General features: G+C 41.8%; 1 protein-coding gene across 1 annotated transcript; it reads left to right on the top strand.

Annotated features, from left to right (window-relative positions):
• Positions 1–26,283: 26,283 nt before the first annotated feature.
• On the top strand, positions 26,284–197,006 carry LOC124796141 (carboxypeptidase B-like). Its single transcript, XM_047260233.1, has 9 exons — positions 26,284–26,502; positions 63,937–64,040; positions 89,042–89,186; positions 104,231–104,542; positions 136,570–136,657; positions 167,176–167,321; positions 175,277–175,333; positions 177,941–178,025; positions 196,798–197,006. The coding sequence occupies exons 1-9, from the start codon at positions 26,284–26,286 to the stop codon at positions 197,004–197,006; spliced, it is 1,365 nt and encodes a 454-aa protein (XP_047116189.1).
• Positions 197,007–288,358: the final 91,352 nt, after the last annotated feature.

Below are 288,358 nucleotides of genomic sequence, written 5' to 3' on the forward strand. Positions count from 1 at the left end.
CCGTACCCCCCAAGACGGAATCAGTGGACCCCAACTGTTTGCGTCTAGTGTAAATCGTGAAATAGTGCGGACGTGTTTCAAATGTCTGCGAAGCGTGGAACTGAGGCGGAACGTGGGGACCAGCCCGGTATTCGGTATTCACCTAGAGGGATGTGGAAAACCGGCACACCGGCCCCCATCGTTAGTCCGCCGGGCAGATTCGCAGCAGTCCAGGAAGCAGCGCGTTAGCGCTCTCGGCTAACTTGGCGGGTCTATCGCTCTCTCGTTAGAAAGACAGAAATGATAAGACAGGTTATATTCTGAAATAATTTAGAAAGGCGACTACGCGAAAAGCATATCCTTTGTGATGTGCATTTTAGAAAATTTAGTTTTGCCCTCATTGGCTAAGTTCATCAGATGCTATCGAAGCTTTATTGTTCTGCCCCGTTTGTTTCTTAAACACTGCTTTACGATAATAAGAATAAACACGAACGTAACTGCACGTATTCGCATGTTTACGAATAGGGGCTATGGCTAAAATCAACAGTGCCCTTGTTCTGTAACGGGTGAACGCTCTCGATATGCAGGTCAGCCGCCTCCGGCACAGATCTGCTGTGATAAAATGTGTACAACACAAACAATATGAAAAGTAATGGTCCTGACCAGTCAGTCGTTACTAGGTTCTTTGTGAAATTAATCATGACGGATGGAATAAAGAGATTCACCTATATATCGAAATTGAGGGTTGTTCTACTTTGATTATAGTTTATAATAAAAATATTCCACAGGGAACACGGCACTTAGTTAAAAAATGTAGTGGTTAACTCTCACAGCAAATGGAGATTAGTGGAAGTCGGAATAAAAAATCTGTATAGTTAAAAGAATTGATCAAAACTGAGCTTGCAAAGTCCGTGGAGAAGGGAAGATAATAATTTGCTGACTGGAAAAATAATTCAAATAAATCATGTAAACAGTTACACATGAGGCACGATTACTGCGTCGATCTTACGAGATGTAGGAATATACATGCAAGAAGCGCAGGAATCTGAGTGTCTGCGCTTTTATCTGCTTGGTGGTCATGATTCTCAACTTCGTACGTGACGTCGAACAAGTGATGAAGACTCCGTCATGGCCAGAAATAGTCGCACTTGGTGCACAGCCGTCAATATCCATAGCAAGTATCCTAGGCTGTATCTCAGTGCCGATGCATCGCATTATTGTCCTATCCATTCTTACACTGTCCGTCCTGAGTCCATATGCGAACCATCTGCCTCGCTTGGTCGGACCTGACGATCAGCTCTTTCACGTAATACTAAGGGAAGTCCAGCTTCAGAAGTATAGCTGATGAAGGAAACGGTGCACCCTATTACTCATCAGTTCCTGTTTTTCATTTTCGGGATCCTTCCAAAGAGATAGATTCATGTTCCTTTGAATGGGGGTACTGTTGGTGGGATTGTTACAAAATGCCCCAGTGCCCCAGATGTATTCGTGGCATGTGCTTCCGTCGTTGGAATTCCTTACAGTGGATCACATTGCTGGAAACCTGTCCGTGATACCAGCATCTAATTCTGTCCAGTCTTCACGAACCTCAGAGGACGAAAAATTGGAGCGCAATGGAAATACTTGAGGATAGGTGATTCTAGATGAATTAGGATAACGAGTAACCATTTCTGCCCCATTCGATTATAGCTCCTCTGTTGGATCTTACCTCTCTTCAGAAGTAACGCCATATATGACGACGACTAAGATGTTATTCACACTACTCTGTTCTACCAGTGGAGTCCTTAAAAGGAAGGCAGCAGTCTTATCCTTGCGTCAGCTGTTGTGTACTTTTGTGGCCTCATACGCGTGAACCCTCAGTGCCCATCTCACCAGTGGACTCCACAAATCCTTGTTGCGTGAATAGCCAAGAGCCAGTAGCCGCAAGTAGTGGATCTTTACGTTATACACTGAGTTGATGAAAGTGATGGATACCTCCTAATATCGTTTCAGACCTCCTTTTGCCAGGAGTAGTACAGCAACTCGACGTCGTATGAACTCAACAAGTCATCAGACGCCCCTGGCAAAAATTTTGAGCCATGGTGTCTGTACAGCCGTCCATAACTGCGAAAATGTTGAAAATGTTGTCGGTGCAGGCTTGTGTGCACGAACTGACTCCTCGAAAATATAAGATGGGATTCATGTTGGCTGATCTGGGTGGACGAATCGTTCACTCGAATTGTCCAGAATGTTCTTCAAATCAATGGCGAACAACTATGAACTGGCACACTTACAACCATAAAAATTCCGTAGTTTTTTGCGAAAATGAAGTCCGTGAATGGTTGAAAATTATTTCCAAGTAGCCACACATAACGATTTCCAGTCAGTGATTGGTTCACATAGACCGACGAGCCGGTTTATTCCATGTATGCACAGCCCACATCATAATATCGTTGACAACTTGGGTCCATTTCTTCGTGAGGTCTGCATCTCATTCGAACCCTATCATCCGCTGTTACCAACTGAAATCGGGACTCATCAGTTGCGCCTTGCAGCAGTGACAGCAGCAGCTACTACCACCTGATGATGTCGAGAAGTTGCATCGATGAAATATTGTGCGAGTTACACAATACGATCCGGCGCCAAACCCGAGAAGCGTGTTTTCAAGTGTGACTGTTTAGCAATTTCTTTAGCCAATAATTTAAAGACTATTAGAGATTGACTGCAAGCATAAGATATGGTCACCAGCATACTAAATTTTCATGAACTACGTATTATTAACTAAAATTTTTACAAAGGAGCAATTAACTTATCAAGAAATACTTACGGCTCCTGGGCTACTGGGAGGTTTAAGAACTTTTTGAAAATATTTTGTTTCTTAGTTGGCATTCTCACGGCGAACCAACTATGCAGCGAAGAGATCCAAACACTTGACGCTTGCACAGCCGTACTTACGACACATCGTCGATAAACGCTTTCTCCTGTCCCTTATTAATTACATCAGTAAGCACTTTATCCATTACTTAATAGAGTTCGGCTCAGAAGATAAGAACCACGGAACATCATGCAGTATGATGAGACGACTACCAATGCATTCTGACGTCCTTGGGAAGGGACAATACGATCGGTCGTGCATTAAGGTAGGGTAGAGGTCAGAACGAGGGTGATGGCTGACCACCTAAGAGACGCGTGGACAGGTAGATGCCTGTCTGACGCACAGAGACGTAATTGAAAGAGTATTACAATATCAAACATTTACTGTCTACAAAATAGAGCAGTTGTTGCTTCGACGATCAGGCAGCATTGTGGATAAGGTTGGCAGTAGTGTACCGCTGTGGAGTGTTTTGGTCAGCACTTGGTGTGCAGTTGGTGGGGTGTCGGCTGAGTGGCAGTGAAGTCAACCTCGCTTCCGTTGTACGTGAAGATGTGCAGAGAAATACTGTGGCCTTCCGTCGGAAAGAGAGAGAGAGAGAGAGAGAGAGAGAGAATTGCGCCATGGAAGTCTGACACAGGAACAGACGGGAGCGGCAGCAGTGGCGCGGCCAAACGATGACGGAATACGATCTGCTCCCAGGCCCTACTGGTTTGGCCTCCAGAAGGCTTTCCAGACGTTGACGGCCACAAATCCCCATCGGTCTCTACTCGGTAGCTGACGTCACAGCTCAAAGTGACGAAGTCCTTCTGGACCAGACTCTCTGCTCCAACTTTCTACTCCACAGAAGACAGAAAGAAATGAGACGAGTTGAGCGTCGACCGTCAGAGGCATCCCTTCTGGAAAAGATTAAATTAGATTAGATTTACTTCCATTCCAATTGATCCGTAGTGAGGAGGTCCTCCAGGATGTAGAACGTGTCAGAAAAACACTAATACATGACAAAAATTTACAATGTACCAGTCCACAGGTCCCAAGAGGAATGATTGTAATTTTTTTTAATGAACACTATATGAAAGAATCATTTTACAAACACTAATGCACTGAATTTAAAATAAAGAAAGTTTTTTATTTATAAGGTAAAAAACATGTAATAAAACTACTATAATACTTATTTACTGAACACATTGCTGCACTGAAATAGTGCAGAAGTTAGATTGTACTTAGACACACATACACACACACACACACACACACACACACACACACACTTATTTGCAATGAACACATTTCTGCACTGAAATTGTGCAGAAGTTATACAGTTGGTTCCACTGAGAAATTTATCAATGGAGTAGTAGGAATTGGCCACCAATAAATCCTTTAATCTTCTCTTAAACTGAATTTCATTGGTTGTTAAGTTTTTTATGGCTGCTGGAAAGTTATAGAAAATGTGTGTTCCTGAGCAATGCACACCTTTTTATACAAGATTAAGTGACTTTAAATCTTTGTGAAGATTATTCTTACTTCTGGTAGTGATTTCATTAACTGTGTTGTTGGTTTGAAAAAGTCATATATTTTTAATGACAAACGTACTTAAGGAATAAATATACTGGGAAGTAGTAGTTACTATCCCTAGTTCCCTAAACAGGCTTCTGCAGGATGTTCCTGAGTTTACACAACATATAACTCTTGCTGCACGTTTTTGTGCCCATAAAACTTTAGCTTGGCTTGATGAATTACCCCAACAAATAATCCCGTATGACATTATGGAATGAAAGTAAGCATAGTATCTCAGCTTTTTCATTTTTATATCCCCTATGTCTGACAGAATTGGCATTGCAAATAGAGATTGATTAAGATGCTTCAGCAGTCCTATGGTGTGTTCCTCCCAGCTGAATTTATTATCAAGCTGTAACCTCAAGAATTTACCACTGTCCACTTCTTCTATCTGCTTGTCATTGTATGTTAGGCATATTCTCGTGAGACACCCCGTACAAGTTCTGAACTGGATGTAGTGTGATTTTCGAAATTTCAGTGACAAAGAATTGGCTAGGAACCAGTGACTAATGCCAACAAATATTTTACTAGGCGATCTTTCTAAGACTACACTTGATTTGCTATTTATTGCAATGATTGTATCATCGTCATACAAAACGAACTTGGCATCTGGTAATGTTATTGATAAAAAGTCATTGATATACACAAGAAAAAGTAAGGGCCCTAAAATGGAGCCTTGGGGGACCCAACATGTAATTAATTCCCTGTTGGATGATGCCTGATAGCTTAATACAAGTCTCTCTACTAACAACACCCTTTGTTTCCTGCCAGAGATATTAGATTTGTACCATTTTACAGCATCTCCACCATAATATTTTAATTTACTTAAAAGGGTATTGTGATTTATACAGTCAGATGCTTTTAACAGATCACTAAATATACCAGTTGCCTGCAATTTTTTGTCTAATGAAATAAGCACACTTTCAATGTAAGAGTAAGTAGCCCTCTCAATATCAGAAACCCCTAGAAATACGAACTGCGACTTTGAGATAAGATGGTTATAAAGCCAATTGTAATTTTTGAGAATGCTGGCAAAAGTGAAACTATACGAAACTTTGATGCTATTTCTTTATCTCCCTTCTGAAACAGTGGCTTAACTTGAGTGTATTTCAACCATTCTGGAAATATTCCACTGATAAACGACTGTTTACACAAATAGCTTAATATGTTACTTAACTGAGAATCACATTCTTTAATTAACTTTGTTGATAATTCATCATACCCACAAGATGTTTTTGATTTTAAAGATTTTATGATGGACATTATTTCTGCTGTGGTAATGAGGGTCAAATTCGTATTATGGAATTTACTTGAAATGTCTTGTTTCAGATATTCCATAGCAACAAACCCATCTTTTCAGTAATGGTTATAAAATGTTTGTTAAAAAGTTCTGCAACACTATACACATCTGTCACCAATGGATCATTTCCTCTTAATGATATTTGTCCCTCTTCACATCTGGTTCTACCAACCTCCTCTTTTACTACATCCCATTGTTGTTGTTATGGTCTTCACTTCTGAGACTGGTTTCATGCAGCTCTCCATGCTACTCCATCCTGTGCAACCTCCTTCATCTCCCAGTACCTACTGCTGCCTCCATCCTTCTGAAACTGCTTAGTTTATTCATCTCTTGGTCTACCTCTACGATTTTTACCCTCCACGCTGCCCTCCAGTACTAAATTGGTGATCCCTTGATGCTTCAGAACACGTCCTATCAACCGTTCCCTTCTTCTGGTCAAGTTGTGCCACAAACTCCTCTTCTCCCCAATTCTGTTCAGTACCTCCTCATTAGTTATGTGATCTACACATCTAATCTTCAGCATTCTTCTGTAGCACCACATTTAGAAAGCTTCTATTCTCTTCCTGTCTAACCTATTTATCGTCCACGTTTCACTTTCATACATGGCTACACTCCATACAAATACTTTCAGAAACAACTTCCTGAGACTTTTCTTTACTGCTTGCTCAGTATACAGATTGAATAGCATCGGGGAGAGGCTACAACCCTGACTCACTCCCTTCCCAACCACTGCTTCCCTTTCATGCCCCTCGACTCTTATAACTCGATGTTAAGAAATTTCTCTTCTTTAGAAACGCTTTCCCTGCCATTGCCAGTCTACATTTCATATCCTCTCTACTTCGACCATCATTAGTTATTTTGATCCCCAAATAGCAAAACTCCTTTACTACTTTAAGCATCTCATTTCCTAATCTAATCCACTCAGCTTCACCCAACTTCATTCGACTACATTCCATTATCCTTGTTTTGCTTTTGTTGATGTTCATCTTATATCCTCCTTTAAAGACACTGTCCATTCCGTTCAACTGCTTATCCAAGTCCTTTGCTGTCTCTGACAGATTTGCAATGTCATTCGCGAACCTCAAAATTTTTATTTCTTCTCCATGGATTATAATACCTACTCCGAACTTTTCTTTTGTTTCCTTTACTGATTGCTCAAAATACAGATTGAATAACATCAGGGAGAGGCTACACCCTGTCTCACTCCCTAACCAACCACTGCTTCCCTTTCATGCACCTCGACTCTTATAACTGCAATCTGCTTTCTGTACAAATTGAAAATAGCCTTTCGCTCCTTGTATTTTACCCCTGCCACCTTCAGAATTTGAAAGAGAGTATTCCAGTCAACATCGTCAAAAGCTTTCTCTAAGTCTACAAATGCTAGAAACGTAGGTTTGCTTTTCCTTAATCTTTCTTCTAAAATAAGTCGTAAGGTCAGTGTTGCCTGATGTGTTCCAACATTTCTACGGAATCCAAACTGATCTTCCCCGAGGTTGGCGCCTACCAGTTTATTCATTCCCCTGTAAGGAATTTGCGTTAGTATTGTGCAGCTGTGACTTATTAAACTGATAGTTCGTAATTTTCACATCTGTCATCACCTGCTCTCTTTGGGATTGGAATTATTTTCTTCTTCTAGAAGTCTGAAGGCATTTCGCCTATCTCATACATCTTGCTTACCAGATGTAGAGTTTTGTCTGGACAGGCTCTGCCAAGGCTGTCAGTAGTTCTAATGGAACGTCGTCTACTCCCGGGGCCTTGTTTCGACTTAGGTCCTTCAGTGCTCTGTCAAACTCTTCACGCAGTATCATACCTCCCATTTCATCTTCATCTACCTCATTTCCATAATATTGTCCTCATGAACATCGCCCTTGTATAGACGCTCTATATACTGCTTCCACCTTTCTGCTTTCCCATCTTTGCTTAAAACTGGGTTCCATCTGAGCTCTTGATATTCATGCAAGTGGTTCTCTTTTCTCTCCTATTTTTTTATTAATTATTAAACTGACTCCTGTATTACCCCTATTTGACTTTGTATTTATAACCCTGTATCCACCTGACCAAAAGTTCAAAAATTTTCCTGTAGGCAGTATTTACCTTACCCCTCGTGAGATCAGCCTCTACATCCTTACATTTGCCCTCTAGCCATCCCTGCTTAGCCATTTTGCACTTCCATCCGATCTCATTTTTGAGACGTTTGTACTCCATTTTGCCTGCTTCACTTGCTGCATTTTTGTATTTTCTCCTTTCATCAGTTAAATTCAGTATCTCTTCGGTTACCCAAGGATTTCTACTAGCCCTCGTCTTTTTACCTACTTGATCCTCTGCTGCCTTCACTATTTCATTCCTCAAAGCTACCCATTCGTCTTCTACTGTATTTGTTTCCCCCAATCCTGTCAATTTTTCCCTTATGCTCTACCACAAACTCTGTACAACTTCTGGTTCTTTCAGTATACCAGTTCCCATCTGCTTAAATTCCCACCTTTTTGCAATTTCTTCAGTTTTAACCTACAGTTCATGAACAATAGATTGTGGTCAGAGTCCACATCTGCCTCTGGAAATGTCTTATAAATTAAAATCTGGTTCCTAAATCTCTGTCTTATCATTATATAACCTATCTGAAACCTTCTAGTATCTCAAGTGTTCTTCCACATATACAACCTTCTTTAATGATTCTTGAACCAAGTGTTAGCTATGATTAAGTTACGCTCTGTGCAAAATTCTACCAGGCAGCCTGCTCTTGCATTGCGTACTGTCGAATTCCAGTTATCCATGACTATTAAATTTTCGTCTCCCTTTACTACCTGAATAATTTCTTTTATTTCATCACACATTTCATCAATTTATTCATCATCTGCAGAGCTAGTTGGCATATAATCTTGTACTATTGTAGTAGGTGTGTGCTTCGTGTCTATCTTGGTCTCAATAAAGCGTTCACTATGCTGTTTGTAGTAGCTTACCCACACTCCTATTTTTTTATTAATTATTAAACTTGCTCCTGTATTACCCCTATTTGATTTTGTATTTATAACCTTGTATCCACCTGACCAAAAGTTCAAAAAATGGTATAAATGTTTCTGAGCACTATGAGGACAGCTGAGATCATTAGTCCCCTAGAACTTAGAACTAGTTAAACCTAACTAACCCAAAGACATCACACACATCCATGCCCGAGGCAGGATTTGACCCTGCGACCATAGCGGCCTCGCGGTTCCAGACTGCAGTGTCTAGAACCGCACGGCCACTTCGGCCGGCTGACCAAAAGTCTTGTTCCTCCTGCCACCGAACTTCACTAGTTCCCACTATATCTAACTTTAACCTACCCATTTCCCTTTTTAAATTTTCTAACCTACCTGCCCGATTAAGGGATCTGACATTCCATGCTCCGATCCGTAGAATGCGTTTTCTTTCTCCTGACAACGACGTCCTCCTGAGTAGTCCCCGCCTGGAGATCCGAATGGGGGACTGTTTTACCTCCGGAATATTTTACCCAAGATGACGCCATCATCATTTAACCATACAGTAAAGCTGGATGCCCTCGGGAAAAATTATGGCTGTAGTTTCCCCTTGCTTTCAGCTGTTCGCAGTACCAGCACAGCAAGTCCGTTTGGCTACTGTTACAAGGACAGGTCAGTCAATCATCCAGACCGTTGCCCCTGCAACTACTGAAAAGGCTGCTGCCCCTCTTCAGGAAACACACGTTTGTCTTGCCTCTCGACAGATTCCCTTCTGTTGTGGCTGCACCTGCTGTACAGCTATCTGTATTGTTGAGGCACACAAGTCTCCTCAGCAACGGAAAGGTTCATGGTTCATGGGGGAGACTATATCCCATATTGTCTTTGTTTTGCTATCTGACATATCGTTTCCTTGTAATATATTTGCTTTGATGTCCGTATTACAGTCTTTAACATTTTGCAGTATTTCTTTTAATGTGCTACAGCATCAACATCAGAACTGTTTCGGATTGACAGATACAGTTTTCTTTTTGTTTTACGAGCTACCCCTATTCCTTGAGTAATCCATGGATTCTTTGTAGACTTTGCTCTAACCTTGGTTAGCTCTGGGAGAAAACAGTGTTCAAATAAGGTAAACAATTTATTAGCAAAAGTGTTATTTTTTTCATTCTTGCCATGGGGACTGTAAACATCACTGCATTGACTGTTTCTGAGGAGTGTCCTAAAATAATCAATTTTTGTGTTGTTGAATACTATCTTGAGCTCAGATTTAACAGATTTTATATCCTGTTCAGTATTGACATTTAACAGAAGGAACTGCATGCCATGGGCTGAGAGGCCACTGACTATTGGTTTTGTAATGTAATTTTGTTCATTGGACTTTTGTATAAAGATATTATCAGTGGCTGTTTGTGAGCAATTGGCTAACGTAGTGGGGAAATTTATAGTGGGAATTAAGTTGAATGATAGTGTTACTAACTCAAATAAGTTCTTATTGGGAGAGTCATTAGGAAATCTACATTTAAATCAGCAGCAACCACTATTTCTTTGTTTTTATGGGCTAGTACAGCTTCAAGGAGGTTTATGAATAGATTAGAGTTACTTGCAGATGCTCGATATACGCTTAATATTATGAAGGATTTTTTGCACATGCTTCCATACGCTGTTCTAGGCAAAATTTATGAATGTATATGTTCTTAAATTTATGACAGTTCCTAATGAATGTGGCAACTCCTCCTTTTTCCATTTCTGCTCTACAAAAGTCGGATGCTGACCTAAACCCTGTAACACTTAAAAGTTCTATACCAGTGGTCACATGATGTTCAGAGAGTCAGATTGTGTCAGCTGGGTTTGAAGTCTCTGATTCATTTATGCAGATAATTAATTCATTAATTTTATATCTCAGTCCGCGAATATTTTGATGAAATAAAGATAGCTGATATTTCGCATTGACTGAGTTTAAATTGAGTAGAGTTGAATTATCTGCTGATCGTTGAGATTTCTTAACCAATAGCTCTTTATGCCGATGTAATAAGCTAGAATTGTTTTTTGGTTTCTTTCTCAAACTGAAGGTTTGTCTCAGTCCTAACTTCTCTTAAAATTTGATTTCTTTCTGTCCTCCCTACCCTTAAAAAATGGTCTTTCCCAAATCCCACAACCATTGATATATTATCATTCATGACAGTGTCTCCCCCCTTTAACTTTTCTGATATTTTACCAGCTAGTTCACCCTTCCCTTTCCTGTTGAGGTGAAGGCCATGCCTAGTATAATCACACCCATTGAGAGAATCAACAGGAGCCACACCTATGTGTGACCCTAAACCCGACATAAGCAGCCGTTCCAACTCCAAATTAACTCTCTTGACAGAAGAGTTCAAATGAGGTCGGTCATGGCGCCCAAGAATAGATACAAACTCAACCCTAGTGTGCTTCGATAATGATGCAATCTTTGCCAGGTCACTCTGTATACTGTACCCAGGACCTCTGTCAATACTGTTACCTGCCCCATCCACTATAACCACAGTGTCTTCCTTAGTGAAATCTTTGCGAAGTGATCCTAAATCATCTGTCACCTGCCCCAGACCAGCATTAGGTTTAAAAAAATTGGTGACCTTGTATTCTGATCCTAGTTCATCTTGCAAAAGTTGGACAACACCTCTTCCATGGGAACTACCTAACAACAACACTTTCTTTCTCTTACTGATTTCCCTACATTCTTACTTTCCAGTTTTCTGCTGAAAGTTTGTTGTGCCCTGTCTACACCTGCAACCGCTTGAGGCTGACCAGCTTCTAACCCAAGCAATAGGTCAAATCTATTTTCCACATTCACCACGAAGCTGTCAGACAAACTTCTAGGCCCGTTCCTCCTGTTGCCTGTTGCCACTTCCCATCTCTCTTTACCCTTCACCCTCTTATCTAACTCAGCCTGAAGGGCGGCAATTCCCCCCCCCCCCCCCCCCTTGTTCAAGTATCTTCCTATCTTTACTAGATATCCTACAAAACCACTGTTGAGTCTCATTTACTTAGCCTATTCCCACGCCAGTACAGTCACCGACATGGAAAAACTACAGCACCCCTCACACAATTCTACGGCAAGTGAGGCACTTTTCACTCATGATAAACGTAATAGCATATTAAGAATAAGTCAGTTAAATTACAGATAAACACGAAAATATGGTTCCACCTGCCTACATGCAACTGTGTATAAACAAAAACAACAGTGTAAATCTTCTGAAACAACAACTTAAACTTTAAGCTACTCTCCGGAAATGTGACTTAAATAATGAACAGGTACGCTACAGTTAAATTGCTGGAGAGAGCAAAGAACAACTAAACGAAAGTCTACAGATTTGCTGCGGCAAAACGTAAACAGAAAATACGACTGTACGATCTTTCCGCGTTTTCTGCTATATTACGTAGAGAAAAATTAAACCTTGAATGGTGCGCTTAAAAGGCACACTAATACACCTATTTACCACGTAATCAGTACTAAACTACGTGTTTTTATAATCTAAAATGACTTATCTTTACGAGAACAGCAAAACTTGCGCTAGTCACCTGCCTGCAGGGCGGCCAACTATCGTCCAGGTTTTGTCCATTTGCCAGAGCTTTTGGTCCGTGCAATACGCTTTTTGCGTCATACATAGGTCGCGCAGAAATATTACGTTAGCAGTTTTCATGACTTGTTTTTAATTACGGTACTATATTAGCAGAAAGTATAGCATGCTCTCCGTCTGGTTCCCTAATATCAGTGTGATATTGCTGGATTATTACCGAATATTATTTCACTGTCTTTAAAAATTATGACATTTGAAGGTATATTGTTTATTTTCTCATCTCTTTCTACGTCTTAAATGTAACGCTTCACATTGAGCACTTTTCATACGCTGCGATCTGAGTTCAGACACATTTATTGCTCCAACATGACCGATTTCACCAGCCTTCTGCTGCCATCATCTGATCTAAGGGGCAATCGAAGATAATAAACGGGTATGCGTGGAATAGGGGGGAAGGGGCGGATGGTGAAGCGAGACTACATGCATACGACAGATGTATAAAATGTAAAATATTCCATGTACCTTCTTGTACTTGCTATAAAATTCCGGTGTTACGTTACACGAAATCAAAGCATAAAAATCATTCCACACGTAAATATGTCTCGATAAAAACCCAGTCGATGATTCTCACAAGCTTGCCGCACAACACGACGCTGCCAGCAGAGTGTTTACCGCCAGGCTGAATGGACGAACTGTGTGATTTTTACCATTTGTGCGCGTTTTGCCAACTTTCCGTATTTTTCGCTTGGATTTTTATCGTTACATGTCTACGTGCCGAGTGATTTTTATGCTTTGACTTCATGTATCATAACATTGCAGTTTTATAGCAAGTTAGAGAAGGCGCGTGGTATATTATGTATTCTATATATCCGTCGTATGAACTGTAATCTCCCTCCGCATCCCCCCCCCCCCCCTGCTTTTCCATTAGATCAGATGATGACAGCATAAGAATGTTGAAACCGGTCATCTGGAGCTATAAATGTTTCTGCACCGCGACTGCGATCGCGGCTTATGAAGTGTGTTCATTGTCAACCATACCAACCGCACCGCGTCAAAACTTAGGTACCTTTCAAAATGTGACGCTTCACGTCACTGCAGGTTAGCTGGACCAGCTGCTTGGACAGTGCTGTTCCGTTATATGAGCCGCTACAGCTGTTGCCCCGTATTATCGCTGATTCTATGTGAGGGTAACGCATAGCCAAAACGTATTCGTAGTATAGTATTTACAGAATAAAAATCTGTTTCAGTTGCGAGTAATTTTCTTATTTCACGGCCGGATTTGAAGCGTAAAGCTTCTTCATCTCCAGATGACACCAACTGCGAAAAAGAGGAGGGGCTACTAACCTACAAGCGCTACGGGGCTGACACAGTCAAATGAAAGCCATAGTTGTGGAAAGTGGTGCACTCACATGAGAACATACATGTGTGACGGTCGGGCCAATCACAGAAAACGTATTGGGCCTGGAACAAAAACGGTGACTTTTGGGAGGATTCTGCACAAGAATAAATTCAATAATACCGTAAATAAAGAAGCAACTGGAAGCGTAGGACCGTCACGCACAGCCTCGTCCTGGACACCAAGACGCGAGGTCTACTGGTCCGTCCGCTTACCAAGTGTGGCTCACAAGACCGATACACACTGCAGCTATAAATGTAAGATCAGAAAGTTATACAAACGTTCTACAATTGGCAAAACCATCTAAAAGACAACGTGACAGTATATGAGAATGAAGACATATAAGACAATAACACAACTGAAACGTAGGTACGGATGACATATGAAAATGCATCTAAAAATCTAGCAATGAGGCAATTATAGGTGAGGTGTGGTAGGAGAATGTTGCTGCTAGGATCCGATCCCATGTATAGACTCTTCCGTACAGAGCAAAACCTTTTAGTATAAAAACTTTAGTTAGACTTAAAGGACAAACGCAACAGGAATAAGAATGAAAACATATTAAGACAGCTTTCTGTACTCACTCTGTATCAGAGGTAATAAAAATAAGCGTGGAATAAAAGGGCTGTACACATGGTCAAGGGAAAGCAAGTAAAGATATTAATCCTATGTGAATTGTATGGCATCTCATTGGTCGTGGTACAATAGGATTAATGCAACGACAGAGCGTTTGAAACGAAATGACTAAACTAACTTAGATGCACGGCAGTGTCACCTTTAAGGCAAAAATGTGATAATATGTAACCATAGGTATACTGTGAAGTGCATGAAAGTCAACGTGATGGAAAGAATGATAATAAAAAGGTAAAATACAGAACATAAAACTGCAACAAAAACAGAGGTTACTCTTGGTATGCATAAAGTGTAACCAAAAATGAGCAATAAGTGGACGACGTCTTAAGAGAGCTCAGAAAAAGATGTTAACCGCTTACATCGGTAATCATGTATGACCTCGTCTAAGAGAGCCATAAAAAAGTATTTATATAAAAACTTTAGTCTCTATGAAATTGATATTAACAGCGGGAAGTTAAGTGTATTCACGCAAAACAGAACAGTACATCACATGGCACTAGCCGTTAGAAAAAAAAAAAATAAGATAGAGGCTAAAGGTGCTCTAAATTAGAACTATGGAAAATAGATAGTATCATGACAGTTACAGGGATTAGCGAGCACAAGGCAGTTGCTGCTAGGCTGAATACTGTAAAGTGTAACACCCTCAACCATCAAATAGAAACGCAAAGTACATCTATTTAAAAGAGCACGTAAAATTCCTTTTAACGTCTTTTTAAGAGACAGTCTCCACTCCTTTTGTTCTGATCATATAAGCGTAGAATAAATGTGGAATGATTTCAAAGAGATAGTATCGTCGGCAGTTGAGAGATATACACCACATAAATTAATAAGTGATGGTACTGATCACCCATGGTACACAAAACTGGTCAGATCGATGTTGCAGAAGCAACGAAACAACATCCAAATTTAAAAGAACGCAAAACCTCTGAGATTGGCAAAGTTTTGCAGAAGTTCGAAAGATAGCGCGTAGTTCAGTGCGAGATGCTTATAATAATTTCCGCAACAAAACTCTGTCTCCGAATCTGGTACAAAACCCAAAGAGATTCTGGTCATACATAAAGCACGCCAGTGGCAAGACGCAATTAATACCTTCACTTCGCGATAACAACTGTGAAGTCACAGATGGCAGTGCTACTGAAGCAGAGTTATTAAACACGATTTTCTGAAACTCCTTCAGCAAGACGAAGTAAATATTCCTGAATTCCAATCAAGAACAGCTGCCAAGATGAGAAACATGGAAGTAGATATCCTTGGTGAAGCAAAGCAGCTTAAATCACTTAATAAAGGCAAGGCCTCCGGTCCAGATTGCATACCAGTCAGGTTCCTCTCAGAGTATGCCGATACAATAGCTCCATAATTAGTAATTTTATACAACCGCTCGCTCGCAGAAAGATCGTACCTAAAGACTGGAAAATTGCTCAGGTCACACCAATATCCAAAAAGGGAAGTAGGAGCAATCCGTTGAATTTCAGGCCCATATCATTAACGTCGATTTGATGTAGGGTTTTGGAACGTATACTGTGTTCGAACATTATGAAATACCGCGAAGAAAACGATTTATTGATACATAGTCAGCACGGATTCAGAAAACAACATTCTTGTGAAAAACAACTAGCTCTATATACTCATGAAGTAATGAGCGATATCGACAGGGGATGTCAAATTGGTTGCATATTTCTAGATTTTCAGAAGGTTTTCGACACCGTTCCTCACAAGCGTCTTCTAGCCAAACTACTTTCCTATATAATATCGCCTCAGTTGTGCAAACTCGATTCGTGATTTCCTGTCAGAGAGGTCACAGTTCATAGTAATAGGTGGAAAGTCATCGAGTAAAACAGAAGTAATATCTGGAAGGAAGGATAAGTTATGAGCCCTCTATTGTTCCTGATCTATATTAACGACATATGAGACAATCTGAGTAGCCCTATTAGATTGCTTGCAGATGACGCTGTCGTTTACCGTCTTGTAAAGTCCTCAGATGCCCAAAAGAATTGCAAAATGATTTAGATAAAATATCTGTATGGTGCGAAAAGTGGCAATTGACCCTGAATAAAGAGAAGTATGAAGCTATTCACATGAGTACTGAAAGGATTCTGCTAAATTTTTATTACGCGATAAGTCACACAAATATTAAGGCTGTAAATTCAGCTAAATACTCTTGGATTACAATTTCAAATAACCTAAATTGGAACGCTCAAAAATGTTGTGGGTAGAGCAAACCGAAGAACGTGATTCATTGGCAGAACACTCAAACGGTCCACCCTTGTCCGCCCTATTCTGGTGTACTGCTTTGCGGTGTGCGATCCGCGTCAGGTGGGACTGACGGATGATATCGAAAAAGTTCAAAGAAGGGCAGCTCGTCTTGTTTTATCGCGAAATATGGGAGATAGTGCCACAGACATGATACGTGAATAGGAGTGGCAATCATGAAAAGAAAGGCGTTTTATGTTAAGACGGGATTTCTCATGAAATTTGAGTTGGGAGTTTTCTCCTCCGATTGCGGAAACATTCTGTTGGCACCCACCTATATAGGAAGAAATGATCATCACGATAAAATAAGAGCCATCAGGGCTCCCACAGAAAAATTTAAGTGTTCGTTTTTTCGGCGTGCCTTTTGAGAGTAGAACGGTAGAGAGATCACTTGAAGGTGGTTCATTGAATCCTCTGTCAGGCACTTTATTGTGAATAGGCACACGGCAGGTGGTCAACGAAACTAGCTTTACACATCGTTCATAAAACATTAAACTTCAGTTTCAGGAGGCTCAATGTGACAAAAAACTTATTAAAATAAAGTAGCAGATACTATGGTTACATACATGGGAATTTAAAGGATAAAACAATTATCTTTCAATGTCCTTATCCATCGCATGTAGACATAGTTTCGTTACTCGCATACCTTAGTTCTAGTGTAAGGCCTCCTTTGCCTCCGCCTTTTTTCTTCTTCTAATGGTTGGTCCCATGTGAGGCAAGGTTGTGTTTTATATATCTGTATTGATCTTCCTGTTGTCTGTATCATCAGTTTTATCCTCGCTAAGCTATTCACATGACGAGCTAGTTTATGGCTCCTACAGACGAGACCATACAAGATTACCGCTCCCAGTGGTTGTCATCCTTCTCTGGCCGCCCTTCAGCTGTCATCATTTTGGATATACTTTACGTAAAGAATCATTACGCACTGTTTTTGCTGCAGTTTAAGTTTTACATTTTTTTTATTATCATGCGTTCCGTCACGTTGACTTTTAAGCATTTCCCCCTACACTTACGGTCATGTACTACTACGTTTTGTTTCTCAAAAATGATGCTTCTATGAACCTAAGTTAGTATACGTTATTTCATCCAATTATACGGCAACTACTGGGATCCCAACCACTACACGTAGTGTTAATTTGTTTACTCGTTCTCCGTCGTCCTAGTGTAACTTCTTGTAGATTAACTACTCGTTTACTTGTACTAGGTCTGGTACTGAGTGGGTGCAAGGTTTTGCCTTATATGTGAACGTTGTTTTCCGTGTTGCGTCTATCGTTTTAAGCCTAACGAAGCCTTTTGTGCCAAGATGTTGTTGCTGTGTAGGTAGTAGTCTATACTTAGCTCCCGATTCTAACAGTCTCAATCATTCTCCTACCACATTTCGCCTCCCTTTTTCACAATGCTTAATTTTTAGATGCATTTTTATAAATCATCCGCACCCAAAAGTTTCATTGTTTTTTATCTTCTATTTGTTCCATTGTGATGTATTCTGTCATGTTAGTTTGTAAGCATTCTTATGTGTGTGTGTGTGTGTGTGTGTGTGTGTGTGTGTGTGTGTGTGTGTGCGTGTGTGTATGTGAGGGTGTGCCGGCCGCTATGGCTGAGTGGTTCAAAGCGCTTCAGTCTGGAACGGCGGTGCCGCTACGGTCTCAGTTTCGAATCCTGCTTCGGGCATGGATGTGTGTGAAGTCCTTAGGTTAGTTAGGTTTAAGTAGTTCTACGGTCTAGGGGACTGATGACCTCAGAAGTTATATCCCATAGTGCTCAGAGCCATTTGATCCATTTGTGTGTGTGTGTGTTTGTGTGTGTGTGTGTGTGTGTGTGTGTGTGTGTGTGTGATCCCCAATGAGTGACTGGCACGACGGACACACTTCTATGTGGTCATAATTGTGTGAGTACACCACTTTCCGCAACTGCAGCTTTCAGTTTAGTATGCAGTTTCTCCTCTTGTTCGTAGTTGATGCCTCCTGTACATGAACGTTTAAGCTTCGGAACTGTTCGTGGAATAAATTAAGAAAATTATTGGCATCTGAAGTGGATTTTTACTGTGTGAATTTGTTGGTCAGTTGCGGATGTTCACCTGATCAAATACCTTACTATCGTACTTTGTACTCGAGACAGCTTGGCGTCCACTCCACGTGAATCGAAGCCCAGTAAGATTCTAGAAGGTGCGGAAGGATACAGGTCGTAATGTTTATATTAGGTTTGTTCGTACGTCAAATACAGTATACCTGTATGAGATACTGAAACAGATTTCACAGTTTATTTACAGCTGTTTAGGTGTGTTTAGAAGGTAATGTGTTTCAGAACTATCACAGGTTTCTACAAAGGTAGTCCAGTCCGTTGAGGTTGAGCTCATTACGAAACTTAGATATGCACACCATGTAAGAATTAGCATTTAATCGGTTTCACAACGAATATATAATAAAAGTTCTTCACTTGTTTTTTATTCGACACAGTTGATCTGATGATTTGCTGCAATTTTTCAGTTACCGGGTGGCAGTTATTGAATTATATGAAATAAACTCGTCAAAACTTCTGAACGGTTTGCGTTAGAACGTTAAAACTGCTCGGTTTGCCGACGGGCTTGACTGGAGTTAGTAAGCGCAGGTATGGTTTGGTTTAGCGACGAAGCCCACTTTCATTTGTATCGGTTCATCTGTAAGCAAAATTGGAGAATTTTGGGTTATGACAGTCCGAATTTCGCGATTGGCAAGTTTCTTCATCCTCACTGGGTGCGATATGCTTTGACGGCACGGTGACTACCGAAACTAAGGTGGAGGTTTTGGAAGATGATTTCATCCCCATCTTCCAAAATAACCCTTATTTCGAAAAGATATGGTTCACGCAAGACGTAGTGCGACTCCATCGCAGTAGGAGTGTGTTTGATGTCCTGGAGGAGCACTTTTGAGACCGTATCCTGGCTCTGGGGTACCCACTGGCATGGGCTTCGATTGGCCGACATCTTCTGCAGATATGAATACATACGACTCCTTTTTTGGGGCTATATTTAAGACAAGGTGTAGAGCAATAACCTCAAAATCATTGCTGAACTGAGAGGAGCCTTCAGGAGGTCCCGACAACATTGATGTTCCGATACCAGCGGTATTCGTTTGCGCAACATCATAGCCAATGACAAAAGGCATATGGAACAAGTCATAACCTAAATCCTAATATCTGTCGTGACGTTTTTATGTTGAATAAAGTATGTACACTCCGTAGTCTGTAAGAATTTACGTTTTTTTCATATAGTTCAATAATTATCACCATGTAGATGGCATGAAGATGCAAAACAAACAATACTATTACTATTCTACTAATATTCGGTAGGTACGACTGGATTGCTATTTTGGACAAACTATCGTACTCCACATCATATCACACAATGAAACACCGTCATGCAACAAGTGGAGACGAAACTAATTTATTACACTGGCCGAATCGATATTTTCGCGGTATTCGGGTTAAAACGAGACGTGAAAACGTTTCGATCTGTTAGCTGATACAATCACACTGTCTTAATAGAAAGTTAACTAATGAGGACGCTCACTGTCTTCAGCTGTTCCGTACTTAGGTCGTCACTGAACGTCGTTATAACTCTCCATGATGTACGTAAGACTTTCAGTACTATCTGCAGCCGGCATGTTGATGTAGCTGTATATATTTCTTTCGGTGCAACTGAAGAAAAATGTCTATTCCTAACTACAAGCGTTAGTACTAGCCACAACTACAGCAAAGTACTTTGGTGGTAAAATAAATGTTGGTCGGATGTAGAGTCGTTAAATTATTTGCGTGACAATAGCACAAAAACAGTTAAGCACTTTATAACTGGCGCATTACGCTTTACACCAAACAGCGATGGTATCTAGCTTTACTTTCAAGGTTTCTTCCTCTCCGTCACAGTAGATACACCAGCGTTAGATTTCCGTAAACCAGTGCGGTAGTTGCCAGCATTATCCAGAGACTGCGTCTTACTAAACTAGATGAAGTGATGACACAGCTTAGCGCCAGTCCACTCATACTAATATATTTCACCACTCCCCTTTTAGCTGTTTTCTTTATAGTGCCCAACATATATCCATATCCAGTAATAAACGAACTGATACGCTGCCGACACTGAACGTGAGTATTCTGCGTTCCTTGCTGAAATTTCGTTTTTGAATATTTATTACTAGGTTTGTACACATTTGTGTAACAAGTAATCATTGAAATGAAGTTGCATCACTAACATTTTAAGTATTTTACTCCACACAGTTTTAAAGTTTCTGTTTATGTACAGAACACGTTTTCTATCTGTTCGCCTTTCATAATTTAATGCGTGCTGTAATACTTTGGTAATGTACACATATTGTACCACTGTAAGCATTGTTGTTGGAACGATCACATAGATAATGTTGTGGGTAGAGCAAACCAAAGACTGTGATTCATTAGCAGAACACATAGAAAGCGCAGCAGATCTATTACACTTGTCCGCCCTGTTCTGGAGTATTTCTGTGCGGTGTGGGATCCGTATCAGGCGGGACTGACGGAAGGTATTGAAAATGATGAAAGAAGGGCGGCTCGTTTTATATTATCGCGAGATAGAGGAGATAGTACCACAGACGTAATACGTGAATTGCAGTGACAATCATTAAAACAAAGGCGTTTTTCGTTGCGATGGGATCTTCTCATGAAATTTCAATCATCAGTTTTCTCCTCCAGTGCTGCTGCTGTTGCAGCTGTTCTAAGGGCAGCTGTCCCTCCACATCCATGGAAGATTTGCACCACTGGCCAAAATTCACTCACTTTCTCGCAGTGAGTGCACCTGAAATAACAGAATTAAAGTCCCTCTGAATATATAGCAACAGAGGGCCTCAGTGGGTCTTTAGACAGTTGAATCTTCTTCCAACAGGCTGCTACTTATCTATGGGTGGGGGCTTTGCTGTTGACAACGCGACATTAAATCGATTCTTTACATTCCATTTTGTACTACCATTTATTATCGCAGCTATGGAAGCAATCCACTTATTCTTTCTACATCAAACAGGGCCTAAGATAAAGACGTGCACAGCAAACAACTACTGTATAAGTAGGTCTGATAATCTAATAACTGTATTGTTTTCCGGAATGAGACATTAATGTTAGTAATGCATTACCATAACATACATACTATGCCTAGGAAGGTTTCTCTTCCTTAAGGCACACTTTGTTCTAAACCTTATAAAAAGCATTAAACTTCTGTATAGCAATCATGTATCACATTCATGAATTTCCTTTCTAATCTACACTCTGCATACACAACAAGATCAAATGTAGCCAGACATCCATTAGCAAACATTAATATGAGGTTCATTTACCAACTGAACTGGCTGTCTCTCTTAAATTTAAAGATGTGCATTTTCTCTGGAGCTTTGGTAGATATATGATGTTTCGATTTTACAATTTGTAACTATAATCAGTACAAACAAATACTGCTCATTGCGTCTTTAATGCGATGCCCATTGGCAATGTACAGCTTTTATTTGTTTCATATTATAAAAGATATTGTGAAGCAGAATATTACGTGGTAACTCAATAGAATGATTCCAAATTAGTTTAGTGTGATATTCATTTAATCAATGTATATTACTTCAGATATTAAATCGTAGAGAATGAATTGTACTCCAGCAGACTCGATTACATGCAGGAAAATTTGTGGTGTATGTTAAAGAATTAGCTTGATTGTCTTTTTGATGCCAGGTGTCACTCCCAAGAAGATAATACATGCCAAATAGGCAACTGCGTTCTGTGGTAAGGGGAAAGTCTTAACGTGTCTCATTCGAAAGTAAAATATTAACAAAGACATCAGAATGTGAAGAGCGGGCAGCACTACAGAAATCTAGATAGCGACAGAGACACAAGCTTAGATATTAACGCTCCACATGACTTATCCACCACAGTCAACTAATGAGATCAGATGCATAACGTAGATTTATGTCATTCTGTGAACAGTTTATCCTCATGTCAGTGATGTATCATGTAGGATCTTACGATGGTTACAATTATGCAGTGCTTAGTATTGTATCTGCATGGCCGGCCTAGGTGGCCGAGCCGTTCTACGCGCTTCAGTCTGAAACCGCGCGACCGCTACGGTCCCGGGTTCGAATCCTGCCTCGTGCATAGATGTGTGTGATGTCCTTAGGTTAGTTAGGTTTAAGTAGTTCTAAGTCCTGGGGGACTGATGATCTCAGATGTTAAGTCCCATAGGGCTCAGAGCCATTTGAACCATTTGAAGTATCTTCATGATACCAGATTTCACCTAGGGTGGAGTATGCCTCATTTCTCATAGACACTGCACAAATGCGGACTTGTATCCCATTGCCTGCATGATAATACGCTTCGTGACCTGCATTATGCGTATGTTAGCTGATCAAAATTACGTAGAAACCTTTTAGTGAACGCTAGTATTGTCTGTGTCTTCCAGACGAAATGCAGACCATATTTTAAGAAGAAAACCGTAACTGATAATGTTGGCACACGTGCACAAGGTTTGTGACCATTCAGTTGGTACACACAGGTCGATCCGAAAGATGTTTTGACATCCACACTACAATTCCCATGTCTGGTTCCTCATATCTCTATTATAACTGCTATTATACACTTTTCCTAGCATACTTTGTGATTCTGATCCTGCTGCAGTAGTACCATTCCATCATTTATCCCAAATCCTCGGCCTCGTATCAGTGCTGCCGCTCCTAATCATCTCAGACGGCAACTCGCATGCTTGTGTTGGTAGGTCTATCTAGAATACACATCCATTGTGCAGTTGCTACACCTCAAAACAATGTGGAGCGGGAGGGTTACGTATATAACTTAAGTGTAACTGATGACACAGCCATTTCAGAATTCTTGTAGCATGTAATTTGCAGCAAATAAGAGCTAAACAAACCTATACATCGTAGCAGTCTACACCAGGCCGAAGAGAAACAAAAAGAAAGAAAAAAAAACTATCGAATAAGGACTTCGTAACCATCTGGAAGGAATACGGATGTGTTGGAATACGGTTTGATAAGGTTACTTCAAAGGAATATGAGCCTGACTTACACGTTTCCTGTATACTTTACTGTATGTATTCATTCCACTTTATGCCGCTGCAGATGCTTAGCCCTAGGCGTTGTATTTGGTTGTTAATCCTTCCACAAATAGTGTAATCAAACAGCACAGGGCTCCTTTTCCTCTGTATGTCCAATACGTTACATTTATTTGCTCGCAGTCCCTGTAGCAACAGTCGACCATCTGCAAATCAATACCGTGTTTTGGCACAGTTACCTTCTTATAGAAAACTTCACTCTCCACGAACAGCCTACATCTGCGTCTAAACACGTACTTGATAAGCTACTATACAGTGCCTGGCCGAGGGTACATCATAATCTGCTCAGCCTCCCACCAAAATCCTTAACCTGAGGGGTGATAACTACATAACAATTCCTGCAGCCCTCTCAAGCACACTTTTTAATGAGAATAATTCTTTTGCATTTGTCCCTTCTGGAATAAATTTAATGGAATTTCATATAGTCACCTGTCCTTCATTAGGAAGAATTTACTCTGAACATCTAGTCTGTGAAGGATGTGGTAAGGTGCTACATAGTAAAGAGGCATCAAACAGATAGTTTATAGCGCAAAACTCAGCAGGCGGCAGTCAGCTGGGATGACCACCCCATTGGGACTGAGTAATAAGGACAATAATGTGCTTCTGTGAAGGGCCAAGCTATTTAGCATGTGCCCTGCTGTCGAAGTTACTTTTAGATCTGACGATATCGATACTGGACGAGAGACGGGCTGAGTTCTACTTGTAAATGCCAGGAAGTCCCGATTCAGGAAAAAAAATTGCCCAATACGCAATAAACTCGTATTATTCAGCAGTGCATAAGTGTATCAGTTTCCTTATGGAGGTCAAACGATATTGCATCGTACTTGACAGTGTCATTTATTTCCCTCTGTTTACAAGAATGAACACAGTGTGGCTCAAATGCTCAAATGGCTCTGAGCACTATGGGACTTTACATCTGAGGTCAATAGTCCCCTAGAACTTAGAACTACTTAAACCTAACTAACCTAAGGACATCACACACATCCATGCCCGAGGCAGGATTCGAACCTGCGACCGCAGCGGTAGCGCGGTTACAGACTGAGTACACAGTGTGTTGAGTTTAATAATCTCTGCGTTCGGTAGACATACTGATTGTAAAATATGATATCCTAGTTCCCAAGAAGATCATAAGACGTGGCCATAAGATGTCTTTCAGATATCGACAATAGTATTATATCTGACATATAGGCTCATAATGACATACATATGTCAGACGTTCCCGCTTGGAAACTCGAAACATCTGCCCAATTTTCCAATAGTTTGGTACCCCTCGTTGTTCCTGTGACCTCTACTGTTCCTGTTCCTTTGTTCTTCCAGATGGAATAGCCTTTTCCCTTGGTGATGGGTTTTAGATGATTTTTTATTCTGTGATAATGTTTATAATTGTCTACCAATAATCTGTTTTTACTCAGATTGTTACTCATTTGTGCACTAAAATCGGTAACACAGGAATTGTAACTCTGGTTTCGAACATACGAATGATATTTAACTATTTTACAAACACAATTAGTAGTGGTAGAAATTCATATATAAAATAACTAGTGAAATGCTGGTCGTCGAGTGCAACGTTAAATAGAACGTATCACATACAAAACTATAAACTTTTCGCTGTTAGTGCAATGCTTGTTTTATAATGGTCACCTCACAGTGTATAAAATTATTTAAAAATGGTATTTTACTGAACAACAGAGCCCAATTAGCCCAATTGCCTATCATTAGAAACATAAATGAGTAACAATAATGCTGATCCAGGTCAGTACCATCCTCCTACATTAATCTGCTTTGGTTTCAGATGAAGCCAGTAACGGAAGTAACTGAGCAGCTCCTGTTGGCTGGGAAACCGTTCCATTTCGCATGCAAGTTATTTGGCATGATGCCGTTTACGGTTGACGCCCACACTGCAACCCTGAGGAGGTCGCAGTCCGATATTACCTGGGATAACGTCGCCATTTCACTGCAGTTTCTTTGTGCCTGCGCTTCGTCGTATTTTGCGTTACACGTGAGTTTGACGTCTTCTACAATGGAAGTTCTTAAAATAATAGGAGTTCTTCAGTACTCATTCCTGTCCTTTGGTGTGATAATTGCTGACAGATTCTGCCACACAAGTAAATATGGGAAATTGCTTTCCTTGTTAGTGGAGTGTGATAAATGTCTGGTTCCGAACACAGGACGAGTAACAACATCACCTAAAAGATTTGTGAAGGTGCAGTTATCTATAGCAGTTTTTGTTTGTTGCTTGATTTTTAGTGAACTGTTGATTGCAAATGTTACTCTGGATGAGAAACTGAGTACAGTATTCGGTATGACCAATTTAATAACGGCTGTACTAACACTCGTACGATTCGCAAACCTACAGTTGGTTGTCAAGAACAGACTGTCATCACTTAACGATTGTCTGATGAACTTGACACACAGTGCAGCAGATAAGCAGAAGTACTCAGACATGTGTTCGGTAAGGAACAGGGGCGATCTGCGCACACCATTCTCTGTGCGAACACTTAGTCGGGTGTATGTGGTGCTGTGTGAGATGTCGGTTGTGGTGACGTCCGTTCACCAGACTTTTTTGGTACTTTACCTCGCAGCACTAGCGTCATTAGTTGTGGAAATAATTTACTACATTGGAACACAACCAGTGTTCCTCGGCATGAAAGATATTAACATCTTACAGCAGACGTGGTTCCTCTTGCTTTACAACACAAGCACAATGGCAGTATTCATAGTACCTGCTCAGTTTGTGTCTTCAGAGGCAGACCGCACAGTGAGGCTGTGCTCGCAGCTGCTGCTGGGAAGGAGGGGTGCGGCGGACGACACACAGAGGGAGCTGCGGCTGCTGGCGCTGCAGGTGTCCGCTGCTCGACCCACGACCAGGCTGCTGGGGGTGCTCACTCTCGATCTGAGAGTCGTCTCAGGCTTCATTTCTGTCGTGACGACTTATACCGCTCTGCTTCTCACATTTTTTCCTTCAGGTATGACGACAGTGTGCGTAATTTGTGTCTTGATTTTTTAAATTCCTTTCCACTAAAGTACGAACTCATTATGTTCGCGCGAAATTCGTTGTGTATCTGCGTTTGTCATTCACCTGACAGATTTATTTGCTCTGCTCGAGGCTACAACTATAACAACGTCATGACAGCGTGTAAAATTTGCACCAGAGCAATAAAATTTTTACGTCCGCACCTCGTATACGTCATCTTATTTTTACAGTTCAATATAAGTAATCGACCTGTTGAGACGGCATACAGATTAGATTAGATTAGATTAGTAAATGTTCCATAGATCATCAATACGACACTTCGTAATGATGTGGAACGTGTCAGGTTAATAAAAGGTGTATATACAAGATACTACATTACACAAAACATTACATAACACTTAATATTTTTAATTTTAATTTTTTTTTGTGGGGGATGGGCAAATTACCCACTTACTATATCCAAAAAATCATCTAATGAGTAGAAGCAGTTGCTATGAAAAATTATTTTAATTTCATTTGAAATGTTATATGGCTATCTGTCAGACTTGTGATGCTATTAGGTAAGTACCAAAGACTTTTGTGGCAGCATAATTTACCCCTATCTGTGCCAAAGTTAGATTTAACCTTGGGTAGTGAAGATCATCCTCTCTCCTAGTGTTGTAGCCATGTATACTGCTATTACTTTTGAATTCGTTAATAACAAATTTCATAAGTGAATACATATATATATATATATATATATATATATATATATATATATATATATATATATATATATATTATGAATCTACAGTGAAGATCTCTAGCTCTTTAAATAAGTGTCTGCAGGATGATCTTGGATGAGCTTGCAAAGAACACTCTTTTACTCAATGATGAGTTCCCCAGAATATGATGCCATATGAAAGCAGAGAATGGAAATAGGCGTGGTATACTAATTTACTGAGATGTTTATCGCCAAAATTTGCAATGACCCTAATAGCATAAGTAGGTGACCTCAAACTTTTCAGCAAATCCTCAGTTTGTTTTTTTTTCTAGTTCAAACCCCCATCAATGCATACACCTAGAAATTTTGAATATTTTACCTTAGCTACCGATTTCTGATCGAAGTCTGTATTTATTAATGATGTCATTCCATGTACTGTATGGAACTCTATATACTGTGTTTTCTCCAAGTTAAATAAGAGCCCATTTGCAGAGAACTACTTAATGATTTTCTGAAAAACATCATTACAGTATCACCAGTTTATTCTTGTCTGTTGGGTGTGATAGCTATACTTTTATCATCGGCAAAAAGTACCAGCTTTGCATCTTCGTGAATATAGAATGGCAAGTCATTAATATACATTAAGAACAGCTGAGGACCCAAGACCGAACCTTGCAGCAATCCATTCATGATTGTTCCCCAGTTTGAGAAATCACCAGTTTTTTGCATATTATGTGAACTGCTTATTTCAACTTTCTCTCTCTTCCAGTTAGGTATGATTTAAACCATTTGAGCACTGTCCCATTCATACCACAGTACTTGAGATTATCTAGAAGTATTTCATGAGTTACACAGTCAAAAGCCTTTGGGAGATCACAAAAAATCGTAACTGGTGACTTAAGGTTACTCAGAGCATTTAATATTTCATTAGTGAAAGTATATATAGCATTTTCCGTTGAAAAACCCTTCTGGAAACCAAAATGACATTTTGTTAAAAGTTTATTTTTACAAAGGTGTGAAGCTACTCTACAATACATTAGTTTTTCAAGAATTTTAGATAAGGCAGTCAGAAGAGAGATTGGGCGGTAGTTGTTGACATGAGACGTATCCCCTTTTCTATGCAGTAGTTCAACAGTAGCATACTTCAGTCTATCTGGGATAATACCCTGCCTCAGAGATCTATTACATATGTGGCTAAGAATCCCATTTATTTCTAGGGAACAAGCTTTTATTATCCTGCTGGATATGCCATCAATTCCATGTGAGCTTTTATTCTTGAAAGAGTTTATTATCTTCCTAATTTCAGAAGGAGAGTTGGGTGGAATTACAATTCTATCAAATGGTGTGCGTAAGGCCTCTTCTATTAACTGCCTTGCTTCTTCTAATGAACATTTAGATCCTATTGTCTCTACAACATTTAAAAATTGATCGCTCAAAATGTTTTCGGCTTCTGGCTTGTTGTGTGTCAATTTCCAATTCGCTTTGATGGTAATGTCATCATCATCCTGTACTCTTGGTTGCCCTGTCTCCCTTGTAATAATATTCCAAATTGTTTTGATTTTGATATCAGAGGTATTAATCTCAGACATGATGCACATGTTTCTGGATTTTTTAATAACCTTTCTTAATGTAGCACAGTAGTTTTTATAATATTTGGCTGTTTGTGGGTCATTACACTTTCTTTTTGGTAGATTCGGTTCCCTTTTGTGGTTAAAAGTTAATTTTATTCCTTTAGTAAGTCAAGGTTTTTTACATGGTTTCTTATAATTAGATTTAACTACTTTCTTGAGGAAACAGTTTTCAAATTCTCTTACAAGTGTATCATGAAATAAGTTATATTTTAAATTAGCATCGGGTTACTTGTACACCTTATCCCAGTCTAACTGCTGAAGATTTTCTCTGAAATTTCTAATTTTTGAGTCATTAATTGAATGCACAACTTTGGAGGGTAGTTTTGAATTACTGAATGGAGCTATGTCATATACTGTGACTAGCTGAGCACCATGATCAGAAAGGCCATTCTCAACAAGACAAGAATTTATGTTTTGAAACCTATCTTGGTCTCTAAAAGTGTTATCTATCAATGTGCTGCTGTCCTTTACTACCTGAGTAGGAAAATTAATGACAGATGTCAGATTGAAAGAACCGAGCAAGACTTCCAGGTCATTCTTCCTATTACACTCTTTCAGTGAATCAAAACTGAAGTCCCCACAAATAATAATTTACTTTCCCCTATCTTACAGATAGCACAACAAGGCATCCAAGTTTACCAGTAATAAATGAAAGTTCCCTGAAGGGGGCCTATATACTGTTACAATTATAAAAGAGCTGTCCTTCAGTTTAAGTTGACAGGCACATGCTTCTATATGTTGCTCTAGACAAAACATTTTTGTATCCAAGCTTTTTACACAGTGATAACATTTGACGTATATGGCAACTCCTACTCTCACCTTGTCCTCTCTGCTCATATGTGCAGCAAGTTTATAACAGCTGATTTACCTTTTCCATATCACACACAATGTGATGCTCAGACAGGCATAGTATACCTATTACATTATCAGATTCAATGAGTTCCAAACATACCACAAGCTCATCTACATCCTGGAATATTTTGGTGATAAATGGTAACTTTACTTTTTACTTTCTTTTGTGAGAATCTACTTTTTTCTTTAATCCACAAATATTTTTTGTTAAATATGGTAACATTATTATTTACTTTCCTGTTGTGAGAATTTTGTGGGTTAAGGATCTCTTTAGCACCTGCCTGCCTGAACTTCTCATTGGACACTGATATTAGTCCAAAAACGAGTTACATCCATGAGTGTTAGTGTCCCTCCTTACGGATTTCGCTAACAACCCTGCCAGTTTACCCTTCCCTTTCCTATTGAGGAGTAGGCGATGCCTTGTGAAATTCCCCCAGTCAATAGCCTCGACAGGAACCAATCCAATGTCCGACAGAGTGGCCTCCCTATGCAACTGATCCAACACCATATTTACCCTTCTGACAGAGCGTTTCAACTGGTGCTGATCACGCCGCATGAAAGCAGGCACCAGCCCAACATTGGTATGGGTCGTTGCCGAGGTTATTTTCACCAGGTCACACTCAGTACTGTAACCCTGATCCCTATCAATACTGTTTCCCCCTCCACCCACTATAATCACATGATCCTGCTTTGTGAATATCTTGCACAAGGAACCAATATCCTCTATCACCTCGCTAAGTCATGCACTTGGCTTGAAAAGGTTTGTGACTTGGTACCAGTCACCTAATTTTTCCTGCCAAATCTGGCCCATACCTATTCCATGGCTGCTACATAGCAAACAGAACATTTGTCTTACTTTCTACTTTTTTTTTTAAAGAGTTGGTTTCCTATTGAGATTCTGTTGCATGTTAACTACATCTACTTAACTGTAGTAGCAAGGCAAATCTATTGGTTGTGCCAATTGGGAAATTGTCAGATATTGTCCTCTTTCTGTGGCCCCTGTTCCCAGCTACCATCTCCCACCGCTGTTTACCCACCTCCCCCCTTAACCTCTTCAGTTCCTCCCGCGCTCTGTCCAAATCAGCCTGAAGGGCCCTAATTTTCTCCTCCTGTTCACCTATAATCTTATCTCTTGAGCAAATCCTGCAAAAGAATGGAAGAGTCTCGTTTGCTACATCAATACCCACGCCGCTACAGTTTCCCCAGTGAAACCACCTGTCACAACAGCAGCACAGAACTCCTGAACTAACTTTCCTACTGCAGGTCACACACTTACTATCCATGGTTGTTTGGAAAATAGTTAAGAGATATAGTAAGTAATAACGATAATATATTAAATACAGATGCAAAAGGACACTAAATATATTTTCGAAAGTAATATGTGAGTAAACTATTGCCAAATCCACTTAAATTAGTCGTATAACGCTAAATATGTAAGATCAAAAAATAAGCTAAACAGCCGAATGCAACCAAAACGAACTTATTGCGATTAGTGGAAGAATACGTAAATAAAAGAAAAACCTTTAGTGGCAAGCTTGAAGAGCACACTAATGAACTTATTTAATTAGTTAATCTATACGAAATGCACTTAAGATTGCGGTATAACGCTAAGTATGCACACTCGGAAAGTAATGTAAAGCCGCGAAATATAAACAAAACGAACTTTCACGATTACTGGAACAACACGCAAATAAAAGAAAAACCTTCAATGGTGAGCCTGAAAAGCACCCTAATTAACGTATTTAATCTGGTAAACTACAGCAAATGCACTTACGATTGCGGTATAACGCTAAATATGCACAATCGAAAAATTACTCCTAAGCCGCAATAAGTAAACAAACGAACTTTTCGCGATTACTAGAACACTACGCTAATAAAAGAAAAACGTTTAATGGTGAGCTTGAGAGTACACTAAAGAACGTATTTAATTAGTTAAACGTGTTCAACTACAATTAATTACACCCTAAGTCACTTATCTATCACGAGGGCTCTGTCTCCATACGTGCGGCCTTGTGCAGGGCTACCAACTGCTTCGTCAGTCGACATGCCGCGCCTACTCATACATAGCATCTACAGAGACTTTGAGACGGAGTATAACATAAACGTTGAAGCTGCTAAGCTTATTGACGTTTTGCAAGGTCTAACAGTTTTTCGTGGAGGAAGTTTTGACTTTGTTTTGACCGGTGTTCAAGTTGTTCTAGGACAAGCTTTGTTAACTAATGGTCTTGATTGTGTTGATTGAGCACTACAGTCTAGTGCTACACGACAGGTGAGCTTCCTTTCTAGTGATTGCATGATCATCTGTACTACAAGCATGAATCAGCAAACGATCACCATTTCAGCACAATCACACAAAGAGGTAGGAAGACTGCCATCTACATTCTGCCTTTAGTGGTGTTTGTGTTCAGAAATCGAATTCGAATTTTAGCTGTTTGTGAGAAGGCCGTGTTATGGCTCACGTAATTAGGGGTAACAGTTACCGGCACTGTCAGGGACTCAGGATTATTTTTCTGTGATACTGCTGCTCACATTGTTTGAGCATCCCACGAATTCCATTTGAATATGGAATTTAAGGATTGAGCAGGATCGTACTTAATGGCATGCAGGGTATCAGCATCCTTGTACGACTGGCACCTAAGAGGAGAGGTTTGCAAAATAAATAACATAATTCCATGTTGTGGTAATGTAAATGGCCGAAACAACTCTATGGTAACACAAACAATGACATCGTTTGCAGAAAGACTTGATTAGATAAGGAAATCAAGACGCTTTATACCAAGAAATTCATGATTATCAAAATGTAATATCGTGCTCATCTTGAGATATATGCAATTGTTAAGTATCCAAGGATGATGATCAACATTATACAGAAAACAGAATACAGCAAGATCAATCCCATGTACATAGAACAAACAGAAACTAAAAATTAAAACCATAAAGAAAAACACAAAGTATACCACACGTATCATCAGAAATTCCATCCAAAACTAATAAACCCCACAGATAGGAATGAACACAGACAGAAAGACATATATTATAAAAAGACTTCAAACACAACATTGGTACATAGACAGACAACCAATAAACAAAAACTCTCATTGTAGTAACACAAATAATGCTAACAGATAGAGAAAACAAACAAATAACTCTGCAAATGCTGGACTAACATGAGAGCTAGTGAAGAAAGAAACAAACATTGTAATTGCCATATCAAGAATGAGCAAAGTGAGAAATTTCAAACTAAAACAACAGCACTAAGAAATCAGAAAAACTGCACGCAAATAATATCTTATTCACAATAGCTGACAAAGTGATTGGTACAGTACTGATGGATAGCAAACTTTATACAAAAAAACCAAAGATTTCATCTCCTCTAGCAATATCATAAAACTGAAATCTGATTCAGCAGCACATTTCGAAAATCACATACTAAACAACCTGTAAGACACAAAACATAATCACAAATAGATAAAAACAACACATCACACTGAATATCCTACAAGCACCAGTAATCAAGAGCCAAGCCAAAGTTTACAAACCACTTATTCCAGTGAGGCCTGTAATTAATCTCAAGAATGCACCATTATACCATCTGGAAAAACAGATGAACAAAGTCATAATGCAACACTGTGAAATGGAAAACAGTGACAAAAGGAAAACACATATAAATATCAATTCACACATACACCACACATGCAAGAGACGAAAGATTAACTCACTGTTGCAGTTGCCACATTACCCACTCTGAACACACACACACGTTCAAAAGACAGTGAAAAATGCATGTAAGGTGATGTAATGAATGTGTAATAGGTCCTGTAGAGCGTGGTGAACCAGTAAACCCATCTCCAGAACCACACAAATGAACACTGAAATCGTAAATAACACCAAATAATAAGTTACCCTCACAAAACGTGTCCTGCAAAAGTAGTTTCTTAGCTACAAGGAAGAGAATAATATAAGAAAAGGTATATATATATCATCATCATCATCATCATCATCAGCCAATTCAATCATTAGGTGATGTGGCCTCTTCGAGTCGTGGATTCAGGTAGGCTTTCAGAAGTCTTCTCCAAGTCGGACGGTCTTGGGCAGTTCTCTGCCAGGTGTTACCAGCGATCTTCTTGATGTCTTTGTCCCACCTGCCTGGTGGTCTTCCTCTAGGCCTCCGGTGCTCTCTCGGACTCCACTCCAGTACTAACTTCGTCCATCTGTTGTCTTTTCTTCTTGCGACGTGGCCAGCCCACTGCCATTTCAAGGAACCTACTCTCTCTAAGATGTCATTAACCTTCGTCACAGACCGGATGTCATCTGCCCTTTTCCTGTCCTTTCTTGTATAGCCCAGGATTGATCTCTCCATGGCTCTCTGTGCTGTCCTAAGTTTCCCTTTTGTGAATGAGTTCAGTGTCCATGTCTCGCATCCTTACGTCATCACAGGAAGAATGCATTGATAAAATACTGCTTTCTTCAAATTTACTGGCATTTTTGATCTGAATACTTTTGAATTCTTCCCAAATGCTTGCCAGCCAAGCTTGATGCGTCGATAGATTTCTTGTCTTATGTCTCCCTTCATATTTATAATCTGGCCAAGGTAGACATATTCACTGACCTCTTCTAGTAGACTGTCCTTGACTTTCACATCTCGAGCTGGGACCCATTTGTTGGATATTACTTTTGTTTTGGAAAGGTTCATGTTCAAGCCAACCAGCTGACATTCCGATGCAAGATCTGTAACTAAGTTTTGGAGCTCTGCGAAGTCTTTGGCCAGTAAGGCAATATCATCAGCAAATCTCAAGTTGGTAAGCCTTCTTCCATTAATTCTAATTCCCTTACCTTCCCAGCTCAGCTTTGACATAGCCATTTCCAATTCAGCAGACAACAGTTTTGGGGAGATGGGATCGCCTTGCTTGACACCCCTCATGATGCGGAGTTCTTGAGTTGATCCGCCGATGTTAACATAAGCTGAAGAATTCTCGTAGATTTTCCTGAGCACTTCAATGTATGCTGCTCCCACTCCTTGCTCACTCAAAGCTTGGAGGACAGCTACATGGCTAACGGAGTCAAATGCCTTTTCAAAGTCAACAAAGGCAATGCAGAGAGGCAGTTGGTATTCATTCGCTCTGCTTATCACTCCACTAACGGTCAGAATGTGGTCAATAGTGCTAAAATTGCTTCGGAATCCAGCTTGTTCTATAGGTTGGGCTGAGTCTAGGGTGGAACTAATTCGGTTTAACAAGATCTTTGTAAAAATTTTGTACAAAATTGAGAGCAAGCTGATAGGACGGTAGTTTTTAATATTGTGAATACTTCCCTTCTTGTGTATCAAAATAATCTTAGCCTTGTTCCACGATAGTGGGATTGAAGCATAGTGCAGGCAGGAAGTAAATACTTTTGCCAAGTGATTTATTGTTACATCTCCTGCCAGTTTGAGGATGTCAACGCTGAGCTCATCATCACCTGGCACTGTTCCCTTCTTCATGCTATCTAGAGCACACTTGACTTCCGATGGGAGTATATCTGGAACACTAGATATATCATTTAAAATAGATACACTCAAATTTTCCCCTGGATTGCTATACAAATTGCTATAAAAGTCTCTGATGAACTTCAAAACCGCCTCCTTTTCAGTGATTCGACTGTCATTTCCATCAAGTGCGATAATCTGCTTTTTACCTATTGTGAGTTTGCGTTTGGCTGACTTCAAACTTGTCTTGTTCTCCAAGCTTGCTCGTAAGGTGTCTTCAGTGAATTTCTGTATGTCAGTTTTCATTTATCTTCGCACTGCCTTACATAGTTCGGAATACGCCACCATGTCACGATCGGTTTGGATTTTCATTTCTCTCCTCTGTTGTAAAAGGGTTTCAGTTTTGGCACTGAATTTCTTTGGTTGTTTATTTTTTTGGCATAGGCCACCGACTTCTTGTGCACTTGAAACAATCATTTCCGCCAAATCACAATCTTTAGTTACGTGGAACTTGCTTTGGAGGACTTCTTGAAATTTCGAGGAATGTTCTTCCAGGTTTTTGAGGTTGATTACCCTTCTCTTCCCTTTCATAAGTTTACTCCTTTCATTTCTTACATTGAGTTCGACCCTTGCTCTCACAAAACGGTGATCACTGCCAGTGTTGAACTGATTTAGCACTGATACGTCTTTTACAATCTGCGGAATATTTGACAGAATAAAGTCTATCTCATTTTTGACACTGAAATTTGGGCTCCTCCAAGTCCATTTTCGGTCAGGGTGCTTCTTAAAGAACGTATTCATGATGGACATACTGGTGTACTCAGCGAACTGGACTAATCTCTCACCTCTATCGTTTCGGTCGTCAATCCCATAGTTGCCCACCACTGTGTCGCCTTGTTTCTTGGTGCCAACTTTTGCATTGAAATCTCCAATGACCATCTGGAAGTGACAATCGCTACCTTTTTTACAGGTGTTATCCAGACTTTCGTAAAAGGATTCAATTTCTTCGTCAGGGTGACTTGAGGTGGGAGCGTACACCTGAACAATCTGTATTTTATACCTATTCGACACCTTCAGGACCATTCGAGCTGTCCTGCTGGAAGTTCCTTCTAAGACAGATACTCTATCAGCAATATTCTTGTTGATTAAGAACCCAACTCCATTGAGTTTTCCTTCTGGATCGCCACAAAAGTAAAACAAGTTGCCAGAGCGCAAACGGAGACAGTCTTCCCCTTTTCGGCGAACTTCGCTTAAACCAACAATACTCCAGTTGATTTTTGTAAGCTCTTTCTCGATCTCTTCTAGTCTGTCGTTGCCTATTAGAGAGCGACAGTTATATGTACAGACGTGAAGAGTCTGTATCTTCATCTCAGCACCACTTGGTGTTTGGGACATCAAAGTTGCTCCCACCCGGAGATCTGACTGTGGGGCTATTACTCCGGAAAATTTAACATTAATGTCATACAACATAACTCGAAGGTGAGAAGCATAATCGCCACGCTTGCTTCAGAACGGATTGGCGATATAATTTCCAGGCCGCCCCTGACATGGGGTACAGACACCTTTGGTAGGCCGCTCCACTAGAGTACAGACGCCACCACACTGCTAGTTTTGGTCCACCCCGGGTATTTCATTTCCCCGGTGCCACCCATATCTGGGAGACTTTCCTCTATCCGCCACCTGGGGAGGCGCCCGATGGGGGACTAGCAACCCCACACGGGGTATATATATATATATATATATATATATATATATATATACTGGTATAGGCATTTGTATGCAAAGACAGAGATACGTGTGTAAATAGGCAAAATACTGCGCAACAGTCGGCAACGCCTATAAAAAAAGCATGCCAGACACATTACTTCATGATGAGACATATATTTCCAAAAGAGATACTACCGCTATAGCAGTAATGTACGCATTATTAAGTAACATTTTTTTCCGTTGTATATGGCACGTATCAAATCTGTGTGAGCGGGTGAATGCATAAGATACAGTGAAGCACCTAACAAACTGGTGTAGGCGCGGATATTCAAATAAAGAGATATGTAAACAGGCAGAGTACGGCGCTGTGGTGGGTAACGCCTAATAAGAAAACAAGTGTCTGGTGGATTTTTTATATTGGTTACTGCTGCTACAGTGGCAGGTTATCAAGATTTAAGTGAGTTTGAACGTGTTGTTATGATCGGCGCACGAGCGATGGGATACAGCATCTCCGAGGTAGTGATGAAGCGGGGATCTTCCCGTGCGACCATTTGAAAGTGTGCCGTGAACATCAGGCATCCGGTAAAACATCAAATCTCCGACATCGCTTCAGGCGGAAGAAGATCCTGCAAGAACGGGACCAACGACGACTGAAGAGAATATGTTTAACTGCAGGGTATGGTTGAATACACGAAAAAAATTAGGAGAGACGGAGACTTCGGCAGTTCTGAGAGTTAATTGAATATCACTTGCTGGCGTACCGTGAGCGCACGTGTTTACCTTTCGTCGGCGGCTGCAGTGGCGGCTGTCGGCGCGAGCTGTGAACCTGAGAATCTATTCTAAATTTCTCTCGACTGTTAATCCCCAGGCCTGCGCAGTGGCTCTGACATCTCACTGTGTCAGCTAGATTTCCCGCTCTGTGGGTTTCGGCCTAACATTGAGACTGGCGTTACCATCATAAAATTTTCCTTCTCTCACAACTGCGTCTGAGAGCTGAGGTGTGGGAAATTACTTGTGTGGAATTACTAGTGTGGCTGTTAGTGGTTTATATTCATGAAGTGCTGGCATGTTTATTCACTTTATCTATGAATAATTTGTACATTTTTATGTAACTATGCCATGTGACATATCAATTTAATCAGAATTGTTACAGGAATTCAATGTAATGTGTATTATTTGTTTGACACCTTACACAGTATACAAATCTTACTAAACGTTTCAGAGTTTGCCCTTCAGCATAACGGTGTGCTATTTTCGAACCTACATAACATATCAAAACACCAAAGTCTCACATTTACCCAAAGCCACTGACGAGAAGGAGGCAGAGCCCATAAATTATAGACAGATACCAGGAAGTGCCATTAGTGCCTGACTCCTATAAGTTTTCCATGTCACTGTCAACTAACACACTACGTTACTGTAAAGTAAAATCCGATTCCAGTGAAGATTAATTATAATGTGACCAGCACAGTTAATTCAACGATATTTATAAACCAACCTGCAGTACCCACATTAAAGTTTACCATAATTGACAACCTGGCATTTCCTCGGCTACAGTTAAGTTCGTCTGTACTAATCCAGTATAAGTACACACTAAAACAAAACTCCATCCGTATCAGCATCGAATACCTCAACTGGATCGACTGACCGCCATATCTTCATTATTGAACTACTGTCATGGGGTGGAAATTTGGAGAGGTGTCGGGTCTTCACACCGCAGTACTGTCCATTGTCAGTTTTATTTTTGTGTATACATCCTCTACTTCGGATGGAGAGTGGAACAATGGCAAATGTGCAAATTAGAGGTGTCATCTTCAGCCATGTGTTTAAATCTTTTTAATCAAATCCCAAAAGCGGTCACATGGTTAGAAGTGTTACCATTAATTACCAGGTGTCAGTTTGTGACCTGGAGCCATTGCTACTCGCTAATGTATCTCCTCAATTAGCATCACGAGGCTGAGTGCACTCTGGCAGACCAACAGTGAATGGAGGCCTGGATGGTCACCCATCCAAGTGCCTATCTTACCCAACGGTGCTTAAATTCTATGATCTGACACATGTGTGTCTATGGCGGCATTGCCACTGACATCCACTGACATTAATATAACCTGTTGCACACTAAAATTGCAACTCCAGAAAAATAGCAAACAGCAAAATGTTTCTTACTGTAGATAGACAGTGTGGTATGAAGACTACATGATTACATGCTTAGGTGACGTTAGAGTTTACAGGGTACGAAATTTAGTACACTGAGATGACACCACTGGCACAAATAGCGGCCATAACCCATTAGGCATCAAGCTGAACTAAGTTTTGAAGAAAGATATGGAAACTTCCATGCTGCTTCAGCTCTGTACCAGTGTTCATCCATCCAAGCGGCCTTTGAGGGTTTTCCGTGACAGTCGTTCAGCAACCCGTGACCAAGATCTGTTCAACGTGTTTCTGATAAACAGAACTTGCTGGGCAGAGCAACTTCGGAATATTTATTGTTTCAATATAGAACAACTCGAGCATCATGCAGTCTTGTGTTATCTTATTTGAAGGTTAAGTGACATGTACCTTGAATTTATGTTACTGTTGACGGGCTTAATAAGTCGGAAAGTAATAGCTGCGCTTTCGAAATCTACTGCTGTGCAAACCAGAGTCGATCGTGTGTGTAGCCAATGGCACCCAATAGAATTACGCCGTTTACTGGGCCGGTATGACATTGGTGAATGGTATCTGGCAATGCTCGTCTTCCTCGGTTTTCGTACTCCTCGGTACCTTTACACAAATGTACGTCGATCTTGATGCTGCACTCAGAACCGGGGCACGTCTGGAAAGGCGGCATGGCGCCACTGCTGTTGGTAGGGTGACGTAGGCGCACCATTACGTAATATCTAGGAAAAAGGCAAGAACTGTCAGTATGCAGACAGTCTGTGTAGCTCCACTCTTACTCGTACTGTACATGAGGATAATAGCCTGCAATCAAGCCCATTACCTGGCTGAGGATACGTAACGTGGCTGCGCAATCTTACTGAGCATAGTGAAGAGTACGTCAGTCCTCTCGTGCACTAATGATTTGGGGCTGTTGATATCTTCCATGGCGCTGATTATAGCTTTTCTAAACGCATCGATTCCAAATGCACATGAGAGTCATGAGGTACCAACAACTGTGAGCATGTACGTTGCCGAAATATAAACCACAATCTCGACAGGCCACCATCCTGTCATCTGTCAACACGTTGGTAGACCTTCCTCCATCTCGCAAGAGACATGAGACGATTTCCTACACTTCTCTGACTTTTGAATGAGAAACACATACTGTAATAATTCCATGTGCCGGATGTCTCAAACACTCTGGGTCAAATTTAAATACGTGATAGTGGGATAGGGAATCAATCATCGAAACCGGATGTTTATTGTCTTATAGACATACACAACGTCCACCACATTACAACAACGTAGCTCATAGTAATTGTGAAAGTGATGGCCACCATTCTCAATACATGCATGGCAGCGGGGCATGAACGTCTGCTGCACTCTCTAAAGGATGCCTGGTGTCTGTTGTAGCAGGAGACAGGCAGCTTGGACCGTCGCAAGCAGGTCTTCGTCCGTTCCTTCGGGGGTTCCATGCATCAACGTCTTGACGTAACCCCAGGAGAAAAAGCCCAGAGATGTGAAGAACAGCGATCGGACAGGACCTCCCCTTCCAATCCAACGATGAGAGTATATGTCTATTAAGTGCTCGTGGACATTAACGTCGATGTGGGCCGGGGAATCTTCTTGTTGAAACCACGTCGTTTCGCAGTCAACAAGGGTTACAGTCTCCAAGGAATGTGGCAGCACACCTCGCAGAAACACCAAGTGACAAGGACCACTCGAAAGAGGACGCAGCAGATAATGTCCTGTTAGCTAATGTGGAACAATTCCCGACCATACTGACGTTGCCATCATAAAATTTTCCTTCCCTCACAACTGCGTCTGAGAGCTGAGGCGTGGGAAATTACTTGTGTGGAATTACTAGTGTGAGTGTTAGTGGTTTATATTCATGAAGTTCTGGCTTGTTTATTCACTTTGTCTGTGAATTGCTGCTGGTGGTCACCAATGTGGGTGGGGCTGGAGATTCCAGACGTAGCCTTGTGGCTGTTAAACACAGCATCACAGGTGAATGAGGCATCCATCAATAATATTAACTGTACGAAGTTCAGCACCCCATCACCGTGGTAGACAATCAACTGACAGAAGGCATGGTTCAACATGCGTTGGCAATAGTGCGCCGGCCGTTCAAGCGGTGCTAGGCGCTACAGTCTGGAACCACGCGACCGCTACGGTCGCAGGTTCGAATCCTGCCTCGGGCATGGATGTGTGTGATGCCCTTAGGTTGGTTAGGTTTAAGTAGTTCTAAGTTCTAGGGGACTGATGACCTCAGAAGTTAAGTCCCATAGTGCTCAGAGCCATTTGAACCATTTGCAACAGTGCTTGCACACGTTCGTAATGGTAGTGGAGAAATACATGTTCTATCACCACTCTCTACACAGTATCCTTCGAAGTGTGCAAATTGATGAGTGCTTGTTGCTGGGCGGACTGCCACACGATCTAACACCATTTCCTCGAAGTCCGGTGTTCGAACACGTTTTTGGTGGGAACCTTATCCGGTTCTCTGTGGCATGAAGGGCTCCTTCTCAGGTAAGATGGTATTCACTAACTTCCAGTTAGGATGACGCACTTTGGGATCACGTGACTTGCGGTTGACGTGACATATGTTCGATGAGCCCAGTACGTCTGTGTTGTGTACAGTATGTCTGTTTGGTGGTCAAAGGTGTACACTGTTTGTCACCCATCGCCTGTTCCAGTGTGCAACGGACATCCAGTATCTTTGCGAGAGTGGCAGAACTGCATGCGCAGTCGCAAGACATGCATTGAGATTGGTGGCCGTCGCTTTGAACAATTACTAAGAGCTACATTGTCTGTGCAGTGTACGATATGTATGCCCATAACACAAAAAAAATTCATTTCCGACGACTGGTCCCCTATCTCAGTTTAATCGGTTGTGGTCCCACTATCACCTATTTCTATATGACCCAAATTGTTTGAGACAATTTGTACGCCGAATGGAGATGACATTATTCATACTTACTTTCCTGGTTTTCCTGATAAGCAAACCTCTTGAATATCCAACCATGCAGTACATTTCTGTCAGTAAGTGAGTTACGTGCCACTTTCATGCTGTTATAACTTTAGTGGAAAGCAGCGTGTTGCAGATAATTAACGCAGAAAATAAGTAAGGCCAAAGGGACGAATACTTGGCAGAGGAAATCTGTGAATCTGTAAAGGCACTTAAGCACAAGACACTAATGAAACGCCCACTAATTCGCGAAGAGCTAACAGGTGCCCGCATCTCGTGGTCGTGCGGTAGCGTTCTCGCTTCCCACGCCCGGGTTCCCGGGTTCGATTCCCGGCGGGGTCAGGGATTTTCTCTGCCTCGTGATGGCTGGGTGTTGTGTGCTGTCCTTAGGTTAGTTAGGTTTAATTAGTTCTAAGTTCTAGGCGACTGATGACCTCAGCAGTTGAGTCGCATAGTGCTCAGAGCCAGCTAACAGGTAATTAGGATTGTGGAAAGGGCCAAGGGAGTTGCGTTCGGATTCGTTTCACAACAGTAATTTATTATCATTTAGTTCACCAATACACTTTTCAAAGAATTACATTTGCTTCGCGGCTGAAGGCCTCCAAACAGATGCTTTAGAAGAAGTTCAATTTTGAAAAGACATAACACACAGTTATATTTACGAATAAGATAAATCGTATACATACATGAGAACAGCATGCAGAGCGGCTGAAGACCGCCGGGTTAAATCTTCGGAGTACTGAAGGCAGAAGGGCTCAATGTTTGAAGATGCAAACAGGGCTGATGGCTCACAAGGTGCACAGGAAGGGATAACAAACGCAATAAGATGGTTGAAGGGCGCAAAGTCGAATTCTGCGAATTAAGGAAATATATATTGCAACAATCGGTAAAACAATACATTAAGTTTAAAAATTTCCTTTTTGCAACACCAGCGGTGGAAGGTCCATAATAACTTGTGAAACCTTTCAGAGGAAATTACGATAGCCTTTCAAGACCAGAAGGCGATGATGTTTGGACTCGAAGGAAACTCTGAGAACATGTTTACAGGGCTGAAGGTCCACAGCTAAATTTGCCAAATTAAAAATATAAAATACAGTTAAATTACAACAACATTAAGACTGCCAAAAGGATGATTAAGAGAACGGCACTCGGGAGTCTCCTGTGGATAGGTCTGCCCTCGTTCACTTAGGCGAGACAGGTGGTGAGTCCAACTACACTTAATTCGTGCGAACCCAACCAAGGGACAGTCACGGACCGACCGACCAACCGCTTGCTTGCCACGACAATGAGAACTCAAACACAAAAGTTTACAAACGTGATAATCCGCAACGATGTATGTATTAGCTGTCAAAATTACACACAGCGACAACAGGTGAGGAAAGGACGCTGATTGAAATTACGTTAGTGGCCAGTAACCGGAACCCTAACGGCCACAAGGCAGAAAATTCCGCTGGTACGCTTGAATTGTAGTCGACCAATATAGCTATCTGCACCGCATGGCGGCTAAATTTCATTAATAGAAACACTCGGTGTTGCTGACAGGAAAACTTCGCCAACAGCGTACCACCGAAAACGAACCACTACAACATGAATGAACGTGACTTGGATAGTTGAAACCACTACTCAACTTTAACGTCCTGGATCAGTGAACCACGAAGCTCGTAGCGATTGGACAGCTGTACACACGCTCCGACACTGCGCAGGGACCGGCAGACAGAGGACCCAGCCGACTGCACCACGCGGAGATAACTTCCCTGGTGCGCGGAAACCTACCAACCACCCCAGAATGCCGACATCATCTAAAATAGTCGACAGTGGACATAACGCCAACTATACACACAACCTGACAAACACTGCACGAACATCTGAACGATACTCAACACTAACTAAACACGCACGGAGACACATCGGGAGTCGATGCACACGCACGCACGCACACACACACACACACACACACACACACACACACACACACACACACACACAACAGACTCATGAACGATCGGCGAGCCAAAACGGGTCGTCCGGTAGGACGACCGACCAACGTGTCCCGGCTCAAACTGATGTGTGGCGGCAATGGTCGGGCGAGCCATGTCGACCCAGACCTCACTGCTGCTCCAACCCGACTGCACCAGTACCGCATTGCAACTCCCCTGCTGGCAGGTCCGGACTGCGCTCCAGACGCCCTTCCACTGACTGGCAGCCCAAAGTCGCGACATGAACTGGCTTACGACAGACCACGACCGGGAAGTAATAGCAGTCGAGCAAAGATACTACGAAAGTAGGTACATCGATACGCGCTGCTAACGCCCCTCACGGTCAGACAAAGCAGCAACTCAGTGAAACTAGTAATTTAAATTAACGTATTGAGGTGGAAGTAAAAAACGGGGTGTAAATACATGATGGCGGGAACACGAGCCACGCACGGCTCAACTAATGTGAACAGCCCTGGACTATTGCCCAATGTTTTGACTCCCAAGCAGACGTAGCAGCAGACCTTGAAAGAGTTCAGAGACACGCGGCAAGGCTCGTAACTAACTGTACAACTCACAGGAAAGTATGAACGGAATGCCTATGGAGCTTAGCAAGTCTAAGGTTTCCGTTGTCCTTGCAAAATCCTTTTGGGTGAATTTAGAGATCCAGTGTTACTCGAAGTCTGTGCAAAGATTCGGCAGTGAGGAGCAACATAAATGGGTCGTCACTCATGTAGAGATATTGAAGCTCTTCCTCTACGCGACATCATTGTATCCCTGTGAAACTGATTTTAAAACTACTGATGCCACTGAACTACAGAATTGTGCTTGCGTTAATAGAATGACTGAGAGAAATGGCGAAAGATAAAGGTAGTATGGTCATGTTTGCCAAGAATGAAAGGAATTTCAAATCTCTCAGTTCATAAGCCATTTTTGAAGTTGAGTGTGGAACACTCTCTGTTCATTTACCTGCCACGCACGAAGCGATGGACCACAGGGCCCATAACCCGCCATCTGATACGTCCCTATATTTTAAAGACTTTAATTCACACAACTTGCCACGAGTCTCTCTCATCACATGCTCTTGGGTCCTCAGACGGCTAGCGCAGTAACTTCCGCATTTCTATAGGTGAGTTCTCCTCTGGTAATCTCGCGAGGTGATTCCCAGCGTCACTGATACCGGTCAGCGAACGTTCTACGACTTGGATACGTTTGGGTCGTTGAACAGTGCCTCAGACGAAGCAGATGAAACAGGTCCTTATCGAGGTTAAGTGTGCGCAGTAAAGCCAAGTGACTGCTCGTATATCAAGGAGGAGACCATGAGTAGCTTGATAACATTGCAAACTTGATTAACCTTTCCACTATTTTCAAGCCTTCCGGACAAGTCAAAGACCACTTCCTGGAGTGAGTAACGTCATTTTTCAATCAGGAGCAGTCATGTGGCACCTTGCTGGTTCTAATGCCGATCTGTTCCTGAGAACCTCAAAGACACTGGGTAGCGAGTACAAAGCGTTGACGAATTAGCGAGGAGATGATTAGCATTAAATTCCTAAACACGATTAACTGTTCCGCAAAGACACGTAAGTACGGAAGGCTTCCACGAAACTTTCTGGGGGAGGTGGACAGTGCCCAAGTACTGTTTTAGTGCGCAGCCAGGGAAGCATAGCGCAGCCACCGTTAGTAGGAACCATAATTAAGTGTTCTGTGACCCCAGAGGCATTCCTGAGAGGAACTAAGAGGTATTTTGTTTCAGATGAGATGAAACATACAGCTGTTACATATTGATATGGTGTTAGATGAGGTGGGTGGTGATAGGGGGGCTGTGTGGAGTCTGCGGCTTGTGACAACACCTTATCACAACAAAATGAATAATATCATCCTACACCTCTTCCCATGCGGAGCTAAGTTAATCTACGTAAAAATTTTCAAATACAAAGGAGAGATAACTAATGCTAAGTTTACATTGTTGTGTTTCAAAGTACTGTCGAGAAAGAGCATGTTAGTATAATGATCAAAAGTAATATTAGAAATACCTAGTTCCTTAAAGTAGCGCTCGTACTTTTGTAATAATGTAATCTCTAAATTTGCAGATAATGTAGCAGCAGCCAGACAAAGGAATATGACTGAGCTCAACAGTCTTTCACAACTGTGACACATCGTGTTATGAAATTTCATCTTAAAGATCATCCTGACGTCACAGATCGTGATCCACGAGGCCAACATCGCTGGACTGACATGAGAACAACTCGTAGTAGGCTGAGTTATTGTTATGCTAGAATTTGTAATAATTTTGGTCATACATTATGACCATGTCGAGTTTATACTCATATGCTACTGCTTTGTGATAATCACCCGAAGAAAGAAAGAGAGAGAGAGAGAAATCCGACATCAATTTTGAGTTATGGAACATATAATCAACATGTGGAGTAGTTGTTGAAATTCTCTTACAATAAAAGATAACAGTGCAAGGCAGCTAGCCTTGACGTTAACTCGAATAACAGAAAAATAATTATGTCTGCATGTTCTGTTTTGCACAGCCTTGCACCGCCTCTTCTCCCTCGTCCCCTCTCCGTTCCACAGACGCCTTTATCGACAGCCCGAGCGCTTAGAAAGCCGATTTCCTGCAGACATCTCAGACATTTCATTTATTTTATCAAGTTATGAATTCTGCTTGACTTCAGTAGGGGTATGAGAGCACCACAGGCTGCCAGAAACATTAGCGCCTTGTATGGGGGTAATGCCATTGGAGGAAAATGATTTCTCATTTTAGGGAGGATCTTTTTGACATTGGTGACTCTCCACCTTTAGGAAGACATCGCCATATCATGAAATTCGTGTACTTGCGTTAATCCACTGTCATCCACTTCAGTGTGGTCGAGAAGCAGATGTGAAGCAACTGTGGTCATTGCAACATCTTGCGACATTTACATGCGACGGTGAAAGTTCAAATAACGGATATATTCAGCACTACGTGCTCTAAGCCAAAATCACAAAAATCAACGGGTGACCAAATGTACTATCATGCGCAAAAGTATCCGAACGACTTGAATTGTGATCCGCATGATTTGCATGCAACCAGTATAACGTAGCTGTCTAGCGGGTCCTCTAATCGCTTTTCGGCACAGTCGTTCGACTATACAAAATGGATACCACGAGGGACCACTAGACAACACTGCTATTTAAGGCAATCAGTGCGATGTAACATCACACCATGATACTGTAAAAACTAGAAAAACACGTAATTAGAGATGAGTTAGTCCCTAACGCTTGTACGGGTTACAATGATTTTCAAAAGCGTTACCATCTCATTAGAGTCTGAAACAACTAACAATGGCACATAAACTATGTAGCAATCCTTAAACAAAGTAAATGTTTGCATGGACAAGATATTCTGAGACAATGTCTGGACTAATAAAGGTCTATGACAGTTCAAAGTATTTTTCCTCTGTATAAGGTTTTCCCGCACCTGCTAAATGTCCCAGTGACGATTGATTTTTGCATAAACTGGTCGTTAAAGCAACTAGTTAAAGAAAACTCGATAAACAACGGTAAACACTCCATAGAAACCGCAATATTAGTGGCGTATAATCAGCAATGTCACTGTAACAATTATTTATGAAGAATTCCTTGCCCACATGTTAGAACCGTAAATGACATGACGAAATCTTTTGTTCTGGATCTGAACAGAAACCGATCAGACGTAGCCACTACTAACTAAAATACACTTTGGCACCTGCCCTGGACTTGATCAAGGCAACGATCATCAATGCTGAATAGCAGTAAAGAGTCATGAAATATAAAGGTTTTCAACAGTATTAGTTGACATATCTGATACTGTCCACTCCACCCTCAGACCTTTCACTACTCATTTGTAAAACTTGTCGTTTAACAGACTTTTCCTTTCCCTTTCCCATTTCCTTGTGTTGTTTTACCTTTCCCTTTTTAAGATTTTAAACATGGCTGCAGCAGCAACTGTTAAAATTCTTCACAATAAAGGATGGCAGCCAAAAACAGTTGCAGGATAGAATTTTTTTTATTAAAATTCTTGACCAAGGTTTCGGTACATATAAATATACCTTCATCAGAAGTACATTTCCTGAATAGAAAGACACATTCATTAGAAAACCATATCAACGAAAGTGAGAAACAGAAGCTTAAATAACGGTGAAATTGCTAAAGTAATACAGGCACACAATCTTTAGTACTTACTAAAATTACATCATGCACTGGAGAATAATGAAACAATTATGCCAAAAGGCGTCGTCAGTAATTAAAATATCATCTCCATTTGTACGACATGTGTAATGGGTACAGGATCAAAGCGAACAGTTTAACAATGTTACTTCGCCTATGAACTGTTGAGACACGAGTGTGAAGGCACTAAGGTAGATTGTTTCGCCGAGAGAGGGCACTTGCATATGCCAGACTCGCGCATATTACAATCCATAAATACATACATAAGCGCATCAAAATTATTAAAGGTTGTGTTAATTCAAACTTTGTCTTAATAAATAAAGCGTATCACGCCAATTAAAGACATTTATGTAAAATAGAAATATAGAACCAAATTTGCCTGTGTCCTAGTGTCAAACGGATAAAGCTTGCGCTTGGAACATCTAACGAGAGAGGGCACTACTGTAATGCGCGAGAGTCTCGCGTAACGTAGGCAGTGAAATACATACTAGCGAAACAACCAAAATGTTATAATAAAACGAAACCATCTGTCTGTATGAATAAAACATAGTAGTCATTTAACCACACATACACATTGAAATTCATAATTAACAAACATCACAATATGTAGATCCCAACAAGATAGGAAAAGCGCATTTCACCGGCATCAACAAGCAAGAAAATAGCTCCTAGTCAGCCAGACTATATTACATTAAGGCAATGAGGGGTTTGAAACTGTCTAAAAAATTTTTGTTTCGAAGCTACACCTGTTCATTAAGAACAAAACCATCTTTTAGAGACAGATGCTTGAAAATCTCTAATTCTTCGAGCAAGTCTAGTTTGTCACCTTTATCAGCTTCATGAAGCAGCTCTACGTCGTCTAGTTCTCTTGGCGTGTGCTGTAAGAGCCATAGATGTTCAGCAAAAGTGGAATTATATACGTTTTCCCCATTTTTACCTAACTTGTGTTCTTTATACCTAACTTTAATGGGTCTACCTGTCTGCCCTATGTAATAGTTTGGGCAGTCGTTACAAGTAATTTTGTATACACCGGACTTAGTGCTGAGTTCTTCTCGTGCTCCAATATTATGAATTACTCTACGTTTGAGGCTATTATTTACGGAAAAAGCAACTCTATAACCGTATTGTTTCTGTAAAAGTCTTTTAATCTTATATGAAACGTTCCCTAAAAATGGAATAGAAATAAAGTTATTACTCTCATAGTTCTTTGCCCTGTTATCTCCTAAAGTAGAAAATTTTACAGCTGTTTTTTTCTTAGCAATTTGGTCAATTAATTTAGGGTCGTATCCATTGTTAGTGGCTATTGATTTTAATAAAAATATTTCATTTTCAAAACAATTCTGTGCTAAAGGTGTGCTCACAGCGCGATGAACTGCAGAATGAAAAAAGGCGATCTTGTGAGTTTGAGGATGACAGGAATCTGCTGGAATAATATTATCAGAAAAAGTTTCTTTACGGAAAATGTCGAAGCTAATGGTGTTACCCGATAACTTAAGTTTCAAATCAAGAAAATTGAGTTCTCTCTCGTTATTTTGTATCTCTTTTGTAAATTTCATTTTCTCGTGGAAACTGTTGAAAACGTGAAACAGTTGTTGTAGATCTTGGTCACAACCTTGAAATAGTATGAGTATATCATCAACATAACGAGCATAAAAAGAAATCTTATTGCCTAACGTAGGGTTGTTTTTGAAGAAATTTTCTTCTAGTGCATTCATAAAGATGTCAGCAAAGATGCCAGCTAACGGGCAACCCATGGCTAAGCCGAATGGTTGTTCATACATTTTACCATTAAACTGAAAGTAATTGTAATCTAGTACAACCTGCAGTAGTGACATAAGTTCCGACAACTGTAGCTCACTCAAAGTTTTATGTTGTCGAATGTTACCTTCAATAATCTTAAGAGTGATATCCACTGGAACATTGGTGTATAAACTTACGACGTCCCTTTTTCTTTATTTTTTCTCACTTTTTCATTGCTGATGTTCACTTTCCTTTTATTGCTTCGCTCTTCTGCTAAGGTTTGTTTTACTGGAGTATCGGTTAAAATAGCGGTTTTTCTATAACATCTCTTGTTTGTTCCAATCCTTGGTGGTGCCTTCGGGAAAGAACGCACTGCTTTTAGAGAGAAAAAGTATTCATCTCCAACTTGTTGTTCTACGACACCAGAAGATCCATGCAGATTAGCAACCCCTGATGATCCTGGCGAATCAACGCTTTGTCATTTATCTGTACTAATGTTTACAATTTCATATGCATAAATTGGGGCATGTTGTTCCGAGGTCACAATGTGCCCCCGAAAAACGGTACATGTAGCCCAAATCACACATGTTGAAATAAAAGCAAGATATTGGTTGCGACACGAAACATACACTCCTGGAAATGGAAAAAAGAACACATTGACACCGATGTGTCAGACCCACCATACTTGCTCCGGACACTGCGAGAGGGCTGTACAAGCAATGATCACACGCACGGCACAGCGGACACACCAGGAACCGCGGTGTTGGCCGTCGAATGGCGCTAGCTGCGCAGCATTTGTGCACCGCCGCCGTCAGTGTCAGAAAGTTTGCCGTGGCATACGGAGCTCCATCGCAGTCTTTAACACTGGTAGCATGCCGCGACAGCGTGGACGTGAACCGTATGTGCAGTTGACGGACTTTGAGCGAGGGCGTATAGTAGGCATGCGGAAGGCCGGGTGGACGTACCGCCGAATTGCTCAACACGTGGGGCGTGAGGTCTCCACAGTACATCGACGTTGTCGCCAGTGGTCGGCGGAAGGTGCACGTGCCCGTCGACCTGGGATCGGACCGCAGCGACGCACGGATGCACGCCAAGACCGTAGGATCCTACGCAGTGCCGTAGGGGACCGCACCGCCACTTCCCAGCAAATTAGGGACACTGTTGCTCCTGGGGTATCGGCGAGGACCATTCGAACCGTCTCCATGAAGCTGGGCTACGGTCCCGCACACCGTTAGGCCGTCTTCCGCTCACGCCCCAACATCGTGCAGCCCGCCTCCAGTGGTGTCGCAACAGGCGTGAATGGAGGGACGAATGGAGACGTGTCGTCTTCAGCGATGAGAGTCGCTTCTGCCTTGGTGCCAATGATGGTCGTATGCGTGTTTGGCGCCGTGCAGGTTAGCGCCACAATCAGGACTGCATACGACCGAGGCACACAGGGCCAACACCCGGCATCATGGTGTGGGGAGCGATCTCCTACACTGGCCGTACACCACTGGTGATCGTCGAGGGGACACTGAATAGTGCACGGTACATCCAAACCGTCATCGAACCCATCGTTCTACCATTCCTAGACCGGCAAGGGAACTTGCTGTTCCAACAGGACAATGCACGTCCGCATGTATCCCGTGCCACCCAACGTGCTCTAGAAGGTGTAAGTCAACTACCCTGGCCAGCAAGATCTCCGGATCTGTCCCCCATTGAGCATGTTTGGGACTGGATGAAGCGTCGTCTCACGCGGTCTGCACGTCCAGCACGAACGCTGGTCCAACTGAGGCGCCAGGTGGAAATGGCATGGCAAGCCGTTCCACAGGACTACATCCAGCATCACTACGATCGTCTCCATGGGAGAATAGCAGCCTGCATTGCTGCGAAAGGTGGATATACACTGTACTTGTGCCGACATTGTGCATGCTCTGTTGCCTGTGTCTATGTGCCTGTGGATCTGTCAGTGTGATCATGTGATGTATCTGACCCCAGGAATGTGTCAATAAAGTTTCCCCTTCCTGGGACAATTAATTCACGGTGTTCTTATTTCAATTTCCAGGAGTGTATATACGTAATTTACGCATTGTATACCAATACTGTAGATAAATCCTTACATAAAAAATACCTAATATCAGCCGGACGGTGTGGCCGTGCGGTTCTAGGCGCTTGAGTCTGGAACCGTGCGACCCCTACGGTCGCAGGTTCGAATCCTGCCTCGCGCATGGATGTGTGTGATGTCCTTAGGTTGGTTAGTTTTAAGTAGTTCTAAGTTCTAGGGAACTGATGACCACAGATGTTAAGTCCCATAGTGCTCAGAGCCATTTGAACCATTTTTTGAACCTAATATCAATATATTTACTTATGTGAAACGGCGGCGCACGTGCTGTCGTCGTTCCAGTGTTCCGGGGACCATTATACTGTTATGATGGCTACCGTCGGTGGGCTGTGGGGTTTCATTTCACGACGTGTTTACTTCATATTCATATCTCTTTCCCTCGCGGAGTTATTTCAACCGGAACAATTTACCTCGGTAACTTCTAGTCCACTCATCCCTACATTTAAACCCGAGTTTTATTTCATTTCTGTTGCTTTTAAGTCAGCTGTATTACAGACCGAGATAGGGCAGTCTTCACATGTGCTCATAGTACCGGTATGCAATACTTGGATATGGATTGTAATAAGAGACATTATACTACACACATGTGTACATTACATTTCACTATAATCTAGAAATAACAGGAAACCCCCATGAAGGACAATGTTTTAATTGACACGTAGTAATGATAAAAAGAATTTCAGAGGTCGCATACATGGTGTCAGCATCACTTAACTAACTACACGATAGGTTATACCAACGACGAATGTTGTCGGTATTATTCTGAAAGTATGAGTGACCTGAAAAAGTGTAGTGATATATTTAATTTGTTACTATGTGTTGCTGCCACGTTCACGCCAATGTATTTCGACGTTACGAACTCTTCCACGCACAAAGCACACCTGGCTAGCTTCCACTTTCGTTCCGCGCACATTGTTCTCAGCTGCTGGCTGTGGACTGACCATCGTGTTGTGCGGTGGATCAATGGCTTCTGCTTCTCAATGCCCACATACCTCCTTGTAGCGGCTTTTGGGACAGAATTGTGGAACAGCGTCTCATTAAACAAGCAACTGGCGACTAGAGAGGTCAATAGGTACTGGAAAACCTTGTTCTGTCCGTTTGCAGTAACACAAGAGGACAAATTTCATGTTTATTTTCGTACTAGGATATCCTCTTTTCAGTATCTGTCAATGACTCTTAAAAATTAATGTACTGAATTGTAACAAATAAAAACATTAACTTCTGCTATATCGCTGTAAACAAGAAAGTTCCTTGCCTTAACGATTTCTCAAGATACTTTCTTCTTTGTACGCTATTATTCTCCAAAATCTCGCTTCGCTATCTCGACCGGTTTATGCAACCTGTAGTTTACGTGCTACATACGATCCATTTTCTCAAGATCAAAGACAGATAAAGACCTCCTTCCAACTACAAAGAAAAATTCAGTATGTTAGCTAAATTTCGTATGCAGCAACAGATGCACCAAACGCAAAATGATTGTGACCCCTAATTTCCATTGCAAACTTTTCCGATTTTACACAGTGTCTTAAGTAACTGTATGTATCGCAATAAGTACGACCATTGGCGAGATGGTGGTCACGTCACCATAGAACTGACACACGAAATTACAAGTAAAGCAAAAATAAATAATTTTACTGAATTGTTCCTGTAAAATAGTTTGAGATAAGTTACAGGGTTTGTGCTTCGATTCTGTCAGCGCTGTGCGTCGCCAACAGGTGCGGACACAGATGGCTTCCCGCCTCAATATCCGCAGGATCTGCCAGCATGTGAAGGTGAAAGGTGCCGGCGCTAGCAGTCTATTCAACACTAAATTCGCCTAGAATCTTCATATGGAAATGATGCTCTAACCCCCCCCCCCTTTTCTAACTCCGACTTTTGCTGTTGCACATGGATTAAGAAGAAACGCGAACTGACTGTAATCGACCCTGCAAGTGGAGTAGAAAAGAGTTTGGCACCTGCTTAACGTGGTGAGAAATGAAAAAAAATGGTTCAAATGGCTCTGAGCACTATGGGACTCAACTGCTGAGGTCATTAGTCCCCTAGAACTTAGAACTAGTTAAACCTAACTAACCTAAGGACATCACAAACATCCATGCCCGAGGCAGGATTCGAACCTGCGACCGTAGCGGTCTTGCGGTTCCAGACTGCAGCGCCTTTAACCGCACGGCCACTTCGGCCGGCGAGAAATGAAAGGAGTGCTTTACCGATCTACAGAATGAAAGTTCTGTCCAAAATAACAATTTGATTTATTATGGCTAAACTAAAAATGTTAAACAAAACACATGAAACATTTACAATACGTGAAATTGGATACTCAAATAAATGCTCTGAAGGTGAATTTGACCGTAAAGTAGCTTGTGACATTTATGACCAAGTGGTATGTGGAGCCAATTCCTTGCAACTCAAATCTTAAGAGAAATACCCACCCAACCCAACATTAATTGCTGTTACGGTAGTGAACTCAGACAATGAACACCCAAGACAGAACCACGTTAGGAAAGACGGGAACAGGCGCACTCTGCTGAGCTCTTATTATCACATAGCAAAATTCCCTAATCTGCCGGTGCTGCGGACACACATTACCAAGTTGTCTTCTTAATTGCAAGCACACGATCTGGTGTACCGGAGGCACACACGATCTGGTGTGCCGGAGGCGATGGCTGGTTGCTTCGACGTCCCGTCGTGATGATGATAATGTCGCGAGTATAGCCCGAAACAAATTATCCTGGTGTGATTGTTCCAGACTAAAGACTTCCTAGCAATACAAACGTGCCTCTGAGGGAGACGTAGAAGGCTAGCCATACAATCACTGACGGTACAGTGATTGATTTTAGCAAGCGAAGTCACACAGTAACTCCGATATAGTAAACTTTAGCCAAAACTGCTCAAGACGGGCAACATAGGCCACTTGTACGCTGAACACTCAAATGCCAACTGTACTCGAAAAGTTAGGTTGAAGTCGAAACTTCAGCATCTTCGTCAAACAGTTACAATTAACATGAAATTATATTACACAGCCAACGAAAGGCAGGCTGTCCAGAGCAGCGAGTCAGTGTTGTAACCTACTCCGACCAAAAGGCGAGAGCCGACTCCCTCAAGAGTGTCCGTACAAGTCGAACACAGAACATTACCGCCCCCACAACAGAGGCCGTGGTTGAACGCGCCAATCAGCAACTCGAAAACCGGCGGAAAATTCCACTCTAATGCCGAAGCACTGCTATTAGACCAGTGGAGGTACTTGGTGACGATTCCTGCGCCGATTTTGCTACGTGACGAAGATATCCCCTGAGCAAGCCAATCACAATTATGGTTATGCAGAAAACGCGGGAATTTGTCCACCAAGACTGTTTGGGAACACAAGTTATTCCCATGCCTCGCTGGTAGTCTGTCAGAAAGTGTTGTCACTAAGTTTCTGCGAAGTAACGGACTCACTAACACCAGAGATTTCGGAATCAAGATTTCAATTGTAACACATTTCCAGGGGCAGATGTGGAATCTGACCACAATCTAGTGGTTATTAATTGTAGACTAAAACTGAAGAAACTGCAAAAAGGTGGGAATTTAAGGAAATGCGACCTGGATAAACTGACTAAACCAGCGGCTGTACAGAGTTACAGGGAGAGCATAAGGGAACAATTGACAGGAATGGGGGAAAGAAATACAGTAGAAGAAGAATGGGTAGCTTTGAGAGATGAAGTAGTGAAGGCAGCAGAGGATCAAGTAGGTAAAAAGACGAGGGCTAGTGGAAATCCTTGGTGTTGTGTTGGCAGAAGAGCCAACACCGTGTTACTAGTGGGGGCCGAAATAAACGCTTTCTAGCTCATGCAGGCTGCCGTGAGGAGGGAAGAACTATACTGACGTGAGGTCTGGAACATGACAAGGAATTATAATTCAGAAACCGGACATAATTAGTTTGATACTTAACTTTAATCCACTAGTGATGAACGTCGCTCTTGACGGTACATGATTCACAATATTATCGGTTCAGAATACATTCTTGAAGAATATGGCGCCTTGCTAGGTCGTAGCAAATGACGTAGCTGAAGGCTATGCCAAACTGTCGTCTCTGCAAATGAGAGCGTATGTAGACAGTGAACCATCGCTAGCAAAGTCGGCTGTCCAACTGGGGCGAGTGCTAGGGAGTCTCTCTAGACTAGACCTGCCATGTGGCGGCGCTCGGTTTGCAATAACTGATAGTGGCGATACGCGGGTCCGATGTATATACTAACGGACCGCGGCCGATTTAAAGGCTACCACCTAGCAAGTGTGGTGTCTGGCGGTGACACCACATTCCTCCCACGCAAATCGGCGGACAGTTGTGGTATAAAGCCTCCGCCCGCCGTGGGGAGGACCCCACGTTGACGTATGCGACGAGGTGGGGAGCCTAACAACAGGCGAGGCTGTGCCACCCGCGCCCTGCCATTCGGACCGCGGGAAGCTAGAGAACGCCTGAAACCTACTCCAGGGTGCACGCCAACATGTGGTGTTTGCGCCGTAGAGAGACAGGAGGGGCCAAAGGGTCGACCTCAATTAGGCCGGGGCACCCGACCGAAGACGACATATGATCCGGAGTGGGCAAAAGTCCCATTTCGGAGGACAGCTGGTCACAGGAAGCGATCGGCGGCGCGTGACCCAGGGAGGCGCCCGACGGCTGTAGCCACACGTCCACTGCGGGCGTCGCTTGCGGGAGAACAGGCGGCGGCGGCGGCGGCGGCGGCTGTGGCGGCGCGTCACCATGGGGCAAAATGGAAGGCAGCGTCGGTAACACCTGGGGCTGAGGCGAGCCAGTAGATGGGCCCTGGGGCGCTGACCGGACGGCACCGTGCTGAAAGCAGGCGGCGAGCGGCAGATCCCGTGCGACGACAGAGGCGCAGCTGTTGGAGATGCCGGCGCACCTCACCAGAGACCCCAAAACCAGATACATAGCGCGTCCGAGGCAGCAATGAATGCTCCCTTCGAGCCAACGCCGTGAACCTCGACAGTGGCGGTAGTAGACAACGTCGCCTGGGGAAAAGCAGGTATCTGCCGCTGCACAGGAACCTGATGCGGCGGACGTAGCAAAGACATCAAGGTGTGATGATGGCGACCGTGGAGCAACTCAGCCGGCGAGCGACCATCTCGGGGCTGAGAGCGATACGAGGAGAAAAAGAGCAATAACGCGTCCTCCCGAGAATGCGACTCTTTCAACCTCAACATCTGTGACTTGAAAGTCCTGACCAATCATTCAGCGGCACAGTTTGACTGTGGCGAAAACGGCGCGGACGTCAGATGTTGAGTACCACTGGCCTTGCAGAATGACAAATTCTGCGGACATGAATTGTAGGCCATTGTAGGAAACAATTGTCTCTGGAAGTCGTTCAATGCAAAAGATAGCAGATAACGCTTGGATGGTGGCAGATGATGTCGTGGAAGACATCCGGACAACAAAAGGAAAATTACTGAATGGATCTATCACAACTAAAAATCGAGCATTCCAGAATGGACCAGCAAAATCGATGTGTAAGCGTTGCCAAGGGAAAGTGGCATTTGGCCATGCAAAGAACTTCCGTGTCGGTGCTGACTGTTGTTCGGCACACACCATGCAAGAAGAGCACATATTCGTAATCGCGGCATCGATTCCGAACCAAGTACAGTGCTGACGAGCAAGTTGTTTCGTTCTCACTATACCCCAATGTCCTTGGTGGAGAAGCTTTAAGACAGACGACTGTAACGAACGTCGGACCACGACCCTGGACTGATCATTATCAGAACGCAAAAGCAAAACACAACTCGAACAAAAAGTCTCTCCCCGTGAGCAAAAAATCGGCCAAATAACGCGTCCCCGATCAGTGACTTTGACAAGAGCCATTGCGTAGCAACAAAATGCAGAACGGTAGCAAGGACAGGGTCGGCAGTTGTGGCTGCAGCTAGACGACGAAAATCAGTCGGAAACGATTCGACCACGTCATCAGTTTCCGAATCAATGAACATGCAAGCAAGTTCGGAGGAATCGAATGCCCTATCCTCAGCAAAGGCAAACGGGACAACGCATCGGCGTTTCCGTGCTTAGCAGTGGACCGATACAGGATATCGTAGCGGTACTGTGAGAGGAAATTAGACCAGCGAATGAATTTCTGCGCTGTACGTGGAGGTACAGGTGATTATAGTAAAGTGACGACCATACAAGAAGTCATGAAACTTTGTAACACCGAATACGAGAGCCAATGCTTCTTTCTCGATCTGTGAATAATTACGTTGCGCAGACGAGAGCAATTTGGGCGCAAAGGCAATAGGGCGATCGAGCGAGCCATCTTTGTGCGCAAGCACAGCATCGATCCCGAAATCCGATGCATCCACCATCAACAAAAGGGGCTTCTGGGGATCGAATGGCGCAAGGCAAATATTGGAAAGCAACGCCGATTTCAACTGGCGAAAGGCGCATTCGCATTCCGTCGTCCAGACGAACGGAACACCTTAATAGCGTAAGCGATGAAGCGGAGCTGATATGGAAGAGGCATGCGGCACATATCTGTGATAATAATTGATTTTTCCCAGCACACTCTGTAGCTGCTGCAAATTCTGCGGTGAAGGCAAGTCTCGTTTGGCACGGAGGTGCGTGGGACTGGGATGTATGCCTTGGGCATTGAGTACATGGCCCAGGTATGGCAAGTCACGAGCAAAAAACACACATTTGTCCTTCCGTAAGCGAAGACCATTTTGTCGTAAGACCTCCTTCCAGAGAACACAATATCCACCAGATAGTTTTCTGCAGTAGGGACCGACGCAAAAACAGTTTGTAGATATTGCTAAAACAATGCAGGGGCAGATGCACACCCGAATGGCAGTCGTTTGAATTAATACAAACCAAGATGCGTGTTAACCACAAAAACGCGCTGGGGTTCTTCTTCCACCGGTATTTGCAAGTACGCATCTGCTAGGTCCAACTTCGAAAAATATTTGCCCGGGCACAGTTTGTCAAAAACATCTTCCGGGAGGGTTAAAGGAAAAGTGGCAGTCACTACTTGTGGATTCACTGATGCCTTGAAGTCCACACAAAGTCCCAATGTTCCTGAAGGTTTTTGCAAAATTACTAAGGGTGATACCCAGAGTGAAGCCTGCACATGTTCAATTACCCCCTGTGATTCCAAACCATGTATTGTTTTTGCAGCCTCATCACACAGTGCGTGGGGAACATTGCGCGCTCTGAAAAATTTTGGTCGTGCGTTTACTTTCAGTTCCAAATGTGCTTTATAGTTCTTAGCGCAACCGAGGTCTGGTGCAAAACTGTCTGCAAATTCTTCACATAGACGATAAACACTGTCTGAAGGCACAGTGTGGTTCACTTATAGGACCTGATTTACTATAGACAAGTTAAACAACTGAAATGAATCGAAACCAAACAAGTTCACTGCAGAAGAAGAACGAAGGACGTAAAACGACACAAATTTTGTTTGTCCTTTGTATGTTGCAAGAAGGCTCCACTGTCCTAACACAGGGATCCCTTGACCTGAATAGCTAGTTAACTTAACATTTGCAGCACGCAACGGAGGTGTGCCCAGCAGTTTGTACGTGTCTTGATTTATCAGTAAAACTGGTGCTCCAGTATCGAGCCAGAATGGTATCACTTTGCCGTTAATGTCCAAGTCTACAAAAAGTTTATTGACCTGCTGATGACAAGAGCGACTGTCTCGTGCAACGTGAACCGACGAAGGTACAAAATCACTTGCGACTTGATGGGAGTTCCGTCGATGTCGACGCACACTATTTGTGGGACAAACACAGTCACTGTTAGAGAGAGTGGCACTGGGCAGAGCGGAATGAACGACATGAATTTCCATGGGCGAAGTTTCGCGAGCCTGAGTATCCTAGGTTCCATTCCGATTCCGGCGTGAAGCAAAGGGCCTGGAATGGTTTTGGGTCTCCGATCTGAGCTTTTTCTAGCAAACACTCTGAACATGTCGTTTTTTATTACAGTAAAAGCAAATAGCTTGGCATGACAGGGAATTCTCACGCGAATGTTTAGTAGCGCACCGCAGGCATGATTTAAGCACTGCATTTGCTTGCCGGCGTGGCACATGTGGCTGCGAGCCTGGTGGCAGCGGCGCGGCCAGGCGCGAGGGTTGTTTATTGCTCCTTGCAGCTCGCCTGGCGGGCTGGTTAGCCTGACACATGGCTGCCGAAGTTTCAAATGATTGCTGAACAAAGTCCAGTGTGTCCAGCAGATCCAATATGTCCATCACTTGTTGAAGGGAGGGACTAACTAGCTTCAGAATCTGTTCCCTTATACGAACATCAGAAACATTCTGTGCAATTGCATCACGTACCATAGTATCTGAACATGGAAGTCCACATTGACACTCAAAAGCACAATCCCTAGTAAGGCCTTGCAAGGTTGCAACCCACTCCCCATTAGTCTGACCTGCCGTACGTTTTGTACAAAAGAAGGTATACCATTTCGCAACTACATTGACATTGTTTGAAATATGCATCTAATGCAGACAAAATTTGCTTGTAGGACAGAGTTGCTACATCGTGTCTGGCAAATAACTTGACTATCACACGGAAGGTTTGCACACTGACAGACGACAAAAGAAAAGGTTGCTGCCTGTTACCTTGAACTCTTTAGGCGGCGAGATGGAATCCAAATTGGCGTGACCACTCAGTCCAGCTCTCCAGTGCAGCATCAAAAGTTCGGAAGGTCGGTGCAACTGCATGTTATGGCTGCATTAGTGGTGGAGCGACGGCTGCCGCATAGTTTTGCATTGCATGTTGACCCTGGACGAACTGTCCAAGGGCATCCAGTAATGCCTGTGTCTGCTGATTCTGTAAGCGATAAAATTCGGACAGTACATCTGAAGACTGTGGCGAAGCCATGACACAATGAAATCAGGGCAGTATAGATAAGAACACCGTTGTTACACTCGCCGCCAACGTTGTGTTGGCAGAAGAGCCAACACTGTGTTACTAGTGGGGGCCGAAATGCACGCGTTTTAGCTCACGAAGGCTGGCGTGAGGAGGGAAGAACTATACTGACGTGAGGTCTGGAACATGACAAGGAATTAGGATTTCAGAAAACGGACGTAATTAGTTTGATACTTAACTTTAATCCATTAGTGATGAACGTTGCTCTTGACGGTACACGATTCACAATATTATCGGTTCAGAATACATTCTTGAAGAATATGGCGCCTTGCTAGGTCGTAGCAAATGACGTAGCTGAAGGCTATGCTAAACTGTCGTCTCGGCAAATGAGAGCGTATGTAGACAGTGAACCATCGCTAGCAAAGTCGGCTGTCCAACTGGGGCGAGTGCTAGGGAGTCTCTCTAGACTAGACCTGCCGTGTGGCAGCGCTCGGTCTGCAATCACTGATAGTGGCGACACGCGAGTCCGACATATACTAACGGACCGCGGCCGATTTAAAGGCTACCACCTAGAAAGTGTGGTGTCTGGCGGTGACACCACACTTGGGTAACGGAGGAAATATTGAATTTAATTGATGAGATGAGGAAATATGAAAATGCAGTAAATGAAGCAGGCAAATAGGAATACAAACGTCTAAAAATGAGATCGACAGGAAGTGCAAAATGGCTAAGCAGCGATGGCTACAGGACAAATGTAAGGATGTAGAGGCTTATCTCACTAGGGGTAAGGTAGATGCTGCCTACAGGAAAATTAAAGAGACCTTTGGAGAAAAGAGAACCACTTGTATGAATATCAAGAGCTCAGATGAAAACCTAGTTCTAAGCAAAGAAGGGAAACCAGAAAGGTGGAAGGAAAATATAGAGGGTCTATACAGGGGCGATGTACTTGAAGACAATATTATGGAAATGGAAGAGGATGTAGGTGAAGATGAAATGGGAGATACAATACTGCGTGAAGAGTTTGACAGAGCACTGAAAGACCTGAATCGAAAGAAGGCCCTGGGAATAGACAACATTCCAATAGAACTACTGATGGGAGAGGCAGTCCTGACAAAACTCTACCATCAGGTGAGCAAGATGTATGAAACAGGCGAAATACCCTCAGAATTCATGAAGAATATAATTATTCCAATTCCAAAGAAAGCAGGTGCTCACAGATGTGAAAATTACCGAACAATCAGTTTAATAAGTCACAGATGCAAAATGCTAACGCGAATTCTTTACAGACGAATGAAAAACCTGGTGGAAGCCGACCTCGGGAAAGATCAGTTTGGATTCTGTAGAAATATTGGAACAAGTGAGGCAATACTGACACTACGACTTATCTTAGAAGCTAGAGTAAGGAAAGATAAACGTACATTTCTAACATTTGTAGACTCAGAGAAAGCTTTTGACAATGTTGACTGGAATACTTTCTTTCAAATTCTGAAGGTGGCAGGGGTAAAATACAGGGAGCGAAAGGCTATTTAGAATTTGTACAGAAAGCAGATGACAGTTACAAGAGTCGAGGGACATGAAAGGGAAGCAGTGGTTGGGAAGGGAGTGAGACAGGTTTGTAGCCTCTCCCCGGTGCTATTTGTATATTGAGCAAGCAGTGAAGGAAACGAAACACAGATTCGGAGTAGGTATTAAAACCCATGGAGAAGAAATAAAAACTTTGAGGTTAGCCGATGACATTGTAATTCTGTCAGAGACAGCAAAGGACTAGAAAGAGCAGTTGAACGGAATGGACAGTGTCTTGAAAAGAGGATATAAGACGAACATCAGCAAAAGGAAAACAAGGATAATGGAATGTAGTCAAATTAAGTCGGGTGATGGTGAGGGAATTAGATTAGGAAATGAGACACTTAAAGTAGCAAAGGAGTTTTGCTATTTGGGGAGCAAATTAACTGATGATGGTCGAAGTAGAGAGGATATAAAATGTAAACAGGCAATGGCAAGGAAACCTTTTCTGAAGAAGAGAAATTTGTTAACATCGAGTATAGATGTAAGTGTCAGGAAGTCGTTTCTGAAAGTATTTGTATGGAGCGTAGCCATGTATGGAAGTGAAACATGGACGATAACTTGTTTGGACAAGATGAGAATAGAAGCTTTCGAAATGTGGTGCTACAGAAGAATGCTGAAGATTAGATGGGTAGATCATATAACCAATGAGGAGATATTGAATTGGATTGGGGAGAAGTTTGTGGCACAACTTGACTAGAAGAAGGGATGGGTTGGCAGGACATGTTCTGAGGCATGAAGGGATCACCAATTTAGCATTGGAGGGAAGCGTAGAGGGTAAAAATCGTAGAGGGAGACCAAGAGATGAATACACTAAACAGATTCAGAAGGATGTAGGTTGCAGTAGGTACTGGGAGATGAAGAAGCTTGCACAGAATGGAGTAGCATGGAGAGCTGCATCTAACCAGTGTCTGGACTGAAGACCACAGCAACAACAACACCAGCCGCTCCTTCAGGCCCCTGTGGGCGTGTCGACCCCGCTCTTATGACAACGTCAGCGTCTGGACAGCGTCCGCTCGACTCCCTCGCACCCGTCGGCATAACCCTTTGAAGATCGGCCAAAACCCGCCTGTCAGCGTACCACCAGGGGGACGAGAGACGCTGCGTTGGAAGTCCGCTTGTGAAGGAATAGCAACTTTCCGCCTCATGCAATTAGAGAGGAAAATATTCGTATCTTCTGTGTTCTCAATACAAGCCTTGTAATGATCATACTCAGCTATACTTCCCCAAATCGAATTACTCAGAGTAAGATATAAATATGAGAGGGGGCAAGTCACTGTGTGCATTGTAAAGGCATGCCAGTTCTCAAAGGAAAGTGCGCATCGCGCTGCAGAGTCGTGTCTTTTCACACGTGCTATACACGTCTCAGTCAGCGCTTAGCCTAAAGGTCGTTGTCTGAAGTCGAATACACGACTGGCGGAAGATTTAGGAGCGTGGCGCCTTGCTTCTGCATTGCGCGCTCCTCCTGATAGGGCCGACTATAAATACCGTCAACTGTCGCCAACAGCGCCAGAGAAACGTACAGCAGACTGCGATGCGCTGTTCCGGACTGCGCTTCCTGCCGCTGGCGGCGCTGCTGGCATCGGCAGCGGCCGCCTTCTCCTACCGGGGGTGAGTCTCGTGTTGTTACTAGACGCTTAAGTCGTCGGCATACGGACTGTGCATCCGAACGTTGAGCGTTGAGCTACCAAGTTTCTGACGTCATAGGGTGGAATAGCACGTTCGGGAATCTTTCTGAAGGTGCAGAGCAATATCTGGCATGTCAGATATTCTGAGCGTGCGTCTGAGCGTTGACTAATGAGATGGCACAATGCCACCTACGTACAGGCGCGCTGTCTCTCTTCAGTACAGAGTTCTGAGGCGTCATATTGGCATTCATTTCAAGCCTATATGTATGTATGCCGTTTCTGGGCACCAGAAAATTGTGAATAACTGTTAGTTGTGTGATTCGTTCCAATAAAATAATGAGAAACATCGTATTCATGGCAAAAGAATTATTGTAACTTGCGTATTATGGGAGTAGGCTATTTGAAGGCAGCGACACACTGAAGATCCACCCAAAACGCATTGTTTTTGGTATAATTTGTTATAATTTCAATTAGTAACATAATTATCTATGGTTAACGTTTTTATCAAGGAGTAAAACAATATGATTAAGTATAAGAAGCGTGTTGTTGGTTTAGCGTAATGAGTATTTGCTGGGGCGGTGGTTCGCGTCTCAACACTTCCAATTTTTTTTCCTTAACATTCGCGTTTTTTTTAGGTTCTGACACTTTATTAATAGTTTAATATAAGTATACGCTATAATATTTGATGTTATGTAAATATAAGTTCACCTTTCTTGAGGGGTGACTTTGTTCGATTGGCTTAATCTACAGGACAGCTTGCGCTACTTGTATAAAGATATTTTGCTCCTTTTTCTTTTACGTTTCGTAATTCACATATTGCAAAGATTCTGGTACTGGGTAGAAACAGTGATCAAGTAGGACTGACCGTGGGGTTTTACTAAAATGTGGGAGCCTCGCGGCATCAGCCGAGCGGTCTCAGGCACTACAATCATGGACTGTGCGGCTGGTCCTGGCTGAGGTTAGGGTCCTCCCTCAGGCATGGGTGTGCGTGTTTGTCCTTAGGATAATTTAGGTTAAGTAGTGTGTAAGCTTAGGGACTGATGACCTTAGTAGTTAAGTTCCATAAGATTTCACACACACTTGAACATTTTTTAAAAATGTGGAAATGATGAAATAATGTTTATCTTATGCAGAGAAGTATTCCAAATCTGTACCGCACTGTTTGTAATGGAACTTTTATAAGCCTATGTCCTTATTGATTGGACATGGTACTTTCCTTTTCGTGGACGATGGAGGAAATGTGCGTTCTAATGAAGCTAACGTGGAAATTTTTCGCGCGTCCGTTGAGTAAACAGTGTGATTTATGAACTAGAAACATACCTCAACTGGCCGCTGGAGTGCGCTACGATCGTGTACATCACGTTGGGACCCACGTACCGTATACACAAGTTGCATCGTTCCTGAGCGTTCAGCAGCACGTTGAACTTGGCACGCTCAACGTTAACGTTCGACAATACGGTCGGTGTGCCGACGGCTTTACTGGGAGGTGGCGACAGTGTCAGCGTGTGTAGACTAGAAAGGTATGCCATTCCGGAAGTTACGCCCTAATTTGTCACAGACGCGTTACATCACTTGGCAGCCAGCGCTCGCGCAGTCGCGCAAGGCTGATGGGATTCTCACACAGTAAAACAATTTCTTCGCGTCTCTTCATTCGATTTTGTGTATCTCATTGGTGGTGTTAAAGGTGGACAAAAAGAATTAGTACTTGGAATATTCGAAAGGATATTTTTAACCTGCAAAAGCAGTCACCACAACATTTTTCAATACCCAAAGTTAATAGCAGATGAATGCCACTAATCCTTCCAGCTTAAGAACTGAATGTTTTACAGTTTTTTAAAAACTACTTTAGTTAAGACATTTCGAGAATATAGAGATGACAAATATTACCATCTGATGTTGATACAGAAAATTTGACTCGGTTGCTGAAGACGACGCAGTCCAGAGAGCATTTCTTTTCGTCAAAACCCTCTTCATTGCATCTCATTTGGCTCTGTTACACAAAAAACTGATGCGGATGAAAGTTCTCGTTCTTAGGTACAAGTCAACGACTTTCTATTCGATCGTGTGAAATACTGATTGTACTAGTGCTGCTAATAATTCTATCATGCGTTTGCAAAGCGAAATATTTGTCCCTTGAAAAGATGCAAAAATAATCTCTAGATCTCATATTGCAGCAAACTATGCGGACGATGGAGGAAGAAGCCTATCTTAGGAAAGGACGCTTATCCAATGTTATTAAGCTGTTAACTTTACACCGACAAGGCATTTTGCTACTTTAATGAAATGTCGGTGCTCTTGTACTTCAATGTGGTGTATCCCTCCAAGTACTTTAAAGCATCTTGGGTAACGTCTTCACTGGAGCTCACTGCAACTCTAAGATCGCAACCTGCAAGTAAATCTTCTTGACCCGAAATATCGTTATGTGACAAGTCAGCTACTTTGTTAACACTCACTAGAAATAAAATTCTTGAATTCCCCCAATGTTCCTTTTGTAGGATTTTAATATTTGTTTTCTGCAGTAGAAACACCAAGGGACAAACGTATACTCGTCGCATTGCCACCAAGTATTAGAATGGGTACTCTTCTATTCACATCGAAGTGCGTGGGATGATTTTAAAATGCACCAAACCAACGAATCCTGGAACAGAAATTTTCGAGGGAATCTTCATTCAGTCTGGCAGTTCTTCCAGCATTCTTTTCACATCCCTGAAAAGTTCAAAACATGAATTTATTGATGTAACAAATCCTTTTTAAAACAGTAGGAGACTTACTTTTCTGTAGTCTCGTATTCGAGCTAATTTCCAAAGGCCTCTTCAGCGAATTTTCTTGGCTTCTGACGTTGAAGCCATAACCACATCTCAGAGGTGCTTTCTAATCTTCTGTGTACCTACAGTTCAACACATCGAAAACATCGTTTATGAGTTCGATGAAGCTTCCTTCGTGTCTTTATGGAGTACGCCTCACAGCTTGGGCAGTGTGACATGAAAATAGGTGTGCAGTCATTCTGACGTTTTGACGTGCGCGTCGTCGGCTCACATTCGTGTGAACTTACAATATGTGCCGGCCGGGGTGGCCGAGCGGTTCTAGGCGCTACAGTCTGGAACCGCGTGACCGCTACGGTCGCAGGTTCAAATCCTGCCTCAGTCATGGATGTGTGTGATGTCCTTAGGTTAGTTAGGTTTAAGTAGTTCTAGGGGACTAATGACCTCAGAAGTTGAGTCCCATAGTTCTCAGAGCCATTTGAACCATTTTTGAACCTTACAATATGTGATAGATGATTGAAAGATAACTTGTTTGGTGCCGCAGAAGATCTATTGCAGTCTTAGGAAATACCGTACCATTAGGCAGGCCAACGGCTTTACCGCAGTGGTAACACCAGTTCCCGTCAGTTCACCAAAGTTAAGCGCCATCAGACTTTGCTAGCACTTGGATGGGTGACCGTCCGGTCTGCCGAGCGCTGTTGGCAAGCGAGGTGCATTCAGCCCTTTATAGGCAAACTGAGGCGCTACTTGACTGAGAAGTAGCGGCTGCGGTCTTGTAAACTGACATACGGCCGGGAGAGCGGTGTGCTGACCATATGCTTCTCTGTAACCGCATCCAGAGACGCCTGTGAACTGAAGATCACACGCGGCCGGTTAGTAACGTTGGGCTTTCATGGCCTGATCGGAGGGAGGGTTTTTTTTATGTTGTGAGACTTAACTGCTAAGGTCATCAGTCCCTAAGCTTCCACACTACTTAACCTAAATTATCCTAAGGACAAACACACACACCCATGCCTGAGGGAGGACTCGAACCTCTGTCGGGATCAGCCGCACAGCCCATGGCTGCAGCGCCTTTAGACCGCTCGGCGAATCCCGCGCGGCGGACCGTCCTGTGAAAGGCAGTTATTCAGGCTTCAAACAGGTGGTCACATTATTGTAACTGGACAGTGTATATTCTCTGTTTGTCACTGACCAGTATGTGGTGGAGGTACACCTTACCAACATCAGAGCTTCTGCGTTACTCCATTCATGCACTGTTTCTCTGTTATTTATTTATTTATTTACACGTCAAGTTCCGTAGGATTAAATTAAGGAGCAAACCTCCAAGGTCATGGAACGTGCCAGTACATGAAATTACAACATAAAAGTCATAATAGATAAAAATAAAATGTTTATGAACCCGAAAAATTCGATTCATAAGTTTAAGTAATCGCAATCAACAACAAAAGAAGAACCGGCTTAATTTTACAAGGAACTCCTCGACGTGAGCCATGAGGAAACTCTTCAGCCTCGTTTTGAAAGCTCGTTGATTACTACTAAGATTTTTGAATTCGAGTGGTCATCATCATCATCATCATCATCATCATCATCATCATTTAAGACTGATTATTCCTTTCAGCGTTCAGTCTGGAGCATAGCCCCCCTCATAAAATTCCTCCATGATCCCCTATTCAGCGCTAACATTGGTGCCTCTTCTGATGTTAAACCTATTACTTCAAAATCACTCTTAACCGAATCCTGGTACCTTCTCCTTGATCTGCCCCGACACCTCCTACCCTCTACTGCTGGACCCATGAGTCTCTTGGGTAACCTTGTTTCTCCCATGCGTGTAACATGACCCCACAATCTAAGCCTGTTCGCCCTGACTGCTACAGCTATTAGAGTTCATTCCCAGTTTTTCTTTGATTTCATTGTGGACACCCTCCTGCCATTGTTCCCACCTACTGGTACCTGCAATCATCCTAGCTACTTTCATATCCGTAACCTCAACCTTATTGATAAGGTAACCTGAATCCAACCAGCTCTCGCTCCCATACAACAAAGTTGGTCGAAATATTGGATGGTGCACACATAACTTAGTCTTGGTACTGACTTCCTTCTTGCAGAAGAGAGTAGATCGTAGCTGAGCGCTCACTGCATTAGCTTTGCTACACCTCGCTTCCAGTTCTTTCACTATGTTGCCATCCTTTGAGAATATGCATCCTAAGTACTTGAAACCGTCCACCTGTTCTAACTTTGTTCCTCCTATTTGGCACTCAATCCGTTTACATCTCTTTCCCACTGACATTACTTTTGTTTTGGAGATGTTAATCTTCATACCATAGTCCTTACATTTCTGATCTAGCTCTGAAATATTTCTTTGCAAACTTTCAATCGAATCTGCCATCACAACTAAGTCATTCGCATATGCGAGACTGCTTATTTTGTGTTCACGTATCTTAATCTCACCCAGCCAGTCTATTGTTTTCAACATATGATCCATAAATAATATGAACAACAGCGGAAACAGGTTGCAGCCTTGTCTTACCCTGAAACTACTCTGAACCATGAACTAAATTTACCGTCAACTCTAACTGCTGCCTGACTATCTATGTAAAGACCTTTAATTGCTTAAAAAAGCTTGCCTCCTATTCCATAGTCTCGTAGAACAGACAATAACTTCCTCCTAGGAGCCCGGTCATATGCCTCTTCTAGATCTATAAAGCATAGATACAATTCCCTGTTCCACTCATAACACTTCTCCATTATTTACCACAAGCTAAAGATCTGGTCCTGACAACCTCTAAGAGGCCTAAACCCACACTGATTTTCATCCAATTGGTCCTCACCTAATACTCGCTCTTTCCTTTCAACGATACCTGAGAAGATTTTACCCACAACACTGATTAAAGAGATACCTCTGTAGTTGTTACAATCTTTTCTGTTTCCATGTATAAAGATTGGTGTGATTACTGCTTTCGTCCAGTCTGATGGAACCTGTACCGACTCCCACGCCATTTGAGTTATCCTGTGTAGTCATTTAAGACCTGACATTCCACTGTATTTGATGAGTTCCAACTTAATTTCATCCACCCCAGCCGCTTTATTGCACTGCAATCTATTGACCATTTTCTCCACTTCCTCAAATGTGATCCGATTTCCATCATCATTCCTATCCCATTGTATATTGAAATCTGAAACATTACTAATCGTATTTTCACCTACATTGAGCAACTCTTCAAAATATTCCCTCCATCTGCCTAAGGCATCAAAAGGATTCACCAGTAGTTTTCCTGACCTGTCCAAAATACTTGTCATTTCCTTCTTACCTACCTTTTGAAGACTGCTAATTACCCTCCAGAATGATTTTACAGCAGCTTGACCCAAAATCTCCAACCTGTTTCCAAAGTCTTCCCAAGATTTCTTCCTGGATGCTGAAGTTATATGTTTGGCTTTGTTTCTTTCTTCAACATAACCTTCTCTGTCTACCTGAGTTCTAGTATGTAGCCATTTTTGATACGCCTTCTTTTTCCTTTTACAGGCTGCTTTGGCTGTGTCATTCCACCAAGCTGTTTGCTTCATCCTACCTTTACACACTACTGTTCCAAGACATTCTTTAACCCTTCTAGTTCTGTATCCCTGTACCTTGTCCATTCCTTTTCCAATGACTGTAATTGACTACATTTAACTAACTGGTACCTTTCTGAGATCACTGTTATGTACTTGTGCCTGATTTTCTTATCCTGAAGTTTCTCCAGTCTTATCCTCCTACATGTGGACCTGACCTCCTGCACTTTGGGCCTCACAATACCAATTTCACTGCAGATTAAATAGTGATCAGTGTCATCAAAGAATCCCCTGAATACACGTGTCTCCCTCACAGCTTTCCTGAATTCCTGATCTGTTATTATATAGTCAATGACAGATCTGGTTCCCCTGCCTTCCCAAGTACACCGGTGAGTGTTCTTATGTTTAAAAAAGGAGTTTGTGATTACTAAGCCCACACTGGCACAGAAATCCAAGAGTTGTTTCCCGTTCCTGTTGGCCTCCATATCCTCTCCAAATTTACCCATAATCTTTTCATACCCTTCTGTTCGATTTCCAATCCTGGCATTAAAATCACCCATGAGCAGAACACTGTCCTTGTCCTTTACTCTAACAACTACATCACTGAGTGCGTCATAATATCTATCCATCTTATCTTGATCTGTCCCTTCACAATGCGAACATACTGACACATTCCTAATTTTCTTGCTGGACACTGTCAAATCTATCCACATCAGTCGTTCGTTTACATACCTTATTGCAACTACGCTGGGTTCCATTTCTTTCCTGATGTAAAGCCCTACACCCCATTGTGCTATTCCTGCTTTGACTCCTGACAGGTAGACCTTGTATTCTCCCACTTTCTCTTCTTTCTCGCCCCTAAAGGTGGAAGAATCAGCAATGATCAACGACATGAGGATGCAGAAGGCAATGGAAACCACTGCATTAAAGACACATAACGTGTATCCACAGGACATGTGGCCTGTAATTGAAGATGTGTCATGATGATCTCTCCATTGGCAAAAGATTCCGGAATAGTCCCCTATTCGGAACTCCGGGAGGGGACTGCCAAGGGGGAGGTTAACATGAGAAAAAGATTGATTAATCAACGAAAGGATTACGTTCTACAAGTCGGGGCGTGGAATGTCAGAAGTTTGAAAGTGGTAGGGAAACTAGAAAATCTGAAAAGGGAAATGCAAAGGCTCAATCTAGATACAGTAGGGGTCAGTGAAGTGAAGTGGAAGGAAGACAAGGATTTCTGGTCAAATGAGTATCGGGTAATATCAACAGCAACAGAAAATGGTATAACAGATGTAGGATTCGTTATGAATAGGAAGGTAGAGCAGAGGGTGTGTTACTGTGAACAGTTCAGTGACCGGGTTGTTCTATTCAGAATCGACAGTAGACCAACACCGACAACGACAGTTCAGGTATACATGCCGACGTCGCAAGCTGAAGATGAACAGATAGAGAAAGTGTATGAGGATATTGAAAGGGTAATGCGGTATGTAAAGGGGGACGAAAATCTAATAGTCATGGGTGACTGGAATGCAGTTGTAGGGGAAGGAGTAGAAGAAAAGGTTACAGGAGAATATGGGCTTGGGACAAGGAATGAAAGAGGAGAAAGGCTAATTGAGTTCTGTAACAAGTTTCAGCTAGTAATAGCGAAAACCCTGATCAAGAATCACAAGAGGAGGAGGTATACTTGGAAAAGGCCGTGAGATACGGGAAGATTTCAATTAGATTACATCATGGTTAGACAGAGATTCCGAAATGAGACACTGGATTGTAAGGCGTACCCAGGAGCAGATATAGACTCAGATCACAATATAGTAGTGATTAAGAGTAGGCTGAAGTTCAAGACATTAGAAGTGGGATACGGAAGTACTAAGGAATGACGAGATACGTTTGAAGTTCTCTAACGCTATGGATACAGCAATAAGGAATAGCGCAGTAGGCAATACAGTTGAAGAGGAATTGACATCTCTAAAAAGGGCCATCACAAAAGTTCGGAAGGAAAACATAGGTACAAAGAAGGTAGCTGCGAAGAAACCATGGGTAACAGAAGAAATACTTCAATTGATTGATGAATGGAGGAAGTACAAACATGTTCCGGGAAAATCAGGAATACAGATATACAAGTCGCTGAGGAATGAAATAAATAGGAAGTGCAGGGAAGCTAAGACGAAATGGCTGCAGGAAAAATTTGAAGACATCGAAAAAGATATGATTGTCGGAAGGACAGACTCAGCATACAGGAAAGTCAAAACAACCTTTGGTGACATTAAAAGCAACGGTGGTAACATTAAGAGTGCAACGGGAATTCCACTGTTAAATGCAGAGGAGAGAGCAGATAGGTGGAAAGAATAAATTGAAAGCCTCTATGTGGGTGAAGATTTGTCTGGTGTGGTTGAAGAAGAAACAGGAGTCGACTTAGAAGAGATAGGGGAACCAGTATTAGAATCGGAATTTAAAAGAGCTTTGGAGGACTTACGGTCAAATAAGGCAGAAGGGATAGATAACATTCCATCAGAATTTCTAAAATCATTGGGGGAAGTGGCAACAAAGCGACTATTCACGTTGGTGTGTAAAATATATGAGTCTGGCGACATACCATCTGCCTTTCGAAGAGCATCATCCACAAAATTCCGAAGACGGCAAGAACTGACAAGTGCGAGAATTGTCGCAACAATCAGCTTAACAGCTCATGCATCGAAGCTGCTTACAGGAATAATATACAGAAGAATGGAAAAGAAAATTGAGAATGCGCTAGGTGACGATCAGTTTGGCTTTAGGAAAAGTAAAGGGACTAGAGAGGCAATTCTGACGTTACGGCTAATAATGAAAGCAAGGCTAAATAAAAATCAAGACTTTTCATAGGATTTGTCGACCTTGAAAAAGCGTTCGACAATATAAAATGGTGCAAGCTGTTCGAGATTCTGAAAAAAGTAGGGGTAAGATCTAGGGAGAGACGGGTCATATGCAATATGTACAACAACCAAGACGGAATCTTAAGAGTGGACGATCAAGAACAAAGAGCTCGTATTAAGAAGGGTGTGTTAAGCCTTTCGCCCCTACTCTTCAATTTGTACATCGAGGAAGCAATGATGAAAATAAAAGAAAGGTTCAGGAGTTGAATTAAAATACAAGGAGAAAGGATATCAATGATACGATTCGCTGATGACATTGCTATCCTGAGTGAAAGTGAAGAAGAATTAAATGATCTGCTGAACGGAATGAACAGTCTAATGAGCACACAGTATGGTTTGAGAGTAAATCGGAGAAGGACGAAGGTAATGAGAAGTAGTAGAAATGAGAACAGCAAGAAACTTAACATCAGGATTGATGGTCACGAACTCAATGAAGTTAAGGAATTCTGTTACCTACGCAGTAAAATAACCAATGACGGGCGGAGCAAGGAGGACATCAAAAGCAGACTCGCTATGGCAAAAAAGGCATTTTTGGCCAAGAGAAGTCTACTAATATCAAATACCGGCCTTAATTTGTGGAAGAAATTTCTGAGGATGTACGTCTGGAGTGCAGCATGTGAAACATGGACTGTGGGAAAGCCAGAACAGAAGGGAATCGAAGCATTTGAGATGTGGTGCTATAGACGAATGTTGAAAATTAGGTAGATTGATAAGGTAAGGAATGAGGAAGTTCTACGCAGAATTGGAGAGGAAAGGAATATGAGGAAAACACGGATAAGGAGAAGGGACAGGATGATAGGACATCTGCTAAGACATGAGGGAATGACTTCCATGGTACTAGAGGGAGCTGTAGAGGGCAAAAACTGTAGAGGAAGACAGAGATTGGAATACGTCAAGCAAATAATTGAGGACGTAGGTTGCAAATGCTAGTCTGAGCTGATGACCAAAAAAAAAAAAAAAAAAAAAAAAAAAAAAACTAGTAAAATAATCAGACGATCAATTCAAATTACAAAATGATGTAGAGAGAATTTCTGTATGGTGCGAAAAGTGGGAACTGCCACTAAACAAAGAAAAGTGCGAGGTCATCCACATGGGTACTAAAAGAAATCCGATAAATTTTGGGTATACGATAAATCGTACAAATCTAGGGGCTGTCAATTCGACTAAATATCTAGGAATTACAGTTACGAGCAACTTAAATTGGAAAGACCACATAGATAATATTGCGGGGAAGGCGAAACAAAGACTGTTTGTTGGCAGAACACTTAGAATATGCGACAAACCCACTAAAGCTACAGGCTACATTCCACTTGTCCGTCCTCCACTGGAACATTGCTCCGCGGTGTGGGATCCTTACCAGGTAGAATTGACGGAGGACATCGGAAAAGTGCAAAGAAGGGCACCTCGTTTCGTGTTATTGCGCAATAGGGTTCAAATGGCTCTGAGCACTATGGGACTCAACTGCTGTGGTCATTAGTCCCCTAGAACTTAGAACTAGTTAAACCTAACTAACCTAAGGACATCACAAACATCCATGCCCGAGGCAGGATTCGAACCTGCGACCGTAGCGGTCTTGCGGGTCCAGACTGCAGCGCCTTTAACCGCACGGCCACTTCGGCCGGCTGCGCAATAGGGGTGAGGGTGTCTCTGATATGATACGCGAGTTGGGGTGGCAGTCACTGAAACAAAGGCGGGCTTCTTTGCGCCGAGATCTATTTAAGAAATTTCAATCGCCAACTTTCTCTTCCGAATGTGAAAATATTTTGTTGACACCCACCTGTGTAGGGAGAAATCAGAGCTCGAACGGAAAGATTTAGGTGTTCCTTTTTCCCACGCGCCATTCGAGAGTGGAATGGTACAGAAATAGTACGAAAATAGCCCGATGAAACCTCTGCCAGGGACTTAAGTGTGAATTGCAGAGTAACCATGTAGATATAGTTGTAGATGTACGGTACTCTACGCATCTCAAACTTTTGTTCCCTGATTCGTAGCAAAGGGATGTGAAAAATCATAACTTGACTATATATCTACCCACGTTTTCATGTGTGGCTTGTGTACTTTCAAGCCTCTAGAAATAACAAATACAATCCAGGAAAGTTAGTGGAACTTCTCAATCTAAACCAGATCTGTGGAAACATTGTGTGTGTTAATTGACCTGTTGCGATAATGACAAAAAAGATGTATGTCGTTTTATTAGTTTCCAACAGCGCGTGATGGATCTAAGAGAAACTAATATTTACTAGTGTTATAGCAAGTCTAAATGTAAAAGAAAATTTTCCTCTCATTCTTATATTCGGTAGATTCATAATTTTTAATCTGTTTGTTATATTCGCTTAGGTTCGTGATGGATTTGGTTTTTAGTATTGTACAGAGTCACAAGCGAGGAGTGCAGACGAAATGGAGACTTGGGCAAGGAGCGAAGAGAAAAGGACCCATGTGTTTGCGGCTGTCATGAAAACAGCTGCTAGTGGGGCATTATGTTGACAGATAGGAACCGGTTACAGCGGCTCGTTTACTTTCACTGCCAACTGAAGAATGAAAGGAAGAACAGTAGGACGCTGGCTCATCTGGTGGATAGTCCCAGTGGTCTGGAGAACGAGAACTACAGAACGGAATGGAGGCTTCACCGTCAACTTGACTGCACAATGACAGTGATGTGTTAATGGCTTCACAGAGAGCTGAAAAGTTTTGAGTTGTGTAATAGCGTGAACAGGTGGCTCCTTGCTGTCCATGGGTTTGGACTGAAGCGAGTAGGCTGATCAGTACTGGCTGCTACAGATGATAGCTTCTGGATGTTCTCCCTAGGAGAGAAAATTATAGTAAACAAACAGTGGCCGTATATCACAGTACCACCAAGTGGTACGAACTGGCTACGCCGAAAATCTCTCACATGGAGGAGCGGTTATCAGTTCATTTTAATGTAGTCCCTTGTGCGTAAGGTAATCTGTAGGGAAAATGTTTATTTCCTACTGTCCAGAGAGCCAATACGACTGGCAATCTCGTCACTTAGCACATGAGGTTGCCAGTGTAAATGTCAAGATCTGTGGTGTCCTGAGGTATGGCACAACCATGTTTTGACGCTGAAGCCTCCATTCCGTTCTGTAGTTCTCCTTCTCCAGACCACTGGAACTATCCACCAGATGAGCCAGTGACCTACTGTTATTCCTTTCATTCTTCAGTTGGCAGTGAAAGTAAACGAGCCGCTGTAACCGGTTACTGTCTGTCAACCTACTCCCCCACTACCAGCTGTGTTCATGACTGCCGCAAACTGCTGGGCCCTTTTATTCTCGCTCCCTTTCCCAAGTATCCATCTCGTCTGCACTCCGCGCTTGTGACTCTGTACTATACCATAAACCAGATCCATCACGAAACTAAGCCAATATAAGGATTATCAAAACAAATTTTAAAATCTCCACAGTTACTTTCCGTACTTGTACATGTTGATGCACTCCAGCAAGTTTTATAAAGGAAAGAAACATCACCTTGCTCCCTTGCAGAAGTGCTTTAGATGCATTCAGGAAAATTAAGTCACACAGCCTTGATAATGCTACCATTCTCTATAAATTTCTAGTTTCTTTTGTTATGTATATTGGCTGTCCATTACACACATTATGTTAATGCTTAGTATAATGGTTAGTGTGTTATTGTTGGATGATTAGTACTATTCTATTCTCATCTACTCCTGCTGCCTTGTAGAATCAAAGAAGCATAATTAGTTGCATGCTCGATATATCACGTTTAGTTTCCCCCCCCCCCCCCCTACCCAAAGCGATTAAAAGTAAAAATTTATAAAATAAGAACACTGTCACTAGTGGTTCATGTCACCGATGTGTGGTTACTGCTCTTTGCACTTTTGGCAGATTATTCTTTCCTTCCTAGTGGGTCTGTGTTTACTTGACTATTGGAAAGTTTTTTTTTTTTTTTTAATTTCGTTTATGGCATGTATACTTGTCTCTTATTCTTTTGCCACAATGATTTTCCTTTTCAAATGCTTTTCGCATTGTATTCTCCAACTGTCAACAATATCTCACTCAAATGACGAACACAAATTATGCATTAAAATTCAAACTACCTATACGAATCGCAGTCGAGGTTCAGCAATAGTACTGGCGATGTTTTCCTATAAATTAGTGTAGTATGTACCTTCTCGTTTAGTGTGCTCGTGTGTTTATTCATGTTCTCTATTTTATTCATGTTAGCCGTGTGTGCGCTATTTTCCTATCTGTGATCACTCTGTGCCAACATGATCTCCCTTCTCTCGTTCATTTTCTATCTGCTGAATTTTAAGGAAATAATTACACAAAACGTATTATATAATGTTCTCCATATCAAGTTCAATATTTTCTTGCTGTCGGCAGTATTGCTGTAGACCGATGTTCGTCACCTTCGGTAAAGCGTAATTAGTATTCTTTTGATTTACTTACGTCCTTTTCGTTCCTCAAAAGCCAATAAATCCTGGAAAAATGATGTCAACTTTGATCCAATAACAGTATATGTCGCCTGGGGATAGTGGTTTCGACGTTGTCCACCAACAGATAGCCTAGTGGCATTGCTACCAGAACGCCATCTGTATCTTCCCTTTAGTAGGGAATGCTCACAGCCAGAAAGCTCTGTGTGATGCAGACGTGTGAAGCAAGTAGGCCATCGTGGAATGGAGACATACTCGTTCTTCCTACAGCCAACTGAGTGGGTTTGGAGGAGGTCGAATTGTTGCCTTCCAAGTGACGAGACGGTCCTTTCGGAGGACCGCCACACGGGTTGGACGTGGGGTGTCAGTTGTGTAATGATGCTGATGTCAGCCGTCACTTGAACATTCTCATAGCCATAGAGGAGGGTCTGGACGTCCATGCAGCACAGACACTTGCCAGGATCTTCGAATTGTAAAGTCTGCAGTGCCAGATTGTACAGCTACCACAGCACAGATAAGAGGGCCTGTGATCCCAGACATGTCACAACAACTGTTGATAATCAGTTATTAGGGGTGGAACTACGGGCCCGCACACCTCTAGCCCACCTTCCACTCACGCCACAGCATCGAGGTGCACTGCTCGACTTGTGCCATCAGAGCATCTCCTGGAAGACAGAATGGCGCGCCGTGGTGTTCGGTGATGAAAGTAGATTCTCTCTGCACGCAAGTGATGGTCGTTTGTGCGTAAGACATAGAACTAGTGATTGCTGTCTCATAGAGTGCAATCTTCCAAGAGACACTGGACACATCCCAGACCTTATGGTTTGGGGTGCAATAAGCTACAAGTCTTCTTCTGGAGGGGTCGGTAGTCAACACTAAGTCTGAACAAAACGTTGTTAGACCCATTCTTTTGCCGTTCTTGAACAGGAAGCTGTTGTGTTGCTCTCCCACACACGGCCCGTGAAGCTAAACACGCTCTGTAAGACGAGCAGAGACTTCCCTGGGCAGCACGAGCTCCGTATTGTCTCCAGTCGAGCACATGTGGGATGTGATGGAAAGAGAAGTGATTCGTGCGACTCATCAAACAACAACTGCTGTGGAACTACTTGAACAAGTCGAGCAGGTGGGTAGTAGTCACCATCTGTACGATCGTCTGAATGCCACAGTCAGCTGTTGCATTGCTACCTGTGGAGGCTATACCACGTACTGACTTGGGTGTTTCAGCATGGTTCGATACCTGGTACCTGAGAACCTCTTGTGCTACAGATCTGTAAATGTAATCATTTGATGTACTCCATAGGCACTGTTGCAACAATAAATCTTGAGGGATTTGGAAACTTCTAAGAAGGTGTCCAAATTTTTTTCCTACAGTGTATATATAAGCACCTGCTGAGAGAGTACCTGCCAACTAAGCGCAACCATAACAGTTCTTAAAAATATGGTGACCACATACCCCTGAACCTTTATAAAATCTCTCAGTATCAACACGACACCAGGTACACTGCAAATCGCATAATTCATACCCAACATTACTATATCTGGATTTTCACGTCTCTGTGATACCCTTGTTGCCAGCCGGAGTGACCGAGCGGTTCTAGGTGCTACAGTCGCAGGTTCGAATCCTGCCTCGGGCATGGATGTGTGTGATGTCCTTAGGTTAGTTAGGTTTAAGTAGGTCTAGGTTCTAGGGGACTGATGATCTCAGAAGTTAAGTCCCATAATGTTTAGAGCCATTTCAACCATCTGATACACTTGTATCTTCAATGGACTGTGCAGACGCCAGTGGATCCCAGTAAAGTTACGTATATCTTTTTCAACCAGAAATTACTCCTTATTTTCAAGACTCCAGCACCATCAGAGATGGCATTTTTACTCTGTAATCCTAAACACTATGTCGCTTCTTACACACCAGTAACCTACCATAACTGTACACCATGAAATGGTACTGTGGACTGTAACTGTTTAATCTGTCTTATTACACAACTATATTTTCATCTGAATAAAATATTCGTTTGCCGTAGCTGTTTGTCCTACGTCTGTATCTTGTACGTTACTCCAATAAGTGCTTGATGTGGCTAACGTGGTGCACATTAACCGATTTTCTTGATTTAATCGTTTCCAGCTTGAATGGATTCTCATGAGAAATCCTTCTTATACTCAATGTTCCATTGTATTTGCGACAGACCTCTTTTCCTTGTTCGACAGGAATTTCAGACCAACATGATATTGTAGCAATCTTGTCAGCACCTTTCCTTAGTTTGCAGCCTGTGCATTCTGTGCAACACCTGATCGACCGATTCCTTATGCTGTTGTCGCATCCTTGGTAGAAAATTTACTACTTCTCTCGTTTTATGTGGTGTCTGACGCCTCTTTAAAACAGTCAAAGAGGGCAGGAACGTCCTTTCCATAATAAACAGAATTTCCCGATGACTGCCTGATTTCTGTTTTTCCATTTATTCTTTGACTGCAAGGATGCCAGATCCTTATCCTGTTCTTTTGCAATCTCTCTCATCAGTGTTGTGTAGTTCCTGAAAGTTACCTTTCTTAAGCGAAACAAGCTGAGGCACCGCGCGGGATTAGCCGAGCGGTCTCAGACGCTGCAGTCACGGACTGTGCGGCTGGTCCGGGCGGATGTTCGAGTCCTGCTTCGGGCATGGTTGTGTGCGTTTGTCCTTAGGATGGTTTAGATAAAGTAGTGTGTAAGCTTAGGGACTGATGACCTTAGCAGTTAAGTCCCATAAGATTTCACACACAATTGAACGTTTGAACAAACTGAGGTGATTTTCCTCTTTGTTTTCGTTTATCTCACTCACGAATAGTTATAGAAATTTGGAGATTGCAAATGCAATGATATTTGTTTCCTCTGGTACACAGGTGACTCAGAAATACTATTCCTGTAAGTAAAATACCCATAATGTTAACCTTGTAATCGGTATACATTCTAGTCTTGCATCTGAACAGCACCAGAATTTCTCGAATGCCCGTAGTACTTCCAGTACCTCCAGTTTAGATACAGAGTAATTCTTCTCACCCTTAGTCAGGACACGGCTACCAAGGGCTATTATTTTGTGCTCCATTTTCCTCGAATTCTTGAAAAATCATTACGCTGAGGCCTGTCTTTGCGCTGTCAGTCGCCACGCAAAAACGTTTCGCTAAATTTGGGTGTGACAGTATCAGTGCCGCCGGCACACGCAAACCTCTCTCTGTTGTTGCATCCCTCACCCGAGGTGTTTTCTTGCCCATACGTTAACACGGCCATGCTGTTGCCAGTGTGTCTGGCTCCATGAAACGCTTATAAAAATGGATGAGAGCTAAGAGTCCTCTCAGTCCTTACCTGGTTCTTGGTGCCTAGAATTGCGTGATGGCCTCGATTTTATCCAGGCTGAACATTCTCTTCCGGAGTAAAGTCAAGCCCCGGCTCGTCGGTCAGCAATGTTAGAGCAGAGAGGGCTGTGAAGAAGACGTCAGCAAATAGTACGCTTAGACACTTGTCTCTAGGACGACACCGAGACAGCAGCGGCCTCTAGGCGAAGGGAACATAAGCGCCGCGCCGCCTGGCCGCGTCCCGTTTGAGTTCTAGCCGTTCTACGAGCTCTACAGCAGCGACTTAGGAACTGGATAATTTCACGGGTATTAGGCATTGTCTACACTGATGAGATATGTTACTTTGTCAGTCACCCATTGCTTGCGATACATCAATGTAAATTCTCAGAGTATTCATTTATCTTACTGTAAAAAGAAATTCATTAATTTGATTTGCTTGAATTGTTATCTATCCATCCTAGAAAGTAGGTTTCCTAGCCACCCCATATTCGACGCAACACATTCTGCCATAATCATGTGACATACGAATCCTATCTAGTTTGTCCTAAAATAGAGTATGTAAACGCCATTTTTTTTGCACTCTTTCCCTCCCACTTCTCCTTCATGAAGATGTAGAACTGTTAAGTTTGCCGAATCTTATAAACACAAGAAAGAATTGAAGTTTTAATTTTTGTGTAAGTGCTACAGATTCTGGGACATATTCATTTTGTCCTGGACCCTTAAATATCTGTTTTTGTGTGTGTGTGTGTGTGTGTGTGTGTGTGTGAGAGAGAGAGAGTGAGTGGGTGTGTGCGTGTCTGTGTTTGTGTGAGTGTCTGTGTGTGGATACGGTTATTTTCAAGACAACTGGGGCAGAGGTAACAAGTTGCTGACAATCAAGTATATCTCTTTGATGTTGATTTTATTTTATTACAGTTGAATCAATATCATCCTTTGCGTCATTGAGAACATATATTTGAGTTACTTCACAACTCAGCAGTTATACCTTTGCCCCCAGCCCCCATGAAGCTTGCCGTTGGTGGGGAGGCTTGTGTGCCTCAGCGACACAGATGGCCGTACCCTAGGTGCAACCACAATGGAGGGGTATCTGTTGAGAGGCCTGACAAACGTGTGGTTCCTGAAGAGGGGCAGCAGCCTTTTCAGTGGTTGCAGGGGCAATAGTCTGGTTGATTGACTGATCTCGCCTTGTAACACTAGCAAAAACGGCATTGCTGTGCTGGTACTGCGAACGGCTGAAAGCAAGGGGAAACTACAGCCGTAATTTTTCCCGAGGCATGCAGCATTACTGTATGGCTAAATGATGATGGCGTCCTCTTGGGTAAAATATTCCCGAGGTAAAATAGTCCCCCATTCTGATCTCCGGGCGGGGACTACTCAAGAGGACGTCGTTGTCGGGAGAAAGAAAACTGGCATTCTACGGATCGGAGCGTGGAACGTCACATCCCTTAATCGGGCAGGTAGGTTAGAAAATTTAAAAAGGGAAATGGAAAGGTTAAAGTTAGATATAGTGGGAATTAGTGAAGTTCGGTGGCAGGAGGAACAGGACTTTTGGTCAGGTGAATGCAGGGTTATAAATACAAAATCAAATAGGGGTAATGCAGGAGTAGGTTTAATAATGAATAAAAACATAGGAGTGCAGGTAAACTACTACTAACAGCATAGTGAACGCATTATTCTGGCCAAAATAGACACGAAGTAAACGCCTACCACAGTAGTACAAGTTTATATGCCAACTAACTCTGCAGACAATGAAGAAATTGATGAAATGTATGATGAGATTAAAGAAATTATTCGGGTAGTGAACGGTTGACGAAAATTTAATTGTCATAGGTGACTGGAATTCGAGAGTATAAAAAGGGAGAGAAAGAAACATAGTAGGTGAATGTGGATTGGGGGTGAGAAATGAAAGAGAAAGCCGTCTGGTAGAATTTTGCACAGAGCATAACTTAATCATAGCTAACACTTGGTTCAAGAATCTTAAAAGAAGGTTGTATACATGGAAGAATCCTGGAGATACTAGAAGGTATCAGATAGATTATATAATGGTAAGACATAGATTTAGGAACCAGGTTTTAAATTGTAAGACATTTCCACGGGCGGATGTGGACTCTGACCACAATCTATTGGTTGTGAACTGTAGATTGAAACTGCAAAAAGGTGGGACCTTAAGGAGAAGGGACCTGGATAAACTGACTAAACCAGAGGTAGTACAGAGTTTCAGGGAGAGCATAAGGGAACAATTGACAGGAATGGGGAAAAGAAAGACATTAGAAGAAGAATGAGAAACTCTGAGGGATGAAGTGGTGAAGGCATCAGAGGATAAAGTAGGTTAAAAGACGAGGGCTAGTAGAAACCCTTGGGTAACAGAAGATATATTGAATTTAATTGATGAAAGGAGAAAATATATAAATGCAGTAACTAAAGCAGGCAAAACGTTATACAAACGTCTCAAAAATGAGATCGAAAGGATGTGCAAACGGCTAAGCAGGGATGGCTAGAGGACAAATGTAAGGATGTAGAGGCTTATCTCACTAGGGGCAACATAGATACTTCCTACAGGAAAATTAAAGAGACCTTTGGGGAAAAGAGAGCCACTTGCATGAATATCAAGAGCTCAGATGGAAACCCAGTTCTAAGCAAAGAAAAGAAGGCAGAAAGGTGAAAGGAGTATATAGAGGGTCTCTGCATGGGCGATGTACTGGAGGACAATATTATGGAAATGGAACAGGATGTAGATGAAGATGAAATGGGAGATACGGTACTGCGTGAAGAGTTTGACAGAGCACTCAAAGACCTGAGTCTCGAAACAAGGCCCTGGGAGTAGACAATATTCCCTTAGAACTGCTGACGGACTTGGGAGAGCCAATCTAAGATAACTCTATCATCTGGTGAGCAAGATGTATGAGACAGGCAAAATACCCTCAGACTTCAAGAACAATATAATAATTCCAATCCCAAAGAAATCAGGTGTTGTCAGATGTGAAAATTACCGAACTATAAGTTTAATAAGTCACAGCTGCAAAATACTGACGCGAATTCTTTACAGACGAATGGAAAAACTAGTAGAAGCCGACCTCGTGGAAGATCAGTTTGGATTCTGTAGAAATGTTGGAACACGTGAGGCAATACTGACCTTACGAATTATCTTACAAAATAGATTAAGGAAAGGCAAACCTACGTTTCTAGCATTTGAAGACTTATAGAAGCCTTTTGACAATGTTGACTGGAATACTCTCTTTCAAATTCTAAAGGTGGTAGGGGTAAAATACAGGGAGCGTAAGGCTATTTACAATTTGTACAGAAACCAGATGGCAGTTAAAAGAGTCGAGAGGCGCGAAATGGAAGCAGTGGTTGGGAAGGGAGAGAGAGACAGAGTTGTATCCTCTCACCGATGTTATTCAATCTGTATATTGAGCAAGCACTGAAGGAAACAAAAGAAAATTTCGGAGTAGTTATTAAAATCCATGGAGCAGAAATAGATACTTGGAGGTTCGCCGATGACACTGTAATTCTGTCAGAGACAGCAAAGGACTTGGAAGAGCAGTTGAACGGAATGGACAGTGTCTTGACAGGAGGATATAAAATGAACATCAACAAAAGCAGAACGAGGATAATGGAATGTAGTCGAATTAAGTCGCGTGATGCTGAGGGAATTAGATTAGGAAATGAGACACTTAAAGTAGTAAAGGAGTTTTGCTATTTGGGTATCAAAATAACTGATGATGGTCGAAGTAGAGAGGATAAATAATGTAGACTGGCAATGGCCAGGAAAGCGTTTCTGAAGAAGAGAAATTTGTTAACATCGAGTATAGATTTAAGTGTCAGGAAGTCGTTTCCGAAAGTATTTGTATGGAATGTAGCCATGTATGGAAGTGAAACATGGACGATAACTAGTTTGGACAAGAAGAGAACAGAAGCTTTCGAAATGTGGTGCTACAGAAGAATGCTGAAGATTAGATGGGTAGATCACATAACTAATGGGGAGGTATTGAACAGAATTGGGGAGAAGAGGAGTTTGTGGAACAACTTGACAAGAAGAAGGGATCGATTGGTAGGACATGTTCTGAGGCATCAAGGGATCACAAATTTAGCATTGGAGGGCAGCATGGAGGTTAAAAATCATAGAGGGAGACCAAGAGATGAATATGCTAAGCAGATTCAGAAGGATGTAGGTTGCAGTAAGTACTGGGAGATGAAGAAGCTTGCAACGGGTAGAGTAGCATGGTGAGCTGCATCAAACCAGTCTGAGGACTGTAGACCACAACAACACATCCTTAGTGTCACTGAGGATATAAATTTGGGTTACTTCACAACTGAAGGAGTTAATAAAACTAGTGTATGTTTTTTTCAAGAGTAAATAATAACCCAGAAATAATTACTTCATTTGTACTCAATGTAGTGCAACATGAAAGACAAGTATGCGAGATTGTGTGTAGCTCAGTTGACGGACCACTAGTTGCCTCTGTCCAGCCTGATGTCAGCAAAGGGCTGTATTTCTAACCGGCCATGCTTGAAACCAACATCTCCAGGTGGTGGCATTCATTTCCAGGTGACTGTGGAATACTGTTCAACTCGTCGTTAAACTGGTTGTAGTATTTACTGTAAGAGATTCCCTTGCTATCTTGTGCAGCACTTGGTTGTACCGAAAGGTGTGTGAAAGCAAGTAACATTCTGTTACAAACATAAGACTGTTTCAAGAACACAAAACAATGCGAAGAAATGTTTTTCTGATGAAGCCAGTGAATTTACAGTCTGAAGGTAGGAATGATGTCGTTACTAAGCAGATGTGAATGTCCTTCTGTTTGAGAGAATCTATTTATGTCTAAATACTACGAATTGAATGATAAGGATAAAAGTAAAAATGTCTAGGATCACATGTAAGTTGTTAAAATTTACAATTTATTAATCGGGTGACCAGTTTCGATCATGGCACGGTCATCATCATCAAAGTGTATGGAAAGAGTAATACATAGTTTCAGAGGACAATACTTAGGTATAAATGTAAACAATGTAATTAGTGTAAAATCAGATTCAACATCTACCCATGATGATGGCTAGAGAGTGTAGCGAGGTGTCACTGACAGTAAACGTCGCTGAGCAACGCACTTCCACTTGAGGTTAAGTAGTGGAGGTTCCGCCCACTGTTTCCCACTAGACGTAATTTGCAGCGATTCCTTACAGCGTATGACATAATTCCGTAATAATATTGCAGTAAATTGTGATTATTAGAAAAGGATACAAATACGAGACGATATGTAACTTATGCAATGAAAAGAAAATTGATTAACGGTGGAGAATCTAGTAATATCCCATACCAAAACGTATTTCAGCGTGGCTTGCTCTCAGTAGCAGGTTGCCATAGCTACATATAGTCGAAAGATGTCTGACAGAACGCAAAGCGGTTATCTAGGAGAGGAAAACTGAATCGATACATAGTATAATTTTCTAACCGGACCTGATAGATAACAACAGATGCCGTTTTTTTTATAGAAATGTAATAAAACATTTGACATGTGTTGAAGAGGAAAATCTAATGCTTTCTGTCAAAACAGCCGTGCAATCAGTGCAAGCTAAGTGAATTGCAGTGGAAGAAATACAGAAATTAACTGAATAACTGAAATTCTGTTGCCTGCAAAATGGAAAAAAAGTGTCAGTACAGTATACTTTAAGAAGGTGCTCACCCACCGGTCGTAAAAAATGTCGTTGTTCACTGAGTAAAAAGCTATTTGTTACTGTTTCAGCTGGCCACGTGTAAAATCGGTGAGTGTTAAGTTTATTTTGAAGAAATTAGGTTAACTGCAAAAGTAACACAAGTCGTTTTATTCATAAAGTCAGAACTTGATTTCAGCTAGAAATAATAGAAAGCGTATATGCTTGCTCCACTTCGAGCATCAGCTCTGCTGTTTGGCCCATGTCGCTCGACTCAGTGCAAGTGCAGTCTAGGTTACCTATGGTCAATGGGATTTTTGTAATTGTTTCATTTATGACACGTGAAGTTCAGAACTCATGTATCAGTCTCCGCAAGCAGTTCTACCAACGATCAAAAATTCAAGAAAAAATCGACTTTGAAGATTCCACAGAAACTTTAATTAAGGAGATATAAGGTCATTTGCATGACGCACCGCACACTTCAAGTTAACTGGCTGAAGGACCGACACCACAAATGTACACGTCATTGAAGGTGATTTCATTGGCACTGAAGCCCCGCTAATGAAGGTAACATTGAGGTGATGGTGTTATGAAGAAGAACTGTCTACTGTTGTTGATGGTTTCAGGATAAACTAGAAAAAACATTTTGTTAGTTGATGACAGATTCCTTCAAATTATTCAATGGTAAAACAGTAAATTACTTCAGTGCTTGATAGTAAATAAAGGTTGACTTAACGTTTACTTATAAGGCTTTAATAGCATTTATTTCACCGGACGTTATCACCTGTAGAAGTAACACAACTTGAAAAAGCAACAAATCTGATAGTGAAATAAAAAAATTAAATTCACCAAAATAAAAAGAAACTCAGTAGCTATCGGAAATAGTAACAAGGTAAGCAGTGGACTGCTGGTTTGAATCCCCTTTATGCCCTTCCTTCCAATGAGCTTTACATTCAATTCAATTACTATAATTTAGATAAAAATTCATCAAATATATGCCAATTAACGCGTATCTAACTATCTTTTGCTATAAAAAATTGATATCTTCTTGTCTCTAATTACATAATAGACACATCGCAAATATTAATTCTTAGTTACCAATGTTTTACAAGAAATCGTTCATCAATTTTGGCTGAATTAAAAATACATTACAAATGAATTAACCATGTTTCATAAAATATCGATAATTAAGATTGTTTATTTGCAATGAAAACTGGAATTTTGTGTGCAGCATGTAATTAGAAACAAGAAGACATGAATTTTTCATGCAAAATTATAAATCATTAACTAGCACGTAATTGATGATTTTTAAATGTAAATGCTGTAAATTGAAGAAAAAGAAAGAACGAAGGCCATAAGAAGACTCGAACCAGAGATCCACTTTCACCAATTACTATTTTTTGACGTTACTGAGTGATCCACATGACGAATTGCAAAAATGGCCTTAAATTTACTAAATTAAACATCTTCAGAAAATTTAAAAATCGATTTTCTTAAAAACCTTTGATAGTTGCACAGAACTAGTTTGGCAGACTGATATTTGAGTTCTGACTTTGACGTACCATAAATATTAAAAATTATAATGCTCAGATTGCAGTGTCGTCTCCTGATAAGACGAGCACAGACTCGCTCCATCAGACTCTGCCCCACTGCATCTCTCAGTTGGCAGTGTGAGAGACAACGCGCGCGACCTGGCGGACGAGTCCGAAGGCTAACGTCACCGGATCACCCCACAAAGAGAAGTGTTTTTCATCACTCGGGGATGTCGAATAATGGAAGGTTGCTGGCTTGGCAGAAATGTACGCAGTAACTGGTCCACAGTTACAGCAGGTGTCCAAACGCCACAGATAACATTGTGGAGGGCTAGATTAACGATGTAACCTTATGATAAGTGGTGCTAAATGGCGTTAAATATGTCAAGGTTTTCTTGATAAACAAATGGTAATAACTTCCGAAAATATCACCATTTTATTCTAACAGTGGAAAATCCAGGATGGAATGATACAATATTATGAGAAGGAAAGTTGCTACGCACCATATAGTGGAGATGAAGAGTCGCAGATAGGCCTAACAAAAACTCTCACAATTATAGCTTTAGGCCGTTAAGGCCTAAGTCAACAATAGACAGACATACGCCCACACAAACACACACACACACACACACACACACACACACACACACACGCATGCACGCACGAACGCAGTCTCAGGCAACTGAAACCACCAGTTTCAGTTCAGTTGCCTGAGAGTGCAGTCGTGTGTGTGATTTGCGTGTACGGGTGTGTGTGTGTGTGTGTGTGTGTGTGTGTGTGTGTGTGTGTGTGTCCCTTGTCATAATATTGTTTCATTGCATCATACTATTCTCATACACAAAGTTGTTTTGCAGACAGTTTGCGTGTGTTGCAAATGCCAGCATTACTTTCCGTTCCAGTGTCCTCCCGAGAGAGCTGAACCACCAGCAGGTGAAGACTGGGACTGCTGTTGGTGGCCAATCACGGATATCATTCACAGAATACCACCGCTACGACGAGGTACCCATCTCTGTTAACCATGTTATGAGAAATGACAAAAAGTGCTAAATAATGCTACCCTTCACGGGAATGCACGCTTTTTCAGAAAATTTCACTGATGAATTCTTCTCTGCTTATCATCTCAGTCCTGGGAACATGTTGTCACAATGCTTCGATTACTTTTCCTACTTATAATCTTGGTGTGAAGTGCTGGGAGCGTGCCCCATCGTTCCTTTACAGCTTATACCCGCTGGACTGCAGACTCTTCACGAACTGAGAGCCTACTAGTATCAATCACGTATCTTAATTTGAGGGAGAAATTTTTCCAGAATGTACATTCAGAGCGAGGTATGATACGAAAACGAAACATGGGCTGTGGAAAGATCTGGAAACAAGACTACCTAATTGTTTGAGACGTTGTGTTACGGAAGGGCTCTGAAGTTTGCTCCCTCCTTCCCCCTCCCCCGCATCCCCCCCCCCTCCCCGTGTGCAGGATCACCTTGGAACGAAATATTCAGAAAACACTAACTAGAAGAAGTGATGGTCTGATATTTATTTATTTTACTTATTGGACCTATTCAGATTAGGACCTTCAGCCAGTCTCTTAATCGGCACCAGAGTTACATTTAGTTACTTGACAAATCACAATAATTTTAATGTGATAAAATCAATAAAATGCTTTTAACAGAGTTAAAAAGATTTTGAAATAACAATAACGAGAAACAACTACCAGTATTAGTACTAGTGGTACAACTACTAATGTTGCTAGTCCATTAAATTCGAGGCGTGCAGCCGAGGAAATAAAATTTCTTGCACTGATATTTCGGCCGCGTATCTTCTCACTCTGAGGATAGCCGGGCGATACGTGGCTGAAATACCAGTGGAAGAAATTTGATTTGCGCGGCTGCATGCCCGAAATTTAAGGGAGTATTCATTACGCCGCAGAAAGTTGAAAATGTACGTTACTAATGTTGCTGTTACTACTGCTAGTAATAATAACGATAATAGTAATAAAAACAATACCATATTAATAATAGTAACTGATACAAAATGTATTTATAGATGTACAGAAGTTATATTCACTGAAACAGCAAATTCTGAGGGAGAGAAATTTAGGAAGACTGTATCTCCTAAGAGCATTATAAAATGAGCAAAATTTTATTGGAAAAAACGATACTTTCAAGGAAACATTCCCAGATGTAAAAAATCGATTTTGATGAAACTTATCTTATCTGTAGAGGTGTGAAAATAATACAATACAATTTTTTGTTTTTACCAATTAAGGGGCAAAACGTGCCCCAAAATGTAATTTGGAGTATCATGTTTCAGGAGAATGTCTTCTAAATCATGATGTCTTTCACATAAAAGCTAAATGTAATTAACATTATTGAAAACTGTATAAATAACTTTTCTAATAATTCGTAATTTTTCAAAATTCCCAATCACTATGAATTTTGAAAAAATCACATACATCCATATGCAATAAAGTTGGTTTCTGAAATCTCATTTTTGGGAAAAAAGCTTTACGCCCTAAACAGTGAGCTGAAAGAGAATTTTCCAAATGCATAATTCAATTGTCTAAAAATTCGATATTATTCTGATGGTTTATTTTTGGTTTCATCTTTGAAATTGTTGTTTTATGTTTTACATCCCGTTGATTTTGATTTTCACACATGTGTACATTGTTAGCTGAAAATAACAGTAAATCATTACTATGGTAGAAAATAATGGCAGCAGTAATAATCTGGAAAGAAAAGTTTGAAACATAACTTTTTAACACCATGCAAATATAAATAAAGCGCAATTTCTTCACATGAAAAGCATGATGGACAACACTATATAAAACTAGATTCAGTAGGATTCTTAAATTTCAGTTGGTGATCCCCTAAAAATCATGATTTTTACGAGACATTTTTCAGTACAGTGGAAAAACTTGGTGAAGGGAATTACTTATGTACTAGTGACTTTAAAGTGCAGTTAACATCATAATCATTCAGTAGAACAGGATCAGAAAATCTTCTCAACAACATTGAATGTCCTATAGATACCATTGTTGTATGCATGTCATCCAGACTTCTGGGATCTGCAGATAAACAGTTTCCTTCACCACGGGTGTGATCTTTGGTTATAGATAAAATAAAGGTAGTTGCACGCCACACACATCCACGCACAATAAAGTTGGTTTCTGAAACATAGTTGTAAAAGAAATTGATGAAGAGTTTTACTGAGAATCCAAAAGTCTCTTTTTGAAGCCCAAAATGTTTTTGCTATGTAAGCAAAATGTGGTAACCTAACGTCTGTACACGTGAAACGATATTTCAGAGACGTTTTCTTACCCAGTCTGTATTAGCGATAGATTCTTGGGATCTGTATTAAAGAAAGCACAATGTTAAAACTTATTTTCCCAAAATTTTGTTTGAGAAACCAACTTTATTGCCCATGGATGTATGTGGCGTGCAGCCGCTCTTATTTTATCTATAACGAAAGATAATTTTTATTTATCATGATTTAAGCGGTATTCCCTCTGAACATAACATTCAAAATTCCATTTTGGAGTACGTTTTATCCCTTAAAAGTGAAACTGGAAAAAAATGATACAACATGTATTGCGTTATTTTGGCCCTTCTACACACATACTAGATTTTCTTAAGATTGTTGATTTATATCTGGGATTGTTCCTTTGTCAGTTGTAATTTGGTAATGAGTGAGTACAGGAATAGAAGTACACGCTACTGTTGCTTTAGCATATGTGTCATGAACCATCTTTGGAATCTGCAGTTGTCTGATATAATGAGAGAAATCATTCCTCAGTCGGGATCCTGCTACTCAGAAGGAGTGGTAGGATATGTCTTATTGCGGAAAAGCTCCCACAGACTGAAATACACTGAGGTGATAAATGTTGTGGGATGAACGTATAAAGGAATATCACGTACACAGGGTATAAAATGGCAGAGATGTCGTTTGTACTCACATTATTTATGTGAAAGAGCTTCTGAGGTGATTAAGGCTGCACAACAGGAATTAACAGCCTTTGAATGCGGAAATCGTCAGAGTATTCAATATGCCGATATCCACAGTGTCAAGAATGTGCCGTGAATACCAAAGTTCAGGTGTTACATTTCACCGTAGACAACACAGTGGCTGACGGCCTTCAATTAACGACCGAGAGAGTGGCGTTGCACATCTATTCACCCATACACATCTCCACAGCCATCATTCACCTCTGTCATCTATGGCCCTTGCCTCAGCGTCGGTTCTGAATAGTGTCATTTTGCCACGCATTGTGTAGTTTAACCATGGTGACAAGTGAACAGTTTCCAAACTTAGTCGTTTCGGAAATGCTTCCGTCTTTGACCCGAAACCCAATAGCCATACCCCTCTGGACCTCAAATATTCCCAAATTACAACAACTGGACTGTTTTCTGTGGCCCCCAACACGTGTTATATACCCTCCACTCCTGGTGCTGCCACCTGCCGTCTGTGAGTAGATATGGAACATTGACTTTGATTATAGGCAATGGTCACATTAATGCGACTTCACCATGTACAAGCGGTTGCAAAGTTTTAGTTTGAAATAAATGTTATTTATGAATTAATTGCCATACTCTTTACCATTTGCAAGTCCTATAAGACACACGATCCATGAAAGCTGTATGGGTGCAATGAAACGAGTTTGTTGTTGTTGTGGTCTTCAGTCCTGAGACTGGTTTGATGCAGCTCACCATGCTACTCTATCCTGTGCAAGCTGCTTCATCTCCCAGTACTTACTGCAACCTACATCCTTCTGAATCTGCTTAGTGTATTGATCTCTTGGTCTCCCTCTACGATTTTTACCCTCCACGCTGCCCTCCAATGCTAAATTTGTGATCCCTTGATGCCTCAAAACATGTCCTACCAACCGATCCCTTCTTCTAGTCAAGTTGTGCCACAAACTTCTCTTCTCCCCAATCCTATTCAATACCTCCTCATTAGTTACGTGATCTACCCAACTTATCTTCAGCATTTATCTGTAGCACCACATTTCGAAAGCTTCTATTCTCTTCTTGTCCAAACTGGTTATCGTCCATGTTTCTCTTCCATACATGGCTACACTCCATACAAATACTTTCGGAATGAAACGAGTAGTGTTTGTTTATTATTTGGTGTTGTTTGTTTATTGTTTAATTTTTCACTTGCAGCTCAGACGAAAAAATATTTATGAAACACACATTGCTTCAAACTCCAATGTGAATGATATTAGTGTGACCACCATAAAATTAGTTGAAACTTATCGTGTTTGGCAACTGCACATTGACACTAATGGTGACGTCATCATGCCTGCACTGTGCATTACTGCTGTACTGGCAAGTTACACTGAGTGAGACCAGCCCATCTCACAATAAATTCATGCTTGTTGGCTTGTTATCTATCCAATGACGCAAGCCGTGCTCGTCAATCTCCAGTGACTAATGCAATGGCCCACTGCACCTTCTCCGAAACTATACTCCTAATCTGGCAGTGGCGCTACATGGAGAAGGCCCGGCCTTTCCAATCTTCCTTAAGCTTGGTTTCCCACGGTGTGTTGTATATGCAACACAAGTTCAAGTTACAAAACACCTGGTGGTACAATTTTCGCTGTTCAGAGTCCGCATTTGACTTCAACCCTAACATGTTAATGCCTCCTTATGCTGTTTAGTTGTCTCTGCCCAACTTAACAGACCATTTGTTGCTCTTGAAATTTCATCACTTTGTGTTTCTTTCTTAAATTCTGTCATAAGATATGTGCTTTGTAGTTTGCAAACATTTGCTACCTACTCCATGGCTTTATATCCTCTAAAATCAGATACTATAGCTTTACACCACATTCACGGTCATGTCCTAGGAATCCAGTCTACCAGAGTCTGTATTACAGATGGATCGGTCGCTGGGTGGCCCCCCATCTCTAATAGATTAAGGCTGTGCAAAGCACAGATTGAGTCACTTCGGCGCTAGTTATTGCAACACTCAAGATCACGGTTACTCGTCGTCACCCTTCCTGATATTGTTTAACGTGCTGCATTTGTTATTCCACAGATTCGCCCCCATTTGCGGCTATTAAATGGTTCAGGGAATGCATGAGTTCTGTTTTCCATGTACGTTTATGAAAAGTTAGGTTCTGCTTAGGGAGTATCTTCAGTGGCTTATCCAGCCAGTAAATCCGCAACAGTGTTATCTTCAATTGATCATCCCAGCTCATTGTGCCTGTTAGATGGAAATGGCCCTGTTACGTCGCATTCTGTCTCGTTTATCAACAATCCACTATCTTTCACTTCCAGTTGTCTTACCCCATGAGCCTTCCTTGCTCATAGCAACTCACTACTGCTATCACAGTATCATACACAGAATAAATCCAATGCAGACCTCCTTTCTGGAAATACAATCTACGATCCGTGATTTTCCTCAGACAACGTGACCCCCTGTTCTGCCCATGAATAATTGCACTGTGCGTGAATTCACGCTCATCTGAGTCACATGAGCTATACGTATTGTAAATTGTTGCAGCTCTTCCTTTGTTGTCACTGCGTGTCTCTCTTCCCCTTCAAATATCAGCATTACACCACCTGTCCTGACCTGCATAACTTTTCCTATGGTTTCAAGTTTCATCAGATAGGAGTGTGTGATGTACCGCTTAAAATGCGCATGTCTGCCTGGCACTAGGACCATAACTAGCAGCCTGCATCTTTCAAAACATGAGACTGAATAACATTCTAATAGAAAATTCATACATTCACTATTAACATACTACTTTCAGTACCACACACATAATATCCTAAACCATCATGAAAAACAAAATAAAAATTCCCTTTCTACGTCCTTGATCTCAGAGCATTTGGTGGTCCCTGCACAGGTTCATGTACACTTCCCCATGTACTGCCTCAATTTTTCCTTTTTACTTTCTCCTTTGGTTCCACTCTTACTATCATTGGGATCGACACTGGGTCACCTCTAAACCGTTGCAGATGTTTAACAAGCACCGCTGTCGACGTTGTTGGTAAATGTAGGATAACACTAACTGGCAACATGGTTTCTATTACGTGGTACCTCACCACAGATTTATTTGTCTTGCTTTTTGGTGTATATGGACTACACAACATCAACACTGATACCCTCTGTAGTGCAGTAAGCTTCCCACACATTTGACAGCTTCCTCATGTATCTCAAATACCTTGATGTTCATCTTATATTCACTTCTACACCATTCACACAGTTCTCGTGAACTCATGGACTGACGCCCCATCCTTGCCTCTTTTTGTCTTAATCATATCAAATGGTAATGGCATTTTTGTCCCATGCACTAGGTCATATATTAACAACCCTGTACTGATGTGGACCTTTCAACTGTATGCACACAATAAGAAAGGAAAGATATGTGCCCTAATCATTGTAGTGATAGTACACATAGTAACTCACCATTCTCCTGATCATCCATTGCACCTATTCTGTCCTTCCATTCGACTGAGGGCCAAGAGAATTAGTTATAATTTCTTTATGTGTAACAAACAACATAAGTAATTTATCAAGTCTGACGTGAAGTTTTTCCCCTTATCTGTAGTCATCGTTTCTGGTACTACATACTTCAGTATTTACCTATCAATCATCACCTGTGTGACTTAACTGCGTGCTGGCTTATCACAGATATCATCTCGATACAGCAAGAGAAATGATCAATCACTGTCAACAGAAAACAGTTCTTTGTTAGTGTCCAGTTAAATGGTCCTAACACATCCACCCCATTAATCGCAAACAGTCTTGAAAGTTCTAGCAATCTTTGTAATGGAACATGCTTACGACTCAATTCCACAGTCTGCACTCACTGCCCATAATTCTTGACTTCCTGAATCACATCTTCTTTTCTTCCGTTCCACTGTTATTCTTCTACTATCCTACAGTTTGTTGCTCTGCATCCTCCACATCCAGACAACACATAATCATTTACATCGATTAGAACTTCTTCTTTCCTCTTTGCTGTTGCCACTGCTTGAGCCGTGCATGGCTCGTGTTTGTGCCATATCTGTTTCTACTGTACTACCACCTTGTTATATTAATTTCAATTACTCGTGTCACCAAGTTGCTGCCTTGCCTGCCTGTGAGTGACAGCACAAGAACTGCAAGAATTGCAGCAGTGTAGATTTGCATAATGAAGTATTGCACCACTTCACCAAGCAAAAATATTGATAGTGAAGATAAACTGGAGCAAATATTTTACTGTTTATTTGTACACAAATATTTTGCAGCTGCAATCCATGTGGAATAATTGCAATATAAAACCATGTATTGTGCAACAGATTGCAGCATTTTTATTATTGATTTCTCAGTATATATCTAGCTCTGTGGTGATGAATTTCACATAAGGCATGAACCAGTTGAAAGATTACGGGTGGTAATGAACATGTACAGACTGTACCAATGACATCCTTTACAACTTTGTCACAGATTTAATGGCCAACTAAATTTCATTTCAGTGCATTCAATTTTTTTTCTAGTAGTGAAAATGGAAAGAACACAACTGTAAGTATGCAATGGTTCAAAGCTACATATCGTATATCAAGCAATCGAGCAACTGAATGTAGGCTTCTTGCTGGATGGATGCACATTTAGTACTCTGGAGACTACACATCACAAAGGCAACTACATATGAAAGTATCAAACACAATTTATGATCCAACAACAACTATTCCATGCAGAAAAGAACATGAAAAAGTCAAAAACTGTAGCTAGTTTAAAACACGGACAGTATAGGAAAAATATCACTCTACCAGTGAGTGAAAAACCAGAACTGTCAAAATATTCTACAATGAATAATTCTCCCAAGTAGATAATCAAAGAACTAGGATTCATGTTTTTGTATTATTTAATGGGATTGCTTGTTCATCTTACTACAGAGCACAGTCAAGAAACTTTCCAGACTGCTTTCTACCAACAATTAAAAAACTCAATTTCTGTAGGTACTACTAGTAAAATATGTGTACTTCAGTCTTACTATGGCCATGGTAGTGTACATTTGTGTGTGCTTATCGATATAAGCCCTGATGTATTATCTTTGCTGGCTGCTATTACTTCCGGTTGTCATGTGTTCGGAGTGTGTTTGGATCTGCCAGTGAGTTGGGAGGTGCTAGCAGTGTAGTTCGGACCTGGCAGAAGTTCAGTCAGGGCACAGCTGCAGTGAGGTCTGGAGAGTCATGACTTGCCCGATGGTAGCCGATACATATCACTGAAGTGCGGACCACCTCGGTCAGTCGTCGGTCAGTCGGTCATCTTGTCAGACAACGTGTATGTTGGCCGGGATTTGCTTATGGATTGCTTGCATGTGCTGACTCGTATTTCATTCTTGTCACTGCACAGTCGCTGCTGTTAGCAAGCGTTTGTGAAACTGTGTGTAGCTTCTGATGTCGACTGCTCAGTTATTTTAATGCTGCATCCGTGCTGATGTGTGGCAGTTCGTCAGTTGGTGTGGATCAGCCAGGAAATCTCTACATGGCACAGTGGGTCAGGCCCGCTGGCGGTCTCTACACAAAGTCGGAGTGTGTGCGAGCTGTTCTGATTGCTATGGGGTTCGTGACTCACTGACCCAGGACAAAAAGTTGGGTGGTGATTTAATTACTGAAGCCAGACTGTTCACACCGTACCGTTGGTTTTCATGGTTGGCTGATGGGAGTATTCCCGTGAGCAACAGCGAGTGTTCAAGTTGGTGAAAGTTTGGCTACCATCCGGTGGAGCTTAACTGTATTTTGGTTATTTGAAGTCCAAGTGCACTAGTGGAATTTTCTGCCTTGTGGCCGTTAGCGTTCCGGTTACCTGCCCTGGCCGCTGACGTAAAATTCGGGAAGTGTCCTTTCCTCACCGTGTTGTTGCTGTCCAGCATGTGTGTGTAGTTTTGACAGCTTATGCATACTTGGTTGTGGATGGCTACTCCTTTTACGTTTTAACTTTGGAGTTCCTTGTGTACTGCTCAGGTGGAAAGCAGGTCGTCTTGTTGGTGGATCTGTTGACTGTGTCTTGGTTGGGTTGCCGGTGGATCGGATATAGTTGGGCTGACTACCTGTCTCCCCTAAGGGAACGTTAATATTTCAAGTGCAGACCGACCCCCACAAACTTCTGAGGGCCGCTGGCTGTACTGCCTTTTCTCATTAGTGTTTGATTGTGTATTTTAATGGCTTATAGCCGATGATTTTAATTTGTATGCTTTTAGTTTGGTTTTAAATAAGAAGCCTTCAGCTGCTTATAAATTGAAAGTTCCTTACATGTATAGTCTTGCATTGTTTGGGCCTTCAGCCTCTTTTAAAATATTTTTTGGATAAAACTTTTGGCCTTCTGCCTTTTGAAAATTTATTGTAGTTGTGTTCTTCAATAATGGGCCTTCAATCGGTTTAAAATTTAAATTCTTTTCTTGTTAAAATTAAGGTTGTTTGGGCCTTCAGCCTGTGTAAAATATTGTTTAAAGATAAAGTTTTGGGCCTTCTGCCTTCTAAAAATCATTTTAGTTGTTTTAAGTCCTCGGGCTTCAGCTGCTTTTAGTTTAAAGTTCTTGTCTTCCAAGTATAAGATTGCATGGGACCTTCAGCCTAATTGGAGATAAAGCCTTCTGCCTTATGTTTTTTTATTTAATTTTACCTGCAGTCTTAAATCATGGGCATTCAGCCGTCTTTAAACTAAACTAGTTTCCTTTTCTAGTGTTAGATTTATTGGGCTTTCAGCCAAGCTATTGAACTTACTTACGTGAGACCTATTGCCTTCTAACTATTCTGAGTTTGAATTTTTAATTAATGGCTTTCAGCCGTTTTTAAATTTAAGTGCTTGTGCCCTTAAAACATAAGATAGTGTGGCCTATTCAGGCAATAACTAACCTCAAAAATATTTGCTGTATTGTTTGGACAAGTAGATAAATTTAAATGTGTTTCAGTGTAACTGACAGCCCCCTTTTTGCCCCTTTCCACAATTCCAACTACCTGTTCTGTTCTGCAGATTTTTACCTAGCACAACACTGTCACACATGCTCAATTGTGGTTGCATCCAGTATTGTTTGCATTCGTTGTCAGCATTCTGCACCACCTGCCATCCAGCAAGGCTCTGACCCAGTACTTGCACTACCGTTACTTTACTGTTTAATGTATCTGAATGTCCATGTTTATTTCTTCGCTTGTGAACTACTTCATAGTGAAACCCACTGAATCTTAGAATCCATCTTCTTAGTTTGATGGATGGGTCCTTTAACCCAAAAAATCATTTCGGAGCAGCTTCCTTCTGTAAAGGTAGCCCCAAAAATACATCACTACATATGTGAAGTGAAACATTCTCTCTGCATGTTCGAATAATTTCTCGGGTCATATGAATATTATCTTGTCTTGATGCAAAAGCAACTGCGTGTTCCTCACTGATGATCTTATGACTCAGAACACACGCCAGAGCATGACTTTGGCATCACAGGACATTTCTCTGAAAATTTGGGGACACCAACACTGGACTCAATTTCGAAACTCTCTGCAGCTCCTAAAAACATCCTTTCATTGCACCATCTGCACAAATGTCACACCTTTTATAACAGCTGAAAGAGTGACTGCACTATATCAGTGAAGCCATTTACAAATTTTCTCTAATAAAACTGACAGTAGCTCTTTACTTGTCTTTGGCACTGGTAAATTTTGCAGTGCCTGTATCAGTCTTGCATCCATTCTCGCCCCATCTCTACTAATCACATGGGTTAAGTAACTTGCATCCTCTTGCATAATGACACTTCTCTGTACCAATTGTCAGATATGCAGCCTGCAACCTCTTACATGCTTCTCTCAGAGGTTGTGTTCTTGCATGTCCCTTGAGAACGCAGTTATATTGACAAGATAATGCTGACGCTGGTGGAGCTTCAACCCAAACAGATGGTCAATAAACTCATCCAGAGTCTGCTGAAAATGGCCAGGTATTTTGTAGCGTCCTGTCTGAATTCTGTATAGTGTAACAGGCGTTGCAGGCAATGGGTTATGAGGAAAAAAGAAACCCTCAAATTCCAGCTATGGCTCCTCTATTAGTGTTCTCTGCACCTCCTTTGTATGCTCCACCTTCACATGTAACGCAGTCTAAGTGGCATTCTGTAGTGGTTTATGGCTTACACCTTCTGTGCATTAGTTCCCCTCACCAAAATGTCCAGATTTGCTGTCAACATCTCCTTCTGTCGACTTTGCTTCTTTGGCCCCATAACTGTGAATATCGATAGTATTTCCACTCTCCTTCTCCCATATACATACAATACTCCATTTAACCAAACAATTCACTGAATCTAATACATTATCTCATCGACCGGTCTCTTATGCACAACTTATCGAGTGGCAAGTGTGGCTACACGCTTACCCAAAGTGACGTTCCTGTTATTACATGTGAATCAAGCTTTAATAGATTTGTATGTGGTTTCATCACATTGCCCAGTACCATGGATGCACCTCAAGACAGATCTACATTGCCAACGGCTTACCATAGGTGGAATGTCTTCTCACTAAGTTTCACCACATATCACTGAATGTCACTTATGGAATGATGTTGATGCAAATAGCGTGATCTCCGGATCACGCTGTAACCCTTGCTTACATGAGGCACTACTTCCATCCATTGCTTAAGCCTGACTGCTTCAACCCTATGGTCTTATACCATTATCCCCCACACATAGCATGGTTGGTTCCATCACCTCCGACCCACAGGGCCCTACTGGTGGCTGACACTTGCACCCATGTGTCTAATAATAACTTTTATTTCGCTCCCTTCACCACATCCACTATTGCACATTCCATATTTGCATAAGTACGTGTTGCATCTAATTCTAATGGGAAAACCTTAAGAAGGACAACTGATTCCCACTTGCATTTATCAGCTGTTTGCTTCCCTCCTGTCGACCCCTACTATCATTACCATAATGCGGTTGATAAACCATATCACCCCTTTTCCAGCATCATTGGTGGCATTGCTGAACATGCCCACATTTGCAAGACCTCAAATTTGCAGAGAATACACCACACTTACCCTTAATACCTATCGACACCATTCTCCTCACACTCCATTGCTGATCTCACAGCCGAATGAAGATCCTTAGGCGCCCCTTTGTGCAAGCCCTCGACATATCTGGTAATAAGTCCCACATGAAAGGATCAATGCGTCCTCTCCTCGGCCTCCTACAGTAAAACTTTATTCACTTCATCACTCTGAGTCAGTTCATATATTTGTACATTCACTTTACTCATTCTGTCAGCAAAACCTTCGATAAGTTCCTCTTGCATTTTTGTAATAGCGCTCATCTGTTCCCAAAAACGTCGCTATTCTGCTTCTTACACCTCTGCAGAAGTCCCTTTCTGAATTTCTCAACCGTCTCTTCATTGTTCAACTCTTCTGTGCATCTCCTATTAAAAGAAACTTTGGTACCTGCAATAAATGGTTATCGGACCAACCCCTAATACTCGCTGATGTTAGCAGATCCTCCATGAACACCACATCCTCAGACGACCGTATTTTCACTCTCCATTTCGCTACCTCATTAACCAATGTGTGAACTGCCTCCAGCCCATGAACACCCTGCGTCTCTGACTCTGCATTGCTACAACTGTATCCTTTATTTACACAATACAAATACAAATAACTACCAACTGAAAAACGAAACCACTTACACCTTGTGCCTTATCATCAACATCAAGAATCTCTACACTGCTTCACAACATGTCCAAAACGATGACACATGAAACAAGCTACAGGTAAAGACTGTGTGGAATGCCCAAGCAGACTGCACTGTGAACACCCCACAGGTTTTTAATACTGCTCTTAGCCATTGCCACGAAATTCAGGCACTTCAGCCTGTTCGTCTGGTCTAAGCAAAATAACCCCCAAGTCTTGATGGTACTCCTTCTTAGATCCCATGCCTGCCACACATATAGAAAGTAACAGCTGCTTCACTCACTCTGCCACGCCATGCTGATACTACAGATCGTGGTCCAGGATGTGTGGAGGCCCAGTGAAGGCGACATCAGTACATCTGACACCACTATATCCGAGCCTGGGACTTGCATGGGGAGGCTATGTTGTGAGAGGGCTGGCTGACTGAGGAGTGAGACTGGATGGCAGTCCAGTGAGACCCAGGAAAAAGCGGCTGTGTTCATTAACACTTTATTTCCAGCTTTTACATTGGTTCTGTGGTGTGGTGGGGAGGCGTTCACGCTCCTGCCCTGCCCCCCCCCTCCCCGAAAGGGGTGGTGGTCAGTCAGCAAGTGGCTAGCGTCCATCCAGCTGGCAGCAAGACATGTTGGCACCCTGGTTTACTGACGTCTGCATTTGATAACAGGCCCACGGCTATGCTGCATGTGCCACAGTACCGATATCACCAGTGCCTACGAGAATCTTGCAGACGTTGTCTTCTTCGATGAATTATTGTACCCAAGTGGCCAAGGAGAGTGGCAAGAGATGTGCTCTCCGAATTGTCAGAAGGTGGCTGCTGTATCCGGGATGTGACCCACTGGATCACAAGGGCGGCTGCTCTGTTGGCCACAAGTGCAGTGTGCAGGAAGCTGCTACCCTGGTGGAAACTCGAACCTGCGACTGTAGCTGGTGGCTCTGTGTCGCCTCTTCAGCTGGCGTGGCTCCTGAGTCCTGGACTGTGATACAAAATCAAGATTTATTTACCTTATCAGATCACAGTGCACTCGTTGTCTCAGTGCGCCGATCCTGATCATGTAGTCAGCAAAACCACTGGAAACCTGTAATGTAGGTATCACCTGGCCTTCAGTGTGCATTAGCACTACACTGTTAAGTTATACCATTAAAGACTAGCCTGCCTCACAATACTTGCGCATGATCATTGTCTTCACCCAAATGTTGACATATCGCACTCAGTCTAGGCGCTACAGTCTGGAACCGCGCCACCGCTACGGTCGCTGGTTCGAATCCTGCCTCGGGCATGGATGTGTGTGATGTCCTTAGGTTAGTTAAGTTTGAGTAGTTCTAAGTTCTAGGGGACTGATGACCTTAGAAGTTAAGTCCCATAGTGGTCAGAGCCATTTTGAGCCATTGCACCCACTGGCCACTGGCTGCTAAAGCAATGTTCCATCGCACTTTCCCATAAATTCTGATCTAACAAACCTAAATTTACTATAAAATGGTACCTGATGTAGGGCGTACATTTATGCAGTCGGATTTTGTCAAAGGAGTATGCTTTGAAAGTTACCGACGTACTTGTGTTCACATCTTTATTAATTAATATTGAGTAAGGCATTGTAACAAATTGTAAAGATGCTGAGTCACAGATAAGTACAACAAAAAGACTAAGACTCTCATAAATAACGCTTTCAGCCACTAAGGCCTTTTTCAACAATAGACGTAGACACACACACACACACACACACACACACACACACACACACACACACTCAAACGCAACTGCAGTACCAGGCAACTGAAACCACACTGCCGTATTGTTACGTTCCATCCTGAATTTTCCATTGTTTGATTTGAGTAAAGTGTTGTATTTTATGTGCTACTAGTTGACTGAATCGACGTAATTTGAGCTTCTGTTTCGACTGTGATAACTCAACTGCTAAAAATCCGTTTTTTTTAAGTGTCAAAAACAGTGGAGCAGGCTTGGAGAAATTTCCTCATAGAGGATGATACCAACCTCCCTTCTGCCCTCCTCTCCACGAAAGCAATAATCTCACCACGAGTGAAAGCCGTTTCTGATTTTCTACAAAATTTAGTACGCCCCTGACGCTACACGTAACTTCTCAAAATGAAACAAACAGCAATAATTTGGGTCACTTGGTGACAAATACAAGCAAAAATATTGATATGAGAAGTGACGAACAGTTTCAAGTAATTTGATGTCTTGGACGTAACTGTCTGTAAAATTATGTCAGAATTACGTTTTACTGTGTGAAAATTTTGGGTATCATGGTCAAATGGCTTTCAGTCTGAAACACTGGATTCCATGTCAATCGATTTCTTAAGTCGATCTTTGGTCGATGTAAAATGAATGGTGACTCAAAGGCAATTATATTGCCCCCCCTAAATGCCCCAGTGTGCTCTTACAGATCCGGCGGTACCTCTCAGACCTGGCATCGAACTATCCCAACTTGGTGACGGTGCAGTCCATAGGCCAGACGTACGAGGGTCGGCCCATCGATGTGATCCAGGTGTCGTCTGGAACTGGCGCCAACGGCACTGCACCAGTGATCCTGGTGGACGCAGGCATCCATGCCCGTGAGTGGATCGCACCTGCAGCAGCTCTCTACGTCATCCACCAGCTGGTCGAGAACGCGACGCAGAGCGCCATCACAGACAGCATCGACTGGCACATCATACCGGTGCTCAACCCTGATGGATACGAGTACACCTTCACAACGGTAATGTACCGCTAGGGCTGGTGTAGCTCTCTGCTTAACAGTCGTCATGAAAATACACTGCCTGACAGAAATTTATTGTGAACTACACAGAACGGGAAGACGAGGTGGAAAGGAACTTTTTTTAAAATTGATCTAAACTTGTAAATACTTGGACACGCCCTATATTCTTGTAAAAAGAGATCTACGGATGATTAAGCTACTACTACTACTACTACTACTACTACTACTTGAGTGCCTTGCAAAATTCTTGAAAAGTTGGAGGATCAGCCATCCATTGTTGTAGAAGGTGCTGGGGGACATTTTTGAGAAAATCTCCAGCGGCTGTAGAAGGGCGGTTTAACAGTGAGCTGAAGTGCTCTTTCCAACGATTTAAGATGTCCTGACTTCAGTAAGAATGGTGGAGTTGTCAGCAGCTTTTAGTGTTCCTGATGAGGAGCGGATAGGTCCATACAGTTCTTTTATACCAGCGTAGAAGCCACGCAGGTTCCTTGCATCGGAAAGATTTTGGAGTTCTGTGGCTTTCTGTTGCCACCATTTGTTCTTGATTGCTCGTATTTCACTTTGAGTCCGCAGCTCGTGGTCATGCGGTAGCGTTCTCGCTTCCCACGCCCGGGTTCCCGAGTTCGATTCCCGGCGGGGTCAGGGATTTTCTCTGCCTCGTGATGACTGGGTGTTGTGTGCTGTCCTTAGGTTAGTTAGGTTTAAGTAGTTCTAAGTTCTAGGGGACTGATGACCTTAGAAGTTAAGTCCCATAGCGCTCAGAGCCATTTCACTTTGACATTTCTGCTTGAGTTCTTGAAAGAGTGCTTTCTTTTCTGCGCAGGACGGATCTTGAGCAAGGGATAGGTAAGCATCCCGCTTTGCATTGATGATGGCTTGGATTTCTCCTTGGTTGTCATCAAACCAGTCACTTCTTTTCCGTGCAGTAAAACCAACGACATTCTCAGCAGTTTCTTTTATGATGTTCTTTAATGTGGCCCATTCCTGTTCGACATCATCTATGGTTGCTGGAGCTTTGTTAAGTTGTTCAGACAGTATGTCTTGGAAGTGTGAGCGAACGTTTTTGTTGTTCAGGCTGCTTATGTTGAATTTTCTGCGTGGTGGGTTTGAAACCTGGGATGGCTCCTGGACCTGACAGCATCCTGATGAAGCTTATTGAGGGTGGCGGCTTGCCTCTAAAAACTAGACTCTTCTCACTCGTTCTATTAATGTGGGAAACCCGCAAGGTACCAGCTGACTTGAAGAACTCCACAATTGTCGCCATCAAGCGTGTCTTCCTGAATAAAGACCTAACACTGTACACCAAACTGATGGTGTACAAAGCTGTAGTCATTTCCACCCTGCTATATGGTTGCGAAACTTGGATGTTATATTGCTGCGATCTGAAGAAACTACAACGCTTCAACCAACATTAGCTAAGATGTATCATGAACCTGAAATGGGATGACTTCATATCCAACACGGCTGTTCTTGAGAAAGCAAAAATGTATAGCATGGAAGCTCTTATCATTGGGCATCAACTCAGATGGGTCGGACATGTCCAGCGGATGAAAAATGACAGACTTCCACGCCAAAATCTGTACAGCGAAGTGAGTACAGGTACAAGGCCACGAGGTGCCCCTCTCAAACGTTATAAGGATCAGTACAAGAAAAATCTGAAAAACTTGAACATCGATCCGAGTAACTGGTCCACAACAGCAGAAGATCGAAGTCGCTGGCGCTCAGTTACTTCAAATGCTCTTCAAAACTTTGAGCTGAAACGTCGAAGAATGGGGAATGACAAACGCCGGAGACGTAAACACCTCCAGGCTCAGCCACGTCCTCCTCCTTCCATCAGCTGTAATGTCTGTGGCCGCCTGTTCTACGCTAGGATTGGATATTTTTTTTTTTTTTTCACTTGCCGCCCTGATTTTACGACCCACCACCTAAGTGCTTAAGGTGGGTCTATTTTGACCACTTAGCCGCTACGACCGGTGTGCGGACACTGATGTAGTTGATGAAACTCACACCAGTTCCCGCATCCGGTCGCACCGTTGCCCGTGTCCCACCACGTGGAGGCGGGTCTGTGCTTTTTTTCTTTTTTTTTATCTTATTTCTTTCTTTACTTTGGCAGCTTTCCCAAAACCGATTTAACAAAATTTTTACAAAAATTAATTTTGAATTGGAAGAAGGAAATACAAGGAATAGTTTAGTCTGAAGAGGAGAAAAGACGATAGGAAAGGAAGAGATGATGGTCCCACCACCGTAGGGGACTGAGGATGAGCGCCTTGGGATTTATCTTCAAGCCTCTGATCCTCAGTCCCCTAACCTTAGCCTAGGAAGTTCTATTCTATTCTATTTATGGCGTTTGATATCTCTATTTATGTTCTATCTGGTTACTTGTATACAGGTTTAGAGTGCCGTGGTAGCTGATGGCAATTGCGACGGTGCGCCGACACTGTTTATGTCTAATTTTATACATTAATCTATTGTCAGTTTTAGGTCTACTTATGTAAGTCTATTGCATGTCAGTTGTTTTATATTGAGACTTAGTTTAGTTCTTCCACACTATGGTGTCTGTCTGGGTGCTGCATATAGGTTTATTGTCTGTGTGGTCTTCTGTTCCTGTACTCTTTGTGGCATTCGTCAGAAATTTTGTCTGTTAGTGCGTTCAGTATGTCCCAAAGTTCAGGTGTTCTGATCGCATCGTATATGTGTTCCTCTGTCTGTAGGTGTTGTATCCCAGGTGTGTTCCTGTGCTGTCTGTATTTCCCGCAGAATAGGATTGTGTGTTCGGGGGTTCCCATACCTCCACATGTACACGTTGATGTGTCTCTAAGACTCACGCGATTTAAGTGCGTGGGATAAGGTCCGTGGCCAGTCAAGAAATGCACCATGCCGCGGCTAGGATCGGCATGTTTCATTCTTAATCTTTCCGTTATGTTCGGAAAAAAATGTATAGACTCTCCGTCCCTTATCACTTGTGCCCCATTCCTGTTGCCATGTGTCGATTTTCCATTTTTTGAGGTCCCGCTTATTGTTCAGCGGGGAACCAGTCAATATGTTGACCTGGTCTAGTCTACCCATCTTTAACCAGTACAGAGCGGCCCGATATTTGATTGTGATATCTATCGGGAAGATTCCTAGCACGACACACAGTGCTTCAACTGATGTAGTGCCGAAGGCTCCCGATAGTCGCAGAAGGACGCTTCTCTGCCCTCGCCTAACCGCTGTTCTGTTTGTGGCGAGGTTGAGTCTGTGCGCCCATGTATTGGCCGCAAAGCTTAGCACTTATTCGAAGAGTGCGCAGTGGTAAGTTCGTGTGACTGACAGAGGAAGTCTGTATTGTCCTGAATTAATCCTTGCCAGTTTATGTAGTAATTTTTCTGCCTTGTTTGTTGTTATTCTGATATGTTCATGGAAGTTCAGCTTCTCATCTATGTATACGCCCAAGTAGCGGGTTACCGTCATTCTCTTTATGTTGTTGTTCTGTATTTTAATAGATGGATTGCGTCTGAGTTGCCCTTTGAGCAGTGTGTATGTTGTTTTGTTGCCCGCTATCTTGAGCTTGTTTGTGTTGCACCATTGTGTTATTGTTTGCAGTGTGCCACTCGCCTTCTCCTCTAGCTGGGCTCTTGTATTTGCTGAGATAACCACCAGTAGGTCATCTGCATAGGCGACAGCACCGTCTGTCCTCATATCCTCCTCCAGCAGTTGCAGGAGAGGTTCAAAAATTATTTCCCAGAAGATGGGTCCACAGATCGATCCCTGCGGACATCCCTTGGTAATTTTCCTTATTACCTTCCGGTTGCCCACGCGCCATTCCACTATTCTGTCTCTGCAGTAGTCTAAAAGACTGTTGTATAGGGCTGCGGGTACTTCCATCTGGCGTAACCTCAAAAACAGTGCTGGCCACCACAGGTTGTCAAATGCTCCTGCGATGTCTATCATGATTGCCAAAGAGTATGTTTTATCTGTGTTTTGTGTAATTTCTAAAGCTCTGTTTATTGCATCATCGATGCTTTTCCCTTTCCGAAATCCAAACTGGTGGGGATTCATTCCAAGTAGGGTTCTGTGAGCCTGCAAGCGGTCACACAGTAGCCTCTCTTGGATTTTTGCCATGGTGTTTATGAGGCATATTGGTCTGTAGGATTTCGGATCTGATTGGTCTCTGTCTGATGATTTTCGTATGATGACTGCATTTGAGGTTTTCCAGACTGTCGGTACACGGCCTAGCCTTAAGGCGTCGTTTAGTAGTTCTGTTAAGTATGGGGTGATCTGTGGTGCTAGCCTCTTAAGCACTTCTGCATGGATCCTGTCGGGTCCAGGTGCTTTTTTATTCTTTAGCTCTCTTATCGCTACCGCAACTTCCTCGTGCGCAAAGGGACAGGTGACGGCGTCGGTGTTATACTGTTCATGAAGTTCTTGTCTGAGTGTGATCTGTTCCTGTGTGTCTGAGTCTGTAGCATCTTCCGGGAGGAGTTTGTTCAGCAGATATTGTGCTGTGTTTCTCCATCCCACTGTCATTGTGCCGTCATCCTGCCGTAGCGTGCTTAATGCCAATGGGGTCTTTATTTTTTCTGTCAGGATCTTGTATTGTTCCCCCCAGATATTCTGTTGTGTGTGTGTGGTCAAGTAGCTCTCCCAATGTTGTTTCCTCGTCTGAAATAATGTCTTTTTGAAGAGTTCTTTGGCTTCCCTATATGCAGCTAGTCTTAGTAGTTTGTCTCTTTGTATCCATGTCCTCTGGTATAGTTTTCGTTTCCTTGTCATGTCACGTTTGAGTCTGGTTAATTCGTCTGACCATGGTGATTCCCGTTGTTTGCTGTGTGTGTGCGTAGGTATTGCTGTTTCTTGTGCTGTTTGGATGATTTGTGTCAGTTTGTGTGCTCTGTAGTCCACGCTTCCCTGTATGTTGTGTATACTCTCATTTTGAACAATTTGTTGTAGTCTGTCCCAATTCGCTCTTTTAAAGTTGAAGTGTGTTGTATTGTGTGTGGTGCGATAATTGTTTGTTGTGAGACTTATTTCTATTATGTTGTGATCACTTGTGGTCAGAGAGTCGTGTATGGTCCATCTTTGCAGTCGTCCTAATGTTCTGTCATTCGCCAGAGTAATATCGATTTTGGTGGCAGATCCGCCTGCACCTCTGTATGTAGGTGTAGGTCCGTCTTCATTTATGATATGTAGTTGTGTCTCCTGTATGACGTCGTTGCTAAGCCATCAACGACACTTCCACGCCTGAACCGTGACAAAGCGAATCTCAGGAGAGAAATGAAAACTCGGATACGAGTATCAGCCGACTACTACTACTACTACTACTACTACGTATTTAGATGGACTGTGGTATTACTTCAGTGATTATGAAATCGAGTCAGATTTGCAAAGAAGTTTGGTAGTATGAACCCACTTATCAGTGGAGAGGGAGGCCGTTGCTTACGGCCTGGATGCGTGCCCGATTCGGTTGGGAAGGACGTCATGAAGCGGTATTTGCCCTTCTGTCCCACAAGTGTTGTAAGTGGTCATTGGTATTCTGGTTGCTGGTACTGGGACTGAGCTAGTGCCACACATGCTCTACCGAGGATTTCACTGACCACTAGTGTGCCCCAACATCACACAGCCATACTGTGGGGCCACGAAAAAATGGTTCAAATGGCTCTGAGCACTATGGGACTTAACATCTGTCGTCATCAGTCCCCTAGAACTTGGAACTAATTAAACCTAAGTAACCTAAGGACATCACACACATCCATGCCCGAGGCAGGATTCGAACCTGCGACCAGAGCGGTCACGTGGTTCCAGACTGAAGCGCCTAGAACTGCACGGCCACATTGGCAGCGTCGTGTATGAATGAACATTGTTCAGCTGCGAAATGGTATCACGATAATGTCGCGTGAGACAAAGCACATGAAGATGAGACGAGGTGTCACAATTATTTTTGTTTCTATTAATCTTTTCTATTGCTTCTTATTGTTGTTTGACTGTCGCTTAATCTCATTATGACACATCGAAACCCACCTCTTAGTATATCTAAGGTGCACCACCTTATATACACTCCTGGAAATTGAAATAAGAACACCGTGAATTCATTGTCCCAGGAAGGGGAAACTTTATTGACACATTCCTGGGGTCAGATACATCACATGATCACACTGACAGAACCACAGGCACATAGACACAGGCAACAGAGCATGCACAATGTCGGCACTAGTACAGTGTATATCCACCTTTCGCAGCAATGCAAGCTGCTATTCTCCCATGGAGACGATCGTAGAGATGCTGGATGTAGTCCTGTGGAACGGCTTGCCATGCCATTTCCACCTGGCGCCTCAGTTGGACCAGCGTTCGTGCTGGACGTGCAGACCGCGTGAGACGACGCTTCATCCAGTCCCAAACATGCTCAATGGGGGACAGATCCGGAGATCTTGCTGGCCAGGGTAGTTGACTTACACCTTCTAGAGCACGTTGGGAGGCACGGGATACATGCGGACGTGCATTGTCCTGTTGGAACAGCAAGTTCCCTTGCCGGTCTAGGAATGGTAGAACGATGGGTTCGATGACGGTTTGGATGTACCGTGCACTATTCAGTGTCCCCTCGACGATCACCAGTGGTGTACGGCCAGTGTAGGAGATCGCTCCCCACACCATGATGCCGGGTGTTGGCCCTGTGTGCCTCAGTCGTATGCAGTCCTGATTGTGGCGCTCACCTGCACGGCGCCAAACACGCATACGACCATCATTGGCACCAAGACAGAAGCGACTCTCATCGCTGAAGACGACACGTCTCCATTCGTCCCTCCATTCACGCCTGTCGCGACACCACTGGAGGCGGGCTGCACGATGTTGGGGCGTGAGCGGAAGACGGCCTAACGGTGTGCGGGACCGTAGCCCAGCTTCATGGAGACGGTTGCGAATGGTTCTCGCCGATACCCCAGGAGCAACAGTGTCCCTAATTTGCTGGGAAGTGGCGGTGCGGTCCCCTGCGGCACTGCGTAGTATCCTACGGTCTTGGCGTGCATCCGTGCGTCGCTGCGGTCCGGTCCCAGGTCGACGGGCACGTGCACCTTCCGCCGACCACTGGCGACAACATCGATGTACTGTGGAGACCTCACGCCCCACGTGTTGAGCAATTCGGCGGTACGTCCACCCGGCCTCCCGCATGCCCACTATACGCCCTCGCTCAAAGTCCGTCAACTGCACATACGGTTCACGTCCACGCTGTCGCGGCAAGCTACCAGTGTTAAAGACTGCGATGGAGCTCCGTATGCCACGGCAAACTGGCTGACACTGACGGCGGCGGTGCACAAATGCTGCGCAGCTAGCGCCATTCGACGGCCAACACCGCGGTTCCTGGTGTGCCGTGCGTGTGATCATTGCTTGTACAGCCCTCTCGCAGTGTCCGGAGCAAGTATGGTGGGTCTGACACACCGGTGTCAATGTGTTCTTTTTTCCATTTCCAGGAGTGTATGTGATGTTTACAAGTGCGAGGTGGGACCTATCACTTATACATTGGTGGAAAAGAAATTCAACACCAAGAGGGAGCTATGAGACATAAACCATAGTTGGCACGTGTGTCTCTATATGGGAAAGATTATGTCTATTTACATTTGGCACCAGTCGCATAAGGGTGGCGCTAGCAGTGCGACTAAGAAGATGCAAATCAGGTTGGTTAAGAAAGAAACTCAGTAACGGTAGTAAACATTAATTACCTTTGAGAGTGGATGCTGTGAGTTGAAGTTAGTCAAGAATGCCTTCGGTGTTGTTTGTTGTGGCTTGGCAAGACAGCCAAGCCAGTATGAGGAAGCCGAAAGGCACGCGTTTAAGCTCACGCAGGCTTGCGTGAGGTCTGGAACAGGACAAGGACTTTATAGTAGCAAAGAACGTACGTAGCTGCTGGAATACTTAACATTAATCCACAATTGGTGGACATCGCTCTTGACGGAACATGTTTTACAGCATCAATAGTGACTGGTAATGGCGCCTTGCTAGGTCGTAGCAAATGACGTAGCTGAAGGCTATGCTAACTATCGTCTCGGCAGATGAGAGCGTAATTTGTCAGTGAACCATCGCTAGCAAAGTCGGCTGTACAACTGGGGCGAGTGCTAGGAAGTCTCTCTAGACCTGCCGTGTGGCGGCGCTCGGTCTGCAATCACTGATAGTGGCGACACGCGGGTCCGACGTATACTAACGAACCGCGGCCGATTTAAAGGCTACCACCTAGCAAGTGTGGTGTCTGGCGGTGACACCACATTGTTGTTGTTGTGGTCTTCAGTCCTGAGACTGGTTTGATGTAGCTCTCCATGCTACTCTATCCTGTGCAAGCTTCTTCATCTCCCAGTACCTACTGCAGCCCACATCCTTCTGAATCTGCTTAGTGTATTCATTTCTTGGTCACCCTCTACGATTTTTACCCTCCACGCTGCCCTACGGTACAAAATTGGTGATCCCTTGATGCCTCAGAACATGTCCTACAAACCGATCTCTTCTTCCAGTCAAGTTGTGCCACAAACTCATCTTCTCCCCAATTCCATTCAATACCTACTCATTAGTTACGTGATCTAACCATCTAATCTTCAGCATTCTTCTGTAGCACCACATTTCGAAAGCTCCTATTCTCTTCTGGTCTAAACTATTTATCGTCCAGGTTTCACTTCCATACATGGCTACACTCCATACAAATACTTTCAGAAACGACTTCCTGACGCTTAAATCAATACTCGATATTAACAAATTTCTCTTCTTCAGAAACGCTTTCCTTGCCATTGCCAGTCTACATTTTATATCCTCTCTACTTCGACCATTATCGGTTATTTTGCTCCCTAAATAGGAAAACTCCTTTACTACCTTAAGTGTCTCATTTCCTAATCTAATTCCCTCAGCATCACCCGACTTAATGCCTTTATGGCGACAAAAACGCATTCATCGACACCTCACTGACCTTGAACGAGGTCGTATGATAGGGATACAAAAAGGTGGATATTGCTTCCTCAAACTGCAGAAAGACTTGATAGGAATATGGTCACCGAACATGATTGTTTGCAGTGATGCTCAAGAGAATGTACCGTCGAAAGAAGAACGGGCTCCGGACAGCCGTGTGGCACTACTGAGAAGGAAGTCCGTCGTGTTCAGCGTATGACTCTGGCGCATCGTACTGCAACTGCAGCAATTATTTTTGCAGTAGCTGGTACCACAGTGACATAACGAACTGTTACAAATCAGTTACTGCAGGGACAGCTCTGAGCTGACACCCTTTAGCCTGCATTCCACTGACCTCAAACAACCGCCATTTTCGACCTCAGTAGTGTCAAGGGAGAGCCCAGTGGAGGGCATAGTCGGGGGTGTGTTGTGTTTTCTGACGAAAACTGGTTTTGCATCGGTGTTGGTTACAAGGAGACCAGTTGAGGGCCTACAGTCTACCTGATTGCTTGATACACACACTGGACCTACACCCGAACTTATGGTCTGGGGTGCGATTTCCTACAACAGCAGGAGCACTCTCGTGGTTACACCACGCACTCTGGCTGCAAATGTGTATGTCAATCTCGTGATTCGCCCTGTTGAGCTACCGTTCATGAACAACTTGCGTGTTACACCTCCACTACACAATCTCGAAGAGTTGCGACACCGCATTACTGCAGGTGTCCTTACCGTCCCTCCTGATGTGCAACGTCCTGCATGGGCAGAATTGGACCATCGATTAGGTATGCGCCGTGTGACAAAGATTGGACACGTAGACCATTTATAAACATTGTTCAAAAACTTTGAGAGTTTGTCTTTAATATATTGTAACATTTGTTAAGTTGTTCTGTGCCATTACCTGTACCGATTTGCCGGCCGGGGTGGCCGAGCGGTTCTAGGCGCTACAGTCTGGAACCGCGCGACCGCTACGGTCGCAGGTTCGAATCCTGCCTCGAGCATGGATGTGTGTGATGTCCTTAGGTTAGTTAGGTTTAAGTAGTTCTACGTTCTAGGGGACTGATGACCTCAGAAGTCCCATAGATCTCGGAGCTATTTGAACCATTTGAATAGCTTTCCAGGGAGTGTTTTCCAGCAGAATACCGCTCGTCCACATACCGCTGGTGCAACCCAACATGCTCTACAGAGAGTCGATGTATTGCCTTGGCCTGCTCGATCACCGGCTCTTCTCAAGTCGAGCGCATATGGGACATCACTGGACGACAACCACACCCAGCATCATCCACAACCAGCATCAACCGTCCCTGCATTGACCGACCAAGTGTAACAAGCATGTAACTCCATCCCACAAACTGACATCCGGCACCTGTACAACACAATGCAACACGTTTGCATGCTTGCATTCAACATTCTGGTGGCCACACCAGCCATTAATAGACGAGCATTACGCGTTTCAATGGCTTATCTCGCGTTTATATTCATCTGCTATCTTGCAATGTTAAACACTTCAATATGTTACCTAGACAAATCTACTCCGCAATTTCATTACTCTACATTAATTAGTTTTTGGCGTTGTGTTTTTTTTTTTTTTTCGCCAGTGTATATGAGGTCCAGCCATTGTTGCGTATCTTTCACGAAACAGAAATAAAAGTGTATCACAGTTGAACATCTGTCCTCAGTAGTTATGAGACCAAATTTTATGGTGATCGTGGAACGATTAATGCTAAGATAATCTTCAGTGAAGGCTTCGTGCGGTGAGGCACTGAAGGAATGATTGTCCACATCCGTCTTATAGCAGGCACACAGCATGTTCTACTTACGCCACATTGATGATGGCAGTCATACAGTGAAAATATGACGTGAATGAATACTTGGTTCTGGACGCACCTATTACTTATTTGAACACCATGAACTTCAGTCTTTCTAAGACCAGCACTTAGCGGGAAATAGTTATCTCTCTCATTAACCCCTAATAAACAAGCTGGTCTCTTACGAACATTAATTTCTCTCGACTCTCACATATGCAACATTAGTTTCAGAAACAAAAATTGAAAGCGACTGCTTCCGCCAGTGAGGTCACGATCACCTTGTTCTGGGACTGTGATTGTGTGATTCTCATCGAAGAGATGCCAAGAAGCGGTACAGTTAATTCAGAAGCATATGTCAACACACTAACAAAACTCAAGACACGCTTCTGGCACCACAGCAACCCAGGAAATGTTTTGCTGCAATGCGATAACGCTCGGGCCCACACAAGTCTGAGGACTGCTGAACACATCGCAAAACAGGGTTGGACAGTGTTACCCCATCCACCCTACAGCCCTGATCTAGCCACCTCGGACTTCCACTTGTTTGGGCCATTGAAGGATGCCATTCGTGGAAGACATTTTGAGGACGATGAGGAGGTGATTCACACAGTCTTGCACTGACTCCGCCATCAGGACAAGGATTTGTACCGACAGGGCATTCAGGCCATTTGTCTTGTCCTGACATAGGTGGGAGAGGGAAAAAGGGATTGCTGGTCAGTCTGCGCTCCCGAGCGATACAGAGCAGGAGGCAGAAGGACAATTCACAGTGAAGGCATTTGATTGTTTTCTTCTATCTAAGCCATCACTGGTACAGGCATTTACTAGAAATGCAGGTGGTGACACTCGGTAGGGAACTCGTTGTGGAGACTCTTGGACGAACAGTATTTTGAAATAGTTGTTTATTGCAGATAGGATTAACTGATACAATGGATGCTACTTCTAGAGTTAGAAAAAGCATGAACACTGTTACAATTGAAGCCAGTGGAAGTCCCAGGAGTGAATGCGAACCACAGTAGCAAACACTAGCAGCAGCTTAAGGCAACAACTTAGTAGCAAAACAAAACATAATGAACTCCAAGAGAGAGAGACAGTAGACTTACGCGGAGCTGGACCGAGGCTGGAGTCGACGGACGCGGATTCGGCGCCCGGATCGTCTGACTGAGAACTCTGCCAAAATGCGGAATCTAGGGGTTTTAAAGAGTCGCATGGGGGCACTGTTTTTCCCACTCAAAGCCACCCAGCCAATCGCGTAGGTCTCTTACAGGTGCCTGCCAAACATGGTTTAGTTAGTTTCCCTCTGCTGCTCCTAAGGCGGGGATGTTAATGCAGTTGCACTAACTGAGTCCGTATTTGGTATCAACATTGTTCAGCTGAAAGCTACGCGTAACTGCTTTGCCAACTCCCCAGAGTAGGGACTGCTGGGTCAACAGTTTTTGGCGTTTTCGCTTTCTTTCTAACCCTTGTGAGTCTACTAACGTTTCTGTTCTAAAGCTGGCTTTATACACTAGTACGTGCCTGTTGGTTACAAAGCTCTACGGTGACAACCTACTAGAGCGTCTAGACGATATATGAAGTTACATGTTAATTCCCTGAATAGTAACTAACGCCCTGGGACCGCGTCTGAAGGCGTCTGCATTTTCGCAAGGCTCTCCCCTTACTGTTTACTTCATGTAACAATATCTCTCCTAGTTTCGTCTAACCTCAGCATCGTCTATGCTTCCGCGCCTAGGAACGCCTGTCCTTATTTCTCACAGCTTCAAGATAACACTACAGTAGCGAGGAATAATCAATATATTACATCTTGTTTCGCGCTGGTGGAAGGCTGTACAACGGGATAGTGTGTGTACATTGAACACCATTCTTTCGTGTGTGTAATTCTCATTACGTTCAATAAAGATTGTTGAAGAAAACAAATGCGATGCATTAGTTTCTGGGCAAACCTCGTAAAATATTTCCCCTCCTAAATAAGATCTACAAGAAATGGAGACAAGTCACAGGCTAGATATAATAACACAATCCCTCACGCGTTAACCTGAACTGAAATCGGATCAAACACGTTTTCTCCTTATTGTCTTTCTAGTCTGCGACCATGAGGATCGCTGGCGACAGTGGTTGATCAATGTATTTACACATTGCCTGCTTGTCCGTACAAAAGAATTCAAAAGCTTGTAATATCAGTTGTACACGTCACACACATGTATTCTCAACTTAACCTAGTACACGTGGGAATGTCTCAAGTTAAGGCACCACACGCACAAATCTAACGCAGATGACAAAGGGCCGTGGTGTAATCAAGTGATCTACCCAATTTCATTAACTAAATCAACGGAAAATAGGACTCCTTCTAGTCTGAAACAACAGATATTACCTGACAAGGAATGGGAAGTGCGTACTTCAAGCTAAGTATTTCGCGTGCAGTACCCTTGTGGTGGTTGTAATTTAAGGAGAACATACAGAAGTGAACCATCAGCTTACGAGAGCTTAACATGGTGATACCAAAGAGCAAATCTCTCTTAGTGGAAGCTCCCCATGTCTACTTTGCTACCCAGGAAAGAAAAATTATGTTGGCAGCAGCTTGAGATTGAACATGCAATATCTACACTCATGCTCATAAATTAAGGATCATTGCAGAATGTGGTGCCACACAACGCGGCACTACACAAAACAGGCAGTAATAGCATAGGCACATAGGGAACACACACGATACATATCTGTAAGTCAACGGTATTGGTGATAAGTTGAGAAAACCGTCCTGACACACATGTGCTTCAAAACGCCACTGTTTACTGTGCATGTGCCCCGACATCAATATGGGATATGATAACCATGCACACGTACACAGGCCGCACAACGGGTTGGCATACTCTGGATCAGGTGGTCGAGCAGCTGCTGTGGTAAAGTCTCCCACTCTCGCAACAGAGCTCCTGAAGTGTTCTAGGTGTTTGAAGACGTACAGCGATGTGTCGACCGAGAGCATCCCAGACGTGCTGGATAGGATTTAGGTCTGGATAACAGGCAGGCAACTCCATTCGCCTGATATGTTCTGTTTCAAGGTACTTCTCCACGATGGCAGCTCCGTGGGGCCGTGGGGCCGTGCGTTATCCTCCAACAGGAGGAAGGTGGGCCCACTGCACCCCTGAAAAGGCAGACATACTGGTGCAAAATGATGTCCCAATACACTTTACCTGTAACAGTTCCTGTGTCAGAGACATGCAGAGGTGTACGTGTACTAATCATAATCCCAACCTACACCATCAAACCACGACCTCCATACAGGTCCCTTTCAAGGACATTAAGGGGTTGGTATCTGGTTCCTGGTTCACGCCAGATGGAAACCCGTCGAGAATCACTGTTCAGACTATACCTCGACTCATCCATGAACATAACCTAGGACCACAGTTCCAATGACCATGGCGTTTACAAATGCGACACTATAAATGTGATGTGTTACGACAGCAAAAGGAACCTGTGACCACTGGAGGCAGTGCCACAAGTTCCTCCAAAAAATCGTAACACAACACACACACACAAATGTCATACTAACTAATATAAATCCACCCGATGATGGAGGTTTAAACCTTTGAAACGCGTCGTAGAAATAAATAAAACGGTGACTGGTAACAGTAAACTTGTTGTTTCATTTAATGTTGCTATATCATGGGATGCTAACAGGGGTTGGAGGCTGCTTAGGAACTGATGAGCCGGCCATTGTGGCTGAGAGGTTCTAGGCGCTTCAGTCCAGAACTGCACTGCTGCTATGGTCACAGGTTCGAATCCTGCCTCAGGTATGGATGGCTATGATGTCCTTAGGGTAGTTAGGTTTAAGTAGTTCTAAGTGTAGGAGACTGATGACTTCAGATGTTAAGTCCCATAGTGCTTACAGCCATTTGAGCCATTAGGAGCTAATGACCAAGTACCCACAGATTACTTGGAATTACATTTATGTGATATATATTCCGAGGACATTATGGAAGTATATGGTCCGGATCTTCTCTTTTTTCACACACCTAGGTTGAGCCGATAGAAGTATTTTTAGAACTTCCAGTGATTCAATTTCACATATGCTATAATCGTCGTGAAGCTCCTTGATATTTGTGCCTTATTATGCCGTGGTGCTCTTGGGGGGATGGATGAGTGTGTAATACTGCTTTTCATTGTAAAAGTTCTCTACCATTCTTCTTGCCAGTCCGATGACAACCAACTTCTAAGCACGGGTGTCATATCTGTGAGATGGAGTTTATCATATTTAATAGCTACATGCAGAGCTGCTTGCTTTGCTAGGACATCTACTTGTTCATTTCCAGGTATCTGAGAGTGGCCTTTCATACAAACAATCATGATGTTGCGACAGTTCCTCTGCGCCTGACACAACATCAATAATTGCTGCATCTACGGATTTGGTACAATTATTACAATGGTTTCTAAACAGTTGTAGAGCTGACATACAACAGAGATTTTGGCTATTGTGTATGCTGTGGTCGTCTGTGCGAACAGCAGGACTCCCAAATTGACAGTCAACTGAGCTGTCTTAAGAGTGGAGTTTGGAGCCAACTTTTATAGGCTTTGTCGTTGGTTTCAGTGCACACAAGAGGCACTACCTGCACCGTCACTAGACTTGGACCCATATGTATACACGTCGCAAGCATCGTGATAATGAAACAGGAATTCCATTGCGAAATTTAAAATTTTCCCCGCGAATTAAATGTCAGGACTGCAGCCGGTAGTCGTAAGCTTCACTCTACGATTTTTCAAATGGATACCTGCCAGTCATCTTCAGGCGAGCCATGGAAGACGATTCTTTGTTTCTTTTTTCCTTTACTGTACTACAGTTCCCCATCTGGGGCGGGCTGGCTGCAGCATATGCGCTGCTCTTCGCCAAAAGACAATAATGACACAACAGAAGACGTTTAAAGTTACAAAGGAAAAAATATGGCCGACAAAAATATAAAAAAAGGGGAAACATAATGGAAGAGTACAGACAAAAAGGGCGCGCCTGTAAAATGGAGATAAAAACCCTAAAAAAGTATAGTGCAGAAAAAACCTCACTCTGGGACGATTAAAAGATCAGAAGGCGAAGTATGGCTGCAGCACAAAAGCATCAATGGACGGCGTAGCACATAACGATCACTGACAGTACAAGTACAGTACAGTACAAGTCCAGCACACAATTAAAATCACAGCTCTTGACGCACAGGAGAACAGTACCAAACACAACACTGACGTAGCACACTGATGACGATGAGCAAAACACAGGATCTGCCAGGGGCATGGAGATGAGGGAGAAGAGTAGAAGGGAGTGAGAGGGGGTAGAGGGGGAGAGACGGGCGGGGGTGCATCGAAGAGGGCTGGGGAGGGAAGGGCGTGGGAGGGACACAGTTGAGGAGGGGGTGCTGGGACTCAGGAGGGGAAAAGAGGAAAATCCGCTCTGCGAGGAGGAGGGGAGAGGAAAAGGGGGCTCTGCGGAGGGGAGGGAACAAGGCCAGGTTACAGTTGGAAGGAAGGGTAGATGCCACAGCGAAGTTCAACATTCGGGAGGGGGAGACGAAGACGTTCTCTGTTCTGCCTTACGTAGTGCGCTGAGAGTACTGCGGCGCATGCGCCAGTCACGGTGACACGAGGACCACACCGCCCGGCGGCAGCGCCCTCGCTCGTGGGACTGCAGGGATCAGCTGTCATCGGAGTATTCTGGCGTTTCCGCCTGGAGAAAATCTCGGATATGACTAGATTCCGTCCATTATCCAGCTGGTAGCTTCTGTCACGGTTCATTAGATTTTCCGCGATGCGTATTACAACGGATTGTTTTATAAAGGAGTCCCAAGAAGATGTTGTCATACTCCATTGAATGTCCGTTGGAGATACAATATTCCGCAACTGCAGACTTTCTGGATTGCAGAAGGCGAGAGCAACGTTTATGTCCTCTGCGGCGTTCTTCCACTGTGCATGCTCTTCGTCCTATATAGGTCATGAGACACTTGCAAGGTATTTTGTACATTCCCGCCTCCCGCAATAGCAAGCTATCCCGCACTGATCCCAGCACGTCCAAAATCTTAGATGGTGGGGGGAAAATCACCTTCACCTGAATGTTAATAAGGACTCTTGCCATTTTAATATAAATATTTTCAACGAAGGGAAGAAAAGCAAGGTACTTTTTGACGCACTGTCTTCTTTATCCACTACCCAGTTCTTGGATTTAGCTAAGAATGGCCTGTTATTTTTCCGGTCCGAGTGACCATTGCCTCTGAACAGCGTCCTTAAATGATCAAGCGTTTCAAGTAAACTACCTGCACACGATGGGACCTGTGTATAACGGTTTTAAGTACACTCACGGTTTGGGATGGGTTATGGCAACTTAAAGAGTGCAAGTACAAATCAGTGTGAGTAAACTTACGATAAACAGAATGTCTCAGAGAGCCACAACTCTCCCATCTAACCAAAACATCCAGGAATGATACAAATTGTAATTTTAATATTTCTAACAAAACACAGCTCCACCTTCTAACGCAAGGTTGAAAAAATTATAAAGTTAAATGGGTTCAAATCTCTTTTGACTGTAGCTATATTTCCCTTTCTACAACATTGTATTTAAATTTTAAACCAAACTTATCTGAAACGAAACCAGAATTCCGTTAGTACAACAAAGCGTCCCATATCTCTCAATTCAATCACAAATTTTACTAAAGTACCCTTCATTTAAATTAAAATTCTTCAATTACTTTAAGTGATGGAGAACATTCGTAAAATTACACTGAAGAGCCAACGAAACTGGTATACCTGCCTAATATCAAGTAGGGCTCCTGCGAGCACTTAGAACTGCCGCAAAACGACGTGGCATGGGCTGGACTAATGTCTGAAATAGTGCTGGAGGGAATTGACACAATGAATTCTACAGGGATATTCATAACTCCGTAAGAGTACGAGAGGGCGGAGATCTCTTCTGGAAAGCACGTTGCAAGGCATCCCAGATATGCTCAATAATATTCGTATCTGGGGAGACTGATGGCCAGATGAAGTGTTTAAATTCAGAAGACTGTCCCTGGAGCCACTCAATATCAATTCTGGACGTGTGGGGTATCGCATTCTCAGCTGGAATTGCCCAAGTTCGTCTTAACGCACAATGGGCATAAATTGATGCAGGTGATCAGACAGGATGCTTACATACGTGTGACCTATCAGAGGCGTATCTAGACGTACCAGGGGTCTCATATCACTCCAACCGTACACGCCCCACGCCACTGCAGAGCCTCCACCAGCTTGAACAGTTCCCTGGTGACATGCAGGGTCTCTGGATTCATGACGTTGTCTCCATACCCGTAAACGTCCATCTCCTCCATACAATTTGAAACGAGACTCGTCCGACAGGGCAACATGCTTCCAGTGATCAACCGTCCAGTGTCGGTGTTGACGGGCCCAGGCGAGGCGTAAAGCTTTGTATAGTGTAGTCACCAAGTGTACACGAGTGGGCCATCGGTTCCGAAAGCCCATATCGCTGATTTTTCGTTGAATGTTTCCATGCTGACACTTTTTGATGGCCCAGCATTGAAATCTGCAGCAATCTGCGGAAGGATTGTACTTCTGTCACAATGGACGATTGTCTTCAGTCGTCGTTCGTCCTATTCTTGCAGAATCTTTTGCCGTCCACGGCGACGTCAGAGATTTGATGTTTTACCGCATTCCTGATACCACGGTGCACTCGTGAAATGGTCGTACGGGAAAATGCCAAGTTCATCGCTACCTCGGATATGTTCTGTCCCATCGCTCGTGCGCCGGCTATAACCCCACATTCAAACTCTGTTAAATCTTGACAACCTGCCATTGTAGCAGCAGTAACCGATCTAATAACTGTGTCAGACACATGTGGTCTTCAGAATGAAATTTTCACTCTGCAGCGAAGTGTGCGCTGATATGAAACTTCCTGGCAGATTACAACTGTGTGCCGGACCGAGATTCGAAATCGGGACCTTTGCTTTTCGCGGGCAAGTGCTCTTTCGACTCAGCTACCAAGCACACCTCACGACCCATCCTCACTGCCTTAATTCCGAAGCACTTACCCGCGAAAGGCAAAGGTGCCGAGTTCGAGCCTCGTCCGGCACACAGTTTTAACCTGTCAGGAAGTTTCGTTTTTTGTCTTATATAGGCTCTGCCGACCGCAGCGCCATATTCTGCCTGTTTACAGATCTCCGTATTTTAATACGTATGCCTATACCAGTTTCTTTGGCGTTTCAGTGTATTTGCTTACTCTATCCATGTCATACAAAATGAGAGTATTGATTGGAGATTAGACAGGTCTATCAACTAAACAACCATTCTTTTACATGAAAGACAAACTTCTTAGATATTAGTTACTCACAGAAATGTTTGCCGTGATTGAAATTTGTCACTGATTTTCTTGAATAACATTAAATTTGTGTATATATACCTGTAAGTACCATAGAACTATATTTGATATCCATAGTACAAGTCTTCGTTTTTCTTCTCTTTCCATGACATTAAAGACAGAAGTAAAGTAGGGCTGGGCGACAGCCGATAATACTATCGAAATATCGATAGTTTAAATTTATCTAAGGCCTTGTTGACTGGTGATGGTGCATATCCCTTGATCATCGAATGACTGAAAATGAATTTTTTTTCAGTTTCTTTATACGGCAGTTAGGTTGTGTGTAACTCCATTTATTTTGTGGGGGAGGGGCGCGGGTGTCCAAACCCCACTGATATCCCCCTTTAACTACTCGTATGTACGTGTCTCCTCGAATCCTGTGGAGCTTGGATCCCATAAAGCACAGTAATACTCTAGCAGAGGACAAACAAGAGTTGTGTAGGCAGGCTTTTTAGTAGATCTGTCGCATCTCCCAAGCGTTCTACTGATAAAAGGCATTCTTTGGTTTGCCTTCGTCACAACGTTATCAATGTGATTTTTCCAGTTTAAGTTGTTCGTAACACTAGGTATTTAGTCGAACTGACAGTCTTACATTTGTGTGAATTATCCTGTAAGAGAAATTCATCGGATTTCCATTTTACTCAAGTAGATGACCTCACACTTTTATTGAGAGTCCACTACCATGTTTTGTACTATACAAATGTCGTGTCTAAGTCATTTTGCAAAATTGTTTTGATCATCAGGTGACTCTACTAGACAGTGAATGATGCGTAATCTGCAAACAAGTTCAGAAGGCTGCTCGGGTTGTCTCCTAAGCAGTCTATGTACATTAAGAACAGCAGAGGGCCTATAGCAATTCCTTGGGAATCGCCTGAAATCACTTCTGCTTCACTCGATATTTTTCCGTCTATTATTACGTACTGCGGCCTTTCTGACAGAAAATGTCCAATCCAATTGAACAACTGGACGGTACTCCATAGGCATGCAAAATGATTAGAAGTCCCTTGTGAGAAACGTCAAAGCCTTCTGGAAATCTAAAAATATGGAATCAATTTTGGGCACTGTCGATAACACCTTCGAAGTAATTCATAATGTTCGAACACATTACATGTTTCAAAATCCTACTCCTAATCGAAGTTAGTAATAGGAGTCTGTAATTCACCGGATTACTCCTATTTCATTTCTTGAGTATTGGTGAGACTTGTACAACTTTCCAGTCTTTTGATACGGATCGTTCGTCGAGCGAGCGGTTTCATATGACTACTAAGTATGGGGATATTCCATTATCATACTCCGAAAGGAATCTTTTTGGTATGTTATCTGGACCGGAAAACATCTTTATTTAGTGATTTTAGCCTTCTTCGATACGATGAGAATACCTGCTTTTAAGCTACTGGTGTTGGCAGTTGTTCCCGGTTCGAAATCTGAAATATTTTCTTCGTCTTCTTTGGTGAAAGAATTTCGGAAAAATGTGTTTATTGACTCCACTTTAGTGATGCTGTCATCGATAATATACCATTCCTCTACTTTACATACTCTCGAATCTCTCTCGCTTTTCTGTCAGATTTCGAGGCAGAGTTACGTTGTGGAAGCTGTTCAAAGCATCTCGCATTACAGTCCATGCTAAAACATCGCCAGTCTTGAAGATTTTGTGTTGTTTTAAATTTGACAAATGTTGTTTTCGTTTCTTATGCAACAGTCTACTGACCAGTTTTGGGCAACATAGGGGATAATCAGAGAACAACGAAAAATATTGTAATGATGGCAGAGTATTTTGAAGACGTGCTCAATATCAATTCAGACCACGTATCAAGAGATTTACAAGCACAGGAGGAGGTTATAGACGCAAGAGAAGAGAAAAGGAAAGAAGCAAGGAGACCAGAAATGCAAGAGGGGCAGTTGCCTGTTAATGCAAAATACTGTTTTTTCATACGACCCAAGCATGTTTCAGCACCTCTATACCATCATCAGTGGCTTTTCTTCATTCTGATTTGTGAAATGTGAAAATAATTTTATTTCTATTTCTCTTTACTATAATTTTACATTATATGATGATATGGAGTTATTTGAACTTCATTATGTACTGACAGCTTGTCACCTGAAACCAAATTATGTTCGTGTCAATTTTGTTGGTGTCAAGATATTTCGATCACATATTTGCTGTTAACCATAACATATCGAAAGAAAAAGGATCTGCCAAAACAAAACGTAACTAACAAGAAATATTTTCTTGCGAAATAGCCTGGCATAAGAAAATTACACTTAAACATAAGGTGATGTTTTAACTTGCTAACCGAATGCACATTATCGTCATTTGTTGGCTGGTGACAAGCTACCAGTACATGATAATGTACAAATGGTCCTGCGTAATTAATTAAGGTAATGACAAAAAATTAACAAAAACTGCTCGATGCTTAATTTTTGTACAATAGTTATCATTTTAAAAATATGTTCACATTTCACGGGTCTGAATAAATAAACCCATTGAAACATGTTTGGATCACGTGAAAAAACAGTTTTCGTAACAGTGGGACTTTGCATGCAATAATTTTAACAGAGGACACGGAAAATGCGAGGAAATCAAATCCAAATGAATATAAACTGAAAAAGAAGCTTCATTTGGTGACGGTGAGATAGTGTCACAAATTATAAAATTTGGCGCTCAACCTCTAATTAGTGAAATACATGACATATGGATAAATGAAAGCATGCTAAGGGACTAGAAAACTGGAATAATATGCCCATTCTGGAAATAGCATTATATCTTCCTAAAGCGTAAGTATTCAGCACTGAGATACATGTAAATGATTTTGAAGACTGTGAGTCTAGAGAGAAAATTTATCACCCCGACACGAAGATTGCACTGATACAAATCGCAGTTTTGTTTTCGTTCATTGGTATAGGTGCCGCAATAATATAACTAAAGTGTCCAATCGCTCGGGGAAACATTTTTGTTTGTAAGTTCGTTCTTATGAGTGGGTGCAAAACTGTGCCACGATAAAATTCTTTGCTAAATTTTCAACGATAATTCTCCCAAATCTGGGAATGGTTTATCAGGAGACTGAACATCCATTTTCAGCTGTTGAGAAGTGGTGTGCTGTGTTCAAGTGTAATTTTTCTTTTTGTGAACAGGGTCAAGGTGTCAACAATGTGACTGTGCATGAAAATTCAGTATCTGCAGTAGACACAGATACAGGGTTATTACAAATGATTGAAGCGATTTAACAGCTCTACAATAACTTTATTATTTGAGATATTTTCACAATGCTTTGGACACACATACAAAAACTCAAAAAGTTTTTTTTAGACATTCACAAATGTTCGATATGTGCCCCTTTAGTGATTCGGCAGACATCAAGCCGATAATCAAGTTCCTCCCACACTCGGCGCAGCATGTCCCCATCAATGAGTTCGAAAGCATCGTTGATGCGAGCTCGCAGTTCTGGCACGTTTCTTGGTAGAGGAGGTTTAAACACTGAATCTTTCACATAACCCCGCAGAAAGAAACCGCATGGGGTTAAGTCGGGAGAGCGTGGAGGCCATGACATGAATTGCTGATCATGATCTCCACCACGACCGATCCATCGGTTTTCCAATCTCCTGTTTAAGAAATGCCGAACATCATGATGGAAGTGCGGTGGAGCACCATCCTGTTGAAAGATGAAGTCGGCGCTGTCGGTCTCCAGTTGTGGCATGAGCCAATTTTCTAGCATGTCCAGATACACGTGTCCTGTAATGTTTTCTTCGCAGAAGAAAAAGGGGCCGTAAACTTTAAACCGTGAGACTGCACAAAACACGTTAACTTTTGGTGAATTGCGAATTTGCTGCACGAATGCGTGAGGATTCTCTACCGCCCAGATTCGCACATTGTGTCTGTTCACTTTACAATTAAGAAAAAATGTTGCTTCATCACTGAAAACAAGTTTCGCACTGAACGCATCCTCTTCCATGAGCTGTTGCAACCGCTCCGAAAATTCAAAGCGTTTGACTTTGTCATCGGGTGTCAGGGCTTGTAGCAATTGTAAACGGTAAGGCTTCTGCTTTACCCTTTTCCGTAAGATTTTCCAAACCGTCGGCTGTGGTACGTTTAGCTCCCTGCTTACTTTATTCGTCGACTTCCGCGGGCTACGCGTGAAACTTGCCCGCAAGTGTTCAACCGTTTCTTCGCTCACTGCAGGCCGGCCCGTTGATTTCCCCTTACCGAGGCATCCAGAAGCTTTAAACTGCGCATACCATCGCCGAATGGAGTCAGCAGTTGGTGGATCTTTGTTGAACTTCGTCCTGAAATGTCGTTGCACTGTTATGACTGACTGATGTGAGAGCATTTCAAGCACGACATACGTTTTCTCGGCTCCTGTCGTCATTTTGGCTCACTGCGCTCTCGAGCGCTCTGGCGGCAGAAACCTGAAGTGCGGCTTCAGCCGAACTAAACTTTATGAGCTTTTTTACGTATCTGTAGTGTGTCGTGACCATATGTCAATGAGTGGAGCTACAGTGAATTTATGAAATCGCTTCAATCACTTGTAATAGCCCTGTATATACATCTCCCCATTTTAGGTATCCAGAAAGCCAAGACAAACAATGAGTACTATACAGGGTGCTAGGGTATACACACAGATATTTTCCTTTGCGGTACCTTATTATGTACACACATCAGTGTGCTTGTTGCTTTTTTCTCTGCATCGAGTACTCTTCCCACAAACACGCCTCAAACTTTTTGACCTGATGGTTTTCGCACGGTTACAGCTGAACCACAAAATGAATTACGCCCTTCAGTATTGACTAGCCGTTTTGCGTCCATACGTCAACCCTTCAACACTTGACATGCTGCCCATGGGAGAATAAGTATTAATGGTTTGATCTAGCCACATGTACTTGGAGATACTAACCAACCTAAAAACATACGATTTGCAGTTGCAACAATCACTAGTCTGCAAATGACATAAATTGAGATATAATGTTGTTCAGTACACTGTCCTCAGTCACCGATAGAATTATCTACACTTATGTCTGTTACATCCTGTGTGCACACAATCTAATGATCCCAGTTCCACATATGTTGTGAAGCACTGTCTAAATGTAGTCCAGAATGCAAGCACACAACAGTCGTAAACAGTCTCACACAACAATCATAAACAGTCAGTCTGCCCAATATAGGGTCTACAGTCACTGTCTGTACTGTAAAAGCAGAATCAAGTTTTAAAAGAAATTCTTTCGGAAACCAACCTCCTCTAGCATGTATTGGGTGGAGAAAAATTGTGCCACGAAATTTTATGTCTGTAGCCAGTAGGAACCAAAATTACTAATGTTGTGTAGGTCGACAACGCACAATTTATAAACCACGGAAACTTGGCGCCACGCGCTCCAATTGGCCGCAGAATTGCCCCATTGCCGGATGCTCTGGACAACGCATGACTGCGAATGCTTTGCCTGCCGGAGATCGCGATTAATCCAAGGCGGCCCGCACGCTCGGTGGTAGCGCACCAGCCTCCCACTCTGGGGGCCTGGGGGCGAATCCGCCAGGGTCCCGACACATCAATTGTAGTTTCATGATAAGGTATGCCTCGAACAAACCCATCAACAGCTGTTAGTTCGCATACAGAAAGTCTTTTACAAATTGTGTCAGCCCTGTAACGGGCATTTTTTATAGTTAGGACATTGTTTACTTAAAGCAGGTGCTCGAAACGGCGACCAACTGACGCGACACAAGCTTGGTAACGCCGAACGGTGTTTCGCCGAGATTCCTGGCGTTGCCCTGATGTGATTCGCAGCTGGTTGAGTGCGATCCGTTAATTTCTCTTTGTGTGAATGCCTCTGACGTGAGGTGGAGATAAATAGCAACACCTGTTCGACACTATGCGTATCAAGTTGAGGCAGTGATGGGGCGAAGGATGTTTTTATGTGTGAACCGACAACTGTAGTGCTGCCCGTCAACCGACAAGTGGCAACAGGGCAATCCCATGGCCAATCGGAGCCCGTGGCGCCAAGTTCCCGTGTTTTAAAAATGATGTATTGTCGACCTACACAACATCAGTAATTTTGATTCCGACTGGCATCAGCTCCCCAGGGTTAAAATTTCGTGACACAATTTTTCTCCACCCTGTGTATCTACACCAACATCCTGAGTTGTTTCTTAGATATTTTCCATCCTATGTCTTCCCCCAACGTTTTCTGCGTCCTCGGCTACCTATAGTGACATGGAAATTATTCCCTTATGTCTTAATAAACGTCATATGATGCTGTTCCCGCTTCTAGTCATTGTTTGCAGATAGTTCTTTCCCCGACGATTGTGTGGAGGGATTTCTTATTTCTCATCTTATCAATTCACTTAACTTTCAGTGTCCTTCTGTAACATCACATCTCTGATAATTGGTTTATTATGTTTATGGATTTTGCTACAGTCAATGATACACTTCCAGAGAATGATGTCTTGTAAACGAACATTCTAAGAAAGTTCTTCCTCAAAATAAGGCCTTTGTTTGATAGTAGCTGACTTCTTTTGGTGATGAATGCCCTCTCTACCTGTACTAGTCCACTTCTTATATTATCATCTTTCCTTCGTCCTTCTGGTGTTACTCGGCTTCCAAGGTAGGGGCAGTCCTTCACTTCCTCTACCACTTGATACTCAGTACTGAAGTAAAATTTATCACTTATCTAATATTTGGTATCTCCCATTACAGTTTTCTAGCTTTCATTTACTCTTGTTTTGCATTGTGTGCACAGTACATTATTCATTGTATTTAAAGGTTCGCATAATACTTCTTCAGTTGAGAAAAAGGCAGCATCAGGAAATCGTATCACTGACATATTTCACCCTGAATTTTGACCTCACACTTGAACCTCTCTTTTATTTCCGTCATTGCCTCTTTGACATACAAACTGAGCAGGAGGGGTCTTTCCACCATACGCACTTATTATTCCGAGGACTTCTCTCCTCATTTTCCATTTATGTTGTGCCCTCACGGTTAGAATTTCATACATCTAGCAGCACTTTATACTTTACACTTGTTCTACATCGACAAACTATATGAAATTGTCTTTTTTCTGAACTCTTGCCTCCATTGGTCAGCGAAACGTCAAAAATGTCTCACTGGTGCCTTAATCTTTCCCAGAGTGAAACAACTCCCTTCTGATAACCATTTCGTTTTTGATTGTTTCACATTTTTTCTGCTACCATTTCTCTTTATGTTCCCCACATTTAGTATTAATTTCGATCCTAAGTTACGTACGCTGCTGTAATCAGTCATTTTCCTAAATATGTTTGCATTGCCTTGATTCGTCGATCAATTGAAGTATATCATCTATTAATCCTAGTTGTATCTATATTTGTCCATTCCTCTCTGACTGCTCTTTTTATCTACAACCTCAGAGAATTTCAGACCCACATCATCGTAACACAGTACCTCACTAACCATCTTCATCACACAATGAACCTTCGCGAAGACTGTCTTAAACTTCAGCCTACTCTTCATGATCAACATCTACATTTATACTCCGCAAGCCACCCAACGGTGTGTGGCGGAGGGCACTTTACGTGCCACTGTCATTACCTCCCTTTCCTGTTCCAGTCGCGTATGGTTCGCGGGAAGAATGACTCCCGGAAAGCCTCCGTGCGCGCTCGAGTCTCTCTAATTTTACATTCGTTATCTCCTCGGGAGATATATGTAGGAGGAAGCAATATATTCGATACCTCATCCAGAAACGCACCCTCTCGAAACCTGGACAGCAAGCTACACCGCGATGCACAGCGCCCCTCTTGCAGAGTCTACCACGCTTACCGAATAACCATGTGACGAAACACGCCGCTCTTCTTTGGATCTTCTCTATCTCCTCCGTCAACCCGATCTGGTACGGATCCCACACAGACGAGCAATACTCAAATATAGGTCGAACGAGTGGTTTGTAAGCCACCTCCTTTGTTGATGGACTACATTTTCTAAGGACTCTCCCAATGAATCTCATCCTGGTACCCGCCTTACCAACTATTAATTTTATATGATCATTCCACTTCAGATCGTTCCGCACGCATACTCCCAGATATTTTACAGAAGTAACTGCTACCAGTATTTGTTCCGCTATCATATAATCATACAATAAAGGATCCTTCTTTCTATGTATTCGCAATACATTACATTTGTCTATGTTAAGGGTCAGTTGCCACTCCCTGCACCAAATGCCTATCCGCTGCAGATCTTCCTGCATTTCGCTACAATTTTCTAATGCTGCAGCTAGGCATCTATCCGCTAGGTCATTTACATATATTGTGAAAAGCAATGGTCCCATTACACTCCCCTGTGGCACGCCAAAGGTTGCTTTAATGTCTGTAGACGTCTCTCCATTGAGAACAACATGCTGTGTTTCTGTTTGCTAAAAACTCCTCAATCCAGCCACACAGCTGGTTTGATATTCCGTAGACACTTACTTTATTTATCAGGCGACAGTGCGGAACTGTATCGAACGCTTTCCGAAAGTCAAGGAAAATAGCATCTACCTGGGAGCTTGTATCTAATATTTTCTGGGTCTCAGGAACAAATAAAGCGAGTTGGGTCTCACACGATCGCTATTCCCGGAATCCATGTTGATTCCTACAGAGTAGATTCTTGGTTTCCAGAAACGACATGATACGCGAGCAAAAAACATGTTCTAAAATTCTACAACAGATCGACGTCAGAGATATATATATCTATAGTTTTGCGCATCTGCTCGACGACCCTTCTTGAAGACTGGGACAACCTGTGCTCTTTTCCAATCATTTGGAACCTTCCGTTCTTGTAGAGACTTGCGGTAAAGGGCTGTTAGAAAGGGGGCAAGCTCTTTCAGGTACCCTGCGTAGAATCGAACTGGTATCCCGTCAGGTCCAGTGTACTTTCCTCTGTTGAGTGATTCCAGTTGCTTATCTATTCCTTCGACACTTATTTCGATGCCAGCTATTTTTTCGTTTGTGCGAGGATTTAGAGAAGGAACTGCAGTGCGGTCTTCCTCTGTGAAACAGCTTTGGAAAAGGTGTTTAGTATTTCAGCTTTACACGTGTCATCCTCTGTTTCAGTGCCATTATCATCCTGGAGTGTCTGGATATGCTGTTTCGATCCACTTACTGATTTAACGAAAGACCAGAGCTTCCTAGGACTTTCTGTCAAGTCGGTACATAGAATGTTACTTTCGAATTCACTGAACGCTTCACGCATAGCCCTCCTTACGCTAACTTTGACATGCTTTAGCTTCTGTTTGTCTGAGAGGCTTTGGCTGCGTTTAAACTTGCAGTGAAGCTCTCTTTGCTTTCGCAGTAGTTACCTAACTTTGTTGTTGAACCACGGTGGGTTTTTTTCCGTCCCTCACAGTTTTACTCGGCACGTACCTCTCTAAAACGCATTTTACGATTTCCTTGAACTTTTTCAAAAAAAATGGCTCTGAGCACTATGGGACTTAACATCTGTGGTCATCAGTCCCCTAGAACTTAGAACTACTTAAACGTAACTAACCTAAGGACATCACAAACATCCATGCCCGAGGCAGGATTCGAACCTGCGACCGTAGCAGTCGCACGGTTCCGGACTGAGCGCCTAGAACCGCTAGACCACCGCGGCCGGCAAACTTTTTCCATAAACACTCAACATTGTCAGAGTCGGAACAGAAATTTTCGTTTTGATCTGTTAGGTAGTCTGAAATCTGCCTTCTATTACTCTTGCTAAACAGATAAACCTTCCTCCCTTTTTTTATATTCCTATTTACTTCCATATTAAGGGATGCTGCAACGGCCTCATGATCACTGATTCCCCGTTCTGCACTTACCGAGTCGAAAAGTTCGGGTCTGTTTGTTATCAGTAGGTCCAAGATGTTATCTCCACGAGTCGGTTTTCTATTTAACTGCTCGAGGTAATTTTGGGATAGTGCACTCAGTATAATGTCACTCGATGCTCTGTCCCTACCACCCATCCTAAACATCTCAGTGTCCCAGTCTACATCTGGTAAATTGAAATCTCCACCTAAGACTATAACATGCTGAGAAAATTTATGTGAAATGTATTCCAGATTTTCTCTCAGCTGTTCTGCCACTAATGCTGCTGAGTCGGGAGGTCGGTAAAAGGAGCCAATTATTAATCTAGCTCGGTTGTTGAATGTGACCTCCACCCATAATAATTCACGGGAACTATCCACTTCTACTTCACTACAAGATAAACTACTACTAACAGCGACAAACACGCCACCACCGGTTGCATGCAATCTATCCTTTCTAAACACCGTCTGTGCCTTTGTAAAAATTTCGGCAGAATTTATCTCTGGTTTCAGCCAGCTTTCCGTACCTATAACGATTTCAGCTTCGCTGCTTTCTATCAGCGCTTGAAGTTCCGGTAATTTACCAATGCAGCTTCGACAGTTTACAATTACAATATCGATTGCTGCTTGGTCCCCGCATGTCCTGCCTTTGCCCCGCACCCTTTGAGGCTGTTGCCCTATCTGTACTTGCCCGCGGCCATCTAACCTAAAATACCGCCCATTCCACGCCACACAACCCCTGCTACCCGTGTAGCTGCCTGCTGCGTGTGGTGGACTCCTGACCTATCCAGCGGAAACCGAAACCCCACCACCCTATGGCGCAAGTCGAGGAATCTGCAGCCCACACGGTCGCAGAACCGTCTCAGCCTCTAATTCGAACCCTCCACTCGGCTCTATACCAAAGGTCCGCAGACAGTCCTGTCGACGAAGCTGCAGATGGTGAGCTCTGATTTCATCCCTCTAGCGAGACTGGCAGTCTTCACCAAATCAGATAGCCACCGGAAGCCAGAGAGGATTTCCTTCGATCCATAGCGACACACATCATTGGTGCCGACATTAGCGACCACCTGCAGATGGGTGCACGCTTAACACTTCATGGCATCTGGAAGGACCCTTTCCACATGTGTAATGACTCCCCCTGGTATGCACACGGCGTGCACATTGGTTTTCTTCCCCTCTCTTGCTACCATATCCCTAAGGGGCCCCATTACGCGCCTGACGTTGGAGCTCCCAACTATCAGTAAGCCCACCCTCTGCGACCGCCCGCATCTTGCAGACTGAGGGGCAACCTCTGGAACAGGACAAGCAGCCATGTCCAGCCGAAGATCAGTATCAGCCAGAGACAGAGCCTGAAACCGGTTCGTCAGACAAACTGGAGAGCCTTCCGTTCAGCTCTCTGGAATGTCTTTGGCCCCCTGCCACACCTCGAGACGACCTCCCACTCTACCACGGGTGAGGGGTCAGCCTCAATGTGGTCAGTGTCCCGGGCAGCCACAGCCATATTCCGATCGGAGGATGCGTGAGACGAGGTGGCCATCCCCGACAAACCCCCATCTGGACCCCCACAGTAATGCCCATTGGCAACAGCCTCAAGCTGTGTGACCGAAGCCAACACTGCCTGAGGCTGGGAGCGAAGGGATGCCAATTCAGCCTGCGTCCAAACACAGCAGTTGCAGTCCCACTAGGTAATAAATCTGTTGTCGACATTGCATCATAGCTTTGGGTGATGCACTACATAGTCACCCGTTCGCTAAGACAGGCAATACCAAAATGCTTGTTGTCAGCATGTTAAAAACAGAACACAATACTGAAGCTGCTCATTGCTGATGGACCTACACAATTGACCAAAAGTATTGGGTCCCTTGGTAGCTTTGAGAGTTGTCAAAAATAAGAGTATTAAGTAGATAGAAACAATTTATTACAGTTTTTAATGTTTATTAGTAACACTAAATCAATATTTCTGGGGCCACCTGTAGCCCTTATTACAGCAGAAACTATTTTTGGTAGAGACAACTCTAGCCTTTCACAATCTTCGTCACTTATGGCGCTACACTCAAGGCGCAGGCAGTCTTTTAGTTCTTCTTAATTGTGGCCGCCTGCCTTGGCACTTCAGTATACTCTGTAAATTCTCTTTTTGGTTTAGGTAAGGTGATTGGGCAGACCAGTCCAGAAGCTCGATGATATTTTCCCGAAGCAGATTTACACATGACCTTTTGTCCCACTTCTGCAGTGCTCCTGCAGCTTCAGATCACAACGTCCTTGCCCATCCGGCAATAGTCATAGGTCACACAAAAATCTGAAATGTGAATAAATATTGTAGACAATTCTTTCATGGGTTTTGAAATTAATACATTTTGTTTGTTCTGGGCCTATTAACATGTTATTCGGTCATGGCGAATTGCTCAGTAGTATATTGTACGAATCGGTAGGAACACTTCATAGTTCTCGAAATCTCCACCTGCGATTTCCCTTGCTCTTGCAAAAGCTTTATCTGCACTCGTTTTTCTAAACTAAATTCGTTTCCTTTCGGCACAGCGCAACAGTACCATTGATGTCACACACCAAATCAGGAAAAGAGCACTCGATTAGTGATACGTGTCCACAAGAAGCGAATGTAACAAACTGAATAGTACACAGAGAAACATCCAAATGACAAAGTTTATTATACCAGATGTTTTATTGATGACTCTGAGGTGGATCATTGTTTTCGGCCTTTTTTATGCTGGAAAACAACATTTTAACCAATGGTTTTCTTTACTGTAACTTATATTGCACACGTGCAAAATTTCTTGGGATCTCAACAGTGGCCGTGCGGTTCTAGGCGCTACAGTCTGGAACCGCGGGACCGCTACGGTCGCAGGTTCGAATCCTGCCTCGGGCATGTATGTGTGTGGTGTCCGTAGGTTAGTTAGGTTTAAGCAGTTCTAAGTTGTAGGGGACTGATGACCTCAGATGTTGAGTCCCATAGTGCTCAGAGCCATTTGAACCATTTTTTGGATCTCAATAATTTCGACCAAGGGTATAGAAATCAAATGAAATAACAGAGCCTGTTGGGGTCACAGACTGATACAAATACTGCAGTTTACAGCATTTGGATCGCTGCGTCCTCATTTTGACTATGTCATACGTGATCACCTCCGTATTCTCACCAATTATCGTCCTTCAAAATGTTACAGGAGCGACTGTGGAGAAAGACGCGATCTCCAACATGTGCTGAATGCGTAGGAGTGGATGCGAACAGGAACTTTGACTTCCATTGGATGGGTAAGTATTCACAAATATTCATTACATCTAGTGTTGATTTACTTTAACGTTTCTCTATCTGCCTGACATTTCGTAATTAGCGCATCCGAAGGCGTTCCAGAAATTAATTTCTTATTGTGCTGTTTCTAATAAATCTTTAATAATACTTTGAAAATATTGTTTCTTAGATGTTATGAATGCTTTGTCACGTATATAACCCCAAACACAGAAGAAGAAGACAGCTAGAAACATCAAAGTTATGTTAGTAATGTGCAATGAAAATGCAGTTGGGAATAACAGGCATGCAAGGTTTTCCTCAGGAAAAGTGCCGGTGTGTGGAACTGGTGATGAATACCTGCATTCCATGTGTCTGCGGCGTTCTAATCTTATTTTTCCATCTTACGAGTAGCTATCTCGACTAAGTGCAGACAGGCGCAGAATTTCCACATACTCTGCGTCCTCTACTGACTCATGAAAGTACACTTCCCCTCATATCTCTCCTCGATCTTAAGGTTCCTAACTGAAAAACACAGCAGAAATATTAGTTCTCATCAGAACAAAATCGTTTCTGTCCCGTTCCATCATTCATTCAGTTTCTCCAACACCTTCTTGTAATATGATACCGACTGTGAAATCATCTCGCTTATTGTGTCAGGGAACTGAATAACAGCTTAAGCTTCAAAAGTGTCTACCTTTGTCGCTGTACGCACTCGTTACTCCAATGGGCTCTTCACTGTTTCAAAGAGCTCTTAATTTCTTAAGTGCTGTAGTACACTGAGGTGACAAAAGTCATGGGACAGCGAGATGCACACATACACCTGGCGGTAGTGTCGCGTACATAAGGTATAAAAAAGGGCAGTGCATTGTCGAAGCCGTCATCTGTACTCAGGTGGTTGGTGTGAAAAGGTTTCCGGCATGTTTATGACCACACAACGGAAATTAATAGACTTTGAGCGCGGAATGATAGTTGGACCTAGGCGCATGAGACATTCCATTTCCGAAATCGTTGGGGAATTCAGTATTCAGAGATCAACAGCATCAAGTTTGTACCTAGAATACAAAATTTCAGGCATTACTTATCGGTACCGATGACCACAGCAGTTTGTTCCCTTAGGAATTCACACACACACACACACACACACACACACACACAAACGCGCGCGCGCACGCACGCACGCATTACCTATCACCAAGAACAACGCAGTGGCCGACGACCTTCAATTAATGACCAACAGCAGTGGCGTTCGCGTAGAGTTTACAGTGCTAGCAGACAAGCAACACCGCGTGAAATAATTGCAGAATTCAATGTGGAACGTACGACGAACGTATCGGTTACGACAGTGGTGCGACGCGTGGTGTTAATGGACTATGGCAGCAGATCACCAACATAAGTACCTTTGGTAATAACAGCAATCACCTGCTGCATCTCCCCTGGGCTCGTGACCGTATCGATTGGATCCTAGACTATCGGGAAACCTTCACCTGGTCAGATGAGTCCCGATTTCAGTTGGTTGGAGCTGAGGGTACGATTAGTGTGTAGCGCAGAGCCTACGAAACAATGGACCCAAGTTGTCAACATGGCACTGTGGAAGCCAGCGGTGTCTCTATAAAGGTATGGACTGTGTTTACATGGAATGGACTGGGTTCTCTCGACCAACTGAACTGATCATTGACTGGAAATGGCTATGTTCGGCTTTTATCTGCCGTCATTCATGAACTTAATGTTCCGAAACAACGATGGAATTTTTATGGATAACAGTTGCCATGTCACCGGGCCCCAATAGTTCTGTACAAATCGAGCGAATGATCTGGCCACCCATATCGCCCGACATGAATCGCATCCAACGTTTATGAACATAATATAGAGCTCAATTCGTGAGGAAAATCCTGCACTGGGAACGATTTCGCAGCTAAGAAGGGCTATAAGGGGACGTCTAGTGACTTGTTGAGTACATGCCACGTGTAGCTGCTGCACTACACCGGGAAAAAGGAGATTACACACAATATTAGGAGGTATCCCATGACTTCTGCTACCTCATTGTGTATGTAAGCATCTATGGCTCGGAAAACTATGCCAGAAAATACTACTTTTGTAAACCTATAAACACTTTTCGTGTCTGCCACTATCAGTATTATTGCCCACCTGGTTAGTCGTGTGGTCTAATGCACGGCTTTCTGGATAGGGAAGGAGCACCTGGTCCCCGGCACGAATCTGCCCGGCGGACTTGTGTTGAGGTCCGGTGAGCCGGCCAGTCTGTAGGTGGATTTTAGGTGGTTTTCCATCTGCCTCGGCGAATGCGGGCTGACGCCCCTTATTCCACCTCAGCTACACTATGTCGGCGATTGCTGCGCAGACAAGTTCTCCTCATACGCGTACACCACCATTACTCTACCACGCAAACATACACTCGTCTGGTGTGAGACGTTCCCTGGGGTGAGGGAGGGGGGGGCGGGGTGTCCACTGGGGACCGAACGCACAATAACCCTGAAATAGAGGTTCGGTGTGGGGCGGCGGAGGGGTAAAGTGTACTGTGGTAGTCGTCGTGGGGTTGTGGACCACTGCGGTTGCGGCGGGGACGTCATTCCTAAGCCCCCGGTCAACACACAATACAATACAATACAATCCGTATTATTAGTAGTAGTAGTGGCAGTGTAACTAGCAGCGTCCTCAGTAGTAGTACCAATGTTATTGTTAACGTTATTAGCCATTAGTCAGCACTATTTATTCACACTGTCTTTACATCCATTCAAATCTTTTCTTCAGTTTATCGATATTATTTTATTACTATTTATCACATTAAAACTGTCTACTCTACAGAACATGAGTTATTTCCCAACTTTTGTTGCAGATTGTAACTTTGATAGTGAGCTCCAGCAACCTAGTTTGGCTCGGTAGATGTTGGCAGAAGTCTGTATACTTCATGCCCATAAATTTAAGTAAAACAGGATCCTATTGTTGCTCAGTGATTCTTCGCCGTATGTGACGAAGGCAAGCAATTAAAATGTTTTTATCGTAATCCAATGCATGTCGAAAGCGGGCATTGTGATTGAAACTACAGGAAGCGCTGTAGATTTACACCATTTTGATAAAACACGTTTGATTGGCTCTGAGCACTATGGGACTTAACAGCTATGATCATCAGTCCCCTAGAACTTAGAACTACTTAAACCTAACTAACCTAAGGACATCACACAACACTCAGTCATCACGATCGTTTGATTATTCTATGAAAATCGAAAATAGTTCATTATTTATATAGTTAATTAAATTGGACTGGGCAATTGCTGTTGGAAATTACGATTACAGGTATGAAGAGCCGAAGCAAATAAATTTCTTAATTCAAAGGAAAGCTGAGGAACAACGCATTGGTGCAGAGCTGACTGAAATTTTACTTTTCTTATGATGGTACGGTAATTCAGCTATCACTTTGAACTAAAGGAATAAATTCTTTTAGCGACTTTTTAAACCAGTCATGCTGTCTGTCCTTCGTTCAATTACCTGCCTTGAATGGTTCAAATGGTTCTGAGCACTATGGGACTTAACATCTGACGTCATCAGTCCCCGAGAATTTGAACTACTTAAACATAAGGACATCACAAACATCCATGCCCTAGGCAGGATTCGAACCTGCGGCCGTAGCGGTCGCGCGGTTCCAGACTGAAGCGCCTAGAACCGCTCGGTCACTCTGGCCCGCCCTGCGTTGAATATCACACCTTTACCTAATTCTTTGTTCTGAGTGGCAAACTGAATATGGAAATTCACCCATTGCTTATTTATTTACTACAGTCAGAAGAATACACAGAGGATTCTATAAATTTACAATTTCAGGTAATAAAATGAAATAAATTTATAAAATGAAAAGCTAAAGATATTGGTATACCTGCCTAATATCGTGTAGGGCCTCGCGAGCACGCAGAGGTGCAGCAACAGGACGTGATAGGGAATCGACCAATGTTTGAAGTAGTGCTGGAGGGAATTGAGACCATGAATTCTGCTGGGCTGTCCGTAAATCAGTAAGAGTACGAGGGGATTTAAATCTCTTTTGAACAGCACGTTGCAAATCATCCCAGATGTGCTCAATAATGTCCATGCCTGGGGAGTTTTGTGGCCAGTGTAAGTGTTTAAACTTAGAAGAGTATTCCTGGAGCCACTCTCTAGCAATTCTGGTCGTGTGGTGTGTCGCATGGTCCTATTGAAATTGCCCAAGTTCTTCTGAATGCACAATGGACATCAATGGATGCAGGTGACCAGACAGGATGCTTTCGTACGTGTCACCTGTCAGAGTTGTGTCTAGACGTATCAGGGGTTCCATATCACTACAATTGCACACGCCCCACATCATTACAGAGCCGCCACCAGCTTGAACAGCCCCCTGCTGACAGCAGGGTACATGGGTTCATGAGGTTATCTCCCTATCCGTACACGTCTATCCGCTCGATACAATTTGAAACGAGACTCGTCCAACCACGCAACATTTTTTCAGTCATCAACAGTCCAATGTCGGTGCTGACGAGCCCAGGCGAGGTGAAAGCTTTGAGTTGTGCAGTCATCAAAGGAGCACGAGTGGGCCTTCGGCTCCGAAAGCCCATATCGATGATGTTTCGTTCAATGGTTCGCACGCTGACACTTGTTGATGGCCCAGCATTAAAATCTACAGCAATTTTCGGAAGGATTTGTGGGGCGGCGAGTAAGTTACTTCACTTGTTTAAAGTTTTCATGCCGTCTTTAATCACGTGAGCCCGGCAACTAATTTGGTGGTCAGCCAGAAAGCGAAGGGAAACATATTGATCTCAGTTTCCAGTCTGCACGACCACATTCCGGTCCAGCCCACTGAAAGAAAAGTGTCTATTTCCCATTTCTTTGCGAAATCAGAACTATGACTTCAGTAAAAGTTTAAAGTTCCAATCAAGACTTAATTTAATTAAAATTTCTCACAAACAACACTTAAAATTGCGTCACGTTCAACTGAAAACAAGTCTTTCTAATCTAACAGGACCTGTAGCAGTTCAGAGGCGACCTCTACGGTAACTTCCTACCTGATTGTTTTTCGCCCTGACTAACATCACTCAATGGAAAGTTCGCAGTATATGTTCAAAAATTAATGCTCGCCATAAAAGTGGAAATAAATTCACCACTTGCCACGCGGAATTGAATTCCACCCGGAAGGCACACTAACAGTTATTTTACCGAATACTAAACGATCCAGGACGGTGTACAGTCCTCGCGATTCACTATCTGTTTTCACTGCCAAATACGCGCTTGTCACGCGTCATCCGAGCCAGAGGGCGACCAGACGTTTAACTGGCGTGGACCTCACAGTGTCTGAGAGCTAAGTGAACCTTCCTACTGCTTCATGGGCTGTATTTATAAGGTGCCGGTGCGGACTGCCCAGAAAACATCTGTTGTCTGTCTATTTGCATACGGCGGCAGTCTACAGACGACCGCTATCTCGGCCACTTAATCTTTAATAACATAGTTACCAATTACTTTAGAAACTTCTTAATTTTTACTGGTATGCAGATAAGCAGTTTGAAAGCACGTAGAAAGTTTCGGCTCGCTAGAATGAAAACTTTGCTTAATAGAATTTATTTAGTGGAACTAACGGTAGATTGTTACCTCTGAACCATACCTTTGCCAGGACTTATATTAGTTGCTATTTATGTTACAAGTCTTAAACTTGGTTTAGCTCTATTATTTGATCATCTGGTTTAACCAAAATCCTCTATCATTAAAATTTCAAGTACTTAATCTACAACACTTAGGTACATTTTCGTTACAAAATTAGTATTTATTTAATTACTCAATAACTATAAGAGGTAGATTAACGTGGACTCTCTGTTATTATTTTTGAAGTGTACTGAAGCATAAAACAAATTTTCAAGTTTCTAAGTCCATTATTTAGCGCCTCTGATTTTTCCGAAAAACGTGGATTCTGGCGTTAATTTTTGTTCTATGGTTTTGGAGACAGCATCACTTATTTATAATTCTAATTGCACCTTCTGAGCAAATTTTGGCTTCCTATCGTCATTATTTAGTGCCTTTGATTTTTCTCTTAAAACGGCATTTTTCCGTAAACTATTAAGTCTAGAACATCAAGACCTGGTATTTGGAACATTATTACACTAAACTATAATTTAACAAAGTTTTAAACATAAATTTTGATTTTTAATTCATACTAAATTGTGGTGCAATACTTGTGCGCTACATGCAGACGCGTTAAGGTGACGTGGCGCTACTAGCAGTGAACTGGGGTAAGTCCGGGCGGACTCGCTCGCCTCTGTATCTCACACATGATACAGCGCTTGGTTTGCTTCAGGTTGCAGTTTTGTGACACTGAACGATTCTCTTCGGTCGTCGTCGGTCCCGTTCTTGCAGGATCTTTTTCCAGGCACAGCGACGTCGGAGATTTGACGTTTTACCGGATTCCTGATATCACGGTGCACTCGTAAAGTGGTCCTACGGGAAAATCCCCACTTCATCAGTAACTTGGATGTGCTGGAATACGAATGCATATACCAGGTTTTTGGAGCTTTAGTGTAGATATTCATACATATAAAACTGAAATAACACAACCCTTGCCCAGAAACGAGAGGCAGCCACATCATTTTTTTCTATCTTGAACATCTCCTCTTCGTTGCAAGAAGCAGGGCAACATAAACATTGCGCAGATGTTCCATTGTCTGTTTACTCAAGATTCACATAGTGTTGTAAGTATACTAGTTTCATTAGGTTGTCCTTAGATTTTCCAACGCGCGTCCGTAGCTTCTTCAGTGATCTCCATGTAACCCAGTTCAAGTTGTGTGTGGCTTAAACCCTGCTTGGGTATGACTTACTTTAGCTGCCCGTATCTTTTCTCTGACTTTCTTGGCTGATGTATTCTGAGCAAATGTTGACTGCAGAAAGCTCATCTTAGATTTCAAGCTAGGTCTCGTTGGAGTATGTCCATGCTGTGGGTGTAACTCATTTGCTTCCTTTCGGAATTTGCGGGGGGAGGATTAGTGCCTGCCGCATCATACAGTTTATCAACAGGAGTTGGTTTCGGGCCTCCAGTAACTGACATTGCAGTGTCATTGAGGACTACGTCTATTTTTCTCGGGTGAGCGGATTTATACCACACTGGGCAGGCATGTTCACCAGTTGAGAGAGCGCCACAGCAGAAGTACTGGCCACCTGGGGTTGTCTCCCCAAGTTACTACCAACAAGTTTCCGGATTAGGTTTGGTTTCCACGCCGTGCCGTTAGTAAGTGATTGATCTGCATAAGGTAACTCAAAGGCATTTGGATGTAAAACAGTGCTGTACATTCTACGCTCCTGAGCCCCTTTAAAAATTTCCCCAAACATAGCGCACATTTTTCTTAACGTGCAACTCGCCTCTCACTTCTACAAGCTTCCCTAACAGTAACTAGCTCACATCCACTAGTCCATCACTGTAAGTCGCTCACACTCATCCGTTCCCACTTATGCTTTCTCACTCTCATTCGGCCCAACTCATTGTCATTTGTGTCTCTGTCACTATCCATTATTTCACAGCCACAGTCCCCTACGTTCTGTCCTACAAATGCTGTCTCCTTTCACTGCCAGTGTCTCCCTCTGGCTTTCTCTTAGTGCTGCTGTCCATTCCTTCCCACTGCTGCTCTCTCTTCTCACTGTCAGTCTCTCTCTCTCCTCCTCGGTGTCATTCTCATAGACTCTGTCTCTCACTATCACTGGCTCTCACCCACTTGCACTTTCTTCTTCTCTTCATTCCTCTACCACCGCCGCTGTCGCCTTCACTCTTTTCCTAGTACTGCTCAGCCACTGTCAAATATGTTCTACCGGCACTGTCCCCCTTTCTCTCTCACGCATTTTCTCCATCGCTCTTTCTATACCTCAGTCACAGTCTGATGTCTTCCAGCATTTATTACTTTTCCTTCTGTTACAGCCTGCCAATGTCTCCTGCTCTCCCAACGTGAGAATCGCGAATACGTTCACATGCCAAACTTTTTGGGGACATTTTTAAAGACCATGAGGTACGTAGAATGAGGCACCTGCTACACCACGTTTCAGTCAGCACCTTTCAGAACAGGAGTATATTAGCCTTTTTGTTAGCCGATAGGAGTATCTTTCCACTAGTTCTCTTCTTTTCCCTGCTACTGTAGGGTATATGGAAAGAACTTTATCAGTCAGTAAAATTTTGATACTTGTTTTGTAAATAAAACTGCCTTTTCCTGTTGCTAGTTACTTTATTTATCCCACACGCGTTTCACCTTCTCCTGTTATAAGGCATCATTAGTGGGATCTAAGCCTTAAAACAGGAGAAGGCGAAACGCGTGTGGGATAAATAAAGTAACTAGCAACAGGAAAAGGCAGTTTTATTTACAAAACAAGTATTTATATGCTTGCTGCTGAGGATGGCCACACAAACAAACTTTTTAAAATTTTGATAGTTCACTTACAAGAAACTGAAATAATGCAGAACTATTTTTACGTCTCAGACCGGATTTTACGTGCACAAAAATATTTCAAGTCCTTCAGTACTACAACATGGCGTTCCCGGAAGCTTTCTGATGCTAACAGATAACACTTCACAGCTTATTCTCTGTGTTACGTCACTCTATAAACTACATTTTCGCCCTAGACCACATTTTAGTGAGCTTTTTATGTGTACATGTAAGGTACCTCTGAATCTCTGTACCTCGGAAATGGATTAATATAACAAAAAATGTTCAAGGTTGGGGCCCGCTTTGTGGCTGAGCGGTTCTAGGCGCTTCAGTCCGGAACCGCGCTGCTACTACGGTCGCAGGTTTGGATCCTGCCTCGGGCATGGATGTGTGTGATGCCCTTACGTTAGTTAGGTTTAAGTAGTTCTAAGTCTAGGGGACTGATGACCTCAGTCCCATAGTGTTTAGAGCCATTTGAACCATTTGTTCAAGGTTGATATTAAAAATATATCGTCTAAATTCCAGCCATTTCCTGTGAATAGGCGGCCTGGAATCTGCGGCTCTGTATTGGTATCATATAACCATGTTTTTCGAGTTTTATCAACAACCGGCCTTGAACTAAATGTATCTCCACAAGCCCGTCAAGGTACACCAGAGACTACATACAATGCAAACAGAAGCAACTGATTTGCTCCATTTGCCCGAGATGGAAGTAATGTGTACTATTCAAACTTTATACCTGTACTGTAGGACAGTTACAGCAAGGTAATCCTTCTGTTCGGTACACAAGTGATCTCTATCCCAAGCGTTATCGGAAACATTTGCCCATGCATTTCTGTTACCAATAGAACCCGAGGGTTTGTGCCCCAGAAAATGCAGTTTTAATGCGCGGCGATTTAGACAGCGCATAATGCCACATGCTTAATATGTTTTTCGCTTTACATTTTCAAACACCCCGTGGTTAAGGTCGATAAAATCGCTTTTCGGTTTTCATCATATTTCAATAGATTAAGGTTTTATTTAACTACTCCGAAAAGGATTTTGCTGAAAAAATTTTTTTCTAGCATTTAAAGAGCATTTTCCTACCACGTGTGTTTATGTGCCACGCCCACTTTTCTGTCATCCACTTTTCTGCATATATTTTAGATCTTTATATCCCCTACATTGCACGTTAGGGATATTTTTTTTCTCGAGTGTGTTGGCTATCCTTGGAATGCAAAGGTTGGTGTTATTTTGTTTCTGCTGTTTGTAAACAACACGCTTTCAAACATGCGGTTAATTTTGTTCAAGTTTGATTGCGAGTAGTTGTTATACTTACGTTTGCAGTGCTTGTTTACGTGTGTTATGTTGTCTTTATTGAAAATGATGAAACGTAAAGGCATTTTCAAGAAACGACAATTTAGAGGAAACAAGTTTAGAAGGCTTTCTGTGCAATAGGTTATGACGCCTGGCAACGATGTTTCTAATTGTAATTCTTCAACAAGTGCATCATCAAAGAAGCTCTTAGCATTTCAAGAGAGTTACAGCGAATTTACTGTAAGTGACAAGGGGTGCAGTAACATTATTATAAATTTGAGAATATTATCAGATGTAATTTCTAAATTTGTACAATGTAGACAGTGTGGTGAGTCACAGAGTGTGAAAATTTGTGAGAGTGCAAATGGGGGAAAAGGCCTATCAATTGCTTTGGATTTAATTTGCACTAAACGCTCAGCTGTGATTTCATTTATGAGATCTTCAAAAGCAGATGCAAGTGGCCCTTATGAAATCAATACTTGATTAGTTTATCCCTTACGATCCATTGGCAAGGGCATGGCTGCAGGGAGAACATTTTGTTCAGTGATGAACTTACATCAACCACAAAATAAATTAGAAAAACTTATTGCAATATTAGAGAAAGCTGTATGTGAGGAAATGATGGATGTTCGGATATTTCAGTTGATCTTGATGAAAGTTGATAGAAAAGAGGACATACTTCTCTGAATGGAGTAGTGACTGCCACGAGTGTAGACATCGGTAAAGTGTTAGGTGTGGAGATAAGTTTAAATATTGCAAAAGCTATAAACTCAGTGAAAATAAAGAACACAACTGTGTGGCTAATTTTAGAGGAACAAATGGTGGCATGTAAGTTCATGGAGTACAACAAATATTTCATCACTCTGTAGAAACAAGAGGCATAGGGTACACCAAATATTTGGGTGATGGTGACAGTAAGGCATACAACAATGTGATGAACTCTAAGCCATATGGAGGTGCCATTATTAGCAAAACAGATTGTGTAGCCCATGTTCAAAAACGTTTGGGAACAAGGCTGAGAAAAGTAACTGTTGAGAGAGGAAAAAAATTAGAAGGTGGAAAATTGTTGACCGGACAAGGTTAGTTAACTAAAACTGAAATAGAAAACTTGCAGGTATACTATGTGCAGGTAATTAAGAGAAATAAAGAAAATCTTGAGGCAATGAAGAGAGATGTTTCGGCCATATTCTTCCATAAGTCCTCTACTGATGATAATCCATGTCATGGATTGTGTCCATCAGGAGAAAATTCGTAGTGCAAATAAAATAGGTCTCAGGCAACTGGAGAATCTTATTCTCACCAGCATTCTCTCCCTGCTGATGTTATTACAGCAATTAAACCTATTTCCAGAGACATGGCTCACCCTGACTTTCTAAGGAAATGTCTGCATGGGCAAACACAGAACCCAAATGAATGTTTCAACTGCATAATTTGGAACCACCTTCCTAGACTGTATTTGTACACTTGCATGCAATGAAACTAGGAGTTCATGATGCTGTTATTACATTCAGTTGTGGTAATATTGGAAAGTGTTGGGTACTGAAAAAGCTGGGAATTAATGCTGCTGAAAATATGATCAGTGTGCTGCAAAATTGCGATAAAATGAGGATAGCCGATGCAGACATAGTCTGCATGTAATATGGCCAAGAAAGCAAGAAAAACATCCAGGAAGGTGAAAAAGAAGCTGAAAGATCTGCTAGAGGCCAAAGAAGGGCAATCATATACAGCAGGGAAGTTTTAATGAACTGTAAGTAACAAATTTTAAAAAAAAATTTCTTTAAAGTCAGTTCCCCACAAACTAAAATTTTCAGTACATATGCCCCATTATACCAGAAACCATCATAAATAACTGAATGAAATTTTCAGAGACTCTGAATAACATAAAAGCCACCTCTGGTACTACATTCATTAATATTCCCCCATTAGGAAGTCCACAAAAAAGTATTTTCTGCAGAAAAACCTTAATACTTTTTGTTAATAAATTTTTAAAAAATTTCTTAAAAACTATAAAATGGATAAGTATATTTTAGTACAGTTGACTCTATTAGCATCATGTAACATACAGTAAAAATATTAAGGTCCTGCATCAAATAGTTTTTTAATAAATGGGTCAAATACTTGCCTAAATTAACATTGGTAGATAGGCAGGGTGTGGTCCGCTTAAACAAAGCCGCCGATCTTTACATGTCTTTGAAATCTTATCAGTCTGTGATAAGATGTTTGTGCAAATTTTTTTGGAACAGCATTTTATTATAGTCAACTGCATCATCTGCGATGTGACTGAGGTAACTAACAATATTGTTTTCTATATCACTAATAAATACGTGAACAGCAGTGCTGCCAACAAACCCCCTGATGTTACGTCCACATCCATCCACTCCTCTCCATCTAACAAGGAGGCGACACAAAAATAGCATTTTTGTAATTTTTTTATATTTACGTTAAAGTTCAGCACTCAAATATAAATCTACCTCAGCAATTGAAGACAGCCCTAAAAAATTCTCCAAATAATCGACTTTGAATTTTTCTGAATACTTTTACCTCTCTCAGACATAGCTTAAGTTTCCAGTGTGCTGCCTGTCTTTGTAGCAGAATTCTTGCTTGCCATGTGTGTGCCCTGGATTATGTTCCCCGTTGCTGTCGCGTTTTTCGCCAAAGGTGCATGTTCTGTGAGCGTTTCTGTGAGGCGTACAATGCACAAACATGAAAAAAGTCTGTAGCGCTCGGTAACGGCAATCATTGGGTCCCTGGTTCAAGTCTCTTTTTGGGCATTACGTTTTTCGTTTTTTTTCCCTGTTCAGTTAGCACACTTAAATCATTTAAATACAAAATTCATAAAGTATATGCTTAGTAACACGTATCTATCGTTTTTATTAAGAACGCTACGCAATTAGAAATTAGAGAAGACAAGCACTTTTATTTAAAAGTGTTTTTCTTCTAATTGTTATTTCATATTGTATACAAAATTCCAGTTTTCATTGCAAATATAAAAGATTAATTAAAGATATGTTACAAAAAACTGTTAATAAAGACTTATAAATTTAATAAATATAATGAAAAGCTAGTTGCTACTTACCATATAGCGGATGTGCTGAGTTCCAGAATGGCACAACACAACGTCTCTCAGAGACTTTGTTTTCGACCAAAAAGGCCATTGTCAAAGACAGAATAAATACACACATGCACATACGCAAACACACACATGACTATAGTCTCTGACAGCTGAAGCCATAGTATGGCTCATGACTGTAGGTAGCTGGATAACTGTGGTTGGGCAGATGCATCACACTTGTAGTTGATGAGAGCTGGGGTTTGAGTGTGGCGCAGACCTCACAAAGCCACTGACCAAAGTTGTCGAGCGGGCAACTGGGTCCTCTGGGTCCTCTGGTCCAGTTGAACTGATCATTGACTGGAAACGTCTACATTCGACTACCTGTTGAGTATTTGCAGCTATCCATAGTCTTCATGTTGCCAAACAATAATTGAAGTGTTATAGATGTAGTGCCTGTAGTAGGGTGATGTTCATTTTATGCCAATTTGTTAGTGTGTGTAGCATGCATTCAGGAGGAAACTTGATTGATTTATGAACCCTCCCCCTCACCTTAACCTATGATTCTGCTTAGTGGTTTGTGACCCCTGAGGGTTCATTTATGAACTTCCATGGATAATCTGTCCTTCTATGAAACCATCACCTCTTTCGCTTCCTCCCCACCACATCCCTCAGAAAAATACCCAACCCTCTCCACTCCCCATTGCCCATACAAGCACAGTTATGATATCAAATTAATTGACTAATTAATTAAATCGATCAATTAATGGATCCATCCTCCTCTGTAAATCCCTCAGACCTCATCTCCCATTCCCCACTTTACCTCCCCCCTCTCATCAAATTTGTGGTGAAAGGCCTGACTATGTGCTGGTGTGAATGAATTTCATGATACGAAATTGAAGTCAATGTCAATTACATAGCAGAGGGTATACTGTGTATTTGAAAAACTAAATAATCAACGGTTGGATCTCTTTATTTGGCGGAAAAAGATCATATTCAACAACTACATGTCCTAATTACATAATTACAGTACTGCAGATTCGAAGTCTTGACCTGTTGTAAAATTTTCATGGTGTGTGTTCACATTGACAGGCAGGGATAGACTGAGATAGTGCACAGTGCCACCACCAGAGGATGCTCCCACTCCACCCCTCTCCCTCACCGCCCCTCTCAGAAAATGTTGGTTGATGAAGACTCACTCTGAGCTGGAGTGGTAGGATCTCAAACCAATGTCAATAATACAGGGCTATTACAAATGATTGAAGCGATTTCATAAATTCACTGTAACTCCATTCATTGACATATGGTCACGACACACTACAGATACGTAGAAAAACTCATAAAGTTTTGTTCGGCTGAAGCCCCACTTCAGGTTTCTGCCGCCAGAACGCTCGAGAGCGCCGTGAGACAAAATGGCGGCAGGAATCGAGAAAGGGTATCTCGTGCTTGAAATGCACTCGCATCAGTCAGTCATAACAGTGCAACGACACTTCAGGACGAAGTTCAACAAAGATCCACCAACTGCTAACTCCATTCGGCGATGGTATGCGCAGTTTAAAGCTTCTGGATGCCTCTCTAAGGGGAAATCAACGGGTCGACCTGCAGTGAGCGAAGAAACAGTTGAACGCGTGCGGGCAAGTTTCACACGTAGCCCGCGGAAGTCGACGAGTAAAGCAAGCAGGGAGCTAAACGTACCACAGCCGACGGTTTGGAAAATCTTACGGAAAAGGCTAAAGCAGAAGCCTTACCGTTTACAATTGCTACAAGATCTGACACCCGATGACAAAGTCAAACGCTTTGAATTTTCGGCGCGGTTGTAACAGCTGATGGAAGAGGATGCGTTCAGTGCGAAACTTGTTTTCAGTGATGAAGCAACATTTTTTCGTAATGGTGAAGTGAACAGACACAATGCGCGAATCTGGGCGGCAGAGAATCCTCACACATTCGTGCAGCAAATTCGCAATTCACCAAAAGTTAACGTGTTTTGTGCAATATCACGGTTTAAAGTTTACGGCCCCTTTTTCTTCTGCGAAAAAAACGTTACAGGACACGTGTATCTGGACATGCTGGAAAACTGGCTCATGCCACAACTGGAGACCGACAGCGCCGACTTCATCTTTCAACAGGATGGTGCTCCACCGCACTTCCATCATGATGTTCGGCATTTCTTAAACAGGAGATTGGAAAACCGATGGATCGGTCGTGGTGGAGATCATGATCAGCAATTCATGTCATGGCCTCCACGCTCTCCCGACTTGACCCCATGCGATTTCTTGCTGTGGGGTTATTTGAAAGATTCAGTGTTTAAACCTCCTCTACCAAGAAACGTGCCAGAACTGCGAGCTCGCATCAACGATGTTTTCGAACTCATTGATGGGGACATGCTGCGCCGAGTGTGGGAGGAACTTGATTATCGGCTTGATGTCTGCCGAATCACTAAAGGGGCACATATCGAACATTTGTGAATGCCTAAAAAAACTTTTTGAGTTTTTGTATGTGTGTGCAAAGCATTGTGAAAATATCTCAAATAAAAAGTTATTGTAGAGTTGTGAAATCGCTTCAATCATTTGTAATAACCCTGTATATTGGTGCATATTATCTATTTAATCAGTTAGCAGAAGACAGGGCTCCCTCACTTAGATACAGCTCAATCTGCCTCCCCAGCCCACTTCCTATGACGTTATAACTGTAAGCACCGAGGAATGGAATGAAGTGCAGTATAGTAGCCACTGTTTGGGATGTCCCACGCATGTGTCTGCTGTCCAGGTGCAACCATGGAGGTCAAAATCCACGCAAAGTCCTAATTACAGAACACAGTACTAAAAGCCACGGAAAACGGACCACATATCGGCCTCCTTTGATCTTGGAATCCCAAACACTGCATTGGGTGGTGGCACCTCTTTTATACTGATACCTGAGAAATTGCTATCAAAACAAGTGCTCTCTCTCTCTGTCTCTCTCTCTCTCTCTCTCTCTTTCTCTCTCAAGCTCTCAAATGACCGCTTCCCGCCCAGTGAGCATTGTCATGTGCCACACTAACTCCTCTTGTCATAAACATAGCAGTGTATACCTGCTAAATCACCAGCGATGGATCTTTTGGAAGTATTCCTTCATTCTATCACATTGATTAATTAATTAAATTGATACCCTCTGTGAGGGGCAGTTTTTCCTTGCATCCGATTGGTGGATAGTAGGAGTGTTATTTTTGGCAGCATTCGAATCCACAAGCGCCTGGTTTCCAAAACCTTCTAGATTTTTGTTCCCTTGCCTCCTACTGGTATTACTAGCAGAGTTTGGTAGGAAGTACCAAAGCATTTCAAATTTCAGCTTAATCTCATGATATGTCCTTGGACTATCCACAGAGTGGTGGGACTGGTGTGTTTTCTGGCAGTACGACTATTGGAAACAATAAATTGACCTATCGTGAATTTTATATCTCGATGGAAGTGGTGGAGTATAAAATCATAGTTGGAATTTCAAATTTCGGCGTAAGTTTATAATCGTCATGATTATGGAATTACTGACCACTACAGGTCTGCTAAGTGTATTTCATAAAGCACTGTAGAATTCCTAAGTTTGTTCACTCACACCAGGGCTAAGAGGGAGGAAAGGCCCTACCACGTGGTAGGATTAGTAACAACAACAAATACCACTACGCGACAAAGTGCACTGCTATATACTGAGTAGCACTTTACCGTGATCCTAGTAGTTGTCTTGACTAGACGGCAGACACTCATACATACAGCCCAATCATCTTGCAGATGTCTGTACACAGCGTACCTGCCCCTTCTACGTCGCAGTTTTAGAATACGTGGCGAGAAGTGCCATAAAAACGATAAAATTACGAAAATTGATAGAAAATACGTATAAATTGAGAGAAACTGCGCCAAAATTCGGAGGAAATTGAGAGGAATGAGGGAGTACTTGCATGTCTCCTTCTGCGTGCAGGAAAATTCTTGTAAATGGGAACGAGTATGGGACAGCAAGAGGAATATGAGTTATACACTACTGACCATTAAAATTGCTACACCAAGAAGAAATGCAGAAGATAAACGAGTATTCATTAGACAAATATATTATACTAGAACTGACATTTGATTACATTTCACGCAATTTGGATGCACAGATCCTGAGAAATCAGTACCCAGAACAACCACCTCTGGCCGTAATAACGGCCTTGATACGCTTGTGCATTGAGTCAAACAGAGCTTGGATGGCGTGTACATGTACAGCTGCCCATCCAGCTTCAACACCATACCACAGTTCATCAAAAGTAGTGACTGGCGTATTGTGACGAGCCAGTTGCTCGGCCACCATTGACCAGACGTTTTCAATTGGTGAGAGGTCTGGAGAATGTGCTGGCCAGGGCAGCAGTCGAACATTTTCTGTATCCAGAAAGGCCCGTACAGGACCTGCAACATGCGGTCCTGCGTTATCCTTCTCAAATGTAGGGTTTCGCAGGGATCGAATGAAAGGTAGAGCCACGGGTCTTAACACATCTGAAATGTAACGTCCACTGTTCAAAGTGCCGTCAATGCGAACAAGAGGTGACCGAGACGTGTAACAAATGGCACCCCATACCATCACGCCGGGTGATACGCCAGTATGGCGATGATGAATACACGCTTATAATGTGTGTTCACCGCGATGTCGCCACATACGGGTGCGACCGTCATGATGCAGTATACAGAACCTGGATTCATCCGAAAAAATGATGTTTTGGCATTCGTGCACCCAGGTTTGTCGTTGAGTATACCATCGCAGGCGCTCCTGACTGCGATGTGGCGTCAAGGGTAACCGCAGCCATGGTCTCCAAGCTGATAGTTCATGCTGCTGCAAACGTAGTCGAACTGTTCGTGCAGATGGTTGTTGTCTTGCGAACGTCCCCATCTATTGACTCAGGGTTCGAGACGTGGTTGCACGATCCGTTACAGCCATGCAGATAAGATGCCTGTCATCTCGACTGCTAAGGATACGAGGCCGTCGGCGCTCCGTATTACCCTCCTGAACCCACCGATTCCATATTCTGCTAACAGTCACTGGATCTCGACCAAAGCGAGCAACAATGTCGCGATACGATAAACCGCAATCGCGATAGGCTACAATCCGACCTTTGTCATAGTCGGAAACGTGATGGTACGCATTTCTCCTCGTTACACAAAGCATCACAACATCGTTTCACCAGGCAAGCCGGTCAACTGTTGTTTGAGTATGAGAAATCGGTTGGAAACTTTCCTCGTGTTGAGGAATCGGTTGGAAATTTTCTTCATGTCAGCAAGTTGTAGGTGTCGCCACCGGTGCCAATCGTGTGTGAATGCTCTGAAAAGCTAATCATTTGCATATCACAGCATTTTCTTCCCGTCGGTTAAATTTCGCGTCTGTAGCACGTCGTCTTCGAGGTGCAGCAGTTTTAAAGACCAGTAGTGTAGTTGAGATGGGAGCACTGGCAACCAGGAAAACAGACATATTCGCGGAAAGCGATAAGGTGGCTGGAATAGAATGTTTAATATGGATGACCGCCAAATGTAGATTAATAAATTTATATACACCCGATCACATGCCCATATATGACCCCAAAGTTATCAGTAAACACCTTATAGATTTATATAAAGTTTCTATAGCTAAAGAGCGTTGTTTTTCCAGCTGGGGGCTACAATATACAACTGCTGAATGAATGCTGTGTTTTACACTGTGCAAGACTGTTTAGGGATTTTAAATCCTAACAAACCGTATTTACAATGTTCTTCTTCATTCTCTCTACCAGTCACTGCCATGTAGTGTCACCTAACAAATACCATAAAGAACAGTTGCTGCATGCTTTTTAGTAACATTCTGATATATGTCTATTGAGGTATTTGGAATACAGTCTCGTCGACTGCTGACTTTGATACATTCCTGGAAAAGAGAACCATCTGTCTCTAAATTGGTGTGGATCTGCGTCAAAGGATGATAGAAAGTAGATGGATTGATCACTTGAGAGGGGTTGTAACGAGGTGTGATTTAATGGTAGACTGATGCATTCTAGACATAGGGGGATGCCGCTGCAGATCATTTACCACACATTTAACTATGTTTTCCGTTGTTCTTTCAGCGTGTACCAGTTGTGATTGAGTCATGTACAATTTAGTGTAGTTTGGTTGACTTAAAGCCGTCATTAACTACATTAACAAGAAACCTCCTCACGTGAGTGTCAGCAAAGGACTTCAAATGCACGTGTGATGAATCATGTACATAGATAGAAAATCCATTTCAACACCCTCCTCTAGATGAACGAAGATGTATGTGAAGTACTCCTTTTTTGTACCATATCTTGAACATAAACCACGTCATCAGTTTCATAACTGCAGCGATCCTAAGTCAGTGATAGGTTTTCATGAGGTACATACGCTTGGGAGATGCTGCGTGTGTGGAAGAGAGTCTGTTCTGCTCACGAAATTAGTGCAGAAAGGCGTTCACATACAAACACCACTGCTATGTGTTTGTCCTTATGTTCTATGATCATTTCTCTCTTCCCAGACACGGCAACAATTCTACAGAACTGACAGCACAAGTGATTTACGTAGAATGTCTAAAACTCCTTCCATCTACAGCTCCATAAAAATGTTTCTTCTTCTTCTTGATCGTCTGTTATATTACAACTCTCTCAAACGTATCAGGCTCGTATCTACTACACACCAATAAGAAGTGGTAAACTACTCGGCATGCAAGCATCCAGAGAGATCGTGTGTAATCGGACGGTTGATGTGAGGTTGGTATGAAACAGTCTTCACAGAAAGGCAGTAACAGTATTGGAATGAGAAACAGGTCCACATCGCTAGCGTCGGTCAGTACAAGTCAGGTGCTCTGCTCTTTGCAAAAGCAAAAATACGAAGTTTCTTGGAACTAAACTCGTTCCGTTCCTCCAGGAGACGTCGGATGTAGTGGGTACAATAACCTTCTACCTCTGATCAGTTTCAAATTATGCCGGAGGCAGTGTTACAGGAAGAATTTGTAACAGACAGAGGAAGAGTTATGACGTGCGTAGAGACAGGCCATATAGAGTTTTGCTCAGGGTCTTTAGCCTACAGGTTCAACGAAGAGGTAGCTTTTTATGATAAACAGGACTGTGTGCTATAGTTCTGAATTTCGTACTTTATCTTACGACTGCGAGAATACTTTGCGAGTCCATTCAAGGAGGGGGAGAATTTATAAAGTATTTCTGCTAAGGAACGTAGTTTTTGCACCTCCTTCCTGCTGATGGCTGTTTCCTACACTAAGAAAACAGTATTTTTCTCATGTGATATGGGCTGTGTAACAGAGTTCATGGTACATCCACATGTATATGACCCCCATGAAGTAATGGAGGCGTTGGTTTAGCAATGAAACAGAAATTGAGGGCCATTCTGCAATGTCATCCTCTGTTAGCATCATGAGATCGTCGCAGTGAGAGGTTTTGTTGACGTAATAACTCGTCGAGAGTGGTAGTTTGGACCTCAAGTAACTGACTAAAATGCGCTCAAATCACGGAAAACCCGAAAAAATTATGAACATTGATAGAAAATACGTAAAAATGATGAAGATTCGAAAAAAGTGGAGTGATGAAGGTAGTTACATTTCGCCTGAGTGTTCGAAAATCGTTCCATCCCTCCACTAATGGGACTGACAACTGATGGCACATACCATCTTTACTCTGTGGCTCCTGCAGAATACCCATTGTTCTACATGTAGTTATGCACTGTATATTATTAAAATGAAAGGCGCAGTCTCCAAAGGTTTGCCGGTCAGGATAAATATCACCTAGGACACTGAAACAGCGCTCACATATCTGGGCGCAATATGCACCACCAATGTGAGGAATCAATGCTCAGGTTCTCTCTGAAAAACAAAACACCCAGAGATCTGCTACCCCATCACTGTGGAAGATGAGATTAAATGTGGAGATCACCACCTTTGGACAGCTGTTGGAAATGCTCCACAATGCCGCAAACTCTTGCAGTTTTCATATCTTGCGGTGTCCTCCAGTTTCTGTCAACTCTGTCTCTGTCTCTGTCTCTGCCTTTTATTTCAATCTTCCTGTGTGTTGTGGGAGCAGAAGAGTTTACACCATGTGATTTCCAGCTTTCTGTAAGAGTGAATGGCTCAACAAGTGTTAATGTCAGCGTAACACAGACCTTGAGGTCATGGTGGAAAAACAAAATGTATGGCAGTGTACAAAGCTGTAGTCATACACTGCTTGGATGTGTTACATCTGAAGAACAATGTATTAAACTGCTTATGAAAGAACAACTCAGTGACTCTCTCTTGTGATTGTAGGATGTGGTCCTCCTGCAGTGCAGGTGATGAAGCTTTACACTGGTCTTGTAAGTGACTTCGATCACCGGCCATCTGCTCCAATGGATTAATACCTATATATTTAATAGTATCGCCATGTAGGGTCGATGTTAGGACGCATATGGTATTTGTTTCTGATATATCAGAAGAGATGGCCACAGTAATGTCATATTGAGTTCTCTGCTGGGTGATGTGAGGAAAGTTTTTATAATTCGTAGTTTTGTCTGTTAGATGGTACAAAAAATGAGGAGGGAGAGAATGTTTTGGTGATAGTCATGAATGCATCCTGAGAGATGCAAATCTCCTTTGGACTGTAGTACCTGTATGTAGTTTGGAAATGCACCACCATTCAGTAGCAAAATCCTCATCCTTCTTCCAGTTCCTGTATGATGTGGAGTCTTCCTAATTTTCCTGATAAGAAACACCACCATAACTGCTCCTATTGTCTTTTCTGCTACCTGATGTTGCAGAAGAAAGCTTCATTTGGCGCTGGACTTACACATTGTACATGGTTGGCTGAGTTACGATAACATTTTCCTATTTGCACCGAGAGGTTAAGAAATGGTCCTTTCGCATTAACTCAGCTCAACCTGTTTCTCCACAGAATGCAGAAAGTGGTAGATATAACAGACCTCAGATCAGTTCAGATTGAAATAGGAACAATATCATGGATAAAGCTGCAGGGAGAGTGAGGTAGAGACTGAGGAACAGTTACAAGATGCAGAGAGACTCTCTACAACCATGCTAGAGTTCAGCTGTGCGGGGTTCTTAGCAGATAGGTTCAAAAAAGGTGACTCATTTCGGGGTATGACAGTGCCATGAATGTAATCCACCAGTGGATGTAATCATTAAAAGTCATAGCCATAGGACCCAGCGGAAGTGTGTGGTTGAATAGAAAGACTTGATTCCAAATCTCAGACAGAATTTCTGTCAGAAAGCGTAACACTATAGATCTGAAAAGCCAGTTTATTGGTTATAGGATTGTATACATTTCTTATGACTTCAATCTAGTGTTGCATTCTGAAGTGATTCCTCATGTAGCACACAATCTACTATATGTAGTCATTCCAAATCAGCCATCATCCTCCCTCATCTATAACCCTGTGGATGTATCACAGAATCTTTGTTATACTGTCTACATGGCATCAACTAGAACTTTTTACAAATACTGTTTGTTAGTGTGGGAAATATCTAGCAGCAGCACGACGGAGTTTCGAATATTGACTTAAGGTTTTAAACATGGCTGAAACGGCAACTGCTGAAAATCTTCACGGTAAATGATAACAGCAAAACAGTTGCAGGATAAAGATTTATTAAAATCCTTGACCACGGTTTCGGTATATCTAAATATACCTTCATCAGAAGCAAAATACACCTGAGCAAGAAGACACCTTCAGTAACAAAAACTTAGCACCATAACTGAGAAATAAAAAACACGTGTAGCTTAAGTTACCGTAGAATTACCGAAGTATTACAAGCACAAAAGCTTTTAGTTACTTATTAAAATCACATCCTGCAGTAGAGATACATAAAACAATCGTGCCAAAGGCGTCGTCAGTAGTTAAAACATCATCTCCATTTATACAACATAATTATGAAGAGAAGTTAGACGCGAACACGGCATAGCATCAGAACTTCACCTGTGGACTAGCGTGAAGAGGGTGTGAAAGCCCTAGGGCAGACAGTTTCTCGGAGAGAGGGCACTTGTGGTATGCGTGAGACATTCGCGTGCATTAAAACCCATGGATACATGCTTATGGACATCAAAATTATTGAACGTTTTTCTAATTCATACCTTCTGTCTTAATAAATAAAACATATGAGAACCATTTAAAAAAACCTACGTACATTAGAAAGTATAAAACCAATTTACCTGCGTCCTAGTGCCAAGCAGATGAAGCTTGCGCTAGGTAACACATCAAACGAGAGAGGGCAACAATCTTGCGTAACTTAAAGACTAGAATACATACTAGCGAAAACAACAAAAATGTTATAGTAAAACAAAACCGTCTGTCGTCATGAATAAAACATAACAGAATTATTTAACCACACATACACATTGAAAGTCATGAACAGCAACCATCAAAAATACGTAAAATCTCAACAAGACAGGAAAGGCGCATCTCACCAACATCAACAGGCAAGAAAACTAACTTCTAGTCAGCCAGACTATATTACATTAGAGCAAAGAGGGGTTTGAAACTATCCAAAAAAATTTGTTTCTAACCTGCACCTGTTCATTAAGAATAAAACCATCTTTTTGAAACAGATGCTTGAAAATCTCTAATTCCTCGAGCAGATCCAGTTTTTAACTCTTACTCACTTCGTGTAGCAATTCTACGTCATCCAGTTTACGTGGCGTATGCTGTAAGAGCCATAGATGTTCAGCAAACGTGGAATTATATACATTTTCCCCATTTGTACCTAGCATGTGTTCTTTATATCTTACTTTAACGGGTCTACCTGTCTGTCCAATGTAATAGTTTGGGCAGTCGTTAAAAGAAATTTTGTAAACTCCGGATTTAGTGCCAAGTTCTTCCCGTGCCCCAGTAGTATGAATCACTCTTTGCTTCAAGCTATTATTTACGGAAAAGGTAACTCTGTAACCGTATTGCTTCTGTAGAAGTCTCCTTATCTTATATGATACGTTCCCCAAAAATGGAATAGAAATAAAGTTATTACCCTCACTATTTTTCGCCCTGTTTTCTCCTAAGGTAGAAACATTTTACAGCTGTTTTTTTCCTAAAAATTTGGTCACATAACTTAGGGTCGTATCCATTGTTAGTAGCTATTGATATGAACCCCAGAGCACCTAGGAAAAACACGAATACCCAAGTAATCCCTCGTCTACATGCCGGTGCTTATACTGTCGCATCCAAGTTGCGATACGTTAGATATACGCCGCAGCAACGTCCTCAAATAAAAATTTGTTGATCGCTCCTTATATAAAAGAGCAGCAATGAGTCTTTCTGCACATTAGTAAGCAATACTTTGCACTTATTAACGTTGACACTCAACTCCAGTTGTAACAAGCATCAACCTTCTCTTGGTCTGCTTGACAATGCAACTCCTTTAGAAAGGGTGGGCCAGAAGTCTAGAAGGTGTTACGATTGAGAATAACTAGGAAACCCTATAATGGCAGACACCCAACTGAGATTACGTTCCACACAATAGCTGTAAGGTACACTATGTGATCAGAAGTATCCGGACACTCCGAAAACTTAGGTGCATTGTGCTGCCACCTACCGCCAGGTACTCCACATCACTGACCTCAGTTGTCATTAGACATCGTGAGAGAGCAGAATGGGGCGCTCCGCAGAACTCACGGACTTCTAACGTGGTCAGGTGGTCGGATGTCACTTGTGTCATACGTCTGTATGGGAGATTTCCACACTCCTAAGCACCCCAAAGACAACTGCGAAGCGAAGTGAAGTGGAAACGTGAAGGGACACGTACAACACAAAAGCGTACAGGCCGACCTCGTCTGTTGACTGACAGAGACCGCCGACACTTAAAGAGCGTCCATCACACAGGAATTCCATACTTCTTCAGGGTTCACTGCAAGTACTATGACAGTTAGGTAGAAGGTGAGATAACTTAGATTTCATGGTCGAGCGGCTGCTCATAAGCCACACACCACGCCGGTAAATGCTAAACTATGCCTCGCTTGGTGTAAGGAGCGTAAACATTGGACGACTGAACAGTGGTAAAACGTTGTGTGGAGTGACGAATCACGGTACATGTTTTGATTGGCAGGAGAGCCAACACCGTGTTACTAGAAGGAGGCCGAAAGGCACGCGTTTTAGCTCACGCAGGTTGGCGTGAGGTCTGGAACAGGACAAGGAAATTAGAATTTAGAAAAACGGACGTAGCTGGTGGAATACTTAACTTTAATCCGTTAATGAAGAACGTCGGTCTTGCCGGTACATGATTCACACTATCAATGGTAACTGATAACGGCGCCTTGCTAGGTCGTAGCAAATGACGTAGCTGAAGGCTATGTTAAACTATCGTCTCGGCAAATGAGAGCGTATTTTGTCAGTGAACTATCGCTAGCAAAGTCGGTTGTACAACTGGGGAGAGTGCTAGGAAGTCTCTCTAGACCTGCCGTGTGGCGGCGCTCGGTCTGCAATCACTGATAGTGGCGACACGCGGGTCCGACGTACACTAACGGACCGCGGCCGATTTAAAGGCTACCACCTAGCAAGTGTGGTGTCTGGCGGTGACACAACATTCCTCCCCCCCAAATCGGCGTACGGTTGTGGCATAAGGCTTCCGCCCGCCGTGGGGAGGACCCCATGTTGACGTATGCGACGAGGTGGGGAGCCTAACAGCAGGCGAGGCTGTGCCACCCGCACCCTGCCATTCGGACCGCGGGGAGCTAAGAAACGCCTGAAAACCTACTCCAGGGTCCACGTCAACATGCGGTGTATTCGCCCACAGAGAGACAGGAGGGGCCGAAGGGTGACCGCCATCGGGCCGGGGCACCCGACGGGCGAAGACGACATATGGTCCGTAGCGGGCAAGAGTTCCATGTCGGAGGACATCCAGTCACGGAAAGCGATCGGCAGCACGTGACCCAGGAGGCGCCCTGCGGTTGCAGCGACGCGTCCACTGCGGGCGTAGCCGGCGGGAGAGCAGGCGGCGGCGGCGGCGCGTCGCCATGGGGCAAAATGGAAGGCAGCGTCGGTAACACCTGGGACTGAGGCGAGCCAGTAGATGGGTCCCCACGGCGCTGACCGGACGGCACCGTCGCTGAAAGCAGACGGCGAGCGGCAGATCCCATGCTCGTCGCCAATGTTTTGGTTGGCAGGAGAGCCAACACCGTGTTACTAGAAGGAGGCCGAAAGGCACGCGTTTTAGCTCACGCAGGCTGGCGTGAGGTCTGGAACAGGACAAGGAAATTAGAATTTAGAAAAACGGACGTAGCTGGTGGAATACTTAACTTTAATCCGTTAATGAAGAACGTCGGTCTTGCCGGTACATGATTCACACTATCAATGGTAACTGATAACGGCGCCTTGCTAGGTCGTAGCAAATGACGTAGCTGAAGGCTATGTTAAACTATCGTCTCGGCAAATGAGAGCGTATTTTGTCAGTGAACTATCGCTAGCAAAGTCGGTTGTACAACTGGGGCGAGTGCTAGGAAGTCTCTCTAGACCTGCCGTGTGGCGGCGCTCGGTCTGCAATCACTGATAGTGGCGACACGCGGGTCCGACGTATACTAACGGACCGCGGCCGATTTAAAGGCTACCACCTAGCAAATGTGGTGTCTGGCGGTGACACCACAGTACACAATGTGGTGATCCGATGGCAGGGCGTGGGTATGGCGAATGCCCGGTGAACGTCGTCTGCCAGCGTGTGTTGTGCCACCAGTAAAATTCGGAGGCGATGGTGCTATGGTGTGTTTGTGTTTTTCATGCAGGTATTGTCCCTCTAAGAAAGACGCACTGAAGTCTGTCTGCTAGGAAGTCTAGAATCTAGTCACAATGTTACTCCAGTATCCTACAGGCTTCTATTCTGGTTCTGATTTACAGGGTGGAACGGAGTCTAATGCCTTCCACAAGCCACAGAATGCGGCTTCGCCGTGGGCGCCATCATCTACAGTCGTCTGGATGTGATGGAGGACGAGTTGGAGCTGATTTTCACAAGATATCTGCTTCTAGAAGCCACGTGCATTATAGGGGAGATATTCATGCACAAAAAAAATAAAAACATAATAATACGTTAGCATAAAAGCGTTCCTCAATGCTGTAGCGGTCTGACATGAGCCATATAAGCCCATAATAAATGCAGTAGTCGACGACATTTCTTAACAAGTACTTTGATCAATGCGACTGTCCGCAGCGACTGTTTCACGCACATTATGCTGTCTGTTACTGCCATTTTGTAGTGTTACCCATATTTTCATGTTATCTCCCCACAACATCACCATTATCTAGTGTACAGGGTAATTACATATCCAGTCATATGTGGCTCTCGCCTATGTTCAATAACCACCCATACACGACATGTGGCAGTACTAGCAGTGGAGGCTACATAAAGCGTGTCAGGGAGTGGAAAACGAGGGGGGGAGAGGATGACGTGGAAAACAGTGCAGTTGTTATCGTAATACTAAAAGGGTATGGTCATTGGCTTTAGGATGGATACATTTTCGAAAAACTAAGTTTGTAAACTGGGTGGCGTAGTGGTTAAAGTTTCCCGTGATCGGTAAAGCAGCACTGTCCAAAAACGGTGCCGAGGCAAGTCGATGCGACATAGGTCATAGACTTCAAGGATGAACGACAGGTGTGGAGATGTGTGCGAGCGCATTGACGTACATCTATTGAACTGCTGACTTCCAAATAAATCAAAGAGCTACTAATACAGTGTCTCCTCAATGACAGTTCAGTGAACGTTGCTGTGTATTGGTCTCTGCAGAGACCAAAGCTGGAATTCGCCCGTCAGTACTGTATCTGGACTACTACTGAGTGGCGCCAGATGGCTTTTCAGATAACTCTCGTTTTATTCTCCAGGTGACACATGGCCGTTGGCCTGTACGACGTGAAAAGCACGAAAGCAAAGGGTCAAGGGCTTAGAATGGTATGTTATGGGCTGGGGAATGTTTTCGTGGAATTTCCTGGATGACCTTGTCGTTCTGGAAGGCACAATGGATCAACACAAGTATGCACCTGTCCTTGGCGTCCACGGCCATTCCTACATGCGGTTTGTTTTTCTCGGCACGATGGCATCTAGCAGCAGGACAATGGAATGTGTCACACAGCTTACAACGTACGTACGTCGTTTGAAGAGCACCGGAATCGGTTTATCGTACTGCCTAGCCACCAAAGCCCCAACCTCGAATCTGTGGAACCACTTCCATCGGGCTATTCGCTCGATGGTCCTCAACCGAGAAATCTAGCGCAGCGGTCTGTACGGCAAAAGGCAACTGGTGTGTGGTCACACTGATGTGACTGGACATTGTATGAAGTCCATGAAGCACAACAAAAAAATCGATACAGGTAATAGCAGAGAACAACTTAATGAATGTTACAGTATGTTAAAGACAAACTCTCAAAGTTTTTGTACAATGTTTATAAATGTTCTATGGGTCCAGTCTTTTTCACATGGCGCATACCTAATCGATGGTCCAATTCTGCCCGTTCAGGACGTAGCACATCAGGAGTGACGGTAAGGACACCTGCTGTAAACCGGTGTCGCAACTCTTCGAGATTCTGTAGTGGAGGTGTAACATGAACGCTGTTTAGGAAATCGGGTGCGAATGTGGGCTGGTGTTATTAGGTGAGACTGGGCGTCCAATAAGCACAAGGTTAACTGAACACGAGAGATGTATCCGCCTCAAACAATACAAGAAATCAGCAGTGACAGAACATCAGGAACAGTGCAGAATGAGGATCGAATTTCGAGAGGCCCGCGTAGTGGCGAAACAGCCGTTTAGTTTGAGGAGGAAGGCACCAGCCTCGGTGGCCGTGCGGTTCTAGGCACTTCAGTCCGGAACCCTGCGACCGCTACGGTCGCAGGTTCGAATCCTGCCTCGGGTATGGATGTGTGTGGTGTCCTTAGGTTAGTTAGGTTTAAGTAGTTCTAAGTTGTAGGGGACTGATGACCTCAGATGTTAAATCCCATAGTGCTCAGAGCCATTTGAACAATTTGATGAGGAAGTTTAGAGAGGCTATAGAAATAGCCAAGCGACCCAACAATATGAATAGAGAAGACGGGTACCGACTTCCAGCGTCCTGTCTGCCAGCAGTGACAGCTTTGCAGAACCACAGCTCTCGCAAAGCAACAGGATCGCGGTGGGCCACAGCGACGGGGGGTACAAAGAGCGCTGACGCGGCCTAGCCGATTCTAGGCTGTTAGTAAACAACGCTACGCTACAGTCGCCACTCAGTTTTCTATTCGCCGATTTCCACCAATGTCAAGCAATAAAGGAAACTCCAATGGAAAACACCTATTTCCGCCAATGACAACACCTAACGCAAAGGCAATAAAGTGAACTCCTAATACCCTTCCTCCTCACCGTCATATCCAATGACAGCACTCCTCCATAATATGTGATTAACAAAACTAGAGCTCATTCAGCAGTTAGCAATACACCCTGAGGAAGGCGCCTTGCAACAGTCGCCGAAACGTCGGAATTTTATAGTTGAAAATGCGGCTTCAAGCCCAGAATAATTTTATTCACTTGTTCTTTCTGTTTTCACTATAAGCTTTAAAAGATATCAGGAGTTGTATCTACAAGGGTTTTAATGCAACTTCTAAATGAATAGTTGACAAATTATTCTACTTTTCATCGGAGGAACTAGGAAATAAATACAGCATATGTCATCTAATTTCATATGAACGTGTTAAAGAAAACATGATTTAGCTGTGTAAGTTGTATGTTATATGTGAAGAAACCTCCCCGGTACTTTGTAACATGTAACGTGCTGAAGTAGTTTTTTGTTGTTGCGGTAGGCCATCCGAGAAATTTGAGGCCCATCAGATGGGTACTTAAGCGAACTTTTAAGCCTGGTGCCCCTAGCGACCGTCGTCTCTTCGGCCATAAATGGCCCTTCTCGTCTCCCACACGGTCCATTGTCTGATCAGACACGGCCTGTCGGCACGAAAGTTTTGCATCGCAAAGACATCAATCCTTCCTAAATTTCTTGTACGACTTCTCTATGCTGGTGTAAACTTTCTGTTGATCAAACTGGTAATCTCTTTGCACACTCGCTAGCGACTGGCAAGCACGTAAAATGCTTTGTCTGCCTGGTTCGCCGCCATCTTCAGCAACTACGGCCAGTGCGACCCTATCGGCGGTTATCCAAACTAACTTCCCGGTACCGTGTTTAAAGAAAAGCTTTGAGATATTATCTGTTACGGATCTATCATTAGATACGTTAAAGCCGGCTTCTGTGGTCGAGCGGTTCTAGGCGCTTCCGTTAGGAACCACGCGACTGCTACGGTCGCAGGTTCGAATCCTGCCTCGGGCATGGATGTGTGTGATATCCTTAGTTAGGTTTAAGTAGTTCTAAGTCTACAGGCCTGATGACCTCGGATGTTAAGTCCCATTGTGCTTAGAGCCATTTGAACCATTTTTGATAGGTTATTTGTAGCCACTTACCTATTTTCATGGGTCTCAAGAATCCCGTAGCTTACGAACGTTAGTTGTTGTTGTTGGGGGTTGTTTTGTGGGAAGAGACCAAACTGCGAGGTCATAGGTCTCGTCGGATCAGGGAAGGAAGTCGGCCGTGCCCTTTCAAAGGAACCATCCCCGCATTTGCCTGGAGCGATTTAGGGAAATCACGGAAAACCTAAATCAGGATGTCCGGACGCGGGATTGAACCGCCGTCCTCCCGAATGCGATACGAACGTTAGTGAATGTGACCTTTGTAGACGAATGTGAACATGATTTTATTGGGTGTTTTCAAGCAAGTATTTCGAAACTAAAGCTTTGTGTTTACGTCTGTCTCTGTTCCAGAGGTAGGTGCTAGTGACGACCCGTGTGCGACTACTTACGCAGGCGCTGAAGTTTTTTCCGAGCCCGAAACGAGGGCTCTGAGGGACTACATTCTGGCGAACGCCGATCGCATCAAGCTTTATCTGACATTCCACAGTTATGGACCTGTAAGTACTGACTCGGCACATGCTTGTGCCTCTCCTCGTACATTTCTTGCTCACTCTTTAACACTTCAGTAAGGAAGAAGATCAACTTATACAAATAAGATTGGTTTGCCAATAATCTCTCGCTCATTCTGATTAAGTATAGCTGTGCTTTCCTTAATTCATTTTATTCGAAATCCTTCCACAGAACGACCCTCGACTCGATCCAAAATAGTTACTCAACTGAGCTGTCGTGAAGTCGTTAATAACGGCGGTGTCGTCGTCGACACGATGTTACGTAGTGAAACTCCTACTTTCCTTATTCCTGTGCATGTCAGGATGGTAGCAAGTGAGCATCCGGGGTGTTTTTCCTACACGTAAAATGACAAATGCCAGGATTCAGAGAAAAAATGGGTTTTATTCCCAAGAATTACCACTAAGGGACACAATGTTCATGAAAACTAGCTACGGCCGCGGCCTGAACCGCACATGCTGCGGAAAGAGCCTTTTGCCATCAGTGGGAAGGACTGGTGGACACGTCCAGGGGTAAGGAAGCTGGCAGGCAAGAGAGCGACCCGCTGTTGCAGCCGCTACGTCGCCGACTCTCCTGCGTATCTAACGTGACGGCTCCCTGTCCTCCCATTGGCGGATTTGAGGCAGAAAGTTCGCTTCTGTCACTCAGAAACACCGTTTTGGAGTCCCTAGTTCAGCGTAATAGGGTGGCAGCCGACTACACATACTGCGGAGTGGTTTACGTAACTGCTCGTGCCATTGCCTGAAGCTAAGTCAAAGCGATGGAAGTAGAATACAACAAAATGTTTTAGCATTATTACCCGTTACCATGTACATCCATTCTCTCTGAAAGAGTCGATAGAAAGGTCAAAAATATGAACATAATAGTAATGGAAGAGAAAACTCCTCCAATTTTGAAGAATCATTTACTAACATTGTTCTGTGGCCTTCAACCCGAAGACCGCTTTGTTGCAGCTGTCTAGGCTGTTCTATCCTGCGCCAACATTCTCAGCTCTTTATAACCACTGACACTTAATCCATATGAATCTCCTTACTGTATTCATTCCTTGTTCTCCCTCTGTAATTTTTATCTATCACACACTCCTCCTTTACCAATCTGACAATTCTTTCATCCCTCAGAATGTGCCCTATCAGTTGGTCTGTGTTTAGTCACGTTGTGCTATAATTTCCTTTCTTGTCCAAACCATTTATCGTCCTTGTTTCATTTCTGTGGTGTCACTGCCCGACACCACACTTGCTAGGTGGTAGCCTTTAAATCGGCCGCGGTCCGTTAGTATACGTCGGACCCGCGTGTCGCCACTATCAGTGATTGCAGACCGAGCGCCGCCACACGGCAGGTCTAGTCTAGAGAGACTTCGTAGCACTCGCCCCAGTAGTACGGCCGACTTTGCTAGCGATGGTTCATTGACTACATACGCTCTCATTTGCAGAGACGACAGTTTAGCATAACCTTCAGCTACGTCATTTACTACGACCTAACAAGGTGCCATATTCAGTTACTATGAATGTATACTGACAGATAATATTGAGAATCATGTACCGTCAAGAGCGACGTTCATCATTAATGGATTAAAGGTAAGTATCAAACTAGCTACGTCTGCTTTCTCAATTCTAATTCCTTGTCATGTTCCAGACCTCGCGTCAGTATAGTTCTTCCCTCCTCACGCCAGCCTGCATGAGCTAAAACGCGTGCATTTCGGCCTCCTCCCGTAACACGGTGTTGGCTCTTCTGCCAACCCAACAACTTCCATACGTGGCTACATTCCAGATAATCACCTTCAGCAAAGGCATTCTAACAAATCTATATTCGATGTCAGCAAATATCTCTTCTTGAGGAACTCTTTTCTCGCCATTGCCAATTTACATTTTATATGCTCTCTACTTCGGTCATCATCAATTATTCTTTTGCCCAAATAGCACAACTCATCCACTACTTTTAGTGTCTCGTTTCCTAGTCTAATTCCGTCCCCATCACCTGATTTATTTAGACTACATTTCGTTATCCCTGCTTTGTTTTTGTTGGTGCTTCATCATATATCCACCCTTCAAGGCGCTGTTCATTCCGTTCAACTGCTACTCCAAGTCCTTTGCTGTCTCTGACAGAATTACCATGTCGTCGAGAAACCTTAAACTTTTTATTTTTTCTCCATGAAGTTCCTGCTCTAAATTTTCCTTTGATTTCCTTTACAGCTTGCTCAATGTACGATTTGAATAAAATCATCTCACTCCCTTCTCAAGCACTGCTTCCCTTTCATGCCCTTCTACTCTTATAACTCTTGTATGGTACCTGTATAAGTTGTAAATACCCTTTTGATCCTTGTATTTTACTCTGTCCACCTTCAGAATTTCAAAGAGGGTATTCCAGTTAACGTTGTCAAAAGCTTTCTGTAAGTCCACATACGCCATAAAGGTACGTTGGTGTTTCCTTAAGCTATCTTGCAAGTTGCAGGGTCAGTATTGCCTCGCATGTATCTACATTTCCCTAGAACCCAAACTGATCTTGGACCAGGTGAGGTGCTACCGGTTTTCCCATTCTTCTAAGAAAATTCGTATTATTATTTTGCAAACATGCCTAATTTAATTGATAGTTCTCTAATATTTAGATCTGCAGCACTTGCCTTCTTTGGAATTGGGATTATTACATCCTTCCTGCATTCAGAGGGTATTTCGCCTGCGTCATATATCTTACACACCTAGTAGGACAGTTTTGCCATGGCTGGGTTTCCGAAGGAGCTCAAAAATTCTGAGCGAATGTTGTCTATTCCAGGGCCTTTGTTTCGTCTTACGTCTTTCAGTACTGTCAAATTCCTCTCACAGGTATCATACCTTCCAACACATTTTCAACTACTTGCTCTTCTTCTATAATACAGTCTTCAAGCTGTAAAGCCTTTGTAAATATTCCTTCCACCTTTCTGACTTCCCTGCTTTGGTTAGTACTGGTTTGCCATCTGGCCTCTTTATATTCATACAGCTGTTCCTATTCTCTCCGAGGTTCTTTTAATTTTCTTTTAGGAGGTCTCTATCTTTCCGTTAGTTGTGAATTCTTTTACATACCTACGATTATCATCTAGCAATCCCTGCAATGCCATTTTGCACTACCTGCCAATCTTAGTTTTTGGTGTCTGTAATTCCTTTCGCCTACTTCATTAGCTGCATGTTTATACTTTCTCCTTTCATAGCATAGCAAGATTTACGTTTTTAATTGCTATTGATCTGATGCAATTAAATTTTCCTGAAGACACATTGTCTCAGAAGCTTAAGTAATGGATTAACATTTTTACTAAGGTTTGGACTTGGACGTGGACCTCCTGCTAGCTAGGCAGATGTGCTACTCCATCCAGCTGTGTGTGTTGTACTGGACAGTAGATGTGCGTAGTAAGCAGGAGACTCGGGTTGAACACCGGGCCTTGACACAAATTTTGCTTCATTGCTTCAGCTTCTATCCTTATCGAAAATAAAGTTGAGACACAATATGTCTCCACAAAAATGTAATTATATCAGATCAATAGACCACCTGCACCTAGGGTAAAGGCAAAATTTCCCCATTACGTAAAAACCTGGGGTGCTATTCCAGTATCGAACAGCCCCGCCAATACTGAAGATTTATTCCGTCTACTCACACGAGACAACTGGACAGGAAATGCGGGGAGGTACAGTCTGTCTGTCTGTAAACTGAAAAGCCAATGGCGCTCGTAGTGGGGAAGACGCCTTTCCCAGACAAACGCCGCATCTGCCGTACAGGATAACTAAGAATCAATTTGCCCCTCTAGCAGTTTAGAACAGTTTACAGAAATATACACAGATTCTGACCATATGCTCTTCTTAGGTTCATGTTGCATACCATGTAGCGTTGACGCATTTTGTGTAAAATAAATGTACCTTGGGCATGTCCCCGCACTGCATTGTCAGTGATTCGTAAGAGTACTGTGGTGGGTCGGCATAACATTGAGACACCCTGTAGTTGTTTTTTGTGACGTAGTGGGTTAGGGAGAGTGAGAAATCACCTGCTTGACTTTCAATTTGTAGAGCTATGGAGCAAGGAAGTGCGTGAACATAATTCAGCAGTATTCATTCCCACGCGCTTCTTACCCCACACATTCCCCCCCCCCCCCCCCCCCCACCCATTCGTTCTGTTAAAACCCTGCAACGCAGTTTATCTCTTAATATGGCTCTACTGCACTTAGACATCGTACACACATTTAATATTTGTTTTAACCCATTCAATTTAAACACAAACATTTATTTTGTACCGTTCAAACAATATTTAGAATAATCTGCTATTTTTCCATCCTCTGCCATGTGGAAAATTTGAGTCCTAGAAAAAAAATTAACTGTCTCTTTTCCGTAGGAAATTTAATGTAGTTTGATTTTGTACTGGGAAACATTTTCGCTAATAGCCGCGGCTTTCTAGTTATTCGGGAAAACATAAAAAAAGGTGACGTTTAAACGCCACCCTCTCGCAACGCTCACAGCCTAGAGGTCAGGATTTTCAGTATCTTGTTCATGATGCCCCCACCCCCACCCTCCCCTGCCGCCTCTACCACTGTACAAAATATGTGATTACGCGATCTTTTCCCCCTAACCGACCCGTTCTGGTTTTGGTTGACTGGGCTATTAATGAAAGGTAAATTATGTGCATGAGGTGTTCTGACAAGTACGACAGGGCCAATTGATATGAAGAACAACAGCGCTAAATTACTGAAAAAGATACATATATGCACCATATTCAGGATGAGAGCAATAAATTTCACCAGCACACCGAGCTTCAACTAGAAAACTTGGAAAAGTAATGAATTTGTTCTTTTGAGTCTAATAAATATTTAAACACTAGATGTAATTCTTCGTTAGAAATAAGTACCAAACTTTTCTCTTTCATACAGGTAGTAACATCCATACTCTAGGGAGTGGAATTCTGAGCTTTTCTTTTTAATGGTTCCGACTGATTTGAAGAAGATTGTCACATTATATTCTGAACTGGCAATGTCATCTCAGAGAGACACCTCAAGCAATTTTCATAGTTATTTGTTCAGTATGCCGTAATAATACACCTACAATGGTCTGTTAATGACTGAAACGTCTTGTTTCTGTGGCTGTGAGCAACCATATTTCAGCGATGTATCTCTTCCTTTACTTATTTTTACCCATACATTCGTCTCCCCGCCTTATTATGCAGAGAAACTCCTCATGCCTTATACCATCTTTCTACTTAACTGTCACTAGTATTTTGTGGCACCACATACTGAACACTTAAATTCTCTTCTTTTGAGGTGGTAACATAGGCCTTGATTCACTTCCGTGTTATGATGTACTACATATTCCCAGATGTTTCGTCCTCAAATTAAGTGCTATGTTTGATACAAATAGGCTTCTTTCGGCCAGGAACGCCCTCTTCGCCTGTGCCTATTATCCAACTTGCTTCATCCATCACGCGTTATTTGCTTTCAAGGTAGCAGAATTCCTTCACTACTGCCGGCCGGAGTGGCCGAGCAGTTTTAGGCGCTACAGTCTGGAGCCACGTGACCGCTACGGTCGCAGGTTCGAATCCTGCCTCGGGCATGGATGTGTGTGATGTCCTTAGGTTAGTTAAGTTTAAGTAGCTCTAAGTTCTAGGGGACTGATGACCTCAGCATTTAAGTCCCATAGTGCTCAGCCATTTGAACCATTTTTTTTCCTTCACTACCACATGTTTTTCACTTTTGATATTGATTTTGCTGCTAATTTGATTACTACTCATCCTCACTACTTTCTTCTTTGCTTGATTTACTCCCAGTCGATATTCTGTGCTCATTAGACTGTTTATTCCATTCGGTTTCACTGTGGGCAGCAATAATGAACCCTATCATTCAGTCCTTTCACAATGAGCTTTCATCACACTTCTGAATATTTCTTTTAATTCCATCATTCCTTCTTTGATAAAAAGATTTAACAGTAGTGGAGAACGACTGGATTCTTGCCTTACGTACTTCCTAATCCTATCATTCTTAGTCTACCGCATCATTCTTTTTGTGTATTCTTAGTTCTGGTCCGTTTCAACATTACCCGTCTTTCCCTACATGTTTTACCTAAATTTTAGGTCATCAAACATGATGCACCTGTTTGTTATCAAATGCGTTTTCGAGTTCGACATATTCAATGAGATTAATTTGACTCCTCTTAAAATTTGCCTCCATTGTCAAGGGAACATCACAACGGCCTCTGTGGCACCTTTACCTTCCCTGAAGCCAGATTGAACGTCATCTAAGATATGTGGGGTCTTTTTCTATTCTCCTGTGTATTATTTGTATCAGAAACTTGGAGTCATGAGCATCAAGCTGACTGTGCAATAATTATTTCTTCCTTCACCCCTTAATATCAGCTGAATTGTTTGGATGATTTTGTTCCGAAAGTCGGAGGGCGTAGTTTGAATGTCACAGACTCTACATTCTAACTGGAGTAATCGTTTAGCTTCCACTTTCAGGAATGATTTTACAATGTCAGAAAGTATATTATTAATTCTGTCTGCGTTTTTTTATCTAAAGTTTTTCAAAGCAATGTAAATTTCTGGTTATAATACTCGATTACCATATTTTTCCAAATCGGACTCATTTCTTCTTGTATTACCCGGTCAGAAAATTCATCAGCTTCGTAGAGGCCTTCAATGTACTTGTTCCCTCTATTGACCTCTGCTCTGAATTTAAAAGTGGAATTAATTTTGCTCTTAAGGTTTACGCCTTTTCGTTTAAATTTTCCGAAAGCTATTTGCGCTTTTCCATATGCTGATCCTGTACTTCCGTCGACGATGGTTCTATTGCAGATCATATGACCTCCCGTTGCTCAGACCTTTGACAATACTTAATCCTATTCAGTTGTAGGGGGACTTATAGTTTAAAACAGGCTCCGAAGCCCGGTGCAACTTGGCTTTGTTCACACACACGAAGCATCGACAGATGCAAGAACAAAGAAAAGGAATTGTATGACCCATTGATGATGCCGCCTCAGGTTTATTGAGTTGTAATCGTACAGTTACCCGCTCACCCATCGAGTCTTGTACATCTGCATCTACAGAAAAAACGTAAAGTGCAGGGCAGAGGGTTCCTTTGGTATTAGTAGTAGGTTATCTTATGGCTAATTAATGGAGGGAAGCATAGAAGTTTAATACTGTACAGAGGAATTGTCTTTGTACTAAAGAGTACAACTAGTATTCACTGACGAATCATTTGAGTCTTCATAGTCTCCTGGTGAACGATGTGTATCTACTTGAAGGATACTCATTATTTTCACGATGACAGTCTATTTTTGGAGTTATTTAAGTAGGTTATTGAAATATATTAGATATATTTCCTCGATGCGTTTATCAGCATTACCGTTTGATTCTTTCACAAAAGGTAACATGTTCACGCCATTCTCACTGATCTTAAGGCATATTCTGAATATCACGAGCTAATCAGACCTGAAATTGCCCCTACATGATGAACACGGTTGCATTATAGACCGCACAAATGTTTTTGATGCTATCTCTTTCGTGGTGAGGCTGCAGTTTCCTACAATTTCTCGTTACACTGCAAACAAAACGAAGCTTTAATTTTAATTTGCCTGTAACAGTGATTATGTCGCAGTTCTACTTCAGATCCACGCACATTGCGGCTCGCAGGTATTTCTAAGATCTGACGAAGTCTGATTTTGAGCCATTCATCATGCTGCCCAAAGCTGCTTCATGTTTCACGGAATGCACAGCTCTACATCTGACTTCATTAGGAGCTGGTTGTCCGCTTGTAACTTAGATTGATATTTACTGAACACCTGCCTGAAAATTACTACCATTCTTTGGAAGCACTCCATCCTCTTCTTTCCTTTCCTTTCCTTTCGACAGTAATTATTTCAAAGGTTCTGAGCTTATTTTAACTTTTTGCACAATATGCCAGTTTCTTGTATGTGGAAAAATAAAGACTGTGTAATTTCTATTTCAGATGATACTTTACCCGTGGGGATACACCACAGAGCCGCCTGAAGACTGGCAAACACTGGTAAGCTGCTTTCTGGCCCCTCTTAATATGAAGCGGGTGATTATAAGTACTCGCAAAGTGCAGCTACTCATGGAAGTCTAGTGTGGGCTATATTTATCGTATGGCAGCGAAACTTGACACGTATGTAAATGCGTTAATTTGGAATCGATTTACGCTGGGAAAAAAATTGTTCCAAGGTTGGCCATTAGATGCACATCTGGCGCTGTACAGAATCTCGTCGACGTCTTTGGTGCTCTTATTGAACAAACTTTGTAAATGGCGATAATACACTACTGGCCATTAAAATTGCTACACCACGAAGATGACGTGCTACAGACACGAAATTTAACCGACAGGAAGAAGATGCTGTGATATGAAAATGATTAGCTTTCAGAGAATTCACACAAGGTGGGCGCCGGTGGCAACACCTACAACGTGCTGACATGAAGTAAGTTTTCAACCGATTTCTCATACACAAACAGCAGTTGACCGGCGTTGCCTGGTGAAACGTTGGGTGATGCCTCGTGTAAGGAGGAGAAATGCGTACCATCACGTTTTCGACTTTGATAAAGGTCGGATTGTAGCCTATCGCGATTGCGGTTTATCGTATCGCGACATTGCTGCTCGCGTTGGTCGATATCCAGTGACTGTTAGCAGAATATGGAATCGGTGGGTTCAGGAGGGCAATACGGAACGCCGTGCTGGTTCCCAACGGCCTCGTATCATTAGCAGTCGAGGTGACAGGCACCTTATCCGCATGGCTGTAACGGATCGTGCAGCCATGTCTCTATCCCTGAGTCAACAGATGGAGATGTTTGCAAGACAACAACCATCTGCACGAAGAGTTCGACGACTTTTGCAGCAGCATGGACTATCAGCTCAGTGACAATGGCTGCGGTTACCTTTGACGCTGCATCACAGACAGGAGAGCCTGCGATGGTGTACTCAACGACGAATCTGGGTGCACGAACGACAAAACGTCATTTTTTCGGATGAATCCACGTTCTGTTTACAACATCCGTGTTTGGCGACAACGCGGTGAACGTACGTTGGAAGTGTGTATTCGTAATCGCCATACTGGCGTATCACCCGGCGTGATGGTATGGGGTGCGATTGGTTACACGTCTCCGTCATCTCTTGTTCGCACTGACGGAACTTTGAACAGTGGACGTTACATTTCAGATGTCTTAAGACCCGTGGCTCTACCCTTCATTCGATCCCTGCGAAACACTACATTTCAGCAGGATAATGCACGACCGCATGTTGCAGGTCCTGTACGGGCCTTTCTGGATACAGAAAATATTCGTCTGCTGCCCTGGCCAGCACGTTCTCCAGATCTCTCACCAATTGAAAACGCTGGTCAATGGTGGCCGAGCAACTGGCACGTCACAATACGCCAGTCACTACTCTTGATGAACTGTGGTATCGTGTTGATGCTGCATGGCCAGCTGTACCTGTACACGCCATCCATGCTCAGATTTATTCAATGCCTAGGCGTATCAAGGGCGTTATTACGGCCAGAGGTGGTTGTTCTGGGCACTGATTTCTCAATATCTATGCACCAAAATTGCGTGAAAATGTAATCACATGTCAGTTAAAGTGTAATATATTTGTCCAATGAATACCCGTTTATCATCTGTATTTCTTCTTGGTGTAGCAGTTTTAATGGCCAGTAGTGTAATAAAATAAACATTATGCTTTTCTGAATCTCTAAAATTCCCTGTCCACACCCCGTTCGTGATCCATTTCTAATTGAATAATTACTATATGTTTCTTGCATTCACAGCACCAGACTTGTACCTGGTGGCCAAGAATGGAACTAATGTTTTCTCTGCGTAAATCGGTTCCGAATTAACATATTAGCGTATTTATCAAGTTTTGCTGTCTTACGATAATTACGACCCACACCGCATCTCTGAGTGTACCTGCACTTTAATTGTAGCCACATAGTATCATGCAGCAGATATTCACTAGCTTAAATTTCCCTCTAGACAACGCCTTATGCTGTCGTCATTATCATCACCATTATCAGTGTTCTGCTCTAGGTCAGGTCTTCCCATGTAATTCTCCATACAGTCCTGTCATTTGCTACCCTCTTTTTTTTCTCATAATCGTTTCCTATCATGATACTATCCACCACTTGGCATCTTCTGCGTCCTCTTCTCCTTCCGTTCACCATTCCTTCGCTAGCATCCATCAGTAAACAATCTATCAGCTAGCGCCCAAGCCAAGTGTATTTCCTCTTCCAGATTAAAACAACCTGTTCTCATCCAGTAACCAAGGCAACGGTTCTCTGTTCTCCCACTCTTCCCAACAGCTTCTCGTTTCTCACCTTGTCCGCCCATTTCATGCCTTCCAACCTCCTCCAAATCCACATCTCCAATGTTTCTATTCTTCTCTCTTCCTCTTTCCTCAGCGTCCACATCTTAGCTCGGTGTAATGCCACGCTCCATATGAAGTACTTCCCCAATATCTTCCTCAGGACACTGTCCATGCTTCCACACAGACCCTCCTCTTCTTGTTAAATGCTTCTGTGTCAACTGTAATACATGTCAACTGTAATACGTGTTTTCACATCGTTATTAAATCTCACGTCGTCCTTATGCCACAACGATTTTAATGCCGCAGGACGCACTGGGGAGACTCGCCAACGCCGCGCAGGTAGCAGCCGGAGCTCCCAACTACACCGTGGGGACTTTCGCGGGCGCCATGTGTACGTACCGGTATATCATATGTGTTTTTGTGTCGGGACAAGCTCCCGCAGCTATAAGTTTCTTTACGTGTACAGTAACCTAAATGTGTGCTTACCATTACGGTTTACAAGCTCACGAGAAAAATTAGTAGCCATCACGCTAACACGTTAAGCCTGCCGTCAGTCTCGTGGGACTGATAGTGTACTTTTCGATTGGACGAAGGCAGTCGTCGAGAATCAGAGTTCTTTTCGTGCGGACGACGTCAGTGCATGGGAAAGCCAGTGTCAGCGTTCGAAAACAAAAAGTGTGAGAGAAGTGAAATGGAAATCGAGCACTAGACACAACGGGTTCATGCAACGGTTCCATGCACATAGTAATCGCCACATGCTTTATAGGGGGTAGGACGCCAAACGGGTCGACTTGGAGCAGGAGAGGAGCCAAAGGACATTTTAATTTCCACTGTCTATAGTTTTACATATAAATTCATAAAATTCTGTCAGCATGACCTGGAAGGATTCGGAATTCGCATTCATAGCAATGGAAGTTCAGAAACGTAGCAAAATAAAAATTTCTACACGTGAAATTTCATCATTTTCCACTAACTATTGGCTGCATTTGTTGCTATAGATACAATTTTCTTAGATATATTTTCCACAGCGTACTAACCATACTTACAGGAGTATGAAACCAGAATTTTCTAAATCTGTTAAAAATTGTAGTAAAAATTGAGCCAATTATCCATAAAATTTCAGTCTTTTTTCTAAATATGAAGTTCAAAATATAACAGCACATTCATTTTTTCATAAATTAAATAAATTCTAGAGTTTCGTTCACCTGTAGGTATGGTTTGTATGCTGTGCCAAATTCATCGAAGAATCTCTCTTACCTATAAAGAAAAGTGTACCTATAGCAACAAATGCTGCCAATAGTGAGTGAAAAAACGTCACATAAAAAAGTTTGTTTTAGAACTTCCATTGTTGAGCGTGTGAATCCTGAATCCTTCCTAGTCATGCTGACAAAGTTTTATGAATGTATTTGTAAAAGTATAGACAGTGTCCTGTGGTGCCTCCCCTGCTCAGTCGGCCTGTTTGACGTCCTACCGCCTTAAGACATTTGTCCCACTTCGAGACGAGACAGTCAGTTCATATTCTGTAAAACGCGGTCGCCTGCTGACAGATCCACATCCGCACCAGCTCTTGCACTTCCTCTTCCGACTGAATCCGACGTCCACGCATGTCTTTCGCCTCGCCAAAGACTCTAAAATCCCATCGTGAAAGATCCAGGCCGTACGGAGGATGTTGCGGCGTTTCGCGATCAAACCGCTGAAGCGTAGCCTTCGTCCGATTCGCAGTGCAGGGACGGGCGCTACGGTGTGCAACTCTGCTCGTCGAGTCCCTCGAATGCAGAATCACAGCCAATGTGCGGCGCTACGAAGACACTATGCAGAAACCGTGACGCGTCGTAAAGTCAAAATGTCCAGGAAAGCTGTAGGACGAAGTCTCCCTGTTGCGCGATAAGGGCCGCCCCCCACACTGCTAACCGGACGGAGGCTACACTTCGGCGGTTTGGGTCGGGAACATCTCCTTACGGCCTTGATCTTTCACCGTATGATTTTCACGTCTTTGGTGGCCTGAAAAAAGGCACACGAGGGTGTCTGTTTCAGTAGGACGGGCAAGTGCAAGAGTGTGTGCTGATGCCCGCGTTTTGCAAAATAGAAATTGGTCGTTTCATCACACAGTGGTATAAATGTATTAACATGTGTGGCGATTGTCTTCGTGTGGAATCATTCTATGGGCCCGTTGTGGCGGGAGTTACGTTTTCATTTGACTGTCCCTTAAAACTGTAATGAAGTTAATTAAAATATTTAGTACAGAGATGGGGTTTAGACTTCCACAATTTACAATAGGTAAGTACTGCCCGTTTAGATAACTTTCTAGCTGCTGTGCACCCGAATGGTTTTAGCTACTTGTTTCAATACTGACTGGAATTCCGTCTTCTGAATCTCGTGTCAGCGCATCTATCAACTGTGTCCGAAATATTGTGAGCTACATTTTCCATCCCCTCGCATCTTGGAATACATATAACACATTCGCCACATCCTAAAACAGATAGAATGCTGATTTTCGATACAATTTTACTGTCTCCCTCGATGGAGCACAATATGTACTGATCTGATCAGTAAGATCAACAGGAAGAAAGAAAGATTGGGTTAATGTCCCGTAGGCATCGAGGTGATTAGAGACGGAGCACAAGCTCGGATTGTGTCAAAAGTATATGGAAGGAAATCGACCGTGCCCTTTCAAAGGAATCCTACCGTTCTTCACCTGGAGTGATTTAGGAAAATCATAGAAAACCTAAATCTGAATGGCCAGACACGGGTTTGAACCGTCGTCAATAAGGTAAACAGCTTTTCTCATATTATGTTCAGTAACAATTTTTGGATTTCCAAAATCCGTAGCCGGCCGCGGTGGCCGTGCGGTTCTAGGCGCTGCAGTCTGGAACCGCGGTACTGCTACGGTCGCAGGTTCGAATCCTGCCTCGGGCATGGATGTGTGTGATGTCCTTAGGTTAGTTAGGTTTAAGTAGTTCTATGTTCTATGGGACTGATTACCTAAGAAGTTAAGTACCATAGTGCTCAGAGCCATTTGAACCAAAATCCGTCTTCTGGATGTCACTTTTCCCATTTAACTCGAATACCTGGTCGAAAGAACCAACGCTTCTTTTCTCTTTCATTTCAAGACCACAATTCCCAGGACAGTTCTCGTTCGCAATCACTTCTGGCTATTTCAGTTTGTTCACTACAATTTCTATGTGAATTCCATTGCAATTTAGACGAAGAGTACCAACCACATGCGTATTCTTTGTCATGAGTTTGCCTGTCAAATCTCTACTGGTATACCGCTTATCGGTTTAAAGGGTACCTGGTGGTGAGGTGAAACTAATCTCCACCAGCCGTTGTGGCCGAGTGGTTCTAGGCGCATCAGTCCGAAACCGCGCCGATGCTACGGTCGCAAGTTCGAATCCTGCCTCGGGCATCGATGTGTGTGATGTTCTCAGTTAGGTGTAAGTCTGGGGGACTGATGACCTCAGTAGTTAAGTCCCATTGTGATTAGAACCATTTGAAACTATTTTGCTCAGCGATGCGAAAGCATCCGTCTAGCCCTGTTTTTAATGGGTTGATCCTTTACATTATCTACAAGTTCCTGATTAATCTCCCGTTCAAACTTCAGATTAAATGCATGATATTCTAGTGATGTTCTATAATGACATATTATAGCGAGGTTTGGGGTCACAACGAGATATATTAATTTAAGGAACAAAAAAAAAAAATCCAATAGTCACATATTACGACAGTACATAGCAAGTAGTAATTAGTTGAAAAAGTTGAAGTGGGGACCTTTTCAAACCGTTGTAGCTTCCTTTTCTCTATTGTGAGTGGGCTGATTATCAGAACAGATTGCTAACTCGCTATCTTGGGGAACAGTGGTCGCCGGCCGCGGTGGCCGTGCGGTTCTGGCGCTGCAGTCCGGAACCGCGGGACTGCTACGGTCGCAGGTTCGAATCCTGCCTCGGGCATGGATGTGTGTGATGTCCTTAGGTTAGTTAGGTTTAAGTAGTTCTAAGTTCTAGGGGACTGATGACCTAAGAAGTTAAGTACCATAGTGCTCAGAGCCATTTGAACCAAAATCCGTCTTCTGGATGTCACTTTTCCCATTTAACTCGAATACCTGGTCGAAAGAACCAACGCTTCTTTTCTCTTTCATTTCAAGACCACAATTCCCAGGACAGTTCTCGTTCGCAATCACTTCTGGCTATTTCAGTTTGTTCACTACAATTTCTATGTGAATTCCATTGCAATTTAGACGAAGAGTACCAACCACATGCGTATTCTTTGTCATGAGTTTGCCTGTCAAATCTCTACTGGTATACCGCTTATCGGTTTAAAGGGTACCTGGTGGTGAGGTGAAACTAATCTCCACCAGCCGTTGTGGCCGAGTGGTTCTAGGCGCATCAGTCCGAAACCGCGCCGATGCTACGGTCGCAAGTTCGAATCCTGCCTCGGGCATCGATGTGTGTGATGTTCTCAGTTAGGTGTAAGTCTGGGGGACTGATGACCTCAGTAGTTAAGTCCCATTGTGATTAGAACCATTTGAAACTATTTTGCTCAGCGATGCGAAAGCATCCGTCTAGCCCTGTTTTTAATGGGTTGATCCTTTACATTATCTACAAGTTCCTGATTAATCTCCCGTTCAAACTTCAGATTAAATGCATGATATTCTAGTGATGTTCTATAATGACATATTATAGCGAGGTTTGGGGTCACAATGAGATATATTAATTTAAGGAACAAAAAAAAAAAATCCAATAGTCACATATTACGACAGTACATAGCAAGTAGTAATTAGTTGAAAAAGTTGAAGTGGGGACCTTTTCAAACCGTTGTAGCTTCCTTTTCTCTATTGTGAGTGGGCTGATTATCAGAACAGATTGCTAACTCGCTATCTTGGGGAACAGTGGTCGCCGGCCGCGGTGGCCGTGCGGTTCTGGCGCTGCAGTCCGGAACCGCGGGACTGCTACGGTCGCAGGTTCGAATCCTGCCTCGGGCATGGATGTGTGTGATGTCCTTAGGTTAGTTAGGTTTAAGTAGTTCTAAGTTCTAGGGGACTGATGACCTAAGATGTTAAGTCCCATAGTACTCAGAGCCATTTGAACCATTTTTGAACAGTAATCGGGGTGGGGTGGGCGGTAGCAGAACTCATCTAAGAATCCCATTTGTACGTCAGATCCACCCTGGGCACAGTGCGTGGAGGTACGGTGATTGCGTCGTCATAAAATTTTTCAGAAGGTGATTTATTCTAGAATAGTATCTCACCTTGGCGACAATAATATCGTCAAGAAATCACAGTTTGGGTTTCAGAAGGGTTGCTCTACTGGGTTTGCCATTTACATGTTACACCAGATATTACAAACATTACGTAACAAAATACCATCGATAGGTATTTTCTGTGACCTATCCAAGGCATTTGCTTGTGTGAATCATAGTATACTCCTAGATAAGTTGAAGTTTTATGGGACTGATGGTATAGCCAACCAACGGATCACGTCATATCTAACCAAAATAACGCTGAAAGTTGTACTTAACAGTAATTCAACCAATAGAGAACAGGCAAATAATTCTGACTGGGGCGAAATCACGTGTGGGGGTTCCACAAGGCTCAATCTTTGGTACGCTACAGTTTCTCGTATCTAAATGATCTACCGTCTAATGTACAACAACCAGAATTTTGCAGATGACACCAGTATTGTAATGGTCTCACCCTGAATTTCACAAAAGCTCATCATACTCAGCTGTGCACCTCTAGGGGTACTGCACCAGTGATAAGTATGACACATGGTGATGAAATAATACACATGGTGGAAACTTCAAAATTCTTACACTTCCATATTGACCAGAAATTAAATTGGAAAAAAACACATTTTGGAACTCCCAAAACAACTTAGTTCAGCCACATTTGGACCTAGAATCATAGCAAATTTTTGGGAGAGAGAGATATCACTAAGTTGACATGTTTTGCTTATTTTGATTCAGTAATGTCACATGGAATAACGTTCTGGGGTAACGCATAGTTAAGAAAGGTCTCCATTGCCCAAAAACGTGCTGTAAGAATTATATGTGGTGCTCACCCTCGACCATCTTGTAGACATCTGTTTAAGGTGTTGGGCGTTCTGACAACTGCTTCACAGTATATTTATTGCCTCAAGAAGTTTTTTGTAAATAATCCACTACAGTTCAAAAGGAACAGTGAGTTAAATAATTAGAAACTAGATGAAAAAATGACATTCGTTACTCAATATTAAGGTTGTCTTTAGTACAGAACAGGGTGCACAACGTTGCAACAAAACTTTTTGACCACTTACCCATTGATATAAAATGTCTAACAAGCAGCGAGGTAAAATTTTAAAACAAATTGATAAACTTTCACCTATACAACTCCTATTCCGTAGAAGAGTTTCTATGTTTGTAATGTGTAAAAGGTGGTTGGCAGGAACTGCTAACTCTATCTGTATACTTGTTTTCACTTCGGAGGGAAAAGTAATTATGTGGTGATGTTTAGAGTACAAACAGATGTACAAATTAATTTGCAATTTTTGACTCGTTTCGCATCATGACTGTTTATAGCGCAAAATGATTCATGGAAGATGAAAGTCCATAGTTTCCAGCAGCTGCAGAATACTTTAGCAAACGTTTGTCTCAGTTCGTCCTAACTCAGTTATCGGTAATGGGCATCATTGCAGGCTGCAGTCAGGAGCGTTAGCCTGCCCGACGAGCTGCAGCCGTGGAGATGTTCCGATAAGTTGCGACATGGAAAGCGAGCTATACGGACCGGCACAACGAATCAGCACCTACAAAACTCCGTCCGGGCTCCCGAGACAGTGACAATTCTCATCTCGACCAGATGTCCAATCTCTAAGTCTTCTCTCACAGCTGGTCCGGTATAGAATCCCCCCGAGAAAATTCTGTCTCTGCATAAACTCTGAAAAATTAAGATGCGCCGACCCCACCGAGCCGGATGACTGCCGATAGCGGCCAGTCGAGGATACAAACTAACGCGCAACAAGCCCTGCAGATCACCATGAAAAATCGTACTTCAATTGAGAGGCTTGCCGCCCAGCCCCAAAGTCGTGGCGCCTTCCTTTGTTGGCAAGTGTAGCCAGCTGTCAGCCAGTCAGCTTGCTCTTCGAAAGCGCGCGCGGCAAGACCGCAGCGTGGGAAGAGTAACCGACAAGGCACAACACCATTCCCACGGGAGGCCCTGCTGCCAACAAGTCGAGATTCTCAGACTACGTCGATACAATGCCCAACAGCCCTAGCACCTAGCACAGGGAGCACAGCGTCGCGCTGGGAGAATCCACGCTCGATCGTGCACCCCCCACTTGTTGTAAATCTATTATCATCTACATCTATATCTGCATCATACTCTGCAAGCCTCCTAATGGTGTGTGGCGGAGGGTATTTTCGCTACCACTATCTGATTCCTCCAACCTTGTTCCACTCCCGAATAAAAAAAATGGTTCAAATGGCTCTGAGCACTATGGGACCTAACATCTATGGCCATCAGTCCCCTAGAACTTAGAACTACTTAAACCTAACTAACCTAAGGACAGCACACAATACCCGGTCATCACGAGGCAGAGAAAATCCCTGACCCCGCCGGGAATCGAACCCGGGAACCCGGGTGCGGGAAGCGAGAACGCTACTGCACGACCACGAACTGCAGATACTCCCGAATAGTGTGTGGGAATAATGATTGTCGATATTGACACTAATTTCTCGAATTTTCTCCTCGTGATCAATATGCGAGATGTATGTGGGCGGACTCCTTCTAAAAAGTCCTGTCCCAAAATTTAAGTAGTAAATCTCTCCGTGACGTCTGTACTGTAACCGTCTGCCAGTGGAGTTTGGTTAGTATCTCCGTAACGCTGTCTCGCCAGCTAAACGATTCTGTGATTAAACACGCCGGTCTTCTTTGGATCTTCTCTATCTCCTCTGTGAGTCCTACCTGATAGTGATCCCAGATAGATGAACAATACTCAAGAATCGGGCGAACGAGAGCCTTATAAGCCACTTTTCCTTAAGATTCTTCTGATGAATCTGAGTCTGGTATCTGCTTTTCCCACTATCTGTTTCATGTGGTTATTCCACTTAAGGTCGTTCTGAATAGTTACCCCTAGTTATTTGACCGCAGACGCTGTCTCCAGCTGTTCGTCATCAACAGAGTAGATGTACAGTAGTGGATTTCTTTTCCCAGGTATGCGCAATTTGTAGCATTTATTTACGTTCAGGGCACAACTGCCAGAGCCTGCACCATTCATCATTTCTCTCTAGGTCGTTCTGAAAATTCTTGCTTTCCTCTGGCGTTGCTACTGTAGACAACTGCATCATCTGCAAATAGCCTTAAAGGGCATCAGACGCTTTCTACTACATCATTTATATATACTATAAACAGCCACGGTGCTATCACACTTCCCTGTGGTACTCCGGATATTACCTTTACATCTGTCGATACAGTTCCGTTACGATCGACGTAGCCGAGCAGTCTAAGACGCTGCAGTCATGGACTGTGAGGCTGATCCCGGCGGAGGTATTAGTTCTCCCTCGGGCATGGGTGTGTGTGTGTGTGTGTGTGTGTGTGTGTGTGTGTGTGTGTGTGTGTGTGTTTGTCCTTCGGATAATTTAGGTTAAGTAGTGTGTAAGCTTAGGGACTGATGACCTTAGCAGTTAAGTCCCATAAGATTTCACACACATTTGAACATTTTTTTAAGAACGACGTGTTGAGTTCTATCTGCAAGAAAGTCTGCAGGCCAACTTGAGCGCCGTTGTCCACTGCGTTGTGGATCCCATGGAGGAACAGAGCGAGCTGAGTTTCGCAGGATCTGTGTTTGTGAAACACATGTTGATTTTTATCGAGGAGATGTTCATTTTTCAAACAAGTCATAATTTTTTAGCATAAGACATGTTCCATAATTCTGCAACAGATTGATGTCAACGATATAAGTCTATAATTATGTGCATGTGTCTTACGGCCTTTCTTATAAACGGGAATGATCTGTTCTTTTCTCCAGTCGTTAAGCACGTTTCATTGTTCCAGTGATCTACGATAAATTACTGCTACAAGAGGAGCAAGTTCTTTCGCGTAATCTTTATAGAATCTTATACGTATCTCATTTGGTCCTGACGCCTTTCCACTACTAAGCGATTGCAGTCACTTTTCAGTTCCACGATAGGTTATCTCAATATCTGCCATTTAGACGTTCGTACGACGTTTGAAATGAGGGACAGTGTTACGATCTTCCGTGGAGAAACAGCAGCGGAAGACCGAATTCAGTATATCGGCCATCCCTCTATTATTTTACGTTTGGGTGCCGGTGTGGTCGCTGAGGGAATGAATAGATGATTTTGACCTACTTACTGATTTTACGTACGTCCAAAATCTCTTAAGAGTTTTTACTCAGGTCGGCTGACAACGTTTTACTTTCAAAGTCATTGAACGCTTCTCTCATTGCTCTCCTTACGCTCATTTTCGCTTTGTTCAGCTTTTGCTCGTCAGCTAGGTTCTTACTTATCTTGAATCTGAGATGAAGTGCTCTTAGTTTACCTAGCGAGCTTTACCATTTCTTAAAACCTTACTCGGTACATACTTGTCTGGGGCATATTGAACGATGCCTTTGAATTTTTTCCATTTGTTCTCCACATCTTCATCCTCAACACCGAATATTTGATGCTGACTGCTGAGATATTCTGAAATTTGTATCCTGTCATCCTTGCTAAGCAAATATATCTTCCTACCATAGATGCTGTCACAGCCTTATGATCACTGATACATTCCTCTACGTTAACTGATTCAATAAGTTCTGGTCTGTTTGTTGCCAGGAGGTCTAAGACGCTACCCTCACGAATTGCTTCTTTATCTGTCTTCTCAAGGTAACTTTCGGACAAGGCATCCAGAACAATGCCACATGAATCCCAGTCTCTGGCACCAATTTTGATGGCATAACACTCCCAGTCTATACCTGGCAAGTTGAAGTCACTCCCTATTACCACGGCATGGTCAGGAAAATTACTAATGATATTCTGCAAGTTCTGTCCGGAGCGCTCCTGACCCAGGGGGACTATAAAAGCATCCGATCACCATTTTTGACCGTTCTTTGATACTAATTTTCACTCAGATTGATTCGCATTCGGAATACGTGATAACCTCCCTAGTTTTTATCGCTTTTTTTACTGCAATAAACACACAGCCACCATTATTGGCGACAAACCTATCCTTACGATAAACATTCCAATCTGAACATAGGATTTCGTTGTCATTGTCGTCTAGTTTCAACCAGCTTTCTGTTCTCAATAGTATCCGTGCATTATAACCTTCAGTAAGCGATACTAATTCTGGGACTTTTCCTTGGATGCTCCTGCAGTTTACTAAAATCATATTAACCTTTTCTACCTCTGATCTGCGAGGACTAAGATTCTGAGGTCATTGTGGCTGATCTAACAGGCAAATCGCCTTTGATCCCAAGGTAGGGGTTTTCTAACCTAAAAAGTCCCCTGTGCACGCCGCAAGTACTCCCCTACCCTAGCATCCGCTTCCTGCGTGTAGTGCACGCCTTCTTGGCTCCTTCAGCGGTCTACACGAATCTCATTGCCTTTCATCAGACCGAGCGCCCGACCACCGCCATAGTCACCTAGGCTCAACCATCCTGGAACTTGGTGGAGGCAGTCGCACACAGCTGCTTCGGCCTGCGTTTCTCTCCCACACAGACCTTCGAAAATATAGTAAAATAAGTGACTCACCACCCGAATCAATCCGAGCAAAGAGTAGTTAAATACCTTTGACACCCGACCAACTTCTGTCGACACTACTGTCTGGCGCAGTTGTTATATTGGTTACTGCTGCGTGACGCCTCACCGGCACGTCAGCGCATGCAGAGAAAAGAATTCAGCTTATGGCAAGTGACATCGGGCCTTGCAAGAGTGTGTGTATCACTAACACTTACCTGTGTCGTTTCTTTGGTTCGAGCTCGCGAAATATATACACTTATTACGCTGTCGCAGGACGGCGAGCAGGAAACCCTCAAGTGCATCGTCGAGATGGAGGGTGCACTAAGCACAGTACTTAGCTATTACATTTAATTGTGGTAGTTAGATAGTTGGTGACAAGTAAAGCTTCCTAAAATTTTCAGTAATTAGTCTGAATGCCAGTACAAGTCCTTTTTGAGACTATATCAACTTCTCTTTTAGAATGTGCAATCATGTTGTTTATTTTCTTCTTTCAGCTTGGTGGGGATACTTATGAAACTGTAACTTCATAAGACTGCATACATATGTGTCGTAGTCCAGAAGGACCGATCAGCAGTTGTACAACGTAGTTTGCAAGATTATAAATAGTTGTCTGCCCTTTGGCTCATATATTAAGAAATCTAGACACAGTACATGATTGAGAAGGTGGAATCTCATTTTTTCTTGTTTTATGCAGATTAGTGGGAGTTATGAAGTATGCCTTCGTAATAATTTTTTATGTTGTTGAACAAATGTTATGTCAATCGGAGCGTTGGGAATGACTACCGACACGGTTCGCATTAGTAATGTATAGGTGGTGGATTGAAGAGCGCAGTCGAATGTCCGGGAATCAGTTTAGGAAGTCGCCTGCAGCATGCGACGCTGTCGAGTCAGCGGTCAAGGACGAGCAGCGGCCCAGCCTAGCGTGTGCAGGGCCACCCTACACTCCGGCGATGGTAGTAAACAAGCGGGGCGGACTCCTCTGCTTACCTGTCCGCGTTACCGTGGCAGCTGGAGGAGCGGGGGGTGGGGGTGGGGGGAATTTCAGCTGGAGTAAAAGCAAGCATGGGGCAGATTGAGTGGTGCCTGTGTGGATGCTCAACCTAGTGACACCCCACCACGGTGAGGGACAATCACGGGCGCAGGAGATTCTTGCTGGTTATCATATTCTGCAGCGACTCCACCTCTAGTGTCACACGAAGATCTCTGCATGAGTAAATACCATTTCATTTAATGTACTCGGGCAACAGGCTGCACTGCCAGCACAACGCTGCCCTGTGCTGAGCATTTGTGAACCCTTACGTTTTTAGTTTTTCTCCTCACCTACAAAGACCACACCTGTGCTATCGACAATGAATATGCATCGATGAGCTGCTTTGACTCTGCAGGCAATAACAGCTGAGATTAGAGTTGAACAGGTCTACACTGCCGATAAGTACATATTACAGTATAACAACTTCAGTCATTTGAACATGGTTACAACATGGGCCTGCGGGAGGCTGGACGGACAGGTTGTTGCATTTGTTCGGCGTAATGTATCAGTGCTTCTTTCAACAGTCGCCTGTGGAACATTCCCACTCCCGTAGACCAAGTTATGGACGTCCACGTAGTACACACACACATTAAAATCAACGCATTGTGAGAGCAGCAGTGGTCGACCTAATATCATTCGGGGAAGAATTCTGAGCGCAAGGTTGAACCTGATGTGTCACCATTGGCCACTGGCAACCGTTTGCTTTCAGCGGGACTGAGATCACGTGTGCGTCTGGCCAGGCTACCGTGACACTGACATCGCGACTCTGCCAAGCTTGACTACACTGGCGCTGTGAAAGAATCGACTGGAGGGCGAAATGGCGCTCTGCTGTGTTCAGTGGGTTCACGGTACGCAGGTCCTATCCTAGGCTTCACAGTGTGAGAGTCCATCAGGTAAAACTCGCGATCACATTCGGTGTTTCTGAAGGCAGGACAGAGCACCAGCACACTGCATTTCATGACATACGTTCATGGCTTGTAGAAAATATACTAACGCTAAATCACAGTAAGACTCAGTTTTTACAGTTTCTAACACACAAATCAACAAAACCCCAAGTTTTAATTTCACAGAATGGGTATATGATTAGTGAAACTGAATCGTTCAAATTTATGGGTATTCAGATAGACAGTAAGCTATCGTGGAAAGCCCATCGTGGAAAGCCCACGTTCAGGATCTTGTTCAAAGACTTAATATTGCCATTTTTACTATTTGAACGGTATCTGAAGTAAGTGAGCTTTCGATACTTATATTAGTCCACTTTGCTTATTTCCATTCGCTTGTGTCGTAAGGTATTATATTTTGGGGTAGCTCCTCCCATTCTAAAAGGATAGTTTTCGCTTGTGTTCTTCAGTAAGGTCATTTTGTATGGGTACATATGGAGGTCACTTTTAAGAATGCGTTGAACGGAGCGTCTGGATATTCCCAATTGCACTGCTGCCTTTCACCACGATTTCCCGGGTCTTCTCTGTACAGCAAACTCGTACCGCTTCAATATTCTCTGGCGAACAACCCGGCTTAGGCCGAGGTCGCTTCGCTTCCAATACTGTTCCTTCCTGTACCAATTTATCGTACAACCTGTCGATGGTCTTCTTGCAAGGGACCCATCGTGCGTTAAACTGTTGCCGGAAACGCCTCTGAGTCACAACAAGGCTTTTCGTTTCATGAAAACGTAACACAATTGCCGATCGTTGCTGTGTCGTCAGTCTTCCATTGTGAGCCATTGCCACTTACTAGTCTCCGAGAGGCAGCATCGTGAATTACACGTCATTTCGTAACTCATTTGTTTTTCCAAGATCTGCTGGTACTGCTGTAGAGATCCCTGCGGGATATCTGATGTGCGTCGTAAATTGTGAAAGAAACAATTGGTAACACATTTCGTGCACCACCCTGTAGTTGATGGATCGGAATAAAAGTGGTACAGCGGCTAGACAATTAAGTTAGCTTCGTCGGAAACAAAGAATCATGCCAATAGGTTCAGTAGATTTGAAGTTACCGTACCGCGTGATAAGAAAGACATTTCGAGAAAAACGCGTTTGAAGTTTTGACTACATATAAATGCAATATTGTGCAACTTATGTTCAATCTTCTGTTCCGGGTCCATAAACTAGTCCTTCCTCTTCCTCATAGAGGGCGCTCTGCTCGATATGGGCCATCCTGCGCTGCTCCAGAGCCGCTCGTACGGCCGGTGACAAGAGGTTTTCGACCGCTTGAATCCGGTGGTCGTCCGAATGCTTGGCGAACGGCGTCGAATAGAGTTCCAGGGTGACGTACATCGTTGTCACGGTCTTCAGGATTTCTGAATTGCTGAATACCCTTCGTTGAAGCTGCTCGCTGCCAGGAAAGTCGCAATCTCCACAGCCTTCGCGCCAGAATGCAAATACTTGGGGGCTAACTTCCAAACACACGCGTTCAAACTTTCATTTGAATTTTGCGTGTTTCCTCCCAAGCACCGCTACAATAACCCGTCCTCCGAAAGAAAAAAAATGATGCATGAAAAAGACAGATTTCACGCAGGTGCATTCTTTGTTCAACCGCGAATAACAAACATTTCCGTTCCGTATTCGGAAAAACCGTTTCAATGGTGGATTCTAAACACTTTTATTGATCCAAAAATGCAACTAAAAAATCGATTTTTTGAACCAAAAGATAGTAATCCTCCCCGTAAGCAATCAGTTTTACATACAATATAACACTTACAGAGTAGATCATTTTATACCAAAAGTACAACGTACTGAGCTTCATTGACGTCATGTTTTTGTAAGGTCCATTCACAAAAATGTGACTACCGCCAACATTCTACGTCAACGTGCAATAACCACTCACAGACGGCAGTTGCCAATACTAGCAGTGGAGGGTATAAGAAGCATGTCGGGGAGGACGCAGTAAACGGTGCAGTTGTCGTCGTAATGTGGAGTCCAAGTCCAAAACGGCACGAACATTGTCATTCGGTCCAAGGGTGGAAGCATTTCCGAAAAGGGTAGATTTGTCAATTATTTGTGTGCCGTCGTGGTTAAAGTAAACTGAAGCACCAAAGAAACTGGTATAGGCATGCGTATTCAAATACAGAGATATGTAAACAGGCAGAATATGGCAGTGCGGTCGGCAACACCTATATAAGACATCAAGGGTTTGGCGCAGTTGTTATATCGCCTACTGCTGCTACAAAAGAAATGGTTCAAATGACTCTGAGCACTATGCGACTTAACTTCTGAGGTCATCAGTCACCTAGAACTTAGAACTAATTAAACCTAACCAACCTAAGGACATCACACACATCCATACCCGAGGCAGGATACTAACCTGCGACTGTAGCGGTCGCCCGGCTCCAGACTGTAGCACCTAGAACCGCACGGCCACTTCGGTCGGCACTGCTGCTACAGTGGCAGGTTATAAAGATATAAGTGAGTTTGAACGTGGTGTTATAGTCGGGCACGAGTGATAGGACACATCATCTCCGAGGTAGCTATGAAGTGGGGATTTTCCCGTACGATCATTTTACATCGCTGCGACCAAAAACGGTCCTGCAAGAACGGGAGGAATGACGACTAAAGACGTTCAGCGTGACAGAAGTGCAAACCTTCCGCAAATTGCTGCAGATTTCAATGCTGGGCCACCAACAAGTGTCAGCGTGGGAACCATTCAACGAAACATCGGTATGGGCTTTCGGAGCCGAAGGCCCCCTCGTGTTCCCTTGATGAATGCATAACAGAAAGCTTTCGCCTCGCCTGAGCTCATCAACACCGACATTGGACTGTTGATGACTGCGTGGTTGGACGAGTCTCGTTACAAATTGTATCGATCGGATAGACGTGTACGGGTATGGAGACAACCTCATGAGACCATGTACTCTGCCTGTCAGCAGGGGACTGTTGAAGCTGGTGGCAGCTCTGTAATGATGTGGGGCGTGTGCAGCTGTAGTGATATGGGACCCCTGATTAGACATGACTCTGACAGGTGAAACGTATGTCAGCATCCTACCTGATCACCTGCACCAATTTATGTCCATTGCGCATTCAGGCGGGCAATTCCATTAGGACAATGCGACACCCCACACCTCCAGAATTGCTACAGAGTGGCTGCAGGAACACTTTTCTGAGCTTAAACACTTCCGCTGGCCATCAGACTCCCCAGACATGAACATTATTCAGCATATCGGGGATGCCTTACAACGTGCTGTTCTCCAACGCCTGGTATTCTTACGGATTTATGGACAGCCCTGCAGGATTCATGGTGTTAGTTACTTCCAACATTACTTCAGACAATAGTCGAGTCCATGTCACGTCGTTTTGTGGCACTTCTGCCTGCTCGTGGGGCCCTATACGACATTAGGCAGTTGTACCAGTTTCTTTAGCTCTTCAGTGCATATCGTGCATGCCAAAATGGCGCTATCCAAACCTGGCGCTGAGGCCAATGTTGTGCATCACTGGTTGTAGATGACAGGGGTGGAACAGCCTTTAGCAATTGTCCTCCCAGAGGAACCCAGGGGCTAGCAAATGTGTCTCTACAATGACCGTTCAGCGAACATTGCTGTATATTGGTCTCAACGGCCGTGGAAGAATTATGGGCAAATTTTAAACACATTGTAAATCACGCAGTGGAGAAGTATGTGCCGAAAAAGTGGGTTACGGACGGAAAAGACCCACCGTGGTTTAACAGCGCAGTTCGGAGAACGCTCAGGAAGCAGAGACAGTTGCACTCGCGGTACAAGAAAGATCGGGAGAATGAGGACAGGGAAAAGTTAGAGATTCGTGCTGCAGTAAAAAGAGCGATGCGCGAAGCATACAACCACTACCACCGTCATACCTTAGCAAAAGATCTTGCTGAAAACCCAGGGAAATTCTGGTCTTACGTAAAATCGGTAGGCGGGTCGAAGGCTTCCATCCAGTCACTCACTAATCAGTCTGGCCTGGCAGACAGCAAAACGAAAGCTGAAATTTTAAATTTAGTATTTGAGAACTCTTTCACGCAGGAGGATCGTACAACATACCGCCGTTTGAGTCTCGTACAGATTCCCGTATGGAGGACATAGTGATAGACATCCCTGGAGTTGTGAAGCAGCTGAATAGGTTGAAAATAAATAGATCGCCAGGTCCTGATGGGATTCCAATTCGGTTACTACTGCATTGGCTCCTTACTTAGCTTGCATTTATCGCGATTGTCTTGCCCAACGTAAAGTCCCGAGCGACTGGGAAAAAGCGCAGGTGACGCCTATATATAAGAAGGGTAGAAGGACGGATCCTCAAAATTAGAGACCAATATTATCCTTAACATCAGTTTGCTTCAGGATTCTCGGACATATTCACAGTTCGAATATAATGAGTTTTCTTGAGACAGAGAAGTTTCTGTCCACGCATCAGCACGGCTTTTGAAAGCATCGCTCCTGCGATACGCAACTCGCACTTTTTTCACACGATATCTTCCGAACCATGGATGAAGGGTATCAGACGGATGCCATATTCCTTGACTTCCGGAAAGCGTTTGACTCGGTGCCCCACTGCAGATCTCTAACTAAGGTACGAGCGTATGGGATTGGTTGGAAAGTATGTGAGTGGCTCGAAGACTTCTTAAGTAATAGAACCCAGTACGTTGTCCTCGATGGTGAATGTTCATCGGAGGTGAGGGTATCATCTGGAGTGCAGCAGGGAAGTGTGGTAGGTCCGCTGTTGTTTTCTATCTACATAAACGATCTTTTGGATAGGGTGGATAGCAATGTGCGGCTGTTTGCTGATGATGATGTGGTACACGGGAAGGTGTCGTCGTTGAATGACTGTAGGAGGATACAAGATGACTTGGACAGGATTTGTGATTGGTGTAAAGAGTGGCAGCTAACTCTGAATATAGACAAATGTAAATTAATGCAGATGAATAGGAAAAAGAATCCTGTAATGTTTGACTACTCCATTAGTAGTGTAGCGCTTGACACAGTCACATCGATTAAATATTTTGGCGTAACATTGCAGAGCGATATGAAGTGGGACAAGCATGTAATGTGGGGAAGGCGGATAGTCGTCTTGGGTTCATTGGTAGAATTTTGGGAAGATGTGGTTCATCTGTAAAGGAGACCGCTTATAAAAGTGTAATACAACCTATTCTTAAGTACTGCTCGAGCGTTTGGGATCCCTATCAGGTCGGATTGATGGAGGACATAGAAGCAATTCAGAGGCGGGCTGCTAGATTTGTTACTGGTAGGTTTGATCATCACGCGAGTGTTAAGGAAATGCTTCAGGAACTCGGGTGGGAGTCTCTAGAGGAAAGGAGGCGTTCTTTTCGCGAATCGCTACTGAGGAAATTTAGAGAACCAGCATCTGAGGCTGACTGCAGAACAATTTTACTGCCGCCAACTTATATTTAGCGAAAAGACCACAAAGATAAGGTAAGAGAGATTAGGGCTCGTACAGAGGCATAAAGGCAGTCACTTTTCCCTCGTTCTGTTTGGGAGTGGAACAAGGAGAGAAGATGCTAGTTGTGGTACGAGGTACCCTCCGACACGCACCGTATGGTGGATTGCGGAGTATGTATGTAGATGTAGAGCAGCAGGCCCCTGGTCGATGCACCCACGCTGACTGCTGTTCAACGATGACCTCAATTGCATGTCCACTGAGCGAAGACGTGTGGCCTTTTCAGCTGAATCACGCACTATGCTCCATCGGCGTGAAACGTCGGAAACCTAACACCCTGTAACAATCATCAGAGGGATCCAGGCTGTCCGAGGGAGGGTTATGGGGGAATGTTTTCATGGCAACCTCTAGATGATTTCGTCATTCTGGAAGACGCAATGGATCAACGCAAGTGTGCACCTATCCTCCCATGCCTTTCCTTTCCCACAGCACAGTGTCGCACAGCTCACGGCGTACGTGCTTGAGCACCAGGACGAGTCGACCGTACTCTCTTGGCAGCTAAACTTGTCGGATTTCATACCAGTCGAGAATCTGTGGGACCACCTGCATCAGGCTGTTCGCGCCACGGATCCTGATTCGAGAAAGCCAGCGCAGTTGGGCACGGCACTGAACTCGGCGTGGCTGCACATCCCTGTTGGTATCTTCCAGAAGCTCACAGACTCTCTTCCTGCATGTCTGCGCTCCAAAAGTTAGTTAATCCGACGTTTGAAACAGGTGGTCACAGTGATGTGTCTGGACTGTGTAATACAGCTAGTGATTTTAATGTCAGAGCATTCCTGTAACTGTTTTGTTCCATTTCTGTACTGGTTGGGACGTAGGTCTCACTGTGAAACAGTAATTTCGTGATTAATGTGCACTGATTACTTAAATCAGTAATTTGTATACATGAAAAGCTCATTTCTTAACGGATGCAATGCATGCATTAACACTTCTTGTACACGAATGCGGTGCATTCTGTAGATCTTGATAAGGTGAAGACTTTCTTTTACTATTTTTATTTTATTTTTTTTTTAATTTTTTTCCAGACGCAGCCGCCGGCACCAGCGCTGACTGGGCGAAAGCCGTGGGGGGTGTGGCACTGTCGTACACACTGGAGCTTCCAGGGGGCGGCGACGCCGGCTTCGACCCCCCCACATCCGACATCATTGGCATCGTGACGCCCTTCTTCGAAGCGGTCCGAGCTTTTGGTCAGTACGTCGCTGACAACTTCGGGAGGAGCAGGCTGAGTGGTTGACTGAACAGCTCCGTGTGGTGCAAGTGTTCTCCCCAACAAGTTGCACAAAAATTTGCCAATGAATATAATAAATATGTGTGATATTAAAAAAACGAGCAACCTACATGCATTTTCATTGAATGCCCTTTGATTCTCCTACTCCTGTGTACCAAAAAGTTGCTGTGACTAAAATAGCTTAATAAAAGTATTAATTTGGAAGCTGAAACCTTGCACAGTCGCAAACATTACACACACGTCGGTGACGAAACAAAAACATTATTGTACTGTGGTTTACGGATTGGACGTAATTTTCAGCCAACTCCTTCACGATGTCCGCAAACCTGCAGTTATATATGGCTCTGAGCACTATGGGACTTAACTTCTGAGGTCATCGGTCCCCTAGAACTTAGAACTACTTAAAAGTAACTAACCTAAGGACATCACACACATCCATGCCCGAGGCAGGATTTGAACCTGCGACCGTAGAGGTCGCCCGGTTCTATACTGGAGCGCCTAGAACCGCACGGCCACTCCGGCCGGCTGCAGTTATAAAAATATCGTTAGTAAGAATATACCACTTTATCTGTGTGGTACATGAACAAATGAAATAACACATTCTCAAGCAAAACTGTTACAACAAAAATAATTTTATCTTTCATTTATTTTATTTTATTTTTCTTTGAGTTCAAAATTAGTAGATTTCTCCTTTAGTAAACAAAAACCCGTCTCTGTGCAATCACGTACTGGACCACAATGCGCTCATTAATATTTTTAATAATGGAATAGAAGGCAATAAAAAGTGCACAGTGTCAGTTATAACATTTAGTTCAATGAAAACTGAAACGAAAAACTGTTTCTGAGCAAGCCGGGACTCTACAAACCCACATTTAGAAATATTTCCTCCATATATAAATTCACAAAAGTTCTGATTCTTCTGAACTTAGAATATTCATCATTTCACAGTACAGTTTTACTGATATCCATTAAGCAGAACCTTACAAGCAAACATTCAATATATGTTCTCACACACACTGCCATGTTTTTACCCCTATCCAGCCTTAAATCAATAAGTGTTGAGCCAGTTACATTTCATTGCTGCATTCCCAAAAAATGTTGTCCACTTGATACCATTTTAATGATATTTACAACACATACACTTCAATTCATTTAATATATTTTTCAACACATTTTCCTTTCTCAATAAAACGAACATTAACTCAGATACATTATTTACTCATATAGTCTGGACGGAACTACTGAAATCAGCTGTTGGCCACACACCGAATTGTGTAGGACCGTGGCGTAAGTACACATCGTATCCCGTCTCCATTATCAGCTTTCAGAGTGCGCTTCTCTCCCATGTGTGGTCCCATGTCAACAAACATGAAACAAAAATGAATTTCAGTACAATGTGGTCTTACATGCTAATCTGTACTTAAAGAAAGACGCAGCAAAGGAAATAAAAATGAGTAGAATGTTTAGCTCGACTGTTATATTTATCGTATAATTTATCTGTCCGTAGCGCCCGTTTCACAGGTTACTTTGAAACCTTAAATATAGGTGACACTTTTGCTCAAGTACGGAACTTGGTAATTACACCATGTAATACACAATTGGCAAATGGTCCTTGCCGAAAAATACTATACCGCTCAACCTGAAACAATATTTTTGAAATTCGAAATTCCATAAAACTTAGCCAGATAAAGTTTAACTGTGCAGGTGTCGAATAGTGTAATAACAGTAACCTATTCACGGTGCAGAGTGAAATAGCCAATGCGAGTTCTGAAGGCGCTTTGCCACTTGTATGCAGTGGCGGCCACAGAAATGCTTCAAGGAGGGGGCGCTAAAGATATCTTGAGCTGCCTTTGCTTTTACTGTAATAAAAAATAGTCACATGCAAAGTTTAAAAAGGTTTTATTTAAACTGATTATACAATATATACAAGACAATGCCCTCTCATGACTCAAAAAAAAGTTACATTGTCGTTCTCTTCCTTAAATGATGAATTCTATGCGCCTATTGTTCTGGCAATTTGGTTAATTACATCGTCAATAGGACAATCAGTGTCAGGGTGAGTGTTCAACAGAGCTAAGCTAGTAAGTCGATCCTCCTCCATTGTCGACCTCAGTCGTGTCTTTGTACGCCGCAATGTTGAAAAACTTCTTTCTGCTGTAGCAATAGATGCAGGTAGACAAGCAAATATTTTGTACAGCGTGTGCAAAGTAGGATAGTCAGATCTGTGACAAACAGACAGCACTTGCGTAACAGAATCACGATCATTAAGGACGCCTATACTCGTTTGCTTGTATTGAAGAATCTCTCCCATTAGCCTCTTTCTAATCACAAAACAGTGGAATATTCGCGACTTTCCTCGAACGAATGCCAGACAGAATAACGTATCGAGATCACTAGAATCGCAGCGACTTTTCTCGTACTTATGTGTTAGCTACCTATGTGCCAGAAACGTATAAAATATGATGACGCGGACACGCGTGATACAGAGGAAAGTACAACTACTCTATTCGGTCGAGTCGACTGACGAAAGAAACGAACGAATAGCGTGCGGGCTGACTGGCGGGGGACTGCGCGTGTGACAATGCGTGTGGCCTCACAAGGGTGTTACACTTAAAGTCCGCCAATGAAAAGCCGGCAGCGAAGTCAAAGTGACAAGAGATCTGCCAGTGTGTCTCATTAACGTCAAACAGAACGTGACTGGTTTGTCGATGGACAGCATGATCAGTATTCTTAAACTTACACTACTGGCCATTAAAATTGTTACACCAAGAAGAAATGCGGATGATTAACGGGTATTCATTGGACAAATATATTTTACTAGAACTGACATGTGATTATATTTTGACGACATTTGGGTGCATAGATGCTGAGAAATCAATACCCAGAACAACCACCTCTGGCCATAATAACGGCCATGATACGCCTGGGCATTGAGTCAAACAGAGCTTGGATCGCGTTTACAGGTACAGCTGCACATGCAGCTTCAACACGATACCACAGTTCGAGTAGTGACTGGCGTATTGTGACGAGCCAGTTGCTCAACCACTATTGACCAGACGTTTTCAATTGGTGAGAGATCTGGAGAATGTGCTGAGCAGGGCAGCAGTCGAACATTTTCTCTATCCAGAAAGGCCCGTACAGGACCTGCAACATGCAGTCGTGCATTATCCTGCTGAAATGTAGGGTTTCGCAGGGATCGAATGAAGGGTACAGCCACGGGTCGTAACACATCTGAAATGTAACGTCCACTGTTCACAGTGCCGTCAATGCGAACAAGAGGTGGCCGAGACGTGTAACCAATGGCACCCCATACCATCACGCCGGGTGATACGCCAGTATGGCGATGACGAATACACGCTTCCAGTGTGCGTTCACCGCGTTGTCGCCAAACAAGGATGCGACCATCATGATGATGCTGTAAAGAGACCCTGGATTCATCCGAAAAATGACGTTTTGCCATTCGTCCACCCAAGTTCGTCGTTGAGTACACATTCGCAGGCGCTCCTGACTGTGATGCAGCGTCAAGGGTAACCGGAGCCATATTCTCCGAGCTGATAGTCCATCCTGCTGCAAACGTCGTCGAACTGTTCGTGCAGATGGTTGTTATCTTGCAAACGTCCCCATTTGTTGACTCAGGGATCGAGACGTGGCTGCACGATCCGTTGCAGCCATGCGGATAAGATGCGTCATCTCGACTGCTAGTAATACGAGGCCGTTGGGATCCAGCACGGCGTTCCGTATTACCCTCCTGAAACCACCGATTCCACATTCTGCTAACAGTCATTGGATCTCGATCAACGCGTGCAGCAATGTTGCGATACGATAAACCGCAATCGCGATAGGCTATAATCCGACATTTATCAAAGTCGTGATGGTACGCATTTCTCCTACCTACATGAGACATCACAACAACGTTTCACCAGGCAACGCCGGTCAACTGCTGTTTGTGTATGAGAAATCGGTTGGAATCTTTCCTCATGTCAGGTGTCGCCACCTGCGCCAACCTTGACTGAATGCTCTGAAAAGCTAATCATTTGCATATCACAGCATCTTCTTCCTGTCGGTTAAATTTCGCGTCTGTGACACGTCATTTTCTTGGTGTAGCAGTTTTAATCGACAGTAGTGTATTATTCGCTGACACACCGAAGGGCAAAGTACAATTTTTAATATGAAACAGACCCGCTACACATAGAGCTACAGAGAGGATAGAATATGTACTAGGCCAGTAGGTTCAACTTGAGACAATTGTACCCGGGCGATTAAGTGATATTGGGTTGAGAGGGGAGGGGGCGGAGAAAAAGGTTTCGATTGTATTTAGTCTTGAATCAAAAATATCTTAAGAGAATAACTTGTGTTATAACTATTTCGTAATACTTCCACATTTATGAGATCATCACCATAGTCCGATATTTGACATACACTGTTGAATAAAAGTCTCATCTCGACTTTCCTATTCGGTGCTGTCTTCAGCTTTACCTGACCGTGTCACTGATGATTTTTTTTTTTTTTAACGTCAGGCACCTTCCACCAACTATGCTCAATCTTCCGCTATCACTTGCATGTAATAAAGAGTTTTATTAGTCTAACCACCATCCACTCGCCTACCAATTCCACGCCATTTTCGTTGCAGTCATGATTATGTATTTCAGTCCACTTTATCCCGTGGAGAATTTCTTTGTTTCCTGTCTCTCCCAATAATTCCTAACATTGTATCTCTTGAAAAATGGTTCAAATGGCTCTGAGCACTATGAGACTTAACGTGGAAGGTCATCAGGCCCCTAGAACTTAGAACTACTTAAACATAACTAACCTAAGGACATCACGCACATCCATGCCCGAGGCAGGATTCGAACCTCCGACCGTAGCAGTCGCGCGGTTCCGGACTGAAGCGTCTAGAACCGCTCGGCCACTGCCTCCGGCATTTTATCTCTCCATTGATGGTTGAAGACCTCATTTTTCGAATGGCTAACTCATTCGTGAAGTAAAACTGGTAATACTTTCCTTTTATTTCTGACTCATCGGAAACTTGATTTCAAAATCCTATACGGAAGTACCGCAGGGCATTTTCATGTATCAAGATTTTCATTTTCTAATAGCTGTGCACGCTATTTAGATAGTTAGCTCTCGTCATGTGCAATAAATTCTGATTTCCGGTTTGGAAGATCGATAAGCAAATGCTTGCAGTCAATGAGCACTCTCTTGGCCTCTATGAAGAGAACACGCTGAAAACAAGTTCTCGTTAAATAAAGACTTGGGAACATTTTTGCATATTCTGAATAACTTACATTCGTTACAATCTGCTGACGTGAAAGGAACGATGAAGAAACGAGCGAGGATCTGTGAGTCTAGTGAAGGACTTCTGGATGCACATTCGTTGACGTAAACGGAGAGAAAAAAATATAGATATCGGCACTTTCGACAGTCTCAAAGACAACTGCTTGGTTTAATAAATACGCTTAATTCCGGTTAGTATTATTTGCTTGACTCTTGAGTGAATTTTATTTATCCTTCATCTCCTTAAAATGGGAAGTTTACTTCTTTATTAACCCAAAATTTGATGTTGAACTATGCTGGGGATATCTCAGTCAGAGTAAATTACCTCAGAAACCATAGAAGACACTATGTTTCACACTCCCGCCATGACTGCAAGTCAGCCAAACCGTATTGTCGAGAAGCCATTGGGAGCTAATGCCTAGACTGATAGTTCGCTTTGCCGTTGGATACAACACTGCAACGCGAGTGACAACTACTGAGAGAATATAAACTGTGAGTGGTATATCAAGAGAGTACACTACTGGCCATTAAAATTGCTACACCACGAAGATGACGTGCTACAGACGCGAAATTAAACCGACAGGAAAATTATTAGCTTTTCAGAGCATTAACACAAAGTTGGCACCGGTGGCGACATCTACAACGTGCTGACATGAGGAAAAGTTTCCAACCGATTTCTCATACACAAACAGCAGTTGACCGGCGTTGTCTGGTGAAACGTTGTTGTGATGCCTCGTGTAAGGGGGAGAAATGCGTACCATCACGTTTCCGACTTTGATAAAGGTCGAGTTGTAGCCTATCGCGATTGCGGTTTATCGTATCGCGACATTGCTGCTCGCGTTGGTAGAGATCCGATGAATGTTAGCAGAATATGGAATCGGTGGTTTCAGGAGGGTAATACGGAACGCCGTGCTGGATCCCAACGGCCTCGTATTACTAGCAGTCGAGATGACAGGCATCTTATCCGCATGGCTGTAACGGTTCGTGCAGCCACGTGTCGATCCCTGAGTCAACAGATGGGGATGTTTACAAGACAGTTCGACGAAGTTTGCAGCAGCATGGACTATCAGCTCGGAGAACATGGCTGTGGTTACCCTTGACGCTGCATCACAGACAGGAGCGCCTGCGATGGTATACTCATCGACGAACCTGGGTTCACGAATGGCAAAACGTCATTTTTCGGATGAATCCAGGTTCTGTTTACCGCATCGTGAAGGTCGCATCCGTGTTTGGTGACATTGCGGTGAACGCACATTGGAAGCGTGTATTCGTATTGCCATACTGGAGTATCACCCGACGTGATGGTATGGGGTGCCATTGGTTACACGTCTCGGTCACCTCTTGTTCGCATTGACGGCACTTTGAACAATCGACATTACATTTCAGATGTGTTACGACCCGTGGCTCTACCCTCCATTCGAACCCTGCGAAACCCTACATTTCAGCAGGATAATGCACGACCGCATGTTGCAGGTCCTGTGCGGGCCATTCTGGATACAGAAAATGTTCGACTGCTGCCCTGGTCAGCACATTCTCCAGATCTCTCACCAATTGAAAACGTCTGGTCAATAGTGGTTGAGCAACTGGCTCGTCACAATACGCCAGTCACTACTCTTGATGAACTGTGGTATAGTGTTGAAGCTACATGTGCAGCTGTACCTGTACACGCGATCCAAGCTCTGTTTGACTCAATGCCCAGGCGTATCAAGGCCGTTCTTACGGCCAGAGGTGGTTGTTCTGGGTACTGATTTCTCAGGATGTATGCACCCTAATTGCGTGAAAATGTAATCACATGTCAGTTCCAGTATAATATATTTGTCCAATGAATACCCGTTTGTCATCTGCATTTCTTCTTGGTGTAGCAATTTTAATGGCCAGTAGTATATTTAAAGAGGCAGGAAGAGTTTCTGCGACATGCTGGTGTCATTAGTTGTTGACTCCACGAAATTAGGCAGCTTCAGGACGCAGTACACTAATACGGGCCAATGCCGTCCAGCCTTCTTCGTGGCCTCAGTTCGACAACGAAGAGAGTCCAAACGTTTCTTCAGGTGTACTGCACGGCCTGTAAAAAAAGTGAAGACCCAGAAGAAATGGTCATTAAGTCAATACAACTTTGTACACGTACACTTTGCCTACGGGCATGCAAACTATTATAGATGCAATTCTCTGTGGCAAATAGATTGACAACAGAGTACATTAGTGCTGTTCGTGTGTAGTTTCGTTTCCAGTCTTGTCAGAACATATAAGTGGTGTCAAAAGTGACACATTTTCAGTGGTCACTGTGAAGGATACGTAGATGCAGTGTACTCATCTGAGTCAACGTTATCACCGCGTGTCAGACGTTGGAAATGGGCTTACACCAGCTGGTCTAATCTTGTAATATCAAGATTTGTGAAACATTAGGATGTGACAGTGATCCAATCTCGGACTACACGGGAATGCGAGTGCAAGCGTACATGTTGTCGAGGATCTGGACGACCACACCTGACCACCGCAAGGGAGGACGTCGTACTGTGCACCCAGCACATCATTCTGAGTTCACATCTGTACCTGCCGTCTGAGAACAAGTAATGGACTGCCTGCCATCTCATGCCATTGGTCAGAGACGAGCGGCAGTCATATCGAAAAATATCCAACCTGTGCGTAGGCTGCCATTAACACCACAACACAAACGGCTTCATTGGTAGTGGTGCCGTGAGAAGGAAGCGTAGATTAGTAATGAATGCGTGGCATGGTGTTCAGCCGTTAATCGCAATTCTGCACTACCCTGTGAAAACATCATTTACGAATATGATGCTCCAGTGTTTGGAGGAGACACACCAGCGTCTTCCTGGTGTAATGGTGTGAGGATCCATTATAAATGACTTCACGTCATGTCTAATACTGACTGAGAGAACTCTGATAGCGCGGTGCTATGTCATGTACATCCTGCATACATACGTTTTTGCCTTTGATGGAATTTTTCAGTGTGATAATAATCATCATCATCGTCGTTGTCATTATCATCTCAGCCTCTTCCTACGTCATGTGGGGTCGGCGTTGCTTTGCTGGATCCTTCTTTTCCATAAATACCTATCCAGTGGTTCTTCTCTGAGCCATCCTTTCTCCCATAGGTCCTCTGCTATCTTGTATTTCCATCTCAGTTTCAGTCTTCCTCTTCTCCTTGATCCTTCAATCTCTAGGTCTTCGACTCTTCTCCCCATGTAGTACTCCTTTCTTGTGCATGTGCAGACATGTCCATACCATCTTAGCCTACTTTCTTGGATCTTCTTCCCTATGGGCCCCACTTTCACTGTTCGCTGATGTACTCATTCCTTAGTCTATCCTTTCGTGCCACCCCAGTCATCCACCTTTACATTCTCATTTCTGTCACTCCCATCTTTTTCTCTTGGGCTTTGGAAATTGGCAAAGATTCTGCACTATACAGCATTGGAGGCCTCACCTCATACTTGTAAGGCTTTCTTTTTATTCTGCAGCTAACCTTCTTATCACACAGTCCTCCTCTCAGTTTCCCCCAGTTCATCCATCCACTATTTGTCCTGTGATGTGTTTCGGCCTCTAGTCTTCCATCACTTGCATGTAAGAGCCTAGGTATTTAATTTCTTGACCAGTGTCAGTTGTTCTCCTTGCAGGTTAATATATAGATCTCTGGCATCTTTTGTACACATAAACTCTGTTTTCACCCTGCTAATTCCCATTCCCCTATCCTCTAGAGCATTTCTCCACTGTTAAATCTTGTCTTGAACTGCTTCCTGGGTGGGTTCACAGATTACAGCATCATTGGCAAACATCATGCTCCAAGGTGCCTCTTTTTTATTACATCTTTGACTAGTACATCCATGTCAAGGTCAAAGAGATATGGGCTGAGAGCAGATCCCTGATGTAGTCCTACTCTCACTGGAAATGCCTTTGTTGCACCTGCACTCCTCCTAGCTCTTGTCATTGCACCTTCATACATGTCTTCCACTACCCTGATATATTTTTTCTGGCAGGCACTTACTTCTGAGACATCTCCATACCTCTTGTGTCGGCACTCTGTCATATGCCTTCTCGAGATCGATATAAGCCATATGGAGTTCAGCTTGTACTTCTCTGTGCCTCTCCATCAGTTGCCTTAGTGCAAATATTGTGTCAGTTGTTCCTCTTCCCGACGTAAACCCAAACTGTTCTTTACTTACTTCAATTTCTAGACACAATCTCTTCGCAATTATCCTTTCCCAGATTTTCATTGTGTGGGACATCAGTTTTACCCTCTATAATTGCCACAGTTTTGGATATCCCCTTTCCCCATACATTTGGGAACCAGTATACTGCTTCTCCACGCATGCAGCATTCTTTCTCCTTTCCAGATCTTCTGCATTAGATCCCAGGGAATGTCAATACCCTGTTCTCCCAGACTTTTCTATGTTTCTATTGGGATCTGGTCTGCCCCTAGAGACTTCCTATTTTTCATTTTCTTCATCGTGTGTTCGATTTCTTCCCTACTTTAGGCCATTCCTTCATTTATATCTCCATCCTCATACTTCTCTCGTACATTTTCCTCATTCAATAGCCTTTCAAAGTACTCCCACCTATTCAGGATGTTCTCAAGGTCGTGTAATACTACACCTGATTCATCTTTTTTCCAGCTCATTGATGTTATGTCTTTGGTCGCCTTATCTCTTACTTCAGCACTCCGTAGGAGTTGCCTGCCGTTTTGTCTTCTTTCCAGCTCTTCATACACCTCTTCCATTGCCTCAGCCTTTGCTTTTGCCACTGCTCTTTTTGCCATCTTTTTCGCAGTCTTGTAGGCTTCCCTATCCTCCTGCCTTCCTGTTAAGTCCCATTTTTTTCATCTTTCTTCACTTTTATAGCTTTCAAAATGATAATACTCTTCTAAAAATAGCTCGCCTCTGTATGAACTGTCTGCGTGCTGTATTCCTGAGCGCAGAGAGATCTCTAGATCTGACCCCAATGGAACATGTGTGCTATGACAGTTCGTTTCAAATAACTAAATCCACGTTATTTAAAGAGCCAGGAAAAGGTGTTCGGAATCCCATTGCAGGAAAGACACGTCACTCGGTGTTAATTCAACAGAAATAGTTTGTATAGCACCTCATCAAAAAATGTCTGGACACCTACCAGTGGACACTGTATGGAGTGTGTCCACAACTGGCCTGTACGATGGCTTGAACTCTGCTGGAGACGCTTCCTCCATGGAGGAATGGTAGCGCATTCTACCTTAAGAGTCGAACTAGAGTAGGTAATAATGTTGAACGCTGGGATCTGGAGAGAAGTAACGATTATAGCTCATCCAAAGCTATCCCATTTGCTTTAGGTTGTGAATTTTGGCAGACCAGTCCATTTCAGGAATGTTATTGCCCACAAAATGTTGCCACACAAACGCTGCCTTGTGATAGGATGCACTACCATGGTGACAGAAACAATCATCATCTTGAAACAGTTCATCCACTGCATGCAGCACAGAATGCGTAGAATTTGTTCACATCCCTCGGCACTTAACTTTTCTAAAGCGGAATAATGGGACCATACACTATCCACGAAATCCACATCTGTACCCAACACAAGCTCCTCTGTACTTCAGTGTTCGCACTAGACATGATGGTGGGTAAGGTTCTCGAGGCGGTCGCCAAACCCAAACCCTCCCCTCGGATCACCTCAGGGTATGGCCTGATTCATCACTCCAAAGCATTCGTTTCAAGTCATTCAGTCATTCTCTGCCCAGTGGCGTCGCTCTTTACCACACATCAGGTGTCGCTTAGCACTTTTAGCACTTACTGTAGAAACATTGGCTTATGAGCAACTGCAGGACCATTATGGATCATCCTTTTTAAGTCTCTACTCGCAGGAGGTAGCTGGCCTGCAAGTAGCAGTTTGAAACTCATGAGTGATTCACGACAGTCGACTTGGGCAGCTTTAAAACGGTTGTCATGTCCCTGATGAATTTATTACTCACGCGAGAAAGAAATACTACTCCACGTTCAAAGTCACTGAGCCTTCCTGACAGGCCCTATCTGCTGTTTCTACTTCTCTACTGACAACACAATTCCTCCTTCCGCATTTTATACTGGCGAGTTCGCCTCTCGTGACACCTAGAAGTCAATTCCACATTACGAAGGAGTGTCCGTATCATATAGTGTATGTAAGCACGCAAAAGCAATCACCCTCAACACATGACGCAAATACTTGGTAGCGCCGCTTAGAGACTTGTCAGTGTCATCAGTTCACTGAAGAAGAGAGTCCACAAGTTACGCCGGCCGTGGTGGTCTAGCGGTTTTAGGCGATCAGTCCGGAACCGCGCGATTGCTACGGTCGCAGGTTCGAATCCTGCCTCGGGCATGGATGTGTGTGATGTCCTTAGGTTAGTTAGGTTTAAGTAGTTCTAAGTTCTAGAGGACTGATGACCACAGATGTTAAGTCCCATAGTGCTCAGAGCCATTTGAACCAATCCACAAGTTACTCCAGTTACACTATATCCAGCTGACGTCCAAACTGATGACTGGATCCTGAAGAGCTACTACTCAATGCCATTTTGTATGGGGCTAAGGCCGAGTGCTATAGCAGGCCATTCGAGGTGTGATAGTGTGCCGACTGTTCGTCATAGCAGGAACGTATGTGTGCCGCCCATGAACACGGCTGTTGTCATCTCAGAAAATGAGACAGGCCACAAGATACCAAATGTAGGAGAAAGAGTAACATCCTAGTTCCCCTTCATGCTCACTTGAATAAGTTGACTCGAATCACAATATCAAAACAAGCCCAAAATATCATAGCCACACCTCTTGCCCGAACTATTACTTCTAGATACAGTGAGTTACATGCCTAATTGGGCTGTCGGTGAACTCGATGCCATGGATAACTTCAAAAGAGCCAAAATCAGAAATCGTGTGCCCAGACAAACCTCCAGTAAACTACCGTCCAGTTTCTGTGTCATGTGGTCTATTGAAGACTTTCGTGCCACTATGAGCAGTGCCCTTGCGTGAGGTACATGGCTCCAAATGTCCATTGCCCACAGTTTCTTTAGATACCTTTGCTCGAAAACTGGTTAACATGGACTTGTATTCACTACCAGTAGCAGTTTGTGCTGGATCTGAAAATCATTGTCGTTGACAAGGTATTTACGATCTTTTCACGATCACTCTATTTACGCCATATTACATGGCTGTGAATGCTACATCATTCCTTGTAGACACATCGGCAGTCCGTGTTGATAGATCAGCAATTTGGGTATCTTTATTCCCTGTATGGTCACGGGCATGTCCAGATGTAACAACTGCTCGCTGTTATTCTGTCACGTCTTCACGTCTACCGACTTTGCTCCACTGATTCCACACAACCGACAGGCACGTACACAGTACTTCCGCGTGCTGATGTACGATTTACGTCTGTGGTGGTGGGTCGTGTGACCACCTGGTACGAGTTCTATATCGCTTACGGCCATTAAAGGTGATCACTGTGATTTTCTAATGGAGTGGCTAATACCATGTTCAGCGAGATTATCATCGAGACAGGTGTCACAGGCTATACAGCTGAACTTGATACATACTTTGCTGTCACAGCCTGTAGTCCAGAAGAGAAAGAGGATAAGCTCGGCAACAGCTAACTGTGTTACCTTTGTTATTACTGTAAATCGATTTTACAGAAGGGAAACGATTAAAGTCAATATCTTTCGTGTTGCCTAATTTTAAATTTATTGTTCCATTATTCTGTTGTGTGAACTTAGACAGGTGACTGTAACTCTGCGGATGATCTGTTGACAAATGAACGCTACAGCAGTCGATAAGTACAGGGTGGTCCATTGATAGTGACCGGGCCAAATGTCTCACGAAATAAGCATCAAACGAAAAAACTACAAGGAACGAAACTCGTGTAGCTTGAAGGGGGAAAACCAGATGACGCTATGGCTGGCCAGCTAGATGGCGCAGCCATAGGTCAAACGGATATCAACTGCGTTTTGTTTAAATAGGAACCCCCATTTTTATTACATATTCGTGTAGTATGTAAAGAAATATGAATGTTTTAGTTGGACCACTTTTTTCGCTTTGTGGTAGATGGCGCTGTTATAGTCATAAACGTATAAGTACGTGGTATCACGTAACATTCCGCCAGTGCGGACGGTATTTGCTTCGTGATACATTACCCGTGTTAAGTGGACCTTTTAGCAATTGCGGAAAAGGTCGATAACGTGTTGCTGTATGGCTATTGTGATCAAAATGCCCAGCGGGTGTGTGCTATGTACGCTGCTCGGTATCATGGACGACATCATCCAAGTGTCCGGACCGTTCGCCCGATAGTTACGTTATTTAAAGAAACGTGAAGAACTCAGCCACATGTGAAACGTCAACCACGAGCTGCAACAAATGATGATGCCCAAGTAGGTGTTTTAGCTGCTGTCGTGGCTAATCCGCACATCAGTAGCAGACAAATTTTGTGAGAATCGGGAATCTCAAAAACATCGGTGTTGTGAATGCTACATCAACATCGATTGCACCCGTACCATATTTCTATGCACCAGGAACTGCATGGCGACTGCTCTGAACGTCGTGTACAGTTCTACCACTGGGAACAAGAGAAATTACAGGACGATGACAGATTTTTTGCATGCGTTCGATTTGGCGACGAAGTGTCATTCACCAACTGCGATAACGTAAACTGGCATAATATGCACTATTGGGCAACGGAAAATCCACGATGACTGCGACAAGTGGAACATCAGCGACCTTGGCTGGTTAATGTATGGTGTGGCATTATGGGAGGAAGGATAATTGGCCCCCATTTTATCGATGGCAATCTAAATGGTGCAATGAATGCTGATTTCGTACGTAATGTTCTACCGATGTTACTACAAGATGTTTCACTGCATGACAGAATGGCGATGTACTTCCAGCATGATGGATGTCCGGCACATAGCTCGCGTGCGGTTGAAGCGGTATTGAATAGCCATATTTCATAACAGGTGGATTGGTCATCGAATCACCATACCATGGCCTGCACGTTCACCGGATCTGACGTCCCCGGATTTCTTTCTGTGGGGAACGTTGAAGGATATTTGCTATTGTGATCCACCGAGAACTGACAACATGCGTCAGCGCATTGTCAATGCATGTACGAACATTACCAAAGGTGAACTAGTTGCTGTAGAGGGGAATGTCATTACATGTATTGCCAAATGCATTGAGATTGACGGACATCATTTTGAGCATTTATTGCATTAATGTGGCATTTACAGGTAATCACGCTGTAACAGCATGCGTTCTCAGAGATAAGTTCACAAAGGTACATGTATCACATTGGAACAAACGAAATAATATGTTCAAACGTACCTACATTCTGTATTTTAAATTAAATAAACTACCTGTCAACAACTGTTCGTCTAAAATTGTGAGCCATATGTTTGTGACTATTACAGCGCCATCTATCACAAAGCGAAAAAAGTGGTCCAACTAAAACATTCATATTTCTTTACGTACTACACGAATATGTAATAAAATATGGGGGTTCCTATTTAAAAAAACGCAGTTGATATCCGTTTGACCTATGGCAGCGCCATCTTGCGCGCCAACCATAGCGCCATTTTGTTTCCCCCTTCAAGCTAGACGAGTTTCGTTCTTTGTAGTTTTTTCGTTTGACGCTTATTTCGTGAGATATTTGGCCCGATCACGACCAATGGACCATCCTGCATATTAAAGAGTCTTAAAGGGACGTTACAGTCACCCTCTTTCTTCAGGCAAAGTCTTAACATGGCATGTTTCTGTACCTGTCACAATAAGGACATTACTATGGCAACACCAGAACACTTTGCTTACCTTTGTGACATCACTTAAAAAAGGTCACTGACCTACCGGTGACGTCGTAACTCAGGCTTTCATTATCAGTCAAGTCATTACTTTTATTAGTGATGTAACATCTTTATCAAGATATTCACCATTCAGCCTGCCCTACCCCTTCCCAGCGAATTACAGACTACCATTAAAACGAAACAGCCAACCAAAATCCCAGATTGCAGAACTAGCTCACCTGTGCACTGCACCCCTCCACGAATTCTTCAGCTGCTCAGAATCCCAGATGGCGGAATTAGATCAATAATTGTGCTTTGTACCTCACAACTCCTTGCCGTCTCTAGGAAATCATAGTACCAAAATAAGGTGTACTAATGGTGCCATGACACATTATTGCTGTGACATTTATGTAAACATACACATCTCTATATCTGATCAGTATAATATTAAAGTGAGACACATATATAACCCTGCACTTAATCGGCGGCATATTAAAATGTTGGCAAAAAGTGAAGCAAAGTTCAAAGACATGAATTTTTTTTCAGTCAAAAATATTTACATACACTTTCATACCTCTGCATTTAATCAGTGTAACACTAAAACCATACTTACTTGTGACAGCTAATGATGATCAATAGTCTGTTGGTGAATCATGATCAATGGAGAATTATGGTCAGTGGAGGATTATGATAGTGGAGAACTGCGATCAGTGGAGAGAATTAGGTTCAGTGGAGAGAATAATGGTCACTGGAGGATTATGGTCAGTGGAGAGAATTATGGTCAGTCAAGCATTGTGGTCAATGGGGAATGATGGTCAAGGAAGAATTATGGTCAACAGAGAATGATGGTCATAGAGAAAATGATGCTCAGCGAAGAATTAGGGTTAGTGGAATATGATGGTCAGGGAAGAATAAAGATCAGTGGAGAATGATGGTCCATGGATAAGTATGGGCAGTGGAATATGATGGTAAGGCAAATTGTAACAGATCCTCCAAAACTCTAAAGATTGGCAGAATTTGCAAAATAATAGCCAAAAAATTTTAATGATTATTTTTGTACTGCATCTTCTGTTATTCAGTCCTTCTTAAAATGAAAAAGCCAGTCAACATCCAAGATGGCAGAACTAGCTCAGTCATTCTTCCCTCCCCTCCCAGTTTTCTCCTCCCCCTTACCTTGATAGGATTACAATTAATTATCTATCATTCAAACCTGTCAGTGACTCAGTACATATTTCCTGGCAGACTTAAGTATTCTCTAGTAACATTCATCTAGAAAACATTAGATAAACTACATCACACTTTCCAGTCTTTGCGATAGTCTTTGAGGAAGTGACCAAAGATGAGTACTGACTCATTTAACTGAGCAGAATGTATTAATTGCCTCTTAGTTTGGCATTCATAAAGGATTGTCTATATAGAGAGCAATACAAGACCTCACATTAGCCTGTCGGTATATTGTGAGACCATACAAAAGCCTTTGGGTGGCTCATAGAGGATGTACAAAAATGTATTGTGAGTTCCACAATTCTGGGAATTTAACTAATACTATAATGGAAAACTGTTTATGTTGGAATAAACTTAACAGTTATAATAAAAATTAATGCATCTCATGTTATATGGTTTCAAAAGTGGTTCAAATAATAACAGTAAAATCGGAAAAAACATTGTAATCAGTTTAATTGTATAACAACCTCATCTTATCATGATTACACCCATATTTTTACAGTTAAACTGTTGTTGATGTGGAAAATGAGCGGCAAATAGAATTATGTGCTATAAATGCAAAGTAACATATCAATATAGTTGTGTAAACACTGTACAAAAATAGAAAATAAGGGTATTTACATTTAGATCAAATACTCATGCAGAAATGTGACATAAATGAGAACATCACTTTGTTAATAGATGAATTCATTTATTTGAGGCATAATAATGCTCACTTTAAGAGTGCACTTATAACATGGTGTGGCAACAATTTAGAGCAATTCATCAGTGAACATATTATGAACACCAAACCCACAGAAAGCATGCGCATTATATGTATAAAATCGATTTTATTTGAGTATTTTGAGATAAGAAACCAACATCTGGGAAAGACTATGACAGAAATATTCCAGTAAGGATGAGTAACGAGCTTGCTTACAAAAAGTGTATTATTTACCGGACACTGAATGACCTGCGGCTCAAATTTGCTGTATATTAACAGAGCACTAGCCCATTTCCCACTAACAAAGAATTCGTTTATTGCCAAACTGATATAAACACTGTGCATGCTGCAAAATAGTTTTCAGAAAAAATTTATTTAGAGTATGTATTATGCTCACCAGACAGCAATGATATTGTCTCCACATCTGCCAGTGCAACAGTGGTCCCACAACAAAGCGGATGTTGAAGCAAGAAGATGGATAAACTTATTGAAGTTCCAAGGGAACAAGATAATCAACTCAATATGGGGCAAGGTTTGCATTGTTGTGCATAATACAGACAATACCATCAGAGCACTATGCAACTTTCGATTCACCTTCAAACCATCATATGTCAAGTATTTGCAGTGGTGAAGTACCTTGTGAACTAATCAGTGGTAAACCATCATCTCTAAACCCATATTTCATTAATAAAAACAACTGTTTTATGGATAATTACATCACTACTTTCAATATACATATGGAAGGTAGCACAGGAAATGTTGGAAGATTGCATCTAGTGACAATTGGCAAGCTTGTTGTTTGCTTGTTAGGTTGGATGCTTAAAGGGACTATCTACCAGGTCATCAGTCCCTTCATCCTCAAACAGACAAGTTTATATGGCTCTAGATCAGAGACCGCTTACTGCACAGAACCCAGGGGAAGAAAACCCCAAGGTCTACCACTGTCAGCGAAGCTGAGGCAAGAAGAAAAGAAGAAAGGGAGACAGAAGAGGAAAGGCAAGCAAGGTGATCTAGGGAGAAGCCAGTAGCCCCTGAAAGCAGAGTGCAATGAAGGGACATACATCCTCCAGCCTCTGCCACTCGCCAGAAGTACTCTACTCTGAGATTGCCTCAGAAAGACTGGCAGCATATACAGTTCTAGAGAAGCACAGAGAGATCAAAGATGAACAAGTCTAACAAACAACACAAGAGAGGGGGTGGGGGGGGGGGGGGGCGGAAGAAGAGTACAACAAGTAAATAGAGCAGGTAGAGCAAGGATCGGGATGGACCACCAAGCCCAATCAGCTGTAGTCCGGTCTGGGCAGAGGAGGCAACAGAGTGTTCTGCCATCTCCTCAGTGGGCCAATAAGGTTAAGTGTCCCCCTCCCCCCTTAGAGAGAATGGTAAGGGCCTGCTTCATGAATAAAAAGTAAAACTAAGTCAGCCACTGGGGCATTTTCACTTAATACCTGGGGTAGCAAGTTAGATTATGAGTCCGCTGCCGGCTGGCTACATTATGACAGTCCAGTAAAATGTGGATCACTGTTAAACAGCCTTGACAACACTGTGATGGCTTCTTCCTATGGAGGAGAATACTATGAGTCAATGAAGTATGGCCAAAGTGGATCAGCAAAGAATGGTAGAGTCCTTGTGAGAGGCCAGCATGGAGGATCTCCACAGATTCATAATCTACTTCATCACCTGTAGGTTGTTTGGTAAAGACAGAATAAGCCATTCCATATTCCATGCACTATTCCAGGCACCTAAAACTTCACAGTATAATATTGACTGGATGTCTGTTTCTAGAATATTGACCCAAGAGTCGGTTTTCTAGAGCCTGTTTGGCCAGGCTATCAGTGAGCTCATTCCCCAGGATCCCAACATGGCCAAGGGTCCAGATCAAGGTCATTGAGTATCCATACTGTTCAAGGAGGTACAGAGAATCCTGGATAGCAGTGACTAACAGATGGCAAGGGTAGCACTGGTTGATGGCTTGCAAACTGCTCAATACTCACTGCAGATGAGAAAGGAACCCTCCCCCCCCCCCCCCCCCCCCCCACCAGTGTAGGAAAGGATATGCTCAAGAGGTGGCCACCACCTCAGCAGTGGAGACACTGCAATTATCCAGCAAGTAGATCAGTTCAGTAGTATAAGATAAGCCTACACGACCAGCAACTGTCAGAATAGACAACTTCGGAACCGTGGATGTGCCAAGGATGGAAAAAAATTGGCGGCACAGGGCTTCAAGATGAACTGAATCTTTTGGACTTTGTGCCAGATCAAAGTGAAGATGTGGCCGATGGATGCACCATGGAGGTGTACAGGGGTAGATCCAGAGGAGAGGAGTTCAGAGAAGATAGACCAGATGCAGATTTTGATCATAATCCCTGATTGGGACCGCCATTGTGAGAAATGGATTACTGTGTTATGAAAGAGGAGACAGAACTTTGGGTGGTTAAGTGAGCTACAAACGTGGGTAGCATAACTGACAAGTTGTTGTTGGCACTTGAACTACAATAGAGGGATACCAGCCTCCCTAAGTAAGCTGTTCACAGGGCTAGGTCGAAAGTCTCCTGTCACAATTCAAACCCAGCAGTGATGTATCAGATCTAGTATTTGCAATGCTGAGTCTGATGCCAAACCATATGCTAGACTTCCACAATCAAGGTTGGGTTGTACCAGGGCTGCTGCAGAAGGGTAGTGTAGTCTGCAACACAGCTGGTGTTACTCGAGCAGTGAAAAGTATTAAGGTGCAGCCAGTACTTCCGTGAAGCAGACAAAGATGGGAATCTATGTCAACTGAGAATAGAAGACTAGTGATGAACTCTTTCTCGTGTGGTCAGCTGAGTGGTTGTGTTATCTTGTCACAGCATTTCGATGACTTTGTACTCTTCATCTTCAAGCATGGTGTCGGGATGCTGTGCAGCACATATCTATATAGTCACATGACAATTCTGAAGGTGGCGGCATCCACAGACAGAATGGACAGTGAACGGGACTCAACACCCATACCAGACCTGCCCCGTGATCCCCCACCACCATCTGCACTGCTCAGCACCTCCTGTTTCCAGAGGTGCATGATTTGCCCATATTCAGAAGAAGATAGCATCCCAACACCTTGCTTGAGAGTGATGGTAAAAAACACATCAGAACATTGTGACAAGATGACGACATTACTCGGCTGGCCACAAGAGAAGAGTTCATCACTGGAATACAATGAGATAGCCTGCAACTACAGTGGAAGATAAGTCCCAAATAACTTGTCACTGAGGTAAAGTTCTGGTTGTGAGTGAATGGTAAGACATTGACAGAAGTGCATGACATGAGTCTTGGTGATGGAAAATCGAAAGTCATGAGCAAGGGCCCAAGCCGGTGCCTTTCGTATGGTGTCTTGCAGCTGAATTTCACCGACACCCACACCAAAAGAGCAATAGTAGAGGTAACAGTTGTCAGCATACAGGGAGGGTGATACCGAGGAACCCACTACTACTGCTAGAACATAGATGGCTATTAGAAAGAGAATGGCACTCAGTACAGAGCCCTGGGGCCACATTCTCTTGCATGTAGCGGGTACTGCGGCAAGGACCAACTTGAACCCAGAACATACACTGCAACAGGAGATTCTCGATGAAAATGGGGAGCAGATCGCGCAAACCTCACTCTGGTAAGGTAGCGAGGATATGATATCACCATGCAGTGTCATAAGTCTTTTGCAGACTGAAAAAGACAGCTATAAGCTATTGACATTGGGCAAAAGCTGTTCAGGTAGCAGACTCCAGGTAAACCAGATAATGAGCAGAGGAACAATCTTGGTGAGAACCACCTGGGGAGATAGCCAGAAGACGCCAAGACTCATGAAGCCAAAACAGCTGCCAACTCACCATGCATTCAAGTGACTTACAAGTAACATGGGTGAGACTTATTGGGTGATAACTGTCCATCACTGGAGAGTGCTTACCGGGTTTCAATACTGGGACAATGATACTTTCTTGCCGCTGCAATGGGAACTCACCCTCAATCCAGATGCTTTTAAAGATGGCAAGGATATAATGCTGACGATCCACTACTAGGTGCTTCATCATTTGGTTGTGGATACAGTCTTGGCATGAGACTCTATCAGGATAGTGGGAGAGGACACTAACAAACGCCCGCTCATTGAATGGAGCATTATATTTCTCTATAAGGTGTGTGGTAAAACGTAATGCATTCACTCCAATATGTGATTTGGATATGAAAGGCAGGTTAATAATGCTCAGATGTTGTAGCTTGAGCATAGAGCAGAGAAAATGTTTGGCAATGACATCTGTGTCAGTGTAGACAGTGCCATCCAAAGAAATACCTGGTGCACCTGCAGCAGTCTGGTATCCAAAGAGATGCCTGATCCTGGGCCAAAATCTCCAAAGGAGAGGTACGTCATCTGATGGTTGAAAGGGAAACAGGGCAACCAAGAGCACAGGAAGACTTTAGTGCCATAAAACTGAATGAAAAGTGTACTAACAAACAATCAGAAATTGAAAATATTTTCAACAATCATTTTTTAAATGTTGTGGAGAAAATAGGATCTAGATCTTCACTAGAAGAGGCAAGGCTACTAATAGCAGAGGCCATACCTGTGCAGTTTGAAACAACTGTAATTCCACCAACCTCTCCCTCTGAAATCAGTAAAATAATAAAGTCACTGAAAAATAAAAGCTCTTACGGAATTGATGGCATTTCCACAGATAAGTAGGATTCTCAGCCACATGTGTAATAGCTCTTTGGAGCAGGGTGTTTTCCCCGATAGACTGAAATATGCCATTGTAAAACCATTACATTGAAAGGGGGATACGTTGGATGCCAACAACTACCTCCCAGTCTCTCTTCTGACAGCTCTATCAAAAATTTTTGAGGAAGTAATGTATTCAAGAGTAGCCTCCCATATTTGTAAAAATAAAGTACTAACAAACAGTCAGTTTGGTTTTCAGAAAGGCTTTTCAATGGAAAATGCTATATACGCTTTCACTGATCAAATATTAAAAGCTCTGAATAACCGGACATCACCCATTGGTATTTTTTGTGATCTCTCAAAGGCCTTTGATTGTGTAAATCATGGAATTCTTTTAGATAAGCTAAATCATTATGGTTTGAGTGGGGCAGTGCACAAATGGTTTAATTCATACTTAACTGGAAGAATGCAGAAAGTTGAAATAAGTGTTCATGTAATGTTAAAACAACAGCTGATTCCTCAAACTGGGGGGGGCTATCAAGTATGGGGTCCCACAGGGTTCGGTCTTAGTTCCTTTACTGTTCTTGATATACATTAATGACTTACCATTCCACATTGATGAAGATGCAGAGTTAGTTCTTTTTGCTGATGATACAAGTATAGTAATAACATCTAAAAACCAAGAACTAAGTGATGTAATTGTAAATGATGTTTTTCACAAAATTATTAAGTGGTTCTGAGCAAATGGACTCTCTTTAAATTTTGATAAAACACAGTATATACAGTTCTGTACAGTAAATGGCACAACTCCAGTAATAAATGTAGACTTTGAACAGAGGTCTGTAGCTAAGATAGAATTTTCAAAATTTTTAGGTGTGTCCATTGATGAGAGGTTAAACTGGAAGCAACAAATTGATGGTCTGCTGAAATGTCTGAGTTCAGCTACGTATGCTATTAGGGTTATTGCAAATTTTGGTGATAAGAATCTCAGTAAATTAGATTAGTATGCCTACTTTCATTCACTGCTTTCATATGGCATCGTATTCTAGGGTAATTCATCGTTGAGCAGAAAAGTATTCATTGCTCAAAAACGTGTAATCAGAATAATTGCTGGAGCCCACCCATGGTCATCCTGCAGACATCTATTTAAGGATCTAGGGATCCTCACAATAATCTCACAGTATATATATTCACTTATGAAATTTGTAGTTAATAATCCAGCCCAGTTCAAAATCAATAAGCAGTGTGCATAGTTATAACGCGAGGAGAAAGGATGATCTTCACTATGCAGGGTTAAATCTAACTTTGGCACAGAAAGGGGTAAATTATGCTGCCACAAAAGTCTTTGGTCACCTACCAAACAGCATCAAAAGCCTGTCAGATAGCCAACTAACATTTAAAAATAACTCCTTCTACTTATTGGCTGAATTTTTAGATATAAATTAAGGGGAAAAAAAAACGAACGACAACAACTTAAACATTAGCGTCATGCAATATTTTGTGTAATGTAATGTCTTCTACAGACATGTTTTATTTACCTGACACATTCCACATAATTACGAAGTGTCATATTCATGATCTATGGAACAAGTATTAATCTAATCTAATCTAATCTAATCCAGCCTTTGATTGTATGATTGACATTCATGGAAGCTTGAGTTGGATCTGATTTACTGAAAAGTCTGCATTTTATTTTACAGGTATATGATTACATAGCATTGGCATGAGAAAGAGTTTGTATTGGTAGGAAATAACTTACATGTGCTAAATATCTTGTTGTTGACTATAAAGTAGTAAGACCCTGTGAATTAATTTCCATGTTAATTTTGATCATGATATTTATGGTAAAAAAAGACTCTGGAAGCTGAAAAATGACCATTAGAGTAGCACATTTTGCTGCCAAGAGTTATTGGTCACCCATGAAACTAGTTTTGGAAATATGTATGGAAGATAGTACACCATTTCTCACAAAATAACTGCAATTTCTTGTACTGTATGCAATTTGCTTGTGTTTACTATGTAAGATATTTTTTGTGTTTAATATTATTTTGTGTATGTTTTGGACTTTCATATTGCCCCACTGAATCAGTGTACTTTATGTAGACGTGAAAGAAAAATTGTAAATATAGCAGTGACAAATTGTGAATGAACAGTGCTTAAAGCAGTTTTCAGTGTTTTTGATACATTTGCCATAATTATGGCTAATATTTTCTGCAAAAGAAACAAAATAATTCAGTTTTCAAGAAAACATGTAAGAATGAGCTACTTATCTCGTCCTGCGACATAATTCGGAAGACTTCAAAAGTAATTTGTCATATGTTATTGCATACCAAAATCTATTATGTCACATGAAAATTAATGAATGTGAAATGTTTTTAACAATCAAAACCGAAGGACTAAATGAGTGATAAAACAGACAATTTAGTAGAAAAATATAGGTAGGGGCTCACCGTATGACAAATGGTGTCTTCCCTAGCTTGGTGTATCCATTCTTAATTTCTGATGCACTCTGTTCTAAATCTTTCCTATTTGGGTTCTGTTCCCACTGTGCTCTTCAATTTTGTTTTTACTCATTCCTGTCTGGGGTCTATCCTATTTATGTTACCACAATTTCTGTGATGATCCTATATAACAAAAATTATTTCTTGCTCTATTTTGCAGGATATTTTTTGTTATAGCATATTTTTATTTACCATACTGATGGTTCAATGATAGATAAATTTAGAAGCAAAACATTATAAAATGTTGTCACAAAGACAATTCATTCATGTTATGAGGAAAATGACAAGTTCTTAACTAAGTACGTTGATTTTGGCCTGTAATCTAAACTATTTTGCTACATTTTCTTTGTAAACACTTCACATAAAGACAGATTTATAAATATTGATGTGCAGACATTGTCATAAAATACAAGTTCTGCTGTCATGCTACAACAATAAAATCACTGTTATCTATACCTTGTTTTTGCTTATCCCATATATGTTATATGATATTTAGTAATAATTTGAGAGTGACAGAATAGGTGAAAGGTCACATTTTGAAAACATTTTTTGAAAATTTGTGAGAAAAGAACTCAGCAAGATGAAACTCTGTCCTTGATTTAATTTGAATGAAGAGGTAATGCTTCTTTGGCCAAGTGCCCTACCAACTGAACTACCAAAGCATTACTCAGGATTCACCCATACACCTTTTAATTCTGCCATTAACTTGTCTCCAACCTGGGATTGCAGGAGAGCACCTGTGAAGTTTTGAAGGTAGGAGACAAGGTACTGGCAGAATTAAAGGTGTGAGGATGGTTCATGAGTTGTGCTTGGTATCTCAGTCAGTAAAGCACTTGCTCGCAAAAGGAAAAGGTGCTGAGTTCAAGTCTCGGTGTGACACACAGTTTTAATCTGCCAAAAAGTTTAATTTTAATGCGCAATCCACTGCGGAGTGAAAGTTTCATTCTGGAAACATTCCCCAGGCTGTGGCTAAGCCATGTGTCTGCAGTATCACATCTTTCAGGAGTACTAGTACTGCAATGTTCACAGGAGAGCTTCTATGAAATTTGACAGTACCATCCTTACACGTATATGAAAGCATATGTTTCTTAAAACAACACGAGGAATTTTCTACATTAAACAGAGAATTTCACAACTATGAAATGAGGAATAGGAATGATTTCCACAGAGAAATTCATAAAACAGCTATGTATCACAAAAGTGTACTATACCAACCCAAAATCCTCTACAGTGCTCTCCCCAAATAACTAAAAATAATACCAAAACTGCACATATTTAAAAGAGAATTAAAAAATGTGTTATTGAGCAAAGTTTTTACAGTATTGAAGAGTTTATGAATCATTGACAATAAAAGTGCAGTTAATATTTCCCTGACATAATAAATATGTGTAACTGCTCACATTTAAATACTTGCTGTTTCTATGAAAGTGTGAAACCATGTTAATGTAAGATGGAAATAATCTTTGATGTGATAATCACTAGCTTTTTTTTGTATGTTGTTACCATACTTGTATATTTTTATGTTAATGTTCTTTAAGTTCTATTAAAATTGTAATGTCTAAGTGACAAGTAAATTCAATTATAAATTTTCATGTACTTGTATTTTAGATTGTAATGTTTATTGACAAGTCCTATGTCATTTTGATGATGTACTACAAGGACGCTAATAAACTGAATTGAAATGAATTGAGGAAGGTAGGAGACAAACCACTGGCAGAATTAAAGGAGTGAGGATGGTTCATGAGTCATGCTTGGGTAGCTCAGTTGATAGAGCACTTGCCCGATAAAGGCAGAGTTCCTGAGTTCAAGTCTCAGTCTGGCACACAGTTTTAATCTGCCATGAAGTTCCTATGTGAAAATGTTTAGTTGCCAATGTTTGTAAATACTTAATGTAATTACAATGATGATTATAGATTTCTCAAAAAAGATAGACAATTAATTGTATTTTATTTATGAAATGTATGTCCCAAAGATTATTTGGCATAAATAGATCAACATATGATAACAATTTTTTGATGCATGCTGTTGGAGGAAAATCTTTATTCTTATGAGTAGTTGGTTGTACAAGTCTGAAATTCAAGGATGGAAAATGAGCTACACGTTTTTTATTGATTTGTAATGTTAAATGAAATTACTGAAAATATATGCATAATTCTGCAGAAAATCCACCACATTTTACATTGTTATTGAAGTAGTATCATGATCAACCTGTAGACAACTGTAGAAAGATGAACCACATACAACATACAACAAACAAGAGCAACAAAAAAAATGAGGGTTTTTATTATTAACAGAACTGGTTATAAAAATTCAGCTGTCCCTGTCACTCACTGCAGTGTGTCAGTATCTCAGTGTAGACAGTGCTGTGAAAATGTGACCAGCCACCCAAATTACTAACTTACTACAAACATCACTAAGTTCACCATTGGGCAACAAGAGGGTGGGAACATCAGATGGTCTCCTTCTGCCACTGATTGAGGTACTGTGGCATCAACACACATAGGTGCCAGATTCTGTTGTGTGGTGTGAACCAGGTCCTCAGGGGCTACTGGAATCTCCACCTTGGCCAAGGAGTGGGACAGGCAGGATCTGGTTGCTTGGGGCCCACCGGAATATTCTTCTTCTCAGATGACTTTTTCTTGTCTTTCCAGTTCTTAGAGTATTCTGATGATTGTGAGGGCTTCTCTAGATCAGTATCAGGTAAAGAGGTTGATCATAAAGCCCTGCAACCAGAAGCCTGTGGCTCCTTGAACCACTGGCTGGTGTACAGTTGTAAACTGGCAGTACCCTTAGTGAAAGTGTCCCTAGGGACGGACCCCTTCCTGGCAAAAGAAGACGTATAATGGTGGTTTGTCTATGGCTGAGAGATGGGGACCAATGTCCCTGGCAGGTGGGATGGCATTTTCCCAAACTAGGCATGGGGGAAGCAGCAAGAGGGAAAGAGGTGAGCCCCCAACCATCATGGGGTCAGGTGTGTTTTAGTGGCCCTGAGGGCCCACTGTAGGAGGTGTAACAGGCGGGAGTACTGTGAACAAAGGGGGTGATGTCATCACAGCTGTAGCACATGACATTAGTTGACGTGCTGGGTACAGCCACTCGTACTTCTTTTTGGCCTCTTGATAAGGTTGAGAATGATGCTTTCCACAGCTGATGCAGTTAAGCAGAGATGCACAGGGAGTATTCCCATGCAGTGCTTGTCCATATCACTACAGATGGGGCTAACATTGGAATGTAAGAACATGTGCTCAGATTTCAAGCACTTGAAGTAGCGCATAGGGGGAGGAACATATGGTTTGACATTGCTTCGGTGTACCATCACCTATACCTTTTCAATCATTGGATCACCCTCAAAGGCCATGACAGAGGCACTGGTAGCAACTTTATTGTCCTTTATGTGTATGATAGACAGAATGTACACCTTGCCACCCCAACTTGGCGCATAGCTCATCATCAGATTCTAATAGCAGGGCTCTGTGGAAAATGATGCCCTGAACTAAAGTTAGACTGTTATGGGGAGTAACAGTCACCGGTATGTCACCCAGCTTCTTACAAGCAAGTAGTGCCTGTGGCTGAGCAGGGGATGCCATTTTCATCAGAACTGACCAGTTGCTCATTTTAGAGATGGTTGCCACTTCCCCAAACTTTTCTTCTAAGTTCTCCACAAAGAACAAGGGCTTTGTGGCCAAGAAGGAATCATCATCAGTCCTTCTACAAACCAAGTATTGTAGGGAGCATTTCTCTGCTTGGCACTTAGCCCACTGTTCCACCCATGGCATAGCAAGGGAAGGGAAAATTTTAGAGTCACACCTCTCTGCATTGAAAGAGAGAGGGTGTCCTTTCATAGAGACTCCTGGGGCCATATGGCCACCATGGAACTACCTGACCAGTAATCCATTTCTAAGAGTCCCCATGCCCCAATCACAATGAGCACATACTCCTTGGCATGCACGGGGAGTTTTCAGCTCAGGTCCCAACAGTCCAATCCCTGCGTCGTCACGAGGCTACCCCATGCGTTTATCTGATGACCCCATTCCCACCCCCAACCCCCCCTCCCACATTTGGATGGCTACCTAGCTGGGTTGTTGGTGTATTACTGTATTAAAGGGAAGTGTGCACAGATGGAAAAGCACAAGGGTGGAGCCCACACTGCAGCATTGGATGACCTCCCCTGTATGATCAAAACTTCTGGGAAATTTTGAAAACTGGTGGCCCATCAAACACAAAAATGTGGACCATGTGCTTATTTAATGAAAAGTTGTAGATTAAGCTGGAAGGTACATGAAAGAAAATTACTGCTGTTTATTCAGACATACCAAAGAAGAACTAGAAAAGTATGTTTACAGAAATTTATGTCATAAAGCAGCTTACAATTTTTTTTGAAGTCAGAATTTATATTATTGAAGACTGGGAATACTTTTATTTTTTATTTTCTCTCAGAGTTATAGAAAACATTTTTCTTAATTATTTCTAGCCTGTTTACTATCTATGTTTTGTGCAATTTGTTTCACAGTCTTAAATTATTTGTGATCCTTATAAATTAAGTGTGAAAGTTAAATTAGTTTATAATTATTTTTGTAATAAATAATAAAGTATATGGACTTTACCTGCTTTAGCACTGAGTATTGTGCTTTACGTAAGGCCATTATGATATATTTAAAATATAAATAAACTCAACCCTCCCTTGTGGTGAAAGGTGAATGCTACGTAAGTAACATTTCTATTCTGTATTCTTACATCTCTCAGCAGCACTGCTATTGATGTGCACTGCAATAGCACACAATGTACGCAGCATGTTCTCTCATTACTACATAAATTTGGTGAATAATGATGAAATGGAATCTGAGGTTCAATGTGAAATCCATATTCTCTTTAATTACCACCTGACTTTCACAAATCATAAATCTATTATGTTAGTTTTACATTAGAGATAAGCTAGCCTAAAAAACTGAGTCAGCATCCCTCAATAATGAGTGAGATGTTGAGCTCAGAAAGAGGTTAAGGTATTGGTGTTGTACCCTACTTTACCTTGAGTATAAGGTTGTCCAGGAGAGGAAAAGAAGAAGATGCAAAATAATATAAAGTGTGAAACTGTTGTGTGAAATCATAGACATTTTATGAATATTATAGTTACTTTTTACTTGTGCTACATTTTTTACAAAGCTCTTACTCAGTGTTACCCAAGTAATCCTTCGCTGTGTACAATGTATTGCATAACAAGTACTTTTTAACTGCCTTTTTAACACTTACACAAGTACATTTTTCTAACAACACAGTGAAATTACTTTTTTGGTTTCATGTTACAGTTGTGGTCAACTGTTATATTTATTTCTGATTATTTTATTTTTGTGATTTATGACTAAACTCTGTGGTGCTCTGTATGTCTCCCGTCACCTTTTTGTGAGCTGTACATGAAAAAATAAAAAACAGTATTTTGTGTTCTTTTTTATTTAACTACTTATCATGCAATAAAGGAATGAGCTGATACAGGTCACAATAATATTTGTACTCTGGAAATGAAGCAATGTGTTCTGACTTTACAAGTGACAACAGTAGAGACCTCATGACAAATTGATTGTTGTGGCACCTAGAACAGTATCACACACAGCCAGCAACGGTAAGATATATTCCTTCGAAAGTTTTAAAATGACTGAGTAGTAATATAACAAAGAAAACAGTCAATTATTGCCAAAATTATTTAACTGGATAGATAAAAAATCTACTCGCCAAACAGCAGCAGAACACACACATGAAAGACTGTTGTAATTGGCAAGCTTTAGGAGCCAGTGGCTCCCTCTTCAGGCAGAAGAATTGGTGGGGAAGGAACAAGACTGAAGGAAATGAACTGGAGAGGTCTAGAAAATGGGGTAGATTTTGGGAAAGTCACCCAGAATCACAGGTCTTGGGAGACTTACCATATAGGGTGAGAAGGAAAGACTTTTTCCTTCTCATCCCTATGGTAGATTTGCTATGGGAAAAAAATTCATCTCAATAGTATGACACTAACCCACACTGACTACAGTGAGAAATTTATTTACTGGGAAATTCAGGGTATGATTTTTTCAGTCTATGTAAAATTTATTGAGAACAGCACGAAATCAAAATTAAATATCATGCTTGCTTTTTAGGATATGTTTAACAGAGCCACTGCACTGAAGTCACGAGTTGACGTGAACACTTATGACAAAAAATAGAGACATTTCTTAATGCATTTTTATTTTCAGTGGGTAGTTTGTGATCTCAGTTGAAACATTTTATATAATAAATTGCTCTTGCCATCCATCTTGCTTGATGAATTGCTCCAGGAGAGTATATTATCAGTTGTTTTCAAAGTCTCCTCCCAAAAAATATTACACAGAGCTGTTTGTGTTCACAGTATCACATCTAACTATTGATTTATGTAATTTGCTTTCATAAAAGCAAAATGTCTCCTTAATTTTTGAGTCATTAAAGAACAAAACCACAATCTTTCTGCCAGTATGAAAATTTCTGACTCATTAAAAGACAAACAACAGTCTTTTCCCTGTGTGAAAACAACTGACACTGATACTTTTTTTAATTTTCTCTTGATTGTTAAAAAACTGGTAGGTCAGGAATATTTATTACACCATGTTACTTTACATTTAAATACACTTTTTAAAGTAAGGTTATATATGTGATAACAACATGAGAAATACAACTCACTGTATTTTTTGTGTTCTTGTAAGATGGATGCCTCCTTAAGACAAACAGTTTTTGAGGCAGTACTGTGTTGCAGAGAATTTGTGTATTGTGGTTGCTACTCCAGTATTGTAATGCATCCAAAAAGCATTCACTTGTTCTTTACAATAATGATTCAGTAATTTTGGAATTCCAATGACCTTTTCACTATGCCCAAATGTAATGTTGACTGTATGGCTTTCTTATTTTGGGAGCCTGACAATCTGTGCTGAAAACAGCTTACCACACCAATGAACACTAAGAACTGCAGGGATATTGTTCTTCAAGACTGATTTTATTCTTTCAAATTGTGCTCCTCTGATTTTATGAAGAGATGATCCATTAACACACAGTATTGCGACCAGGTGCCACTGACATAGTGTGAAGAACGTACATACAGAATCTCCTACAGTCAGCTGTTTTCTATCTAAGGCAACTACTAATTTTTCAGTAATAAAGTCTTTGGTTCCGTAGCATTCTACAAAGAACTACTCTCAAAAGTACGTACAAAAAATTCATGATCTCCAATGTCAACTTCTTCTCAACTTCAGTACTTCTTATCTGACTCTTCACATGATGCAGAAGGAAGCAGGCTGAAAGATGTAGAGGTAGATGTTGTGCACTTCAGTTTACCCAGTAATTACTCTTCTTCCAGTTTTCTCTGCCTTGTTCTTTCTTCTTTATCTGCAAGTATTTAGTCTACTCCTGCAAGGTAAGCTTTGTGCCATGACCCTTTCTCTCAAAGTAAAAAGATCCTGTCTTCTTCCAACTTGATTATTTGTAGAGCACTGGCAAGTGTGATACCAAATAAATTGTCCAGATTGTTTCCAAATGAATCTTCTTAAACACATATTTACCCTTTTTGGTGTTTTTTTATTTTGTTTTTTTTTTCCTACCCTCAAAATTCAAGTTAATAAGTTCTTATGTACAGTACTGAATAGCTCTTGCTTTCTCCCAAAATATAATACACTCCTGAACTACAAGATTGGCCCTTTCATTAATGGTTAATTTTATTTCTGATATAAAACTTTTGGCACTTCTCTATTTGATGTTAATTTGTGTCCAGATATGTGGTGTTTTATATCTCCTACTAGAAACACATGCTCCTTGGCATTGCATTCATTAAATTCTCAAATCTATTTGGCCCTCAGACCAGCAGCATTGCCCATATCTCTCATCACATGGTGAATTGGAAAAAAGACAAATACTCATAGTGAGGCAGTTTTAGACTTCCATATGGTAAAAAGTTGTTGTTCAGCCTTTGCCCTTTCTAGTTGGGGATGATGGCAATAGTGAGAATTTATTTTGGTTAGCCACAATCAACATTTCAATGTTCTTTATTTCTGTCAAAGTGCATCTGGTATTAGATCAAGTTCCATACCATCAACTGGAGGTACTTTGCTTGGAATATTCCTCACAGTTTTCAGAAGGTTTAGGGTGGGCTACTGGTTTCATAGCTCACATCACAATGAAACTGATGGTGCATTCCTGCTTTTTTTTCTTTTTTTTTTTTTTTTTTCATGCCTACCTACTTCCTGTAGCTTTACAGGAGCAAATCAAATTGGACATAGATCACCTTATATCTTTGGGTGCTATCACACCTGTCTCCAACTGTCTCCACTAGGGAATGGTCTACTCCACTGATAATTGTCAAAATGCCTGGTGGCGAGTTTTCACTCTGTGGTGATTTTAAAATGCCTGTAAATTCATGGTCTATTGTTGATCCCTATTCGTTATCCTGTTCAGATGAACTCTTAGCATGGTTTTACAGGGCTCAATGTTTTTCCAAAGTATACTTGTAAGAAACCCACCTACAACTGACTCTGGATGGTTATTGCAAATGTGTCCTCGTGGTGAATACCCCCATTGGGTTGGTTAATACCAGTGCATGCCATTTGGCATGTCTAGTGCCTCTGCCATTTTACAATGATTTCTGAAACTACTCTAGGCCTCTGTGCTGGGGTGCATTGACTACATGGATAATGTTGTGGTCTCAGGTTCCTCAACAGATGAACATTTATGGAACCTTCATGGCATGTTCATAGTAGTACATGATGCCAGTTTCAAATGTAACTTGAACAATAATGATTTTTCAACTATCTATCAGCTATCTCAGTTTTGAAGTCCCATATGCTGGCATCAAGCCTTTACACCAGCACATCAATGCCATTAAAGTGTAACTTCATCCCATGAATATAAAAGGATTTGCATGCCTTTCTCATAAAGATTGCAAACTGTCATACATTTCTTGCAGTTACAGACACATTGGCCCAGCCACTTCATGCTCTCTTAAGTAAAGATGTCCCTTTTCACTGGTTGCCCAACTCTGAGTTTGACTTACCCTACTAGTCCAAATTACACTTGGCACCTTACTTGGCTACCTTCCAACCAGGCCAACATTTTGTTTTGGCTACATATACCTGCCAGTGTGGCCTTGGGTACATTCTTGTGGACAAATATGACGATTGTTCCAAATGCCCTATTGCATACACTTCCAAAACTCTGAATGAGGTGCAGTAGTGCTATTGTAAATAGAAAAAGAAGCCCTTGCTATTTTGTACTCTCAAAAATATTTCATATTTTCCTGTATGGTTTTGTGTTTCATTTGATTACAGATCATATACATGTATTTCCTCTTTTCAACCCTTGGCATCTTTACCAGACAAAGCAGCCCATTTCCTGCAATGGTAGACTATGTTTTCATCACACTATAAGTATGAGATTAATTTCTAAGTCACAGAACAACTTGCTAAAGCTGATGCTCTTTCTCAATTGCTGGTTGGCCCCAATCCGGCATTTGATCAGGATGAACTGTTGTGTTTTCATTCAGATTTTAAAGCTCAAAATACTGAGGAATGGTTTTTCCATTACCAGTTTTCAGATTTTGGTAGCTCTCACTCTTGATCCAGTCTCACATCAGGTTGTTCACTTTGTCCAACATGGCTGGCCAGATAAACCACCAGGCCAAGTGTCAGATCCCACACATAATTATTAAGCTCTTCACCACTGCCTCTCAGTTCTTGATCATAAGTCACTGTTGGCTACTAAAGCATTGGCAGCCAGAGTTGTGATCCAGTCTGCTTTGGGGTGATATGTCATGTACCTTCTCCACCTGGGTGGTTGGGACATTTCGATATTGACAATGAGATAACATCCATTATTACAGGCTGCCTATAAGTATGTAGATAGTGTGGGGTATGGAAGTTCGGGTTGGTCCAGTGAGTGTGGTTAAATCTTCCATTTGTGATAAGGGGGAAGCATGGATTTGAATTCCAGTCAGGTACAAATTTTCATATATCACTGTTGGGTAGGAGATGTGTGCCAAAGACCTCTGAAGTTCAGAAATTCGCAATTAGCAACTTTATTTCAAAATATTTATTACAGCTATGGATCATCAACAGTGCCTGTTATTTGAGATATGTGTGCAAGTATAACAAGTGTACACAGTCACAGCACAGTAACAACATTGATCTTGATTGCTCATTGGCTCACTTTCCCTGTTATGGTGATGAGTTTTAGGTTATGAATGTAGTGGGCAACAATGTAAGGATGTAGTCAGTGTTACAGGGAATGTGCACATATAGCCAAGTGGTTTAAGCTTCAGCTTGTGATAAGGGGGATATCTGGATTTGAATCTCAGTCTTGCACAAATTTTCATACATTACTGCTGGGTAGCAGATCCATACCTAATAAAGCTGAACCAGTGGCAGACTAAGTTCTTTTGAGGACCAGGGTGATAAAACTGAATGAGGCCCCTGACTGTTAAGAAAGTAATGTATTTGTAATTTACACTTTCTAAAATATTCTAGATACTGTAAAGACTGACTTATAAAATCAAGTATTTATAATGTTTGTACTCTAATATCTAGTAAATGTGAAACACATACTAGAAGATACAAGCAAGAAAAATACAAATTCAATCAGCATTTATCAGAGTAACCATTATGTAGCATGCCAAGAACAATAAAGAATAGAATAAGAAAATTATAAGCAATGATTAGAAAGTTTCCCTTCAAGGGCTGTACGGTCATGCATAGGTATGCCAATCAGGCAAAATTTCCATGACCATTGAGTCAGTCATATTACCAGAACACCATTCCACGAAGATGGGCCACACAGAGTGGCCACATGGTTTGAGGCATCAAGTCATGGACTGCACTGCCCCTCCCACTGGAGATTTGAGTCCTCCATCAGGCATGGGTGTGTGTGTTGTTCTTAGCATAAGTTAGTTTAAGTAGTGTGTAAGTCTAGGGACCAATGACCTAAGCAGTTTGTTGCCTTAGGAATTCACACACATTAGAACACACACACACACACACACACACACACACACACACACACACACACACACAAAATCTCAAAGATAGTTTTCAAAAGACCTGCTGGCCCATACACATTCTTCATTCTTCTATAGTATTTTTTCAGCCAAGAAAAGGATAACAGCATGCTGGTCCTGTTTGGATGCATTTGTAATAACTTTGCCATGGTACACAATCCAGCATTCACCACATGCACATCAGAAAGACATGAATGCCGCACTAACCCTTTGCCTTTATATCATCACTATATACACACAATAGAGTCATACTATGCTGCATAAATGATGCAGCAATGTCCTATATGGAAACTTTTTGATTGCTCCTTATACTCCTTATTTTGTATGTCTGGAAACAAAGCTTGCACAATTAAATATAAGTTAACTTCATAACCTTCATATGAGATAGTGGTTACTATTGATATTATCACAGTATATATTTTCATCCTCCCCATGAATCATGGACATTACCTTTGGTAGGGTGACTTGCATGGCTTAGCAATACAGATAGCTGTTCTTTAGGTGCTACAACATTACATGGTCTTCTGTTAAAAGGCTAGAGAAATGTATGGTTCCCAGAGGGAAAGCAGCCTTTTCAGTAGTTGCAGAGGCAACAGTTTGGGTGACTGACTGATCTGGCCTTGTAACATCAATCAAAACACACTTGTTGTGCTTGTCCTGTGAATTTTTCCTGAGGGCATGCAACTCTTCTGTATGGTTAAACAATGATGGCATCCTCTTGAGTAAAATATTCCAGAGTTAAGATACTCCACCACTCAGATCTCTGCAAGGAGACTATTCAGGAGGAAAAGCAAACCCGGCATTCTAAGTATCAGAGCCTGTCATAGTATGGAATGTTAAATTCCTTAATTTGACAGGTAGGTTTTAAAATGTAAAAAGGGAAATGGATGGCTTAAAGTTAGATATAGTTGGTATTGGTAACAGCAGGATATCTGATCAGGTGAACACAGGGTTATAACTACAAAATCATATAGGGGTAATCTACGAGTAGCTTTAATAATGATAAGGAAATAGGTATGTGGGTAAGCTACTATGAACAGCATAGTGAACATATAACCATAGCCAAGATAGACATGATGTCCACATCCACCACAGTAGTAGTAGTTTACATGCCAACTAGCCCTACAGATGATGGAAAGACTGAAAAAATTTATCATGAGGTAAAAGCAGTTCTTCAGATAGTTATAGGGGATGAAAATTTAATTGTTTTAGAGGACTGGAATTTGATAACAGGAAAAGTGAGGGAAGAAAAAATTGCAGGTGATTGTCAATTGCGGCAAATGAATGAAAGAGTATGCAGCCTGTTAGAATGTTACAGAGCGTAGTTTTATCATTGCTAACACTCTATTTAAGAATTGTGAAAGAAGACTGTATATGTTGAAGAGACCTGGAGACACCATAAGAATTCAGATTGATTGTATATAATGGTAAGACTAAGATTTAGGAACCAAATTTTGAAGTGTAAGATATTTCCATGGGCAAATGTAGACTCTGATCACAATTTACTGATTGTGAACTGTAGATTAAAACTAAAGAAATTGCAAAAAGATAGGAAATTAAAAAGATGTTGTTGAAAGACAGAGGAAAAAGATTGGGCAATGACTGAGTACAACTGGACAAATTATTACAACAGAAGAGGAATGGGTAGCTTTGAGAGACAAAATAGTAAAGGAAACGGTGGCTCAAATAGGTAAAAAGACAAAGTGTAGTAAGAACCCTTGAATAACACAACAGATATTGAATTTAACTGATGTTGTTGTTGTTGTTGTGGTCTTCAGTGCTGAAATTGGTTTAATGCAGCTGTCCATACTACTCTATCCTGTGCAAGCTTCTTCATCTCCCAGTACCTATTGCAACCTACATCCATCTGAATCTGCTTAGTGTATTAATCTCTTGGTCTCCCTCTACGATTTTTACCCTCTGCGCTGCCCTCCAATGCTAAACTTGTGATCCCATGATGCTTCAGAACATGTCCTACCAACTGGTCCCTTCTTCTTGTCACGTTGGGCCACAAACTCCTCTCCTCCCCAATTCTATTCAATACCTCCTCATTAGTTATGTGATCTACCCATCTAATCTTCAGCATTCTTCTGTGGCACCACATTTCGAAAGCTTTTATTCTCCCCTTATCTAAACTATTTATCGTCCACGTTTTACTTCCATACATGCTTACACTCCATACAAATACTTTCAGAAATGACTTCCTGACACTTAAATCTATACTCGATGTTAACAAATTTCTGTTGTTCAGAAATGCTTTCCTTGCCATCCCCAGTCTACATTTTACATCCTCTCTACTACGACCATCATCAGTTATTTTGCTCCCCAATTAGCAAAACTCCTTTGCTACGTTAAGTGTCTAATTCCCTCAGCATCACCCTACTTAATTTGACTACATTCCATTATCTTCATTTTGCTTTTGTTGATGTTCATCTTATATCCTCCTTTCAAGACACTGTCCATTCTGTTCAACTGCTCTTCCAAGTCCTTTGCTGTCTCTGACAGAATTACAATGTCATTGGCAAACCCCAAAGTTTTTATTTCTTCTCCATGGATTTTAATACCTACTCCAAATTTTTCTTTTGTTTTCTTTACTGCTTGCTCAATATACAGATTGAATAACATTGGGGAGAGGCTACAACCCTGTCTCACTCCCTTCCCAACCACTGCTTCCCTTTCTTGCCCCTCGACTCTTATAACTGCTCTCTGGTTTCTGTATAAATTGTAAATAGCCTTTCGCTCACTGTATTTCACCCCTGCCACCTTTAGAATTTGAAAGAGAGTATTCCAGTCAACACTGTCAAAAGCTTTCTCTAAGTCTACAAATGCTAGAAATGTAGGTTTGCCTTTCCTTAATCTTACTTCTAAGATAAGTCATAAGGTCAGTATTGCCTCACGTGTTCCAACATTTCCACAGAATCCAAACTGATCTTCTACATCTACATCTACATTTGCATTTATACTCCACAAGCCACCCAACGGTGTGTGGCAGAGGGCACTTTACATGCCACTGTCATTACCTCCCTTTTCTGTTCCAGTCGCGTATGGTTCACGGGAAGAACGACTGTCTGAAAGCCTTCATGCATGCTCGAATCTCTCTAATTTTACATTCGTGATCTCCTCAGGAGGTATAAGTAGGGGGAAGCAATATATTCGATACTTCATCCAGAAACGCACCCTCTCGAAACCTGGCGAGCAAGCTACACCATGATGCAGAGCGCCTCTCTTGCAGAGTCTGCCACTTGAGGTTGCTAAACATCTCCGTAACGCTATCACGGTTACCAAATAACCCTGTGACGAAATGCGCCGCTCTTCTTTGGATCTTCTCAATCTCCTCTGTCAACCCGATCTGGTACGGATCCCACACTGATGAGCAACACTCAAGTATAGGTCAAACGAGTGTTTTGTAAGCCACCTCCTTTGTTGATGGACTACATTTTCTAAGGACTCTCCCAATGAATCTCAACCTAGTACCCGCCTTACCAACAATTAATTTTATATGATCATTCCACTTCAAATCATTCCGCACGCATACTCCCAGATATTTTACAGTAGTAACTGCTACCAGTGTTTGTTCCGCTATCATATAATAATACGATAAAGGATCCTTCTTTCTATGCATTCGCAATACATTACATTTGTCTATGTTAAGGGTCAGTTGCCACTCCCTGCACCAAGTGCCTATTCGCTGCAGATCTTCCTGCATTTCACTACAATTTTCTAATGCTGCAACTTCTCTGTATACTACAGAATCATCTGCAAAAAGCTGCATGGAACTTCTGACACTATCTACTAGAACATTTATACATATTGTCAAAAGCAATGGTCCCATAACACTCCCCTGTGGCACGCCAGAGGTTACTTTAACATCTGTAGACGTCTCTCCATTGATAACAACATGCTGTGTTCTGTTTGCTAAAGACTCTTCAATCCAGCCACACAGCTGGTCTCATATTCCATAGGCTCTTACTTTGTTTATCATGCGACAGTGTGGAACTGTATCGAACGCCTTCTGGAAGTCAAGGAAAATAGCATCTACCTGGGAGCCTGTATCTAATATTTTCTGGGTCTCATGAACAAATAAAGCAAGTTGGGTCTCATACGATCGCTGTTTCCAGAATCCATGTTGATTCCTAAAGAGTAGATTCTGGGTTTCCAAAAACAACATGATACTCGAGCAAAAAACATGTTCTAAAATTCTACAGCAGATCGACGTCAGAGATATAGGTCTACAGTTTTGCGCATCTGCTCGATGACCCTTCTTGAAGACTGGGACTACCTGTGGTCTTTTCCAATCATTTGGAACCTTCTGTTCCTCTAGAGACTTGCAGTACATGGCTGTTAGAAGGGGGGCAAGTTCTTTCGCGTACTCTGTGTAGAAACGAATTGGTATCCCATCAGGTCCAGTGGACTTTCCTCTCTTGAGTGATTCCAGTTGCTTTTCTATTCCTTGGACACTTATTTTGATGTCAGCCATTTTTTTGTTTGTGCAAGGATTTAGAGAAGGAACTGAAGTGGGTTTTCTTCTGTGACACATCTTTGGAAAAAGGTGTTTAGTATTTCAGCTTTATGCGTGTCATCCTCTGTTTCAATGCCATCATCATCCTGGAGTATCTGGATAAGCTGTTCGAGCCACTTACTGATTTAATGTAAGACCAGAACTTCCTAAGATTTTCTGTCTATGCGGTACATAGAATTTTACTTTCGAATTCACTGAACGCTTCACGCATAGCCCTCCTTACGCTAACTTTGACATTGTTTAGCTTCTGTTTGTCTGAGAGGTTTTGGCTGCGTTTAACCTTGGAGTGAAGCTCTCTTTGCTTTCGCAGTAGTTTCCTAACTTTGTTGTTGAACCACAGTGGGTTTTTCCCTTCCCTCAGATTTTTACTTGGCACGTAACTATCTAAAACGCATTTTACGATTGCCTTGAACTTTTTCCATAAACACTCAACATTGTCCGTGTCGGAACATAAATTTTCATTTTGATCTGTTTGGTAGTCTGAAATCTGCCTTCTATTACTCTTGCTAAACAGGTAAACCTTCCTCCCTTTTTTTATATTCCTACTAACTTCCATATTCAGGGGTGCTGCAATGGCCTTATGATCATTGATTCCCTGTTCTGCACTTACAGAGTCGAAAAGTTTGGGTCTGTTGGTTATCAGTAGGTCCAAGATGTTATCTCCACGAGTCGGTTCTCTGTTTAATTGCTTGAGGTAATTTTCGGATAGTGCACTCAGTATAATGTCACTCGATGCTCTGTCCCTACCACCCGTCCTAAGCATCTGAGTGTCCCAGTCTATATCTGGTAAATTGAAATCTCCACCTAAGACTATAACATGCTGAGAAAATTTATGTGAAGTATATTCCAAATTTTCTCTCAGTTGTTCTGCCACTAATGCTGCTGAGTCGGGAGGTCAGTAAAAGGAGCCAATTATTAACCTAGCTCGGTTGTTGAGTGTAGCCTCCACCCATAATAATTCACTGGAACTATCCACTTCTACTTCACTACAGAAGAAACTACTACTAACAGTGACAAACATGCCACCACTGGTTGCATGTAATCTATCCTTTCTAAACACCATCTGTGCCTTTGTAAAAATTTTGGCAGAATTTATCTCTGGCTTCAGCCAGCTTTCTGTACCTGTAACACTTTCAGCTTCGGTGTTTTCTATCAGCGCTTGGAGTTCCGGTTCTTTACCAATGCAGATTTGACAGTTTACAATTACAATACCGATTGCTGCTTGGTCCCTGCATTTCCTGACTTTGCCCCGCACCATTGAGGCTGTTGCCCTTTCTGTACTTGCCTGAGGCCATCATCCCCGAGGTTGGCTTCTACCAGTTTTTCCATTCATCTGTAAAGAATTTGCATTAGTATTTTGCAGCTGTGAGTTATTAAACTGATAGTTGGATAATTTTCACATCTGTCAACATCTGCTTTCTTTTGGAATGGAATTATTGTATTCTTCTTGAAGTCTGATGGTATTTCGCCTGTCTCATACATTTTGCTCACCAGATGGTAGAGTTTAGGACTGGCTCTCCCAAGGCTGTCAGTAGTTCTAATGGGATGTTGTTTACTCCCGGGGCCTTATTTCTACTCAGGTCTTTCAGTGCTCTGTCAAACTCTTCACGCAGTATTGTATCCCCCATTTCATCTTCATTTACATCCTCTTCCATTTCCATAATATTGTCCTCAAGAACATCGCCCCTGTATAGACCCTCTATATACTCCTTCCACCTTTCCATTTTCCCTTCATTGCTTAGTACTGGGTTTCCATCTGAGCTTTTGATACTCATACAAGTGGCTCTCTTTTCTCCAAAGGTCTCATTAATTTTCCTGTAGGCAGTATCTATTTTGCCCCTAGTGAGATAAGCCTCTATATTCTTGCATTTGTCCTCTAGCCATCCCTGCTTAGCCTTTTTGCACTTACTGTCAATCTCATTTTTGAGACGTTTGTATTCTGTTTTGCCTGCTTCATTTACTGCATTTTTATATTTTCTCCTTTCATCAATTAAATTCAATATTTCTTCTGTTACCCAAGGATTTCTACTAGCCCTCGTCTTTTTACCTACTTGATCCTCCGCTGCCTTCACTACTTCATCCCTCAGCGCTACCCGTTCTTTTTCTGCTGCATTTCTTTCCCCCATTCCTGTCAATTCTTCCCCTATGCTCTCCCTGAAACTCTGTAAAACCTCTGGTTTAGTCAGTTTATCCAGGTCCCATCTCCTTACGTTCCCACCTCTTTGCAGTTTCTTCAGTTTTAATCTGCAGTTCATAACCAATAGATTGTGGTCAGAGTCCACATCTGCTCCTGGAAATGTCTTACAATTTAAAACCTGGTTCGTAAATCTCTGTCTGCCATTATATAATCTATCTGATACCTTTTAGTATTTCCAGGATTCTTCCATGTATACAACCTTCTTTTATGCTTCTTGAACTAAGTGTTAGCTATGATTAAGTTATGCTCTGTGCAGAATTCTACCAGATGGCTTCCTCTTTCATTTCTTACCCCCAGCCCATATTCACCTACTGTTTCCTTCTCTCCCATTTCCTACTCTCGCATTCCAGTCACCCATGACTATTAAATTTTCCTCTCCCTTCACTACCTGAATAATTTCTTTTATCTCATCATATCTTTCATCAATTTCTTCATTAACTGCAGAGCTAGTTGGCTTATAAACTTGTACTACTATTGTAGGCATGGGCTTCATGTCTATCTTGGCCCCAATAATGTGTTCACTATGCTGTTTGTAGTAGCTTACCCGCACTCCTATTTTTTATTCATTATTAAACCTACTCCTGCAATGCCTCTATTTGATTTTGTATTTATAACCCTGTATTCACCTGACCAAAAGTCTTGTTCCTCCTGCCACCGAACTTCACTAATTCCCACTATATCTAACTTTAATCTATCAATTTCCCTTTTTAAATTTTCTAACGTACCTGCCCGATTAAGGGAACTGACATTCCACACTCCGATCCGTAGAATGCCAGTTTTCTTTCTCCTGATAACGTCATCCTCTTGAGTAGTCCTGGCACGGAGATCCAAATGGGGGACTATTTTAACTCCAGAATATTTTACCCAAGAGGACACCATCATCATTTAACCATACAGTAAAGCTGCATGCGCCCAGGAAAAATTACGGCTGTAGTTTCCCCTTGCTTTCAGCCATTTGTAGTACCAGCACAGCAAGGCCGTTTTGAATAGTGTTACAAGGCCAGATCAGTCAATCATCCAGACTGTTGCCCCTGCAACTACGGAAAAGCTGCTGCCCCTCTTCAGGAACCACACGTTTGTCTGGCCTCTCAACAAATACCCCTCCGTTGTGGCTGCACCTACAGTACGGCCATCTGTATTTCTGAGGCACGCAAGCTGCCCCACCAATGGCAAGGTCCATGGTTCATGGGCAGGGGGGGGGGGGGGGGGCGGGGGATTTAACTGATAAAAGGGGAAAATACAAAAGTGCAGCAAATGAAGGATGTGCAACGGAATAACGTCTAAAAAATGAGACTGACAAAAAGTGCAAAATAGCTAAGCAGGAATGGATGGTGGACAAGCATAATTATTTTGAAACATATACCACTAGAGGAAAGATAGTTGCTGCCTATAGGAAAGAGAAGCAGCTACATGAATATTAAGTCACATGGAAAACGAGAGTTAAGCAAATAAGGGAAAGCAGAAAGGTGACAGGAGTATATAGAGGGTCTATATAACGGAGATCAGCTTTCAGGCAATATTACAGAAATTGAAAAGGAATAGGAGGAATGATACTTGTAGAAGAATGTGACAGCACATTGAAAGACCTAAGTCTGACCAAGACCCTGGAAGTAGACTACATTCCAACAGACCAACTGACAGCCTTGGGAGAGCCAGCCATGACTAAAGTCCTCCATCTGATGTGCAAGAAGTATGAGATAGGCAAAATAACCCACATTTCAAGAAGAACATAATAATTCCCAATTCCAAAGAAAGGTGTGAATATTACTGAACTATCAGTTTAGTAAGTCCTGGCTGTAAAATACCAACACAAATTATTGTGATAAGAATGGAAAAAATGATAAAAGTCAGCCAAGGTGAAGATCAGTTTGGATTCCAGAGCAATGTGGGCACACACAAGGCAGTACTGACTCTATGACCTATCTTAGACCTATCTTACAAGACAAAGTCAAACCTTTGTAGCATTTATAGACTTAGAAAAAGCTTTTGACAATGTTGACTAGACTACTCATTTAGAAATTCTGAAAGTAGGCAGGTAAAATGCTGGGACCGAAAAGATATTTACAGCTTGTACAGAAACCATATGCAGTTATAAGAGTTGATGGGCATGAAAATGAAGCACTGACTGAGAAGGGAATAAGGCAGTGTTGTAACCTGTTCCCAATGTTATTCAGTCTGTACATTGAGCAAGCAGCAAAGGGAACCAAAGAACAATTTGGAGAAGGAATTAAAGTTCAGGGAGAAGAAATAAAGCCTTGAGGTTTGCCAATGACATTGTAATTCTGTTAGAGAGAGCAAAGGTTTCAGAGGAACAGCTGAACAGACTGGACACTGTCTTGAACACAGGATATAATATAAACATCAACAAAAGCCTAACAAGGTTAATGGAGTGTGTTGAATTAAATCAGGTGATGTTGAGGGAGTTAGATTAGGAAATGAGACACTTACAGTAGTAGATATGCTTTTTTTATTTGGGCAGTAAAGTATATGATAGTGGATGAAGTAGAGGCGACATACAATTTAGACTGGCAATGACAAGAAAAGTGTTTCTGAAGAAGATAAATTTGTTAAGGTCAAATGGAGATTCATGTGTTAGGAAGTCTTTTCTTGGAGTGTTGTTGTTGTTGTTGTGGTCTTCAGTCCTGAGACTGGTCTGATGCACCTCTCCATGCTACTCTATCCTGTGCAAGCTTCTTCATCTCCCATTACCTATTGTAACCTACATCCTTCTGAATCTGCTTAGTGTATTCATCTCTTGGTCTCCCTCTGCGATTTTTACCCTCCACGCTGCCCTCCAATACTAAATTGGTGAGCCCTTGATGCCTCAGAACATGTCCTTCTTCTGGTCAAGTTGTGCCACAAACTTCTCTTCTCCCCAATCCTCTTCAATACTTCCTCATTAGTTATGTGATCTACTAATCTAATCTTCAGCATTCTTCTGTAGCACCACATTTTGAAAGCTTCTATTCTCTTCTTGTCCAAACTATTTATCGTCCATGTTTCACTTGCATACATGGCTGCACTCCATACAAATACTTTCAGAAATGACTTCCTGACACTTAAATCTATACTCAATGTTAACAAATTTCTCTTCTTCAGAAACGCTTTCCTTGCCATTGCCAGTCTACATTTTATATCCTCTCTACTTAGACCATCATCAGTTATTTTTCTCCCCAAATAGCAAAACTCCTTTACTACTTTAAGTGTCTCATTTCCTAATCTAATTCCCTCAGCATCACCTGACTTTATTCGACTACATTCCATTATCCTCATTTTGCTTTTGTTGATGTTCATCATATATCCTCCTTTCAAGACACTATCCATTCCATTCAACTGCTCTTCCAAGTCATTTGCTGTCTCTGACAGAATTGCAATGTCATCGGTGAACCTCAAAGTTTTTATTTCTTCTCCATGGATTTTAATACCTACTCCGAATTTTTCTTTCGTTTCCTTCACTGCTTGCTCAATATACAGATCGAATAACATCAGGGAGAGGCTACAACTCTGTCTTACTCCCTTCCCAACCACTGTTTCCCTTTCATGTCCCTCGATCCTTATAACTGCCATCTGGTTTCTGTACAAATTGTAAATAGCCTTTCGCTCCCTGTATTTTACCCCTGCCACCTTTAGAATTTGAAAGAGAGTATTCCAGTCAACATTGTAAAAAGCTTTCTCTAAGTGTACGAATGCTAGATATGTAGGTTTGCCTTTCCTTAATCTGTCTTCTAAGATAAGTCGTAGGGTCAGTATTGCCTCACATGTTCCAGTATTTCTACGGAATCCAAACTGATCTTCCCTGAGGTCGGCTTCTACTAGTTTTTCCATTCGTCTGTAAAGAATTCATTCGTGTTAGCATTTTGCAGCTGTGGCTTATTAAACTAATTGTTCGGTAATTTTCACATCTGTCAACACGTGCTTTCTTTTGGATTGGAATTATTATATTCTTCTTGAAGTCTGAGGGTACTTCGCCTGTTTCATACATCTTGCTCACCAGATGGTAGAGTTTTGTCAGGACTGGCTCTCCCAAGGCCGTCAGTAGTTCCAATGGAATGTTGTCTACTCCCAGGGCCTTGTTTCGACTCAGGTATTTCAGTGCTCTGTCAAACTCTTCATGCAGTGTTGTATCTCCCATTTCATCTTCATCTACATCCTCTTCCATTTCCATAATATTGTCCTCAAGTACATCACCCTTGTATATACCCTCTATATACTCCTTCCACCTTTCTGCTTTCCCTTCTTTGCTTAGAACTGGGTTTCCATCTGAGCTCTTGATGTTCATACAAGTGGTTCTCTTATCTCCTAAGGTCTCTTTAATTTTTCTGTAGGCAGTATCTATCTTACGCCTAGTGAGATAAGCCTCTACATCCTTACATTAGTCCTCTAACCATCCCTGCTTAGCCATTTTGCACTTCCTGTCGATCTCATTTTTCAGACGTTTGTATTCCTTATTGACTGCTTCATTTACTGCATTTTTATATTTTCTCCTTTCATCAATTAAATTCAATATTTCTTCTGTTACCCAAGGATTTCTACTAGCCCTCATCTTTTTACCTACTTGATCCTCTGCTGCCTTCACTACTTCATCCCTCAAAGTTACCCATTCTTCTTGTACTGTATTTCTTTCCCCCATTCCTGTCAATTGTTCCCTTATGCTCTCCCTGAAACTCTGTACAACCTCTGGTTTAGTCAGTTTATCCAGGTCCCATCTCCTTACGTTCCCACCTTTTTGCAGTTTCATCAGTTTTAATCTGCAGTTCATAACCAATAGATTGTGGTCAGAGTCCACATCTGCTCCTGGAAATGTCTTACAATTTAAAACCTGGTTCCTAAATCTCTGTCTTATCATTATATAATCTATCTGATACCTTTTAGTATCTCCAGGGTTCTTCAATGTATACAACCTTCTTTCATGATTCTTAAACCAAGTGTTAGCTATGATTAAGTTGTGCTCTGTGCAAAATTCTACCATGCGGCTTCCTCTTTCATTTCTTAGCCCCAATCCGTATTCACCTACTATGTTTCATTCACTCCCTCTTACTACTACCGAATTCCAGTCACCCATGACTATTAAATTTTTGTCACCCTTCACTATCTGAATAATTTCTTTTATTTCATCATACATTTCTTCAATTTCTTCGCCATCTGCAGAGCTAGTTGGCATATAAACTTGTACTACTGTAGAAGGTGTGGGCTTTGTATCTATCTTGGTAACAATAATGCATTCACTATGCTGTTTGTAGTAGCTTACCCACATTCCTATTTTCCTATTCATTAATAAACCTACTCCTGCATTACCCCTATTGGATTTTGTTTTTATAACCCTGTAGTCACCTGACCAGAAGTCTTGTTCCTCCTGCCACCGAACTTCACTAATTCACACTAGATCTAACTTTAACCTATCCATTTCCCTTTTTAAATTTTCTAACCTCCCTGCCCGATTAAGTGATCTGACATTCCACGCTCCGATCCGTAGAACGCCAGTTTCCTTTCTCCTGATAACGACATCCTCTTGACTAGTCCCCGCCCGGAGATCCGAATGGGGGACTATTTTACCTCCAGAATATTTTAGCCAAGAGGACGCCATCATCATTTAATCATACAGTAAAGCTGCATGCCCTCGGGAAAAATTATGGCCATAGTTTCCCATTGCTTTCAGCCGTTTGCAGTACCAGCACAGCAAAGCCTTTTGGTTATTGTTACAAGGCCACATCAGTCAATCATCCAGACTGTTGCCCTTGCAACTACTGAAAAGGCTGCTGCCCCTCTTCAGGAACCACATGTTTGTCTGGCCTCTCAACAGATACCCCTCCGTTGTGGTTGCACCTATGGTACGGCTATCTGTATCGCTGAGGCACTCAAGCCTCCCCACCAATGGCAAGGTCCATGGTTCATGGGGGCAGTTTCTGGGAGTATTTTATGGAATGTAGCCATGTAAAGAAGTGAATCATGGAAGATAAACCGCTTACACAATAAGAGAATGAAAGCTTTCAAAATGTGGTGTTACAGAAGAATGTTGGAGAATATATAGATAGATCATCTAATTAATGAGCAGGTACTAAACAAAATTGGGGAGAAAATAAATTTGCACCACAATCTGACTAGATGAACTGATAAGTTGGTAGAACACAGGCTGAGATATCAAGAGCTCACCTGTTTAGTATTTATCAGAAATGTGGGCAGTTTCAATCATAGATGGAGACCAAGAAATGAATACAGCAAGGAGACTTGGAAGATTGTAAGTTGTAGTAGTTATTTGGATATGAAGCAGCTTGCTCAGGATAGAGTAGCAAGGAGGGCTGCATCAAACCATTCTCCACACTGAAGACCACAGCAACAAGACATGTTTTCATGTCTTTATTTTACTGAAATTCTAAATAATGTCACTGAAATACATTTGATACTTCTCTTTCGATTGATGAAATGGGCAGATTGCGTAGTCTTTCTTGATCCATCATAGGGCAAAGGTAATTTTTTATTGCTTTCAATTGATAAAAACTTCTCTCACATTATATGACTGAAACACAAATGTGTAAGAAGTATTGGATTATACGTTACGTACAAGGTAATGAATCACTTAAGTCCATTTTCATAATTAATTGAGGGATTTTTTGGACTGTCCATTTAACAGCAACAACCAAATTCATACTTCTTCCATGTATGCCTATTATACCTTTTTGTTTCTTGTAGCAATTGCTCCTTATCAATCTCATTGTAAAGTTCTACCACATTCTCCAGTGCTATAGCCAGAGTGTCATATGAAGTTTCAAGCATAAATTTCGTTCAACAACTTGAAAATTTTTAGTAATTTCCTACACTCCATGTATCATTCTGACAGTTTTCATATCAATCAGTCTATCAATTCAAACATTGATACATGAACTAATTCTTGAATTCATAATCGAGCATCAAGAGCTAATTCATCCAGCATTGATTTATTTACACTCCTCCTTCCTTGTCAGTCAATGTTAATGTCTATAACACTGTATTTTCTTAGTGCCAGAGGTGCTTTGTCTATAATTGTAGTTTTTTCAGTCACTAAAATCTCGTTTATGTGTTTGCATTTGGTGAGTCCTTTTTGCAAAATCATATTTGGAGACTTTAGATATTGTTGGACTTAATTTACTTCCTACAGTATCATGCATCAAATGCTGATGTAAAAATGGGGTTACTCTCCCACTTAAGGGGTATCTTTGCACCAGTTATGAGAAAAGATTCAAACCTCCCTAATGCTAAAGACAATAAATATTTTTGTAGAATTTTGTTTCCACAAAATCTTTCTACAAAAGCAGAATATCCATAAAATTTGAAATGGAAAGACTGTCTCATGATAAATTCACACATCACAGTTTCCTATTTGAACAGTCAGGGGAAGCAGCAAGTATACAATAGACTGGCTTTGTTAATTAAAATTAACAATTGTACAAACCAAATGCATTTATCTCTGAACTGACCAGTCTACCTGAAGACATCAGTGTTTCATCAAAATAAATACAATGCGAAAACCAGTGCAATAGAAGTACCTAAAATTAAACAAATGCTACATGACAAGCGGATTACCATTAGAAGCACCACAGCACACGAAAGGCAGGGCCCAGAATCCAGGGAACCAGCTAGCTAGAACACACCACCGATACCTCAAAACAAGGAGGATTTTTTACGGCTAACAATACTAGATGTAAAAAAGAGGTAAGTGGTCAAGCAAGACGCAATATAGTCCCTGCTTCATACTTTAAACTGTTCAATCAGAATGTGCAGTCACTTTCCAATAAGCTGAATGAAATACAAATCCTGTTAAATGATATGAGTAGTATTTCTGTTTTATGCTTTACTGAGCACTGGCTAAATAAAGACATGATGGAACTAGCACACCTACCTCAGTTTAAATTAGCTGACACATTTTGTAGAGAAGTACTCAAGCATGGTGGTAGCTGCATATATGTTTGAGAAGATATAGACTTCACTAACATAACCAAATTTGGCAGTTTATCTAAAAAAAGAGACATAGAACTCTCAATAGTAGAACTGCCAACTACAAATTCTGTAATAATCTTTGTATATAGGTCAGCAGTTGGTGATAAAGAGTTTTTTTATAATCTTATGAAAGAGCTGTTAGAGAATTTCAACACCCTCAAAAAAAAAAAAAAAAAAAAATATTGTCATATGTGGAGATTTCAATGTTGATTTCTCCAAATCCAGTAAATTTAAAGATGAAATCATAGATTGACTGGAGTCCTTTAACCTAAAACCAAGTATAACTAAAACACCTCATATAATCGCTACTTCTGCAACAACCATAGATCAGCTATTTGTAAATACAGATAAATATACCTGCAACACACAGACTGCAAACACTGGTTTTAGTGATCACAATTCCCAAATACTAACAATTGCTATTCCAGGAAACACAAAAGCCCAGAAAACTGGGGCTATTGTCAGGAAGTTTAATAGTGAAAACATAGATTACTTTTGTTCTCTCTTGAGAAGAGAAATCTGGACTGATGTTTACAGCTCTAAGAACACAAATGACAAGTCTCATAAAATAATGGCCATGTAAAAACACTTTTTTGAAATAGCCTTTCCTAAACAGACATCACTTATAAATTCTGTACACAAACCAAATAAATGAATCACAACAGAAATAAGAATATCATGCCAGAATAAAACTAACTTATATGAATACTCAAAGCTAACCACAAATCCTGTATTTATCAACTACTTTAAACAATATGGGCAATTGCCTTACCGCAGTGGATACACCAGTTCCTGTCAGATCACCGAAGTTAAGTCGGGTGTCGCCGGCACTTGGGTGAGTAACCATCGGTGCCACCAAGCACTGTTGCCATTTTTCAGGGTGCACTCAGCCTCGTGATGCCAATTGGGGAGCTACTCAACCGAATAGTAGCGGCTCCGGTCACAGGAAACCATCATAAAGACCGGGTGAGCGGTATGCTGACCACATGCCTCTCCTATCTGCATCCTCCACCGAGGATGACACAGTGGTTGGATGGTCCCGATGGGCCAAGAAGAATAATAACAAGTATAAAACGCTAAGAACAGAAAATATACATTACCATAAGAGGAGAAGAATGATAAGAAGTATAAAAAGGAAAAGAATGATAACAAGAATAAAAGCCTAAGAATAGAAAATACCCACTCACCATCCCCAGAGATCGTAACCCCTGCAACACACAGTTATAATAAAACCTAATAGCATAAAATGATTTTCGGGCAACACGGGCTTAGTAAATCTAGAGCCCGTGTTGTTGCCCGGTCCCTTTTTTAAGCTATAATCAACTAAAGAACACCCACCCACCTCCCCAGGGGTCGTAACCCCTGCAACCCACAGAAAAGACAGATGCTTCAGTAGCTGAATTAGCAGCATAACGCTAAGTCACACAGCCATGAAATAAAACCCACCCACCTCCCCAGGGGTCGTAACCCCTGCAACCCACAGAAGAGAAAGATGCTTCAGTAGCTGAATTAGTGTTTTTATTTAAAAAAAAAAAAAAAATTTCACGGGACTTAGCGTTATGCTGCTGTGTAGGTCACGTGACCGCCTGGCGCGTGACCTTGAGTGTGCGAGTGAGAGCGCTGTGGAGTGTGTGAGAGAGAGCGCAACATGCCTCTCCTATCTGCATCCTCCACCGAGGATGACACAGTGGTTGGATGGTCCCGATGGGCCAATTGTGGCCTGAAGACAGAGTGCTTTTTTTTAACAATATGAACAAATACTTACACAAGTTATAACAGAAGCAAAGAAAATGTAAAATGTCAAACAAATAAAAAAACTCCAAGAATAAGACTAAAGCAACCTGGAGTATCATTAGCCCACAAAATTATAGAACTTCATGAAAACAGCAATAAAATAATCAACCCCACAGCAGTGGCTAATAAATTTAACAACTACTTTTCTAACGTAGCACACCAGCTGATTAGGAAACATTACAACTCACAACCAGACAGCAATACACTCCAGTTCGATACACAAATTCTTACGAGAACCCTATTTATGTCTCCTACAACACCTGAGGAATTATCTGTCATTATAAAAAGGTTACCCAATAAGTATTCAGCAGGTATTGGTAAAATACCAGATATTATCATCAAAGCAAGTGCAACATCTATCATAGAACTATTAACAGATATTTTCAATTCATCATTCATTAGTGCTATATTCCTGAAAAATCTGACAATGGCAAAAGTGACACCACTGTACAAGGAAGGGGACAAACATGAAGCTGCAAACTATAGACCTGTATCTGTATTGTCAGGCTTTGGCAAAATTCTTGAAAAATTATTTCTTAGAAGGCTGACAGCCTTTCTAAATAAAGAAAACATAGTAAATGATGCACAACAAGAGATTCAGAACTGGTAGATCAACACAGTCAGCTATTCATACCTTCTTAAATGAAATTCTAACTGCAGTAGATAATAAGCAACATGTGTCTGGCATATTTCTTGACGTTACTAAAGCCTATGATGTAATTGATCATAATACTCTTTAACAGAAGCTAGGTAATTATGGAATACAAGGCCTGCTAAACAAATGGATACATTCCTACCTTCATGACCAACAGATCACACAAATAAAATACAAAGACATAAAAACACAAAAAAATTGTAATTTTTACAGTAATGCACGAAACAATTCTTTATATTAATGATTTGTCAGAAAAAATAACTAAACGGACAACAGTAATTTTTGCAGATAACATAAATATCCTAATCAAATCATGTGATGAGGAAAGCCTACAAAAAACAGCTACAGGTATAATATAAAATTTAACACAGTGGTTCAGAACAAACAAGCTAATAATAAATAATGAAAAAACAGTAACAGTCAATGTCTACAATTCACAGAAACTACATTCTGCAAGACTGATTTTTAAAATTGATGGAAAAACTGTCTCATCTGTGAGAGACACAAAATTTTTAGGTATACATATTCAGAAAAACCTAAAATAGGAGACATGTCTTATTCATGTAAATAAAAAGTTAAACACACTTACATATGCAGTAAGAATCCTCTCACAAAATACAAGCCGTGTGTCAGTGATCACAATGTACCATGGCAGCATTCAGTCACTGCTGATGTACGGCATTATCTTTTGGGGGAACCCCATAGGTACAAACAAAACATTTAGGCCACTGAAAAAGATTATTAGAATAATAAACCACGGTAAATGCAGAGACTCCAGTAGACCAATATTTAAAAATCTCTATATACTTCCTCTTTCATGCTTATATATGTATGAAATACTAAATTTCACAAAAGAAAGTATTTTAAAAGATGGAAATATCTTCAAGTATAACTGTGATTTCCACTCTCGTGATACTAGCAGAAGCATTATTTGCATGTCAATACAATAAGTACAAACATTTGTAAGAGAGGAGTGTATCATACTGGCATAATGCTGTACAATCACATGCCATCCTATTTGAAACAGATGCAAAATTTACAAAAGTTTAAAGTGAAACTGAAAGAGTACTTGCTTGACCTCTGCTCCTGTTCTGTTTCTGAAATTTTAGAGTACCAAAAAGTATAGTGTAACTGCTCAAATATTCTTAACCAATCTACCATTTTATTTCATTATACTCATTATGTCACCAATATTCTACATCTATTGAACGATTTTTAATTATTAATCTTTTCAAAATAACAATGTGTATGATGTTGTATATACTGTGCCAACCTACTTGTCCTACATCGTTTGTGCAAAATATGTACCTAAACATGATTTACAATACCAATAAAGAAATACAAATACAGATACAAATACTTTGCACTGTTAAGTAGGTGGTGCAAAGAAAACCCACAGTATTTTGTTTTCTTAGTTTTAGATATAAATTAGCACAAAACCTTCAGAAACTGAATTTGGATAACATATTAATGTTTTCTTTTAGTATGGGACGTGTGTATAAATGGAAACTTGGAGCACGGAGATATGCAGATTATACACCTTCATATCTGGAAGAATGTCTGGAGTCCCTAAGACAAGGAACATTTTCCCAACGCAAAGCTGCAGAACATTATAAAATTCCCAGGTAGTGTATAAACAATAAATTCAAATTACATCATGTTAGGAAGCCAGGCAGGCCACCAGTATTCTCGAGAGAGGAAGAATCCTTTGTTTCATACATTCAGACCATCAGTGACTTTGGTTTCCCATTGACACAAAAGGATCTCAGTTGTATAATAAGCAATTACTTGAACAAAATTGATAGGTGGGTGGAGTTTTTTACAAATAATACTCCTGGAGTTGACTGGGTGAAATCCCTTATGTCATGCTACCCCATATTGAAGAAACGCTTTGCATCAAATATAAAGTGTAGCAGAGCCACACTAGATGAAGGTACAGTGAGAGCCTATATGGAAAATTTGAAGGATGTGGTGAAAGATGTGCCTCTAGAGAACATTTGGAACCTAGATGAGACTAACTTAACTGATGATCCGGGAAAGATCGAAGTTATATGTCGTAGTGGAACCAAATACCCAGAACAGATCTGCAATTTTTATAAATCCAGCACTTCATTGATATGTGGAAGTGCAGCTGGAGAAGTAATGCCCCCTTTTGTGGTATGTAAAGCTACCCAACCGTGGAATACCTGGGTGGAAGAATGATCACAGCAGTGTTGCTAAGAAACCTCTAAATCAGGTTGGTTTGATACATGTGCTTTCAGTGACTGATTTGAAAGTCTCGTGTTGCCAAGACTGAAAAAACTAGAAGGCAAAAAGATTCTCATTGCTGACAATCTGTCGACGCATTTAAATGTTAACAGTTTTCAGAAGTGTAGAAATGAAAATATTGCATGTGTATGTCTGCCCCCAACAGCACACATCTAACTCGAGCATTAGATGTTGCATTTTGTAGGCCCATGAAAGTGGCATTGAGGAAGGTTCTGACAGAATGATATGGAACTACTGAGGGTATGAATTGTTCTGTCTTATCCAAACATCATTTTTCACGTCTACTCAAAAAACTTCTTGAAACTCTTGAGCCAACTTTCAAACAATATCTCCAAAGTGGCTTCAGGAAATGTGCAATTTATCCTTGTGGTGTCCAACCATTACTGGACAGAATTTCCAATAAACAAATTGACCAATCAGCTATATTCTCCGCTTTCTTGGATGTACTTAAGTGTACAAAAGATGCTTGTCCAGTAATTTCAAAGGTTCCAGCGATGAGGAAGATTAACCTATCTGCAGGAAAGAGTCTATCTCATGAAGAACTAGTGCAGCAACAGGAAGGTAATAATGAATCACTGCCTAATACCAGTGGCATTAGGAAACCTTGAAGAAGATGAATCCAGGATGTTCCTGAAATTTCTTCTGATATGGATCTATCAGAATAATCAATGATTGTGGAATCAAGTTCTGACGAAGACTTGGAATCCTTCAGTCAGAAATATATTGCAGAGGATTTTAGTACAACAAATTTTCAACATAAATTAAGCCACTTTCTAAGCAGATTGGTGAATTTGTTGTAATACACTTGATAACACATACTATCCAGGAATAATAGTGTATTTCAATGAAGAGGGAGCCACAGCGAATACTATGATAACTTCTTGCAACAATTGGAGGTGGCCCACAGTTACAGATGTACTATTTTATAAATGGGAGGACATAGTTGGGGGTATAAACTCCAATTGAGATTCAGATTCAGATTCTTTATTGGTCATTCAGCATTATTACATACAGCAGACTTCATCAGTTCACTTAACCTATTAATTTTACTAAATAAATTTATACATTTTTAAGTTGATATTGGACATTTCTAAAAATTCATGTAATGAGTGGAATGGATTAGTTAACAGGAAGTTATGTACATTATTAACCAAGAGAGATATTTTTCTATCCCAGAGTTGGGTGAAAGTGTGTATCTATAAATAAGTATGAATATTACCATGTAAATATTACATTTTCACACATAAAGATCAAATTCTCATTACATTTCATGTGAAAATTACACTTAATTATGCAAAATATTTTTCATATACCTTAAAATTTTCCATGTAAAATAAAAAAAATTTACATTGTTCATTATTTTTCATTTTTTCGTTTCAGTTATTTAGGAAATTTAACTTTTGTTTCCTGTGGTGCTGCATAGCACAATAATAAATTTTTAAATGGGTAACTTTATCTACAGATATTATTCTACTTTACAATAATGTATATATTTAGTGGTTCAAAGTTAACCCTCCCATATGAGATAATTTACACCAGTTTTCAAAAAATCATAAAAATTCAACAGTAGATCTCTAGTATCTTCTTGCAGTATTAGACTGTTTTAGCATGATTTTAGAATTGATTAAGTCCATTTTCTAAAATTACTATGTCTTGTATGATTCTGTTTTAAAAAGTGTCAAAAAGTGGGGTAAAGTAACCACATTTTACTGTAGGTCAAAAAGGTAAAAAAAACATATAGCTTGAAGGAGCAAGCCAGCTGCTAATCTGTTATCAAGGTTTCCCTTTGAATGATCTTGCATATCTTCCAAAGTGCTTACAACTGTTTTTACTTTCCTTCTATAACTCTAAATGAATTGTAATGAGCACTCCTATTAGTATCAGACAAACTTTTCCCTGTTTCTGCTACAAGTAATTCCCATCTCCATGTAGAAGATGAGATGAATGAATACAACTTTTTCTCTGGAGTTCCAAAACAGGTGTAACTAGAGGGAACACATGAGAATGCATGCACTCCATGAATATTTAAGGGATGATTAACACAGGAACTGAACGGAGTTTCTGGTTTGACTTCTAGAATTTTTTGTTCTACTTCTCCTCGTACACCTGGTAGTGGCATGAACTATGCAATATGCAGCCCATCTTTTGCAGCTACTGTTGAATATCTTTTGCAATATCCTTTAGTTCATCTAGTTGGATTTTCATGTCCTTAAAACAAACTGCAACACAATTACGTACACTTCTGAAAAAGTAGTTGTTACTTTGTAATACTTTATTTAAAAGATTAATAAGTCAGTTGCAATCTTTTCACTGTACTTGTGCACATATTTTTAACTTTATTTCCAGTACATCTATGTAAATGGCCTAGGTATCAAAAAATGTTTCATGTACAACAATAGCATCTCACAGAGAACTACTTTTCATTATACAGTCTCTGAGATTTATGTAACTTTTTCAGTAATTCTGTAACTCTGAACTTGCACATTGACAATTGCGATGACCAGTAGGTAACTATGCCTATATTTTTCATATGTATTGGGTTTCAAACTTCAAATTTCCTCTTATTTACTGAACATATTTTGCCCTTGTATGAGATTTGACTAAAAATGGTCTGGTCCTGAGAGGCTTCCAACTGTAAAGGCCATTGAGATTTGGAAGACCCCCATGACCAGAGGGCAGGGGCAAGCCTCACCCTACACCCCCTTTTTAGTCCATGACTGAAGTGAAGTCAAGAAATTTACAGCAGCCTTTTAAATTCACAGAAATTTGTACAGCAGTGCATAACCAACAGTGCCTGTTTTTTGAGATTACACGTAAGTATAACATGTGTTGACGGGTCCAGCATAACAACAGCAATAATCTCCATCTCTTTGTACAGTAGTGCATAATCAACAGTGCCTGTTCTTTGAGATATGCATGTAAGTAAAATATGTGTTGACAGGTCCGGCATGACAACAGCATTAAACTCCATTTCTCATTGTTGTGAGAAAACAATGTGATACAAGCATTAAGTGATTAATTTAGTGGATAATATTTTGAAAAGGATAGTGGCTACTCATCGCATACTGGAGATGCTGAGCTGCAGATAGGCACAACAAAAAGACTGTCAGAAAGTGAGCTTTGGCCAACAAGGCCTTCGAAAATAGACAATATAAACCATACACACTCACACAAACACAACTCACACACACATGACCACAGTCTCTGGCTGCTAAAGCCAGACTGCAAGCAGCAGTGCATGATGGGTGAGGCAAGCTGGTCATGGGGTTAAGGAAGAGGCTGGAGGGGGATGGGGGGGGGATAGCCGGGTAGGGATGTGGAATGGTGAAGTGCTGATTGTGGGAGCATACAGAGTCAAGGTGTGTGTGAGTATGGCAGCCAGGTGCAATCAGGAGGTTACACAGACAGCAAGAGGAGGGTTAACAGAAAAGGAGAGAGGTGGATGCACTGGTGAGATAGAGGATAATGTAGTGCTGCAACAGGAACATGGAAAAGGCTAGAGGGTAAGAACAAAGACTAATGAAGAAGACTGAAGGCAAGAGCAACATGAGAATGTATGGTATGTAGTAATGCCCACATAAAATGCAGCACAATGGTTGCTGCTTAGCTTGTAGAACACGTGACTGGTTTCACAGGTATCCCCGTCTTTGATGGGGTAGGTGATGCTGGTGACCGTACCGGAGTAGGTGGTAGTGGGAATATGTATGGGATGGATCTTGAATCTAGGTATATTACAGAGACATGAGCCATGAGGCAAGGGGTTGGGAGTAGGAGTTGTGTAGCGATAGATGAGAATACTGTGTAGGTTTGATGGGCAGCATAATACCACAGTGAGAGGGGTGGGAAGGATAGTGGGTAAGATATTCCTCACTTCAGTACAATGATAGGTAGTCAGAACCCTGGCAGAGAATATGATTCAGTTGCTCAGGTATTTGGTGGTAATGATTCACAATGGGAATGCCCCTCTGTGGGTGGATGTTGGAAATTTGGGGTGTGGTGGGTGATTGGAGAGATAAGGCATGGGAGATCTCCTTTTGTACACATTTGGGAAGACAATTGTGGCCTGTGAAGGCCTCAGTGAGATCGTTGGTGTATTTTGAGGAGGGCTACTCATCACTACAGATGTGACAACCACCGTTCACTAGGGTGTATGGAAGGGACTTCTTGGTATAGAACCGATGGCAGCTGTCAGAGTGGAGATATTGCTGGTGGTTGGCAGATTTGATATGGATAAAAGTACTGATGTAGACATTTTTAACACTGAGATCAATATTTAGGAAGGTAGCTTGTTAGGTTGAGTAGGACCAGGTGAAGCAAATGGGGGAGAATGTGTTGAAGTTCTGGAGCAATATGGATAGGGAGGCAAACTCAATCCAGATCATTAACGTGTCATCAGTGAATCAGAAGGAGGAAAGGGGTTCGGGATTCTGGGTGTTTAGGAAGGACTCCTCTAGATGGGTGATGAATATGGTACCATGAGAGTGCCCATGGCTGAACCCCTGATTTGTTTGTAGGTAATGCCTTCAAAGGAGAAGTGATTGTTGGGAGAATATAATTGCTCTTGGTGATTAAGAAGGAGATTGTAGGTTTGGAATCTGTCAACTGTTGGGAAAGGTAGTGTTCAGTAGTGGTAACAGTATGAGCATTATGGATGTTAGACTAAAGGGAGGTGGCATCAACAGTGACAATTAGGGCACCATGTGGTAAAGGAATAGGAACTGTGGAGAGTCAATGGACTGGAGTAACTGAGTCACATTCTTAGCCAGGGTTTGGACTACTTCTCATCATGCCCTGAAATGAGGAATGTCCTATCAACTATCCTTCCTGCCACTCCTACAGAGGTATTGTGCCACCCACAGATACTACACACAATTCTTGTCCACCCCCACATAACTCCTGCTACCAACACCTTGCTTCATGACTCACATTCCTGTAATGGACCTAGATGCAAGACCTATCTCATACATACCCCCACCACCACCTACTCCAGTCAATCACAAGCATTACCTACCCCATCAAAGGCAGGACTACCAGTCATGTGATTTACAAACTAAGCTGCAACCACTGTGCTGCATTATATGTGGGCTTGGCAACTAACAAGCTGCTGTCTACATGAATGGCCACTGACAAACCATGAACAACAAGCAGTTGGACGACCCCATTGCTGAACCACATTTTTCATCTCAATGACTGCTTCACAGCCTGTGCCATCTGGATCATTCCCACCAACATCAGTTTTTTTTTTTTTTTAATTATGCAAGTGGTAACACTCCATGCAATACATCCTACATTCCCATAACCCTCCTGTCCTCAACCTTCGTTAGTCTTTGTCTGTACCTTGTAGCCCCTTCCATGTTGCAATTCCAGCACTACACAGTCCCCTATTCCACCACAGCACCAACTGTCCTTTTATCTCTCTCCTTTTCTGCTAACCCCCTTCCCCCCTCCTCACTCTGTCTAACTCCTGACTGCACCTAGCTGCTCTACACTCTTTGCACATCATCTGTAATGCTCCCACAAGCAGCAGTTCACTGCTCCTGACCTCTCCCCCCTCCCCCCTTACCTGTTATTGCTCCTCTTCACCACTCCAGCCTCCTTCTTTCTCCCACCACCTGGTTGTGTCTCCCATCACGCACAGCTGCTCTCAGTATGGCCTCAGCACCCAGGTACCGCAATCGTGCGTGTGAGTTGCATTTGTATGAGCATGTGTGTGTGTATGTCCAATCTCCAATGAAGGCTTTGTTGGCCAAAAGCACATTTTCTGACAGTCTTCTTGCTGTGCATCTCTGCAATTCAACCCTCTGCTACATGGTGAGTAGCAACTATTCATTTAATATTTTACATTCCATCCTGGATCTTCCATTGCTGAATTTAGTGTATAATGATATAAAGATACAGACAGTGACATTTGGAAGTTTGGATTGGTCCAGGGAGTGTGCATATGCAGCCAAAGTCGTTAAAGCTTCTCTTTACAATAAGGGGGAAATGTAAGTTTGAGGTTCAGCCTGGCACAAAGTCTTGTACATCACTACTTGGTTGCAGATATACATCTAATAGGCTGAAGTCAAGAAATTCACAGTCAGCAAATTAATTCAATGTATTTTGAATACCTGTGTATCATCAACAGTGTCAGTTCACTGAGCCACGCATGTAAATATATGTAGTGTAGATGGCCCTGCTACAATTACAGTATTGATCTTGATCCTTCATTGTCTCCATTTGATATTGGGAGCAATAAGAGATAAATTTAGTAGACAACATTATAAGGATGTACACTGAGTGACATACGGAAGTTTGTGTTGGACCTAGGAGTGTGCACACATAGTCAGAGTGGTTAAAGCTTCTGCTTGCAGTAAGAGGGAAATCTTTGTTTCAGTCCCAGTCTAGCACAAAGTTTCACACATCACTATTGGGTAGTATGTCTCCACCTAACACAGCTTAAACAGAGAAATTCACAGTCTGCAAATTAATTTGGAGTATTTTATAGACTTGTAGATAGTCAACACTGTCTAGTTTGTGAATCATAGCCCACATTTTGCATAATACTGTCTTAGTAGATAGTTGTTGTTCTCTACTACATGGGTATTGGCATGCATATGACTTTAAGCCATTAAAATGGTGTTGAGATTATGAGTATTGTATAAAATGCAGTTCTGTTCTGGTCTATCATATTTGTATAGAGCTGTGCATAACAGTGATCTGTTATGATGGATAACTGAGATCAGCTTCTTCACAGAAGCACTGAAACTTCTTCTTGATTGATTTTTTTACTATACCTTAGAGCAACGATCAGACAGTCATTAAAGGTGACATTGCTAATGAGTTCCTTTATTTCACTTAACTATTGACAATGTGTTGTATTCAGAGGATAAAGTTTCATATGAGACTGATGTATATCTATGCCCGTTGTTGTAATACAAAGATATACCTCGTTCTTACAGCTTCCTTATTTCTCACAGGTACACTGTCTGCCTTAAACAACTTTGTATCAGATACAGTACTGACTGGTATATACTGTTTCTAGATTCAATGCCTGTATGTTCATAATTTATCAGCAGATTCTCAACACACTTTAATTGACATCATACAGTCTTTACTGTACCTTCATATGTCAGTTTCATGAACTATAAGGTATTACATCATTCAGATCCATATTTTCATACATTTGATGTTAAAACCCTTCAACATAAAAGACATACTAGTGCCAAATGAACCTCCTTCAACGACCATTTCCTATGTTCACTCTCTTCCATTAATTTTACATTAATATTTTAATTTCCTTCATGAAAGCATTTTACAATAAATATTTCAAGTAAAAGCTCACATGTTTTGTACATCTGTATACTGTACCAATTATAAATTATTACTAGTGTTAATCTACTCACACTGATAATTGAAGAGATAAACAGCTACTGTACACTGAAAAAGCCAGTACTCCTCCTTCTCCTCTTACACCTTTTGGCCGCTGTTTTATCTTGCTAATGATAATCTAAAATTAAATGAGAATACATGAAGAGGCATATCGGTACAAACTGTAGATGCTAAGTTCTCTAGATTCTAGAAACTGTTTGATTTACGAGGAGACATTTCCAGCATTTTTTCAGCAGCAGCTCAGGAAAATAAATGGATAATGGTGGGTATTGGAAAGTCATCCCAGACACTGATATTTCTCATTTCTTTAGAAAAGCACTACACTTAGTCACAGTTCCTAAGTCACTACTATTGCAGATGTAAAAAAGTGTACAGAAGGATAATGCTTGCTAGGGAGAAAGAAAATGATCCACTGACAAAAGACTACATAATGCTGAAAAGAAAAGTGAAGACTACACGGAAAGAAGAGGTTAAGTCCAAATCTCATGAAAATATGTTAGTGGTATGATTATGACATTCATCAGATGCACTTTCAGTTGGATGAACTTAAATGAATGAGATTGGTATAGTCATGGAGAAGTAGCCAAATTAAAACATGGTATACAGGGAGAAAACAGGTCAAGTCCATCCAATACATGGACATCAAGGGTGAAGTCCAGCAGGTGCAGATTTCTGAACTGTATTGAATTTTTTGTCTGCTTTTATTGAAGTCTCATTTTTGACAGTCTTAAATGCAATGTGATTGTTGCTCTTTCTTATGTATTTTAGAAGCTAACATGGAGCAGATTTGCAATTAGTTTCATTGCTTTGTGGTGTGACTGAACTGGATTTTGTGCAATGATCTGTGCTAACACAGAGCAGCCTTGACAATTGTTTCACCACTTTATGGTGTGGTAGACAGAATTGAATTTCATGTAAAATCCAACTGAGGTCAGTGTTTCAACTGGTGATGGAATATCCACAGTCAGACTGCAGTGGTAAGTCTAGGAAAAGACAGAGCTGTGGTAGACAATCTGAAGTATCTGAAAAGCTAAGAACAATGTCACATGAAATAGGAGAGCACCGTAAATGCAAGAAGTATTGTACTGATTTGCTAACTGGTGCAGAGAAGTTTGCATTAATATCTAATTTCAATTTGCTGAAGGACTGGAATGAGCAAAGTTGCCACCTGACAGGACTGATTTCCATTAAAAATGTACAATCCCAAAGGTCTCGCAGAGATGAGACAAAAGCTACTTTGTGTGTTTATATGTTTCATTATAAGGTGAGAATAATGAGAGACAATACTGTGACAGAATTGTCTGTTTGTCAAAAGGCCCTTATATCACTGCATGATTTTTCAAAGTAAAGATTATAAACTATCAGAAATTCCTTAAAAAATGGCATGGTGCCAGTTGCCAAAGGGGGATATGCAGGAAACATGTTCATAAACTTTCAACAGAAACAGATCAAAATATCTGCACTAGCATGAAGTCATTTAAAGGATTCTCCAGTCATTAGAGAATAAATAAAGCTCAGAAACTGTATTTGCCTGAAGAACTCACAGTCAAGAAGATGTTCAAGATGTTTCATTCTACTTGCTCTGTGTCGTATGAAACTTATAAAATATTTAACAGAAAATTTAATATCTCATTCAGTTTCCCTTGAAGTGATATATGCAGTATTAGTGATAAGTTTTCTATAACCTTCTAAGCTTTAGAGGCACAACTCACACATGCAACAGATGGAAAGGAAAGATCAGACATTCAAAGTAATATTAAGGGAGAGAATATTGAATATGAACTGCACTGCTGTAAAGCTGATGCATTCTATCAGTGTAAAAGATAATCTCAACAGAGAAGTTGAAAGTTTACAAACACAGAATTGATATGTATGGATTTCCAACGAAATCTTCCATGTCCAAACATGAGCACCAACATTGTCTATTATAAGCTACAGCTTTTTCTATATCCATTTAACATACATTGACTCTCAGACAGTAATACAATGCTTTATATTTATCCTGAAACTATAGGCAACAAAGGTTCAAATGAAGTAGTTTTTTTCCTGCATCATTATGTTTGCTTCGTTTCTGGATCCTGAGGCTAAAAATTTGGGAATCTTCTTTGACTCATGTGGTGGTCCCAATAAGTACACACTTTTCAGGTTCATCCATTCTCTTGTCCATCATGCAAACCAATTTCATTCAATTCATGTCACATTTCCAGTAAGAGGAGATTCATAGCTGGAAGGTGACAATGACATGGGCCTTATTAGATGTAAAACAAAAGCTGAGCTCCCAAAGGATCAGAGAGACATAATTAAAGATGTGAGAATGAAAGCCACTCCTTTTCAAGTTGTTGAAGTTGATGGCTCAACGATATGTGACTGGACTGATTTCTTGCAACCAAGAGACCAACCAAAATGTCCATTCCCATTGCAAATTATTAAGGAGATGAAGACAGAACATCATCATCCAAGGCTTATCATATATCATGACACTTACAATGAATCTTGGATCGCATCAGTTGTTACTGTTCCTGCTGGATAAGTGGAAGAGGAACTAGAACTTGCAGAAGTAGAGTTTTTGTTCCTTTCACCCTGTTACAATGGTAGGCTGGTCAAGATTTTAGTCACAGTAATTAAACAAAACTAGAGCATATCAGTGTGTGAAATAGCAGGTCCTGCTTTATTATAACAAAGCTATTGAGATACTGTGCTAATAAGAGGTTGCATGTCCAATGTTTTAGGACTGCTACCTATCACCAAGGAAAAGTATCATGATTTGCAAGAACTGAAGGTATTCTGTGACACTGGGGCCCAAGACTACTATACAAATATTCCTTTCTGGCAGTGAATTTACAAAGTTGTTTTGTATTATTGTTTGTAATAAGTAAAAATTGAGAAATAAAGACTGTGGGTTATAAAAATTGTGATTTATGCTGATAACTGAAATTACATATTATTAACTATATTTTTAGTGTATGTACCATACCTGTTTATTGAATAATTGTTTGTAGTTGTATACCAGGTGATTCAAAGACGCAAAAGTTGAGACATGGGCTTATTAATCATTGTAATTTACATAAGTTCAATGAAAATAAAAACAGAATATTGATAAACAATAGTGCTCCTAAAACCTGATTATTCATGAACATCCTGTACAATAATGACTAGACCCAAAGATGAAAAGACCTTTGTCAAGGGAGTTGTAGGGAAGTTTTCTAGTGAAGTATCATCCCAATATCACATTACATTCTGACTTTCACAATATTATTAGTGCATTATACAAAGAAATTAAAAAAGAGACATTCAGATAAAAAGACTTACAGGGTCCAATTTTTAATAATATTTTACCACTTTTAAGAGTCCTAAAGAAACAGTCATTGAATGTACTGTATAAATTATAAAAGTACTAGCTGACCCAGCAAACTCTGTTCTACCTGAAAGCCAATAAATAATCAGATTTTTGATGTTAAGTTCAATTTTTTATTAGGAAATACAAATACAAAAATTAAGTATTTTAATGATTTTTATTCTTTATGTGTTTTGGTGCATAGCTTCCATTCTTCAATTAAGTACCTTGTGATACACGACATTCTTTGTTTTATTATCAGGCACAAGAACAAACAATGCAGATGGTCTTCTGACCCGTGAACATACCACATATAACTGACCATGTGAAAAACATGGATATTCCAGACTTGAACCACAAACTTTCAAGGATTGGTTCTGTGATTTGTTAATGGTCATGGCAAATGAAAGACGGATTGGAAATTGAAGTGTTTTAAACTCAAACAGCATATCAATTGGGATCATTGGGATCCTCTGAATGAGAACTTCCTCACTTTAAAATTTTCCTTTGAGTATCATCACATAAATATCACTGTTCATCAATTTACTTACCACCAAATGTGTACCGTTGCACAGTTGTGGTTGGTTTATGTTTCGAAGCATGATTACTATGGACACAACTTTTAGGTGTAAATTGTGTGGTGGTAAGCCAGGCATATCCAAGGAGTTTAAAAATTCAATTATATAGTTGGTGGCTTCATCTTCATTTGTTACACAGTCAATAGATTTGAATGAATGCATTTTACCAATGATCTCACTCTGAATTATGTAGTTTAGGTCATCTCCATCTTTATTCTTAGCCACTAAAGTTGCTCACCCATTCAACCATTCATTACTTTTGTAATTAGTAATGATATTTGGGGATACTTTGTTGATAAGTTCGTCTTTCGATGAGACAAAGTTACAGAAATTATGTGGAAATGAAATCAATCCGCTTGATTCTTCAACAGGTACTCGAACATTACCAGTAGTCAGCAATTGCTCAGAGAAATCTTCAGCATATGTATCATTAAGCAATGCAACTCTCATGTTTGTTGTCATCTGAAGTTTCTTCACATAGTGCCATAGATTCAATGATTTGAGACAAGCATTTATTTCGTCTGCAGCCATTGATCTTGGAAGTACTGGCAGTGTTTAGTGGAAATTGCCAGGCAGTAAAATCATTGCTCCTCCAAAACATCTCGAGTCATTGCGTAGGTCTTTCAATGTTCAGTTAAGTGCCTCTAATGCACGTTTATGCGCCATTGTGCATTCATCCCAGATTATGATCTTGGATGCTGTAAGACTTTGGCCATTGCTGAGTTTTTTGTAATATTACATGTTGGTTCTTCACAGGGAATTTGTTGTTCTTCATCAGTCCTTTCATTCAAAATGTTTTGTATCATTCTTGCATTATGGCTTTGTCAAGAAATATTTGATCATCTTGGTTGCAGCATTGTTAATGATGATTTAAAGAAAATACAAATTATTTCTTTAAATTTTTTATTGCTGATTTATAATGATACTTAACCATAGATGTTTAACTGTCATTTGTGTTTTGTTATTCCATGTCAGATGGATTTTTGCTATAGTATGTTTTATAGTGATGTTTAGCTGACATTTGTGTTTTGTTATTCCATGCCAGATGCATTTTTGTTATACCACATTTTATAGTGGTCAAATGGGATAAAAAGTATCCTATGTCTGTCTGCTGGTTCTAAGCTACCTCTCCACCAATTTTCAGCCAAATCAGTCCAGCCATTCTTGAGTTATAAAAAGTGTAACTAACGCTTCTTTTATATTTTTTTTTTCAGTAACCAATGAAAGTGCAATGTTTTAAACCTTAAAACTGCTCTCCTGAAAAATCTATAAAATGGAATTAACCCCTTCTTTTCATGTGGTCTTGAAATGGAATTAGTTTGGGATGTCGTGAAATGAGAAACTGAAAAGGCAGCCCCAAGTATAATAGTATACAAATCAAAGATGGGGGTAAAATAACAGAAAATCCTCAGGAACTGGCAAGTTTTGTAAATGAATATTTTCCTGGTTTTCTGGAGAAGTTGCAGAAAAATCTTACTGAAGTACAATGATGTTGTTTCCCTCAACATAGACTTAGGACAAGAAGACAATACAAAAGTTGGAGAATAAAAAGACAGCAGGTAGAGATGAGGTTGCAGTCTCTGTTCTGAAAGGATGCACAGACATCATACAAGTCCCATTAACAAAAATAATAAATTAATCCTTCAGTTCAGCTATTTTTACAGGCTACACATACCTATACCATGCACCCCAAGAAAGAGTCAGAATCAGGATTTTTTATCATACTATAACATACAAAGTCAAATCACAGATCTGATGTACCGAGGACTCATCAACATTACATTTATATTACAATTACAATTTGTGTATATTAAACAAACAATATATCAACACTCCAGTTTACATGTATTACAAAGTAATATAAAACAACAGCACTTGCGTAGCGAACATATTTTTACAATCATTTATTTGACACAAAACTGGTAAACTTAAATTACAGGTGATGTTTCCTTGCTCAGATTTCCACATCAACATTCATAATTCTTCTACGAAGTAATGACATCCCTCCACTAATTACTTGTGCAGCTTTGGTTTCAGTTGCCCTAGCTCCATGCTGTTTATTTGTTTCTTTTTTAGCATGTTGTAGATTTTCATGCCGATGTATTAAGGGGTTTGTGCATATAACTTTAACCTGTGAGTAGGAAGCATGAAGTCTGTCATATTTCTAGTGCTGTATTGATGCTTAAAAGCCAAGTGGTTCTAGACACTTCAGTCTGCAACCGCACTACCACTATGGTCGCAGATTCGAATCCTGCCTTGGGCATGGATGTGTGTGATGTCCTTACATTAGTTAGGTTTAAGTAGTTCTAAGTTCTAGGGGACTGATGACCTCAGATGTTAAGTCCCATAGTGCTCAGAGCCATTTGGACTGTTTGATGCTTAAAATTATTGTCTGTGAATAACTTATGGCTACTGTATACAAAAATAATCAGTTTCTTGATGTACAAACAGGGGTCACTTAACAGTGGGCGGGAAGATTCTTTTGGTCTTGTGTTACACATATCTCTAATAACTGATTTTTATCATTTTAATATTCTAATGAGTTTGCTTGTATCACTCAAAAAGATAATGCCATACATTATAACAGCTTCAAAATAGCTGTGATAAACTACTTTTCTTATCTCCGTGCTAGTTGAATATAACATAATCTTCATAGCAAAGGTCAGGCTGTTTAACTTATTTGCTAAGTATTCTATATGTGAAGACCAGGATAAATTCTGGTCCAAATGTATTCCTAAAAATTTAACACAATCTGACTCTTTCAGTTCCTGGTTTCTGCAGGTAACATGCATTTCATTTATCTCAGAGTTTTTAAACTATGGTAAATGTATTTTTCCAATATTCAGTTTTAGCCCATTCAGTTGGAACCAGTATTTCTAAACTGTTTAGTGGATTTGTGACAGCTGAGCAAATTTTTTTCTGAGTGATTGCTTTTGATGAGAGCAGATGTATCATCAGCGAATAAAACTGAATGTGAATTTATGTTAAGTGGCAAGTCATTTATGTAAAGTAAGAATAAAATTGGACCAGAATTGAGCCTTGTGGAACGCCTTGTGAAATAATCATCCATTCATTGAAGAAATTTCCCTTGCTTGATGATATAACTACTCTCTGTTTTCTCTTTGTGAGGTATGACCTGGACCACTCTAAAACATGACCTCCAATTCTGTATTTTTCCATTTTATACAGGAACAATTGATGGGCTTATTTCAATAATGGTACAAGTTCATTTTTATTTATTCTGAGATAGTGTGTCCCAAAGTTAAAGGAGTGCTGAAACATCTGCAGTTGAGATACCAGAAATATTCAAGTATAAATACTTGATTATCTGACAATGTGTTTGATTTTTCTATAATTTTTCTGATTTGCATTACTACCACTTTTTCAAATATTTTTTAGATAATTGGGAGAATAGAAATTGGGCGGTAGTTCCCAATATCTTCTCTTGAGCCTTTTTTGAACAAAGATTTTACCTCTGCATGCTTCAGGGCATCTGGAAAGTGGCCTTCTTCGAGTGATTTATTGATTATTGAGCAAAGGGGCGAGCTATTATCCTGGCAGCTGATTTAACTACTTTAGTAGGTATGCCATCCCACCCTTAGGAGCTTTTGTTTTTGAGCTGTAATATAGTGTTCTCTACATCTTTGTTACAGTGATCTTCTGCCTTCTGACATAATTGTACTTTTTTGGTATAACCATCTACATATGCAACTGATTACGATGCATTTATTAAAAAATTGTTAAAAAATTCTAAAATCAGAGCAGCATTTGTTATAGTTTTATTTCCCACCTTAATTTTGGAGATAACTTTGCTGTTAGTTCCCTTCCCCCATTCTATTGTACAACAGACTAGACTGCCTTTGATTTGTTTTTATGAGCCAAGATGTATTTATTATTTACCATTATTTATTATTTACAAGTGACACCCAATCACCTGACCATGTTAGACGTCTATGACTTCCATGCAGAGTGCCCCATTTTGCTCTCTCATGATCTAATGACTATTGAGGTTGCTGGTATTTGCTGATATGGAGTACCTAGAAGTAGGTGGTAGAACACTGCACCTAATATAAAAATAATTTGTTTTTGGGAGTGTCCAGATACTTTTGCTCAGATAGTGTAGGTGCTCATCAGGATAGTGTATTAGGTCCAGTTTGGTTCTTAACATGTATCAATTACTTTCTAGGCAGTATAATAAGTGGAGAAAATGTTATCTTTCCTAAGGATAGCAACATCATAGTCGCTGATAAAAGTTGAAAGGTGCTGTTGGGGAAAGCAAATAATGAGCTCATGAATGTTTATGATTGAGCAGTACATAAAAAATCAACATCAGACATTAAAAATGGAAACAGTGTGCATTTAAACATAAAGAAGATGAGCTGTCACATGAAGCATAAAGGATAACTCTATAGAGTGTGTAACAAACAAAGTTTTTAGGGATCAACATTGATTGTCAATTAACATCAAATAAACACACAAAGATACTGAATGTCATCAGCATGTTATGCTCTTACGGTTCTATCATCAGTTTCTAACAGCCTATCTCTTGTAGTGAAATACTATTTGAATGCATACTTGATTCTTAGCTATGGGTTTCATTTCTGGGGACTGAGGGCACAAAACACAGATACCATTTTTAAACTGCAGAAAAGAGATATAAGAATAACAACTGAATCACTGATTGCATAAACAGCAGTAATCCATGCATGTTGATTTTGAGAAAAACAGAAAAATAAGTTTGTGGGTCTGAGTATTCTATTTTCCTTGACAGCTCTATTTTACTTTGAACAGCACAGTTTCTGGTGATGTCCAGACACAATTTTCAGTGATGTAATGATTAGATTATATAATGATTTAAATACGCAAAGTTCGTGGACATGTACTGTTTCTGAAATCAATTGGTTGCCAGAAATGTAAGTCTGTGTTATTCAGCAGTATATTTGTAAAGTTATTATGTTCAATACAAAAATTATTATTATTAGGGTACATAACAGTTTCTGAAGATGAGCCATATTATTTCTCATTACCAGAATTCTTATTTTATGTGTACATAACAGATTCTGAACAACTACGTTTAAATGCAAATTACAATCAGGTAAATAGCAAGCTTAGTGAAATATTGCTTGCACACATGTCTATTTTTCACTGTCAGGCCCTCTTCTGTCTACTGAAGGCCAGTTGTAGATAGCTCTGTAAAAGGATAGGTGCTCTTCAGGGATATACAGCTCCAATTTCTTGAGGTCAACTATTTTCTTCTCAGTTAGTGGTACACATTTTTCATATGCTGCAGCCATCAGTAGAGTCACTGTTGTTTTTAAATCAAGAAGTAAACAAAAAGTGTGCATCACCATGTTTCCAATGTATGGTTTTGCAATGACGTTCCCAATACACTCACAGTTGTACTCAAATTCCGTGAATTCTGAAACGGTGAAGGATTGTTGCTCATTCCTTGTGAGCACTTTGCTGTTCATTGTTTCCAAAGACAAGCCATTGTGTTTGTAAAATGTAGGCCACCATTGTTTGAAAGCCAGTACAAACTCTGTTGAAGCAACTTTAACCTGGTATTTGTTAAAGGTACTTGCAGCAACAATAAGTTATACAAACTGCATATTTTCCTCTTAATCACTGCAAAGTCCCTGTCACAGGGTAAGACTGAATGGCATCTGACCGGGAAATAATGATAAATTCTGAGTGAATGCTGAGATGCTGCAACTGCCATGAGGTACCTGACCATAGCAATATTCTTATTATGCCCTGGGCACTCATCTGAAAATATATGCAAGTATTTTATGTTTGGTGGCAACTCATTTCGTACATAATCCAGCAGAAATGTGCAGACTTCATTGGGACCTTTCTTTGCTACACCTTCATGATAAATGTAGAATGTTGCATATCCTGTCTTCAGGTTGTGGATATTGAATACATTAACATTGAGTTGCCGAAAGTAGAAAACTTCCTGAACTGGAATGGTAGGAAGGGACAGATTTTGCATAAAATCTATGGCAATACATGCAACATCCTCATCTTTTTCACACAATACTTGTACTTAATGAATACGAGCAGAAAACTTTGCAGCCCTGTGTTTATGAACCCTCATTTCTGCAGTGGCAACCCTCTTAGCCTTTCCATTCAGTGCTTTGTTTCATAATTTATTTTGAAGTGCTTCACAAGTACCACATGTGTCAACTTGTGGTCGACCAAATTTAAGTGAAGAACGTTCTTTGAATATTTTTAAATAAAATTCGTACTTAATATTACTTGCTTGGGGATGTTGTAATCTGAACTGCTCATGCATGATTTTGACATTAAGTTGGCTATTTAAATAATGCTGTTCTCTTGTGCCATAGTGAGTAAATTTTTGGGGATAGGAACTTATATGATCAATTATCAAACTTATTTCTGCATGTCGGATTTGATTTACCAATGCATTTTTACCCCTCTGGCCACTAGGCAACTTTCCACAAGCAAGCAGATTGCTTATCCTCCTTACCCTTTGGTTTGTGACACCATGGATACATAAGAAAGCTTTCTTGCATACCTCTGATCTTCCAGTGCTGGAACTAATAAAATACTGATAATTGTTGCATCTTGGTTTGCAGTTGCCTCCTTCTGGTACTCTTCTTCACCTTCTGGAAATATTACCTACAGTAATCAGCCCTTGGAGATAAGAATCTTGTGCATCCTTTGATGTCATGTTGTAGAAAAGTGAAAATACGTGAAAATACTTCATTTCTTTCCTCTTCACGAATTCTTCCAAAGCAGTTTCTACGACATCTACAAAATTACACAGATATTTCAGTCATGCAATAAACCATTAGGTTACTATTTTACTGGCGTATAACCTCCCGTATTAGAACATTACTTACTTGCAGTCCACACCAATGCTTTTCTTTGAAACTAACTTTCCACTATAGTTTTTGGTCTCTAAACCTTTAATTCATGACCTTTTTATGAATTCACACTGATACTCAACATTTTTTACACCTATTTTTTCCCTCTTTCTACTTTCACCACTATCATGTACATCCATATCTTCCCTGTTCAACACTGCTGTGCTTCACAAAGAAAAACCGTGCGAACACAGAGATAATATTACACAACAGGCTAGCCAATGTTGGCTGCAGAAATAGCACTAGTCCTGGACAAGTGTTCTTTCTCCTCTCACTCATAATGTTGGGATCTTGTTTGTCCCATTAAGAATGATGGACAAATGTTGTTTCTGCATTCATTTGATAGACGGAGCGCCATAACACGGAAATCAGCTCTTAACTCAATTTAACCAAACAGTGGACAAGTGTTGCTTCTGCAAGCAGCGATTCAACTGGTAACTGTCAGTCTCATAGTAAAGTGCTGTTAAAAAAAGAAAAAAAAAATTACGCGTCTTCACAGAACCAAGTGAGCACATCTACCAATCTGTGGTGCACAATGGGGAAAACATTACTAAGTATTTCATTAATAGTTCTGTACATAATCTTGGGACTATTAATAGTTCTGTTCATAATCTTGGGACAAGAGTTACCCTGAACTTAATTTGACAAGGAAGGAAAAAATAAATAAAATTCAAAACAGAATTTCCTAGTAGGGAATAGAATTTAGAATAAATTGCCCAAAGAAGTGAAAGAAATACATAAAATACCTCTGTTCAAAAGGGTAGCTGAAGCATTTTTCATAATTAATGCACACTACATTATAAAAGGTTACTTTGAGCGTTCATAGTAGCAGTTAATAATGAAAGGGTTAAGTACAACTCACTGTCACATTTTGCACTTGGTCACAGTTTACTGTTTTTACAAGAAAACTGTGTTTCAAGATCCAAAGTGCATAACAGTAATGACTTGTCATTCTCCTGGGCACAACATCTCAGTAATGCTGGCAGGATGCTTTGTTAGTTTTTTGTGTGGACAGAGGGAAGGACAGGAAGGCTTATATGGAGCCCAGCTGTGTGTTTGTAGTGCTCGAGTCAGTTTCCTGAACAAATTTCAGCAAGTACAAGGGACCTCAGAGCCATGATGAGGTGATCCTCATCCTTAGCAGAACTGCCAAACCTGCTGCCCTCTCCCCCACTGCAAAAATACTGCAGCTATGCAATTTTTTTTTGTTTTTGTAAGTAGGTTTAGTAAAAGTAAAGCATTATTAAAAAAATACTACTTAATTGAACCATATTGGACAAAATCTTGCAGGAAATAAATTAAATGTATCATTGTTTCACATAAAGCACAAGTAGTACAAATTTCCTGAAAAAATTAAACTAATGTGTTGTATTGTTTACTGAGCTACACGTTGTACAATAAGAAAGAGATACAAGAATCCTAGTATGAAATTTCTTCATACAACTTGACAAAGCAGTAGTACACCAAAAGCTACTTGCAATTTCTTAGTAAATAAATTCACCAACATCAATAGGGCCAGATTCATTGCACCACAAGCTTGGCAGATACTAAGTGAGCCCACGTATAGAACAGATCTCCAACATAAAAAGAGTACTGAAACATATGGCAACCCAAAACAGTTCAGTCCTTAACATTTTTGCAAACTTCAAGAATACATGACTTCTTTGATTGATCATTTCTTTTTAGTGTCCTAGAAGATCAGGGACTAGACCCATAGACAGTGAACCTCATTAAACAAATAATGACACAAAATCTAAAATGAAGTTTGAGGCAGATATATCAGGAGTCTTTGACATTAAAGAAGGTGGAGATAGACTGTCACTATTCTACTTCAGTGTCATTTTAGATAAAGACATTATCGAATTAGGAAAATAAGCAATAAACCACAACTATTGGAAACAGAAGATAATGTTAATATCTTTTACTTGGCTTTCACAAACAATTTAGCAATGCTAGCTGACAATGAAATCATGGCAAGTTTTTAAGCCTATGTGATATAAATCTGGTATAAAAATCACCTTTTTTAAAAGAAACTTTGTTGATATGTACTAAATTGAACACTGGAAATAAATATTATGCACAGAAAGCTGGTTAAAACCTGAAGTTGTCAGGATAGGGAAATGAGAACTGGAGGTAGTGTATTTGTCACAGCAGATAAGTAACTCAAATCCACTGATGTAGAAACTGAAACTGCATGTGAGACTGTTTGGGCACGACTCACTATCAATGGTGGGCAAAATTGTAGTAGGGTTCTTCTGTCTATTATTGGATGCTCCTGATGAAACTGAAAACTTTAGAGAAAACCTCAGTTTACTTGTACATAAGTTCTCTAATCATACAGCATTCATTGGATGATACTTTAATCATTCAACAATCAACTGGGATAATTACAATTTTGCTAGTAGCAGTAACAATATTGTGAAAAGGAAAGTTGCTACTCACCATATAGTGGAGATGCTGAGTTGCAGGTAGGCACAACAAAAAACTGTCACAAATATAGCTTTTGGACAGTAAGGCCTTTCTCAAAATTAGATGACAAACACACACATACACTCTCATGCAAATGGAACTCACACACACATGACTGAGAAGTCTGAGGCAACTGAGGCCACACTGCGAGCAGCACCAATGCAAGATGGGGGTCGTGACTGGGTGTGGGTAGGGAGGAGGCTGGGGTGGGGAGGGGCAGGTATAGTAAGGTAAGCGTGGCAGACAGTGATGTGCTGTTGGGGAGCATGCAGGGACGCGATGGAATGAGGTTAAGGCAGCTGTGTGCAGTCGGGAGGTTATACGGAGGGTAGCAGAGAGGTGGGGAGATAGCAGAAAAGGAGAGAGGTAAAAAGACTGGGTGCAATGAAAAAATGAGGGCTGTGCAGTATTGGAATGGGAATACAGAAGGGTCTGGATGGGAGAGGACAATGACTAACAAAGGTTGATGCCAGAAGGACTATGGGAACATTGGATACATTGCAGGGAAAGTTCCCACCTGTACAATTCAGAAAATCTGGTGTTGGTGGAAAGGATCCATAGGGCACAGGCTGTGAAGCAGACATTGAAATGAAGGATGTCATGTTTGGCAATGTGCTCAGCAATAGGGTGGTCCACTTGTTTCTTGACCACAGTTTGTTGGTGACCATTCATGTGGACAGACAGCTTGTTGCGTGTCATGCCCGCATAGAATGCAGTCAGTGGTTGCAGGTTAGGTTGTAGATCACATGACTGGTTTCACAGGTAGGCCTGCCTTTGATGGGATGGGTGATGGGATGGGTGATGCTGGTGACCGTACTGGAGTAGGCAGTAGTGGGAGTATGTATGTGACGGGTCTTGCATCTAGGTGTATTACGGGGCTGTGAGCCATTAGGTAAAGGGTTGGGATAGGGTTTGTGTAGATTTTTTCTTCTCTCCTCCCGCTCCCTTCCCCCCCTTTAACTGCCCTCCATCTAACCTCCCAACTGCACATAGCTGCCCTACCCTCTTTCCAACTCATTCCTGAGCTCACCCTAGCAGCATGTCACTGTCTGCCACTGCCATCTTACTATCCCTCCCCCTCCCCACCACAGACTCCTCCTTGCCCCCACCCAGTTGCCACTCCCATCATGCACTGATGCTGTTGCTCGCAGTGTGGCCACAGTTGCCTGAGACTTCAGTCATGTGGGTGTGAGTAGTGTTTGGGTAAGTTTGTGTGTGTGTGTGTGTGTGTGTGTGTGTGTGTGTGTGTGTGTGTGTGTGTGTTCATTATCTAATTTCAATGAAGGACTCACTGGTGAAAAGCTATGTTTGTTAAAATCTTTTCACTGTGCCTATCTGTCACCCAGCATCTCTGCTATAAGGTAGCAACTTTCCTTTTCACAATATTGTTATATTTCATCCTGGATTCTCCATTGTTGGTTTTTTGCTGGTGGTGGGCTTGACAAGACATCCCATAAAATGTTACTAAGTGCCTTCTCTGAAAACTACCTAGAACAGACAGTTCAGAGCACCAATCACAGTGAAATATATTAGATCTAATGGTGAAAAACAGGTCTGCCCTATTTGAGAAAGTCCACATTCAAACAGGTATCAGTGACCACAACACAGTTATAACAGCAATGAATACCAAAACACATAGAACAACTAAAGCAAGTATAAAGATTTATATGTTCAGAAAAGAGTCAGAGAAATAATCATGTCATACCTCAATGAGGAATGTAACACCTTTAGTTCAGGACAGGAGTATGCAGAGGTACTATAGCTCAAGATTAAATGAATAGTTGATCCTGCACTGGATGTATATGTAGCCAGTAGGATAGTTCATAATGGGAGAGATCCTCTTTGTTATGTAGTCACTGTAAGGATAGTTTTAAAGAAACAGAGACTAATGCACAATAGTCATAAAAGAAAGCATAGAGCTATAGACAAAGAGGTGCTGAATGAAGTATGTTTCGCAGTCATGAGAGCAATGTCTGATGCCTTCAATGAGTTCTGTAGCAGAATATTGTCAAATCATCTTTCACAAAACCCAAAGAAACTCTGGTCGTATATAAAGACTGTTAGTAGCACCAAAGTGTGTGTCCAGTCATTCATGCATGAGCCTGAAACTGGAGTTGAGAGTAGCAAAACAAAAGCAGAAATGTTAACTCAGTTTTCAATGTTTCTTCACAAAGGAAAACCCAGGAGAAATGCCCCAACTTTATTCTGATAACACTGAAATTATGAGTGAAATAAATATTAGTGTCAGTGGCATTAAGAAACAGCTGAAGTTGTTAAAAACTCAGCAGAGCCCCAAGCCCCAGGGCCTGATGGAATCTGTATCAGATCCTATACCCAATTTGCAGCTGGTTAGTCCCTCTGTTAACTACAACATATCATAGCAAAGAGATAGAGGGGCTGGCCAGTACTTACCTCAGCTCAGTACAGCCGATAGATACACATAAAACAGAACTGAAAATTTACATTCCTAGCTTTCGGAACTTTGTTCTTTCATCAGGGAGGAGAGAGGGGAAAAAAGGGAAGAAGGGAAAGTGGATTCAGTTACTCACAACCCAGGTTATGAAGCAACAGGGAAAGGTAAACCTAGCAAGGGTTTGAGAGATTGAGGACTTTGAAGAGAGATAGGAGCTGTTGGGAGTGGTGGTTACATGAAGTAGTGTAGAGATTCAGGACAAGTTGGGTAAGGGCTAAGGATTGAAGGTTCTGGAAGTCCAGGAGAGACTGGTGGAAGGAGGAACTGCACCCGGAGATGGGAACTTTTAAGGTAAGCCCATTAGGGGTAATTCCAAAGGTTAAGCAGGACTGGAGGAAAAGTATGTGGGATTGCAGTTTGGCTACGGTGAATGCAAGTTTCCGGAATGAATGTAAATAATGTGGTATAGGATTAGGGTACATAGTGGGTAACTGGTGGGTAGAGAAATTAAATAACTAAAGTTGAAATAGTAATCATAAGAAGGAGTAAAACACGGAGGGAAGGACGAGAAGGAAAGAAATTGTGTTGGTAATGTTCAATACCAAAGGAAGACCACTAAATAAGAAAAATACGGAAAAAGTTGACCAGATCAAGCAACTATGTCCAGATCAGGGGAAAAAGAACACACGTAGCTCAAAAACAGAGATAGCGAGTGGCGAAAAAAGATCGCGCGTGCCGCAAAAGCGATCGCGCGTGCCGCAAAAAAGATCGCGCGTGCCGCAAAAAAGATTCCGGGTGGGGCAGAAATGTCCCAAAAAAATTTTCTTGTGGCAGAGAAAGATAGCCAATGGCACAAAAATATCGCCAGCAACAAGAAATCGACGGAAATGGATGATACTGGTAGGTGTGGAAGAGATTGTTGGCAGTGATTGTTGGCTGGGAAACAGCGAATAACGAACATTAAAACTATGGAATGTTGAATAAATAAATCAATAAATAAAAAAGAGAAGAGGACTATAAACGGAACAAGATAATAGGAGGAAGATGAAACTAGCACAGTTGGTGACGAAAATATTTATTTATGTATATATAAAACACTGAAGAAGAGAAAGTGTTAAGATGACAGACGTAAGTGATAGCTAACAAAAGGGACAAAACAATGAAGGATGTGGACCATATAGGTGATTTAAATGATTAATGGAAAATCTCATATAAGATGTGAAACAAATACTAACAAAGAGATAGAGGGGCTGGCCAGTACTTATCTCAGCTCAGTACAGCCGATAGATACACATAAAACAGAACTGAAAATTTACATTCCTAGCTTTCGGAACTTTGTTCCTTCATCAGGGAGGAGAGAGGGGAAAAAAGAGAAGAAGGGAAAGTGGATTCAGTTACTCACAACCCAGGTTATGAAGCAACAGGGAAAGGTAAACCTAAAGTTGAAATAGTAATCATAAGAAAGAGTAAAACACGGAGGGAAGGACGAGAAGGAAAGAAATTGTGTTGGTAATGTTCAATACCAAAGGAAGACCACTAAATAAGAAAAATACGGAAAAAGTTGACCAGACCAAGCAAGTATGTCCAGATCAGGGGAAAAAGAACACACGTAGCTCAAAAACAGAGATAGCGAGTGGCGAAAAAAGATCGCGCGTGCCGCAAAAGCGATCGCGCGTGCCGCAAAAAAGATCGCGCGTGCCGCAAAAAAGATCGCGGGTGGGGCAGAAATGTTCCAAAAATTTTTTCTTGTGGCAGAGAAAGATAGCCAATGGCACAAAAATATCGCCAGCAACAAGAAATCGACGGAAATGGATGATACTGGTAGGTGTGGAAGAGATTGTTGGCAGTGATTGTTGGCTGGGAAACAGCGAATAACGAACGTTAAAACTATGGAATGTTGAATAAATAAATCAATAAATAAAAAAGAGAAGAGGACTATAAACGGAACAAGATAATAGGAGGAAGATGAAACTAGCACAGTTGGTGACGAAAATATTTATTTATGTATATATAAAACACTGAAGAAGAGAAAGTGTTAAAAGATGACAGACGTAAGTGATAGCTAACAAAAGGGACAAAACAATGAAGGATGTGGACCATATAGGTGATCTAAATGATTAATGGAAAATCTCATATAAGATGTGAAACAAATACTAACAAAGAGATAGAGGGGCTGGCCAGTACTTACCTCAGCTCAGTACAGCCGATAGATACACATAAAACAGAACTGAAAATTTACATTCCTAGCTTTCGGAACTTTGTTCCTTCATCAGGGAGGAGAGAGGGGAAAAAAGGGAAGAAGGGAAAGTGGATTCAGTTACTCACAACCCAGGTTATGAAGCAATAGGGAAAGTTAGGAATGTAAATTTTCAGTTCTGTTTTATGTGTATCTATCGGCTGTACTGAGCTGAGGTAAGTACTGGCCAGTCCCTCTATCTCTTTGGTAGTATTTGTTTCACATCTTATATGAGATTTTCCATTAATCATTTATAACATATCATAGATCACTCAAACAAAACACTGTGCACAACAGACAGAGAAAAGCACAGATCACACATTTATACAAGAAGTGTAGCAGAAGTGATCCACAAAACCATCACCCAATATCCATGACACTGATTTGTTGTAGAATCTTAGATTATGTCCTGAACTCTAACATAATGAGGTATCTCAAACAGAACAACCTCCTCCATGCAACAAACATGGATATCAAAACCAGTTCATGTGAAACACAGCCCACACTTTTCTCACATGACAGCGTGAAAGCCATGGTTCAAGGCAGTCAGGTGGATGCAGTAATTCTTGAGCACAAAAAACCATTTGATTCAGTACCACATGTATGCTTATTATTAAAAGTACAGTCACATGGGATATCGAACAAAATATGTGAATGGATTGAGGATTTCTTGGTAGGGAGGATGTAGTGTGTTATGTTGGATGGAGAGATAACAGATGCATAAGTAACTTCAGGTGTACACTTGGGAAGTGTGCTGGGTCCCTTGTTGTTCATGTTGTCCATTAATGATCTTGCAGGCAATATTAGTACTAACCTCAGACTTTTCGCAGATGATGCAGTTATCCACAATGAAGTATCAGCCTGAATGAAGCTGTACAAATATTCAGTCAGACATTGATAAGATTTCAAAGTAGAGAAATGATTGGCAGCTTGCTTTAAATGTTCAAAAATATAAAATTATATATTTCACAAAATGATAAAGGCATAGTCTCTGATAAATATAATGTTAGTGAGTCACAGTTGGAATCTGTAAAATCATACAAATACTTGGGTGCAACATTTATTAGGGACATAAGGTGGAATAATCTCATAGGGTCAGTTATAGATAAAGCAGGTAGCAGGCTTTCTTTCATTGGTGGTGTATTAGGGAATGCACTAAAGTTTACACATGAAATTGCTTAAAAATTACTCATGCAACTCATCCTAGAATTTTACTCAAGTGTGAGGGACTCATACCAAATAAGGCTAGCAGGGAATGTTGAAGATATAGAGAGAAGGGCAGCATGAATGGTCACCCATTTGACACACAGGAGAGTGGTACTGAGACGTTGAGAGAACAGAGCTGACAGAATCTTGAAGATAGACAGAAACTATCCCAGTGTGGTATACTGACAACATTTCAAGAACTGGCCCTAAATGATTACACTAGGAATTACTAGAAACTCCTACTTATTGCTCCCATAGGTAATGTCAGGATAAGACTGTAAATCTACAGCACACACAGAGGCATTTAGACAGTCGCTTTTCATGCACACCATGTATGAATGGAATGGTAAAATGCCTTAACAACTGGTACAGTGGGATGTACCCTTTGCCACGCACTTCACAGTGTTTGCAGAGTATAGATGTTCAAGAAAAAACAAAGAATATTAGGTAAATTCTAGGTCAAGACAGGACAGAGGACCAATATATATTTAAATCCTGTAAACCAACAAAGCAACTGTCAAACCTGGCAAAAGACATTAAACACCAGGGATTTAAGTTTGACAATGGAAGGTCCAAATTGGGATATCAACAATAATAGAAAGGAACTATTGCCACTCATCATAAAGATGACTCACTGAGCTGCAGATGCACACAACAAAAAGCCTGTTAAACACTAAACTTCTGGATAAAGCCTTCTTCAGAAAAGAAGGGAAAACACACACACATCCACACAAGCAGGCACACATAACCACCATCTCCAGCCACTTAAGCCAGACTGCAACTGTTGCACTGAATGACAGCAGCAATTTGGAGTGGGGCTGGTAAGGGGGAAGGGTAGCAGAGTATGGGTGGGAGCAGAGAAGCGCACTGTCTGGCTGTGTCTGGAGGCTGTAGTGGAGGGAGTGGAAATGGAAGGGAGCAGAGGAACGTGTATTAGGTGGAGGTTATAGGAGAGAGGGGGCAAGAACTGTAAGGTGGAGGGTGTGAGGATAGTAGGTTACTGTAGGTTACCATAGGTTGATAATTTCAGGAGTGGACAGCATGTAGTAATGGTAACTGCCATCTGTGCAGTTCAGCAAAGCTGGTGATGGAGGGGAGGCTCCAGATGGCCTGGGTTGTGAAGCTGCCACTGAAATTAAGCCCATTACGTTGAGCTGCATGTTGTGCAGCAGAATAGTCTACTTTGCTCTTGGGCACAGTCTGGTGATGGCCATTCATCCTGTACATCTGGTTTTTAATCATACCAATATAAAAAGTTGTGCAACGATTGCAGCAGAGCTGGTACATAACAAGGCTGCTTTCACAAGTGACCTGGCCTCTGATCGGGTATAATCAGCATGTGACAGGACTGGAATAGGTAGTGCTGGGTGGCAGATGGGGCAAAAATTCTTCTGGGCCTTCTACAAAGATATGATCCCTGTGGCAAAAGTTTGGGACTGAGAGTTTCATAGGGATGGTCGGGTATGTTGTGGGGTTGGAGAGGTGATGGAACACTACTTTAGGAGGAGTGGGAAAGATCTTGGGTAGGACATCCCTCATTTCAGGGCATGATGATAGATAATCAAAGCACTGATGGAGGATATGGTTCAGTTGTTCCAGTGTGGAGTGGTACTGGGTGATGATGAAGGTGTTCCTTGGTAGCTGGTTGTTGAGGGTGGTGGGAATATTGGCAGTGCATGGAAACATCGCATGAGACATTTGTTTGCAGACTAGGTCTTTGAAGGCATTTGTGAGACTTTCAGCATAAAGGGAAAGGGAGTTCTTGTCCCTACAGATATGCCATCCCAAGGTGGCCAGTCTGCATGGGAGGGAATTTTGTAATGGTAGGAATGGCAACTGTTAAAATGCAGGAACTGGCCATGGCTGGTGGGTTTAATGTGGGCAGAGGTGCAATGGAGCCTACAGTGAAATAATGGAGGTCAACCCACAGGAAGGTGGCACTCTGTATTGAGGAGGACCAGATGAAACAGTTTGGAGAGAAGGTGATGAGGTGGTCAAGAAATGAGGATAGGTTGTCTTGGCCCTGAGTCCATATCCTGAAGATATCACCAGTTCAATTCTTAATCTGCTCAAATTTTGACTGTTTGGTTTTCAGTTGCATGCATTTAAATTCACTCCATTTAGCTGAAACTAAGTTTCTAAGGTCCTGAGGTCACTAATCTATTCTGCATCCTGATTTCACCTAACACAGAAGTATAATTTGTGAACACAACTGATAGGAGCTGGTATTTAATCATAAGTCATTAACACAGAAGGGAAACAAGACTGGGCCCGGAATGTCATAGAATGCACTGAGATATCTTTGCCAATCAGATCAATAATTTTCCCCTTTTAAATAAATACTTTGCTTTCTACTTGATAAGTAGAATTTAAGCCATTCTAGGGATCTGTCCTAATGCTGTATTTTCCAAGTTTGTAAATAAGCAATGCAGTATCAAATGCCTTTCACCTTATTGGTCTTATCTGATGATGTACTTATATTTTCAATAAAACTGTTTACTGCACCTATGGTGTCTTTCCATTTTTGGAAACTGAATTGTTTCTGTTTCTTATAATTATTGTTGTTACTTGCAGATGGATCCTGTAGGATCACACAGTACATTTTCTAATGTCCTGAATTTCTCTGAACCTACTAGAGAAAACGCCAGGTATTTCCAAAGCATGTTTTGAATTTCTGAAACAGTAACATTTTCAAATGTTTGAGATATGGCTGGGAGAAGTGAAACAAGATGATCAATTCCAATGACCTATCTTCCCCCCTTTTTGAAAAGTGGTTTAATTTCAGCATATTTCAGTACCTGTGGAAGCAGCTCTGTTCAAAACATTGATTTATTATTTAAGCTAATGGGTTTGTAAATATTTTGAGTTCTGTTTTTGTAGCATTAGTGGGTATTAAATTCCAACCTACAGAGTTTTTAGTTTTTAATGCTAGGATTCATTTTCTACATATTTCATGAAAACTTTTAAAAATTTTCTAAGGTGTTCAAATTCTGCATCAAGGCCAAGGGGATTTACTTTGTTATGCTAATATGTTACACTGACATCATCCGTTGCTACATTTATAATGAATTTATTGAAGTATTCTGGTATTTGAGATAGATTTATAACAGTATTACCAACAACGCTAATTTTTTAAAATTTCTTGATGATCTACTAACACCTAATTCAGATTCATTGACTGATCTTTCAATATGATTTTATTGAATCTAACATATTCAGTGAAATCAGTATCTCTATAACATTTGAAGTCTCTGTGCAGCTGCCTTTGCCTCATATTGAAAATGTGATCAACTTTAATTTGTTTCTCACATTATTGCTGCAGAGTCTAGATGGAAGTGTTTCATTAAAGAAACCTAGAAAACTATTTCAGAATTTTTGAAAGTTTTCATCATTTGAGGTACAATGGTCAAAAGGTCATTTTCTCTCTTTTAGTTTATTACTAAACATTAACAAGTTTTGAAACTTCCTGGCAGATTAAAACTGTGTGCCCGACCGAGACTCGAACTCGGGACCTTTGCCTTTTGCGGACAAGTGCTCTACCATCTGAGCTATCGAAGCACGACTCACGCCCGGTACTCACAGCCTTACTTCTGCCAGTATCTTGTCTCCTACCTTCCAAACTTTAATTCTGGATTAACAAGTTTTCTTTGCTAAAGTTCCTTCTCATATGGGTTTTCACACTTGAATGTTAATCTGTCTGTGGCACCTCAATGAACAATGGCTCTGAGCACTATGCGACTTAACTTCTGAGGTCATCAGTCGCCTAATGAACAATGCATGATGAACTGAGATACCTGAATGTAAACTAAATTTACACATATGTCCATGTACATAAAAAAAATATATCAATACAGGTTGCTAATTTGCCATTCTTTCAGGTAGGTTCAGAGAAATTCAGGACATCAGAAAAAGTACTACATGATCCAACAGGATCTATCTGCAAATAGTAATACTAATAATAAAGAACAGATTTTGTTTGTTCCCTATAGATTATCAGCACACTGCTAATTAGTAGGAGAGCAAAGAAGGATTATTGCCTATAAAATGAAAGCAGCCAGCACTTTCACTAGCTATGCCATGTCAATGTCTCTGGTACATTTGACACAAAAATTATCTGCATAGTTTTCTTTCATTTAATGTGTTTCTTGACAGGAAATTAAAATCAAATGAAAGGTTTTGACATATGACAGATCTGTTTGCACTTATTATTTTGCTAAATACTTAAAACACAATAACTCAAACAGTCTTACTCCAATCCTCAGTGAAATAAAATCAAATGCCTTTAGTCAAACAGCATATTGGCACAAGTTTACCAGCATTTCAGATCATATAATACTTTTCACCACAGTAGTTACAACAAGGGCTCCATGGTTTAACATGAGTGAGCTGTGAATGTGAGAGCTGTGCGAACCAACCAAACTGTTGCCACATAAACCACATTAGCAGTAGACACATGGGTTGTTATTTCTTTCCAATGCTAGTTGGATGAAATGGCACTCTGACAACAACACTCATTTACAGTCACTGGCTGAGGGGAAGGCTTCTCCTCATAGGCAGAAGAGAGGAATACAAGTTGTAAGACAAATCACTTATCTTTACAGTCAATTCTTAAATTGCATTTTTCTTTTAACTGGCCAGATTTTGCATTCCCTCTGTGCCTGCATCCTTGGCGGGGGATCTATCTTGCCACACTCTCAGTGTGGCCCTCAGGGACACAGCAACATTATCATCACCCAGACGTCATCAGTGTGTTTCCTTACTGTGTGCAGCACTGAAGAGCAAAATTATGTTTTATATTACAAGTTACGTAAAACAAATAGTGTGTATATCAAATACCATTGTATAACAGGGCCTGACAGAATGAAGTGGTGCAGCTGTTAAGACACTGATCTCCTTTTTAAAAATATATAATGTAAGTGGGTAGATAAAAAATCTACTCACCGAGTGGGGCAGGAGAACACATACATAAAATTTATTGAAATTTGCAAGTTCTCAGAGCCTATGAGTCCTTCTTCTGTCAGATGGGTTGAAGGGGAAGGAGAGGGGGTGAAGGAAAAGGATTGGTGGAGTTTGGGAAATGAGGAGAACTGGAAAAGTCACTCAGAACCCCAGTTCAAGTGAGATTTACCAGACAGGATGAGAAGGAAAAATTCGTTTTTGGCGACTGCAATGGACAAGATTTGTAAACCTAAGAGCTTAAAGGAGAAAGATAAGGCAATATGCAAGACAAAGATTAAAAACTAAACATTTTGCATGAGTTAATAAGAGCAGAAAGCTAAGAGCATTGCAGAAGGTAGTGGTGTGGGGGGGAGAAAAATAGGTTGGAAAATAAAATAAAATGCAGTGAAGAAATGCTGTGACAGAACAAATTAACATAAATTAAGGTGAGATGGGTGGTGAGAACCAAGGACATGTTGTAATTCCAGTTCTCACTTGTGGAGTGCTGAGATACTGGCATCTGGGGGAAGCAACCAGATGGCACATGTAGTGAAACAGGCACCGAGGTCATGCCTGTTGTGTTGTGCAGCAGGCTATGGAACAGGTTATTGAGTGTTACCAGTATACTCCCTATGCATATGCCCATTCATTGTAACTGAAAACTTTGTGGTAGTCATGCCAATGTAAAAAGTGATCAGTCTTTACATAGCAGTTGGTACATGACATATAATTTCACAAGTGGCTCTGCCTTTGATAGCATATGTTTTACCACTTATAGAGATGGTACATACAGTTGTTGGGGGTGCATGGTCCAAGTCTCACAAGAGGGATGATAACAAAGGTAGGAGCCATAGGGAAGGGAAATGGGTGCAGAGGGCTCATAAGGTGTGACTGCTGAGATTGGAATTCCTTCATCCTTCTTCCTTCCCCTTGAACCCTTTTGCCAGAAGAGCCACTAGCTCCTAAAGCTTCCAAATTTCAGTACATTTTTATATGTGTGTTTGCATTTTGCCACTTGGCGAGTACATTTTTTACATATTCATTTGAATTACATATTTTCAAAAAATGATTATTTTTGCTGATTCAGGAGTTTTAAGTTTGTTCTCTCAGGCCATCCTGATTTGGATCATTCATGGTTTTCCTTCAGGCAAATTCCAGGATGGTTACTGCATCAAGACCATGCCCAACCTCCTGTTCTATCCTCTTAGAGCATAATAATGTATTCTGTGTATTTTGAGCTAGTAATTTCCATTGTACTGCCACAACAATTCCATTAACGTTATATGATCCTCATATGAATAACAGTAAATAAAAATTAAGACTATCAAAGCAAAGGTAGCACAAAAACTAAAGAATGACTCTTCCATGGGAAACTCTGCATGTGATACCAGAACCTGCAAAGTAGGAGTTCACTAAGTTCTAACATGAAAAATAAATACAAAATAAAATTTCCAAGAACCAAATTAAATTAAAAATGTGGATGATTATATTTTATGGTACATGTTGTTCAGGATGCATGACCTTAATCTCCTTTCACATTGCATGCTGTAATAGATAAAAACTGAAAATACATACAGAGTGTCCCTCATAACTCTGTGACCTCATATACCCAAAATGAAAGAAAATGTGAAAAATGCAATTGTCAAGGGATGTATCCATGCCAGGGGCTGAAAAAATAGGCAGAAAAGCAAAATCCATGAAAGTAAACAAACATCACTTCCAACACAAAGATATTTTATTTTTTTATGGCGCAAATATGTTTTTCCCTCCCAAAATGAAAACTATACATACAATTGTGATTTCAGACTTGATTTGGCTGCTCTAAGCTGCATACCTTCTGGAGTACTTAGCCTTTAAAGGATGGCAATGGAACCACAGTTTCTATCATAATGGACAGAGCAACAATTGCCTACTGCAGGCTTCAGAAAAATGCAGAACCCCTTCCTCTATTCATTATGGCAGAAACTATGGCACCATTGCTGTCATTTAAAATCTAAGTACTTCAGTAGGCATGGGGCTTAGAGAAGTGGAATCAAATCTGCCATTAACAACTGAACCTTTGGTTTTCCTTTTTGCAGAAAAATATACATGTGCTGTTTAAAGAGCTGTAACTTTGCATTGAAATTGATGTTTGTCTACTTTTATGAATTGTGAATTACTGCCCCTTATGTGAGCCCCTGACCTAGGTGCATTCCCAGTCAACTTTATTTTTCACATTTTGTTCCACTTTGATGATATTTGGGATAGGATAGATTGCTACTCCCCATACAGATGGCCCACTGAGTTACAGAAAGGCACAACAAAAAGATTGTTACACATTTTAGCTTTCACCAAAAACCCTCTTCAGTGATGGAAACACACACACACACACACACACACACACACACACACACACACACACACACACACACACATTCACACAAGCAAGTACACCTACTGCACATGGTATGGAGATTTGCTCCACACAAAGCCGAGATCAACAAAGTTCTTGCTGGATTTGGAAAGATAGAACCAAGAGCATGCTCTAAAGGAAGATGGGTGGAGGACATTAAGAAACAAGCAAGAGCACATGAATGTGTAGAGCTGGAGGTTCTAATGCATGGCAGAACCTAGGGGGAAGTCGTTGCCCAGCAGTGAATGCCAAATGATTGATTATGATGATCAGAAAGATGATAACAAAGAATCCTGTAAATCAGCAACTGCTTTACTCAAGCAAGTGTGCCATGAAACAATAGCCCAAGGTCCTAACCAGACTATCAAAAACTGGGGGCCGACTTTTCTGTCACTAAGAGTCAATTTCCAGTTCTCTCTCTCAATGGGTTCTGATGAGATAGGGTACTTAGAACTTTTATTCCAATAAACTATAGAGCAGAACTGATCTTTCACAAGAAGGGATCTAGTTTCTGTCTTGTCACAGACAAAGCACTTCACATAGTAATTGTAGCCTATAGCAGACAAGGTTACTGAACTTTTACAAGAATCATTTCAGATGCAAAAGTTTATTTACTTATTTGTCATTTAATTACTTAATTTTTAAGTGGTTGACTTGTGTACAGTAAGACCTGTAGGTGTCGAACATAATCAGTTTTTCAAATGTTTGTAGTACTGTGCGGCATATAATTTTCGAAATTCTGAGAGAAGTTGAGATAAGGTGGATGTTTTCTTATCCCCAAAACTTGCATGAATGCATTAGGGATGCCCAAAAAAGTGAAAGAACAATTAAAACAAACATTCCCACCATTTTAGGTGTACTAAGCAACCAATTTATCTGATTTATATGCTTAGTTTTCACAGATATGGAAGTATGTCACTTCAAAACTGTTGAATGTATGAAAGGTGTTCTAGGTAAACAAATCTATCATCAAAAGTAGTATAAAATCCAACACAGAGTGGCAATGCAGAAGTGTGTTTGGGAACTACAGATCATTAAGAATCCAGAAAATAGGTGGCAGCTCAGTGCAGAGGATTTTTCTTGTGCTGTTTATGTTCTTCCCAACAGACAATATCTGGCACAATGGGAATTGCAAATTTTTACTCAAATCTAGAGACAGATGTCATCTGTCTTATGGTCAACAACCAAATAATAAGTGCAAGTGTTATTATCACTATTATTATTATTATCATAACAACAAAATTTAATAATAATAATAATAATAATGTATGATTCAACAACCTGGTGCAGGCCTTTAAATTGGATTTGTGTGTCCCCAACCTATCCCAGTAACCCTACCAGTAAGATGGAACCAAAAGATCAACATTAAATCTGAACCACCTGTCATTTCTGGTGGACCTTCACATCATTGAGACATAAATGCTGTGTTGAAGGCAGACTGGTCCAATTGGGAATCGATTCCACTATCCTTCTGTTTTCAAGCATGCACTTCACCATTAGACTACTATTCCTAACAACATCCAAATCAATCTCAGATTTCACCCACAAAAGATTGAGCATATAAACCTCTCCACATTCCGCCTCTACCCTCTCCCTCACATCATTCAACTGCATCCATTGCCAGCTGTCTGTAAATGACTTCACCAATTTCCCACCAAGTGAGGTGGCACAGTGGTCAGCACACTGGATTCACATTTGGGAGGATGACTGTTCATAACCCCATCCACCCATCCAGAACTAGGTTTTGCTTGAATTCACTAAAACTCTCCAGGCAGGTGCCAGGATAGTTCCTTTGAGATGGCATGACTCATTTCCTTCCCCAACCCTGAAATATTCTGACCATGTGCTCTTTCTCTAATGGCCTTGTGTCAATGGGACATTAAACCTAATATTTCTTCACTCCTTCACTATTTTCTGTTCTCCTTACAGTCTTTCAGTGACCACTAATTCCTTCAACTGATGTAACACAAATAGCAAAGAAACAAATTTCACATTTCTTAATTTTCTGTGTGGTAAGTAGTGTGTGTGTGTGTGTGTGTGTGTGTGTGTGTGTGTGTGTGTGTGTGTGTGTGTGTGAGCGTGTGTGTGTACCTGTGACTGGAAGATTATGTGTGGTGTCGACCACACAGATTACACCTAAGGTCTTCTTTCTATATAACCTTAATGTGTAGGAGTTTCACAAAGTTTCCATGGTCTGCAATTAGCCCTACCATTAGTTTCATCTTTCTCCTGTTAAACTGCAGAATTAAAGAACTTCTGTTAAAATGTGGTTTTGGCATCATTAACTTCCCATGTTTTTGTTTTTGGATCTTAGTCCAATATTCTACATGGTACCTTCTGATGCAATTTCATGATTTCAATTTTACCATCAGCTTAATGATATCTGGGACAGCTTCCAGCCCAGTAAATCAAGTTGTCATGCTTGTCCTGTCCAGCCTATCAACTTGTTCACTGCTATTGATCTCTGAGTGACCAGCGACTCGCAACAGGTTTACCCTCTTGCTTTATCCCTAGTCTCACAAAGGCTTTGTGGCATGCTGCAATAATCATTGGTCTCATTGCAGAAACTAACTTTGCTCTCATTCCAGGGGCTGGTAGAGATTTCAGAGCTCTTTGGTTGTCTGAATAAATGTAGATGTAAAATCTGTGTAGTACCTACACAAAGGGTCATCCACACGCAACCTAACAGCAAATAGTTCTCCCTGGAATATCATGTCCAGCTTCCCTAGAGAGACATTGCACTCTCTGGTCTACATTGTACCCTGTATACACTGGCCCCAGTGTCTTTGTATGTTTTCAACACTTCAGTACATCAGAATATATCTCCAGCACTGTGTAATGGTTCTTTCTTCCACTGACCCTGCTTCTAATTGTTACATTGAAATGGTTTTTGAAATACTTGGAAGTTATTGTTTAGTCACCAACCATTCC

The sequence above is a fragment of the Schistocerca piceifrons genome, chromosome 4, assembly GCF_021461385.2.
Source record: "Schistocerca piceifrons isolate TAMUIC-IGC-003096 chromosome 4, iqSchPice1.1, whole genome shotgun sequence".
Taxonomy (NCBI): Eukaryota; Metazoa; Arthropoda; class Insecta; order Orthoptera; family Acrididae; genus Schistocerca; species Schistocerca piceifrons.

Bases quoted from the DNA above. Each gene is read 5' to 3' on its own strand.
- LOC124796141 (XM_047260233.1), top strand. From the start codon at position 26,284: ATGGCAGTATTCATAGTACCTGCTCAGTTTGTGTCTTCAGAGGCAGAC. The intron at 104,543-136,569 runs GTAATGTACCGC...AAAATGTTACAG, and splicing joins ACGAGTACACCTTCACAACG to GAGCGACTGTGGAGAAAGAC. The intron at 167,322-175,276 runs GTAAGTACTGAC...TTTCTATTTCAG, and splicing joins CATTCCACAGTTATGGACCT to ATGATACTTTACCCGTGGGG.